This window comes from Melopsittacus undulatus, chromosome 9 (assembly GCF_012275295.1).
Source record: "Melopsittacus undulatus isolate bMelUnd1 chromosome 9, bMelUnd1.mat.Z, whole genome shotgun sequence".
Classification (NCBI taxonomy): domain Eukaryota; kingdom Metazoa; phylum Chordata; class Aves; order Psittaciformes; family Psittaculidae; genus Melopsittacus; species Melopsittacus undulatus.
This window is the reverse complement of record NC_047535.1, coordinates 6096854-6383779: the sequence shown is the minus strand read 5'-3', so window position 1 is coordinate 6383779 and position 286926 is coordinate 6096854. Positions and strand designations below refer to the sequence as shown.

General features: G+C 45.6%; 4 protein-coding genes across 5 annotated transcripts; 2 read left to right on the top strand and 2 right to left on the bottom strand.

The window, feature by feature from the left end:
- Positions 1-6411: 6411 nt before the first annotated feature.
- On the bottom strand, positions 6412-25897 carry FAM174B (family with sequence similarity 174 member B). Its single transcript, XM_034066399.1, has 3 exons — positions 25594-25897; positions 17483-17614; positions 6412-10198 (listed from the first exon to the last, which is right to left on the bottom strand). Exons 1-3 carry the CDS (start codon positions 25866-25868, stop codon positions 10195-10197), a joined length of 411 nt encoding a protein of 136 aa, XP_033922290.1. The 5' UTR covers positions 25869-25897; the 3' UTR covers positions 6412-10194.
- Positions 25898-54703: 28806 nt separating this feature from the next.
- CHD2 (chromodomain helicase DNA binding protein 2) lies at positions 54704-146601 on the top strand. Its single transcript, XM_034065895.1, has 43 exons — positions 54704-54747; positions 72772-72850; positions 81377-81445; positions 82128-82214; positions 86329-86379; positions 91787-95436; positions 107658-107865; positions 110401-110487; positions 117031-117092; positions 118629-118751; positions 119076-119225; positions 120101-120234; positions 120869-121094; positions 121805-121905; positions 122531-122575; positions 122732-122907; positions 123572-123696; positions 124278-124494; positions 124628-124717; positions 125230-125420; positions 126259-126447; positions 126970-127132; positions 127508-127660; positions 128099-128170; positions 129275-129424; positions 130030-130178; positions 130685-130784; positions 132145-132237; positions 132481-132654; positions 133533-133708; positions 135074-135115; positions 136140-136279; positions 136988-137126; positions 137266-137416; positions 138207-138329; positions 138623-138751; positions 139395-139535; positions 140592-140726; positions 141109-141287; positions 141674-141773; positions 142289-142505; positions 142673-142922; positions 143038-146601. The coding sequence occupies exons 6-43, from the start codon at positions 95375-95377 to the stop codon at positions 143369-143371; spliced, it is 5496 nt and encodes a 1831-aa protein (XP_033921786.1). The 5' UTR covers positions 54704-54747; positions 72772-72850; positions 81377-81445; positions 82128-82214; positions 86329-86379; positions 91787-95374; the 3' UTR covers positions 143372-146601.
- A 2121-nt stretch (positions 146602-148722) lies between these two features.
- On the top strand, positions 148723-151875 carry LOC117436676 (repulsive guidance molecule A-like). The gene is made up of 2 exons (XM_034066248.1): positions 148723-148836; positions 150994-151875. Exons 1-2 carry the CDS (start codon positions 148755-148757, stop codon positions 151242-151244), a joined length of 333 nt encoding a protein of 110 aa, XP_033922139.1. The 5' UTR covers positions 148723-148754; the 3' UTR covers positions 151245-151875.
- A 2232-nt stretch (positions 151876-154107) lies between these two features.
- Positions 154108-179612, bottom strand: RGMA (repulsive guidance molecule BMP co-receptor a). 2 transcript variants are annotated; one of them, XM_034066450.1, is made up of 4 exons: positions 179374-179612; positions 172229-172344; positions 159399-159910; positions 154108-157267 (listed from the first exon to the last, which is right to left on the bottom strand). In XM_034066450.1, the coding sequence occupies exons 1-4, from the start codon at positions 179385-179387 to the stop codon at positions 156566-156568; spliced, it is 1344 nt and encodes a 447-aa protein (XP_033922341.1). In that variant the 5' UTR covers positions 179388-179612; the 3' UTR covers positions 154108-156565. The 2 variants fall into 2 exon arrangements, with proteins under 2 accessions (XP_033922341.1, XP_005148827.2); XM_005148770.3 differs by lacking the exons at positions 172229-172344; positions 179374-179612 and adding an exon at positions 170883-170968.
- Between the last annotated feature and the right edge of the window lie 107314 nt (positions 179613-286926).

Below are 286926 nucleotides of genomic sequence, written 5' to 3'. Positions count from 1 at the left end.
ACTTCAGCTTCTGAGACAGCGCATCAGAAAAGGAAGATAACGAAGCTGCTGTTATTACTGATGCTTTCCACATTATTTGAGTCACAGGGAACAATTAAATGTCATCAATGACACGCTGCCACACTTGGGTATGCTGCCAAACTGTAGCTCCATTCACCTTCTCTGCTCTACTTGTGTTCTTCCCCACCTGCTCCCCATCAGAAGGCAGGGGCACAGCCGCATTGCTCTGCTTCCTCTGAAATTCAAATCAAACAAAACTCCAAACACTCCCAGTTCCTTTCAGGAAAATACAATCAAATGAGTGCAGAAAAGCATCACCTTCCAGGGGCTTCTGACCCATCACAGTGGCAGCCCCTTGATGCCACCGGTGCAGGGAAAATGGCACAGGAGCTCCCCAGGACAGGAGGAGATGCACCTTGTGCCCTGCTGCCTGTTCTGCTGCTGAAGAGCCCGGCAGGGCTCCTCAGTTCTGTCTCCAAGCTTTTATGAGCCAGACTCATTAATCACCTCTCCCTTACCAAGTGAAACCTCACTACACATTCCCTGCTTTGCCAGCTCTGGATCAAAAAAGAGCTGGATGCGGTTCCTGAGGTTTCCTGGAGCTTTATGCTTTGCAGCCGTCTGTGCAGGATGGCAATGTCCTGTCCCACCTGGGAAGCCCTGGTCAGGAGATGGAGCTTTGTGAGGCTGTTCTGGTGGCTCAGGCTGCACAGGTTGGCATGAGCAGCACGCTCAGCCTCGCAGAAAGCCGGTGGGCAGCAATGCCAAGCCCAGCTGCACTGTTAACCAGCTGAATAACACTGCTATGGCACGGGGATAGCAAATGTCATTCATTCCGTGGCTGGAAGCAGCCAGGAGAAAGCATCTTCTAGGGCTGAGGAATGCAACACCACTGTTGCAGACTTTTGCCTTGTGTTGTGAAGTTCTGGACACATGGCTTCCAAAACCAGCATGTTGATTGTATGTTTCTGTGATTGATTCTGAGATGACCTTCCTGTGCTTGCCCAGCCCTGAGGCAGCACTGGGAAGGGTCTTATTAGAGAAGGGTCTTGGTATTCACATTAATTCATTAGTGACCTGGTTTAGTGGTGGACTTGGCAGTCCCAGGATAAAGGTTGGACTTGATCTCCAAGGTCTTTTCTAGCTTTGTTGATTCTATGACCCCCCCCCAGTGCAATAAGGAAAGCACAGCCATGGTGCAAGCACTGGGACAGTCTCAGCATCCTTGTGCTTAAAGGGCTGTGATTCAGGGAATGTGCATAACTCGGAAGCCTTCATCCCAAAACTGTCTTTACTCAAGCTGCCAACTCTGTTTTGGATCTGTGGCCTTGTGCCTTCTTAATTGTGATTCCTCTTCCACCTGGGCCTGACGGATGAGGACTGGGATGGGAGGAGTATCTGTAGCAATAAAGGTACCTGGCAAGCATTGGGTCGCTTGATGAGGTGTGAAGGCTGGGGTGGGAGGGGTGTGAAGACCAGAAAATGATAAAGGGCACAAGTGGAGCAATCATTGTAAGTGATGCAAGGTGGCTGGAATGTGCTTCAGTAGTAAAGAGCTTGTGAAGACCGGAGGAGCTGAGCACTCTTGATCAGGATGTACCTCCAGGGGCTTCTTAGAGAAGGTAAGTGGCTTTTCCTAAGTACCTACAAAGTGTTTTGCTTTTATTCTTCTGTGAAACAATGTTGGCATCAGTGTGTATGTTTCCTCATGGGACATGTCTCTGAGTAGTTTGTTGATGCTCTGGGGTGGAGATAGGATGTTTGAAGCATCCAGCTTTGGTGCTGGGAATGGGTGAGTCGTCTGTGATTTTCAGCATCAGTTGGATGAGGTGGAGGAAGGTGATAGGGCATCTGTATCTTGTCTTGAGGCTTGAGTCCACCAAGGGGGGGGCATCAGCATTCTCTCCAAAGTTACTGAAGCTTAAAACACCTCAAGATGGAGTGTCTGAGTGGAATAACAGCAATGTGGAGGGAGTGCAGGTTGTGTTGGACAGTGTTTATACAGTGGTAGGGCTGTGCTATGGTGTGGGTTTATAACAAGCAGAGCAGGGAATTGACACATCCTGACTACTGTGTTCTGTGCTTGGTATCTAATGTGGGGCTTTTGAGCCATCTTGTGTGCATGGATTCCTTCTTGCAAAAAGCCCTTGTCTCTGCTCTCACACTAATGAGAGATTCTCGCTTACTTCTTCATTACCCTGGCTCTAATTTCCAGCTCTTTGACACGAGCAACCGTTTTTCTCTGGAAGGCTGAGATCACATGGCAGGATTATAAATTTACTCCTGAAATGCTCTATTAATAAATAATAAAGTGTTTATAAATATGCAAAATAGATTATTAGTCAATTCTACAGGAATCTTGACTACGGGAGCATAAAAGTGTGCCCTGCAGCTTGTGTATCTAGTATGAAAAAAGAGGAAGAAACCAAAAAGGAATTCAGATTCACTTTTTAATTTCCAAGCAGCAAATGCTGAATAATTTACTTCTGATAGTGATTATGTTAAAAGCACATCATTTGTTTCCTTGAACAGCAGCAAACAATGTGCTGTGAGTCGGTGATTTAAAACATATTACATATGCGCAGAGGGACAGAGCCAGTTGTTCATTCGAACAGCTCATTCAATAGAAGCTCTTCAGCAAAAGCTCACCCTGTCTCTAAGTATTCTGAGTGGTATTGTTTTATTTAAGCTTGGCAAGCTTCAGGAATGCTAATACTGCTTAAATAGACCTGACTCTTAACTAAAGGAGCACAGGCTGGAAGCTTGAATTAAGTCCCACTGAGGCTTGCTTGTTATCAAGCAGAACAGGCCAAAGGATGGTTCATGGTGCCCATTACCAAGCCAAAAGCCAATCTGTGGCCATGCAAGAGGAGAAGTGAGTGTGTGTCTGGGTGACTCGGAGACATTGCTGTGCACAGAGCATGGCAAATGTCACCTCAGAGTGAGTGAGTGATGGATGGGGGGAAGTTAGTGGCAGAAACACTGGGGAAGCAGTTTGGCAAATGGGACTGCATTCACCTCTTGAGCTTTGAGAGCACCATCAGCAAGAGGATCTGGGAAAGGAAATGTGAGAAACTGCCTAAACAGACTGGGTTTTCTGTTTCCTGAGAAACATCTTGATGCCACTGGGATCTGTATTGTAAGGAGTCCTTATGCAAGGAGATGGAGAGAGTTGGGTATTTCAGACACTGTCCAAAAGGTTCTACTGAGACAACTCTGCTGACAGCCAGGCAGAAATGAAATGGGGAAATGCCAAATGTTCTTGACTTGAACTTAAACCTTTATGAATTGAGGGCAGAAGAAGAGGAAAGTGTCTATAAAGAGCAGTGGAAATGCTAAATGTGTTTGTATTGGAGCAGAGGTAGGAAACTGATAGAGGGGATGGCTTGGGAGAGGCCAAGAATTTACAAGTGATGCTTCAAGGAACTGGTTGATGATGATGGCTCAACGGCCTTGCAGTGATTATTGGGGGGGGGGTGCATCAGAGCTGATGAGGACCAGCCACAGCAACCCAGGCTCCCAATGTGTCCCTTGAACAGACTTACTACCCGGCAAGAAATGCACATCTGAAACTCGTAGCTGAGGATTTACTGTGAGTAGGGCCAGTGGGTCTGGAGAAGGGAGTTTGGCTTCTGTGATCCTATAGTTCAGTGTGAGCCACTCTCCTGCCTGTGTGTAAGTGGGAGTGCAGCTACAGTGGTTTCACTGGCTTTTAAACTTGTGCTGCCCACGGCAGGGCACGTGTTCAAACTGGTTTATTGGGTTTTGGAATTGGGTAAGGTGCTGAGCAGGTATCTGTTGCTAGGCCAGAATAACAACATGCATATTGAATTATCTAGAAAGAGCAAGTGTAAGAAAGACAGAGGAGTCAGGAAGAGCTTTAAGCACATGATATGTTACCCTTCACATAAAACCCTTGAGATAAATTGCCTTGGCTGAGGAGGTGCAGTAGGTCATGGGATCTTTATCTCCTCATCTTTCAAACCAACAGTCCCCCATCTGCACACTACAAAGCTGAAACCCTGGCCAGGGAATCCTGGTGCTTGCTGCACATGCAGATCAGTGGGTTCCCTCCGTTGTGGGGAGGGATGGAGTGAGCAGCGACAGGCAACAACTAGGAGTGTGTTCTCAAGCCAGTGCTGGCAGGCATTGAAGGCTGGCAATTAAGGTCATAATCTATTCCAAAAAAGAGATTAAACATGCTGGTTGAAGCCATGAAGCAGCTGTTCCATCTCCTCAGGACCTTCCTTCCTCTGCCTCATCTATCCACAGCCTAAGTGGGTTCTCCCCCTGGAGCTGGCGGAACCCTTCTCTTCTTGGCTTCAAAAGCAATGTCCACCCCTTCCACACTGTGTTCTTGAACCAAAGGGTTGTTTTTCATGAGGTACAAATGCTGTTTTGAATTATATACAGCTCATTTAACATGCCATGAGCAAATGGTCATTCATAGCATGGAAATGGAAGCAAGCCAGCCAGGAGTTTAGTTGGCTGAGCTCAAGGGAGTATGTGTCTGTTAGAAACCAGAGCTAGAAGAGTATGTGGCCTCTTAGAATCTGGTTATTGCCAGCTGATAGATAGGGAGATGAACTGTCTTCAGTGATGTGTTTGTGCAGCCTAGTTACAGACTACTTGGTCTTAAGTGATTAGAGCTATTCCTGTTTTACTCTCTTAATACAGCTCATTGTCAGGCATAATTCAAATCATCTCAGTGTTAAGTTAATGCCTCTCTGATGGCACTTGCCCAATGTTGCTGGCAGTTCTGCAGCTATCAGTATCGAGGCATCCAAAGATCACTGACACCAAGACACAAAAAAGGCATCCCTCCCTTTTCATAGTTATGAATGTGTATTAGACAGCTCCATTCAGTTAATCTTGCACTTGCACACACTCTTGATAGTAAGAGCTTGTACAAAAGTGGCAACAGCCACGTACGGGGAGAGAGGAAGCAGAATTATTCCCTGGCCCATACAGAACTCTTCTAGATACTGAGGAAATAACCCTTTCATAAAATTCATTTATATATCTAAATATTTATATATATATTCCTTATATATTTTTATATATTCTTCATATGATTAATATCTGTTATTATATCATATTGTATATTACATAATTCTAGCATATATTATATAATAAATTTAATATCTAAACAGGTCTTATAATACCTGTTATATGAGGAACAAATATCTGTTGTTCAAGATCTTAATTGTAGCTTCAGGCTTTCCCTATGTCAAAATTCAGAAAGGATTAAACTGAGACCTGCCCTTTCTGTCCAGAGCCCCACTGCAATCGTCTTCATCAAGCTCCAGCTTTTCAGCTCTTACTTGGCTAATAACTTATAGCCAATTTTTGGTCATTTGCTCATCTTCCACTTGAGAACTCATCAGGAAGTTAAGTACAGCCAGAGATTGTGACTGCTGCCTTTCCATTATGTGGCATCTTCACTTTTGCAGCTTATGTTGAGTCTGTCCTACTTTGCCGCAGCTCAGTGTTAGGCTGGGGCTCAGGTTAAGGGATATTAAACTTCCTACACAAATCCACTTTGCTGCACAACATCTGGCTTGTGGCTGAGGCCTGATAGCATTTTGTTGAGTATTTTGAATTAGTTTGAGCTTTGCTTTACTGGTAGGATCTAATTTAAAAGGCACCAGCTGGACAGCAGCTGCCTTTTGTCTGCAACACTGAACTACTCTTAAGACTATTACAAAAGAGTGGAAGACATCAAGATGGGAACAATCGTGTGGTACGTGGGAGAGGAGACAGGAAGAGCTGATTTGTGCATGGGGCACTGGATCTGCAGCTGCTCCAGGGGCTATGAGTGTCTGCAAGAGGAAAACAGTCTTCAGAGTACTGCTGAAACATGCACAACAACCAACAAGCCTCAGCTTATCCTGTTCCTCATCTCTAGCACTTCAGCATCTCACCATGCCCTGAAAGGCAAACCTGCTTCAGAGATGGGTAACTTGGTTAGGCAAGGCTGAAGTGGAAGGCAGTCTGCTTAAGGGCTGTGGTGTGGCCTGGTCACCCCAGGGATGGGACATGGCTTGGTTCACGCAGCTGGGTTTGGAGTCTGGGACAACAGGTCTGCAGTTCATGGGCTTCAGGGTACCAAATGTGGTTGCGGTTGAAGGTTCTGAGATCTCCCCTGTTGCAGAGGTTTTGACATTTGAATCCAGGTGTAGGCCTGGCTTTTTGATGGTTGATGGGGGCTTTGTATGATTAAACATATCCCTCCACCATACCGCTAAAAGCAGGTTTCCCCCTTGCCACAATCTGGATCAGGGTCATAGGACATGGGGACTTGCAGCCCTCCAATGAGGGATCACAAAAGGCTGTCCCAAATTCATCAGACTTCAAAAAGCAACAGCCACTCTCCCATTCCCCCCTTAAACATAACACAAGGGGGATTTCAAGAACACGTTTAATGATAGCAGTTTCTACTGAAACACGAGAAGTTCATTCAAACCCATCCTACCATTTTTTTTTAAAAAGAAGCTTTGGTCACAAAGACAAATTCTGTTAAAACACCTTAGAAAAAGGTTCAAGCAATTGCACAAAACAAAACACAAGGTCCTGATAAACCCCCCCACAAAACCAGCAGCACCAGAAACTCATTTAACAGAAGAAAAAACTCTTAATGAAAACCAGAGCCTGTCACCCTGCAGACATTGTACCCAGGTACAGTGAACTAGAGGGAGCAGTTACAAACAAAAGGTTCAAATGCATTAGTGTTTGTGTGTTCAAGCTTCATTAGTGCTTATAGACTTGTACAAGTCAGTCTGGGCTCAGGACAAGCATTAGGGTAGCCCAAGTTAGTGTGCTAAAAACAAGTGTTTGTAGTCATTTCCACATCTTCCAGGGGGGAAAGGCAGAAAAAACAAACCCCAAAGACAAAGCTAAGGTGTGTAATTCTGGCTTAATTCTGCAGGCAGGCATGGCACATTAACTTCTGGCTTCTCAAATGTAATCTTGGGTGACAGGGCTGTGGTTGGAGTAAAGAAGCTGCAGTTCTGTGTAGGGTTTCTCCTCCATGGCGCAGCATGTGCAAATAGGAAAGCCTCTAACTTACCTGCTCTGTTTGACTCTTAATACTAGTCAGTAGGTTTTGTAAGCAGTGAGCAAGCTACAGGCAGACATCTGAGTAATAACATTTCTCTTTTTTCTGTAACAAAATAATATGCCTTTAAGAATGCTCCTGAACAAAGCAAGTTTGACTGCAACACAAAACAGCAGCAGATACTAAGAGACATTACAGTCACAACTAGATTAAACCTGTGGCGTAACATACACAGAACGTTAAGGTAAAACACTCATGTAGTGGTTAATGGTTATTTCTTCTCTGATGAACTCCTAGAACTACCTGAACCAAACAGTTCAAATTCCTACAATTAAAAAAATATTCATATATATATATACTATTAGATGAGTCACATCAAGTGCTCTTAAAATCTTAACTAAATATAGCTATAGAATATTTAACCAGACATTTTAAATCACATACAGCAACTTCTGTAGAGGTAAACATTGCCTCACATTTGCAACAGCCATTGAGTATCAAATGAAGCATTTGGATTATTTTCATGACCATGAGCAACTGGTGAGGTTGGCCTTTTATTTCCACCGAGCAGCTGCTGCTTCCCTATAAGCACTTTTTAGCTTATGGCACACAGTTTGGGATCTCCCTGAGGAGCCAGAGCATCCCGGCAGCAGTTTAGCACCTCCATCTTCAACGTCTTAAATACCTGGTCCCTGTCCACCATTGAGATTTGGCCATGTTATGGAAAAGGTGGGATTTTTTTAGCCACAAACAAATGGAGGGGATGGCCTTTGCTAGCTGAATTTAGCAAGTGACCTGAAGTTGTTGGACTGAAAATCCCGATTTCAAGAACTGACTTGCTCTCAGAAACAAGTGTCCTTTACGCACCTTTTCTTCTATCTCTTACATAGTCTTGCCTTTCTTTTGTGCAAAGAGGTTTCATTCCCTCTCTACCACTCACCCAGAGTGCCTGACACTCAGCTTAATGAGTCTGGCAGAAGAGTGGACGTGAACATGTTGCCATGGTGTCTGCTCAGACACCTCACTCCATCACCTCTTCTGGGAAGGCAAACAGAAGCTTTTAACGTCTCTCCTCTCAGCACTGCCACCTCTCTACTTCCAAAGGACTCAGTCTAAGAAGTTCAATTCCTGGTCTTCAAAGTACTTGTCCTGAAGAGACACAGTATTTCCTTTAGCATCATCCAGCCTATGTCTGAAACCTGCTTTTATAAGTGGGGAAAAAGCCACAGATCTTACCTCAACCTGCAGCACCCTTCAAACCTACTGATCCCTGTGATTCCTATCAGCCAGGACACAACTTGCTCGGCCCCATCCTCACCTCACAATGACATGTTAAGTATTGCTTAGTAACAGTAATATGGAATGACTCAAACTCATTCCATGAATGAAAATAACATAGTATTTTTATATTGCCTTGATGACTAATAGGAACACAACAGTCTGCTGTGGGATTTTTTCCATCCAGGCAGTTTGCAAAGCCTTTGCTGAGTCATGGCTAGGGAAAGCAAGCTCTGTTACAGGAGCTTTGGTAAGAGTATAAGGCTGCTAGGGAGGAAAAAATTCCCCTTCACCTCCTTTCACTGACTGCAGGGCCCAAGGGAGCTGCACAGAACTGGGGTAGGTCATGGTCTCATGACAAAGCAGATCAGTATTCTCAGCAAGCCCCAAATCCCAACAGACTTACAAAAAGAAACCCAGAAGAAACCCAAAACTGGCAGCTCACTGCAAGGCTGGTGCTTTGCCAGGAATTCTGCAGTCTCCTTGAGGGATTGTAACTGCAGTGAATGGTCAAGCAAACAGTGGGACAATCCTAAAACAGCTGGAAAATATACATTCCCCATGAAAAGCGGGGTTCCAGCCAACTTAAATACCCAAAATGAAAGGTGTTAAGGAGTGCAGTAAAGTCTGAATTGCATCTGTGGTTACTTTCAAGGAAAACCACAAAGTAAAGAAACTAAACCAGTTAGTTTGCCCTTTCTAATGATGGCCTGAAAGTCTACATGCTTGTGGTCTCCTAAACTCAATCCAGCCAGACGGAGCAATCTAATTCTCATAGTGTCATCCCACAGCTCTGACCTCTGCAGCACAAAGCACAGCGGAGAGTGATGGTTAAAAATGCATCCTGGAGTTAAATGGGATTTGTCAAGCAAATGGCAGAGGAAAACTTCCAGTTTGATACAGATTAAGATCACTTACATGAATCTTCCATGAAAAATAAAAGGTGTTGTTTCTGCAAGGTAATCATTCCACATGAGGGCTTATTTTGCTTAGAAAAAGTAATATAGATGAATTGTAGACAAGTTACAGTCAGCACAGGACAGTACAAAACATTGCTTTCACTCCCTGTGGAAGGGCAGGAAATTACAAAAATATATCTCCTTTAATCCAAGATCGTTGTAGTTTAGGGCATGCCTGATTCTTCCTATTTCCCTGTGGTCTCTCTTATTGAAGCTGGTCTGATCAGAACTCCTTGGGACAATGAGAATAGCATCCTGAAAGCTTAGTGCAATTGTTGTTTTAGAGAAGAATAAATCAGTAGCAAGACAAGAAAATCATCTATATGAGTCAACCTCTCACCCCCTTCCCCCAGAATCCTACACTGAACACACAGTGTGATATTTCAGCATGTTTTTACCACCTAAATTCATAACTCACCTCTGTAACACCACAAAAATACACTCTATTTCTTTTCAAACACATGATCTGATTAACAATGACCAAAGTTTAGCAGTGACTGAAGTACTGCATTAGGATTTTAGGAAACAAGTCCTTTGGGCGGCTTGGTTCCATCTTCCTCATCTTCTGGAAAACTTTAGACCACAGTGAGCTGCAAGTCAGTACACAGGGCTGCACCTTGTCATGCTTTAGTGACACCGCAGCCCTCCTAAAGCAAAAGGGAGTTGAGTTTGCAAAAAGGAACTCTGTTCCAACACAGTTTGGAAACCAGGAAACCGAATGGTGCTGTTTTGGTCAGAAGATCCACAGCCTGCTGTAAAAACAGCATCTCAAGGAGGTGAGGCTTGGTTTGGTTGTAATGCTGCAGAGATGAAAGCCTCCCCTTTCACAGTTATGGCTTCAGCAGGTCCCTCGACAGCAGAATGACATCTTGCAGGGCACCAACACTCCACGGAGCTGCTTTACCTGGAAAGCAGAACGAATTAGTACCACTGTAGATTTGCAGTTAAACAGTTCACAGACAGAAATGAGAACCCGTGTGCAAACAAAGGAAAAGGCAGCATCATTCACTGTGTTTGCCATCAGCTCCCTCCAGCAGCTGATTTCTGTGCTGACACTGGACATTGATGAGATGTTAACACCATGCCAGAAGCAGCTAGACCAAGTGAATTAAAAAGGAGAGTTATATCAGACAAAACCCAAGTGCTAAAAGATCCTGTGCCTGCCACTGTGCACACCAGAGAAGGGAGCATGCACAGGGTGGCACATGAAACAGCATCTTGGACCTCTCTGCTTTTTCACACCAATGCAGCCCTTTATTAATCAACACACATAGTCTATTCTCCTTGCTATGGATTCTCCTTCTGACACCCTACTGCTTTAAGTGCTTCAGGGTTCAAAACAAGAAAGGCTTAATAGGAACTTGTTATACCTCATGATGGAGGTACGAGGCCTCCCATAGGACTGCACTGCATTGTATCATGGACTGAATGAGCCAGCAGACCATTGTGTACTCTATAACCACTGTTGCAGCCCATAAGGAAAGAACCTGGCCTTCCAAACCCAAACAGAAATTGCTTTTTGACCATCTTTCTTCCACTGCTATGGACCCGCGGGAAATCCTTAAGAGCAGCACCAAAGCTTTGGCAATTTGTTGTATTTACAGCAGCTGACTGTGCCAATGATTTAACTTGCACTGCTGCCTGCTGGAAGAGGAAGAATTAAGCTGCTACAAACCCCAGCACGATTCACCAAGCACCATCCAGAATGGCCTGCAGCTTTCACTGGCAAAGAAATCCATTAGAGCTCCTCCCTTGAGAGTCGGTACCTTACTATAACAAGCAGACAATACCACACTCCAGCCAGAGCTGCACACACAGTCGGTATGTGGAAAGGAGGCATTCAAAGAGAAGATACCAATAGTGTAAGTCTCATTTTACAGAGAACTCCCCAAAGACTTGAGTGTATCAAAAACTGAGCTCCTGCAACTGTGATGAAGATGTTTCCATACAGTTCAATGCCATCAGTGCTTGAAAAAGGCACGAATCCAGATTTTACACGTGGTGCATCTTTCCTCTAAAACATCCTGCAAGCTCTCAAAAGCCCTTTAGTCCCACAATGGCTGAATAGATGTCCCTGTCCTCTTCCCTCTGCTTGCCACCCCTCCTAACACATAAATCTTTCTGCGTTCAAGAGCACTTCGGAAGATGCATTCCTAAACTGCTTTTGCATTCTGCTGCTGGAGAGATAATCCATGTGGAAAACAAACTGAGGAATTCCACTTAGCTGACAGGAAAGGAGGGAGGCTTCAATCCACCCAGGAAAAACTTGCAGTACTTATTTAGAAGCCTGACATTGGGACTGGGACAGTTCCAGCTCTGGCACGGAGATTCCACGTTGTTCCCTGACCCTGTCTCCTGCGGGGACAATTGTGACATCCACCCATCTGGGCTCAGAGAGCATGGCAAGGGCAGAGCACGCTGCCTCCAACAGCTGCAAGTCAGCGGGGAGAGGAGACACTGCTGATATCCCAGATTACTGAAGTGCTTTCAAAGCCTTTCATGTGCGAGGCACCACAGAATTTATTCAGTGCTTGTCTGCAGTTTTCTATTGAAGTTGACAAGAAATCCCCCAACGAACTGTGCCAGAGTTAAGCTTAATAAGCTAACAATTTTATTTACCTCTTCGAAAAGGGTTCTTTCTGCAGCTGTTTTAATCTCGTTTCAATTCTTACACCAAACAAGCAGAGTGCTCTGTGATGGGGGATGGATGCTACCACCGCTTTGTCAGGGACATTTGCCCATAATCTACTTTAATTTGCTCCTCCCTTCTCACATATTGCACAGTGCTGACTGCTTGATGAATCAGTGTGTTAGCTCCATCACGTATGAAACCTGTCCAACTTTCCCTTGCTTCTTGAAAGAAAGGGCTAAAGGAACAAAGAGGAGGGGGAAGTCTTAAAATCAAGATCTACTGGTGGGATAAGAAAGAGCACACTTGGAGGATGGGATTTAGCTTTCCACTAACTTGTTTCTCAAGATGTGCAGCAAGTGCAGTCCCATCATAAAACATGAAAAAATATCTGACATCTGGAAAATGATGAGCAATACAGTCCATATGGTCCAAAATCACAGTCCACGGATACTTTTTGGCCTTCAGCAGCACAGTTTGAACTGGTGATCCAGAAACCCACATCCTCCCCATGCTCAGTTTGCTTTCTTTGTGTAGCAATATAACACTTTGAGAACAATTCCTGAACTTCTTACCTAATGCTTCTTTCCATACCAGAGCAAAAAAAGATTGAAAACCATCCTCCATACTATAAAAAAATGGTTCCCATGAAGCTTTTCAAGTTGGTTTTAATGTCTCAGAGATTTGGCATCTTTGCTCTGTGACAATCTTTGATTTCTGCTTTCAGCCTCTTGTCACACAGAAATTCTGCTTGCAGGATTAGAGAGGCCATTGACAGAACTGCTTCCCCTGCTACTGAAATGAGCTCGCAAAGGGGGTATCTAATCCAGTACGCACACGCTCCTGCATCTGTCAGAGGCAGGCAGTGGGTGGCTTTTGCATCCACAGAAATGTGTTTAGTTAAGTTTTTGAAGTGGTCTCATTAGTCTGCTTTATGGGAGGAAGGTGGTTATTTCTCACTGCTTCACTGCCCAAGGGAAGTGGGGGGTGGGATCTACCAGGAGCCCAAAACCTTAAAGCGTCCTAAAGAAAGAAAAAGGAAAAGGAGAAAGAAGCAACCTTCATCCAACAGCCCAGTTTATACCCTCTGCTGCTGTTTGATGCCTTGTGTAAGACTGGAAACTAATACACACAAGGACAAAGCATTAAAGGAAAGAAAATTAACTGCATGAGAACAATTGGAGAGGTAACATCGCTTCTCGCCTGTTGCTGCCAGATATCAACTGCCTTTTAATTACTGTTGTTTGCATTATGGAGGGGAGACAGCACAGAATCTCACAGACTCCTGCAAATACAGATCCAAGTGCCAGCATGGATCTTTCAACAATGGGAGAGGACCTCAAACCAGCTCAGAGCCTACCCACATCACCCTGAGCAAAGACTTATGCTACAAACCCAAAACAAGACCTATGTATCAGTCAGAGCAGGTTATTACTGGGGTAATATACTTACTATTAGGCACAAGAGGTACCCAATATCATGACACTCCAGGCCAGCTCTTCAGATTTTTCCCTATTGCCATGCTGGTGGTAACACTAAGTGATCTGAAAGCGTAAGATTGTCTTCAGTACATAGAAGTGCCACTTGAATTGAAGAATGCTTAGAGACCATCACAGCCAACATGAACCTGCAGCGCTGCTCTTTGGAGAACTGGTTCCCCTTCCACTTCATTCCCATCTTTTCCCAGAAGCCTGTATTTTAAAAGTGCTTTTGATGTCTTTCTAATGGAAAGCACTGTTCAAACACCATCACAAATCATCACTTTATGGAGAATGAACCTTTTTCTCCATGGTTTCAAAACCTTTAAATCAAAAACGAACAGGACAAAAGATCCCAGCTCATTTCACGTAATATTCAGGAGCCAGGGAGATGTTGAAAATTCTTGGTTTTAACAGCTATAGAAAGCTGTTTTCTGATGTAGATATGGCAGCACATATGTTACAACAGTGAACGATGGGCAGTCCAGCCCGAGGCATATCTTTCAGTACCAGCATTGTCATAAAGAAATAAGGAACTAGGAAATGAGAATAATGAATCTTGTCAGCCATGGCACTGCACCACTGGACTGTGCTGCAGCATGGGGCTTCATGAGGTTTAGCCTCTGTAAGCAATTCGAGGAATAGTACAGTCACCAAGCAGCACATGGTCAAAATACCACATCTTGGGGAGGGTAGCATGGATGATCCAGAAGTCTGTTGTTCCATAAGCCAAGGGAGCTCACTGCTAGGAGGCTGCTGGAATAAACCTGAGCAGCTGCCACAACCAATACTGACTGCTGGCAAGGATGCACCTTCATCTGAATTTAAAAACAAAGAGCTGAAAGGCAGAGGGCAGAATATTCTACCTGGGGGTACTTGTCAGGAGCCACTCATCACTCCTGTCCCCAACATGACTGCTGCACCTCATGACATGTTGCTTTAGCTGCCTAACAAGGTGAGACAGCAGCATCACCCCATGCCTTATGCATCTGCCCTAGTGACACCTCTGCAAGTTCACATCTGCACAATTATTACTCTTTCTTTTTTGAGATAATGGAGCAGTTTTCCTGATTTAACAATTAACAGAGGTGCTTTTAAAGCTGTAGGCACTTGCTGAATATCCAAACCAAACCGTTCTCTCCGCTTGTGAAGCTACTTGTACATATTTCTAACTCCCTCTAACCACAGAGAGGAATGAAGCTACCTCTCCTTACCCATTCTTCTTTGAACTGCACCTGGCTGCAAAAAACAAAGGAAGCCTTAGATGGCATGAGATGACTATTTCATGAATGCCAATTTGGGGGTTAGGGTACTGGGGAAGGAACCCCAACAGAAGACCTGGTAGAAGTGAGTTCTCTGACTTACTACAAGCATGTCTGGGATGCCCTCTCTTCCCACACAAGCGCCTACGAAGAACCTGACTGGTTTGATGGGGATGTCAGTGGTCAAAGTGAGCGACTCAGATTTACAAAGAAGTGTCTTTAGTAGTAACAGGAGATAGGAACTACTTGGGGATGTAGTCTCCAAGCCTACACAAAGGAAACAAGGAGCTTGGTACAGCAAATGTATCCTCAAAGAAGCAGTCCCAAGATCAGTATTACTAAGGGGTTGTGTGTAAGATGATCTCCCCTGAACTGAGGTAGCTCTGTTTGAGCTAAACAAACACATGTGAAAGCAGGACTTCAGAAAATATGGAATAGCTGTTGCACTGTGGCAAAAGGAGCAATTCCCACAGATGAAAAGAGGACCGGTTAGCTAAGAACCAAAAACCCCCATGGTCTCCAAATAGAGCATTATACAAGGTGAAGAGCCATTTGTACTGCTAAGGAACCCGCAAAGACAGAATAACTTGTGTGAAAGCATCAGCACAGTGTGTGCTCCGAGGAAACAACATCAGATAACATGACCTCCACTCCCCCGAGTCAGACTGTGTCCAGCAAGCTCTTTTCTTTGTTCGTCTAGTATTTTACTGTTGGGCATCTTCTCCTAAAGCATTGCCATAATTGAGAATCTTCTGTTCTCACTGTCTGGAAACCCCTCTGATCCTGCTACCTGAGTCTCACAGGGAAAGTATTAGGTTAAGAAGAAGCAGGGCAGAAGACAAGGGCTGTTAAAGCAGGCTATGCCGAGACAGATCTCTGCCCACTGGGTTTAACAAAGCTTGGTCCTAAAGTAAGAACTGCACAACCTGAAATGATCAGAGCAAACACAGGGCAGCTACAGAGAATGGCAATGGTCAGGCGAGGACTGATAAAGAGTCTTCTAATTCAAGAACCAATTGTTTACACATAAAGGCACAACACACACCCTTCATTGTTCCAGGGCTTCCAATTATTGCCTGACATTTATAGAGAACTAACACAGCTATTATGAAAACAGCCCACAGAGCATGCAGTGGTGTGTGTTCTAGATGCTGGCACACATGTGCTTAGAGCAAATGAGTTGTTCTGCCCCTTCCAAAGTTAGGAGATGGGCAACATGAGTCAAGTCTGTAAAATCTCCCATTAGGAGTTGTCAAGATGTGTGGTTTTATAATTAGGAATGCTTATTTCAGCCAAAGTGAGACAGATTTCAGAGTAGGCCTTATTTGGATGGGAATGCAACTCAAATGCTGTGGATGGCTTGATGCAAATAAAAATAAGAGATGCAGATATCCTCATGCCATAAATCAATGTGCAGCATCTTGATGTGCTGAGTGGTTGCTATAAATCTCAGGCCCAGAATAGGCACCCAAAGTTTTGGGTTGTCACACCACTTGTATCTCAGAAAGACAAACACTTTTAAGGAGAGTTTGTTGCTAAGGGATAACTGCTGACATCAGTGAGGGACCACAGTCCTCTGTTTAGAATCACAGAATGGTTTGGGTGGGAAAGGCCATTAACATCATCTAGTTCCAACCCCTGCCATGGGCAGGGATGCCTCACACTATATCATGTCACCCAAGACTCTGCCCTACCTTGAACACTGCCAGGGATGGAGCATTTATCCCCTCTTTGGGCAGCCTGTTCCACTGCCTCACCAACCTCACAGTAAAGAATTTCTTCCTTATACTTAACCTGAACTTCCTCTGTTTAAGTTTAAACCCATCACCCCTTGTCCTATCACTAAAGTCCCTGAGGAAAAGCCCCTCTCCAGCATCGTTGTAGGCCCCCTTTAGACACTAGAAGGCTGCTATGAGGTCTCCACACAGCTTCTCTAGGTTGAACAGCCCCAGCTTTCTCAGACCATCTTCATAGGGGTGGTGCTCCAGCCTCTAATCATCCTCATGGCCTTCTCTGGACTTGCTCCAACAGCTCCATGTCCTTCTTATGTTGAGGACACCAGAACTGCACACAGTGCTCCAAGTGGGGTTTCACAAGAGCAGAACAGAGGCGCAGAATCACCTTCTTCATGCTCCTTTTGACACAACCCAGGATACAGCTGGATTTCATCAGGTCCCACACACATTCAGGTTCATAAGATGATCTTGAACCCGATCCTCCCCTACAGTGGGCATAAGGTCTTCTTTCTCACAACCCCTGCATTTGCCCTCCAAGACTTGAGCAACATGGCTAGAGCTCTTGACAGTGGAGTCATTGTGAACCTCAGTGTCACAGAACAACATGAGAGCACCCTAGCACAAACCCAGAGGTTGGTGGAGATTGGCCATCATTTCCCTCCCAGGCTCTCAGCTATGGCAGCACCTGGGAAAGCAGCTGTTGATCCACAGCCCTCCATCCACTGTGTGCACAGACACTGAGAGCATACAGGAACCACTGCCACCAGCTGCCAAGGGAGAAGTTCAGTTTGTTAAACCTTATTAGATGTTTGGGGCACTTGTATCCCGCTGTGCTGCTCTGCAGAAGAAAGATGAGGGCAGACAGCCTAGGAGTAGTGATGTGGTTATTGTAAGAGCAGGAGAGCACAGAGCAATGTATGCTGAGAACAGGCAGAGGGGCTGTAAAGTGATAATACCTGGGCAAGTGAAAGGCAGACAGTTACTGCCTCATCTCTGCCACGTTGGTCCAGCAGGGAAAAAATTGCTGTCTTTACTAGTAAGAGCTCAGTGAGCAAGCCTCACCTAACAGGCTCACAGCAGTACCTGTATTTCACATCAAACACTGTTGAGTCTTCATCCTCATCGTCTTCTTCATTCAGAGGAGCCATTTCTACCCGCTCAGCTGGAGTGGTGATTATGTCGTACTTCCTGGTCTTCTTAATCCTCTTGCCAGACCTGAAACAGAGAGATGGGAAGGGAAGGATTGTCTTTATTCAGTGTCCCTTGAAGCAGTTCCCACCAACACCAAATCACTGCCCTGTTTGATCAGGCCTTCCCAGACATATCGGCTTCAGAGCCTCTGTCCTTTCCTGCTGCCTTTCCAAGGCCACTGTTTGTACTCATCAGTGTTTCTGGGCACAGTTTCTCATCAACTGCAATCCAGATCAATGTCAGTCTTTTAGCTGCTGACAAACCAGGGATTCTCTGGCATCCAGGGCAGGCAGGAGCAGGGCAGCCCTCTGCTGCTGTGCTCAGTAAGTGAGATGTGGGTTTAATCAGCTGAAGCAGCCAATAGCTTAGTGAATATGTTTAGATGGGAAAGCCTAGGTTAAGCCCTGCTGAGACTAGGTAGTGTTCTGGGCAGGATTAGGAGCAAAGGGGTGGTGATGTTTGGGTGCAAGCAGCCTGCTCTCTTTCCTTGCTATAAGGCCAAGCTCAGGACTCCCAAAGCAACAACCTTGAGCCTTGCCTAAGAAGCTTCATGCTCTGTGCTGTGTAGGTGCTATAGAAAATAACCAACTATCATTCAAAGCCAATGGTATCTACCACCTCTCCTCCTATAGATACCAGCCTTACCTTCTGTTTGAGACAGAGATGCTCAAGCACCTGCATGTCCCATGGTTTTGAGATCTACTTTCTAGCATTTACTCTCAATTACCAAACACTTGGTGCATGGCTTTTCAACTAATGTTCTGCCTCTAGCTTTAATTGTGCAGGTTCTTTTTATTTTACCTACTCCTTTCATGCATATTAAGAGGGTCACGCTGCTCATGCATGAATCCAGTTTTGTGATTATATATTAAAGGAGGTGCTGATGTGTACAGGGAGCCTTCAAGGGGAAAAGAATTTTCCCCTTCACCTTCCATAAGACAAAACTGACAGCTGCCAAGAATGAGAAGGGAGCTGGTGCAGGCACAAGCAACCAACCCCTAACTAACTTCAGGCAATCACAGCTCCTGCTCTGAGCAGATGCCATGTCCTTAGTACACTTCCACCATCAAGAAGTCTTGCCCTGGCACACCATGCAAGGTGTGCTGCACTCAACACTGACATTTCTGTATCAAGAATGATGACTTTTAAAGTGTTATTCAGCATCAAAAACAGAGGTGTGAGCATCACAGAGAGACTGGGACTCAAGCCCTGTAAATACATCTCCACCACCACAGTCCCTTCCAGGCTTAAGAGGAAACTTAAACCAGTGAACAGCTCCACGTGGAATACTCAGTGCCTCTCTCTGCCTAGCACTGCTTTTGGGCAGTAGTCCAAGGCCGAACAAACAAGTCCCAGCCCTTGGGATGGAGCAGTTTGCATTTCCCTTCTGTTCTGAAGGCTGAGATTGCATCAGAAGTGAGAAGAAAGTCATCCCCTGTCGTCTAATCTTTGTAGTAATCTGTGCCACTGTGTCACACAGAGCACAGGATGGTTTGTTCTATTATGGCTGTTGTTGAAACAAGCAATTTTATATCCAATACAGTAGGACTCTTAACCCAAACACTTGAAAATCCTTTTGAAAACACTTCTCTATATTATTCTGCTTCTCAGCCAAGACCCAGCAGCAAAACGATGCAGGGAGGTCTCATTTTACAAGTAATGCAGTGCTTCCACAAGAAACATTTACTCACACTGTGAAGCCTAAACACAGACCAAAACTAACCTGTATCTATCTCCCTGTCAGAGCAAACAAAGCACAGCCTTGCCACTCTGCCTTACAGATAGAGTCTGCAGGGGGGTTCTGTAGGTTCCCATTTCAGGGACCCATTTAAGACCCTACCTGCCTATCAAGCCTACTTCATTAAGAGACATGCCCCTCATTCCCTCCATGAGCAAACATAACTTATTCTAAGGAGTTCATCTTACAACAGTTAATATTGGAGAGTTCAAAGCAATTACTGCAGAATAGGTATTTTTAGGAACGGAAAGTTAGAACCCTTTAGCCTCTAGCCATTAATTAGTCTATTTAGGTTAGACTTTAAAAAGGACCTAGAGCAGAAGTTGCTGCACAGTTATCTATTAATCCTCCCCAGCCCTCACCTTTAGAAAAGGGAGGAAGCTCATTTTGCTGCTGGTTTTTGGCTAAACTGCTACAATCAGTTCTTTGCCACTGGCAAGGCAAAAGGGGCTTTCCTTGCCTCTTTTTCCTCAGTTAATTCTAAATCAGATTGCCTGGATTATGTGTCATTAACCTGTACTTTCAGTGGTCCATTTTCTACACTTGCTCATTTGAACAACTCTCCTAGGCTTCATAAACGTGAAAAGGAAAGCCTTGGGAGTGTCCCTGCCCATCAGGAAACAACTGCACATTAAAACTCCCAAGCCTCAGTAAGATCCCTGTAATCATCAGGGGAAAGCACTTTATCCAGTGGGTGGGAACAGGCAGCATCCTTTATTTGCAGACAGACAGCAGAGTAGCACATGGCAGGAAATACAGAATACAAATGTTTCATGAACTTTGGAGGCCTCCTGGATAGGATCAGGGTATGTTAACCCTCATGGGCAAAGAGAGGATCCCCTTTCCAGCCACGTTTGTGTGGGAGTTGTTTTAAAGCAAACAAGAAGCATGCTGGAAGCTGTGGCCAGAGTATGCCCCTTGCATAGCAACAAGCTGAAGCACTCCCAGAGTGGTTTAGCCAGAGGAGAAGTGATACTGGGTATTCAGTGCAGAGAACTATTTCCACTTAGAAAAACCCACGTTGCTTCTGCTGTCTGACTTCAGCCACCTCCCTGTAATTAAAAGGGAATGCATGCTACAGGTTTTGCATAGAATCATCATGGGGGTGGAATTAACTGCAACCAGGGATATTAACCTTTCACTGTAGACCACTGTTGGTCCCACCACAACCAACTAACCAGTGTTAGCAGAACACAGGTGGAGTGAGCACAGTGATTAACAGAGAGAGGATGAAGTGGGTTTGCACACTGGCACTGCCCCTGGGCTCGAATGCCTGTGGTGCTGTGCACCACACCAGGGTCTGGTCCATCAGATATGAGATGTACTCCACCATACCACACAGTGCACAGAGAGGGATGGGCTGGAGCAGAATGCTGACTTTGTGCCTTTGTATTCTGACCAAGCACCAGTCATATGCAGCACTTCATCCTCCTTTCTGAGGCATCATGTGGTGGAGTAAATGCAGTCAGCTCACTAGTTCATTATACTATTTACGCCTCTAATCTATTTTAGTCAACAATCCTGATATTCAAAGAGAATGCTATTCTTGACCAGAGAGGGAGGTCTCTGCATTTCTCATCTACCATTAACACTTCCTGCCAAGAGGTGCAGAGGGAGGGCACCATCCCCCAGAAACAGCAACCCTATTTCTCCTTAGCAGAGTGTTTCTTGGAAGTCTTATTAAGCCAGCTGCAATCTGCCTCCTAGAACTGCAGCAGTGTTCTATCAGGAGTGGAACTGGGACCAGTTTATTTGCTGTTAATAGGCTCCCTAAGCAGTTTAAAGAAAAAAAGAAATATAAACCTGGGAAAACTCCAGGCTAACTACACTGATGAATCAGATCAGTGATATTTCATTACTGTTCATCTGTCTGGGCATCTCTGCTCTCTGGATGGTGTTGTATACAACAGAGTTAAACCATGAAGCTAAGCCCTTATGTGTTTTCTGCAATACACATTTTGCTGTAGCAAACTAAGGTGCTGTGGTTTTGAACAATCAAGTCCTTAAGATGGCATATATGCAGCCACAAAGAGCAGAAGCTTCTCTTGCTTAACTGTGCTGCTAATAACAGAGATGAATAAGAGACTGCTGCTGGGAATAACTTCAGGAACACCTAAATGGATATTGGTGTGGTTCAGTGAAGCAGTGATGTTTGTAGGCAATTAAAATACAGCCATTCGCATCTGGTGGTCAGTACCAGTGCCAACATGTACTTCCAAACATAACAGCATAGTCAGACCAATATTGTCTGAGATGTGCTTGAAATGTGTCCTTGTTTTATATAGCAGAGCTATAGAGACTTTTATGATTTACCCAAACTCTTCAAGGTTGCAAATTCTACAGGAAACTGCTGTGACTGTTCATATCAGAGCTGTAAAGAGCTAAAGACAGTATAAGACAGCAATCCCCTCTCATTTCTTTCTGCCATTATCATGCTCATGTCAAGACAATCCAGTCTGCCCAAAGACAGGACCTCCAAGACCCAGGAAAAGTGTTCCATTTGCCATTCTCTGTGACTCTAACTAAACTACACACAGCTTACACAAAGCGTTCACAAACACATGTCTTGGGGTTCATTGTTTGGTTTGGGGTTTACTTTTTCTTCTCCATTTAAGGTCATTTTAATGGTGAGTTTTCTTTCCTGATCCTGATAGAGGTCTTGTCTTCGCTGAAGTTGAATGGTTTTAACCATTTCTATTTCTAACCATTTCTAACCAACTTTGACTCAAACTCTCTATGGTTAACCTTGCATGGCCCGGAGCAGTTGCTCACCTCATGGAACAAAGGGTTTTATAACCTATGATCATATGCTTGAACCTCTCTCCTCCATCTGTAATTTATACTAGTTTTGCAATTACTGGAAAACTAAGTTTGAAGTGGGTTTTGAGGAAGAAATCAAAATTGAACCAGAAGTAATGAGTTACAAACTATGCAGGTAGCTTCTCCACAAAAACCTAAACACATAGGTAAAATACACAGCAGCCTTCTCCAGCCTGGGTTCCGTTGGCTCAAGGGCAGGTCAAGACATGTGGCAAATACAGTATAGTTGCCTGCAACTAAAGCTTTAGGTTGCTTTCAGCTGGTCATCTGAGCAGAAGGAACTTATCTGGTTTCCCTAGAAGGCATATGGTCTATAAGCATAGATAGCCACAGCTGAAAAACAGCATTTTCTGGGAGCTGATCCCAGGAATTGTATTGCAATGGAATGAACAGAGGGAGAGAAATAGGGAAGGATGGGGGGGGGGGGGGGAAGGGCAAAAAACACAGCTCAAAGAGTGAGTTTAGTAACATGAACTGCTCACAAAGCTGTCACAAGACACTGTTTTTCTTAGTAAGGCAAACTCCCCAACTCCTTGACTGGGAACAACATGAAATCTGGTCTGTTGTGGAAATGGCTTTGATTTGGGAGCATGCAGGGCCCAGGGGTATAGTGAATTTCGAAAGCAAGCCCAAACTGAGCTTGTCTCCCCCCCAAAAAAATACTATAGCAAATTAGACCTTGCCACATGCAGACAAGTAGCAAAGTCTTGGCTGGCCTTCAAAATCCACAGAGTGAAAGGAAATTCAGACCACTTTTGATGATACCACATTCTGAATCACACGACCACCAGAGGAATTCAGAGCATCATATTCCCAAAAGGAATGAAGAGGAATGTCTGAGCGTTGTCTCAAAAACAGAGCTGGAAAGCTGAAGAAATACATTTACCCTCGCTCAAACAAACAAAGGAAAAGAATATATACATAAAACTATATAAAAATGAGATGTATACAAAAATAAAATGTATTAAGAAAGAAATCCAATGCCTGTGACAAGACTATTCGGCCACTCACTGGTTCATTTCATCTCTACAACCCATACCTAAAAGGATAATTTACTGCCAGCAATTTCACAGTGAAGGTTTAATCAAAGATTGGATTTCAGCAAAACCTCCTTAATAGGAATCCATGACACTCCGGAAAAAACATCCCAATGGTTTTGACTAAGTGTGAACAAAGCTCTTATTCTGATGGAGAAAAGCTTTACATTTATTGAGGGTAAATCCCTTATCTCCTCTGCAACAGAACCTCCTCCGATCGATGTCGTCAGCTGCTGCACGTCACTGTGCAAACGTACCTGTTGGTATTCTTGTCTCATTTGCAACTGGGATAACTGTTTACAAACAAGTGCTCTGTCGCATAAAGAAACATACTCAGAAGCCAAAAGCTCCGTTTTCTACTTTCCCTGCTGGCTCTATTAAAGATAGATGAGAGACCTCAGAGGTTGGGATTCTTTGACGTTATCTTTAATGCTGCATTAACTCTGATCAGTTGCGTAACGACTTGGGCATAGGAAAATTAATCCATCAGTCCCAAGGTTACTTTAACCTGGACCCAGTTTTGCTGATTGTGGTACAAGGAAAGGTCTGTAAAGGCGATCAGTTTGTTCTCTTTGGCTTAGAAATGTTCAGCCTTATGCCAGGTCTCCTTGCCACAAGGCCTTGCTTTATAAACTAGAGCAAACTGAGGCAGGGGAAATAAACTCTCCAAGATCAAGAAGAACCAGGAGTAGAAAGTTTTCATTATGCACTCACACTCTTCTTAATTCTGGCTATATACCAGCTACCAGTTCTGCTGTGATTCTCCACAACTGTGATTCTCAACAACTTTATACAGCTGCAAAGCAATTGCATTGATTAAACAAAAAAACCTCTTTAATGTTTTACTGTGTTCTCCCAAACCACCTCACTTTAACAGGTAAGTTTATTTGCACTGTCTTTGCCTGCTGCTGCAATGCATACAAATAACTCAGTTAAATGTCAGTATAAAATACCAGTTCTTACCATTCCTGTCTTCAAGACTACACTTTACCACCCTTGTGAAAATCACCCTTCCTACATGGAGTTAATTCAGAAGCAGGAGAAGCAGAGCATTCAGCTGTAGCCATCACGTCAATACAAAGGAGCTGGTCCAAGACAGAACAAGGGAGAATTTGCCTACTGCACTCGTTCAACCACTTCTGTCACCTGAGACATGGCACTCACCTCCTCCCCATCACCACCGCTACACTCCAGGCTCTTTCCTGCTGCTCCTACCTGGAAGCCATATGCCTGTTAACTTCTGAGAGGTTTGTGATCTTCCTGGTAAAGCTGGGCACAAACAGACAACCGTGTTTTATCTTCAGCCTGGGTGAGTCAGGAACAGCCTCATGTCACGGGGCTCTCGCCACTACCTGGTCATAAATAATAACTGACACTAACAGTGCCAGCGGAGCTTTAATATTTGCCTTTCCTCTGCTCTGGCAACAAGCCGAAAGGAACACTGAGTTTCTAAAGGGACTGAGTTTAATTTGCTTGTGTAATTTGAACATTACATGAATTTCAGGGGCTGTCTGGATAACTCAAGCATGTGCCAGCACCAGCCCACTCCATCCAGTAGCGTGAAGGGCAGTGAATGAACCGGCCAGCGCTGGTTATACCATGCTCAATGGAGGAAATCCGAGCACCAAGCTGATGCAAACCTCTGCCCAGCTTCCTGCTGCTCACCAGCACTTCTGCCTCCAAGAGCAACCAGGAGCTTCTGTCCTCAGCTGGGAACAGGAGGTTGTGTCCACCAGCAGTCTACCTAATGGAAACATCAGGGAGTTGGGTAACACATCACAGTCCAAGTTACATCAGGACCATGGTCTAAACCAACATCTACTTTTGGCTATGCTGGACCTCCTCAAGCCTGCTTGCTTAAGCTTCGCTGCAAGGAAAAGGAAAGATTAATCTTCTTTTACCCAGCATGAGTGACCACAGTGGTGGCAGCTGCATTATCCCATATGACCGAGGCTGGACAGGACCTCTTAAGCTCAAGCAGGGCTGTTCATCTGGGCTTTGGTTATCTCTATGGATGGAGATCCCTCCCTCAGCCACCTATCCCAGCGGACTGCCACCATGACCACACAAAACCCCGTGTATTCCCATATGTTAACCGGAGTTTCACATGTTTTGGTCTGTGCCCATTCCAGAGCTGGGACCTGTGTCCCCCCACGCCTGAGAAAAAGCCACCTGAAACCCAGCTGCTGCCCTACTTTACACAGGTTTGGAGGCCAGCGCCACCACTACGGCTGCCCAGGAGTTTCACAAGGCATTTACAATGCTGTGCTTGGAGTCAGGCTTCATAAACACTAACAACAGGCGAGCACCTCAGCACCATCCGGCTTCCCACCGCACCGGGGCTTAACCCTAACCCCTGCCCCATTCCGAGGCCGCTGGCACCTGCCGGGAGCGCGGCCGGGCCCTACCTGAAGACGCGGAGCAGGAGGCAGGCGATGAGCGCGGCCGTGAGGCCGCAGGCCCCGATCACGGCGGCCTTGAGCGCGGAGAGGTCGCGGAGCAGCGCGGGCACGGGCCGGAGCTGGGCCCCGCTGTGGTTGCCGGGCGCGCCGGCCGGCTCTGCGGGCAGGCGGCTGCCGTTCACCGCCGGCTCCTGGCTGCCGTGGGCACCGGGCGCTGCCGGCAGCAGCACGGGCAGCAAGAGGCAGGCCCAGCACAGCAGCAGCGGGACCGTGGAGCGCATCCTGCCCGGCTCCGGCCGCCGCCGAGCCCCGGAAGGCAGCGCCGGCCCTGGCCCGGCCTGGCCCGCCTCCCGCCTGGCACCGCCTCCCGCGGCCGGGGCCCCGCGGCCGGGCTGGGGCTCTGCGGGGCTGGGAAGGGGTCGCTCCCGAGGGCTCCGGCGCCTCCTCCCCGCGGTCCGCAGAGCCCTGACGGTGCCGGGGCCAGCGCCGTTTCCTCGCCGGTAAGGACGGCTTTAATCACAACACGCACCAGATGCGAGGCGATCACAGCGTTCAGGCTGCCATCAGACACTGAACAGACGAGCCGGTGATGCCCGTTCAGCGCGGCGTAGCTGCTGAACTCAAGTATTTATAGACCAGATTTTCTGGGTTTTGGCTTTCTTTTGGTGCCCCAGGCTTTGCTTCCCTGTTAATTTGTATATTCCTGTTCCACATCTTGAAAGATTCATGGAAATCCCAGCCACGGTTCTGCAAACCATCCCGGGTGTGCTGAGCATGCAGTGCCATCCACTGAGCCAGGCAGGGCAGTAAATAGGGGAGAAGGGAGCCTGTGCTAAGAGAGCTTTCAAGATAGAGCTTACTTTGCTCCCCGTGTTTAGTATGAGCATGAGATTCCCTGCTGCAAAGTAGTTGTGAGAAGAGGGGGATGTTGCCACTGAAATGAACGAGGAAGGGAGAGAAGACCAAGCTGATTTCCTTCCTTTTGAACTCTATAGTTCAAGGGTGGCATGGCTGGGTGTAATCGGTAGGAATGTGTGACTAAACTGCAAAGTAGATTACAGGGGTGTATTCCTGCTGGCAGTGCCCCATTGGAAAGGTGGCAGTGAAATAACGTGTGGTCGTTGGCTTCCCTAACCAATTGGGATGCTGTATGGAATGCCACCCGCTTGGTTAGAAAAGCATCCTGTGTTTTGCAGGAAGTTCTTTGGGATGAGGAAGTTTTGACGTGGACGATGCGCAGAAGGCCCCTTAGGCTGCATGAATCGGTCACTGTGGCAGCTTGATGTCATTGCTGACTCTTTGTGTACTTGCCCAGTTTCCAAGTGGGGCCCCAGTTTATTTCTGTGCAGGAAGAGAAATAAATAGATACAATCCAACACAATGCAGGAGGTCAGGTCGGTGATGCAGGCTCTGAGCGCTTCTCATGTGATTTGTTATTTGTAAACACTGATGTTGGCCCTGCCTGTTCTGTTTGCCATCAGATTCCTCTTGGTCCTCCCCTGCTGTGCCTCTTGCAATGCTTCTCCATAGCACAGTGGTGGTGTTCAAGGCCAGGCTGGATGGAGTCTTGGGTGACGTGGTATAGTGTGAGGCATCCAGTCCATGGCAGGGGTTGGAACTAGATGGTCTTAAGGTCCTTTCCAACCAAACCATTCTATGATTCTATGGAAGAGGAGTAAGGGGCTTCCAAAGCAAGGTCCACATCAGCTGTTCATGGAGTTTCAAGTCCAAATCCACATCTGCCTTTCGCTTTTACTTGTCTGTGTGAAATCAGAGCTCCACAGTGCCATGTGCTGGGCATGTACCTGGTGAAAGACACTCTTCACCCTCAGAAACTCATATTTCATAGTCACTGCATGGGAATCCTGGGTATGAATCCAGTTGGGATTCTGCCTTCAGTGCTCAGCTGTTAGACAGTAGTGATGGGTAAACACTAGCTGATGTCTCACGCTCATCCTTACATCTGTTTCTTTCATTTCCCTGGGCAAGGAGAGATGAACAGCAAAGACTCCTCCTAAGCTTGCTGAAAGCCATCTTTGCCATGGAGTGATGCAGGATGGGTGGGCAACACAAAATCCTTCTGAAAAGCATGAGAAATGAATATTGTTGGACTTAGAGTGTTCCTGTGATCATCTTTACTCTTATCTGGGCATTGCTGCTGTGGTGCTGGGCTGGGAAAGGAGCTCTGTGTGCTTTGCAAGCCAAGTCGTTGTGTTGCACATCCATTTTTTAAAAGAGGAAGACTTATTCCTGAAATAAACATTCTGCAAATGTGCAGAAGGATTTGCTGCATTGTATGCACCTATCATGTAATTGCCTCTGAAATGCACAGCCTGAAACATCTATTACTTGACTAGCATAAACTGGGCAGTGGTAGATGCTGAATCTGGCACTTTTGTTTGACTCTTATTGCTACTTTGTTGGCGTTTTTTATATTACTGTGACAGATACTTCAATCTACTAAGATTTAGGCTGAAAGCCAGCACAGGGAATTAATATTTATTGTCACTGCTGAGTTCCTCTATTTGACAAGGTACAGCGTATGGTGTCACATATATTCCTAACAGTCTGGAAATGATAAAGCTCAAAATTCTTCTGGCTTTTTTCTAACGCCCCTAAGAAGTAAAGCTTGTGCTGATGGGGAGCTTGGTGCTCAGGTGAGAAGCTGCACAGCAGGAGGAAGAAGAGGAAGGTGTTAACCATGTCAAAGTGCAGTTCTATTTGTATCATTGTTCTGTGCTGTCTAAGGATCTTGTTTATATACTCTTCTGCCTGGGTCTGACTATAACTGGGAGCAAACAGACTCTTTGTGGTGGTGGTGGTTAATGATTTTGATGCTTTTTATTGCATTTCGTGCATTCTGTTCGGTTTGATCAGTGATGTTTAGATACGTGGGGTACAGGGTGACTCTGGAAACTGAACCTGCAGCATCAGGGGATCCCATTATTCATACCTCCATGTACCTCCTTCATGAGCTCTGCATGTCTTTTCCACTGAAAGATGTCAGATAAATGCAGATGTGACCAAATACAGAGTGTTTCAGGAGGCTGGTGCTGAGATTATACATCAGCAGTGCTTGGGGCTGCATCTGAAGCTCTCTGAAAGCAAGAGGAATCTTCCTCTTGGCTTAGGTGACCCTTCCAACTCTGCATGGCTTTGAGGAGCTGAGCATGTGCCTGGAGGTGTCTGTGACCTTCTGGAGGAGATGGAGCAGAGATGCTGGCTGGTGCTCCACAGCATTAGTCCTGTGGCTCACCAAGGGAGACACAGAAAATGGATAGCATGGGATGCAGGAGTGAATGTGTATAATTCATATACAGCATTCATGTAGGACAATTCCGCTGCTCCTTCTGGCAAGGGATTGCCTCATTCTGTGGCTTAAACATTGTACTTAGAGCCTGGAGGACCCAGACTTATTCCATGATGTCTCCATTCTGCAGTGCAGAGGGGTGTTATATTCACCATCTTGTGTGGGATGCTGAGGAGCTGCTCAAGTACAATTTAATTTGGTTTAGTTCTTTAATTAAGCCAGACTGGGCTTTGTTCCCAAGTGTTCAATAGAAACCTCAAGTGACTGATTCTTAAGAAAATAATGTCTGAGCTCTGATACATTTTTTTCTGAGCTACATAAGGTATTTAGTGGAGTCTCTTCCCCTTCATATATTCAAAAGGCTGAACCAGTGGAATATGGATGAACTTGCTTGAGAGCAAGGCATAAAGCCCCAGGAGGTGTTGTATCTCCTGAGGACTTCCCAGATGTCAGCTAACTTGAGACAGCATGAACTGACCCAGCTGTCCTTGCTGTATTAACTTCCTTTAGTGCCAGAACAGGGAGATTCTACCCCAGAAGTAAAAACACTAAACCAAGGAATGCTATCCTGGAAAGGAGTCCTGAAAGTGTAAGGAAGGGGGAAAGGGGCCTTCAACTTGATAACGGGAAGTTTAGATTGGATATAAGGAAGAAGCTCTTTACTGTTAGGGTGGTGAGGCACTGGAATGAGTTGTCCAGGGAGGTTGTGAATGGTCCATCCCTGGCAGTGTTCAAGGCCAGGTTGGACAGAGCCTTGGGTGCCATGGTTTAGTGTGAGGTGTCCCTGCCCATGGCGGAGGGGTTGGAACTGGATGATCTTAAGGTCCTTTCCAACCCTAACTATTCTATGATTCTATGGTCATGGAGTAGGGCCTTCCAGGTTTTGTGCCTCTCAGAATAACATTAGATAACATTAACTTGCTCTTCATATTAACATTCAAACACATAAATAACCTGTTGGAGCAGAGGGAGCATGGATGCTGTCTTACAGTCCAACTCCTAAAAAGATGCCATTAAGGTGGGAAGCAAGGCATCTAAAATCTCTGTCAAACAGCATTATCAAAAGGAAATATTTGCAGATTGCTACTATATAAATAATGGGCAAATATTGCTCCTGAATTCTAAATTAACTTTTCAGTCCTAGCTCCATATTCTCAAGATACTGAGGACTTTGTGAGTAAATGCGTTTGAGATGAGGAGTCATTGCCATGACAGTTTCGGAGGCTATGATTTGTTTCATATGGCTTCAGGGGTTTTTTTGGGTTTAGGAGGGTTTTTTGTGGGTTTCATTTTTTCCTCATGGATGCCTTCCTGATATTTCTCATGTCATTTGCCTAATTTGGGAAACATTCCTGGTTCCTGGTCTGGAATGTGGCATTTCGCAACTCTGTTCTTCAATGACATCATGTGGTTTGTTCTGAACAGAGCAGTAATAAAGAAGAGCAAGGGGAGTTTACCAGCCCTTCTATAATAAACATTTTATGTGAATAGCCATCTTTTGGGGATCCAAACTGATTCGTGGGATTTAGATTTTACCTGGTAAATTGTGTTTTCCATGGATATAGGACAAAGAGTCCCACTTGGATAACAAGGAAACCACATCTCGTTTTCAGCTTCCCCTTAGTAGTGGATGTGGACGCCTGCATTCCCCAGAGAACAGGACTTTGAGAAGTGGAGAGGAAATTCTGAGTGAGTGAAAAAGGCAGAAAGTGTTTGTTTCCCTTTCTTGCTTTTCTTCCCTGATACAAATAGGAACCCGGAGGAGAGGGCTGTGCTGATTGCAGGGGTGAGAGATGGTGAAGCTTATCTCCCTGCTGAGCTGTTCTACACCTGCTCAGCATCATTATAAGTTTAAGCTCTCGCTTGCAATTGCTCTTTCTATAGAAGAGTCTGGTACTGGCTAAATAGAAGAAGCAAGAGTGTTTCTATATGCAATTGCTTCTGGGTATGGCAGATTTCTGTATTTATGGATGCCTATTACAAGAGCATCCCCATTTGTGGGGAAGGCTCTTCATGCATTGCTTAGTAATGCATATGAAGCTCGGGCTGCCCTTTCCTTTGTTGGAGGAAAATCATCAGAAGCTCTCTGATGGCCTCCAGGCAGCACCCAGATATATTTTTAGCTCTCAGAATAGGGGAGAAATTGCACAGAGAAGAAATAAGCAAAGGAGTTGAAGCTGGCTCAGTCATTGGATTTAGGCAAGCTGGATTTGCAGCAATGAATACACGTTCCTGTGTGAGAAATGGAATGTATACAAAATGAGGCAAATCACCTTCCCAAGGATTTTGTGCAGAAGCAATATACCTTCTGGATAAAGAACAGTTCCAGTGAGGCAGGAAATCAAGTGTAACCTGTAAAGGATCAGTGCTACATGAGCGCACCTCTGACGTCTCAAAAATAAACACCCAGGCTACTAGCAGAGATAGAAATTCAAGGCGCAACCAGGTCTCAATCAGAGTCTTTAGGCTTGGATGTCAGACAAGAGAGCACATGATAATTGCAAGGATAAATCATTCTTCCAGTGGCTATCGACAGATAACCTCCACCAGCAGAACAGCAAAATTGCAATGCTTCACCTACCACAAGTGGTCTGTGTGAAGCCCTATTGCTAATTAAAGACTGGTGATCTAGAGCAAGCTTCAGATATACTTGGACAAGCCTGTCTCCTTTGCACATTTCTAGTTAGCATGTTATATTAGCCTGTTATTCCTATAACCTTTCTAAACCATTTATGGCTTTTTTTCAGACACTTAAAAGCTTTATTGCTGCCAAAGGCTTGCAATTTAAGTCTATGATAAGCAGCAGCTTTCGTTTAAACAAAGGTTGGTGCAGTCATTAAGTCGGGGTGCAGAGATTATCTCCTGAACAGGTTCCTACACTATCACTAATACACAGTGTCACAGTCTAGCAGTTAATCTGAAATAAAACCAGGGAAAAGAAGGACACCATTAAAACATGAATCTTTGTTTAGTTTGGATAACAATAATCAAAGAACACTAAAGGCGATTATGACTTTGCCTCCCACTGCTTCGCTGCTTATTCATGCAGTATGTCCTGCCTGGCCTACTGAAGTGCAACCTGAAGGGAGCTGACAAATAACACAAGTCTTTATCTTTTGCAAAGATTATTTGCAGATTGTGTCCTTTGACTGTGTTTCTTCATCTCTTCAACTGCATAAAATAAACTCATTGGGGTGGTAGCTGCTAATCTTGCAGCCTCAGATGGCTTTGGAGGTGTATTGATGATGTTAAAGGGACTGCCAAGTAGCAGGACTCCAGCCAAGTGACCTGGATGTGAAAAGAGCAGAATTGGATTTCATACCATCTCCTGATCCAGATGAACTGTTGTCACCCCCAGACATGGCACTTACTTTGTCATTGCAGGAGAGACAAGTCAGATTAGGTCAAAGGGGAAATATGTGTGCTGTACTAGTATTCCTCATCCATCAATATCTCCTTACCTGTGTCTCAGAAGTCCTGCACAAGAAGCAGAGAATCCACCTGAGCACTTGCAGGATGCTGCATTAGCACATCATTGTCATTGCCACTCTGAAAGCAACTCTGAGATGTCTGCAGGTCATTTGTCATGCTTTGGAGCACGCTGCTGGTCTCCAGAAAGCCTGAAGCTCAGAGTTGCTGTGTGACTTGTCTATCCATTCCCAACACCTCACCCTGATGGGTGCCTCCCCATCCCGCACTGTGGATTGGAGGGACCCTGCTGTTCCTGGGTGCTGTATTATAAAGGATGCACCATGGCAAAGTGCTACAGAAGACATAGTTGTTGAGAGCAGCACGCCTTGCCAAGCATCTGCTTGCAGTTCACAGGAGTCCTAGCACCCGATGGAGCAGGGATGAGACAAACTGCCTCCTGGCTCTGCTGAAACATTCCCCTTTAAGCAGCAGCAGGCTTTAATTCTGGGTTAACGGAGCAATGCCTGCAACTGTCATCCCAGCACCAGCCTTTCCCTGGGAATGACGGTGAGCTTGATTTGCCTTAAATAACTCCCCAGTGGAGCAGCTCCCCTGGAAGCTGTGAGATCAAACCCTTGGCATCTTGTTACAGGAATCAGCAGATAGAGGATTAGAGACGTGCAAGTGGCACCCACTCTCTGGGGAAGACAGGGAAACATCTGTTAACATCTGCAGCCAGGCTTCAAATCCCCAGTGTCAACCAGACCTAAGCCTGTTTCATGGAAAGATGGATACCGGGAGGAGGACATCCCAAAAGGTGTACTGCCAAGGGACAATCCATGAGCTTCTGCTATGGTTTGCTGCTTTCAAAATGGGCTGGATGCTGCAGCTCATTAGTGAGGATTTTGGTTGTTTTTGCTGTGATTTCCAAAGAAGGCTCTTTTCTGTTTTTACTTTAGAAACATGAAGCTTTATCTTTGACTGGAGGGTGTCTGCGGATGAGTGGAGAAATAGTAGGATTATGACCTTAACTAGATCAAAAGATAAAAAGACAAGCAATTGGGAAAGGAAGGATTATTTCTTACTTTGCTAGAAACCCGCTGTTGCTTGTTATCATCTGTTTAATTCAAATATCAGAAAGACACCTGGGGTAAGAATTTGGATGCTCAGAAGCTTCAGGTACCCCATCCCTTAAAAAGATATCACACCTACTTTCCACTCTGTTTAAAAATCAAAGCAGAAAAGGAAACGTCTTGATAGTTCTCAAACAGCAAACATGTTTTTTCCAGCTAAATCTTCAAGCCTCTGTTACACATGAGGAGTAGGTGTAAAATGTATTTGTTTCCTTTATGGAGCACCTTTAAATCAACTAAATAAATGTCGCTTCCCACTACACAAATTGTCACTTAAACCAGCCTTTGTGAGTGGCAATTTCCACCCATCTCTTGGTTTTGCTGCTTGAAACAGCATTTAAAATATTTCCAGCATCACTCCAAATGCAGCTGAGGTTTTTTTGAAGGAAGCACTTCAAATAAGGTTGGCTGTAAAGAATTTGCCTGGCACTAAACATCTGCTGTCAATGCTGTTATCAGCAGAGTGCCACAAACCCTTCCTCACCTGTGGGCTGCTAATAGGTTTACTGCAGTTGAGATGAAAGATGCCTACTCCATAAGCCTATCCTGTTTCTCCCTATTCTCTTCCCCCCAGTGCAAACACCTGTGAAAGAAGGTAGTGTTTATGAAGGCAGGAGTCTAACAGCCCTGTTCAGAGCCAAGCATAACAAACAATCCTCCCTAAGGAGGTTAATTCACCATGGTCCTAGCTGTGGGGATTTGCTAGTCTAGCTTCTATTCCAACTCCTGTCCTCTGTGCAGTCTGCTCTGCCTCTAAATCCTGAGCACCAAGACCCTTACAAGCACTTCTCCAGAGCCAGATGTACTTAATGCCTTCCAGTGTACCATTAACTTCATCTCAAACCAAGCCCCTTAACAATTCAGCACAGCTCTACCCAGTGAATCCTAACTGTTAGAGTGAGGCTGTCAGAGCATTAAACCTCACACAGCCCAGGCAATGGGATACCCATTCTCTAGAAGAAAAGCTGATAGAAAAAATCAACTCATTTGAATTCAGCTTGGCAAAACTTCCACTTCATGTCATGCTTTCTGCCAGCAGAATGCAAAGCCTTTTTATCTGACTAAACCACCTCCAAATCCCTGGGCAGTGGGTAATAATGTCGACTTCTGTAGAGTTGCTTCAAAGCGTTTCTTCAAAGCCTTCACTACCTGCACAACACCATAATGACCTTTATTTTACAGTGAGATAAAGCCATGCTCAGGAGCGGTGCAGGCCAATGGAGTAAGGTTCCATGGCACAGCATGCTATGCATGAGGATTTGTATGTAATGCTTTGGATGAGCAATGGGAGCGGTAAGTTGGAAAGAGCTTCTAGGTCACAGCCGAATGAAATCGTGCAAACTGTTGCTGCACAGGCACTAGCTAATGCCAGACAGGGTGGGGTGGACCCATAGGTAAAGGTCATTCCTCTGCTCTCACCTAATACAAATCCTTTAGCACCTTTAGGTACTTTAGGGCCACATAAAGCAGTCTGGTGTTGGGTTCTTTTGTCCCTGTTCCCTGCCTGCACTGCTCCATCATGCTATTCCTCCAGGTTATCCTTCCCTAGCTGCTGGTGAAAGCTCTTTGACAGTGGGAAACAGGCACAGAAGGGCTCTACTCAGGCTAAATTTGCCTGGTTTCCCTTAGGGCTTATAGATTCATGATCCATTAGCAGCTGAGTGTGTCCCTAGGAGTCCTCTGCCTGCTTCTAGTCCCCTTGTCCTCCATCTCCCAAAAGGTCTGGCAGATGGGTTAAGGGAGCTGCAGGCTACCTGGACACCACAGCAGACTCTGAGTCCTCAACCCTGTTTGGGATCTCTGGAATCCCTCCTTAAATCCAGCCCCAAACACCTAAACCACAGGAAATACAGCAGACATTTCCACTTGTGAATTTTCATGCGAGTGTAGATTTCATAGAAATAAGAGAATTAGTTTTGCTTCCCTGAATAATCCACTCTTGTCAACAGAGGTTGCTAACAGAGGCTCTGCCTGGGCAGTTGGATGGCAATGAATGTATCGAGGAGACAAAGCCTTGTGCAGTTTGCAGACGTGACACTAGCTCAGTGAATGGAAATGATACATCCAGGTTTATTATAGAAGATTCTTGGTAGACGTGTTTATTAAATGGTTTGCCTGCCAAAAGTGCTAAAGGATTCTCCATTGTTTTCTCTTCTGGCTTGCTGTATCACATATCTCTAGGGCTTCAGATGGAGCATCGCCACATACACTGACCTTTTTTAGGCTTTTCCTCTTTGGCATGATCTTACTGAGCATCCCCTTTAAAGCCTACAGGCATCAGCAGGTATGAGACTTCCAATCTGCCCTGCTCAGATTCATTGCACTGAGAGATTTTCACTCTGAGTTTCGAGTCTACCCAGGTTCCTTTACATTATCTTTCTGGTTTCCCTCGTGCTTGTGATCCCTTTCAACTTCATGTCACTCTTGTGAATGCCTGTCATCCTTTTGTTCAATCCTTCTTTAGAGTCATCCATAAAAATGTCTAAAAAGACCAAAGACTTGATCTCTGGGATGCCCTAATAAACATAATTCTATAATAGAATAGCTCCCTGCTTAGTTTTCCTCTTTCTTTGCTGTCGCTCAGCTGTGATTTGGTCCATGGACTATCTCACTCAGATCATCCAAAGAGCGAAATTTTATGATACAATATCAAATGCTTCACCAAATGCAAACATGCTCATGGATTTTTAAGATCAGAAAGAAGCATGAGAGCATCAAATATGCTCCTTTCAATCCTCAGCTGAGCTTGCTAATGGGTATCGCTAAAGCATCTCTTCCAGGATGTCTGGAGTTGAAGACCCCATGAGATGCGAAATCAAATACTCTGCTTCATTTATCACACACATTGCTTTTTTGTGTGTGTTTGTTTTTAAAAACTTTGTGTTAAATTTAATCAGGCTTTACTTTCTAGACATTGTTTCTGTGTCTTTTCTCTCTAAAGATTGGCTAGTAGCCAGTTGATTTTCACTGTGCTCATTGATGTTTCATGCAGTGATCTTTTGGGGCTTCCTTCTCGGTTTTTATTAACACTGCTCTCGATTCTGCAGATTTGTCTTTTCCTATGTACCTGCATGCAGAAGTCAGTCTCTGTGATGAGGATGAGAACTTCAGTTCCTAATCCTCCCCATAAACAGCTATCTGTCAGCTGGAGCGAAGGCTTCCTTTGCTGCACGTTTCTGTTGCTTGTGGGTCCCCTGATGTGCTTTAATTTTCATGTCTTTATACATAACTCATTTTTGATCATTTAAAAGGTGAACTAAGGTTCAAGATTATCTTTAAACAATGGCCTTGATTCCCTGCTCACTCGAATGTGAGCAGATGCAGAACAACTGCTTTGAAGTCAGTGATGGAAAACAGGTATAGATGTCAGGGGAGACAGATACACTCTCTTTTGATATCTGTGGAGCAGGTCATGCAGAAATAGTATCCCAAACAATATCTATGACCAGCTGCTCATCCTGTGCCTCCAGTCATTCTCCGCATAACTCACATCCCATCTCCCAGCTGACAAGAAAACCAACTAATCCAAAAAATGGAATTACCTAATTTGCTTCCCCATTATCCGAGGCTTGTAATAGAGATGTGAAATGACCTCCTGTGTTTCAGCAGCAGAACTGAAGAGGCAACTTGAGTCTCAGGTCTCAATTCTCACTACATCATATTTCCATTTGCAGAGGTCAGGGTTAAGCCTGTTGGGGTTTTTTTCCTTTGTTCAGGAAAAGCTCCCTAAAGATTAAGTGGGATTCTTCCTGGGTTAAAGAGGGAAGGATGGAAAAGGAGAGAAAGACCCACAGAATTTAATGGGAAAACCTTATGTCTCAGGTGGTATTATTGAGGGTAGTTCTGCTGACTCACACTAATTGAACACTGGGAGTATCCTATGGCTGTGCTCCACTGCCTCGACCCATAAATTGTGGCCAGGATGGACCAGGCTTCATTCTGTCCTTTCATTTCAGCCAACAAGGGCAGTCTCTTGCCTTCCTCCATGGCAAGGACAGTGACTCACCTGCTTTGGATTCCCCAGAGGCATCACAGGAGGAGACAGGCAGTTCCTTCCTCACACCCGTACCTGTGAGGGGTATTAATCCCACAGGTAGGGAATAAAGGGGGGAGAGAAATTTAAACATTACTTGCTCAACCTCTGAGTCCAAATATATGTGTGCCTGGGCCTGGGCTTCAGCTTGAGAGCTGTAAATAAGGACCTGTAAGCTATCTAAAACTTGTAAATCTGCCTGTCACCCTGAGAAATCAACTGACATTGTCAGTTGGACCCGCCAGGACACATTTCATTATGCTCATTACTCAGGGTTGAAAGCAAACTGCAGCTCAGCCTGCATTGCTTGGACTCTGAACAGAATGCAGGGTGAGCACAGTACCCATCCAGGCAGTGAGTAGAGCTGGGGTGCTTCCTCTCCTGGGCTGCAGCATTAGAAGGACATGTGTGTGTGTTTGGTTTCCTGGCATTGAGGTTGCCAAGGAAGCAGTCTCCTCCACAACCATCTGCGTTGTCTCGTACAGCATCAAATATGTCAAGGAGATTTCTCCCCTGGGCCATCATGTAGACGCTTGCTGGTGTGTTTGACTTGCATGGTAGTGAAATGCCATAAAGTTAAATGAATTATTCCAAAAGCAGAGAAGGTGAAAATCTCTGCTGTGAGCTTAGTGCCATGGCAATAGCAAGTGATTTTGCTCTTGGGTTTGAGTTTCACAGTGTCAGAAAGGCTCATGTTTTGTATCTGAGTACCAGACCTCTCCATCCTTGTTTTTGCACCTAAGTGAATGTCAGCCCCAGGCAATGAGCTCAGGCCAGGGCCCTGCAGCAGCTTCCCATGACATGCTGCTCTCCAGCTGCATGGCTTCCCATCCATGGCACCTCTTTGTAGACATGATGGAGGGCACAGGACCTGCCTGCAGTTCAGTGACAACAGGATGAGGACATCCTGTCTTCCCCGTCCATCCTTTTGCAGCAGGAAGCACAGGTTTCTCTGGGATGAAAGGGAGCAGCTTCTGTGAAGTGAGGAATGGGGAGAGTGAGTCAGGAAGCACTGATCCACATCCTGCAGGGTGAAGCTGCTGCACAGCACACTGGGGGCCTTTTGAATAGAGAGGACAAGCCCTGGCTAGCAAAGCTACATCCAGACAGTTACAGTGATGAATGGGATGTGATTCACGTAGCAAATACGCTCCCATGATGCAAAGAACTTTGCTGGGGAATTGATGATGGTCAGCATAGGACAGCTGATCTCTTCTGGTTCCCTGCCCCTCTGCCTTAGATCCTGCAGGACACAGAGACCACAGCTCACCCTCCACCAGCTCCAGGCATTACTCAGGTTGTAGGAGTGACTCAAGCCATCTGCATGGTTGGCTCTATTGGAAGGATGGATCCATTTGTGGGCAGCTGAGAGTTGTTAAGGATCTTCATCAGTGTGGAACAGCTTTGCAGCCCCCCCTGAAAACCCCCACGGCTGTAGGGAGGCTGCAGTGACTTTATGCCACAGGCTTCACAGTCTGGGCTTGATAAGCCGATTGCAAGGGAGCAAAGGGATCTAAAAGAGGATGTTTCTTATTTCAGACTGCAAATAAGAGTGGAAGTTGCAATAGGGCAAATCCTCAGTGGAAAACAGAAGGATGAATGAAAGCTAGAGACTTCTGTGCCACTGTGTGAAGAGGTGTTGGGGACTCCAGGGATGGAATAGTCCTTTAAAGCTCCCATTTCATTCTGCATTAGGGTGTAGTCAGGAAACAATACGAGACAGTGTCAAAACCAGTTCTCAATGAATAAGAGGTTAAATCCAAGCAGTTTTATACCTTTCTTTTCCGAAGCTCAGGACCATCTTGCAGGACCTTTGGGGCTAAGAGAGGGGAATTCTCCTCCCCATTGGAAGCAGCATTGCTGTGCAATGCAGGCAGGCTGGGAAGGACCATGGAGCCTCATGTGGTGGAAGAACACCACCAGCCTGCCTCAGAGATCGGTGTTGCTGCAGCTTTCTCTCCTGCTGTATTTCAAGAGGGCTTTAGTAACTCTTGGGTCCTCTTAAAACAGATTGTCTGATTCTTGGCAGTATATTCTGAGCATCCGATTTGTTTCGTGGCACAGAAGCATTTGTGGACCATGATGTTTCTATGTCAACATGTGCTTGAGGAGGTAATATTTCCCCCAGAAGCAGTGGGTTTTCGAATCCAGATCAGAGCTCTCTCCACATCATTATTCTCAGTAAAGGACTGTCTCAATAAGACATGCTGATATGTTTTCTCTAGGTGGGATTAAAAGCACTTCAGGCTCATGCACAGAATTTTGCTTTATAAGTCTATGGGAGAGAGCATTTTCTCCACTCTGGTCCACTCTGGCGATGCTGCCTTTGTGGAATGGGAATAATAAACTTCCCGTGCCTCCTGACGGGGCAGAGAATTAACTCTTTGAAGTTTGTAAGGCCATAGAAATGCCTTGCTATTCTTAAAATTACTACTGCTTGGGGCTTTTAAACAGCTGCCACAATTCACTTCAATGGAGACTGCCTTGAACTGGTGGGTGAAGTGAACACAGTATATCAGGTGTTAGGCTGAAGAAAAGCTTTGGGATCTGTGAGGTTGAAAGGCACTATATAAATATGAGTTATTTGTAGAAATGGGTTTTATAACCCTATCATTCTCCTCTGGTGTACCTCTTAATCTAAGGGTTTCTCTATCCTTTACGAACACTTAACAAGACCTGTATTAAGCTTCAAGCCTCTTCAGTGCTCATGTGTTACATTTACACTGAGTGAATGCAGCGGGGACAGAGCCATTGTTTGCCCAGCTTACACAGCAGGTCAGTGATGGGCCTGCTTTGGTAATTAGTCATTCATAATGACCATCTGCATTGAAAATGCTTCAAGAAACAGCTTTAGGAAGAGGCAGCTTTGGAGCGCTTCATGGCTTTGGGAGACTCGCTGCCTCTTCCTCTCCTTTAGGAATAGCTGATGCTCTCATTTAACAAATGTTAAAGCTGCTGCTGAGTGGATTTGGGTTACAGGCACAAGGGCCAGTCTCTGAGCCTCTGTGCTTGATCTGCATACACTTATTATGTACCTTTCATAAACAGCAGGACAAGGATAATACAGGAAATGTGTGTCCTCATTAATGCAGTTATGGAGGCACAGTGGGGAAACTGAGGCAATGAATGGGTATTTCAGACAATGTCTGCAGCCTGCCAGACTTCTCATTGCTAGAATAGGTAGGAGTTGGGCATATACACATTTCCTGCAGGAAGATGCATGGGGGTTTCACTGCTCCTAGCCCCTACATTTCTGGACTGGGAATCTTTTGAATCTGTATCGGATCTTTTGGAGCAAAACCATTTTTCCTAATCTTTGGTTTAGTATTTCTGCCGGAGGATGAAAGAATCGAATGTTGATCCATAATGCTTAACAAGTCAGTTTAATCATGGGTAGCAATTTGTTTTGCCTGTGAAGTCTCTGCTGGCTGCTAAGTTACACATCAGGCAGCTGCAGACTGGCTCACTCTTGAACTGCAGCCATAGCCCCCAGTTCTTACATGATCATAGGATCATAGCATGGTTTGGATTGGAAAAGGCCTTAAGATAATCCAGGTCCAACCCCTGCCATGGGCAGGGACACCATCCATTAGAGCAGGTTGTTCCAAGCCCCATCCAACCTGGTCTTGGATGCTGCCAGGGATGGGGCAGCCACAGCTTCTCTGGGTACTCTGTACCTCACAGTGAAGGATTTTCTCCTAATACCTCATCTAACTCTCCCCTCTGTCCATTTAAAGCCATTCCCTCTTGTCCTGCCACTACATGTCCTTGTAAAAAGTCCCTCTCCATCTTTCTTGTCACCCCTTCAGGTACTGGAAGGTTGATGCCTAGGTCTGGGATGTGTTTTAGCACTGAATGGCTCTTGATCCTCCAGCTGCTTCCCAGGAGCCCAAGACATTCACTTCTTTTCTCTCCTGCTGTCCCTACTAAAACTTCCCAGTGTGCTGGCTCACAGCTGCTCTATGTTGCATCCCCTGCCTGGAAAGGACAAATTGCTCAGGATCCTGGAGTGATCCATGCCTCCCAAGCCCAGACAGCTGCAGGGCATGAACAGTCTGATGAGCCTCTTGTCTGGGAGAACTGCTGCTGCTTTCAAGTTTATTATCTGTGCAGCAGCAAGTCTGTACCAACACATCCTTTATGCTGCTGCAAGCAGCAGTGGGCATATGTGCAGGGGTGCAGGGGTATGTGTGTGGATATGTGTTCTCTCCCCTATGGGTCAGGGCCAGGACCTGTATCCAAGTCCTTGTGTGCTTCCACGCCATCTGAATCCCTTCACCAGTGTCTTTGCCAAGTACCTATTGATTTCAGGCATGCTGAATACAGCCCCTTAAATGCATTTGTTGCTTTGTGTCTTCAAAGTACTCAAGGAGTATTATTAGCTAATTAATCTTCCTAGTGTGGCCTGTAAAATAGGTAAATATTATTCTTGCTCTGGAGCCAGAGACATGAAAACAAGAAGATAGAGTGGCTCCACCAAGCTAACCCATAATACTGTGTTAAGACCACTGGTGAGAGCTCCTGCCTGTTGATGGCAGCCATCATCTGTGCTGCCACAGGCATACATATGTGTGGCATCCTTTTCTAGAGGAATTAACAGTATGGATGCCTTTGTCCTCATGGCGATATACTGAGATGCAGCTTGAATTCTGATCTGTAGCCCTGTAACCCATATGGGCTCCAGAAGGGACAAAGTGGAGCATGGTCCTGGTTCTGTGCATCGCTGTGGATGAGATGCTCAGCTCCCTGTGCTCAGTTGCATTTACAGGTGCCGTGTGAGTTAGAAAATGAGATACTGTGAGACAGCCTTTCCTTTTACAGCCACTTCATTTACAGCTGCCAAGTAAATTGGGTTCTGAAGAGGCATCAGAATTTAGGATGTTTCTTTCCAGCAAACCACTGAAATTCCCAGACAGTTGACCTGTGGAGGCAGGAGGGTTCCCTGGTGCAAAATAAAGCAATTTATTATTGCTGTTCTCACTCTGAGCTAAAATTTCCCTATAAAAACACACAGCTGCCAGCACTGTGGGTGAACATTATTTGCCTTACTTCTTGAATAACCTAAGTCTGAATAAGACACTCAGCCTAAGAGCTTGATGCCATTTAGACCAGTTTCAAAAGTGAAACCATCAAAAGTGCTTTTGTTCTTTCTGCTGCTCCTGTTGTGTTACATAGAGAAGACAGAGAATGAGGCTGCCCAAGCAGTGGCACAGAAGAGGTTTAAACTCAAGGCGAGAGGCACAGGCGATACCTGGAGGTGACACGCTTTGTACTGCACGTTTCATTAGCTCCCATGAAGCTCTTAGCTGATGCCTGTTCATTAGCCACAGACATTGCAACCCAATTGCCCACGCAGCTCTGCAAGGGATCCCATCGCTTTATCCCAGTGGGGCCGCACGCAAAGCAGGAAAGCTGATTTCAAGCTAGGAGGTATCATTAGGGAGTCTGGTCCATCAATATTTCACTGCGTCTCTGCTCCAGGAGGGAATGGGCTGTGGGATGTTTCTCTGTAGCTCATGTGCTTCTGAAACTTATCTCCTTGGCAACTCTTTGGCTTAAACAAAGATCTTTTTGGAGCTGGAGCTGTCAGAAAACGCAGCAGCTCCAGGAAGTTTTCTTGTTAAAATATGTTGGCTCGGCAGCACCATCTTCTGTTCTGCCCTTTAAACAGCCTTGGATGTCACACTTCAAAAACGGGTGCATGCGCCTTGGTTAGATGGGAACTGTGTGAAAGAGACTGAGTTAACGTTTTCCATGCTGGGAATCGAAGCCATAAACCAGATACAGCCCAACAGGTTGGGAGTGTGAACAGCAATGCAGACGAGGGTGAGGTAAACCCTTGCAACCAGGGGCAAATTGCTAAAGGGCAAGTGGTTTCCCATGTGAGGAGCCTTCCCTTTGATGGTTGTACTCCTGCTTGTAGGATTTTCACTGTGATGGCTTTAAGGGACCAGGAACTCAGTGCCTGCTCTGCACAACCCATTCGTGCGCTCACTGAGCTCTGCTTCCCTAGGGTTTTGTTGTTGGCTTTGCAAGGCTTTGAGGTGCAGACTTTCCCCTGCCATATAAGTTGCTCGATGGTTGTGTTTTGGTGGTGCTGTGTAAATGCCAGGTCCCACTCAACAAAGCCCAGGGAGATCCAGGGGCAGGGGGAGGGCAGGGGGAGGGAGGACTCGAAGGAGCCAGGGTGAAAAATGAGGAATTACAGGAGGAGCTGCTCCTTGTCCCATTTCTCCACAGCGCATTGGGATTCAGGCAGAGATCTGTAGCATCAAGGTTAAATTAGGAGGGCAGCCACAGTCATTTCTCATATCTTCTGGCTGGCTGCTGTCTCCTCTCAACATCCTGCATCCATCCTCTGAGCTGGCAGCTCAACCCCTTTTGCCTCCAAACACAGCTCTGCTTCTTCAGCCCACCATAGAGGCAACTGCCTGCATGTATCACTGTAGTGTGTGTATGAGAGAGAATATTCCTATTTACTTTTCACTTCAGAGTATTGTTGCAGGCCCTAAGTAATTAATACCTGAGCAGCTCAGCTCCTCGTGTGGCAATCACCACACAAGAGAAAAGTGTTCTGATGAAAAATACAACAAAGCCCTCAAACCTAAAACACAGCCGCTGGCTTGTAAGAGACACTCTGTGGCAGGATGCTGCAGCACAGCGATCAGTCTCGCTTTAATATACAGGCTGGGGTAATGTAAGAAACACTTGGAGAGCAGCCACAGCTTTCACAGCAGCTGCTGCTACAGTTTTTTGTCAGGATTAAGTCCATTTCAATTATAGAAAGGCTTGTGATCACCTGCTAGGATGCTTTCAGCAGTTCAGGAGGCTGAGGATGTGTATACAGCTATATTTAAATACCAAACGCATCGCATACCCCGCCACCATCCCATTTGCAAAGCACTCTGCAGACATCCCCTAATTAAGTGTTTAAGTATAGATTTCTTCTTCCTTTATGGTGTGATATCAGCGGATTTTCTGAAGGAGATAAAGGAAGCGTGGAGCCTGAGTACAACGGGCATCGTGCCTTGCGAGCCTTTGTTACTGCTTGCATTGCTCAGGCAATGCCAGAAGAGGGCCGAGCGCTGTACCTATATCGGTGCTGCTCCAGCCCTGTAATTCATTCAATGGAGGCATGAAATGCTCTGTCCCAGTATAAGTGCTCAGAGAAAAAGGAGACTTTGATATTGCACAGGGGGTAATGGTTGCATTTGATGATCTCAAAGGTCTTTTCCAACCTGGTTGATTCTATACTTCTATGTTTCTATGACAATGCAGGCAGTAAAAAGCCTGAGAAACCCGTGAGAAAGCTTGAAGTGAGAATAAAACTACAGGGAGCTGGGAAACATGGAAGCACTGGTCTATGGTAGGCGGATGCACAGCTCCACATGGCCCTTCTGCCAACCACTGACCCCAGAGGTCTCCTCCATGATGCAACTGGACCTGAGCAGGCAGAGCCTGCAGTGTGAAAGGGAAGAGGCTGACAGGGATTGTTCAGGGTTTTAAGTGTTGCAGCCTGTGCCGTTTCCCACCCTGCTCCTACCCAGGTACAACCACACACTCAGACCTCCTGAATATAATCATATTAAGACTTTGCTCTTCTCTGTCCGTATCTATACGAGGTTTGCAGAATTAGCAGCAGATGGTGCCTCCAGAAATAGCAGTATCCCTGTCTGACTGCAGGAGGAGGAAGGCATGAAAAGGAGCAGCCATTCAACCCCTGATTTGCCTCCCCATGGTGTGGCTGTAAGGGATGTCACCTTGCAGGGTTGGCCAGCAAGGTCACCAGTGATGCTCCTCCTTCCTACCATGCCTGTCTTGTCACCATCAAAGCCCACAATCACTGTGAAGGTGGCAAAAAAGGGACAGAAAACAGAGGCCAGAGGCAGCTCAGGCAGAAGGGAAACCTTTCAGGGTGACAACAGCAAGGAAGTGACTTCTCATGGAAGGTCTGGCACCTCCTCATCTGATAGTGTTGTTGGCAGGCAAGTCACAGCTGTCATTTGACCTGGGGAATGCTGTGGTTGGATTGTCCTTTTCAATATAAATTAGGAAATGGCTAATGCCAATTCTGAAGACATATTGAAACAACAGAAGCACTTTCCAAAGGTTGTTCTCAAAGGAACTAATTTTGCCTCATTAAATATCTCCACGGATCTCTCCAAAACATCAACATGCAGCTCCACAGACTAATGGGAATCACGCTGGAGCTTGGCATCATGTACTGAAGTGTTAACAGATGGAGGGGATGGTCACGATGGAGGAGTAGGAAGACAAACCTCCCTTTCTACCTCTGCCCCAAACGATGCTTCATCGCCCATCTCAGCTTACCCATCTGTTAAATGCATGGAAAATACTTACTATAGATATGGATTCACCCAGAGGGCAACTAGCTATGGTCATGGAATGGTGCAGCAGAGGCTTTGAGGCATCTGAGAGCTCTGGAGGTTTTGCACGAGGTTCAGATGAGCAGGGGTAGAAGCCCTGCTGGATTACATCTCACTCCCAAGTCTCCCTGTTTGCTTGTAGGTTGAGCTGCATCCTGGAGGCAGAGAGCTGCTGCCACAACCTGCCCTCATCATCCTCATCTTGCTTGCTAATTTACACCAAAAATCAAGCATTTCTGCCTTCAGCCTGATTCAGTTACTGTCACTGGCTCCTTTTGGAAGGGGAAAGCTTGTGTTTCAGCCAGCTCTGCTGCTGCCCCCAAGTTGTTGCTCTCAGCTCCTCCTTCTTATTGAAGAACAGTACATTTACATCCATGGCCATGTTCTGGCAAGCTGGAGAGACTGTAGACACTTGGAAAACAGAGCTTTTTAAAATGTTCCTTACTTCAGTACTTTCCATTTTATAAATCTGGGACTATTCATTACAAATCAGGTTAAATGCAAAAACAAAACCTCAGAAGTGGGAAACAGCAAAGTCCTCATAGAAGTATAAATAGCCAGTTAAAACTGCTGGTGCAGGCTGGTACGTGGTATAATGCAGCTATTCATGGCAGGCTCAATTATTTCTCAAACTGGTGTGGAAAGCTCACTGGGTTTGGTACCTCCTGTGAACATTTACTCTATTTACAGGAGACATTTCCACACAGAGCAAACTTGGGATGAGATTCCACATGGTGGGCTCTTTATGCTCCTGGGATGTCAGTGCTCACAGTGCAAACGTGGTGCCTTGGCACAGCATGGGATCATCTGCTGCCAGCCAGGAGCATCTTGGCTCTTAAAACTGTCAGATTACCCATCCCTTGCAGCAAACAATAACATTATGCCAGGGTAGAGGGATTTTGGCTTTTTTAGTGACGAGCCAGACACTCACAAATCATTTGCATCATTGTATGATCTGCATGATTCTTGAGTTCCATTGACAAGGATAAGCATAGAATCAATCAATCAACCAGGTTGGAAAAGATCTTTAACATCATCGAGTCCAACTGTCACCCCAGCACTGCCAAGGCCACCACTAAACCATGTCACTAAGGGCCTCATCTACACGGGTTTTGAATGCTCCAGGGACAGTGACTCCACCACTGCCCTGGGCAGCCTGTTCTAATATCTGACCACCCTCACTGTGTTCCTAACATCCAATCTAAACCTCCTCTGGCACAGCTTGAGGCCATTTCCTCTTGTCATATCACTGGTTAGGACAATAAATAATCTTGCTGCAGGGGGGAAAGTTTAAAATGACCTTTTGCTTTGTAAAGCCACAGCCAATAATAGAGATTAACACAAATTATCAGTGATGTGTATCTATATACATTGAAAGTTTCTTATTTCTATCATCTCCCATTGCCTGATCCCCGTAAATCTGGATATTAACAACAGGTCTCCTGAGGGTGGATAGGGGCTAAAGATGGTTTTCGACAGGAGAGGGAGCTCTGTCTGCACCAGCTGCTGGGCAACCACTGCTTGTTTCAGGCAGAATGTCAGGGGAAAAGCTGTGCTCCCCATTGGGTTCCTTATGTGTATTCTCAACTGCCTGCAAGAATTTCACAGGCATTTAACTGCAGTGATTTGGGTGTATAGATATATAGTAATGCTCTATAAATCTAATAGTACAACAAGCTTCCATGCAAAGCATGCTTTTGTTTGCTTCAAGAAAAGATGACCTACCCTCTTCAATGCAAGGGTTTAGGCTTTTGGAGAAGCTGGGCACAGGAAAGGCAGAACACGTTTGTCACGGTCCTGTGAGGTCTGCAGGTGGGAACATTTGCCTTATCATCTCAGCAGGTTTACAGAACTCTGAAAGCTGTGCAAGGTGCAGCCATGCTTGTATCTGGATTTCCTACTTAAAAATGAGAAAGGTCAGATCAGATCAAAGGATTGTTGCCCTTTTGACCTAAATAAGTTAAAACAGAATAAGGACTTAGAATATATTTGGAGAGAACAGGGGAGAGAAAGAGGGACCATGAGGATTCAAGGGACTGGGGGCAGTTCCATTGTTCAGAGCTGCTGCCCCACATCTTGCTCAGGTTTTTCAGCACTGAACACCATATCCTGTTCAAACTGTTCAGGACCCCCCTTATTTCCCACTTTAAGTAATATTGCTGCTTCTCAGCGTGTTTCACTCTCCTGTAAGCCTGAGGTTAAATGCCCACCATCCACACATCCAGAAGTCTGGTACCACGGAAACCGACCTCCAGAGCTGTGGCTGCTCCATCCCTGGCAGTGTTCACGGTCAGGTCGGACGGGGCTTGGCGCAACCTGCTCTAGCTGATGATGATTGAACAGAGCCCCCGGGGGTACCACACCCGGCTCACCCCCTCCTGCTCCCGGGAGCCCAAGCGCTCGGTGTTCCCTTTGGGCTCCTTCAGCCCCGCTCCCCGCCCGACACCAGGTGGCAGCAGAGGCGGGTTCATCCCCCGGGATGCGCCGGAGGGCCCCGCGGTGCGGACTGGAATGGGGCTCGGCGTGGGGCAGCTCCGTTGTCCGACAAGGGGTGGTGGAGGGTGGTTGGGTCCGGGGCTCCCCTGCTCCCGCAGGGCGGCACAAGGGGCCTCGGTGCCGCAGCCCGTCGGGACCAGGAACGGATCGCTTGGGAGCTCGGTTGTGTTTTCTGTCGTGTTCTGTGCTTCGTTCCGTCCCGCACGTTTGACTATCAGATGTAATACGATGTACAGTTTCATCCTCCTGGCTTGTCAACACGCTGAGCAAGCAGGGCAGACCAGCAGCCCTTTCAGTTCACCCCCTACAACCTTTTATTTTCCCTTTACTTTACTTTTCATTTTCCGTTTTATTCTTACATTTATTTTTTCCATTTCCTCTTTCCTTCTCCTCATTGTCCTTCTCCTCTTTCTTTTCCTTTTTCTCTCTTAATTTTCATTCTTTTTTTTTTCTTTTTGCAATAGGAATGTCTTAACTCATAAGTGAGATTTAGTTGCCAATTTACTGCTATGGACAAAGCAGTACCTGGCACAGATGTGCTCTTTTTTGGCACAATGTGTTGGTTCTGGCTGGATTTCAGGTCTGAACTCTCCATATATATATATATATATATATACATATATATATATATATCCATCTAGTACCTACCTACATACATACACGTATTAGATGTTCTGCACCATTGTGGTTGCTGTGAGACAGAAAGCTTCAGCTTCATCAGACATTCTTCCTTGTGTTTTGCAAGGGCTTTACCTTCAGCTCGGAACAGGGGAGTTTCACATCTGCTGGTATCAATTTAATCAAGAATGCAAAACATTTTCCATTATTTCTTTCCGTGTTTCTTCTCTGTTGGGATATTCTTAAGCTCCAGGAAATTATGCAATCAAAATGACTGCTTAACTCAGAATTGCCACAACTCAGAATTGCAACAGCCTTTGGAGTCAGCTTATGCCTGACTGCTGAAATAGTTTTATTCACTGATAGAATATTTCTGTGTTTAAAGAAGAAAGACTATGATGCACACCCTTAAAGCTGTGGCTTACGCTTCAATCTTATAAGCAGATGTGGAAAACAATAGGGTTTGTTTTGTTTCGCAGCCTAGGAAAGCCATATCCACCTCTCAGCTTTGGTCACAAAATTCCTGGCAGAGTAAGGACTCATTCAGGACTGCTTTAATCTCTCTGTATTTCATAGTTATTCTCATGAGGCACACAGGGGACCTCTGCATTTCACAGTGACAACAGGACTGAGATGTGGACCTGCCAGTGCAAATATCCCTTATACAGCAGCAGATAAAGGTCTTGGGGCTAGAGCAGTTGCAGGCCCACCTAGGAGGAGATGGGGCCAGTGTACCACATATTAACCATTTCTTGGGAAACCCCTCTCAAGAAAGGTCAGTACAGCCCCTTTGGTTCCAGTTTCCAAAGATGCAAGTGCATTTGCATGCCCAGATGAGATGGTCAGGAGACACCACACATCTCATCATAGGCCAGCGCTGGTGGAGTGACTGCCTTTCTCTTTAATGGTAGCTTAACAGAAGCTGGAACAGCAGGGATGAAAACTGATGCAACTCTCCCAGCAGGTCAATGGTCTCATTAGGTACATATTTAATAGGAAGAAATTCCAGCGCTGAGCCAAACCACAGCCTCAGAGGTGAAGTCAGAGTTCCTGCGACACCCAGTGTCCTCTGAGCTCTGCTTTAATCTCTCGCCTACCTTTGGTATTTACATTCATTTCTCCATTAAAGGTTTGCTGTTTACCCAGGGCAATGTGTCAATTCTTCCCACTGCAGCTCAAATTTTAGTCACATGCCAGCCATGGCAGAGCTTTGCCAAGTGACCCACTGCACTGTGCTTGGTGGCACAGTTCCTCGGTGGGAGAGGAGATGCTGTGTGTTGGTATTCACCAACAGCAGGATGGAGGGATAAGGCTGGAATGCTGATGCTGAGGGACCTCCCCATCTTCTAATGCCTTTGTGATGGAGAGCATCAGCCCAAATACCAGTTCTTGAGAGTGCTAGATGGGCATTATGTGTGTCCTGCAAAGGAATACACATCCTCTAGCATATTCCTCCAGCTTTATGCTTTAAAACAGACAAGTGGAACATGATTCTCCACGAGCAGGAAGTAAAGCCTCCTGCAAATCTGTGTCCTGGGTTACTAGGCTCTGCTTCAAAAAACAATCCCTTTCCATGTGTCCCATCACACCCACAGCAAGCAGAGAGTGTGATGTGATGAGATGCACACTAATTAGCAGCCTAATGGCCAGGCAGCTGCCACCGAGCAGGGTGGCAGATGGCCATGCTCACAGCATCCCTACCCTGAGCCACAGCATTTGAAGGGTTGAGTGGGGAAGTTTCTCTCTGGTTCTTCTCCCTGTCTTTCAAGAGTGGTTGGATTCAGTAAGTGTAGGAGTCACTGACAGATCATGCAGCACAGTGTTCCCATAGGAGAGCTGGGCTGGGCTGGGCTCAGTGAGCTGCTGTCTTGTCTGACGCCACAAAATCTCTCCCTTCTGAATCTTCTAAGCATCCTCAGCAAGTCTGGAGTTGCAGATGTTGTCACACCAGAGCAAGCTCCTGTTGGCTGTGGCCTTCCAGACTCTGCCTTTTCTGGGGTAACACAGAAATTCATGCTGAAGTTAGAAAATATATACATATTGAAACCAGAAGTGAGTAAGTTCTGTGTAAGAGTGAAAGAGTTAGGTAGGCTCCGTCCTACAATTCCTCTTCCTATAGTTCCTCTGAGCTTACCTGCCCCTCAGATGGCCATTTACTCGAGCCTTAAGGCAGTGCAGAGTAAGGTACAGGCTCTTCCACTGTGGATTTCTCAATGCACTCACTGTGTGCTGGCTCAGGAGAGAGGAACTGGCCAAGCTGAGAGCTGTTTTGGGGTCAATGTGCACCAACACAGGTGCTTGGTGTTGCTGGCAGGAGGCATCTCACACTCCTCTGTCCCAGTTCCCTATTGCCACTCTCTGCTTGCTGGCCTTTGTGCACAGGGAACTGATCCAGCTGAAAAGCAGAGGAAAAAGGAAAATGATGGAGTTTGAGTCTGCAATAACTCATCAGTCTGGCTGATGACATGACCACTCAATAGCAAGCACCAGAGAAGGGGCCACTTTCTCTTTGAGCAGCAGCTGATACAGAAGCCAGTCATTACAAACCATCTCCCATAGGCACAACCACTGGTTGTAAGAGCAGTCCTGCTTTTCTTCAACCCCAGGAATCACCATTGCCCAACACCACAGTGCCTCCGCCTTGTGCTGACGGGTGCTTTCAGCCAGGCTGGAAGCTCTTCATTAGCTGTCAGCTAAACGAGCTCCCTGGCCCAGCACCATGCGTGGCTGTGTGTGGCCGAGGGTGGTGAGAAGGACATCCATCTCTCCCATTCAACACAAGCACGGATGTGTGCCCAATTAAAATCCCTATTAACTGTGGCCTTCATTAGTAGGATTGACAATGGCAACTTTTAATGAAGCGTCTGGCTTGTGCAAGAGGCGGAGGAGGGGAAGGATCACTTCTCCATTTACCATGGCTATGTTTAAAAAATAACCCCAAAGAGAAAAGAACTTCCCACTAGTAATTTGAGTGGGATACAGCTGGATTTTGGAAGTCAGGGTGTAGGCGTGGGAGGGATAAAGTGTATTTGAAATCCCCACTTTCTCTCCCCAGCCAGATGAATATTAGCGGATTAAGGTGGTGACTGTTTTCCATGTTGGTTCTTGAATGTTTCTGCCAGAACTAGGTTTTTATGTCCCATTTATAATGGTGTTGGAGCAAGGGAAAGGTGCTGTAATGGAAGTGCTGACACCACTTCATCACACACAGCCCTGCAAACCATGTCGATGCCTACGCAGCTGGAGGAGTTGGTTTGGCAGCTTATACTGGGCCAGGTCTGACAGAAAGGCTCTTTGAAAGTAACTTACTGCTCCAAAAATAAACAACCCCCCCAGCCTTCCTTGCACTGAATGGATGACAAGATTGCTCTTGGCTGTACTGGAGTCCCAGGACATTGTCTGGGGCTTCCCCAGCCAGCACCGCCACAGGATGGGGTTAATTGCTTGAGGTGTGGTGGGAATTGCTGGGTGTGATTTATTAAGGCTCTTTATCTGATATAGGAGGTACCAGAAGGAAAGAGGAAAAACTAGTTAAACTGGAATAACCCTGGTCTTGCTGACGGTGCGGTGCAAGGCTAAAGCTGTTATCTGTGTCACATCCTTCTCTCTGTGAGCCGCCAAGTATCCTCTGAGCCCTGCAGGACTGTGCCAAGCTAGTGCTGTCGTGCTCTGGGCCTCCTTAGACGTTGTTCATGACTGATGCCTTCTGCTTGCTCCCTCCTTGCTCCCTCTGTTCTCAGGAAGGAGGAACAAAGGCTGGGTGTCTTCTGTCATCACGCTGTGGTCTTCAGAGAGTTTCTGGCTATGTTCTCCTAGGAGCTGTCTTTCTCTTTAATCCCATTGAAATGCACGTTGTGCCACAAACCACAGGGCAAACAGTCGGCACAGCAAGCTGACTGCAGGTGTAGGCAGCAACCGCTCTGCTCAGCACAGGGCACAAACCCAGGAGAGATGGTTACTGCAGAAAAGGAGTTGTTTAACACCATGTGAACAGAATTTATCTTGATTTCACAGAATTTATCTTGATTTTTCAAGAAACCAGGTCCAAAAATGAGTTTTGAGCAGAGCTGAACTTGGTTGCAGTGGGGGAACCGTGCAAAACTCAGGAAGTTCTGAGGCTTGCTGAAGCAGAAACGCTTGTTCCAACCACAACATCTAAAGGGAAATCTAAGGTGGCCTGGGGCTTTTAACAAGGAATTGTTCTTTTTACATAATGAAAGTTTCTCACAGCAATGCACTAGTGTTCCAGTACAGAGGTGTCACCTTCCCAGCAGAACCCAGCACTGGAAATGCAAGGGATGCTCAGGAGGTGGGACAGCAGTGGGGACATCACAAAAGCTGGGGAAATGAATTCAAAATGGGTATTTCAAGTGGACTTCTATAAATTGGACAAGTGTAGGGGGTCACTTGAGAAGCAGGCTATGCACAGAGGTTCTAAACTCAAAACATATTAAGGTGAACGCAGCCATTGCTCAGTGAGGCCCTTGGCACCGTGCAGCACATCCCTTACTGCAGTGCTCTGCCTCGCACTGGAAAATGTATTTATTTAGTGGTGGCCAGTGGTTGTGTTCACCCATTCCCTTGTGACAGAGGCATCCGCTGTGTGGAAACCCAGCTTGTATTACTAAAGCTGGAGCACCTTTGCACTGACTGCCTTGAGTGTGTTTACTGAACTCAAACCCTCTTGGTTTCTTTGTCTCAGACTGCAGCCTTGGAAATGCAGTATAAAAGTCCAGCAATTCCCTCCGGCAGAGCAGAGGCTGCCATGTGGGCAGGTCCATGCATGACCACTGGTGCTCTCCATCATCAGATGTTTTCATGTAACTCCAGACTGGGATCGAGATTAGCCTTCAGCCGGAATGCACGCCTGTGGCTTTTGCAGGGAGTCTCTGTAGGAAGCCTTGTGTGCTGTTGAAGGGTTTCATTTCATTTCCCTGTACAGCTTGTAAAAGGCTTCTTGGAAACCAGATCTTTGCATTTGACTTGAGTTTGCTTATCTGCCAAAAGCTGTTTCAAGTTACTCTTTCCAAGCCGTATTAAATGAATCCTTAGGTAAGGAGGCAGTAACAACAAGAACTATGTATCTTTGTTGAGAAGTCACCGCTTCTAATTACGTTCTCTCCTTATAAGCTTTAATATCGAGGACTGCAAAATGAGGTCAACGTCTATTAAATGCAATGCCTCTCCCTGTGGAGCTGGCAATGAAAGCAGCTTCACAACAAAGGTTTCTATTTAACGGGAGGGGGGAGTTTCTATTACAAAAGAAGTCCCCTAACTCAGTGTAGGAGCTTCATTTTCATTTGCTGGCTACAACAAAATGAAAAGATTTAGGTTGAGACTTTAACCAGTGCTTATCTGAGCAAAACAGATAGGAGATGAACTAAAATATGAAGATGGGGAAGAGCAAAAGCTATGTTGTTGCAGGAGCTGACCTAGAACCAGTCTGACAAGCAACACTTTAAATTGCAGGCAGCTCTAGAGAAGCTAGAAAGCAGAGCTGCACCCCTGAACCAAATCAAGGCCATCATGAGCCACAGCTGCATGCAGTGAGCAAAAGGGTTATAGCAGGAGGAGCAGGTTTGCCTTTCTCCTTTTGCTTCAGGGTATATATAGTTGGCTTCCCCTTAGAGAGTAGGTTAGAGTGTTTTGTTTCTTAAGGAGATGAAACAAAAGCTGTAATAGATACAGCAACTAATTCTGAACCATGCAAAGAGGGCTGTTTGTGTTGGGAACACCTCTTGCTGGGCAGCTCTTGTGACAATGTCCTGGCTGGTAAGTGCAAGCCTCTGATTTTCACGTGGCAGAACTGCAGTAGCTGGAATGGGCTTGTTATAAAAATTTACCACAAGTCGGGTTTTGTCCAAATTGATTTTATTCACAATTGATTAGAAATTTAAGAGAGGCAATAAGCAAGCAGTGCTGGGTGCGCAGGGGAGTCTCTGCTCCACCAGCAACGCACACCCCCTCCCACAGGTTCTGTCCTTTTATACCCTCTTTCCTCCAATGTACGTGTCCTTCTTATTCTTATCTTCGCATGTGGGGCTTGTTGCTGGAGACTGTCTCAGTGGTCATGGGGATGAAGATAAGCTATCTTCCTCCTGACTTTTGCTTTAGTTCCGACATATCTACTTGACACATCCTGGCAAGCTACCTTCCCCCCCTGACCCTTTACGTAGTTTCAACATATCTACCTGTCCTTGTTTGAATATCACATGCCTGTGGTTACAATATCTACGCAGATATTGGGCAGTTACAGCTGGTTTTCCTTTAGGCAGTATTCTAAAGTTTACAAAAGTGTTCTGAATTTTACGATATAGTTCTTATGGCACTTAACTAATGTAAAAACGATTATTCCATTATTTCTTCTTCCTTCTTATATCAAGTGCAATGGTTACAGACAAGTTAATATTGGTTACAGATGGATTATATTTAGACAACGTCCTACATTCTACACAGCGATAGCTCTAAATATACAAAAGAAAATGTTTATTCTATTGTCTTTCCTCATATCGAACGCAATGGCTACAAGGGTTTCTAAGCTGCTGACACGAATCATAATTATATTTCTTACAATTCCCCCATTTGTCTTTTTGCAACATATTGATTCGTGTCTTGTTTTCTAAATTAATGACTACCTTTTGTGCCACAGATAATTACGGTGTTGTTTTTGTATTCAATACCATTAGTGAATGAGTTTTCCCGTTGGTTGCTTTTTCAGGATCAAGAGACATAGCTGAGATTTGCATTCCTTGTACGACTGAATGGATTAACCTTATAAAACATGGAATCATACAAGGTAAAAATAAAGATCCTATTAATGAACAAGTAATTATAAAGCCCATCTTTTCCCACCAAGCGCCGCTTAATAGATTATTCCACCAATTGTCATTTAATATTGAGTCCCATCTTTGTATCGGTACATGGGCAATTCTTTTTATTTCTTCAGCTATTTGAGTTACAGCTTGTCCATTATCATCTATTTCTAGACAGCATTCTGAGGTATTAAATTTACCACAGACTCCTCCTTCTTCAGCCAATAGATAGTCTAAAGCTAGTCAATTTTGATATACACCAGCTCTTGTTTGGGATAACTGTTTTGCAATCAATTCTAATGCTTTTGCGGTTTGATTCATAATTACTTCTACTACGGCTTATAGTCGAATAATACGGTTTAACATATAGATGGGAGTTTGATAACCCCAACTCCCATCTTGAGCCCAAGTTGCTGGATCATAATATTCTATTATTCTTTGAGGTGGCCATTCTTCCTCTTTCCATTTTTGATCCCCTCCAATTTTTATTGATCTTTTCGTTCACTTGAGGGTTTCATATAATGGCCTTCCTAACTGGTTTCCATTTTGTTTTGGTAGTAGGAAAAAGGCCGATTGTATTATACCAATGGTACAAGTTCCTTTCCAGGTTTTTGGTAATTTGTTATAAGCTTTCTTTCCACATACCCAGAATAAGCCATCGTGAGCTTTCCAATCACCCCATTGTTCTGGCTTTTCCCAGAATGATTTTAAATCAGCTATTTCTTGGAATGGGTTAGCTATAGTCCCATTAGTTGTTTCTTTCCAACATATTGTCTCATTCTCACTACATTGTTGAGACCAATATCCTTTGGGTGGTTCGAGCCACCAGGTATTATTAATACTTTTTTGTGTGGAGTTGGTGATTATCATCATCTTACAGGGGGTATGTCCTACAAAATGGGTAAAATTTTTCCCTTCTCTAGATATGCATATTTGGCCTAGAACTTGGTTGGTTAATACCCACCCTTCAGGCCTCTGTTCCTTAGATTTATGTGTGTTATTCCATAAAAGCATCTGTTGAGGACTCACTCCCTCTCCTCTCCAGGGTCATTGCTCCGTCATCTGGGATCCTCCACAGATCCAACAATTTGACACATTTAATTCGTCTACTATTCTTTGCATCAGATCTATGTATAGGCTTCTTCCTAGGGCGGGAAGTTCTTCTCTCCCAATTTTATTCTTAATTTTCTCATATAATTCACTAGGAGGTCTTTTTTGGGAAACAGAAATTTTAGATTGCTTTTTTTTGTAGCGTTCTTTACTAATTCCTCTTCATATCTATCTTGTACTCCACCGCCATCGGAGTATCCCCACATTCCTTCTTGAGTAAAACATATATATTGTTCTCCATGGGGACAGCTACCAATTCCAGTTTGTACTCTTCCAGTTTGTGCTCCTAAATTGGTTGCTACCCTGAAGTCTTTATTGTCGAATTTGCACATCTCTAACAATTGTCATTGATAGCATCAAGCATTAATGAGTGTGATATGCAAACGACTGAGTTGTTGTATGACCAACTCTAACATTTTGATAACATTTCCAGCACGAGTTGGCAATTCCGGACTGAGGAATCATTAGAAAGATTATTATCAAACCTCACATGTCTCTTACTCCTCTGCCTCCTTCTCCTACCAGGTTGCTCCTGGCAGCGAGGTATACGATCTTCTCGGCAGCAGGGGTATTATTCAGGAGTCTTAGATGGGTACTGCCAGTATTTCTTATGCTGTCCCTTATAGTTTTGGCTTTTAATCGTCGAGTGGTCACTACAAGACTCAGTTTTGTTTGTCATATAAAAATCTATTTTACTAATTCATTCATAAATTTTGATCATTAAAATTTTCGCCAGTATATTCTAGGTATGGTTCGTGGTGGAGGATGTGTGCTGTAATGATGATAGTATCACCAACTCCTTAGACAACATAGAACATAATAGTGACAGTTTTAGAACATAATGGTGACAGTTTTCTTTTGGATATGTTTTGTTAAATGTCTGTCTCACGCGTGAGCTTCAATTTCAGCTCGCCAGGTATCGATGCAACCTTCCAGTGGTCTGGTTTCACTGCTGGAAGAGGTCTTTTCACTCGGGACACATGAGTCCATCCTTTTTCAGCTGTTCGAATCACAGTTTCTGTAGTTAAAAGAACAAGAAAGGGTCATTCCCAATGAGGAGTTAAACTACTTTCTTTCCAACTTTTTATTAATACTTTGTCACCAGGTTGAATATTATGTGTTGAAAATTCCAACGGGGTACTTTGTGCTAGCATTCCTTTGGCCCTAAGTTCCTGTATATTTTTATTGAGCGTTATTATATAATGTTGGGTACTTGCATCTTCTGATTTGGGATGCCCTATAGGTAGTCCTTGGGTATAGGGCATCCCATATAACATTTCAAAAGGCGAAATACCAGTAACTGAGTTTGGCATGGTCCTAATGTTTAACAGAGCCAGAGGAAGACATTTGATCCATGACATCTTAGTGTCAATCATTAGTTTTGATAGTTGATGTTTCAGTGTTTGATTCATTCTTTCTACTCTCCCGGAACTTTGGGGATGCCATGGGGTGTGATAATCCCATTGAATCCCCAAGGCTGTTATAATGCTTTTAAGAATTCTGGAAGTAAAATGAGATCCTTGATCTGAACCTATTATTTCTATCATACCATACCGAGGAATGATATTTTCGAGTAATTGTTTTGCTACTACCTGAGCCGTAGCTCTGGCGGTGGGTATGGCTTCAACCCAATGTGTTAATTGATCTATTATTACTAAAAGATATTTATATCGTCCGGTTTTTGGTAATTCGGTAAAGTCGACCTGTATCCTTTCAAAGGGTCAGTGAGCCAAAGGTCTTCCTCCTTTTGGAGCTTGTCTCATTTGCTTTTTATTAACCTTCTGACAGGTTAGGCAACCCTGGGTTTCTTGCTTAGCTATTTCAAAAATTCCCATACACCCATAAAAGTTCAAAAATTGATCAGTGAGTGCTCTTGTTCCCCAATGAGTCTGTTGATGTAATCTATGTAATATTCTCCTAGCATATCCTTTAGGTAACATTTCTCTCCCATCAGGTAATATCCATTTACTGTCTTTTAATTTTGCTCCCAATTTTTCATATTCTTTTTTCTCATTCTGAGAATATGCTTTCGGTTCATTTATCTGTTTTTCCTCTTCTTCTATATTTTTAGTAGTTAAGGTCAGTAGAGCTGCTTGTTTTGCTTCCTCATCTGCTAAATATGCCCATTTCTTTCTTAAAAGATCTTACATTATTCGTATTCAAGGGCACCACTACGAATCCAATACCTCCTATATTTCCCCCCATTGGAACTTCTCAGAGGGGTGCTAACGTTACTATTTCCTCCGCTTTGTCTGATTTCTCATTTTTCTGTGTCCTCACTTTGCTTCTAGTATTGGCAGAAGGAGGGGAAGGAGGGGGAGCCGACGGGACGGAGTTAGGTGTTAATGGGGGTAAATATCCCCTTGTTCATCTTCTGAATCCTGTCCCAGATAAGGGGGTGGTAAATTATCTAGCGGCTCCCAAGATGGTCTGTTTGATTTCTCCCTTTCGGGTTTTCTTTCTTTTAGGGGGAACAACAAAACTTTTGCTGATGATCCCTTCCATAAAGCTGCATACTCACTCTCTTCCTGGCTAAATGGTTCTTTTCTATTCACATATAAATTTAAAGCTTGACATATCCAATCATCAAAAGACCCAAATATCGGCCAATGCAAATGATCGGGTCGATTTTCTTCTTTTGTTCATACTTCCATACAGTAATGGACCATTTTTTTCCTTACTTTTTCCTTCCTGGGATGGCCAAAAGTCCCAGTACTTAATAATTAACCCCAGTGGACTGTCTGGGGGCATATCTGGTAGGTTGCTCCCTGCTTTATTCTTAGGACCTCTCCTTGGATCCTTTCCTGGGTTAGAATTACGACTCTTATTCTGACCCATTGTCTTACTTCTGGGACCTCTACCTGGGCCCCTGGGTCTGGGACCTCTACCTGGGCCCTTTCCTTGGGTTAGAGTTACAACCACTACTCTGACCTGTTTGCCAGGTGTATTCTCTTTCACTCAATTACTATTGCTTCCCTCCTTCAGCAGCCAAGTCCCCCGTGGGAGTTTGGAAACACGCCTAGAAGAGGTCCACACTCACTTCATGAATCCTGATAACCTGACCTGTATTCTTACAGATTCAGGGTATCTGGTTCATGTCTCACCACACACTCTGTCTCTCTACCATTGGGTTTCCCTACTGGAACCTTGGTCAGAGAAAACCACGCAACGCAACTTTGTTGCGTTCCACACAGACACACACCGGCTTTCCTCCCGATGGAACGATACTTACAGTCCACTGTTCTCGTCTGGATCTTCGTGCACAAGAATTACAGGAAGTTGTACTGCAATTTTCAGGGAGCTCAATTCTTTTGGTTATTGTCTCTCTGTTCGTTGATCTTGCGGAACTGCTCAGGACTAGAACCCCCGAGCCACAAAGTGTGGGGTGCCTCCTCGTAAGAGCTATAGTCCCCAGCAGCCACACAGAGATCACATCGGGGTCACCAATTTTGTTATAAAAATTTACTGCAAGTCGGGTTTTGTCCCAGTTGATTTTAATCACAATTGATTAGATATTTAAGAGAGGCAATAAGCAAGCAGCACTGGGTGCGCAGGGGAGTCTCTGCTCCACCAGTGATGCACACCCCCTCCCGCAGGTTCTGTCTTTTTTATATACTCTTTCCTCTCATGTACGTGTCCTTGTTCTTGTCTTTGCATGTGGGGCTTGTTGCTGGAGGCTGTCTCAGTGGTCGTGGGGATGAAGATAAGATATCTTCCTCCTGACTTTTGCTTTTAGTTCCGATATATCTACTTGACACATCCTGGCAAGCTACCTTACCCCCGTGACCCCTTACCTAGTTTCAAGACATCTACCTGTCCTTGTTTGAATATCACATGCCTGCGGTTACAGTATCTGCGTACGCAGATATTGGGCGGTTACAGCTGGTTTTCCTTTAGGCAATATTCTAAAGTTTACAAAAGTGTTCTGAGTTTTACAATATAGTTCTTATGGCACTTAACTCATGTAAAAATGATTATTCCATTATTTCTTCCTTCTTATGCAATGGTTACAGACAAGTTAATATTGGCTACAGATTGACTATATTTAGATAACATCCTACATTCTACACAGCAATAGCTCTAAATATACAAACAAAAATGTTTATTCTATTGTCTTTCCTCATATCGAACGCAATGGCTACAAGGGTTTCTAAGCTGCTGACACGAATCATAATTATATTTCTTACAACGGGAAGGGGGAGTTTCTATTACAAAAGAAGTCCCCTAACTCAGTGTAGGAGCTTCATTTTCATTTGCTGGCTACAACAAAATGAAAAGATTTAGGTTGAGACTTTAACCAGTGCTTATCTGAGCAAAACAGATAGGAGACTAACTAAAATATGAAGATGGGGAAGAGCAAAAGCTATGTTGCTGCAGGAGCTGACCTAGAACCAGTCTGACAAGCAACACTTTAAACTGCAGGCAGCTCCAGAGAAGCCAGAAAGCAGAGCTGCACCCGTGAACCAAATCAGGGCCATCATGAGCCACAGCTGCATGCAGTGAGCAAAAGGGTTATAGCAGGAGGAGCAGGTTGTCTTTCTCCTTTTGCTTCAGGGTATATATAGTTGGCTTCCCCTCAGAGGGTAGGTAGAGTGTTTTGTTTCTTAAGGAGGTGAAATAAAAGCTGTAATGGATACAGCAGCTAATTCTGATCCATGCAAAGAGTGCTGTTTGTGTTGGGACACTCTTGCTGGGCAGCTCGTGACCAACTGCCTGTCAGGCAATGTCCTGCCCTGGCTGGTAAGTGCAAGCCTCTGATTTACACGTGGCAGAACTGCAGTAGCTTGAATGGGCTGACTGGTGCTACTGTAGCTGTTTGTGTGGCTCTTTAGCTCGCTGGTTTAAACTAGGTGGGCACGGTGCTGGATTAAAAACTTATGTTCTTTTTTACACTAGAAACTGGAGGTAAACATGGCTGTAACTTTTCAAAACCGCTCTTGCTGTGATAATAGCCTAACAACTGCCTGAGAAAGTTTGCCCTTTCTTGTAAGCATTTTTTTCTCCCTGCAGCCATGCAAGCAGATATTTGCCAGGCCGTTGCTAAAACACTGCGCCTGCCAAACGCAAGGGGATTATTTTGGCACCAGCTCTTGCCTAATATTAACTGTGCTGCGTTAAGGTCGCCATGCTTGAGGCTGTGTCGAAAGCAGCTTTAAAAAGGCAGCTTGCTGCCTCCTTGTCCGCCTCCTGCCTCTGCCTGCAGCTCTCCCCCCCCCCGCAGCTGAGCTCTCTGTTTTACACTTTTAATCACCGGCAATATCATGCAAATGGTATCTGCCTTTATGAACGCCCCAGCATGCCAGTGACGCACTGCAGCCTTTCTCGCAGGGAACAAAACTCTACCCTGGGGTGTGCTGGGAAGCGGGATTCGGATCAGCCTTCCTCGCCAACGGAGATTCTCGCCCTTTAAGAGAAAGCCTGCAGTAATTTTCCATTACCCTGCACGGTCTTGTCTACGTGGCAGGAATTGTTTGTGGAGGCTGGAGCATCACGGGTGAGGCGCAAGCCCCAGTCTGGCTGCCGTTGCTTGGCTACGCGCTCGGTATGCCGGCAGCACGCCAGGCTCCTGGGAAGCACCTTTGTTCCCGAGGAGGGATTTGAGTTGTGTTTTCTTGCCGAAGGCAAGGGACAAATGCTGCCGTTCTCCAGCAGCCCGGCAGAGCTGGGCTGTCCAAATAGCATGAGCCAGCCAAATACAAAGTAGTAATAATATGCTCAGCGTTCATTTCCTGTGACGGTTTCTCTGCCTTTGTACAAGGAAATGCCTTTCAAGCAGCACGTGTTGTTTGTTTGCTTGTAGCACTGATCACGGTAGTCACTTAAGGCAGCCTGTTGAATCAAGGGGAATAGCAGCAAATTCCCCCCCTGCTTTTGTCATTTCTAGCCAATAAACTGGATGGATCGTTGTTGTTCCGCAGCTTGATAAACGGATCTATGTTTTTATGTAAGTCTTTATGGTGTACAGAAGTCCTGATGGGTGAGTCTCTGCTCTAGTCTGCTGAGGTTTGTCTGAAATGCCTCAAATACTTAAAATGCCACCAGCAAATTCTGCAGGACCACTGAGGATCGGGTTTGCTGCTGTCCCTGCTCGCTGTGGTTGGGCTGCAAGTACGGCAGCAGCACTACTGCAACAGCCATTTTCATGATGTCTTTGACACAGCTTCAGGTCCAGGATAGCTTATTTTAGTTGTGTGAGGCTTGATGCTTCCGTTAATAGCGCAGCTTTGTGTTCCTTTGCTAACAGCCTGTGTTGTCAAGGACTTCTCATTACACCAGCAGCCAAAGCTATGCTGTTAAGCAAACAAATCTTCCCTGCTTGGGGAGGTAATGCCTTTTTTAAATGATCTTTGCTTTCTGCAGTAGCTCCAGGCACCCTCAGGAGCTGGCCCCCAAGAGGAGTGAATGAATGAACATGTTTTGGGGTGTCTGGCTACCACTGGAAACCTGAGAATTAACTTTGTATAAGGAGGAACACTTTGAGCTCAGCTTTAATTTTGCTTTGTGGAGTATGAAGCCAGAGGGAAATTTTTATGCTCATAATCTGGCATCCTTCATCAGATGAACGAGCCTCACCCAGCAGAGCCTTGGCACAGCCACAGAGGGACCACCTACCCAGCCCTGCTCCCTTGGGGGGGGGGGGGGGGGGGGTGTCCAGATGAAGTGGCTTTTAGGTGCTGCCATAGCTGTCCCTGGCACCCCAAAATGTTTGTCTCCTAAGTACAACCCCTCTAAGGTTTATAATTGAAAGATCTTGGCTTCCTGGAATCCCTCAAAAATTAGCCATGGTCTCTGCTTTCTGTGCTCCTTTTTGGTCCCGTTTCCCTACTCCAGCCTTTCTATCATCTGTTCTCTCCGCTGCTGTTGATGGCTCTGTTGCTGCCACTCGCAGTTCAGCTGATGCCCCTGCCACTGGGGGGCCTGCACAGCGCTCCCCAGGTCCCAAAGAGTCATGCACAAAGGGCATGCTTGGCTGCAGGCTGTCTGTCACCTGGACTGTGTTTGTCCTTCATCCAGGAATTCTGCCTTGGACGTTGAGAATGACTGAGCAGGTGTTTAGGATTGGTGGGTTTCCATATCCCTAGGTCAGATTTTCCCACATGGATATCTTGGTTAGAAGCAGCACTTACATTGCTTGGTGCTCTGTTCAGTTAATTTTTTGATGTCTTATCTGTCTTTGGATTTTCATTGTTTTAAAGAAGTAAACTCCTGAATCTTAGCTATTTTATAAAATCTTGGTATCTAAGAAAAAATGAGTTTAGCTTCTGAAAAGCAGTTGTGAGTAGTAGCCCCTTTGTTTTTTTCAGATGTGAAAAGCAGATCTGAATTCATAATCTTTTCAAGAAGGCAAGTTGATAGAGAGGATGCAAAGGAAGGTACCTTTCTGATATACATTTGTCCCCAAGCTGTGTCTGCTGCAGTGTGCCACCACCACAGCTTGCCTTTGGTTGTGATTTGCTCTGCATGGTAAAATGTGGAGGATCCAGTCTGCCAGGAGAAGGGTTTGCCTGCCTTGTTTGAGCAGTTAGGAATGTGGGTGAGTCACTGCCTTGTCTGAGGAATGAAATCTTCCATCCCAGTTTCTCATGTCTTTGTTTGCTTTTAGAACTGCGGTGGTGTTGAAGGTAACTTGCACTCCAGTGTATTCTCTGTGGCTCAGTCTTAACATCTGGCTTCACATTTTATATTTCCTTCTTAAAAGCACAGAGAGGAGACTACATCCTTCTGTGTGTGCTCAGAAAGCCAGAGGACCCAGCAGACCTTATGAGATCAGAGCAAAACCACTCCTGTCCCCAGCAAGCAAGGCTCATTTTCAACACAACCGGTGCAGCAGGGTGTAGTTCTTCTACAGCAATGTCACTAATTAAACCAGCAGCAATTTCCAAATGCGAAATTAGAACAGTCTTTGAGGACAGTTTGTTTCAGGAAGGCGAGAAAAGCAGAGAAGGAAAGAACGTGTAGGAAAGACACAAAGAGCACAGCATCATTTTCTAACTTCTCCAGCTTTCAGCTATTTGGTGAAGCTTAGGGACCTGTGGCCATTTTGTGAATGAATTACCTGATTTCAGAGGTTGGAAACACCTCAGATGATATCACTACCTTTGAAAATAGGGTCCTTAATTTATGTGGCTGCTTAAGTGTAAGTTCAGGGGTTTATGTTTTGCAGATTGACAAAAAGTCATAACTAAAATGGTCCTTATATATATGTAGTGCCTTTTCCCTCTACTGCAATATGACATCGAAGCCTGATTTATTTCCTTTATATAATAGATCACTTTCATTCTTGTGAGGTTTTTTACGCTTCAGTTCCACCAGTTATTCCCAAAAGCTCAGTATTTATATTTATTCCACAGCAAGCATGTGACTTGTGTGACTGCATAATTATATCAAAATGAATTTGGTTCCTTTTGTGGCAAAATGTTCTATGTGTACGGACAGATCTGAATGCATAATGAACTGAGTATTGAGATTACAAGAGAAACTATCGACACAATCCTACAGATTAAGGTCGTGCATGAGATATTTCAGTCTTCCTCCTGTGAGGTTCGATTGCAAGATGTAGTCTGCTCCCCCTGACTTCTTAAATGAGAAAGCTTGAAAAATTGACCAGATTCTGTCAAACTTGCTGCCAGAGGAGCTGGAGGTGTTGAAGAAATAGGGAACTGTGAGGAAAGGAAGAAGCAGGGACCAGGAGGGTCAAAATCCCTGCTGGCTCACAGCTTGTAAGCAAGGAAAGCCATCAGAACTTGATCCACTATAGAATTAACTATGTAAGGAGTAACTGCAGCTCTCCCTCCTCTTTTGTTTCTGTGATTGCAGCAGTGTTTCAAGGCTGCAGTTAAGACCAAGGCTCCATTGTATCAAGCCAGAGAATGTGTCCTTGCAAATAAAAGATGCAAGGTGAGGATAGAAATACACAGAGCAGAATGCAGGTCATGGGGGAGCACATTGGCCCTGTGGAAATTCAGTTATAGGAGGGGTTTTCCCTCCCTGGAGGTAGATGCATGATCAGACAACATGCTACACTGATGAAAAGCAGAATTGGAATTGCCTTCTGTGGACCAGCCATTCACTGAAGACCACTGCTCTAAGGCTGCCAGGAGCTGAATGTTTTATGTAGGGGTCGCCATTCTTCTGCTTTAATTTGCTCTGAAATCTCCAGTTCTTTTTTTTCCACAAGCTATTGAAAACCATCTGATGGGAATACTTCCAGTGACTGGTTCTGACATACAAACGGGGTGTATCCTGATGGAGAACAAACTACCCTGGCCCTCTCAAAATAATGGAACAATTTCCCCCTGGTGCAGACATGACTAGTCACTCCTGTCCTTCGTGATCCTGTAACTAGGGCATTGCTGCTCCCTGACTGCATATCCCAAGGGAGCCTGGTGGTGTTTGTGCAAACCTGATTGGGCTGAGAAAGGGGTGGAGAAATGCAGTTCTCTGCCCAGGATATATTTAGTGAATGCAGCTGTGGGAGGCAACAGGAACAAGAGAGCTCTTGTATTGCCAGGGCTCTGACAGCTCACATGCCTCAATAATCTGCTAGTTTCTCAGCAGTACATTTTTCTACCCCTCTACAGTGTTTTTAATTTGAATGTGAAGTTATACTTTAATGTAGTCAGGATTCTCCCTGGAGCTTAAAGATGAGATGTGTTATGGTGGCAGCCTTGCGATAGCTTTTCAAGAGGAGCAGCATGCTTGTGTTCACATGAATTGGACCTCCGTGGCGAGCAGGGATATTTGACTTCATTTTTGTCCATTGGGGAGAATAGTGGTGTAGGAATATGCCTCCCATGTACGCTGCAGTGCTTGCCTGGACTGGAAGCAGCACTAATATGGCCACTTCCAAGCACATAAAATCTGCTTCTTGCTAGGGCTGATGAGCTGGGGTGGAGAACATGCCTTTGGTATGCTGAACACTTCATTGTTCTCTCATCCCTGGGCATCCTCTGCTGGCATCCCTGGGAGTCTGATCCAATATCTGCTGGTATGTCATGGAATAAAAGAAGAGCACAAAAATAGCTTTACCAACCAGCTGGGTCAAGTGGGAGCATGTTACTGTTGTTCTGCATTAGGACTCAGTCATCTGTACTCTCTGGCCGTGTTCAGACTTGTGCCTGGAGAAAAAGATCGAGGCTGGGAATTCCCTGTGCATCTTCTTCCCTGGCTTGTTCAGCAGCACACAAGTCACCAGTTAGTCTGCTGCAGGCATTAAAAGTTTATGACAAACTAAAGGGCAAGAATATAAAAAGAACATTTTATTTTTTTTTGTCTTGTTCTAATGCAGTTACAGAGTTAGAAAAACAAGTCTGATGCAGGGAGGTCCAAAGCACATCTCTGTGTCTGGGCACAGCCCAGGGATGATAGAGGCATAGACTTAAAGGGAGGCACACTTTGCTATAGCTTGCTTAGATCTTGCCCCACCTTATGGTGTTTTTCCATCCCAGCAGTATTGCTGGGAGATGATGGAGTGACACAGCTTTCCTCTGCTAGGGCAGCCCCTGACCTTTCCCACCCCGTGGCAGGCAGCCTGGGGTTGCCGGTCCTGTGGCAGTGACTTGTAACCGACTGAGATCCGTATTGGAAATGCAGTGCCTGTGGGTGGCTTTCATGGATCCACCACAGGCTGGCACAGCTCCTGGAACACCATCCAGTTTTTATTAAGGTCTGGATAGAGCTGTCGCACTTTTGCATGCAGTGACCTGAGGGAGTTTCAGTGGTCAGCTTGTGTATCAAAAGTATTTAGTAATGAACATATCTGCACTGAGTCTGATGCCCTGGGTATCCATGCAGTCCTTTCTGTCCCTAATATTGCAGAGTCTGTGCCCGAGACTGGCTTTGTTTTCAGCAGTTAAATGGTTAACTTCAGGACTAATTGGCTCTGAGAGCTCCAGTCCTTTGCAACAGATTATTGGCATGCTGGTAACTGCAGCTCCCTTCCTTCCCTTCCCCCATCATTATAAAAACATGTACTGTAGCGAGAAACCAAATACCACATGGCGCCCTACACGGAGCCCATCAGTGCTCCAGCTCGGTGTTTAGCACAATAAGTCCCTTTATATTTGGGAAGCGGAGGGAGAAAATTCTGGAAACACAAGATTGTGGCGATACAGGCTGAATCAGCACATTTATTTGCAGTGGTCAGGAGTCCAGAGCCCACCCTGCACAAACCCACTCGGTGTGGGGAAGAGTCGCGAGTGCTTTCCAAAAGCAGAAGGCAGATGGGAAAGGCTGGGCTGTGCACAAGGAGGGCTCTACGCTCCCCATTGCTTCTTATAGCCTTATGGAGAGCTTTTGTAAGTCCCCGAGGGGCTGAATGTGAAATGAAAGCTTAAAAAAAAAGAGGAGAAAAAGTTGCAGTTCTGGTTCCGTGCGGGGACGTGTGTGGTTTTAGGCAGCTGTCTGCAGGGGCAGTCGCCATTTCGTGAAGCAACATTAATGCAGCAGGAGGAGACATGTTGTGTTGACGGGAGTTTGTATTGTAAGGTTTTTCTTCATGGCTTTTAATCAAGAGGCTTGTTCATTCCACCTTTACCCTCTTTCAGTCCTAAAGCTTTCATTTTCTAAACTGAAGGTGCAAAGGTAATAACAAGAAGAAAAACAAGGGAAAAAGGAGAAGTTTCCCTGAGGACATCACTGTGCAAGCAAAACCAGGGCTCTCTCCAGGAGGCTTAACACATTTTAGAGGTGCAGTGTGGTTCCAGAAATGCCCCCAAGCCTCTAGCAAGGATAACCAGGATGATGACACGGCTGCACACCCAGCATCACAGGGGCAGAGCTGGGAGGGAAATGTAGTACATCAGTATCTTTGCAATACAGGATTTGTTTCTGCATGGAAAGATGTCTGACTGCTCTACGCACACATGATACTGGCCTTTTTTAACTTGCACAGGCTGACTTGACTTCTTAGGTGTCAAGATACTAATTTTGATCTAAGATTTCAGACTGTTGCTAGTGCTGCAGAACTGCCTGTTTGATCAAAAGAGCAAATACTGGTGATGGCAGGAGAGAAGTCAGACCGAATCCCCTTCAGTGCCACATTTAGGGCAAGCAACAGCGTTTTTGTAAGGGTCTCTGATGCTGGAATTTACTTTTTCCACTCCAGGACCTTTCCCTTCAAAATCCATTATAAGGCTGAATTATTTAATAAGTCTCTGGGAGCTGGGAGAGGGAGCATTAATGCTGGTTTCGGGAATACAAGCGATGTTGCATTTGATTTCGGTTTCATGTCATTATTTTCTGGTTTCAGAGTCAGGAAAAGCTGCTCATTTATTTTTCATGTAGCTATATTTTTATCCTGGCTTCTTAAGAAGGCAGGGCTTATGAAGTCATGCTGTTGGAGGCCTTGAGTTTTTGATCTGATGTTCAATTTCAGGGAATTTGAGTTCTAGAGTTTCTGCAGTCTGGGGGAGGCTGCAGGTTGTGAAGACAAATTAGTGCTTCCACTAAGCAAAGAACTCTTAAAATGAGTGCAATGGCTCTCTTTTCTGCTTTCCTTGCTGATGAAGCCATCAGCATCTACCTGGCAGTTGGTGGATCAGTAATGCATAGCTCAGAAATACTGCAGCCTCTGCCTGAATAGGGTGTGGGAACAGGGATGCTGCAGCAATGCAGTGCTGGTTGGGTACGTGACTGCTGAGTATCAGCAAAGTTATTTCAGCTGACCTCATGACTTCTAACCATGACATTTAAATCCAAACTAGGACTGCAAGGGGTATTAGTTATGTTTAAAGCCAAGAGTAAGTCAGATTCTTCCATGTTGGCTGCATTTGAATGTTGTAAGGCCTTTGATTTCCTCACTCTAGGTGTCCTTTTCAAGCCTGTTGCCTGCAAAGGCTTCTCTGAGGCAGTGATTCTGTTCTTACAGACAAACAATATAAAGGAACATTTTTTTTTGCTACTTCAAGATCCTTATGTTCTAGATTGCATTAAATCCACAAGTCAAATGTAACTTGGAGGCAGTGTGCACTCATGACCAGCAATACATATAGTACAGAGCTCTCATATGGAATGCATGTATATCTTTGATTAGATCATGTAAGACTGTACATGATAATAATATAAAGCATAAAGGAGCTTTCATATATAAAAATTACTTTTCCATCATATACTAATGTGCCTTTCTGAACCTCTTAATTAGGTTATATTTTCTCTTTAATTCAATTTTATGAACATCACTTGAATAGACTTCAACTTCAGCTTTGGTTCCAGTTTTCATTATCTTTAGAGAGTGTGTGTGTGTATGTATATAAAGAAAGATAATCCTTTATTACTCTTTTGACTAGAACATGTTTCATTCATACAGCAAAAGTAGTGTCCCTGACTGTTCATTATCCGCACCTGATATGCCAGCCGGGAGCACAATATCTTAATAATTGGAGTTTAAGTAAAAAAAAAAAGGCCAATTATTAAAGCTGCAGCTTTTCATTTTTGTTCATGGTGGAATTCTGACTTATTCAAGCATTTGACTTTATCTTGTACCCATACAAGCCTATGTTCTCCATACGTTTTCTCCAACTGTTGTATGGTCTCCTTTATCTTGCACACTAGTTCAGAGCGTTCAGTTTTACTGTTTAATACCGCTAATGTGTGTGGCCTGTTACAAGAAAATTTTAGATAGTTTCCCAATTAAATGCATTTTAACTTGACCTATATTCTTCAACTCAACTTTAACATTTGGTCTCTTGAGAGTCAATATTCTGGTTTATGGAAAGGTTTTAAAGGTACACTGAAGGAGATGAGTAAGAGGTGAAGTACCTAGCACTGTTTGATTTATATTACTCCTTTTGCAATTACACCTTCATATGCAAAACTACATGCTTGTTCTTCCTCTTGAAAGTCAGACCTCTGCTTTATGTCTTCTTTCCCTTCTATGGACTGGGTTAGTTCATTTCAGTTGCATTTTCCAAGTACTGACATACATGTTAATTTCTAAATTCACTTCATATGCTTCCAGATCCTTAGGATAACATTCAGACACACCAAGAAAAACCTGGAGTGATTCCACTGACCTGAATGTAATTACTCAGCGCTGAATTAAAGGCCCAGGCACCTAATTTAAGACTCATGTGCTTGGAGTAAGAGGAAGAGATCAGGCTTTTGCCATTAAATGTCTCTAGACCTCAAAACAATTTGTAGAGAGAGGTAGCAGCTTCTTGTTAAATCCACTATTACATCTAGGTGACATTTTGGGCATGCAGTACCTTTTTTAGATCTTCCACTGGGTGAAACTGCAGTAAAGTTGCAGTGTGATGTTTTTCAGACAGTAATCAAGTGCTGTGGGCGCCTTGCCCAAGACATCCTGCTGCTTTAATTGTGCCATTGACACCATTTTGTGACAGGACTATACCAACAGTGGTTTTCCTTGGGCTGCTGATGTTTCCTCACTAGCTCACCTTCTAATACTAATCTTTGACTACTCAAAAAACAAACAAACCCCAAACACTGTGAATGATTTCAAGCTGAGACAAGATTATCACCTTTAATGGCTTGGTCAGGGAGAAACAGTATTGGTTTCAACATGCAAATCAGTTGCCTGCAATAGTTAAAGCTGCCAATTCTAGAGTTGAGATGGATGGCATTCCTGACATGCACAAAACTGCTCTATTCCCTAGGCTGATGAGCTCTCCTAGCTGGGTAAAGCTCTGGCAGGAGCCAATTTATACTGAATTGACTCTAGGAAGAAAATATAAAAGCTCATGGGAAATACCAATAAGTATTCGTGTTCGGGTGACATTCTAATCCAAGTGTCTCCCTGATACAGTATCACTACATCACACTGATTGGATCTCACATCTAACAAGTATTGACAAATATGAAGAACTTTGTTTCTAGCTACAAACAGAAGGGGTCTTTTTTTATACAGAGCACTTTACAACAAGGTGGTTCAGTCCTTTGTCAGACTGTCTATAAAATACAAAAAAAATACATACTTGTAAGGTTTCAGAAAAAAAAAAAACACATTTTCTTTTCACTGCATGGGGCAATTTGCTGAATAATGCATCATTTTGTCAACTATTATATAGCAATCAATAAAATGCCCTATGGTGCTACCTGCACACAAGAGACAAGAATGAAAATCGTTATGGAAACAGGCTTGAAACTTGCTTGAAATTAAAATCCCCATTCTGTACTTGCGGCTTTGAAGGCCTGGGTTGTTTTTCTTTTCGTTCTAGGGTAGTTGTAATTCATCTTGTTCAATTTGAGCAAAATTCATCATGTTTGCAAGGCTTGTATGAACCTCTTTGCCTCCAGACCTCGAGGAGATTTACCAAGAAGGTGTACTATTTGTTATGCTTCTCATCTAAACTTTCCAAAGTCTTCACCAGAACTCAAATGGAGAGTTAGTAGAAAATGAAAACTCAGAGCTTATAGTGTTTTGGGGATGTTTTGGGTTTTGTTTGTCCTTGATTTTGAGATGTAAACACATTGGTGCTAAATCTGTTCCCCTTTTTCTGACTGTATTAATTGACCACTCAAGCTTTATGGGCTCATGTTTGCAGTGAATAAATTTGAAGGATGGAGAGAGGAATGCCTTTGGAAAGTGAGCTTTGAATCTGCACAACGGAATAATGGTGCCAGAATTCCAAAATACCCATGTTAATACAAAAACCCACAATGACATTGTTATGAATTTTGTAGTCTAAAATGTAGTGGTTTGGGGTTTGGTTTTTTGTTTGTTTGTTTGCTTGTTTTTTTCTCACAGCTCTAATTAAAATCCAAATATTCCGATGATTTTGCTTAAAAGTTATAAGGTTTTCTTCCGACACTTTATGTAACAGTTATGTGATAGGGAATGGGAGAACAGTGTCTTTGTTTTGAAACATAAGATCGGGTATGGCTTTTTATCTTGCCAATGCTTTTCCTTTTACAGACTCTTGATAGAGTGATGACCATCTCCCAGCTCAGCAGGATGCTGCTATGACCATATTTACAGCCATATTTACAGAATGGTAAGATAAAGCACATTGTTTGCAGCTCCTACCTTTTAAACATATTTAAACCCCAACCAGTATGGCTAATCCTTTATGTTTCCAGTCCTTCGAGTTTCCAAGCAACAAACTTCATCAGTACAGAGAAGTTAAAGCATGTAAGTCAGGTCACAGAACCTGCTTTTGCATGCTGTGGCTACAGGTATTAAAAGTTCCTGGGAAGGTACACATTAGTTTCTTAGTTGCTTTCAAAGGTGATTTCAGTAATAAGCAAAGTTGCATCATTCTTTCCCATGTGAGGAGACGTGTGATACCTTGTGAGCACTTGTATAAATCCCAGTGCCTAAGCAGGTACAGGCGAAATGGTCAAGTGGTATTTTTTTTTTTTTTCACAATGTCCCAGTTTTCTGATAGAAGTTCACTAAGTTTTGCCATTCTGTAAGTTTGAAGCAGTCTAGAGGTTTCTTTTAACGGTTGTAAGAGTTCATCAAAATAAGGGCTATTGTACCTTTCCCACTTCTCCTATACTTCCAAGACTGCCATTTAAGGCAATCCCTGTATGTTAAGTGTTGACCAAATACAGTATGACTGAGGTGGTTACTATTTCAAGCAGTTAGGATGACAGCAAGGAATAATTTGAAGATGTTCTATAATAATAACAAAGAATGTCAAGTTTTCAGCCTCCTTAAGTGGACTTCTCAGGAAAAATATGTCTGTAGTCAAGTTAATATTGAGTAGAATAATCTTCTCTCAATAGTTAGTGGTATTTTATTTCCCTTATCGTAGACAGGAACTCATGCACAACTGAAGCAGAGAGGTGGGTAAGTTTTTCAGGAGATCTGAAATGTGAGCTCAGGCCACAAGATCACATATACAGAAACAGAACTGATTCTCTGATGCATTGTGACCAGCAAGTTAAAAAGTTGTTGAGGAAAGACTGTTGAACCCCACAAGAGACACTGGTTCCATTTCTCACTTCCATTACGTCTCTCCACTGTTTTACTATAACTTATTTTTCTTTGAAAACAGGAATAAAAAGAGCTGAATCTTGGTTAAAGTTGCTTCATTTTGAATAAGCCAGAAAAGCAGTGGAGTTTGGCTTAGCAGAATGAAAGATGTTTTTCTTTACCATATGCTTATGACACTGATAAGAATTTGTTTCTGATTATTTATAGTCATAAATAATTAGGTTTTGCTGCTCACAAAGTTCATAATTCTAAACATGAGCACCATATTAGTACTAGCAAAACCACCGTATTAACATCATCTTAGTTTTCAGCGTTAAATCCCAGAAATGAAAAAGGGCACATGTAAAAGTTCTCTCTCTCTCTGTAGATAGATGTGTTTGCAGTTGTTCAGCAGAGGCTGGAACAAAAGTCTGGATTTGAATTCCAGTTCCAGACCCAGAGGAGAACGAATAGCATGAGCTGACTGTTAGAATGCTGCCCCAAAATCCCAGGTTTTCAGAAGTGTAATAGAAGGTACTTTGAATTTGACTGTACAGTTACTGTAATTTAAATAGGGAGTTACTGAGGAAGGAAACAGAAGGGGGGTTGGAAAGCAGATTGTTTGGTTTAGCAACATATTACAGGTTACATATAAAGTTAGAAAACAGAGCTATATTTCATTTGGGACAAAGCGACAATTTCTGTGAACACCCAGTTTGCCGGAAGTTAAATGCCTACCACAAAACAGCTTGCTGCGTTCAAAGGGCATTTGATATCCTGTTTGCATATTCTCTATCGAAATAATCCGAACTATTATATTTGGCTTGGGGCCTAGAAAATTGTTGCTGATTTCTCCTCCAAAGTGATAGAGTTTTGGTTGATGAAAACTTTGGTGACATCTTGTACATCTCTCAGTCTTGTTTAGATTCCTGTTTTCCACTTCAAAAGGCAATATTTAACCATTATGTCAAATATTAGTGTCAGATCTCTGGCCTTTTATTTGTGTCTCCGAAGCACTGTATGCTACATTTGCACCTCATGTATTGAAAACGAGATTCTTCACCAATCTTTTGGTATCCTCTGGTACAAAGGGCATGTTGGGGCAGGCAGGGAAAGGCCACTGCCCTGAGATATTACCATTTGCTTTTGCATGTTGTCCTAAGGGGTGATAACAATATTCATGGGAGCTGGGGGAAAGGAAAAAAGGGTGTATAAGAAAATAGTTTGGGTGAGTACCAGAAGGCGAGGTTATGTAGAATTCTAGCCACAGATGCAGTCTCAGAAAATAGTTCCCAAATAAGTAATGGAAACATTAAGTTGTCTTATTATCAGACACGTGGATCATAAAATATGGCTGAAGTATTTGGTGTAAGATACACAGAGCAAGAAAGCGTGTCTTCTAAAAGAGAAGAAATAAACTGTGGAGGAATTTGCAGTTTGGTAGAAATGCTGAATTTAGAAGGATTAAAAAATGGGGTAACCACAGAGGCAGTAAGAATGAAAATGTTGTGTTTATACAGAGCTGACCACGGGAGATACAAATGTGAAAAAGGAGGCTAGTGCTGTTCCACAGTAGAGAGGAATGCAAACTGTTACTGGTACATGAACAGCAGAGCTGAGTGCCATGGCTCTGAGAGGGTGACTGTACTGTATGTTCACACACAACTCGCATGAGGCCAAGAAACAGAAGAGGTACTGGATACTTGTGTAAGGTTTTCTGTAGCTGCTGTAGGCCTTGGTGGCGTGGAAGCAAAAGAGCAGCAGTGAAAAAATTTAATTTGGATATTAAACTCCCAGTAGGTTTGTTTTGGGTTTTTTTTGTTTGTTACATGTAGCAGCAATACAGCAAGTGACTTTCAGAAGCATTTCTGTAAATGTACATGAGTATTTTTTTAAGAGGAATAGTCTGTTATACTAGTCAGGCAGGCTGTTAGAGAAAATCAGATAGCAGTTTGAGCATAGAAGTTGTGTCTTGTTCAGTTACAATCTTAGAATCATAGGATAGGGTTGGAAAGGACCTTAAGATCCCACCCTCCCTGCCATGGGCAGGGACACCTCACACTAAACCATATCACCCAAGGCTTCATCCAACCTGGCCTTGAACAATGCCAAGGGTGGAGCATTCAGAACTTCCCTGGGCAACCCATTCCAGTACCTCACCACCCTCACAGTGAAAAACTTTTTCCTTATATCCAATCTAAACTTCCCCTGTTTAAGTGTTAACCTGTTACCCCTTGTCCTGTCACTACAGTCTCTACTGAAGAGTCCCTCCCCAGAATCCTTATAGGCCCCCTTCAGATACTGGAAGGCTGCTATGATGTCTCCACGCAGCCTTCTCTTCTCCAGGCTGAACAGCCCCAACTTTCTCAGCCTGTCTTCATACGGGAGGTGCTCCAGTCCCCTGATCATCCTTGTGGCCTCCTCTGGACTTGTTCCAACGGTTCCATGTCCTTTTTATGTTGAGGGCACCAGAACTACACACAATACTCCAACTGAGGTCTCATGAGAGCAGAGTAGAGGGGCAGGATCACCTCCTTCGACCTGCTGGTCACGCTTCTTTTGATGCAGCCCAGAATACGGTTGGCTTTCTGGCCTGCGAGCTCACACTGAAGCTGGCTCATGTTCATTTTCTCATTGACCAACACCCCCAAGTCTTTCTCCATGGGGCTGCTCTGTATCTCAAACTCTTTTGGCTGGAATTACACTACTCTGTAAGAGTGCAACCATGCCTTGAATGCCTGATCTCTTTTCTGCCCTTCAAATGGCTATTACAAGTGATGACACTTTATGTATTTATTTTTTTGTTCTAGAAAGTTATTTGTATTCTGGGAAGAAACAGTGGAAATGCTGGCAATTGTACACTGACCCTCTAATCTTCGTCCTTGCTGTGAAGTTGTCCCTTGCAGTGTTGGCTGAAAATGCCAACATAAGTAGAAGTGCTTTTGCTGTGCCCTACTTTTATCTAGTTCCTTATCCTTGGTTGCCTTTCCCCTTTCCTCACTGTTGGTAGTTTTCCAAGGGGGATAGCATCTCAGCTCTGTCCATGCAAACACCTTTACACAGAGTTATATGTGAGTAGTTACACTGACAGCAGATTAATTCCAAATGGGAATGAAGCTGCAAAACAGGCTACCCACTATCCATGGTCTCCATAGACCAGAACTTCAATAATTCTTGTGTGTGTATGGGGAAAAGGCCTTTTGCTCTTTTCCAGTGAGAAGCCATACCTACTGTTGATTCTTTGGCTGGGGCCTCTAGTGCTGTGGTAACAGAGAAAAGCTTTACTTTTCTATGCGTTTTGAAAGGAAATACACAGCTCAAAATTGTTTCTTCTCAGGGACATCACTGATCAATTCTTTTCAGATTGACCATCTGCTGCTGGGTTTTCCAGGACTCAGCTCAGGAGATTGTTGCTAAAGTCCAACTGCATGATTTCAAATGACAGAGTAGCTGAGATCTTCCATATAATTTTAAGCATTTTTGGTTTGAGTATTGTCAAAACTACCGACATTATTAGTATAAAAAAGGAAGAGTGGGGCACCTTTCTCTCAGCTTTTAATGGCGGAAGCTGCACAAATAGAAGGCAGAAGGCATGCATATCATTCAAAGTGACTGCTGAAGTATGTTAAATAGTAATTATGCTGTTCTGTCATGCTCGCTTGGTATACTTCTTGCAGAGGAACATCATAACCGACTGGCTGGGGACAGACGTTTATGACAGTGACCAAGATTGTGGGGGATGCCCCTCTGTGGTGTCGGCATCTGAAGTGGTTTCCATGGCAGTAGTCAAAATAGGAGGCAGTGTCCTGGTGAGGTTGGCACACCAGGCAGTTTCTAAGCGTTGGTTAAAAAGAAGGCGTTATACCTAGTTTGATTTGTGTGCTTGTGGTTTTCAGAGGTGCTAATGAGGACTGGGATTGATGCTGCAGACAGGCTGGTGCTGAAGTACTGCTGCCGCTTTGCTCCGGCGGGGCTTCGGGAGATAACGCAGAGGGAGACCGGGGCAGTTTGTGCTGGGCTTTTGTGGCACTTCTGTGGTGAGGCGGACAGCAAACCATGCCGTTAAGTGAGGGGTTCTTAACTCAAGATAGGGGCTCTATATCGGTGCAGGCTGGCGAGGGTTGCCCCGGGCTGAAGTACGAGATCTCTGAAGCGTGGGCTACACGAGCAGGCGGTGCTCAGCCTGAGCGGGTCACGGCCGAGCTGAGGCGGGGAGGCGCCGGGGCCGCCCCGGCCAGGTGGGGACTAAAGGTGTCCCCTGAGCGACCCGCCCGCTCCCTCCTTCCCCTCAGGGGAGGCTGTGCGGCCGGGGCGCGAGCCCGCGGCGGGCGGGCAGCAGCCAATGGGGAGCGGCCGGCGCCGCTCGGCAGTACTCGGCGGCGGGCGCTGAGGCGAGGAGCGCAGCCAATGGGAGGCCGGGATGGGGGGGGGGGAGGTCGAAGGAGGGCGTGGAGCAGCCAATAGGAGCTGTGCGCGCGCTCGGGCCTGGCGGGGAGGGCGGGGCTGTGCGGTGCGGGGGGGGGGGGGGGGGTACAGCGCCATGGGTAGGGGGCAGGGGCGCGCGGGCCCGCCCCTTCCTCGCCGCAGTGAGTAGTGAGCGGGCGGCCATGTTGTGCGGGGGGGAGGGGAGGAAGGAGTTGAGAGGAGACGGGAGAGACTCGCTCACACACACGGCACAAGATGGCCGGGGAAGCAGCCGCGGCTGCCGCTGCGCTCCCGGCCGCCTTCTCCGCCGCTCGGAGCGGGGAGACCCGCCGAGCGTCCAAGGTGCCGGTCTCGGGGTCTAAGTCCGGCCCGGCACTTTGGGGGCTCTGGGGCGACGGAGGGCGGCGAGCAGGGCTGCCTTGTGAGGCTGCCGACGGGCGGAGGGCAATGGCGCCGGGCTCCTTGAGCTCTGCCCGCGCCTCTCCCTCGCCGCCCGGGCGCGGGGCCGTCCTTCGCCGCTGGCAGGGCGAGGAGGGGAGCAGCGCCCCGTTCTCCGGGCCCGCGTTGCCTGCCGACGGGCTGCTCTTTGCCGGGTAAGTGCTGGAGTCTTCTCCCTTCTCATTGTCCTTTGTCCTTGGGAGGAAAAACAAAATGTCCTTGGAGCCGGGAGGGGGAGGGGGCGCCTGCCTCTCCCTGCCCCCCCCCCGCTGCTCATGAGGGGAGCCTTGGGGTCCCCCCTTGATCTCCGTGAGCCTGTTGGGGTGCGGGGGAAGCCGCGCAGTGTGGGGAGGGAGCTGCGGGAGAAAAGGGGTGCCGCAGAGGGACCCCGTCTCGGCGGCCACCCCGCTGACACTCGGCTCCCGGGCTGCAGAGTGCTCCCCCTCCCCCTTGTTCATGCAGCACCGAGGGGGCTCCGCACACACCGTCCCCCCCCATTGCAGCACGGAGACGGGGGTAGGTACAGGGCTCCCCAGTGCAGTACTGGGGAGAGGGGGGGCTGCAGACCTGTTCCTCTCCAGTGCAGCGTGGAAGGGGGGCATCTGCAAACCAGCTTGTAACTCCATTGCAGCAGTAAAGGGGGGGGGGAGAGGTGAAGACTGTACTACATCATCAGTTAAATGTTTACCCCCAAGCCCCTACCTGTTTAAAGAGCATTTGTTGCCCATTGCTGCTCAGATGAGAATGTGTTTTCGTAGTTTGTGAGAACAAAGACGCCATGTCCTTTTTTTCTTAAAAATAAAACTTGGTGTTTTTTTGTGGGGTGTTGGCTTTTAACTCTTTGTAAACCAGTAAGAAGAAAAAAAAAAAGAGGCTGCGGATGAGACAGCTTAATACTTCACTTGAAACAATAGATAGAAATTTACTTCGCTTGAAAAACAGTAGCTTAGGTGCCGAACTTTAAAGAGAACTCCGAAGAATTACGTGCAGGATGATTTTGCAATTAAGACGGCGATGCAAAAACTTAAAAGCTTTTAAAAAACAAAGCTCGGTGATGCCGAGTCTGCAGTTTAAAGTTGGCAAAATACTACAGTTGTGATTTAGACGACGCTACGGGAAGAAAAGGTAGTTTCTTTAATACGATTTACGTGAGAAGCGAACGGGTTTGTGTGTGACATTAAAAGCTTTTAAAAGGCGTTTATTTGGTGTCAGTTTTTAGTGGTCAGTTTAGGTGTTTTTGAGGGGTCTCGCGGTGTTTTCTGTTTCTGTAGCATTTTTATCGTCGTTTCGATGGTTAATAATTTAGAAGTTGTACAACACCTATCGCAAGACTTCGTAAAAATGCAAGTTTAAATGGAATGCCCGGTGTTTGTTTTGCGTTGTCTTGCATTCGGCAATTGCCGATTTAAGGGTAAAATTCTAATTCTGAATGTTCAAAAAGTCGCCGTCGTTAGAGCAAGAGGTAAATGAGAACTTCAGTTTGAATTGGAGGTTGTGTATAGCCGTATTTGTTGGATTTATCCGGTGTGTGCGCTTGTGCGAGGTTACAAAACTCCGTGCAGGTTTTAAACGCTGCAGTTGGAGGTAAATCTACATTTTTCGGGACTTAACTCTGCAAATACGAATCCGTCATTACAGCTATGAAAGTTGGCTTTTTTTGCTTGGTTTGGAAATAGAAAGGCAAGTTTCAGCAGCAGTTGGACTTCTATCACCTTTATGCAGTGTTCGCTATCTTTATTTTGGGTTTGGATTATGGTGGTTTTATAATCCCAGCAACAGTTCTGCAGTGTAGAACAGGTTCTGACATGCACACTTTGCTGAAAAGAAAGTTCTAGTTTTAGGTGGGTGTCTGCTGTATATGAGAAAACATATATATTAGGGATAATGTTTTAAACAGCTTTGATTTATTTCAGCCAGTGAAAATTACAGCTAAGTGTCTTTGAAAATGAAGTGCTTTTCTTAATGTATTTTTTAATGGTCCTGCTTTTTTAAAGGTGTAGGAATTTAAATGAGGCTAAAATGGTTTTTAAATTACCCACCTATTTACAGAATGATTCAGACTTACAGAGTATGAAATAGTGCTGCAAAATAAAATGTTAAGCCTTTTCACAAAAGGCAAGAAAAGTTGGCTAGAGCTTAGTGCAAAGCTGGTGTTTCCCGTTTTAAAGAGTATAGTTTGGGATTTGATGGTAGGTGAAAGCAGCTGAAGGCTTTAGAATTGGATTCTGAAGGGCAAAAGAGATGTCTTTTTTGAGGGGGAGATCAAGTAACTTCTGTCTTAAAATTCACAGAGGCTGATGACAGAAGCCATTTTACAGTTACTTTGCTATCACTAGAGGTTTTATTTAATTTTGCATAGCTTCCTTCTAAATACTTCATTATGAATAGAAATGACAAAGAGTGAGAGGTATTGTGTGGTAAATTACTCTTAAAAAAACCTTAAATTGTCCAGACATTTGCTCTTAAGTCCTTCAAAATTAATGGGAGACAGAAGAGCAAATTGCAGTTATCCATGCAAAAACACAGATCATGCATGTTGTATGTCAGTCTTCAGTGTTTTGCTACAGCCAAGTATGACAGCACCCGTACTTTTATTTTTAGAGTTCTAAAGATACTGCTATCATAAGTTTTTCCTAACTTAATAATTACGTAAAGATTAACAAATGTTAAGCATCTGACTTGTTCTGCTTTTCTAAAGCAAAATGCTGACAATTTCCATAATTTCTTTTTTTTCTAGGTAGAATTCCATGAATTCCTTATTTCCTGAGTGGCTTCCAGAAGAATCGTTTGTACCTTCTTTTCTTAGGTAAGAGTGACTATAACTTGTGGTAGTACATAAATTTTCTTGTTATTTTTTTTAATCTTGGGATTTTCCTTTTTGCTTCTGTGCAGACAGGAAGAAAAAAATCTTATTTTTAAATTGTTAGGAACACATTTTATAAATTATCTGGACTTTTTAAAAGGCTTTTTTTTTACCACCAGACTGTCCTAAAAATGTGGTGGGTTTGGTGCTACTTAAGTTTATATTTTAGTTTAAGGCTGGTTTTGGTATACATATAGAATCATAGAATAGTTAGGGATGTAAAGGAATATACACAGCACTGAATTTGGTGCGAAGTGGCAGTATTTTCATATGAACACAGAAGTGCCATGTGTCCTGTTGCACCAGTGAAAACCTGCATTGAACTTTAACAGTTGTTGGGGTTTTGTGCTTAATGAGTTCGTAGCATTAATACTTAGGGATATTCTGGGATATTTATCTGACAGAAATAACCCCAGACTTAAGGTATTTGTGCTGAAGGACATTTAGGAAGTTTATTACTTGTTTTTGCTAACCCTTAGTAAGGGTAGGTTATTAGGTTTTTGTAGTGTAGGTAGAATTCTTATTAAACTTAATTATTTGAAAAAGTTGAGAACATTAGAACTGTAGGTAAAATCTGTACTTACCTTTGTTTTCAGACAAACCTGGTTTTGTTTTCTCTTTAAAGGCTATTGGCTGGATATTGTTCTTGCTTCCAAAGATTCAGATGGCTGGGTAAAAGTCCTTGAGCAAAATTCTGTACTGTGCTTACCAGGTATGTTACACTGTGTTGTATTAGTTTGTTTTTAGTGTGTGATTTTTGTTTTTTTTTTATATCCTTTTCCTTTTTTTATCATTATCCTGGAAATAATGTTTTTAGCAAAATAAACATTGAACATTGAAGCTACAGTGTTTTACCGTGTTGAATTTTCTTTCAAGTTTTAATGCCTTTGAAAAACATTCGTATGCACTAAATACAGTAATGGTAATGTCTCCTTACACATCATCTAGGATTTTTATGGTCAGTCATAAGTAAGACTTATTACAAATCTGAAATGACCATGTCAACATGTAAAATAGAGCTCTGCTTATGAGGATTGCCATCTCCAATAAGGACATTGAGTTCAATCAGACTTTAGAAGTGCTTTTCCTTAAGTTCAAAGTACTGGTTCATTAGCAAATGACACTCTGCAGCTTTTCCTTTCCAATAAAATGTTTTTATACAGTAAACGCAGAAATTCTCTGTTCAGGGTAAATTTTACTCTTAAAAGTCTAAACCTGCACCCAGTCGTTACGAAGTATCTGTGGTCCCTCTTGGAGGATAGAGAAATCTGCTTTCTAAGGCTTGATTTGTATTTTTTTTTGGTACACTTCCTACATTTAGAGACAGCAACATGTTACTTTTGAGTCATGCTTAAATTGATGTAATTAAAAGTAGGGGATCTTGTTTGCCTGTCTTAACTGGTTCCTTTTCACAGCTTACCATGCTAATGTACTTCAGTATGTATGCAGGACCTCAAAGCGTAAGGCATCTTCATGAAGACGTGTACCAGGATTCTCAGACTCTTGATAATTTGCTTTAAAAAAATACATAATTTATCACAATAACTTAATACAGATCTTGCGAAGCCCTGCTTGAGTGCAGCTGTTCTTTTTGGCTTGGATGAAGGCTTCAGCCTGGTCATGTAAAAGGAGTCGTATACCAATATTGTATAAGCTTATTAAAAATGTCTCTAGGTTGTAATAAACCTTCATCTGCAGTAAGTTACTGCTAATATGCAAGGCAAAATGCAGGTAATATTTCTAAATAATAGACACGTGTCATACACCATGGATGTCCTGCACCAAAATGCAGTTATCGAGCAAGGCTGTTAGGTATGTTCGAGAACTTCATTGTGTAGTTGTGTCACGGGAAGTTTTGAGAATTAGAAGTTTGTGTTAGAAATTACGTGGTACATTGAGATGAACAGTAGAATGTACTTGAAATCCCAAGTGAATTTTCAATTTAGAGTGTCAAAATCACCAGATATTGCAGTCTTGTTACAATAAAGGCAAGACCAGCTCGATTAATGTAAAAGTCTGGTAGTAATAATGGGATTGAATTTGTCGAACTTGAGACTTACATTCCTAATGTTAACTCTTTAAATGTTTAAAGCTGTGACTTCTAGTTGACCTGCTCTTCAAAAAATAATAAGAAAGTACAGTGCTTAAGAGCAGAGTCATCTTGACTGACCTGAGTGACATTGAGCACTTTGATCTTAATGGTCTTACATATTTCCTATGTCATCATGATGATGTTTGGCTAAATAGGTATAATAAAACAGTTTTAAATGTCCCTTGTTACTTTTGTGAGCTCTTTGGAGCTGCCTTTTCTTGTAAGAACAGTGTTTTCCATCTAGTAAATGGCAGCTTGATTTTTAGGTCAGGTAGACCTCAGCAGCCAGATGCACACTACTGGGAGTTTGGGGGAAGTTTTAAGCTCATGACCACCCTACCCCATACTGGTGAGGACTGAAAAGGCAGAAGAATGTGCTCTGGTAGAGTCTTTAACTTCTAATAGAGGAAGCTGTTCCTCTGTGGTGATACAAATCGTATTGAGTAGTCTCATAGAACTAATTTGTAGCACTTGACGGCACATCTGGAAAAACATTGGTGTGGTGATATGTCATCTTTGCCAAAGTACTGTATTAACTTACTCCAGGAAGGAATCTGATGTCAGGTACATGGCTTTAGAGCTGACCTCACCTTATGCTATAAAAGGAGATATGTGTTCCTGAAATAAGTTGCCAGTCTTTTGGTGAAGGAGTCATGGACCTACGATGAAAGGCTGGTGTTATGGGACATAGGCTGTACTGGACTTGACACATCTTATTCTGTAAAATAAAGATAAGCCACAACTACAAGGCTACTGGGGAAAAAAGTAAATCTGATTAAATAGGGGTTAGATTTATTTTTTAATCCTGTGTGATATAACAGTTACTGTGAATAGTTTGATGAAAAGATTTTGTGTGACATTCATTAAATAAATTGAATGTTGAATAGGAAATACAGGTGTTAGTCTGACAGGCTAATTTTATTCCGCTGAAACTTGTATTTACTAGCTCTGGTTCATGGCTCTTGGCACAGATCTTTAGCTTTTGTGATGCATTCTGTAGTTTGGGAGTGAGTATGTTTTGGATATTCAAAACCTCAAAGTACAGCGATAAATTTCATAGTGGTGCAAAAACAATCACTTGTGATCATATAAATGAAATGTAATATTTTAGTAACATCTTGATGCAGCTTCTACAAAACTACTGAGTGATACATACCAGCCTGACATACTAGATTCCTTCAGAATTTTGCTGAGGTCACAAGAATTGGCTCTGGTTGAGTCTTAGCAACTTTTTCAGTAGAAGAAGCTGTTTCTCTATGGTGATATAAAGCCATATGAGAGATCTTCATTAAAGATGTCATGAATTTACCGTAAGTGGATGCAAACTCTAGAATTAAAGGAAACAGGAAGGAACTTGAATGCAGATGATGTGTTTATGCTGTAAATGATTAAAAATTGCTGAGAGCTATAAGTTGAAAACCTTATTATTACCTAGTCTTCAAATTGTAGTTTTGAAGTGGCTCTTAGGAGAGAAGTGCTATATAGGACAGAAGGAGATTTACAGGGTATAAGTAAATCTCATCTAGTTCATTTCTTAGGCGTTGCATGGCTGATAAATGCCTCTTGGATGATGCAAGTCCAGCAGCCATGTTCTGCTCCTTCTACAAAGTGCCTGTCCACCATTCTAGAAGTACTTCAGTTTTGTGCTTCCATTTAATAGCAGCTGTTGGTCACATGGAAGTGCATGGTTTAAACCTCGAAATTTCATGTTGGTTTGGATACTCTGCACATTTGCGCCAGTTCACTACTACAATTTTTTGTAGTTTCCCCTTTCTAGAGGGATTTTTTCCATACTAATAATTTCAAATAGATTACATCAACATTACAGTTCTGTCATCACAGCTTTCTTTCCTCACATCTGAGTAGCTGCCAATTTGAAGGAGAACTCAGAATACTGTAGGAAATTAATGCAGAGAATGCTGTCACTGAACAGGTTCATTAATTTTTACAAATTTGAGGTTATATTCCCATATAAATAGATTCTGGGAGATCACAAGAGAAGCTTCTTGCTTGTGAATAACTTGTATAGCTCATGATTGCGCATGGCTTCATGAGTTGAAATTCAAAGTAAAAAGAGCGTGTTCATGAGCTGATTTAGAGTTTTAGGTCTTATTTTAATCTGTCTCTTCTAAACATGATTTTAATTAAACGCTCATTGATTTGGATTGCCAGTAAGCATTTTCAAAGTTGAGTTCTCAGATTTGGGCCTTACCCATAGACAGGTAATTTTGAGATAGAGTAGATGACTCAATTCCATATTAATGCGTTAAAATGGTTCCACTGCATCCTGCTGGTACCACCTCTCAGTTCAATGAGTATTTTAATTCTCATCATGTGAAGGGCAGATCCGTTGGTTTAGGAATACTTCACTTGAAGTCTCATTGACCATTTTAAAAAAAAACCAGGCAATTTTGTTGCTGCTTTGTTTCTCAAGGGATTTGTATCCAGGGCTGGGTCTGAATCGCTTGGGTGGTTTGCAGAAGTTCTTTGATAACAGGTTGCTAGTGAGATTTCAATTTTTTAATAAAAATGCCTCTTGTACCATATGCTGGGAATGTTTTGGTGTTTTTTGTTTGATCTTTCTTTTTGAGGATAGGTCTTTTGTGATGCTGCTAGTGCTCAGGTCTGCTAGACCCTTAGGGTGTGGGATTTTTTCTTTTAATTATTATTATTTTATTATTTTTTATTTTTATTTTTTTTAATTCTAGTGTTTAACATACCATTTTCCCTACAGATGTGTTGAGGAACTGATTAAGCAAAATAACTCCTCTTGGTTGAAGCACTGGTAAGTTGTTACTCCTAATAACATTTACTTTTTAGCTTTAAAAAGACCCCAACAAACACACATGGTTATAATGTTTAACTTGCTGAAGGTTTTGGCTGAATACATCCTGAAGTTCCTTAAAGTGTGTCTGTGTGTGCATGTGTGTTTCTAGAAGGCTCAGTTAGAAGGACCCTAGGATGGTTCTTATTAGGCTCCTAGGAAGTGAAGCCACTTGGATAATACTCAGCCTGTCTCACTGGAGAACATCTTTCATATCCAGTTGTAGTTCCTTGGTCTTCCACTTCTGTGATTTGACTCCATATTTTTTTTAGAACTATTAAATCACAGATTTGCTTGTTCCAAAGAGTTTGGTTACACAAGTGCCTGTCTCTACAGAGTAGTACTGCACACGATTTGGATAACAAATCATATGGAAGGTACGATAACAGGAAGAACTTGTCTTACAAGCTTCTTGTATTGTCCTTTTATGCTTCTGTCAGGATCAGTGAGAGTCTTTGAGCAGATAGTAACTGTCTTCTGTGATTGTTCTGTTTCTGTTCTTCATTCATAAAGCTTCAGCTTTGCAGAAAATGGTATGTAATGCTGCTGCAGTTTCCTGTATTAAGCTGCTAGCTGATACACTTCGTTTAGGAATCATTCCTCATAATCAAACCGCAAAATTGGCAGGCTTGAATAGAAAAATATAATTCAGTTCTAGACTGGCTGGATATGGGGAAAGGATTTTCTCCAGTTTCTGTAACTAAAGGGGGTTTGGTCTTGACCTGTTGCTGTCTCTGGCACATTCTCTGACACTGTTGGGAGTTGTCTGTGGAAAGACCCAAGTTCTTTTGTCTTCCTGTCTGCTTAAAATTCAGGCTTCTTGAGTCTAAATTTTTAATTAGGGCATTCACTGCATTTTTTGTACATGAATTAACTTTCCTAGTGGGAAGCTCTATTCCTCTAGAACTATGCTTCAGAATATATGATTTTCTTTAAGAGAGACAGTTTCTTGGAGACAGTTCTTTCAGTTTGACATGCTACCTGATTGAGTAATGCCTGCCTTAGACTGCAGACAGCTTGAGAAAATGTCGATCTAAGATGCAAATATCATTTAAATGGATAGATGACAGTGCTTTAACTGTGCAGTGGCTGTGTGTGTTAGCAGAGACCTCCAGCAGCCATGCTTGTCTTGTACAAACTGCCATCTATGCTGCCTCTGCGCAAGAAAAGCAGCTCCTCCCTGGTTGTACTCCAGAGTCCCATGCTTCCGATTGCTCATGTGATGTGTAGGCTAATGGAGAGTTCTTTGAAAGGAGCAGTATGTGAGGATAAGGTGCAAACTTTGATAGGCTGTGTTATTGGGGCCTTGTGCTGCTTTTAGGTACACTTCATTCTGAAGCAGTTTTATCACTCAGTTTTCAGTCCTGAAGTGGGATTTATGAACTTTGAGGAATTCAGTTCTTATTGTGTGTACCTCTGCTCAGTTTTCATGCTCTTTGTTTCATCTCTCCTACTGCTGTGTAAATTTTTTTACTTGGTTCTTTAGAAGTCTTAAGCTATTTTTCACACTACAGGTATGTGTAGAACAGCACACTTCTTGCTGTGTTAGAAGTAAATGTTACTCCTTCAACTATCCCTCAGTCTTTGTGTGTTGTCCACTGATGCCTTTTCCCCCCAGTCACCTGCTGTAATCTCTAAACATGTGACTTGTGTTCCATTTTTACATTAATTTTCCTCTGTTTCCTACATCATTCTTCTTTCCATATGCATTTTTTTTCTGTTTTCTTTCCTTGGATTGTAAATTATCTATTGTCAGATCTGGTTTCTTGAGCAGGAATTTGGCTTTTCAGTTGTACACTGAGTAATTATTCCATGCTTTTCTGTTTTGTAATCCTTACCTAAAGGAGGGTGTGGAACTTTTAATTGACTTAAACAGTTGTGGTCAAAAGCAGTTGTTTCAAGATGCATTTGTAAAAACATGTAAATATGTGGATCTGGAAAGATCCAGTATTCCTTTCCCTGCTTAACACAGATAATATTTAGTTGAAATACCCATTTATTTTTTACCTTTATTTTTTAACTAGAACAGGGGAAACACTTGACACCACCAGCAGCTTCATTGAAGTTGGCATACTTTGTTTCATGCAGTAAAATTTATTATTTAAAAATAATACCCACAAAAGCGTGCATCTGTGAATTAAGTCCCATCTTACCTAAAATTAATCTCTAAACCTGAGAAACCTGGCAAAGAGCCTTTCTTAGCTAAAAATACATGGTCCTATATGAGTTGTGCTTTGACTGCTGTGTTGACTGAAGATCTGTTAGTGGTAAAAGCAGACTCATAACTGTACAGAGTCCTACTTAGATTTAAAGATTAGACAGAACACCATTATGGTCAATAATAGGCACACCTGCTTTTTCCTGTAGTGTAAAAGTTACCAGAGGGTGTGTCTTTTGACACAGTCTTGCTTTGATGAACTTTGAAGTGTAGAACTTCAGGTTTGATTTGCTCAGAACCTCATTCTGTCCATTCAGCTCCCTCTGTTGGAGTGAGGTGAATTCCCTCTACTAGCAGTATGTCACCTCGGTTTTGAAGTTGAAGCCTCGGTGTGAGACACTTCACTTTGTAAATGTGTTATTGGTGCCTTATGCACTTGAACTTACGTTGCATGTCATCATTGGCCTTCAGTCTCACACTTAAGATGTGCAAGGTTTTAATAGATACAAAATTGCTGAAGCCATGTTTTCAGTGATGTCATGTACTGCTGTGGTCTCTTAGTAGGCAGATTAAGAATTGATTACCAAAAACTGAAGAGACGGACTTTGGAAACTCAAATGCTTTAACTGTTGCCATAAACCTTTAGTCATGGCTGTGAATGGTTTCTGTCTGTTGATCTAGACTGTCAATGTACTACCACTGATTTGAAGGAAACCTTGAAAGCATTACATGACTACTCAGGTCTCTTATTTATCACCACCAAAATACTGTGTTTGGAAACTAATACTGTAAATAATAAACAATGGAAACTTGAAAAATGGGATGATGATGAATTGATGCTATGGAAGTAATGAAATAACTCATCCAGGAAAAGATTGGGTTCTTCAGTGGCTATTTTAAGTATAGGATCATTACCTGTCTTAGTGGAGGAGAGTATTTTTGTGACATTATTGAAACTTCTTAGTAAAATGTGCTTTAATTCATCAACAGACAACTGCTGTAACATATTTTGAAGTAAGTGTAGATTCCACATGAAAAGCATACAGATTGTTATTAATATTTTGGCCATTACGATGACACCTTCTTGATGTATAAATGATTTTCAGAAGGACTGTTGTAATATCTTCCTAATTAAAAGCAAACAGAACTGATGATATGTTTTAATTATTCTGTAAGGTCAAGATAAGAATTTAAACTGAATGTGGTGGGGTTATTTGCAGGGGTTTTGGTACAACCAAATATAGGTGAACCTAGTAGGGAAACATACCCTTAAATTGCTTTTGGCAGTTCTCATTAGTGTCTAAGGCAGAAGGTTAACTCAACAGAAAAAGGCCTTTCCAGGTGATTAACATGTAACTAAACAACATTTTTGAGAGGTGGGAAAGCTGATGCCAGTAATTAAATTTCCTCATGTTTAGCTACCTAGAATAACTATAAAAATAATTTTGACTGACTTATTTATGGGGTTTCCACCACACTCACGTTAGTATTTCTGAATGTTTCTGACAATAGTGGATGACTTTGTGGTGGTTTATTCTAAATGTTTTGGTACCTTGGTCAAGGCATTAGCATTAAAAATTATTCAAAGATATTAATTTATCTTCAGATGCCTAAATGGATTTGAATTAAACCCACCAAACCAAAACAATCCCAAGACCTGTTTATTCAGTTTAGTGTGGGGAAAAAATCATGTTTCAACATTTTTAATTGCTGTTGTAACTGAGGATGGGTGCAATGCTCAAAACAAAGGATTTCTGCAAACTTGAATGCTCAATTCCTGGTTCTGAAAATGTGAAGATCCTGTGGTTGAATACTGTTACAACTACGCACATTGCATAATGCAGAGTGAATTACCAGATCTTGTACTCCACTTCTGTGTGCTGTACTTTTTCCATTGTATTTAAAACAAGGAAGTCTGTAGAGGAGTATAAAATAGGACACAGGCAGTTGTGAAAGTCGGCTTCAGGCTTTGCACTGGTTCCATTGCTCTTTGCTGTAACTGGTTATTTTGAAATGAGAATGGGGAAACTGGAATGAGGAGGCAGAGCCCACTAGATGGCTCCACGGATTTTTTGCTGTGTTGTGGGTAATTTCTGCATCACTTGTAAGAAGCTGCTCAGGGTCATCAGGCGAAGGACAGAGTGGTGCAGTTGGCTTTTAGACTAAAATGAGGTTACAGCTACACACATTCCAAAGAATAAGTTGACTTTTAAGTGTAATTGTGAAGACATTTTAAAACCTTTTTTGTTTCTCAGTCTTTTCTACAGTTAGCATTGGTTTGAAGATGATCTTAACACTTAGTAACTTTCTGTACTTGATTTTTGCATGTTAAGAGGACTAGTAGTTGTTGGAGTTTTTTTTCTGTACATGAGTTTATTTTTCTTGGAAGAAAGTTTAAAGATGCTGACATGGAGTTTTTATTTATCCATGTGGAAGTCATTTGATTGGTTTGCTTTGTCACTCACCTGTGGGCTTGGCTGCTCTTCTGTAAAGAGTAAACTTGGAATATGGATCAGGAGTAGTATGGTGGCCTTGCTAAAGGCAGCTAGTATAACTTGTAACCATTTTCATCTGACTTTTCACATGTCTTTTCCCACCAGTAACTAAATCAGTCATTCTGTTTTTTGTGTGTGTTTGCTGTTGCACTGTCTTTCATGAACTGGAAAGTTGGGTAAAGATGGTGCCATGTCTCTTCTCCAGTCAGCATCTGTATATGGGAAAACAGTTGTCATGCCTATTACATTGGTTTTGATGGATCTATGTCTTTGAAGAAAGGAGCATGGACAGTAGTCAAAAAATTTGGCTTATTATAATAAACTTGGTTTTCCACTAAGCAGTGTCAGCTTCAGCAGCTGGATTGGTCCAATAAAGATGGTTGCCAGAACAAACATGTCAGATTTCCTACTGTTGGATTTCTCTAGTGTTAAAACACTATGGAGAAATTCCAAATGGAATTTATGGAGCCTGAAAGGGTTCTTGAACTTCTACTCATTCCTCCCCTACTTCTTTATATTTTTGCTTACAGTTTATATTTTTACTCTTAAACCAATGGTTTGACATTGTTCATTATAAAAGTAGATGTTCTGGAATGTGTAATATGGAATGAAACATCAGTTATATGTTTAAACTACAGGGTACAGTAGTTGAATGTCTTAGTTTAAAGATATGATCTGTATTCCAACAGCATCTTTCTTTTAATTTTCCATAAAGAATCCAGTCAGATGAAGAGTGTCAAAAGGAGTCTACGAATGAGACACCAAGATGGCAGTTCCACTGTTGATTGAGAGGTTGAGAAAATGGACTAATGCATGAGTGCTGTGATGTGTCTGTCCAAGAAAAGGATTTTAAATCATGGACTCTCGTGGTATTAAACCAGAGAAGATCTGGGTTGTGATCATCCTGGCAAATGGACTTTGCACTTGAATTAATATGGGGACTCTCTCAGTGCCTATCCAATGATGGATCTCTTTGAGGACTGGGTGGCAAAATGTTGCTCTCTGGTTGTGTATGCGTTACAGGCAAATTCATTGGGTAAGAGATCTGGTGCTACCCCTTTGGAGAAAATGTAATATATTTATATATTTAAGTGATTTAATAAAAGGTTTTGGTTTCTTTCATGCTTTGTGTTTGTTCTTTCTGGCTAAATATTTTTTTTCTTACTGTGTTGGTATTGAAGTGGGTGATGGTTTTGGTTGCTGTTAAAGTGTGGAATATTTTAACTGCTAAGCACTAAAAGCAAGGTAAAATTTTGTGTTATATTTGCTTTAAAATGTGGTTTTCATTTGCAAATTCTGTGCACTTTACCATGACTGTCAATGAATTTTTATTTGCTGGTTTGCTCATTCAGGTGCTTGATGTGAGGGGGTTTTTCAGCACTTGGCCTGTTGTCAGGATACTTCTGCTGAACTCTGAATCTATTTTAAGATGGAGTTGATGGCAGTTGAAGGCTGGGCAAATCCAGCAATAAAGGAGTACCTGAATGTTTTGTGTAACTTTTTTAGGTGTGCTGCTTGGGTTGTGTGTGGGTATAGAAACTTTTCAACAGATTTTCTGGACAATATAGTTCCTAAGCAGCCTATTTGGTCTTAAAATTGTTCTGTGAGAATGTCCCATCTGCCTCACTGCTATTGAATGTAGACTTGGTTGTGTGATACTGCACCGTGTATTTGATGAGAAAAAATTGAGTTATTTTTGATACTGTTACAGATGACATGTCAGCCTTTACAAATGAGTTTTTAAATGGTTATAATGTTCACAAACCCATTTCCTTTCCAGTTTTTGGTGGGTCAGATAGTTAAACTGTAGCAACCTTCTTATGTCTGTTTCACCTGAAGTTCATGGTTGTCTTTGTTTTCTGCTGGAGGGCCAACATGGCAGACCTGGTGCTGAGATCCCCTGGGTGTTTGCTTTTAAAAACAAACAGAACCCCATTGTGTGTTTAACCATTTGGCTTGCTCAGGCTTCTTTGTAGATACCCACTTTTGCCATGATGAATTGATCATACCTGTTTAATCCAACCATTTTGATGATGCACACTTGCTCAAGTTTGGTTTTGCCATGTGTTTATATGGTGGAGATAGGTACTGGGACCAGCCTAAAGGGTTTCCCATTCAGATGAGTGGATTTCTTTAGTGTTGCCCAGAATTGCTTGGAATGGTCTTGGATTGTGGTTTATAGTTCTTGTCATTTAGGTGCAAGAGGTCTTCTGTGAATCATCAGTAGAGTGAAATTCTTTGAAATGGACTGTGGCAATGGAGTGTTGCTACTCAAACCCCTTGATGTGGGAAGATGATAGGCTGTTGGAGGATGTGAAGGGCAGATGTGTGGAGGAGTTGGAGGGAACTCTTTGTTCTGCTGGTAGAAGCCAATGTTTTCAGGGTGTTGGGGTGTTGTGCCATTGATTCCCCATAGAAGCCCAAACTGGCCCTTCTCCCCCACCGGTCTCCCATTGCCTGATCTCATTGTCCTGTTGTGATGCTTCCACATATGCAAGTTGTCTATATGCTTTTAGGGGTCTGTTGCTTGTGGGAAGACAACTGGTAGTCAGAATACAAGAGGTTGGGGGATGCTTGGATCTCCCCCACTTCCTCTGGAATGCATGCTCTCAATCCAAGGATGTTGTATTTGAGGTGGCCCTTGATGTCCAGTTAATGCAGCTTGGCTATTACATGGCTTTTAAATTAATCTGTTGTGTTAAAATCTGTGGATGAACATGAATGGGTTAAGAAGGCGAGTTGGAAATGCTGCTTTCAGTGGTGTTAGACTTGCTTCACAGTTGTGCCCTCCCACAGCTGATGAAAAATGTGGAGCTTTTGGTTTTTTGTTGCTGGGGGAAACCACTAGGGAGGCGCTGTTGAGCTGGAGGGGTTGATGAGCTACGTGGGGCTTTCTTGGGAGCGGGTGCCGCTCTTGCCCCAAGCTTGAAGTGCAGTTGTTGGGTGGCGAAGGGAAGAGCTATTGTCTGGGGATATTGCCACTGAATTGAATAAAAGCTACCCCTTGGGTGGGGTGACCCCCAAGATGGGTTGGTGCTGGCTGCATGGCTGTTAGCTCCACTTCCATTCTTTCAAAATGGCTTGTAACAGCACCACTTCCTGTCCAGGGAGGAAGTAATTTTAGCCCAGGCACTGAAATATTTAGCAAATCTTTAAAACAAAAGGCACAAATTCCATTTCTTTCTGGTTTCAAAAGGGTGCCTGAGCCATATGGGGTTAAGGTACCCCATTAGCTGGGGTAGTTGGAAGAAGCTAGGGCTGTGGGGGGTAGCAGGCACCCTTTAGGTGGAGGCTATCTCTTTTTTTGGTAGAAATGAAGGGGTGGGTCTATGGTACATCACCTGAGTTGTGGGGTAAATGTAGAGAGTGTCAATCAAAGGCAGAGCTCAGAGCTGGGAAGGAGCTCTAGATGGCGGCTGTGCCTTAGAGAGAGCGCGCTCAGCTCCGTGCCTTCCCCAACACTTTACGCAACTTTCCCTAACTTTCGGGCAGCCTCAGGGGGCCCCCACAGCCCCTCGCCTCTCCTAGGCACTAATTGGGGGCTGAGTGGACCTTTTTCGGGCAGAAAAGCAGCTTTTGAGGGCTCCCTTTTCGTGCCTTGCTGGAAAGAAGAAGCCGTGGAGAGAGCCCAGGTCGTTGTTTTTCCAGCTTAGAAGCCATGGCGTACCTCCATTTTTGTGCGCTCTCCTAATGAGCTTTTTGCCCCGGACATTTTTATACTAATTATCGCTTCTTTTGCTTTATCTGCAGCATATTTTTTGGGATTAGAATATATATTTTTTTTCATTCTTTGAAATTTGTATTTTCTCATTATAACTCTAAATATTTTGGATCTGATGTTTTTCCACTACCCGAAACTAATATCGACTTGGTCCTGGCGGTGGTGCATGGATCAGGTAGGTGAGCAATTAATAATCATAATTTGTACATTTCTGCCGTTTTGAATACTTTGATTTTTGACCGATTTGAGCTGTATTGGGATGACGCAATAAGATACAGAGATTATTTGCATCCAGTGTTACTTTGGGAAAGTTTGCAGGATGCTCCTCTGCTCTGTTTATTCTCGGATTTTCCTTGGAAAATCGATGATTTGTTTGAAATCTCCGTTTTGCCGTGTTGCTCAGTGTTGTGTATTGTTACAACAATATCGTTGCAGCGTCAGGACTTTGTTCCTGCTAATGAAAGCCAGTGAAACGAACTGGGACCTTACCTTTCTTTCAACTTTTGACAGTAAATACCTGGGCACAGGACTTCAAAGCAGACAGACACCCCTGACCCCCTCTTAATATTAAAGAATAAAAAGATGATGAGAAATAAGGACAAAAGCCAAGGAGAGGAGGGTTCAGTCCACAGCAATGCATCGAGGTATGATCTATCAACTTTCTTTTTTTTTTCTTTTTTTTTTTTTTGGGTAAAACCTGTGAATCCCCTGCTCCCTGTGACAGCCTCGGGTTACTGTCACTGCTTCAATCCCTACATTTTCCTCATTTTCCTTCCTTTTTAAGGAATGACCTTGAGATTGTTAGCATGCCACACCCTAATTTTTTTTGGTAGCGATTTCTGAAAGTTGTGTTGTGACTTAAGGGCCCATGTCATAGGCAAAAGGTACCATACCTTCATTCAGGGCAGCCCTTTCCTCTGGATTATGTTTTTCCAGCTTTGGAATTTCAGTTTTTAGGTTTTTTGTGCTGTGAAAAATGACCTTGTCGGTTTAGCCATTGCTGCATTGCACCATTTTACATACAAGGCAAATTTTTCTTTGAAGAATCTCAGAAGTCTAAACTTTAACTGAGGGCCATACAGAAGCTTGGTGGAGTAGTAAATTATAGTAAATAGACCCAAGAAAAAGTTACATGAATGAAAAAAAGCTCATTTTAAAATATAAACTGGAAAGTGCCTGTTTGTCTGATACCCCTTACTTCAAATTTTTATTTAAGCTTGTGGAACTTTGATTCTCTTTAGGTATTTTAGAGCATTTTTATACAATTTACCCAAACTTTCTGCTGCTGATGGTAGCATTTTATATCATAAAATACACACTGGCACTGTTCACCAGAGGCTCCAAATGCTTTTGCTTGTTTGTCTCATGTATTTTTTGCTCAGAGGGTTTTTATTTACTTTTGTTGAGGACTGAGATTCTTTACGGATTTTTATAAACTTAACCTTGATGTGGGGAAACTCTGAAATGCTGGAGCTGTTTGTTTGCTGGGAATGCAGAAGGATAATTACTGAATTGCTCATTTTGTATTTAAAGGGTTGGCTTTTTTGAGGATTGGAAATTAAACTCTGTGCATTTATTTTTCTAGTTTGTAAAATACATTTGAGCTTTGCAGCTTGTTAATTTGAATGGAATCGTGGCCTGTTTATTTTTCTCTGGTGTTGTCTTTGGTCATTTTTAACCAATATCAATAAAAAAGAATTCTGAACTGCCTGTTGTATCGCATGTGCTCTATGTGATGTTTGCAGGTGTTTGAGTAGTATTCTTCATGTCCAGTATTTAACCTTCTTTAAACACACAAACTTGAAATGCTGTGGGAATACATGTATTATCAAATTACTGTAGCCTTCCAGCATAAACTCAGCTGCTGTTCTGGATGCATTCAAAGCGCAGTCACATTTTAGATTCTGAGATGGATATGGGTAAGTTTATTTCATTTGAAATTCTTAACTACTAAATTAGCCCCAGGGACTGTTGGAGCATTACATCCAGCACCTATACACAGCTTTTATAATCATGCAGTTTACAAATACATCAGACTTCCCAACCAGGCTGTCTTGGTAATACTGTGAATACTGCACACAGAATATTGCTTTAAAAAGTCAGTTTTCAAAAATGATGACTTAGGATTCATCTTAAAACTTAAATCTTTATGCCTTTTTTTTTAAGTGAAGATTATCTACAAGAGCAGTAATAGGTGTAATTTGTTCAGGAAATCTAAATTAAGGTATTTTCATGGTGTTAGAAATATTATGCTAAATAGATGAAATTGGAGACATCTAGTAGTGTGTGCACAGAAAGAAGACCTTTGGGGTTTTTGTCCTTAGGGGTTTTATATTTGCATAGTGTCTTGCGTGCTTTTTGGTGTGTTCATTGAAAGGTTATTTATTGTAACCGATGGATTTACATGCAACCCCTGTTGGGTGAGGTTGCCCTTCTCCCCCTTCACAATTTTTTACCTGAAAAGAAAGTTGCTGTGGGTAACGTCCATGCACCTGAAGTGTGGGAACAATGGAGCACAGGATATTTGTAAGCCAGCCCTGTTGAGCTTAGTTCTGAGCTGTGAGTCAGCTGAATATCATAAAATGGGCTTTACTTCCTGAGGTTGACTTGAAGTTGTAGGGGAAATGATTTCTAGGAAGTCAAACCACCTCTTTGCTTTACTGTAGCCCATAAACATGCTCATGTCTGCACTTCACGTGCTGCTGGCCAGCTTTTTCCCCTGTTGTGAGACCATCTCAGCATCCATGGGAATGTGTGAAGTCTTGTTACCTACTCCCTGGTGGGAGGCCTGTGTGGTGGGGAAAGGTAGATGTGTCTGATGCCATTCACCTGGGCTGGAGAAGCAGAAATGCAGGACATGAGAAAGGTGTTACAGGTGAGAAAATACAATTCCTGTATACCACTTCAGTGTCCTGACTGGGGAATATGTTTGGAATTGATTCTTACCTTTCCAGGCCTGTGGAAATGCACAAAGGCATATACTGAATAAACCAAAATACCTGAGAATTGCCCCAAACCAGATGATTATTCTTGGAGAGGGGAATGGTGTGAACTCCACAGTTCCTAAGCTGTTTGCTAGCAACACCTATTGTGCTTTGACAGTTAATCTTCCCAAACTTGAAACTGATTCCATGCAACTTTCTCCACTTAGGACAGAAGTTGGTGTGCTGCAGTTACTGGTAACCACCACCTGCGTATCTGGGACTCGCATTAAATAATTGAACCAAATCCTGGGGCGTTTTCTAGCATCTTCTGTGCTGCATTTCTGAAAGGCAGGTGATGTACAGAGGGTACATCCATGGTGCAACCCTCATGTGAACTGCAGGGGCGAGAGGCAGGCTGGGGTATCCCTCAAGGCTGAATGTTGTAGGGGACAGCAGGTAACAAGGTGGTGGTTGCATTGTTCTTGTAGTCTCCCCTGGCCTGCATCTGTGGCAGTTGCTCCTAAATACCCTGTTGTGTGAACAGTTTCTGCCACAGGAGCTGCAGGGCTGAACAAACCCTTTGCATCAGTATCCAGCTCTTGGCTTCTCTAGCACTAAAATACTGTTTTTTTGGGGAAAAAAAGGTGGTGTTGGGTTAGATCCCAGCCCTGTTTTGTGTTGAGAGAGCTGGTTTGAAATGGCGTTTCTTTGCTGGGTGGCCACCTCTCAGAGGCAGAGCGCGCTGCAGCGTGTGCTGCAGCCTTTGCAGAGCACAACAGCCTCCTTCTACGTGGCAGCCATTTTATGAAGATGTAGTTACATACGAAAGAGGATTGGGGTGGGGGGGAAGGGAGAAATGAAGATGTTAAACATAAATTGCCCTCCCTGTGTGCAGAAGAGAGCAGAGGGCATCCCTCCCTTGATTTGGTAGTGCTGAGGAAGCCCCGATTCCCTGTGGAAAGAGAGGTGAAAGTTGCCCTGGCTGGCATTTTGGTGCGGGTCCAGTTGAGTCACAAAATGGCTGTTCCTTTGTGCCGCATAGCTGACAGACATACTGCATTGCACTGTGTGTACTCTAAAAACAGCAGGAAGTTGCTGGTGGGGAGTTCAAAGGCCATCTTGTGCTGGCTGGGGACAGCGATTGGCTGCTCTCACTTGGTAACAGGCAGCGGCTGGCGTGGAGGCAGAGCCATGCCTGCGCGTGATGGCTGCGCGCGCCGCACGGCCTCTCCCACGCCTGCTCCGGCTCTGCTGGGCTGGACTTGGGCACGTAGCCATGGAGCGTGGTGCCGCTGCCTTTGCTTCCTCTTTCAGCTTTTATTCCGTTTCATTTTATTCTTAATAGTGCCGGCTGTTTTGAGATGCAAGTGACTTGAAAAAGGAGCAAGGTTTATTTTTGGTGGGGTTTTTTTTCCTTTTGTTTTTAAACTTCAAAAGGAATTGGGAGAGGATCGTAGTATTCCTGGGACATCTGGGGCGCTTTTTTATAGCGTTGCAGCTTTCGGCATCCTTAAATCACTACAACTCAACTCTTGATTTCAGTGTGTGTTTTGCAACCGTTTTCTTTGAGCCCAGTTGGAATGTTAAACACATTAAAATGCCTCTTCATTATGGTTTCAACTTTTCATCCAGATTCATGGGTTATTTTATAGCGGTTGGGTTATTTTTTAGCTATTCTGGCCTCTTTCACAGCCTCTTTCAGTTTCATTTGCACTGCCGGATTCTTTCACAAGGGTTTTTTCCTCTCCTTTTGGAGCTTTAACCCTTTAGTTAAACCCTTCAAGTGTCCGGAGGCTTTTTTGAAAAGGGAAAATGCTTGATCAGTTGCAGGGCACAAAAGGAATAATGTGCAAGGAATTCGTATGAATAATGATGTAATCCGCGTGCAGCACAAAGGAGATTGTTCTTGGTTTGCTTTGTTACTTCTGTTTCACATTCCCCTCTCAAAGGAAATGTCTCATCTAATTACGAATGCACCATTCTGAGACTTTCAAGTTCTCTTGTTTCCTGTTCTGTGATTGCTGCCAGGAACGGATCCCATATATACACTGCTATAAAAAAAGGCTCACCAACTGCAAGAAGCTACATTTAGCTGAAATATAATCTCTTCTGGATTGTTCATTTTAGTTGAACATCTTGAGTGAATGAGTCAATTATTATGTGTTCTTTGAATGCATGAGCGAATAAAAATGGATAAAAGGAATAAAGTCGGGCTTAATGGAAATGGAAAAATAGGAATAAAGGGCTCACCTGGGTAATTCTGTAACCCTGCAAAAATGCTGCTGTGGCACCCAGCGTGTGCTGCTGCCCAGGCATTGCTGTACTGTGTACACATGGCTGCACGCATGCTCCCACACCACTCCTGCCTAAACTTACTGGTGCCCTCAGCCAAGAGAAGCTGACGTGGCTGAGATTGTAGATTAGAGCCTGTTCCGCTTTCTATTGGGTTGATGTTTCACCTGCTGTACTTTGAGGGCAACAGTTGCCCTTATCTGCACCTTCACCGTTTCCTGTGAGCTGAATCTGAATTCTCCCATGGCTCAGGGAGCAATCATGTCATGTTTCAGTGCCACCGTGTTGTACCCTGACCTCTCTAGGGGATGGCACTTCTGAGAACACACAGGTTTGTCTTGAGCACTGTGGCTGGCTGCATTTGGGCTACAAAACCACACTCGAATCTGCTTCAAAACACACATTTCCATTGCAAACTGTGTTAGAGTTTTCAGAGGGAGGGCCTGGAAGTCAGTGGTTGTTAGTTTTAATCTCTCCAGTTTGATACAAGGAGAAACCAGTTCCCATCTTTGTCATCACGTTTCACTCCTTGACTCAGCTATTCATATGATTAATAGGTTTCTGTGTTGCTAAGGCTGTCTCTTGAGAAATTGTTATACCGGCATATCTATTCAGGCTTTCACCTCTGGTTTTACTAAAGGAGGAGATGAGGGTGCCAGTTGCAGTGAGACCAAGTACCTGGGACTGTGAGCAGGAATGTAGGGACTGAATTGAAGTTTCTGATGCTATGGCTTTGCTTCTTTTAGCTGAAGTAAACCTACTCTGGGTGGGTTTGGTAGCTTATGCTGAAATTGCATCCCCTGATATGTAACCTGGAGGTGTGTGTATCCACAGTTTGTTTCAGACAACAGTTCCAGCAGGAGCTGCAACGTTAAATTAGGCTGTTAAGTTCTCAAGATAGAGAAGCTTCTAAATCTTGCAATGCCCCTAATTGCATTCCAGCTCAGGAAGGTGGTGATAACGGATGCAGACAGGTTCTGTTCTGCATTTTCTCTCTACTCCTTTAAGGGAAATAAATACAAACAGAACGGCACTGGGGAAGGGCCTGGAATACCATAATTGGATGGGAGCAGCCTTCTAGCAGAGGATGTACTGTTCCACTGAAATGGTCTTACACAGATACTTTTTGGTGTGTTTTTGTTTAGAAAAGGTGCTGAAATGCCTTTTGAAGTTGGTGGTGTGCTTGTCAAGTCTGCCTTTATGTCCTTAAAGGATTCTTGAAGCTAAAGCAAGAAAGACTAGATGAAGAAGTCATACGTGGTGACTTGCAATGAAGCATTTGTGAGTCTGTCACACTGTAATGCCTCCTTGTCTGGGATCAGGGACTCTTTTGGATATAATAAGACACAAAGTGTTGATGGCTGAGATAATCTGCACTGTAGTGTACATGTTTTTCTGGCCTCGACTTCTAAGGTTAAAAAAGAATTAGAAGTCTGAAACAGTGATCTCAGATTCCCTTCTGGTATTGTGATGGGTTTCATCTTGGCAGGCTTCTTTGGAGTGTGTTTGCCAAGCACCAGGATGCTGAATGCTTTTCACCCTGGCTATGAACAAATGTGATGCAATGACAAGAATCCACTGACTCCAGAACACCTGACTCCTTAGGGAAAAGTTGTGTTGAAACTATTCATGATTCTTGCAGGTTTTATTGTTAGGTATAGATGGCTTAATAGAACTGCTAATATATTAATTATAGGAGTCAGTTGCATCTCTTTCATGGGGAGGAACCTCTGCTTTTAACTACAGAGTTGTCACTAGCTGAGAGCTTTGAATGCCATGTGCTGTCTGTGAAACAGGAGGTTTAATGATGAACCTTAAATCTCTTGGTTAAAACCAGCTTTTAACAGTCACTTGGCATAAAACCCTCAGGCCAGATCAGGCTCTCCCTTCTCCTGAACCAGAAAGGGATTTATACATCTTCCCATTTTTGTTAATTGTTCTGGGTCCTAAATTTCCTTATTACTGCTTTTCTTTCATCTGTTAGCTCTGAAAGGAAGTTTGCAAATGTCAACTGAGAAGCAATAATTGCCCTTTCTGTACTCACTTAAACCCAAATTGTGAGGTCGTGCTCCATTTCCCTCTCTTCCCCATGCATACACATGTCCTTTACAAAGAGCAAGAGCAGAAGCGACTGGGGCACGGCAGGTTAACCCTGTGTCAGCCCTGGGGAAGGTGTGAGGAGGTTCTTGGTAGTGGGTGATCCCGTGGATGGTGAATGTGGGCTGCTGAAATACTGCTGCCTTCCTGGGGAAGGAGGGGAGGGAGGCCCTTTTCAAACCCCTGAGAACGCTATTGTCCTTCCCTTTCTGTGCAGGGAAGGGGAAGGATGCTGCCTTTGGAGGTTCTCAATGGCTCTCCTTAATCAAGTAGACAGGTCTTGACTCCTTTTGTCTCTCTGCTATTTGATGGTGAGGGTTCTTCTCTGACTAAACATCCTAAGCATTTTCAGCCTCTGGCTCAAAGATCAGAAAGCAGAGGGCCAGCTTTCCCAATCATGAATGAATTGCTCGTTTTGCTTGCTGGTGCAAGCATAATGTGATGTCTTTGTAGTGGAGGAGGAAAAAAACAAAGCCACTTCTGGAAAATACTTGTCATTCAAGATAGCACGATGTGTTTCATAGGGAGCTGCAGCGGAGCAGCAAGGGATATATTTAGTTCCCTGTGTGCTCAGGATTGCTTTGGCATTTGGGAGCCCTGCGCTGGGACAAGCAGCCCCGAGGCTGGAATAGGCTGGAAACCCCCAATTCAGATGGTTATTTAGATAGGATACCTGCTGAGTGCATAATCCCTCTGTTGTTCCAGTTGCTCCACAGCCCTATTGTCCCTGGTGCTGTGTAAATGCAGTTAACACCCAACCTCTGCAAGCAAGGTTTGCAGTCCCATGGGGAAGAAGTGTGTATTCCCCACGGTAGCTCTTCTCATTTGCCTATGGAAGAACATTGCAGGTCACAAAATGAGGCTGGAGAAATAATTGTGTTTTTTGAAGGGCAGGTTGGTATCTGGAAGCCTTTGGAGAGGGGTGTTTGTGCCCCTTGAAAGCCTGCCCAGAGTTTGGCAAATTTGAGTATTCAGAGTTGTTTGAGACTTGTTTCTGAACAATCTAAAGAGCTGGGCTATGTTTGTATCTTAGTTTAAGTTCCTGCTTTGAGACAGAGCGTTGTTAGAAATATGTACAATCCCATGGGTATGGATGCTAGGAATAGTATCCTTCCCTCCCTTCCCCCATTTTCACTTTCTCCTGCAGGAAGTGAGTTGGGGAAAGCTCATTCACCAACTGAGCCTTCTCAGCACTTATCAGTCACAAGATCTTTTTTGGGAGACAGGCAAGCACCAGTCCCTTTCTTAACAGACTTTCAGAGTGAAACAAAAGGAACTGAAAAGCTACCAAACAAACAGGAAAAAAACCACAAACCACAACAAAATCAAGTCAAATAAATAAAAAATCTCCCAAACCCCAGGTAGGAAAGTGTTTATCTCCAGTATCTCGGTCTGAGTGCTGTTCACTTGGCTCTCCTGCAAATTCCTCTGTACTGTCTGTATGGCATTATTTGTGCTTTTTATAGCATTTGCCCAAGTTTATTTCCCAAGACAGGAGACGGATCCATGGAGAAGTTCTTGGTCCTCTGTGGTCCACATATTATCCCCTTTTTATCAAATGTTAACCCTTATTTGTTCAATGATCTATAGCCAGAATTGATGTTGTTTCTCTCCCTGGCTTGTTTAGCCTTGGGGTCGAATTTAATGTGGTTTGGTGCTTTTTTTACCGCTACCATGTGACTTGGGTGCCTGCATTAATGTTAAAGGTCAGTGCTTGTTTTTATTTGCAGTACATGTAGGCATTTCATATATGTTTATGTATCATCATAGGAAACATCACATTTATAGATCAGATACTCAAAGGAAATGTTTAGCAGCACCCTGGGATCCAGCTGGGTTGGTGTGTGAGCATCTTCTACGTGGCTGGCAGCCCTTGCTGAAGAGCTGCAAGGGCTGAGGAGTCCCTTTTTGCTGGCAGAGCTGGACCTGATGGATACCATTGGGCAGGAGAAGGCATCCTGCTTGCTCCAGCCAGTTGCTGCTGTGCCCTGGGTTGCTAATGCCATGTGGCAGGAGTTCTGTTGGAGCCTTGGAGCTGCTCGCTGACTGCTGGCCTGGCTCTTCCAGAGAGGAGCATTGAGGACCTTGGGGTGGCCGAACTGAGCAGCTGGCTTGCTGCTGCCCCTAAATTGGGGTTTTGCTTGCCCCTTTTCTCCTCCGCAACTCATCTGTGCTGCCAAATGTAACACCCCTCACTGTTCCTGTAGCAGTTTGGTCCTGATTTTCCTTGGTGAGCTGGCAGGGACCTGTTTTGCTGTTTCTCTGGCCCAGTCTTCTGATGTGTTATCAAGTTTATGCGGCTTATGGAGGGGTTTAACCCTCAGGTTGGTGCTGGCTCAGGTGAAGGTCAGAAGGGACAGCGTGCCTCCCAGCTCCCTTTTGCTGATCTGAATCCTGCTGAGCTTGTGAAACCAGCTGTTGGGATTCAAACTTGTTTAGATTCAAAATGTTCAGAAGGATTCTTTCAGCTAGGAGGAGCTTGGCTTGTGTCATTAATCCTCCTTTATTCCTCTGGCTGAATGAAAGTTCTGTCCATCAAAAGCCAAATATTAAACTCTGGGGCAAACTGGTTCCAGCCAGAGCCATTCCCTTGCCAGCGCTCAGTTGCAGAGATATGTATTGGGTCATTTGTTCAGCTTGTCTTGCACCCTTCGCAAACATACCTACTGTTTGTACTTGTGGAGAGCTTAGAAAATGTTTTGTTGCTGTTAGCAAAGATGATTCCCCTATAAAATGAAATCATATGTGCAGAATTAAGCACTAAGGATGGAGGCTTCGGGCGCTCTGTAATTGCCGTGTAAGCTTAGATACCTGATTGTAAAAGGCCTTATCACTGCCGCTTAGCTAGTTATTTCTTAGAAGAAACGTGTCCTTCTTGGTAAGGGATGATTTGGTTTTCTTCCCTCTCAAGTCAGGAGCAGGCTCTTAATTAAGACAGAATTACAGCCTGAAGGATTTCTTGGAAACCAGGGGAATGTACTTGGCTGAGTCTTACAGATCTCGATTTTTACAGGAGTTTCTCACTTCAAGGGAGTTACCAGTGGTCCAACTGTAGCTTCCTTGATGTTCAGGGGTGTTTTTCTGCTGATTTTGGAGAGCGTGAACTGGTTGAATCATCATTTTTGTGACACTAAATAGCTTAGCCCCTACCAGTGGTTTAATTGGAAGTAGGTCTTGTTTGGATGTTAACTTAGGGGCATTGAAGCAGGCCATGCTCCAAGAATAGCTTCTGAAAAGAGGACATGGATGTACAGCATCAGGCCTGATTTGACATACAGTGTTCTAATCCTGTGTACTCCGTTGGCAGCTAGAAATGCTTCCTGATTGTCTCAGTGACAGTTAGAGAAGATTATTTTATGGAATTGGGCTTTTCAGTGTTCTTTCGACACTGACAGAATAAAAAGAGACAAGGACATCCCCTTCTGCTGTGATAACAGGTTGTTTATTAAGAAAGGATTATTTGCAACAGCCTTTGAAAGCACATACCATTTCTCATCTATGTTTCTTTCCTCTGTGTTGATGTATAAGCCGTATGTGTCTGTTGCTAGAGAAGTCGACCTCTTTTAGGATGACACAGTTCGTATCTAGAAGAAAAAGGAAGAATTGCATTGTTCAGTCAATGTTGTGGGTAAAGCACATGAATTGTGCCTGTTACTGTGCAGAAAGGCTGTGTCCTGGCCTTGAAATCAAACTCAGGGCCTTGAGAAACAAAGAGCTCCTGAGTGGGAGGAGGCCAGTCATGACTATGCCTTTCAATGCTGCAGAGTTGTCGGGCTGCAGTAAAGCCTGGGTTATTACAGGTCATTCCAGCTATTCCTAATAAATCTGAATGAAGTGTCTTCCTCTTCCGTGCACCCCCATGGGACACCAACATGACCAGAGGCCGATGTTGCTGCTTCATGTCGTGACAGGATTGGTTCGGATGCCTCCAGATCCCAGTCTGTGACAGAGGCAGAGCCTCTGCCCGTGTAAACTGCCCGAGGTCCTTAGAGCTGCTGGAGCATTGATTCCTCCTCCAGTGCTGTGGCAGCGCTCCCTGACAGAATTCCCCTCGCAAGATGGTGGGAGAGGGGTGGCTGTAAAATGGCGGCCGGGAGCTTGGAGCGGGCTCCCGCGGCGCTCGGCTGCTGCCCTCTGCCCGCTCCATGAGGGACGGCAGCCGGGAGCCGAGCCGGGAGCGGCTGCTGGTGCCGGAGCTCCTGCGGCCTCCAGAGCTCACATGGATTCCTTATCCGAGAGCAGAAGGCTTATTCCCACGGTGTGGATTCTGCCTGCATGTAGTAGCTGAGTTTAGTGACGCCATCGCTACGGATTTGGTGGAATTGTATGGACTTAAACATGTGCTTTTGCTTTTCTGTCTTTACATTCCTGAATTGTGAAATCTGAGCGGTTTCATGTATCCTCCTGCTGTAGTTCTGTACGAAGGGAGAAACAAGAAACCCGTGTTTTCCCTCTGCAAAGCTCTCCCAGCTCTTCGTTCCTGGTGATGTATCCGCAGTACACCCTGACATACTACAGAAGCACCTGGCTGCAGATCAAGAGCTGCCTTGGAAAGGGATGCTCCTCACTCAAGAAGTGTGGAGTACCGTTATCGCACACTGCATTTTGTTTGTGACGGTGGGGTTTGTAATGCTGCCTTACTAACGTGTCTATGTTACAGTGAGCTTTCATTTCTCATTAATTGGGATGTCAGTGACAAACAGGTGTCGGAGTCATAGGACAAAGGGTATTTTGACTGCCTGAAGTGCTTTTTATGGACACCTGAAGTACTTTAGCCTCTTACTGTTCAGTTGAGGAGCTTGCAATAAAGTGACTGTTCTGTATATGAATGCAAATTTTAATTAATGTAAATGTTAATTTTAAATAAATACATGTACTTGATGTTCTGCGCTCCTGTTATTGGCTACTCAAGAAATGCAGTGTGCATTGGTATAATCCCTGAAACAGGAACTGCCCCAGCCACATGCCTCGATAAGGTTCTTTCTGCTTCTCTGTTGCTGAATGTTTTCTTTATGCAAGAAATGTGTTTTTCACTATAATATGTATAGGATTTGATGCTGGAATCTTTCAGAAGTTGGACAGCTGAGTTATGAGCTGCTGTCCATACTGGGATATAGGGAAGAGCCATGCTGGAGCAACCGCTTATCGTTGATAGAGCAAGATAATCGCTGGATGCTCCATCTCCCACCATACCTTATTGCTCACCCTGAGTGAGCCAGATACTCCAGTAGGATCCGTGTTGCTGTATTGTGCCTGCTTCTCTTTATGGTGCTGCTACTCAAGTTCTTTTTCTCTTGTTGAAGAGCAGGAGGTACATTGGGCAGTGATTTTTGAGGCTGCACTCTTACCATGTGTTCAGTGGCTGTCCTGGGAAGGGATTGTTTCTGCTTCAAAATGCCAGTGCAGGGTATCTGCCTGGGACCTCACAGTTTACATTTAGGCTGTTGCAAGCCTGTTACTGTAGCTTGGACATGGCTCATGGATTGCTCACTGCACGTTTTAAAGCTGTGACAGTACAGTTTAAATGTAATCTCTCCTTTCTCTGCCATCAGCCACTCGGCATCTGAAGAAGCCTCTGGCTCTGAGTCTGCAAGCCAGTCTGAAAGCGAGCAGGGCAGCGAGTCAAACAGCAGCTCGGAGTCCTCTGAAAGTCAGTCTGAATCTGAAAGTGAATCAATGGATTCGAAATCCCAGCAGACCCCTCCTGAAACCAAAGAAAAACCGGCCTCTAAGAAGGAAAGGATAGCAGATGTTAAGAAGGTATTGCCCCCACTGCATAGCCGTGTTAACCCTGTACCAGCCACAAAAGGGCAAAGACAGCAGGACCTTAACAAAGCTACCTTCAACTTCCCTGCCACTTTGCATGTTGACCAGACAGCTTCCAACCTCTGATGTCTCCAAGTCACTCACTGGCTGTTTGGTCTGTGTGCTTATGTCCTACTGGTGTCATCTTTGAGAGCAGGAATTCATGTGTTTGATGGGACAGTCCTTTGGGCACCAGATAGACAGTGATGGGGCTGAATGAGGTGTGAATGAAGGGTAGGTGCCTCCGATAATACATGACCATTTCATCCTCTCCCTCTGTCTTTTCATTCCTCTAGCCTGCCTCTCCTCTCCCTCAGAATTAGTAAAACTTCCCTATGTTATACATAATCAGGAGAATTCTTGTCTAGGGTTTGGGCCACTTTGGTTTTTCTCATCATTGTCTTCCTCTTTGAAAAAAAGTAAAGAAAGAAAGGAGGAAGAAAAAAGCTTCTCAGTGCAGAAGCTGTGCCTTGGATACCTTCTTTACCAAGGGATGGAGGCACCTGAGTAACCTGGTGTAGTCTGAGGTGAGAAAAAGGAGCACAAATTCCCATTTGGAGACATGAACTCAGTGAACTGAGCTTATGTGGAGGGAAGAAAATCAGGTTAGGTCAGTTATTTTTTGTTTGTGGTGTGTAAGTGTCCTGTTCTTAGCTGTGGTTTGCATTATGCACAGCTGGCTTGTAAGAGTGAGTTTCATGGAGAAAGTTGCACTATACATAAAGATGGAGAATGAAAGTCAGTGCTTTCAGCCTGCTCTCCCCACGTACCTGCTAGGGAGAAGTGAAGGGTTTTATTACCAGCTTCTCTCAAATCTTTAGGCTGCTGACTCAGGTTATGGCTGAATCTCCTGTGTTCAGACTGGCAAGGAGAGATGCATTTATAAGGCAGTTATGGTAACACGATATTCAAAGTCCTGTTTTACTGTTGTTAAGTGGAGACAGAAGGAAGGTTTCCTCTGTGGGCTCCTAAGAGCATGTCCCTAACAATAAACATTAAAATCACTTTATAAGGGAGCACATCCAGACCCAGGGTGCTAATTAGCATGATGAAACATGAAAAGGTCAGGGCGCCCTCTAATAAGAAAGCCTCTCCCTTCCTTAATGAGTGTTAATGGGTGTTTTCCTTAGCTAGGTCTAACCTGGGCGTGTTGATACTTGTTGCCCTTGAATAACCAATGCAATTAATCATTATATTGTTTATTTTGTATTTCTGTCTAGATACACCCATGAAGGTGAGGTTAATTTGTGTTAGATGCTGTTCACATTTGTCATAGGAGCTGATCCCTCATCTAAAACCTGTGTCCTTTAAAAGATGACAAGGTCCTCACACACTTCAGGGAGTATTTTGAGTCTTATTCCATGTTAATTTATCACTGTATTCACATGCCCAGCAAATCCACACCTTCACAATCTGTCTGTTGCAGTGTTACCTTAATGCTCCTTTAACAGCAGCAGAGAAGTTGCTGGGTTGCAGCCTTGTGCTGATCATGCATGCAGTCTCAAGTTGCTGCTGCATCTTGCAGTGTATTGTGTTTTCCTTTTTCTCCCAGTGGCTTGCAGAGGTTTTTGAGGACTAAGAGAGAGAAAAGCAGAAGGAGAATGAACAGGTTTAGGAAACTTTTAAGAGGGTAAGCTGTGCTGAGGGAGAAAGGAATTGGTAGTGTAGGTGTTTGAGAGGCACATTGGTGGTTTGTGTCTGCCTTGTAAATCTTCTGGTGTCCTGTGTCACCAACAGAGCTCTACATTCACATCCCTCAGAGCATCAGTTCTTGTCTCTCCCTTCTCATCCTGTCCATCCAGCAAGAGCAAATGCATGCTGTTACACACAGTGTATTAAATTATTTAGGGCCTTGTTACAGCAAATAGAGCACAACCATTCCCAGTATTCACCCCTGCACATCCACATGTCAGTGCATCCAGGAGAAGAACTGGCAGCACCACCCATTGCCTTACCAAAGGATGGTGCTCTGGTCCATATCCCATCCAGCTGGGCCACACAGTTCACTTCTGAAGTTGCTGCTGGTGATGTCTCATCACTAGGCTCTGAGGCAGCTGGTGAGGCTTTCCCTGTGGAAAGGAATTGTGGTGGAGGCTGTTAGCAGCAGTGGTTTGTCCTTTTGAGTTGGTATGTCCATTAATTCCATGTGCAAGGTGCTGCCTCCGTACCTTCAGCACCATTGCTTGCAGGGGGCTGGCTGTCTCAGTGCTCTCCTTCAGGCTGAGTGAGCTGGAGAGGAATTTGTACCCTGATGGAAAGATGGACCACTGTAAAGATAATGCTGAGACACAAGATGCTGCTTTAGAGTGTTGCTGAATACCCCAAAATAATAGTAGTTCTTTTCAGCCAGTTTTTTAAAGCATTCATCTGCTGGTTGCTCATCAGTGGTTTTATGTTGCTTTTTAAGAAAACACTGACCATCAAGCTTCTCTGGAGTGTCAGAAACAATTGGGGTGAAGCAGGCCTTCTGATGGTCTGTTTATTTTGCAGATGTGGGAAGAATATCCTGATGTTTATGGGGTTAGGAGGTCAAACCGAAGCAGACAAGAACCATCACGATTTAATATTAAAGATGAGGTAAGGAAAAAAAAGGGATGAGGGATCACTGAACATATAAAACCAAGCAAACCCAAAGAGCAAAGGGAGGTGTCATCTGCATTACCTTGTAAACACCGAGTCCTAGCTTGGTACTTGGATGCTGGAGCACACAGTTAAGGTCCCACTCCTGCAGTTCGACCTGCTTGTCCCTGAGACCTCTGGAGTCAGTGGGACACACACTGTGGGCTGAGATCTGCATGCACTGATCTGAGTGCTGGAATAGGGTGTAATGCAAGTCATGTTCTGCTGTAGGAATGTCCTGGAGAGAATCAGTCTGTGTAAAAACAAAACCCAAACCAAGACAAGCCACAATACAGATACAACCGGGAATAAAGGAAAATTCCCAGAAACACTTCAGAACAACAAAACAGTCATTATTGCCTATCATGGGATGGATCACACTGATAAAATGCATTTGTGTGTGTTCAGCTTTATGAACCATCACTATGGTTGAATATTGGGCAGTCTTTTCTGCTTCAGTTGGAGGTGACAGCGGTCACAGCCTGGCAGACAAACCTTCTGATTGTTCCTTGTGCTTTCACTGAAGCTGCAGGAATTAGCTACTGCCTTCATTTGCATCTAACAGGCTTTCTGCATAGATCTTTCCATCTGCGAGGTCTTTAGGAAGGTTGAGTAACTATAGCAGAGGGGAAAGAAAACCAGAGGGAGGCTTAGACTGGAAGGAGATCTTTGGGCACAGCTAGGTGCAAACCATGTGGCTGGAAATGTGAAGATGAGCCAGGTTTTCAGGAAGCAGGAACCCAGTGATGCTCTCTGATAGCTAGCTCAGGGTTTTGAGCTTCGCCACCGGAATGCCCATTTGGATGCCCAAGGGGTCCTGAGTCGCATGGCAGACGCAGGTCTCCAGCTTCTTGCTCTGATGTGTTACTGTTGAGCCATGTGGCACCCCCAGACTCCTGTGCTGGATGTCCCGCAGAGCAGCAGGTTAGGAGCAGGCTTTGGGCACATCATTGACTTAGCTTTTGTTTTCCTTTTCAAGTTCGGCAAAGCCCAGGCTCGCCGGCCCCCTCTCTGTGCGATGCCGTGGCATGCACTGTGCTGGCGATGTCACACCCACCACAGACCTCCGCTGCAGACCCCAGTGCCCTCTTAGGGGCTCAGGTAAGTCCCATCTTTTTTTGTTTTACAATATTACGTGGTTTTGCAAATGTTGTTTTCTTTTTCAATATCTTTATTTCCTACTATTTAAGGTATGATAAAAGTTCTTCAAAATCTGAGATGTGAAAACTTTGCTATACCACAAAATATTGTAAAAAACAAAAAAAAAAAACCCACTCCATCCTCCAAATGATCCCATTGCCACATTTGTGAAACACAAAGCCAAAATTAACAAAATTGGACTGTCCCTTTCCCTTCTCTTCCCAAAGCAACACTGACTGGTCCCCATAGGGCAACTCCCATCTGCAGCAGAGTCCGATGGAGGGTGTGACGAGTCAGGAGCACAGTGCTGAGGCCTCGCAAACAGCAGGAGGAGATGGAAAGTCTTGCTTTTGGAAGACCTAAATGGCAAGAGGGAGGAAATAGGCTAGCTCAAGCCTGCATGGTGCTGAGCACTCCCTGCTGCTGCTGGAGCTGGCAGAAACCCAAGGCGCTTGACACCTCTGAAGATTGCTTTATACCTTTACAGAGTTAATCCTGTCTCCAGTGACCTGCTCTTGTCGCTTGCTGCTTGGGACTTCCAGCACAGTGTCTAGGAGCTTGTAATTGCATTCTTCCTTAACGCTTCTCTGCAGTATTAGCCAGCAGCATCACTCAGGCAGCGTGGCAGGCTCAGAGCACAGAACAAGAATCAGCATCACACCTCCCTATGGGCTGCCCAATGACTCACTCTGGTCAAGGGACATGGTGTGGAGGTGGTTCGAGTTTTGGGGCACTGTTCCATCACTAACATGTCCTCTGAGACCAGCAGTTTGGGCAGGGCGTTTCTGTTGATAGAAATGATTGAGAATGGCTGAAAGCTTTAACAGTGGGGGGGATTCTCCGTAGTAGGAGATTTTAAGATTGTACGTTTTCAGATGAGATAGGATCTTTTAACTCCTGATTACTGCATCTGTAGCATCTGAGCGCAGACCATTGTGCGTTAGAGAGGTGATGGTGCTTGGACAGCTATAATGGAGAAGATAGATTCTGAGAGATACAGGGAAGAGAAACTAGGATGAAGGCTGAGAATGAGAAAGAAAGAATTGGAAAGGGACATCTGTATTTAGTAATAAAAGGGAAGTACGAACATGGAAGACAGAACAAAAACCAGCACGGAAATGAGCATGGGGAGAATAAATGTCACTGTCTATTAATGAGGTTGAGCATAAGGGGTTTTCCTGTTTAGTTTGGTTTTTGGCTGTACGGCTCAGTTCCTGCAGTGGGAGAACAGCAGCCCCCATACCTTAAGAAGGGCTTTTACATTCTAAGTTTCTGTGCTGTGTTCATCCCATTTACTGTGAGGGGAAGAGGCAGTGGAACAGAGTGGTTGTGGCTGCCCCATCCCTGGCAGTGTTCAAGGCCAGGCTGGACATGGAGCAACGGGATCTAATGGAAGGTGTCCCTGCCTGTGGCAGGGCGTTGGAACTGGATGAGCTGTAAGGGCCCTTCCAACCCATTCTATCAGTCTGTGATTGCCTTCTGGGAACTGTAGGTCTTCAGGCACTTTGTGTAGCTCTCTGAGCTGCAACCAGAGAGGGTGGTAACTTGTGATTGATACAGAGACGTGGGCTGAAAGATCAGGAAGCGAAAGCAGAGTTTTGCATAGGGGTACAGAGGTGCTCTGGGGACTAGAGCTGTCTCCAGGAATAAGAGCACACACGAGGTTTTTAGTAAAAATAGTGCTTGCCTGTGCATTTTACTTTGCAGTTAATAAATGAGCTTCAGGTTTCAGCCGGGGGATGAGAGACATGCAGAGCCAGGTGCCTTTCTGAGTGTTCTGGGGCAGCTGAGAAAGAAATGTGGTCAAAAGTTGACTATGAAAAGGACAGTTTCAGGTTGGAATTAGTAATAAATGGCAGGGTGTATCTTTTCTGTGAAGCCACAAGTCATGCACCAGAGTGTTCCCAAAATACAACTGGTTTCATTATTGAATAAAAATGGTGCTCGTTGGCATTTTGGTCAGTGTTTTGCCCCGTATTTGCTGAAGGTTCTAAGAGTACAGGTCCCACTGGGAGAGTTTCAGCAGAGGGAAGAAAACTAACTGGGTGAGCTGAGGTCCTCCAGCTTTTCTGGAGCCTCTGATAAGCCTGCAATGAGCAAAACCTTACTTGGGCTTTAGTTTGAAACATTTCTTGACCCTGTTTAAGCAAGTCTTCACCTCTCTTAGCAGGCTACATGAGCTCAAGATGTTCACCTGGACCATGCCAATGGCCTTGAGTCTCCCATTTCTTCTGCCCTAGTGGTGAGGATGCTTGTGGACAGGCTGTAGGAGTAGAACTTTAAAGCTGCTGCTGCATTGCTGTGCTTGGTGCTGTGTATGCAGCATCATTATGTTTTGTGTAGTGTGGCTCCACAGCAGAAAGCAGCAGCATTAATCAGTGAAAGCGTGTGCACTGTATGTGCTGGGAGAGAGAAAGAATGAATGAAATGGGAGGAGTAAGTGAGAGTAAAGGCTGGTCCCTTCAGCTGGAAAGCAAGTTGGAAGAGCGCAGTGCCTGGTCCAGATGGAAGTAATGATGCAGGAATAAGTTGGGTAGGAAAAGAGGAACTAGGGAAGGTCAGTCATCATTTGCCTTGGCTGCAGCAGCAGCACCTGAGGGGCAACCTGTGCCCAGCAGCGTTCTGCAGCCCTAGTTCTGGGGCTCTGAGAGGCAGCCATGTGCCCCCAGCACCTCTTGCTGGGCTGACAAAAGCCTTGGTGGGGACTGGAGGTGGATTTTGTCATCAGCTCATGTCATTCCAGGGAGGTGATGTAGCTGAAATTGAAGTTGCATGTGATTTCCCAACTGGTCTGCTTCCTGGTGATGATGAGTGGCAGTCTGGAGAGCAGGCATCGCCTCAGATGCATGCTGTGGACCTGGCATGCTCCCAGCTTGCTGGTTATCATCTGCACTTCCTAAACTGAGGAATTTACCACCAGCCAGAGCCTGTAGGTCAGTGCTGATAATGGGGTGTTACAAGCACAAGCTTTGAGCTGTGTAGTCCAGGGCAGAGGTGTAAATCTCACCCTTGGGATGATTTGATCAAATTAGCACAGTGTTTTGTGGCTGAGTCCTGAAATGTGGATTTATACGGAATTAAGAGATTGCTAAAATGTGCTTCTGCTCCTTTAAAATCAATAACTTGTTATTTCTGTATAAGATGGTAGAAAGCAGCTTTCAGGCAGGGGCACCCCAGGGTCAGGATGCAGGGAGGAGTGAGGTAGGTTGGTGGGAGGCGAGGCTGAGTCACTGCCATGGGGCTGCAGGCACTCAGACCGGGAGGATGTGGGAGCACAAGGCAGGCACATGACTCAGGCTGGGGACTGGCTGTGTCAGAGGAGATAGAGCTGGGCTTGACACGCATCCAAAAAAGACAGTGGTGTCTTTGAAAGGGGTAACTGAAGGCGGCTGAATTGCAGTCACAAGTTAGAGTTTTTCAAGGCAGGAGGAGGTGAGAAAGACAAGTCATCAAGAGATTAGCAAGAACTTTGGAGAGACAGCCACAGAGCAGGGGCAGAGGGAGGCATTTGAAGATGGACACTAGAAACATGGCCAAAAAGTGGAGTTAGTTTCTAAGAGCCAGAGGTTGTTTTCTCCAAATCTGGTCTCTGACACACAGGAGGAAGATCCTCCTCTCTGGTGGTTTGCCAGAGACAGAAAAGAGTAAACGTGCATGGAAGGGCAGCTGTCAAAACTCATGGCAACATTGGAATGGCAAAGCAGCGTGCTTCAGAAAGGGGATAGGAGATTAATAGAGAAACAGAAGATTGAAGGCTTTTGAAGTGTGCATGTCGAAACTGAAATCTGGAATGTGTAGCTTATGTTGCAAGGGTAGGAAGGGCTGTCCCTGGGGTTTGCAAGTCATTTGCTTCCTGGATGCTTGGTCAGTGATACAGGGGTTTCATCCTGGGAAGGGGTGGATGAACATATGTTCGTAGTTAGATATGGAGCAAAAGGTGGTGCTGTGTCACATGTAAATCCGACACCAACACAGTGGAATTCAGCAAAGCTCTCGGTCTAATGCAGCATCCAATATTCAGTGTATTTTAATGGAAACACTGGCACAGTTTCTGGTGGTGGAAGGGAAGCTGGAAAATGAAATACAGGATGCAGAAAGCAGAGGGGTGGCCATGGCCCTCCAGAGTCTCGACTTTGCATGTTGCAGCTGACACCGTCTCACTAAATCCTTGTGTGAACAGCTTTTGGCTGTAAGCTGTGCCAGCTGTTACAGGGGGTGGGTGCAGCAGGAGATGCCTGTGGAGATAGATGGGCATTTCCTACAGCTAAAGCTGAATGCTGTGGCAAAAAGTAGTTTGAAGGAGATTTCCAGTAAGTTTGTAGAGCAAGCAGTCTTGGAGGTTATTTTGATCATTTTAATATTCCTTTAGAAATCTCACGTTGGTTTCTTCAGTTTCCTCCCTGCCAGTTTCTGTTTTCTGGGGCAAGTGCATGCACAGTCATGTGTTGGTTGAGGGTGTTATTTATGTGATAATCTGCTTTTATGGTTGAGTAGTTTTTGATGAAAATGGGGTCGTGCACAACCAGCCTTAAGATGGGTTTTTTTAGCTCTTGTGGTCTGTAGGAGATAATGATGCCTGCATTTAAAATAGTACAGCGAGTAGTGAGAATATCTCTAGATACATTCAGCCAGAGAGACTTCACTGCTGGAGAGTGGAGGATTAGGAGGAAGGAAAGCAGCAGGACATGGCTGTGACCCAGTCAGGTCCTCAGCAAGTTTTGTTGTGGGAGAAAACAGGAAAGCAGGACACTCTCGTGACGAGAATATTGTCTTCTTAAGAGACTTTCCTTCTCTATAAGAAGTTTCTCTAATGAGGTCAGTGATCATAATGCATTTGTAGCTGCGAAAGTCTCTGCAGCCACAGAAACACCCCGAACATTGCAGGAGCCCTGCTGAAATGGCAAGTAATGGACACCTAGGAAAGTACATTCAGTTAAAGAACTTGCAAACCTAAGCCTTAGCACTGTGGCAGACACTGAAAATGCTGTCCAGAAAGCACAAAGTCATGTTGCTGCCTGAATGTCAAGCACCAGGCAGGAGCGATGCTCACTGCAACACAGGCAAAGGTGGCAGCAGCTGAGCTCTCCCTTGGGCATGTTTTGCCTCCAACACCAGGGCAGAGCAAGGTTTGGTGGGTTGAATACACCCTGTGGTAATCCATGGGGTATCACACACAGTACAGGTCTGCTGGGATGGCAGATGGAGGTTGCTGAGGGGTTGGTGGGTCGCAGCCTCGCACATCCTGAGCTCAGGGACTCCAGGACAGATGCTAAAGAGCTCTCCAGCCTTTCTGCAGAGCATCCTTGGGGAGACAGTGCAGAGTGAAGCCTACAACCTGATTTTCTCTCTTTTCAATTAAAGGCAAGTAGTGAATCTGAAAATGAGAGCCCAAAAAGAAGAGGCCAGAAGCAGATGAAAAGAACGTAAGTTGCTAGGGAAAGGGTGTTAAATGGTGGGTACTTTGGCTTTATTTTCCAGAATGGTCCTATTGGATTGTTTGGTAGATGTTGCCAACATGGAGAGCTTGCAAAATAAACTATGTAATATTTGCAGTAATGCTACTTTGAATGATGGAAACTGAAGCATGAACATGGGAGCTACAGATGGGTGCAATGCCCCAACTTCTCTTTGGTTTATATTTTCCCACTTTGCCTGTGATGAAATCTGAACAAGTCAGGTTCACTCTGTTGTCAGTCTGTCACTTCTCCATCAGGTTACTTATTCTCCTGCAGAGAGAATAAGTACTTAAAATATAATTAATAATAACATAACATACTCTAAATAGGTTAATCCATTCTGCCCCCACCTTTTTGATTAACAGAGAATAAAACAGAATCATAGAATAGTTAGGGTTGGAAAGGACCCTTAAGATCATCCAGTTCCAACCCCCCTGCCATGGGCAGGGACACCTCACACTAAACCATATCCCCAATGCTTCATCCAACCTGGCCTTGAACACTGCCAGGGATGGAGCATTCACTACCTCCCTAATATAACAAATTCTGTTTCTCTTCTATTAGAACCTTTTGCTAAAACAAAAGAACTTCCATAAAGGATATTTTGGATGCCTGACTACCGTAACTGAGTTCCCTTACAGTTATATTTCAGTGCCTTTTTCCATCTAAGAAGTACCTTTTAGTTTTTCCGAACACTAAAGTGAGCTTAAAGGAACTATAAGATGGCTGCTGGAGAATCTGAAACACAGCCCCATGATCCTGCTCCCTTTCTCCTGTTTCTTTTCTTTTAAGTTTTCATTTAGTCCATTCAGTTCATAGAAGTACATTAATTCCTACATTCATCAATGCAGGAAGGAAGATTACAAAGGGCAGGAAGGGCTGTTGCTCTCCTGAGCAAGGGGAATAATCCCTGTGGACTCTCCTTGTGTCCTTGGAGAGAAGAGGGGCTCCTTCAAAGAGCATTTTGGAGGTGCTCTGTATTGCCCACAGATAACTGGGCTTTCTTTTACTAATGGTATGATGTGATTTGCCTTCACACTTGGCAACTTGAGTTACCTGAATTTAGATGGCAGGAGAATTCTCGCTTCATTTCCCAGGCTACAAGGAGATCATGTAACTGTGCGGGCTGTGGCTCGTACTCTGTAAGTGAAGAGCTCATGTCTTAAGACTTTTCCAGCTCATTTCAGGAATGCAGAAATGGAAGAGAAAACCAAATGAACTGAAGCACTTGCCCACCCAGGTGTAAGAAGTGCAGCTCTGCCACAAGCACTGATACACTGCCACTATGTGAACCAAAACCTCAGTGACTGAGGTCTCTTCCTCAAATCACAGAACTACACCATAAAATCCCCCCTGCATTGTACTGAGCATTCAAGAGTGGAGCTTGAATTTTTACTCATAACTATGACCTGCTAGTATTGACCTAGGTGGCTTGGACATCTGCTTAGCCAATGTTTGTGTTGAAACATGACTGCCCTTCATGATCTGCATTTCTGATCATAGAAACAAATGGAAAAGAGTCATCTCTGGGGAAGAAGAAGATGAAGATGGAGGGGAGCAAGGCAGCAGTGGAGAGAGTGAGCCTGAACAGAAGAAAATTAAAGCAAGAAGACCTGCCCAAAGGAGGTAAGAAGTGGTTGGTTCAGTCTGTCTCTTTCTGCGTAAGTCCTGTCTGCCTCTGCTAGGTGGAGGTAATCTCTTTGTTGCTAAGCAATGTTTTTCTGAGGGCTTTTTTTTTTGCAGTATTACCTTTGTTTACCACCTAGTAAACCTGGGACTTAGTTACTCTCTTGTCTACCCATCTCATGCTCCAGTAGTAATGCAGTGTGTTCCGTGGTAGTTAGAGCAGACTAAATCCCTAGTCTGTTAGTATTTGAGACTGATGCTTTATAAAGACTTACCAAAATGGATGTTTCATAAACCATTATGGCTTTTTAATTCTTTTTATAGAACAGTGACCAAAACCAGTGTTAAAAAGACTTACAAACCCCAGCGTGGGAAGAAGAGGAAGAAACCAGACTCATCTGAAGATGACGATGATGATGAAGATGATGAAACCCCCAAGAGACAAACTCGACGAAGAGCAGCCAAAAATGTCAGGTATCAAGAAGTGTGGGGTTGCTTGATGATGAGAGGTGGCTGGCTGGGGATAAGGGGCCCCAGGGGGCCCTGACCCCGTGTGTGATCCTGCAGGGACCCTGCTCTGTCCTGCAGGTGTATGTTGGCTGAAATGGGATTCTTTTGACAGGTTCATGCTGGGAACATCTGACTTCTCTTTACTGTGTTTTGCTGTCTGTAAAGAGGGGATATTTATCAGTCCCTCTCAGAGAAATGTGAGGAGGTTTGCATAATGTTTCTAAAGCACTCTCAGGTGAGATTAAGAATTGCAAATAATAGATTAAAATGAGTAAAAGGGAGTAGCTGTGGTAGATTGGACCAGTTGTCTGAGCAAGGCTGATAGGTAATGCTTTGGGACAGAGTATTGAGACATGGTGGAGGTACAGCATTACCCCTTTGGCAGTCCTAATAAGAGACTTGCAATGAGCCACCTAAAGAATACTTCTGGTAGCTAAATGTTCATCAGAGATGACAAGTGTAGTCCCCAGGGCAGTGTAGACACCCAGGCAGCCTTTTGATGCTCTGCAGCCTCCAGTATTAAACAGAAAATAATCTTTCACTGAATAGAGACTTCCTTTGGTGATGGCCTTGCTTCTGCTGCAGGGATTGTCCCACCTCCTTGTGAAGCATCCGGTATGAACCATGGTCAGAAAAACTGTATGGACAAGAAAATTAGTCTGATAAAGTCTTGGGGGAAAACACTGAATATCTAACTTAAGAAATGCGTGTTCTGAACATGTACTGATCTGCAGGATAAATGCTGGAGAAGCTTGCTCCCACTCTCTGCTATTCTGTGTGTTTCTGCAATGGGAAGAATCTCAAGAGGTTTTTAATCAGTTTGGTTTTGTCTCATTCAGTTACAAAGAAGATGATGATTTTGAGACAGATTCTGATGACCTGATAGAGATGACTGTGGAAGGAGCTGATGAGCAACAAGACAACTGTGAAACTATAGAGAAGGTCTTGGACATCAGGCTTGGAAAGAAAGGAGGTGTGTTATTTCTGATGTCCATCATGTGCACTCCCAGCCGGTGCAGTGCTTTGGCAACTTCAAAGTGTGGGGTCAAGCATTGTTTCAATGCTCCTTACCCTTTCCTCTATGCCATTTATTTATGTCTTCTAGCAGCTTTTGTAAAATCTAGTATCAAAACTCCTAAAATGTCAAGTTTAGGTGTTTTATGTGCTTGGCAACTTTCATTTAGTGTGCACACATGTTAAGACTCAGTTACTGTTCTACAAGTCTTGCTTTCCTCTTCTTTGAAGTATAAAATAGATCTTCCAGTAAAGGCATTTTTCACAGCTCCATTGACAAAGCAATAATGAAAATAAAGCCCATGTTTTGTTCTCATAGCCTTGCAAGAGTGGTTTTGTAAAGCTGAATGGTTGTGGTTTTTTGGTTGTAAGAGACCTTTGAATTATACTTAAAGAAAAGGCATTTATGACAGATTTATAAAGGTTCTCTATGGAAAACTTTTGTGTGCCTGTCTCACTTGGCTGCAGAATGTGCAGGTTATTCTTTGTGCTGTCACAAAAGATGTATTGGAAAAATAAGTTTCTGCCCTAATGCAGTTCATGTCCAGTGCTTGATAACAATGGTACTGACTGCAGCCTGATTTCTTTTGCAGCCGTTGGTGCTTCCACCACAGTGTATGCAACTGAAGCCAATGGTAACCCAAGCGCTGACTTTGATCCTGAAAAGGATGAGGGAGAAGTTCAGTACCTGATCAAATGGAAAGGCTGGTCGTACATCCATAGCACGTGGGAGAGTGACGAGTCCCTGCAACAGCAGAAAGTGAAGGGCCTGAAGAAGCTAGAGAACTTCAAGAAGAAAGAGGAGGAGATCAAGCAATGGTATGCTCTGCTTCAGCAGTGGCCTTGGGCCTATCGTTTTTTAGCCAGAGGTTTACAGAGTCGTGCCTGAAAACATTTGATTTCTTCTTGCAAAGGATGTTTCATCCACAGCAACTGTTTTCAGCGCACATCACTCATTGCTCTCTTTGCACATCCTCCCTCACAGAGGTGATGTGGTGTTGAAAGATAGAGGAAAAGTCATGAAAAGCACAATACTACTGCTTCCCAGGCTTAAGAATTGGAGTGGTTGGCAACAAATAAATGGTGCACAGATTCCCCTGGCCCAGGAGGTGCCATGAAATCTTGCAGCCTTAGTAACCCTTGTTTATTGTGGGCTTGTCTGTGTGCAAGTGTTTGCATCAGTTCATGTCTGACCTTCCCAGGAACTTTAAGGAGAGCTGTGGTGTGTTTCCAAAGTGATAAAACTGGAGCAGCAGCTCCTATCTCGATTTGATTCTGGTTTTGTGATTGATTCTTGCAGCAGAATAAGGCATCATATAACAGGGAGACAGTACGAATGTCTGTGATGTTTGCTTCTCAGTAATGATCCATAATTATACGAAGCTTTACAAAACACATCATATAAGCAGTAGTCTGCTTCAGAGACTGACAGAACCATATAGCAAAGTAGAATATCTTTATGGGGCATTCATGAGCATTATGACAGAAGCATCATGGTGGCTTTTTATGTTGGATCTTTTTGCATGTAGGCTGGGCAAGGTGTCACCTGAAGATGTAGAATACTTCAACTGCCAACAGGAGCTTGCTTCTGAGCTGAACAAACAGTATCAGATAGTGGAGAGAGTGATAGGTAAGTGAATCCAACACTGGGGGTGAAGTAAGAGTGGAGCATTAATCTCTAGTGACAGCAGAATGAGTGTATGGCTCTCTCTTCAGTATATCTGGAGAAAAAAAAAATAGGTGTTAGGTGTATTTCCATGTGTGAAATTCAGGGATTTGAACAGCAGAAATTCCAGGTTTAAGGATTTGTATTTACAAGCAATACAAATAAATCACTCTCCTTGCCTGGAGTATGGGATGATACACTAATTTCCAAGGGGATGTTCCGGTTGCAGCTGCTCAAATTCTTTGATTTCAGCCCTTTGGATGCAAGGTGTTTGCATCCACAGCAGCAGTAGAGGCCTGGCTGTGAGCACCACTTCCTGTGATGTGGTTGAGGACGTGGTTAGGCTGCAAGGCAGCTCAGGGGTTAGATTTTCATGATTACTCACTGAAAATGGTAACAGGGCTTACTGAGCACTTCAGTAATATCACAGTTGGTTGGACATGGAGGTGCTTTGGGAATTGTCTTGGAGAGCTGTTTTACCTATTTCCAGTACAATTCCAATCCACCCGTGGGGTGTGTAGCAGTGATAGCCCTGCTCCCTCTGCTGGCTGCCAGCACTCCAAACTATTCCTTCCCTTTTCAACCACAGCTGTGAAGACCAGCAAGACCACAACGGGACATTCAGAACTGCCAGGTAAAAGAGCATGTTTTGGTCCCTCTAAACTTCTCCCTCTAACCAAGACCTGTGTTGTGGTTGTCTGGGTGGTTCAGACTGCCCCTGGGAACATCACTTGTGTTTCAGCCACACAACCACAGTGATGGGGTTTGGGTTTTTATGCATCTATTGCAGCAAGCAGTCGTAAAACATCCTCGAATGACCCTGAGTACCTGTGTAAGTGGATGGGGCTGCCCTATGCGGAGTGCAGCTGGGAGGATGAGGCACTGATAAGCAAGAAATTCCAGCACTGCATTGACAGCTTCAACAACCGTAACAACTCCAAAACCATTCCCACTCGGGACTGCAAGGTTTGCTCCCATCTCTTCTCTCCTCCTGCTGGCTTTCTTCAGGCTGGGTGATGACACAAACAGTGGGAATGTGAAGTTTTTGTCAGGATAAATGTCAGAGAACATTTTCCCATCCTCCTACCAGTGTTTAGATGGTTGGTTGCTGTTCTTGTATTGTACTTTAAGGCAGAGATGTGAACTCCTTTTAGTTTCCTTTACTCCGTGTACAGTGAGAACGTTATGCCCCCCTGGGGAGTGGGAGGCTTAATGAAGCCTTGCTAAGTGCTTCCTCCTCAGAAGGAGCTGCAGGAGAAATGCAAAGGTTTAATATCAGTTGGATTAAAAAACAGCATAGCTGGGAGAAAAGTAAACCTGCAAGATGCTGTTACTGTGAAGAGATGGGAATAATGGGAAAAAAAAAAGAAAGAGGACAAAAAAAAGCGGTGCTTTTTCCATCTCCTGTGCATTATGTACAGGTTACTGCACCTGGAGGGACTCAGTGCTGGTTACCAGAACCAGAGGGCAGCAGGGAAAACAATATTGTGGAGTGGTTATCTGAATTGCAGACATAAGCACTGGCTAGGAAAATGTGGACAGACTTTCACTAATGAAGAGAGACACATTTTTTGCTGAATTCATAGGTTTCATTGCTGAATGTTGAGACTTACTTGAGCGTCTTTCTCAGGTATTGAAGCAGAGACCGAGGTTTGTTGCCTTGAAGAAGCAGCCTTCCTACACTGGTGGTGAGAACCTGGAGCTGCGGGATTACCAGCTGGAGGGCCTCAACTGGCTCGCTCACTCCTGGTGCAAGTATGTATGGATGCAGCATGACGTTGGGTTCGTGGCTCCTGATTTGCCTCCACATGGGCTCTGACCGTGTTGTCTTCAAGTGAGCTCTTCACCCGGCCTCCTCCTGCAGTGTGAAGGATTTCAAATGTTATCATTGCAGACATTGCAAGCAGGGATTATCTAAAGCAGGAACTTCAGAAACCTTATGTGAAAACAAAACCCATTTTCCCTGTCTGGGCCTGTTTGCAGGCTGTTGTGTGAGCCTGCTCCATCTGAGCCATCATTTTCCATTGCCTTAACTGAACAAAAGGTGTGTGGCTCAGCATGCTTAGGTACTGGTTGAAGTCTTTGAGAAATAGCCTTCTACAATCAGGCTACTGACTACTCTGCCTCTGTCCTTGCTTGCCACTGTATTCATTTTGGAAGTTGCAGTGGCATGTACAGTCTGGATGTCCCTGGCATCCGCTTGGAAGTGTTCAGATAAATGTTTTTGCACTGCCCCCTTTCTGTCCTTGTCAGTGATTGCTGTTCAAGCTGCTGCACAGTAAACTAGTAGTGGTGGAAACAGGGCCTAGAAGGCATTTATGTTTGTTCTGTCTCAGGAACAACAGCGTGATCCTGGCTGATGAAATGGGCCTGGGCAAGACAATACAGACAATATCATTCCTGTCGTACCTCTTCCATCAGCACCAGCTCTATGGCCCTTTCCTGTTGGTGGTGCCCTTGTCCACTCTCACCTCGTGGCAGAGAGAGTTTGAAGTGTGGGCACCCGAGATAAACGTGGTGGTTTACATCGGAGACCTCATGAGCAGGAACATGGTATGCAGTTGGGAGTGTAAGGCTGGGGATTGGACTTGATTGAAGTCTCTGCCTATAGCTACACTGAATAATGATTGTTAACCCTTTCCTTTCTACAACATTGGTGGAAGTTAACATTTGCCTCCTCTTACAGATACGTGAATATGAGTGGATCCACTCTCAGTCTAAAAGGTTGAAATTCAATGCACTTATCACAACATATGAGATCCTCCTCAAGGATAAAGTGAGTAATGGTCCAAGGATGGTTTTACTTAGGCTTTCTTGCACTTACAAAGGGGGAAGCAGCCCCAAACTAATGGGTTTCCTCTCCCACCATCCTCTATGGTGATGGAGAACATACAGCTACTATTAGCTTTGGCATGGAAAGAGGAAGGAGTAGGGGCTGAGGGAGCGACTGTGCTTTCTGGGTAAAGCAGAGGTGGATGAAAATAGGTGTACCTGCTGAAAGAGTATTCAGATGTGGCAGGAGTGCTGTAAAGCATGGATAATTTTTACCTTTCCTTCCTGGGGAGGAAAACTAGAGCACGCATCTTGGTCCCTATATTTTGTTAACAAGAAACTTGTGAGCCCAGCTCCTTTGTTGGTGGGTCCAGCACAAGGGCTGGAGTAGCACACCCTGAAAAGCACACACTGCAGTGTTTTCTGGCCACAGAGAGAGAGGCCTATGCAAGATGGTGACACTTGTCTGACCCCCCATCTCTTTGGCGCCTGTTTGCTTTGCTTCTTTTCCTCCAGGCTGTTTTGGGAAGTATTAACTGGGCCTTTCTAGGCGTGGATGAAGCCCATCGGTTGAAAAATGATGACTCTCTGCTGTACAAAACACTGATTGATTTCAAGTCCAACCACAGGCTCCTGATCACAGGCACCCCGCTTCAAAATTCCCTCAAAGAACTCTGGTCCCTGCTGCATTTCATCATGCCAGAGAAGTAAGTCTCCTTTTGGTCCTTCACAAATGCCTCTGTGTGCACTCCTGTCTGTTAAATAGACTCAAGGGAGCGCAGAGTGGCAGACATCCCTGTATTAAACTCAGTGGAGTTAGTGCAATGAAAGGAGAACAAATATTGGTGGTGAAAATCAGAGGTTGAATGACTAACACAAGTATTTCTGGCAGCAAAGTGAGTAAGGAAACCTAATCCATGCCTTTCAAATCTGTCTGCTGTCTTAGAGCCACCTCTAAAAAGCTAAACACATTTTAAACAATCATCTCAACCATTTCTGAGGTTTGCAGTAGATTAGAGCTCAGTCACCCTCTCCAACCAAATGTTTGCCTGCAAAAAGAGCTGGCCCACAAGTTCTTTTTGCTGGATCACAGAAGGAGTGAAGGAAAGCTTTGAGATTTCCCAAATGGAGGAGAATAGATTTCAAAGGAGCTGTTAGAGGAAGCAGCAATCCAAAAGAGCATTCAGAGCAGTGTCAAACAGTGCAGTTGTCAAAGCCCTGCCTAGGGGAGGGCAGTGTTGAAAGCTCAGAAACTGTTGCCAGGTAAATGTCAGCAGGAGACAGTGGAGCAGAATACTGGAAAACTTTGGCTTCTGGGTCCTGGGAGTCAGCATGGAGCTCGAAGATAAGATGTTAGGAAGGCAGCTAAGAGCAGAGAGCTGTGTAGTTTGCCAGAGGAGAGTGAACCTTTCATTCTCCACTGTATCTCCATTAAAATGATGCTCTCCTGTCTTGTGCAGCAGGAGCATATTCAGTAGATGCTGTTAGGTGCAATAAGACAAGAGGTATTCTGACTCCTCTCTCCTCCTTGTTTTCTGTTGGTAGGTTTGAGTTCTGGGAGGACTTTGAAGAGGATCATGGGAAGGGTAGAGAGAATGGCTACCAGAGCCTCCACAAGGTCCTGGAGCCATTTCTGCTACGCAGAGTGAAGAAGGATGTGGAGAAATCTCTGCCAGCCAAAGTGGAGCAGATCCTCCGGGTGGAAATGTCTGCTTTGCAGAAACAGTATTACAAGTGAGTTGTTGCTTAAATTACTGGGAGTGCCAGCAGAAATGGGGACATAGTTCTGCATGCCTTGGGAATGTGTTTCAGTATCCTGTGTCCTTCAGCATGCAATGTGACAGACATCACATGTGGTACCAGGAGCTTCCCAGTAGGAAGCTGAAGTAGAATAGATGGTATCTTTCCTTCTAAAAGACCACTTCTATGCTTTTGGAAGATGCATTTTCAGAGTGATCCAGTTCAGCTGGCCAGCTCTGCAGGACAGGGGCTCTATCCTTCCTGATGGGGGGTAAAGCTACCCACACAGTTGTGGTGGTGTTTAATATTAAACTGTAATAATATCAATTGGAAAGTAAGACCAGGGTTTCTGGTGAGAAAACAGGGGTATCCTGTAGAGGAAGCGAAGCGAGATGGAAGGAGGGAAGTAGACTGATGCCTGAACGAGATGTCTCTGAAGGTTTTGTTCCTCCAAGACTCCAGCATGCCCACTCTGCACTGAGCAATTATCTGGACTTTTGACTTCCCTGCCTGCAGGTGGATCTTGACAAGAAACTACAAAGCTCTGTCAAAGGGAACGAGGGGGAGCACTTCTGGTTTCCTGAACATTGTGATGGAGTTGAAAAAGTGCTGCAACCATTGCTACCTTATCAAACCTCCTGAGGAAAACGAGAGAGAGAATGGCCTTGAGACCCTGCAGGTGGGCAGTGTCTTTGGTTAACTCATTTTTGCCTTAACTTTCTTCTATCTTCTGTCTTCCCACCAAGATAAGATCTGACGAAGCTTTAGCTTCTTGCTTCTCCATTAGCAATACTCACCATCTAGTCTCCAGCCCTCTGCTTCCGCTGTAGGCTGCATTCTGTGTCCATCTAGACTTGAGAGCTGCGTGTAATGTAGGATCTATCTTGGATAATAGATTTTGTGTGTGGCTTCTGCTGTGTAAATCCAAATGATTTGGTTAGAGATGTATGAGAGAAGTATGATCCCAAAAGAACCAGATCTCTGCATGTCTCTGTGTAATGTCCATAAGGGTAAGGTTGGAAAGCATCAGCTGGATTGATGTTCACTTTTTCAGTCTCTGGTCAGGAGCAGTGGAAAGTTAATTCTCTTGGACAAGCTGCTGACCAGGCTGCGGGAGAGAGGCAACAGAGTGCTGATCTTCTCCCAGATGGTGAGGATGCTGGACATCTTGGCAGAGTACCTGACTATCAAACACTACCCTTTCCAGGTGAGAAACAGCACCATGGAATAGTGGGGTTCACTTGAAAATGTGAGACCATGCAGAGGGAGTCACTGAGTTTCCCAGAGATTGGTTGCTGAAATACAGTGGAGGGAACTGGGAAGTCACTTCCATGTGGACCCATCTCTGCAAAACACCTCTGCTGACAGGCCCATGCTTTGGGCTGTGTCCTGTGATAAACCCCAAGGAGAGGACAGCAGGCACAGAGGGACCCTGGCTGGGAGCCTGTAACGGGAGCTGCGATGTCACCCTGCTCCTGCCCTGGTAATACACAGGGCTCAGGCTGTGCAGTTTTAATTGGAGGTTATTTTTAATGGTTGAATGCTGCAGGCAGGAAGGGGGCTGAGGGCTCCCAGAAGCCGGGTGCAGCAGCTCCTCAGGGCTCCTTTACCTTCTTCCTTACATCATTGTTGTTGACTTCCATAGCGCTTGGACGGCTCGATCAAAGGGGAGATCCGAAAGCAGGCGCTGGACCACTTCAACGCGGACGGCTCTGAGGTACTGCAGTGGGACTGTCCTGCCTCAGCAGGGTCTGGGTGGGCTGAGCTGTGGCTGTGACTGCCAAGAGGGGCTTGGTTCAGTCCGTTGCTTTTCACAGGACACCAGGTACTCTTAAAGAGACACAGATAGAGCCATATTGCTTATTGAAAATCTCCCACATCCACAGAACAAGGCTGTAGGTCACATCTCCAGAGAGTCCTGAAGAGGCTGGGAAGAGTCAGGCTTTAGAAATTCCCTTCCAATGGTCTGGAGAATGAGATGGTTGCTAAATGATTCGTTCCTCCAGTGGAAAGCTGGTTTTTGATATGAAATGGCAGAGGAAAAAAAAGGGGATTTTAAGTGTTGGCAGACAGCATAGTCCTGTATTGGATGTGAAAGTCTCCACTGTTATAGGAGGGGGCATCTCCAACCTCCCATTTGGGCTTGCTGACTCACAGTGACTGGTGCAAGGAACTTGTGCCACAGCAATGCCAGCGATAAGAAATGCCTCTCCTCTCTCCAGACTGGAGGAGCATTCTTGTCTGACACAGGAGATAGAGTTGGGTGCTTCATGATTTTGGGAAGGTGAGAAGGAGACAGTGGTATGGATGGGAAAGGAGCAAGAATGCCCATAAAAACTGCCCTTTGCCCTCTCCTGGGGGCATCAAGGAGGTTCAGGCATCTTGGCTTTAATCTGGCACCCTGTGCCCTCAGGCAGTGACTCAACCAACCTACTGGTCACTGATCTCACTCCAGCAGCTAACAAAAAGCACGTGTTTGCTGCTGCCTCTGTAGGAATCTGGTGGGCAGCATGGTCTGACCTTCAGAAGGAGCTCCAAGGTGTCCTTGCCCTTAGCTGTTTGCATTGCTTTCCCACAATGATGCTTGCCAGGCTCTTCCTGGAATAGCACACCTTTCACACTGCCAGCACCACCTCATTTTGTGCCCTGGCTTACAGACCAGTGGTACTTGGTGTATGTGGGAAGGAAATCCTTCTAAGGAGCACGAATGCACCACTCCTCCCTCTGTTTCTTTGCATAGCTTTGAAGTCACCATTGCTGTTTTATGAACCCAGTTAGAAGTTGGTTAACTCATGGATGCCTTTTCTTTTGTTCCTTCCAGGACTTCTGTTTCTTGTTGTCAACGCGAGCTGGAGGACTGGGAATTAACCTGGCCTCTGCTGATACTGTTGTTATCTTTGATTCGGACTGGAACCCCCAGAATGATCTGCAGGCTCAGGCTCGGGCTCACCGCATTGGTCAGAAGAAGCAGGTCAGAAGAGTTACCTGGGCTGTTTTCTCTGGGGCTTCAGTGTGTGCATCTAAACTGGCTCCCACCTCAGCAGAGCCTCTGAAAACACTGTCTTTTTGCCCCCAGTCCTGACTCCACAGAGTGCTGCCAATATGAGGGAAGCTCATTTAAAAGTCAGGAAACAAAAAATCAGCCCAGATTTGTCAGGTGCCAGATCTTTCTGTTGGCTTTGGGTTCTGGGATGGTTCCAGACCAAGCCCAGCTGTGGCATCACACTTCCCAGCCTTGTGGACTTGTCTTCCTTCCCCTTAGGAAGCAGAACATCCACCTTTACTAGGGTTTTATTAGATATGTGAAAAGTTTGATGCTAGTTTGGATTTAGAGTGATTGTTTCAGAAGACTTTTTACTCTGTGCTCAGGCATGCTACAAGATTTGTATTAACCAACCTGTTTTATGCTGTTTCCTATGAGATATAAGAATGGTTTTCTTCTATAAAGACACATCTGTACATGAAGAGACAATGCCTGCAGACCAGTCTCCTGGGAAACAACTGAGGGATGCATTGCTGTGTCAGCAGAGCTTGTTTAGGTGCAGGAAATAGCTCTGCTCTTCTTTTGCCCTTCAGGTGAATATTTACCGCCTGGTCACAAAAGGAACTGTAGAGGAGGAGATCATTGAGAGGGCCAAGAAGAAGATGGTGCTGGATCATTTGGTGATCCAGCGTATGGACACCACTGGTCGGACTGTTCTGGACAACACCTCTGGGCAGTCCAAGTAAGTGGCTGTGTCGGGAGGCAGAGATGGCTGGTACAGCACGTGGTGTAAACAGCTTCCCCTGCTGATGTTTCCCAGGGTTCATTTGATAAAGTACAGGTCAGGAGACTAATACATAATGGGGCCTTCCACTGCATTGGATTCTGCAGCCGTTAATTTGGACATACAGGATAAGAATAATCTAAAGATAACCTAGTTTTAATGCATCACTTGTTTTTACCTTCTGTTCTCTTCCTGGAGATCATCCTGATTTGAGGGAGCCTGGTGGTGGAATAGCTCAAGTTTTGCAGTGACCTCAGACTCTCCCCATTTCCTCCAAGCAGATGGAGGCTGTTCCCTTTACAGTAACTACCTGTGCTAGAGCAGGGAAGAGATCAATAGAAAACCTTTTTACAGTGCTAGGTAGAAAACTTACTCCTTCCCTTAACTAGGAAAACCTTTGTTGTTTTTGTGTTATAGAAGCACTGACTTAACCGCTCAAAACACATTCTTCTTGTTTGTTCTAGCAGCTCAAACCCTTTCAACAAAGAGGAGCTGACAGCTATTCTGAAATTTGGAGCTGAAGATCTCTTCAAGGAGCTTGAAGGGGAAGAATCGGAGCCTCAGGTAGCTTGCAATTGAAATCACATAGCTGTTGGGAGTCCTCTGCAGGTCTGCACGGTGCAGGGGGTGGTGTGTGTTCGCTTGCTCTTTGTACTTGCCTTGTGCATGAGTGGGGGTTGTTGAACAGGGTGAGTCTGGAGAAGGTGAAGAAAGAGAGCTCTGGGGATGGGGGACCAGGAGGTTGAGGAAAGCCTTGTTGTTGAGGGTTAAATAACGATCACCAAGAGAGTCCCTTGGCTCCTGAGGATTCAGTAGCCAGTTACAGCAGAGCCTGCTGAGAGCTCTGCTCCCTTCCTCTTCTGAGCACTCCTTCAGCATCCTTCTTTGGTTGCTCTCATAGGCGGGAGCCAGCACAGTGAAGTTGATTTGGTCACTCTCTCCTGCCTCAGTGCACCATTGCTTTGACAGTTCAGTATTGAGTGCTTTGACCAGTTCTCTCGATCACCTGGGAACTTCTGAGATGCAGAACTTCCCCTGAGGGAAACAGTTCACAGTTACTGTGTCTCACTCTCTGGACATTTCCCTGATGCTCAGCCTTACTGTTCCTTTCCTTCCACCCTGTCACCCTTATTCATACTCTTTTGCACCACTTGAGATAGTTCATCCCTTCCCTCAGTGATGACGACCTGCAGATATCTGCCCTTCATTTAGCTTGTATCAGTCCAGGGCATATTCAGCTACTGCACCCCACAAGTCTGTTCTCCAAAGCTCTGTCACAGTTTAAGCCCAGCAGGTAACACAGAGCCATGCAGCCTCTCACTCACTCCCCACCTTCCCTCCTCCTCTCTGGGCAGAATGGAGAATGGAAAAACTGTAAACACCACAGGTTGAGGTAGGAAGAGTCCAGTAGCTAAAGTATAATACAAAACTACTCTTGACTACTAATGATAAGGGAAATAGCAAGGGGAGAGAATATAAAACCAAAAGGGCAAAAGAAAACAACAAACACAAGTGATGCACAATACAATTGCTCACCACCCACCGGCCGATACCCAGCCTGACCCAAGCAGTGATCTGGGCCTTCCCAGTAACTCCTCCCAGTTTGTATACTGGGCATGATGTGCTGTGGTATGGACTACCCCTTTGGCTGGTTTGGGTCAGGTGTCCTGTCTCTGACTTCTTGTGCCCCTCCTCACTGGCAGAGGATGAGACTGAGAAGTCCTTCATCAGAGTAAGCACTACTGAGTAACAAGTAAAACATCAGTGTGTTATCAGCACTGTTCCCAGACTAAAGCCAAGACACAGCACTGTACCAGCTGCTGGGAAGGAGAAAAATAACTGTTACAGCTGAACCAGCACAAGCTCTCATTTCCTGCTGTGCTCAGCATCCTCCATTTCATCTCTCTTTCTTTCTGACTGGTAGGAGATGGACATTGATGAGATTCTGCGTCTGGCTGAAACACGAGAGAACGAAGTATCCACCAGCGCCACTGATGAGCTCCTCTCCCAGTTCAAGGTATGGGCTCCCAGGCTTTGTACCGGGCTTTGGGGCTGTGGCTTCCCACATCTTGCTCTGGTGGTAAGGTCAGTGACAGACAGGACAAATCAGGCCTGGTGAGAGGTGACCTGTACAAAGCATTTTGAGGGGTTGTGATGGTTTGGCAGCTGGGGACATAGAGGAGTTGAAGCTTAGCAGACAGCTCTGGGGTACTCCTTCCAGGGGAGGGAGTTTCTAAACTTGCTCCTTTGCTTCTAAAAGGTGGCCAACTTTGCAACCATGGAGGAGGAAGAGACAGAGCTGGAGGAGCGGTCTCAGAAGGATTGGGATGATATCATTCCAGAGGAGCAGAGGAAAAAGGTGGAGGAGGAAGAAAGGCAGAAAGAACTGGAGGAAATCTATATGCTGCCTCGAATCCGGAGCTCAACTAAAAAGGTACAACCTCGACAGTGTCGAGGAGCTGAGGGGCAGGAGGCAAGAGCTGGCAAAGACAGTGGTCAGGGGAACCTGTCTTGAGTGCTTCTTTCCCTCCTCCAAAGTTGGTTGGGAGTAAAGCACAGAGGTAGCACATTGACCGCTTGATGGCATCGTGCATTGGGCCCATGGTTTGTAATGCAGTATGAGAGCCTGTATTGGTATGACTTGTCTTAGCAGACAAAATACTCATATACAGGGCAAAATATCAAACTGTGGAATGCAGATTTTATTGCAGTGGATGCCGTTTTCCTTGGGTGCTCCTGGGCTTCTCTTTCTTAAGTGGCTCTTGCAGGCAAAAGAGGTGGTATCTTCCCAAAGTTCCTTTTTAGGTGATGGGATCTATCTTAGTCCCATAGAAAGCAGACTGTGCAAGGAAACACTTCTGGGACAGGAGGCTTTAAGTGTTTCTGATTTGTTCTCTGGGAAGAACTGGGGAAAAACATTTAGGTGAAAACTTGGGAGAATAATTCATATTGGATGATTCCAGATTCATTTCTGAGGTATCCTGGTTGTCAAAACAGCCTAAGGGACTGTGGCAGAAACCCACTGTAATCAGTGTGGTTTATTACATCTTATACCTTAGTAAATCAAAATGCAACTGTGAAACTCCTGTTGAGAATGCTGTTAATGGAGGATAACCACCAGGGCTATGGCTAGCCAGAAGCTGCAAGGGTGTGCAGCCTCCTTGGGTTGATTACATGGGCTCCTACATCTTCAAGAAGAGATGCTGAGGTGTTTTACAATTGAACATGCAAAAGTGCCAGTGCATGAGAGGGACAGAAAAGGTTGTCAGAATACAGTTGTTAACTGTAGTGCTGTTGTTCTGGCACATACAGGCTCAGACAAATGACAGTGAATCAGATGCAGAAACGAAGAGAAGGCTTCAGAGATCATCTGGATCAGAAAGCGAGACTGACGATACCGATGATGAGAAGAGACCAAAGCGCAGGGGACGTCCTCGCAGTGTTAGAAAAGACACTGTGGAAGGATTTACTGATGCTGAAATCAGGAGGTCAGTGCTGGGCACAAGAGATGGGTCAGGAAATAAATACAGAAGTCCCATGCAGGTGGAGGGGATTCCCAGATTAATCCAGGAATGGTTCACCTCTAAGCGTGTCAGTGGTTTAGGAGGGGCTGCTCCACTGGGCCAGCTTCTACACCTTTGTATAGTGGCATTTGCTCCAGCTGATGACCTTAACATTCAGGTCTGTGCAGAATGGACTGGGTTGTCCTTAGGCTACAGTGGAGCTGGTACCTTCCTAAATTAATCCTTGTTGTAACTGCCCTTCTTGGACCAAGTGGACTGAGCTAATTCCGTACTGCGCATGAGGTGCCATGAGATATAGAGCTGGAGAAGCCAAGGACTCTGGCACTCATGTTTTTCTGGCAGTAGTCCTGCTGATTTAAGCTTTAAGTGAAAGCACCCCTGTGAGAAGCACTGGTCCTGCTGATCCCAGTGGTTGTGTGTCCTCTTCTGCACCATCAGTCCCTGAAGCCAGCTCATGGCTGAATTCTTTTCTTCTCATATCTTTTAATACCCAAGGTTTTCCCAAAGATCTTGGAGTTTTCCTTAACTCTCCATCTCTGAGCTGATGTATTATTAAGCAGGAGATGGTTAGACTTCCTGGATTGTGGTAGCTGCTCCACACCCAGCCTGAAAACATAGAAAAGGAAGGAAGTGTTGTGATGTGAAACCTAACAGCCCATGTAGGTTACTGTGATGGAGCAGAAAGAGGCTGAAAGAACACAAGATGGAAAAAAGGGGAAAAAATTAACTCATTTGAAAAATAATCTGTAGTTGAAGCCTTTGGGTCTAATCCCAGCACAAAGCACTTGTTCAGTTGTATCAGTGGTGACTGACTTTTGCCCTAAGGTTGTTAGCCATGGCAGTGATTTTTGCCATAAAAATAAGACCTAAAACTAAATAGCAATCCTTGTCTGCAAACCTCTGTGATGGATTGCACCACATCTGGCTCTTGTGTGATGGGTAGAGCATTACAATTGCTAATGACATTGATTTAATGGCTCTTTTTTCTCCTTGGAAAACTGAAGTTAATAATTACCATCCTGGTGTGAGCCAATGCTTTCCTTGAATTGTTTTTACACTGTGGTTATGCCTCTCCTCTTTTTTCTTCCGCTCATCTGTCAAACATTCAACATTCACAATAATGGTGTGTTCTTCTGCTGCCGAGGTCACATAACTCTTTGTGGGGACTAATGAATTAGGCTTCCTGGTGCTGAAAGGTGCTTAGCTGATCAGTGTGGAATGCAAGGTTGATTATGTGGCAGGCTGTAACTAATACATTCAAGTGCTTAATGTTGGACCCGCTTTTTATGGCAGCTGGTTTAATTCCTGTTTATTTTGGTTTTTGCCTAGGTTTATCAAGGCTTACAAGAAGTTTGGATTGCCTCTTGAACGGTGAGTCCCAGCCTAGCCCAGCTCCAGAGGGGTAATCGTGTGGGGGATGTTAGATTTCAAAGCACAGCCATAAACACATTGCTACGGGTGTTCAATACAACCTCCATGGACAGCACAGAGCCTTGCTGTCATATATCAGTAACCTCAGCCCTGCCATACAGTCCCTCATGTCTTAGTTGATGAGCACTGATGAATGCTGGCCAAAACCCAGCTAGAACAGTAGCAGCGCCAGGCTGTACCCAGCATCATCCTGCTGGCAGAGCATGGGCCTTTGGGCATTTCCACTGTGCCTAGGAAGGAGAGGGAGCAGCTGTCTGAACAGCAAATGCTGCCCAAAATGCTTGTCGAGCTTTTGCCATGCATGTTAGTTTCAAGACTGAATTTGGAGCATCTTTCTTTGTCTCCTATATCCCTCTTGAAGGGAAGCAAGGAGAGGCACACACTGTCCTCATGCAAGGGTCTGCATAGCTTGGGTGCTATGATGCAGTGTAAGTGAGGAAGGAAGGGAGATGGGTATGTGTGCTGGCTCTGGAAAGCTGTAGCCTTTGCTGAGATCTCAGACCTGAGGCAGGGATCCCTGCATGTATTGTACAAGAAATGACTGGGTTTTCAGCTGGTTGTACTCCCCTGTTGTGAAACACAAGGCTGGCAAATGGGCTGTTAATTGCTGTTACTAGCTTCAGCCAGGCAAATGGGACAGCAGATGGCAGCTTTTGACCATCAAATGGAACTGAGAAAGCTAAAGGAACACTGTACAGTCACAGAAGGTGCCTGTTGTGCCCAAGATAGACAGTTCTCACCTTTGCTTGAATACTAGAAAATCCAAAGCATTGGATCAGCTGTACTACATCTGCTCTGTACGGCAGCTGAGACCTGAAAAATAGACTAAAACTGTGTAATTTCCTGCACAACTTTGACTTGTGCCACTTCAGAGCACTGACTACTAAAAGCTATGAAACACTCAGTAAATGGCAGGGAGGAGATATGCTTTATCACATACAAACCTTCTTTTCCCCTTTTCCAGGCTGGAGTGTATTGCCCGGGATGCTGAGCTGGTGGATAAGTCTGTGGCTGATCTGAAAAGGTTAGGGGAACTCATCCACAATAGCTGTGTGTCAGCAATGCAAGAATATGAAGAGCAATTGAAAGAAAATCCAGGTGAAGGTAAGCAAGAGGGTTGTGTGCTGCTGTTGGGATGGTTCTGGGGAAGTTTCATGGAGCTGGGGAGAAAACCATGCCCTTGCTGGGCAGGGAAGCATGCCACAGTGCGATTTAAAAGTGAAGAGAGAGCACACATTTCCATCTCACCAATGGAGAGAAGCCCCTGAGTCTTCTGCTCAGCCTGGAAAGTTGCATTTGGGTCTGATGGCTTCTGCTGAACGTTTTTGGGAGAGGCTGAAGTAATCAGCTTAATGGTGGCCCACAAGGCAAAGCAGATCATATTTTAACTGGCCATGGACTGGGAGTTGAAAGTGCTGTGTGCTCCATGGTAAAGCAGGATCCACAATTAGCACTTCTCATGATGATGATGGACATGAGTTCATCATTAACTGATCTATGTATGGCTGTTCTGTGCCGTTGATTTGGAGATAGAGGGGTCTGGGCTGAATTTCCTGCTGGGGGTCTGCCCGCTGCAGCTGAACAAAACTACTGAAGCAACAGCTCCAGTGTCCTTAGATGTGTTTTTAAGATGATAGTGGAGGTGTCTGGATTATACATCTAAGGGAGTTAGTGACAGAAAGCTTACCTTGGGTCTGCTGTTTGAAGATGAAGTTGAGGGCAAGATCTTGATCTCTGTGTGCATAGACATTTTTACAGAGGCACCTCTTCCTACAAGAGGTCCCTTAGTTGCTGTGTTCTGTTGTTACACAGGGAAAGGGCCTGGGAAAAGAAGAGGACCTACTATGAAGATTTCCGGTGTCCAAGTCAATGTGAAATCCATCATCCAGCATGAAGAGGAGTTTGAAATGCTGCATAAATCCATTCCTGCAGACCCAGAGGAAAGGAAGAAGTGAGTTTGGTTGAGCAGGCAATGCAGAAAGGGGCTCAGGAATCTGGACTTTGCAGTGGGAAGAGGGAATAACCAAGCTCTGTAGATTTGCTTTATATCCCAGAACACCAGAATCAACTCATGTCTGAAATGCTTTCAGGTACCGCCTGACGTGTCGGGTCAAAGCAGCCCATTTTGATGTCGACTGGGGAGTGGAGGAGGATTCTCGGTTGTTAGTGGGAATTTACGAGCATGGCTATGGAAACTGGGAACTAATTAAAACAGATCCAGAACTGAAGCTATCTGATAAGGTAAGTGGCTTTGCCTGTTGCTTGCACTGGGTCCGTTGTTCATAGAGAACATGTTTGATTTACTCTAGAAACAGATGTTTCTGTTTGTAACCCTTCAAAAAATAACACTTAATAATAATGAGGAAAGCAGTGACCTCCATGGAATGTTGTTTGATGGAAAGCAGAGTTGTGTTATTTGATGGGCTGGGAAATTTTGATGGCTGGGAGCCTTTCTACATCAAGTTCAGAAAGGCATTTTGCAATGGAAACAATTGTCTGAGCCGTGCCACCCACCTTCCAATGAAGCATGAGGGTCACCTGGCTGGCAGCCTGAGACAGTTCATCCACAGCGTGGCACCTTGCAGCTTTGTTCATTGATTCTGTATCATTGCTGTAGCCATGTCTCTGGTTACCAGAGGGGACCAGCCCACTGTGACAAGGCTGCCACAAATGAATGTGATGTGTCAAGGAGAGTGGACTCAGTTCTGCAACCTAAAAACAGTTTACAAAGATGTTGGTTTTTTAATTCCTTTGCATACTTCCAAGAAAGATCATAGAGAATCTAGAGAGCTGCCTTGGGCTCCTTTCACTTCTGCAAAAGGCCAAGGGAGGGATGCTGGCTTGCTCACTAGGAGCTTTGTTTTTGGCTAGACAGAGAGACTCTGTGTGAGAGGTCTCACCTTCTTGTTATCTCAGAAGGTGCAGCATCTCTGACCCTTTGCTGGGCCTGGAAGAACTGTTGCTAATGTGTATCTCTTGTTAAGGTTTTCTAGGTGTATTTGGCTATATATTTTTCTGTTTTTTATCAAAGATCCTACCTGTTGAGACAGATAAGAAACCTCAGGGAAAACAGCTCCAGACCCGAGTTGATTATCTACTGAAACTGCTGAAGAAAGATCTGGACAAGAAGGAAAACATGAAAGATGGGGAAGAGGTGAAATGCAGCTGCTTGGTTCTGGGGATTTTGGGATGACTGGGTGGCTGGTGGTGGGAGACAGTGAGTGTCCCCAGGTCACTGAACATCATTTATGTGAACTTGTCTGTTACCTGGTTGCACTGTGATACTGAAATGAGAACTATTACATGTAACTGAAGGACACGGGCTCATGAAGCTTCCTGCTGCCCTGCAGGTCCTCCAGCTGTCTGTAAGATGTTCAGGAGATGGGGTATGTCCCCAGGAAGTAGCTGTAGCTATTTGCTTGCCCTGACTTGTTCTGTTCTCACCAGGGCAAGCTAAAGAAGAGGAAACCACGAGTAAAGAAAGAGAACAAAGCTCCCAAAGTCAAAGATGAGCATGGGAATGAACTCCTCTCTCCTCGGCACTCAGACAACCAGTCAGAAGAAGGTGAAGTCAAGGTGAGTCAACTTGGTGGGTAGTGGTTTTTCCAGGTTTCCTTAAGGTGTGTTGTTATTGCAGGAGACTGGCAAACACAAAAACACATTTACAGCTGTGGGGGTGAAAGAAAGACCTTTCCCACCCACTCTTTTAGTGCTTTGTTTTGCGGGATCCTAGAATGGATCCATGTCAAAGGAGGAAAGGTTGTTTCAGGACAAAGTCTGCTGCCCTTATAAAGGAGAGAAAGAAGAATTGTTTTCCTCTCCTTTTCAGTACATCAGCCAGTGGTGAAGCTGGAGTTTACCAAGGTCGTGCTGTTGCTTAGAAAACCTTCTGTCTTTGAGTGGTTTGGCTTGTAGTCTGTGACTTTTTGTTCATGTGCTGATCAGTATCTACCTTAGGGGCTGAGTGTTCTCGAGCAGAGCTGGCAGAGGGAAGCAATGCTTATCTACAGTGTGCCAGCTAGTTGCAGATTTCAGTTCATCTGTTTTGTATATCCTTTAGTCAAGGGTTGCAGCTGGTTCAGCAGGGCTTGCTGTCTGGCTAAAGAGGTGTGAGGGCAAATTTGGATGGACCTCAAAAATTGCCTGTTTCAAGGATGGAAGCTTTATGGAAGAAAGTGTATGTGAGGTGAGGGACTCCAACTTTGTGCTGATTTTCTAGGAGGATGGCTTGGAAAATTGCCCAGTGAAAAAGAAACAGAAGAAGAAAGAGAACAAAGAGAACAAGGAAAAACAGACAACCACTAAGAAGGAAAAAGAAAGCGATAAAGAGAAAAAGAAGACAAAAGAGAAGAAAGAGAAGGTATGTGGTGCTCTGGGGAGCAGTTTCAGAGTTAGGAAGGTTTCTGAGCAGAAGGACAAACTATGAGGCTTATGATTCATTAAAAACTTGTGCGAAAAGACATCAATGAAGCACTGAGGGGTGAGGGAATATATCCTAAAGCTTGATGCATTGTGAGCAAAAAGGATGAGATTTTGTCAGACTGCCTTTCAGGTACAACTGTTCCTAAGAGAGCAATATGGCCAAATAGCTGATGTTAAGGAAGAAAGGGGGAAGTGCCAGGAGCACTCAAAGTTCTGTTCAGCTGTGATTTATCACAGGGTTGGCAGCTCCTTGTCTGTATTCCCCTTTAATCTAAGCTAACCCCAAATATCCCAAATGTCCACACCATCAAGGCTAAGTTGGCCTTGTTGCTGTTCAGGACTCACTAGAATGAGTGTTTCAACATCAATGGTATGTTGTGGACTAAAATGTCCCTTGAATTTTGGGTACAAGTGCCCTGAGTGGTGGGTTCAAACTGGAAGGGCTTTTGTAATAATGACCTGAAGTACCTGTCCAAGGAACAGGTATGTACACCCTGCCCACTATGTTTTGATACTGGGATCATAAGTGCAAAGCAAGAAGTTTGGTTGCTTATATAGGGGAAAGTTTGCTTTCCAGAGATATTTGTTATGATCAGAGTTTAACAGGCCATGATTTGAGGTTGCTTTCCAGAGGGTGTGAGGACTAGTAACATCACATGAAGCTGAAGACCCTCATAGACATGAGACTACTCTGAGCTCTGTCCTTGCAAGGGATATTCTTTAGCTCAAGCTCTCTCCAAGTTTTCAATGTTGGTTTTCTCTTCATGTGTATGAATATTGTATTAATGTCCAAAATGTTGTCTTTTACTTGTCACTACTTCCACAGGGATGATAAATAGAGGCATTGCAGCTAAACAGTTGGGGATCTTGGGAGGAAAGTTGTAGGAGCAGTGCCTGGGCTTAACCACTGCCAGTAACAGCACTGCAGAGGTTTTTAGTTGGATCACTTGGGATCTGGCTCCACATGTGATGTGTGTAATTTGTCCTTGTAAAGCCTAAAGGTGGTGAAGCCAAATCAGGAAATAAAGGGAAGAGATCGCAAGGTCCTGTCCACATTACTGCAGGGAGTGAACCAATTCCCATCGGGGAGGAGGAAGATGATGATCTGGACCAAGAAACATTCAGTATAGTGAGTATTTTCCTTGGGAGATGGGAGGGCAGTGGCAGAGCCCAGCCAGGCAGCCAGGGTTTGCTTCCACGTTATCCAAGGATGCTTTTTAGGTGTCAGGGTATGAGGCCTGTCCTAGTGTCCCACTGGCTGATGTGAGAGCATGGTGGAACCTTATGCATGTGTTACCCACTAGCCTCCTCTGTGCCTACTAGCAGCTGCTTTAAATGGCACTTCCTTTCCAACTCAAACTATTCAGTGATTCTGACTGCTCCTTTCCTAATGGTCAGATAACTTGTACGTCGTGCTCATGAGAACACTTCTTCCTGCTCTGTCTGATGAACAAGAGCAGTGTAGAGCCCTGTGCCAAAGGAATCACTTTCTGCTCTCTCGCTTTTTCAAGTGCAAGGAAAGGATGAGACCAGTCAAAAAAGCACTGAAGCAACTCGATAAGCCTGATAAGGGACTGACAGTTCAAGAACAGCTGGAGCACACACGCAGCTGCCTCCTAAAAATTGGGGACCGCATCTCTGAGTGCCTTAAAGCCTACACTGACCAGGACCATATCAAGTTATGGAGAAGGTGAGGGGTCATTTTGCTTTCTTGCTTGGTTGGTCTGTGATATTTAAGAAGGGTCCTCAGAGGCTGCTAGGTTTTATGTGGATGAGTTTGCCATTTGCCTCTTAGTGAACAAGTGGATTCTTGTGTTCTCTGGCCCACTCAGTCCATGGCTGTTCTCTTTGTGCTGGTTTCAGCTAAACTGACTTCAGAGCTACTTTAAGTAAACCAATGCAAACCTCTTTATTTTGCTCTGAAGAATGTGGTTCCAACTCTCCTGCTCATCCTGTCCTGAGCTGGGTTGAGATTGTTTTCCAGGGAGGGTAGAACTGATTTGATGTTGTCTTGAAAGCAGTTGGCACTTAAACTGCTGATGTAGCATCTAACAGAAAATGCTCATGTCCTCCTAGGAACCTGTGGATATTTGTGTCAAAATTCACAGAATTTGATGCCAGAAAACTGCACAAACTGTACAAGATGGCTCATAAGAAAAGATCACAGGAAGAAGAGGTGAGACCTGAAGTGCTTTCCCTTTGGTTGCTTCCCTTAAAAGTTGTCGCACTTTGCAGTGTCACTTCTTTCATGGGTTTGCTTTATTGTTACTGGCAGTCTGTGATTTTCTTAACATCTCATCAGTCTGGCTGCATTTGCCACCTCTTGCATGGTATTTCTGCCTTCACCTGACAGCACTGGTCACTTTGGCTGTTCTGACCAAGAGAAATCGTTACCTGGTGTGGCACATTGTGTTGGGTTGACCTTGAAAGTGAACAGCCCTTTAGAGACAGGATGTAGAAGCAGAGCCATGTGGGGCTACCTTGTCCCTGTCCTCCATCACATTTGTGCCATTGCCATTTATACCATGCTTGGGCACAGCTGGTTTTCCAAATGCTCAAAGAGTTGGGTGGCCCACAGCAGGGGGACTCTGCAGAACATTCCAGAGCCTGACAGGTAAGGCCATTACTCCCATAATGTGAATCCTTCGATGAAGGAGCACTGGAGCTGTAATGTTCTCTTCCACTTTGCAGGAGCAGAAGAAGAAGGAGGACATGTCCAGCATGAAGAAGCCGTTCCGCCCAGAGCCTTCAGGCTCCAGCCGCGACTCCATGATGTCCCAGTCTCACGTGCCTCACAACCCTCATTCCCAGAAGATCCACTTGCCCCCTTCCCATGCCCAGCAGCAGATGCACGGGCACCCACGGGACAACTATGGCCATCCAAACAAAAGACATTTCAGCAACACGGGTGAGTGCTGCAAGCCAAGAGAAATCATCCCTTGTAACCTAAGGGCTCTTTGCTCTCGGACACAAATTCTTCTGGGACATGTGGCTGGTCAGGTTACCATTTCTTTGAGAATTCAGCACATTAAACTAGAGCATGGAAGACACTCAGTGGTGCTTTCCTCATTGCAGACCGAGGGGAATGGCAGAGGGATCGGAAGTTCAACTACGGTGGCAACAGCAACCAGATGTGGGGCGGGGAGCGGCATCACCAGTACGAGCAGCACTGGTACAAGGACCACCACTACGGGGATCGGCGGTCTCGTGGGGAGCCCCACCGGAGCTCTGGGAGCTACAGACCCAATAACATGTCCCGCAAGAGGCCGTACGAACAGTACAACAGTGACCGAGACCACCGAGGCCACCGAGATTATTACGACAGGTAATTATTCCCTTTCCTCTTGGAAAGGCTGGGAAGAACATGCAGGGAAGCACTGTGATGGCCGGGGTTTCCTTAGGGAACTGCTCTCCATCCGTCTCTCATTCTCTTTCTGCAGGCACCACCACGATTCCAAGCGTCGGCGATCTGATGAGTTCAGGCCTCAGAACTACCACCAGCAGGACTTCAGGCGGATGTCTGACCACAGGCCACCCATGGGATACCATGGCCAAGGACCTTCGGACCACTACCGGTCCTTCCACACAGACAAATCGGGAGATTACAAACAGCCTCTCCCTCCACCTCACGCTGGAGTGTCGGACCCTCGCTCACCCCCCTCTCAGAAATCCCCCCTCGATCCCAAGTCCCCTCTGGATCACAGGTCACCTCTGGATAGGTCATTAGAACAGAAGACCAATCCAGATTATAACTGGAACATTCGGAAAACATAAAGTGACTGAGAGGGAGAAGGCAGACATCTGAAATACTTGGTTTGATGCAACAACTGCTGCTTTCTCCAAGACAACAACCACAAACTTTGAACATGCTGCTATCATCTTCCTGGGTCAGGGAGGAAATTTGGGGGATTAGGTAGAGGAAGATTTTTTTTCCCCTTGTTTTTTCCCCTCATTTTCCCCTTCATTCTTTGTTCCAGTTTAAATTCCCATTTCCTTTCTTCTCTTTTGTTACTGGACGTTGAAACCAGCCTTGCTGCCTCATTCCTTGTTTTGTTCTCCCCAGTCCAATGGACACAAGGGAATTGTCCCCTGTCAGTGTTTAACTCTGTTTCCTTTCCCTTCTTCCACTGTTGAACGTTGGAACCAGCCTTTGCTGCCTCATTCAGTTTGGTCATGTTTCCCCAGTCTGATGGACCCAAGGGATTTTCCCCCAGCCAGTGTTTTCCCAAACCAAGAAGGCAGATCAATGCTGCTTAAGGACTGTGCTTGTGTTACCTGACAGATGCTGCTTTGGTATTGGGGATAAACTGGCGGGGATGGGCTTTGTGTGAAACCAGCATAGGGCAGTGGGAGGGTGTATTCAAAGAGGGACAGAAGAGTCCCTCTGCAGCCAAACTTGGTTGAAAGAGGGACGTGGTGTCCCTGCGGAGTGACTCCAAAGGAGTTGGAGCCATGCTGGTGACAATCCATAGCTTTCCTGGCCATATTACCATTTCCATGTCCCTATCCATTTCAAGAAACTGGTTCTGCTTTGACTATTGTGTCTCCTGCAACTAAAGAGGTGGGGCTGACCTGCCGTCTCTAGGGCTACAACTGGCAAATCTTGACTCCAGAGGGCTTTGGGATATGTGGGGGGAGAAAAAGACTTTCTTAACAAAGGCTTATTAACTTGTAACTAATAGGAAGTAAATCAGGTGAGAACAGTATTTCCCACTGGGCAGAGCTCAGGAATTCATAACAAAAACTCCTCTTCTCTTCTGACATGGGCAGCTGGGATGGTCCAGGTGCTGCAAGGTCAAAAGCTGGCTCTGGGCATCCTGAGGCTCCTCATCTCCCTGCCACTGAAGTGTTCTAGACTTTGGGCAAGTCATTTGTCTGCACTTCATCAAACAGTGATCCAAAACCTCTGCTGCAACTGAAGGATGAGGGATGGTGGAGCAGAGCTCGGTAGAAGTGCAGTGGGCTGATGGCTGTTCAGCTGTCAGCAGTAACTGCTGCACTGAAAGACAGCACCTAAGTGAGCAGGGAGAGAATGAGGAATTCAGGGCTGGGGTCCTTAAATATCCTTGGAGCAAATGTCTTAAGAGCCCAGCATGGCAGAGGGAAGAGAGGAGTCTGCAGCCCAGCTCAGTGCACTTAGAGCAAACACTCCTCCAAGTCTTGGAGCCTCAGTGTCTGATGCAGAACCGTGTTCAGCCTGTAGACGGGTGCGATGAGAGGGGCTGTGCACAGGCTGCTGGCCAGAAGTAGCTGTGGTGGTGGTGATTTTTCAGGTCCTAGGCCTTTTTCCATAGAGTCACATCCTGGAGACCAGTCATAAAGCTCCCCCAGCAGCCGGGCTGCCCAGAGCATGGTGCATCATCCCCTGGAGCTCAGTGTTAAAGACCAGGCTGTTCCAGACTCTTTTTGCTGGGGGACAGAAGCCTGACCTCCTATTGAGGTGCCAGTATGTGACCCTAATAAGCTGTGATGTCCTTTCCCCAAAGAGTGAGGGGAGATGGTGTTCAGGGCTGGCTTCCTGACTCCAGGCGGTGCCTTGGCAGGCACACACACAAACCAACACTAATACCCCCATGTCCCATTCCATGCCGTGTATCCCTTGAAACCTGCTGCTGTCACTCCTTCCCGAGCCCGCTGGTTTAACGGGACACACGGGAAGTGTTTTGCTCTCCTTTTTGGTGTTTTTTATTTTGCAAGATTCCCACCAACTGCAGGGCAGCTCTGCTTGCTTAGGAGCACTGCACTGCCCTGCGATAGTAGTGTTACACTCGTGTTGAGCTGTGCAGGAGGAGCTGAAGGCTTCCGCAGTCCCCCTTTGGAGCTGTGGGGCTAGGAGAGGTGTGAGATAGCGGCGTTCCTCACTAAGCTGTGATTGCAGGCGCTTGCTGTGGTATTCAACAAAGAGGTCCTTTCTTTTCAGAGGTATTAGCTTTTCATGTGACAATGGAGGAAGCCTCAGAGGAGCAAAGAGAGTTGCTCTTTTTGTTCACCAAGCGGTGCTATCGTGATGGAAAGCTCGTGCCATACACTCATAGCAGAAGGCAGTGCTGGCCAGACCAGTGTTACGGTTGGTGGAGGAAAACTCTGAACCCCAGCAAGAGGCATTTTCTGTGCCCAGCTGTGGTGGTTTCTTGCTCAGCCCGGGTTCAGAGTATGAGGTTGGTTGGGGTTTTCTTCTTGTGCAACAGCAAAAGCTTTTCCCATATCCACCAAAGAACTGTCCCCGCTGTCACCTTAGCCTGATACTGCAGTCTCACAGTTTGGGGCAGCCACAGCTTCTCTGGGCAACCTGTTCTAGTGAAGATGGAGAACTAGATTTGGGAGGAAGTCCTCTCTGAGCACACACATGCATTTTATGTCCTCTCAGCACAGGGACCATAACCAGGCGCAGTCACTTGGATGTGAGTGGGATCGGAGGGGACAGGTCCACAGCCATAAACTTCACTGCAGTGTTTGTAACAACATCTGGTACAGCTTTTCCTTGTGAACCAGCTGCGAGATTCCCTCTTGGCAGGAAGAAAGTAGCAATTTGCTGGGGTTTTATGGTATATGGTTTTTCAGCCTGACCCCTTTGGAAATGGTGTAAAGTTTGTGTCATGCACACGATGGAAGTCCTGCAGACTGAAACCTGCTGCAGGCGCAGGCGATGTGGTGCCCCACAGGATGGATACTACAGTGTTCTGACAGTCCTTCCCTGAACGGTTCAAGTGACCCCCCCAAAAATACTGTTGTGCTTTCACCCATTTCCTCCCAACCTCTGCCTCCCCTCCTGGGAGAGAAGGACTCTTTACTGTAAAAAACCACGGACTTTGAAACTTGTTGACTAAAAACAGTAATTAATATTAATTTATATTTGTGGGAAAGAAGAAACCCCCCCCCCATGCCACTGTCCTAGTGATTTCTGATGTAAATATGTTGTTTATATAGTATGTATGAAATTTTCCTACATTGTAAAACTGCTGTACTTTTGATTCTTGTATATTAAAAAGTGTTACGGAGATTTTCAGAACAGTGCCAGTGTGGTGAGTCTGGGGGCTCCATGGTGTTCCTGGTGTGTCCCTGGTGAGTCTGAGGGGTCCATGGTGAATCTGAGGGGTCCATGGTGTATCCTGGGCTGTTTTGGGATCCCAGGACCCTTCCCTGCAGCCCTGGGCATGCCGTGGTGGGTGTTTTCACAGTGCAGGAATAAGCATGTTGTTCTTGGCTGTTCTAAATAGCTTCCCAGTCTGCGGTGACAGAGATTTGGAAACCCCTTCGAATGGGAATTTCCACATGATCAGAAGCCATGCGTTTCCTCACCCATTTCCACCAGGATTTCACTGGGATGGCACCAATGTTTATGTATTTAACCAACCTCTGTCTTTTCTGGATCCTTGGAGGTACGTAAAGATCATTTTGACCCTGTCCACGGAGAATTCCCCTTCCTCCAGAAGTGCTGCTCCTGCTGCAGATATGGAGCTCGCTGCTCTGTCCCCAGCCCCAGGAGGACGTGCCTCTATCCAGGCAGGATGCAATGGCAGCCTGCGCGCTGCTTTGGTTCAGCCTTTCCACCCATCCCCAGTGATGCTCATATGGCAAGAGGCCGTGCAAAGCTCGAAGCCATTTCCCTCCTGTTACAAGAGCTCGTTGTAAAAAGCACTTTTCACACCTGTAGCCACTGGGTCCAGCCCTTCCCAGCCTCTGCAGCTGAGCCAAGCTGCAGCCAACAGTGAAATGTCCCTGAGTGCTATGGCCCTGAAAAACTGGTTTCCTAATGGAAAGAGGTCCTGGTTCCTGCTGTGGGGCTGCAGCAGGGAGAGGGGCTCGGCTGGAGGGAGGCACAGGAATGACAGGAGCTGGTCTGGGTGTCCCTGCCCACAGCACTGTGGGTGCATACCTGAGGTGATGTGTTTCATTCAGAGCTGACTCCTTTCACCCCCAGGGTACCCATAGGAAAGCTGCGGAAGCAGGAGCCGACGAGCCGGAGCAGGAGCACAGGTGAGAGTATGGGCTCTGTCCCACAGAGCTTAGCCCAGCACCATGCTGCAAACAGCTCAGCCCAAGGCCTGGCCACAGCCGGTGTGGAAACGACCCCTTGGTGTGGTGCAGCTTCCCCTTGTCCGGGCCAGGCAGGTCCGGTTGGTCCCACAGCAGCGTGTGCTCCACAGGCACCTGGTGCAGCAGCGCTGGGGCCATCCCTGGTGGTGCTGGGCATGGCCGGGGTCTGTCCCTGTTGTGCAGGTTGAAACCATTGCCCACCAGTTCCAGGTCGCAGGGAGTAGGACCCAGCCCGGCACAAACTCCTGTGAGGGGCCGGGGCAGCCGAGGAGCCCTCACCCTCGCTTTAGGCCGCGCCAGAAGCCGCCGGTCCTGGGCCGAGCGCCATTTTGTGTGACCTTGGCTCGGCAGCTGGGGCTGTTCCAGGTATCCCCTGTGAGCAGCAGCCGGTGGCCGCCGTGTCCCTGCTCAGCCCCAGCGCCCGCATGGGGAGCCCAGAGCAGCAGCAAAGCTCCCGGTCCTGGGAGTCAGTGTCCCACAGGCTGCGCCATCCCTCCCGCAACCCCGCTGCCTCCGTCTCCCTGCCTCAGCTTCTCCTCACTCTACCAGTGACTTTTTGCCCCAAGTTCCTCCATTCAGGGGGCACCCAAAGCGCTCCGGGCAGCCCCAGGGAACAGAGGCGCTGAGACCCCCGTGGGGTGGATGAAGTCCTTCTCAAATGCCCCTCGAGCTGCGCTACAAGCGGCAGCACCAACAGAGCCCTCCCTGCCCCGCCGTGCTCGGTGGCACACGGACCCGACGGGGCACGGGGTGACCGGCATCATCCCTCCCCGCTCCAGCCCAGAGCAGCGCGTTCCTCCGCCCCTTACCGGGAGGCTCCGGCGGGAGGAGGAGGCGCAGCGAGAGGATGCGGACATTGGAAGGCAGCGGATGATGGATGGTGTGGGCTGGTTTGCGATGGGAGGGGAAAGAGAGGAGGAGGAGTAAAAGTGTGCTGGGGCTGCCGGTCCCTGCATCTCCCCCCCTGCCATGTGAGTCTTTGATTTGGTTATTTTACCCAATTCTTTTCTTATTAATGATTTATTTTACTTATTTATTTTACTTTTTTTCTATTTCTTTCTCTCGTTTCTATTGCTTGTTTTCCAGGGAGAGGATAGTGGTTAAAGCTCGAGCTGGATGGATGGGTATGGGGAGAGGGGCAGGATCCACAGCCCTGGGACTTTTCCAAATCCTCCTTGTCTTTCTCTGCATCTTCCCTCCAGGTAAGGAACAGCCTCTTTATTTCGCAGCGTTTCCCCCGTGTTTCTCCAGCCCTTGGACAGCCGCCTCCGGCCCCTGTCTCGGGGCCTCTTTCTCTTCCCTCTCTGCAGCGCTTTGCCACATGTTTCAAAGGAGCGAGCGGGGCTCAGGTTCGGTGTGTGCCCCCCCCCCCCCCCCCCCCAATCCCGTTTTTCCCAAGCAGTCTCGGTGCGGGTTCTTCCTTGACCTCATCTTCTTTGTCTCATCCCACAAGGAAGGAGATGGTGGGAATGAAAGCAGCCCCCGGCGGAGGGTTGTTGTGACAGCGGCGGGCAGGTTCCCTTGTGCTCCCCTTCCCGGGTGTGCCCGGTGCTTTGCAAAGGGGGGGGACACCCGCATATCCTCCCTCTCCCCATACGCCCCATACAGTAGAACTTTCCCATTTTAAATGTAATGTGTTATTTCTCAAGTGACTCCTGCCTTTCTTTTGCGTAACTGTAGGTGCAGCGTCTTAAGCGGAGCCTTTCCAGCGCTGCCCTTAGCAGTGGGGTGTCCCTCCGCGCCCCGCTTCTCCTAGGGGACTTCCCAGCAGCTGGAAGCTGAACCCAGTATGTGTGTGTGTTTGCTTCTAGAAGCTCTGGAGCTGCTCCCCTCTGCGTTGCTTAACGCCCTGTTCGGAACGGTTGAGTTGCAAAGCGTTCGGGCTGTGAGATTTACGGTGCAAGAAAGAACTTGATAGGAGATGTGGCTGCTGCTTTGTTTGATTCTCCCGTCAGCAGTCAAATAAGGTGCAAAGAACTGGCAGAACGAGGTGATCCGGAGCCCGCGGGAGCGGGGCGCAGGCGGAGACGGTGCTCCCCATGTGCAGGGCTGGGAGCATGTTGGGGGCTGCTGTTGAAGGCGTTTTGGGGTGGGGAGATAGGAAAAAGGGGGATTTTCCCCCTGGCAAATCCTTTGCCCTTTTCCCCCTGTGCTTTTGGGGAATTTGGGGGTTCCCAACAGCGAGGAAGCTTCAACCCCTCCTGAGAGCCCCATGTGAACGGGGTCTCTGGGGGCTGCCTAAGCAGCATCGTGCATGTGAGAGATGAAATACTTTCCACCTGTTAGTAACCAAGGGATATTAAACAGTATCTCTTAACAGTGAATGCTTTCAAGTTAACAGATCTGGGTGACATGTGCCCAAGAGTCTCAGGACAATTGGCTTTTGTTTATTAAATGAATTCCCAGTAATTCTCTTTGCCAGAGAATTTGCAGGAGAACAGAGGAACTGTTGATTTTGTGCTGTTTTTTTGAAAGAGCTTGATTTGGGTATGAGATCCAAGTAAACTGACACGTCCAGAAGGGAAATAACGGGCACTCAAAAGGCTGAGCAAGTCAGATGTGTGCATATGGTTGAACATTTATGTTAACAGTGTGTATTATAGTGTCCCGATGAGGGCTGAGCACTGGGATGCGGGTTGTGTGATCCCCCAGGCCCCTGGTGGGCGTTTGGTGACCACAGGATGCTGGCTGGAAAAGGTCCCAGGCCAACAGCACATCCTGGTGCCTGCTGCAGTGCAGTGCCCCAGTGACAGGGGTGACCTCGGGAGAGCAGGAGCGTGTGTCCTGGGTTGGCATTGCCTGTTCCATTGGGTGATGGGTTCTGCAGGATACTGGTTTCCTAGAGGGAGGCCTGATGTGAGGCTGGGCAAACACCTTCCAGTGGGAGCTTAAAAGTGTAAATCATTTAGCTTATCTAGATGTTTGTATTGGTAGAGCTATGTGTACTCACAGCTCACAGTGATTCATACAGCACAGAGCTTTGAATGTCAAACCCTAAAAAAGCATTAAAACACCATTGCATCTCGCCCCACATTTAAGGATCATCCTTATCACTGGTAATGAATATGTCCCATTCTTCCACGCTCTGGTTTTCCCCCAGGAGCATTAATCCAATGCCTGGATGCTCTTTCCCTTCTTGACTTAAATTGGGGCAGATCCTGTTGGTTTCTTTGGTTTTGATGCATGAGACTCAGGTCATGTGAGAGGGTCACATCTGGCGAGCGAGGCTCCATCACGCGGTAGAGCCGATGTCATGAGTTTGGGCTGTGGGAGGGGGACACCCGTGTGTTGCCGGGGGTAGAGCGGGATGCCCCACATGAGGCGTGCGAAGCATTAACCTCCTGGTGTTGTCCTTCCAGTGACATCCCCATGCAAGATCCTCAAGTGCAACTCTGAGTTCTGGGCGGCCACGTCAGGCTCCCACCACGTGGGCACGGAGGAGGCTCCGGAGTTCTGCACGGCGCTGCGAGCCTACGCGCACTGCACCCGCCGCACCGCCCGCACCTGCAGGGGGGACCTGGCCTACCACTCTGCCGTGCATGGCATAGAGGATCTCATGGTGCAGCACAACTGCTCCAAGGATGGACCCACCTCACTGCCCCCGCTCTGAGCATCGGGAAATTGAGCTTGTCTCAGTCACTGCTTATATTCCATAATGTGAGAGTCAGGAAACTGAGTGTGTCTGGAACACCACTTACAGTCTGTAGGAAGCAGGTGTGAAAATCAGAACGGGAAACTGAGCTTATCTCAGACACTACTTGCATTCTATGATGGGAAACATTGCAAGTATAATCGCAAAAGAAGCAAAGAACAAGGCTGTTTACTTTAGATAACGTATAGACAGGTTCGCTATGGCCCCCTTGTTCGAGGCTCATAAGCTTCCACAGGACTGTGAAAGATGTGTAATGGATTTTTATCAGGTAACTCAAGCTGACTTTGTGTGCATGAAAGATGGGGTCAGATAGCAGACACCATGGTATGAGAACAACAACCATCTGGAGGATGCTCGCAGAACCCCAACTGTGGAACTGTGCATGTGTTCTCTAAAACACATGTATTGTTATCAGAGTAAAGCGGGTTTCAAATGCAAGTTATCAGTAATATCCCAAAGAATGTGAACGCTAAAAGACAGGGGAGCCAGGTCAGAGGGTGAGCTCCCAGCACCAGCAATACCCTGGGTGAAGAGGACCAGTAAAATGCTACATCCATGAGTGGTGGTATCTTCTAACTTCCCTTCCTCTATCTCTCCACTCTCTTTTTATTGAATATTGATCAGATGTAAGTAAAAACACGTGGCACAGGACTTCCTAATCTGGTTAAAATAATTGCTATTGAGCTACCATGTCTAACATGCCTTGTGTTTTGTATTAATAAATCACAGAACTGGTGGGTCGGTGTTCTTTCACCCTAATTCAGTACAAGGATATCACAAACTTGGTGGTTGGTCTCAAGGTGAGGAAGGTTGTTCTAAATTACTCCTTTTGGATTGCAGCACACCTGGGGCTATCCAGGAGCCTCCCATAGCTGCAAAGTGCATCCTCTTGCTTACAGCACATGTCCTGTCCCACCATGGCTGGGAGCTAGAAGAGAAGCTCCACCACCTCTAAGAGAGTCAGGGCTCATCCCCTCTGCCATCTGCCAGGCCCTGGAGGCAAGAGTGCTGCATGTGTGGGCATGTCACCACAGGCACCCAGCGCCAGCTAGAGCAGTGCTCCTGCACTGGGGCTGGAGATAACAGCACAGGTACGTTCAGTCCAGCCTCTGGCTCTTGGCACTCCATACATGGTGTCCTTATCCCAGTGCTGATGCAGAATGGCCATGTCTGGGTGCCTAAAAGCTGGGGATTTCCTCATGGAAAGAGTACCTGGTTCCTGCTGCAGGACTGCAGCAGGGAGAGGGGCTCAGCTGGAGGGAGGCACAGGAATGACGGGAACTGGTCTGGGTGTCCCTGCCCGCAGCACTGTGGGTGAATACCTGAGGTGCTGTGTTTCATTCAGAGCTGACTCCCTTCATCCCCAGGGTACCCACAGGGAAGCTGTGGAAGCAGGAGCCGAGGAGCTGGAGCAAGGGTGCAGGTGAGAGTATGGGCTCTGTCCCACAGAGCTGAGCCCAGCACCATGCTGCAAACAGCTCAGCCCAAGGCCTGGCCACAGCCGGTGTGGAAACGACCCCTCGGTGTGGTGCAGCTTCCCCTTGTCTGGGCCAGGCAGGTCCGGTGGGTCCCACAGCAGCGTGTGCTCCACAGGCACCTGGTGCAGCAGCGCTGGGGCCATCCCTGGTGCTGGGCAGGGCTGGGCTCTGTCCCTGTTGCTCAGGTTGGAGCCGTGTTTCCTGCCGTGGGCATGTCCCATGAGGGGCTCCATTGCCCATTGGTTGCAGGGTGCCGGGCACAGGACCCAGCTCTGGCACATGCACACTGTGAGGGGACGGGGCGGCTGAGGAGCCCCAACCCTCACTTTGAGGTGTGCCAGGGTCCTGGCCTGGGCACCATTTTGTGTGACTGCAGCTCAGCAGCTGTGGCTGTTCCCAGACGTCCATCACAGCACAGTGTGCCTCAGACAGAGGAGCAGGGTCCTGAGACCTTGGGCCCCGCATGGGCTTGCTCACCCAGGCATGGCTGTACCCTTTCCTCAGCACTTTGTCTGCCCAGATGTGTGTTCTCACTGAGGTGGATGAGCAGGGTCCATTGGTGCCCTCCTGTCACCAGCAAGCAGGGGAAACCCCTCGATGCTTAAGAACCTTTCATATGACTTTTTATATGAGTGACTTCTTAGGCTCTGTTAAAGCTGTTGTGAGCTGGTGCAGGTGTTGGCAGGGGGAGTGAGTTTGGCTCTAGAAGCTCTCAGTTCTTCAGGGCTCTGCAGAACGGGGAGCTCGGCTCTTGTATTTCTGGTACTGGGTGTCTTTGCATGCATTTACCCAATAATGTGTGTTTTGGTGGCGGTGTCCCCCATGGCCTCAGCATCTCTGTGGCCCCAGCCCCGGGGCAAGGACTCCTTCAGCTTTGCAAACCGGGAACACCAACTAAAAAGAAGTGCAGTTTTGGTTCTCGCTCATTAGAGGGCAGTAACAGACCCAGCTGGGGCTAAAGCCGGGCCGGAGAATAGGCAGAGATCATAGGGGAAATCACGGGGGTGCCCATTGCTGCTGCTGGGGTGAGCAGTGGAAGGGTGACAGAGCCCACTTGGTACCACCGCTGCGCATCGTCCTCCCCAGCGAGGCTTCAAGAGTTTAATACCTGCATTTGCTCCCCCCAACCCCTTTTTATTTTCCTCATTTGGCTGCAGATAAATAACCCCCCGAGTGCAACTCTCCGAGAATTCAGGACAGAAACGAGCCTCTCTTGGGCTGCAGATGGGAGCAAGCTGCTTTAGAGTGAATGCAGGAACGGGCCAGCAACCGCATCGTGCGTGGTGAACAGCGCCATCCAACACACCAAACAAGAGCAAAAGGTAACAAACCAAGACCCACTCGTTTATTGTCAAAACCCCTCGAACTTTACTTGTGTTTCTCTCAATAAATAATTTACAGTATATACACGCGGTGACACTCCCGTGGGTCTCAACTCAGGGAGGAGGTGAGGGGGCTTCTCCTGATGTGCCCCCCCATCCCTCTCCTTTTCCTATATCTGTTTTGTTTCCAAGTATCGGGTCTTTCTTGGCCACACTTCACCTTTAATCAGAATTGGGTCAAACACAACCAAAATAAAGTGCTTCACTGTTTGCTTCTAAAATAGGGATACCCCATGCACTGTATGACAGCTGGCCACCACTGGAGCGCTCACCTGGACAGTGGGACTGAGCCATCCCATCATCAAATAGACTGGGATTGGCTGGAAATTAGCCCAGAGCCACAGTGCATCACAATTGCAGTGTAGGTTGATTGCATTATAGGAAAGGGAGGTTTGCAGGGCAGTACTGACTTGTTGGCATGCTGTGGCTTGGGCAGCTAAGACTGCTTTTCAAGAGGCATTTGTACATCTGCTGTTATCTATGGGGTAACAGGGCAAGAAACCAATTGTTTCCTCTTACCCAATGACAAATCTTGCATTTTAGATCTCTAGGGAAGACAAGAACTTGGTTCTTTCTTGAACAAAAGAAACAAGAAGTCCAAATGAGCCTGGCTGAGCAGTTAGCACATTGGGAAACTAAACTGTCCTGTGTCGCGGTCCAGTGGTTGCTGCTCTCAGCGCCTCCAAACTGTGATATCCTTATTTCAAAGTCTCCCTAAACAGAACACCTGGGGCACCAGCAAACAAAGCAAGGAGCAAAGTAGTAAACACATCTTTTTTTGTTTCTTTTCGTTCCTTAAACATTTAAAAACCAATTACATCTCTTCATCTGTACAGTCACACGAGATCAATGCCAGGGCTCTATATATTAAAGAGACAATATAAATTACATCCATTGACACAATTTTGCATTTCTCTGCTGCTTTACAAATGGAGTTCTAGAGCTGTTAGGACACAATGAATAGTCACATTGAGTATTTACACCAGGCTGTCTCTTGGCAGCAGTTCAGACTGCCAAATGTAGCCTGTTCCCACCTCTTTTGGTGCTAGCTTGTCTCATCATGCCTAGAGACCTCCCTTGAGAGCAGGAGGTGCCCCCAAGAGTGTTCTGGGGCATGCTTCTGTGAGCTTCCCCCTGAGGAAAGGAAGGGAAACCCATGAGGAGGTCTCCAAGGCACAGACCAAAGGTGGTCTTGCTGTTTGTTCAGTGAGCGACGAGGTGAACCACAGAGTAACATGAAGAGGAAATGGGCAGCACTATGTGGTGAGGGAAGGGGATTATTGATGGTTTCAAGGCAGGAACAGACATTTGGAGGCAGTTGGGGGGGGGGGAGGGGGTCAGGGTCCTCTGCTGCATCCCATCTCCTGACTAGATTTCTAAGACTGCCCCATTTCCAGTTCAAGCCCTGAAGGGCTTAAGGTGCAACTGGTCTGCAATGGGGTTGCAAGTCACGGCCCCAGGATGAGAAGCGGAGCAGAGACCTAGCAGCAAACAAACAGAGCATGATGCTCCTGCTCCATCCCAGGGCCTGGCCGAGCCACGGGCAGGAGAATGGGTCCCCGACTGAGCAGCCAAGCTTTAGGGGACCGGAGAGCAAACGGTGCGAGGAACTTATCCGATGCTGGGCAGAAGTTGCAGAAACCACTTGAATACTGGCCAGGTTTCTCCCATTGCCATCAAGAGTCCTCGGTGGATCCGGGCAGAGACAAGGGAGCCAGGAGTAAAACTACTGAGTGAATGAGCCAAGTGAACTGGCTGAAATGGGAGATGCCCTTTGAACCACAGCAAACGCAAGCCGAGGCTTGAGGAACATGTCCTTCTTCCACCCAGAAGATGTCTGGCACTGGTGGCCAGGTAAGTATGGGACCACCATTCACCACTATTTCAGCCCCGTGCACCACTATCTGCAGCAATGGGGCTGCAGGCGGAGCTGGACAAGCCTGAAGAGCAGAGCGTGGCCCCAGTGAACGGGAACACCAGCCCTGTTTTGATGGCCAGGCTTGGCCCCATCTGGCTCCTCTGCACCCTCCTTCCAGGTTCTGCTCTTCGAAGACAAAGCCATGCTCATGCATGCCAATGTCACAGTCACCATGTGCATTTTTGGGACCTGGGGAAGTGCTACAAGGAGGTGGGGGCTCCTTGGAACCCACACTACTGGGAGGAAGACAAGGGGAGGTGCATGTGAGGAACATCCAGACAACATAGACTCCAGCAAAAGTTCCTGACTGGTCCCACTGGCAGCACATTCCTCCCAGGCAAGAGCTGGGAAGGTGGAGGACCTGGTGCCAAAGAGAAGTGTGAGAGCTCTGACATCATTCAGCTCTGACATCCAACCTCCCACTGTCCAGCACTGCCATCTCATCCCTGGTGCCCTCCTGCTCCCCTTTCCCCACTCTCCATGGTGAGAAGGAGCAAAGCTCTATAACAAGCACAACCAACACTGACACAAACACAGCAGTGCTACCCAGAGGGCAGAGGACATCCCCGAGGGAGCCACGTTGCTGGGGGCCAAGTCCCGTGTCCTTTCATAGAGATGCAGCTTCTCTTTGTTGGAGTGAAGCATCTTCACGTCCTCAAAGGCATAGTAAGCAGCCAGCATGAAGTTGACATCCCCCGTGGTGAGGAGGTCGAAGACGCAAGACTGGAAGTAGAGGTCCTCCACGGGCAGCTTTTCCCTGCACTTGGCTGTGGCTGTTTCATACGTGAAGGCCTCGGGGGGGGCCTGCAGGCTGGGCCCCTTCCTCCGAGCCCGGCCCTCTGTGGCCTGAGCCGAGCGGATGGTCTGGAAGTCAATCTGTTGGTTGAGTGGACAACCGCGGAGGCACAGGTAGAGGCCCTGACTGTCCCGGTCCTCCACAGCATTGACCACCTCCTCTGGCATGCGCACAGCGAAGGTGAGGTACCGGCCCACCTGCCTCACCACGATGGTGGTGCCAATGTACTTTGCCTGGATCTCTATGTGTTGGCCCGACACCTTCTCGGTGATCTTCAGGCTGTTGGCTCCGTGTTTATCCCCACCGTTCTTGGAGCCATCGGCAAAGGCAGCGGGCAGCTCGTCCATCTCTGCCTGGTACACTTTCTGGTCCACGCACTCCTGGAAGCTCTTGAAGATGATGGTGAGCTGTGAGGGAGGAAAGGAACAGGGTTACAACCAGTGATGATCACCTGAGAGCATACAGCCTCCACCAGAAGCAGCAGCAGCATGGGAGGTGGAGAAGCTGTCTGCTCAGCCCAGCCAGGAGCATGACCTTCAGCTCATAGGTAAGTGCTTCATCTTAAGTCATCCCAGCTTTTAGGTACCCAGGCATGGCCATCCCGCTTCAGCACAGGCATGAGGACACCTTGTATGGAGTCAAGAGCCAGAGGCTGGACTGAACATACCACTTGGATCTGTGCTATTATCTCCAGCCCCAACCCAGGAGCTCTCATGTGCAGTATCACTGCTCACAGCCTGTGGCGACATGCCCCTGCATGCAGCGCTGCCTTGCCTCTAGGCCTTGCAGATGGCAGAGGGGATGAGCCCTGACTCTTTTAGAGGTAGGTGGTGGAGCTTCTCCTCTGACTCCCATGGCATTTACATCCCAAGGGCTGGACCCCTTCCTTTCCCTGGCCACTTATAAAACAACAATCTTCTCTTCTGGGCCCCGGAACACACCATAATCCACCTCAGCCACACAAACACACATGTGTTCAGTGTGTTGGAGTGGGCAGATCCTTCTGGGGGTGATATGGGCACAGACTGAGCCCAATGCGCCTCCCCACCCTGTCTGGGCTCAAAAACGGGTCCCTTGCTGGAGAAAGGACTTCCCAGCTGTTCTTCCTTTGCTGACCCTGCTCTGGGGGGAAGGCTTGATGAGGAGGAAGAAGAGTAGAGCTTGCTTGGGAGGAAAAGCAACTCACTCTTCTTCCCAGGCAAACCATGCTTCCTTTTTTGCCTCTTGCAGACTTGCTCTTCCTCCTTCACCTCTCTCCATGAGGGAAGCAATAGGGGAACCTCCTTTCATGTGCTCCATGAAGGGGCAGACTGAGGCCTATCCAGAGCAGGGCAGGGCTGGAGGAGACACAGCTCCAGCAGTGACCTCCTCAGGGTTCAGCCCTGCCTCTGGCAGCAGGAAGAAGGATAGACCAGGAAACATCACGCAACAACATAAAAGGTCCTATGGACCGAGAAGCTTCCATCCTTTCCAACAGCACATATTCCTCTAGCAGTGACCCAGCAACGCTTTCACAGCTCATGCTGCATGTCTCATGACTAATCCCTCCTCACCACAAGCCCGTGAGGCAGATAACGGGTGAAAAGGCTCAACTGAGATGGTGATCCTGGGATCCAGCCTAGGAATTGCACATTCCTGGGGTCAAGAGCCATTTTCCTCAAGCCAAACTTCCTTGCAAGCTTCAATAGGTTTTGATGTCTTTTGGTAGGTAAGGAGTTGAGAGCATCATAGGTATCTTTAAGGAGGTTTATAAAGGACTACTCAAAACCAGCTTAGGCTAAAAAGGTCACATCCAGAGCTGAGAAGCAGCCCTGCACTTCTCTCCTCTCCCCACATGCAGGGAGAAACAGAACTCCCAGACATGGTGGGACAGGACATCTTCCAAAACCAAGAGGATGCCTCCTGCTGAGACTCCTTTTTTGGCCTTTCAGCTTTAGAGCTTGTGCACCATGGAGCAACGTGCAGTTCATCAGCTCCAGGCTTCTGAAGTAGAGGACGTGCCACACACGTTCTGCTGTACCACAGCAGCACGTTTTCACCTGTGCTTTCTCACTGTTTGCCTTGTACCTTCAGGATGTTTATTTAGGCTGTCAAAGCACCTCCAGAACAGACTGTGCCCCACAAAATACCTGGACTTGGCTGCACACCACAGAGACAATTACGAGCCTGGGCAGAGGGAATGCTGTGTGAGGAACTCAGCTCCCTCCAGGCTTCTCTCTGCAAGCTGACATCTCCATGGAGGGTAGTCCTAGGTTTGCTTGGACACTGGGTGGCCATGACAGCTCTCTGAGCTGCAGTATCTCAGCCTCCTACCCATTATGGGGTTGGATGTACTCAGAAGAAACCAGACGCCATTAAAGGCAGGATGGGCACCTGATATTTAGGGCTGAATGCTCAAATTCAGAGGAGATCCCACCCGGTCTCACCCTTCCCAAGAAGAAATGCAAATGGTGGAGAAGAAGAGATGGTGGCAAGAAAGGCTGTTGAGAAGCACACCCCGTGCCCATCTCTGCTCACAGGGACGTGCCCAAGGCTCACCTTGCTGGTGGCGGTGGCCGCGGAGCCAGGCAGCACCGGCGTGTTGGTGACCTGGACGTTCAGGTAGTTATTGTCTATAAGCGGCCAAGCCCCTTGCACCTTGCAGGTTTGGAAAGTGTCTGTGAAAGTCCTAAGGTGGGGGTCCCCGAAGAGCCCACAGTGCGTATAGTTGGGGGCAGCCGAGTGTCTGTGAAAGCTCTTCTCATAGTGGCAGATCTCAGGACTGTCGGAGCGCTCCTGGCTATCCCCGGGGGGCAATGTCCGGAGCCGGGGCTGTGAGGTGGGTCCATCCTTGGAGCAGTTGTGCTGCACCATGAGATCCTCTATGCCATGCACGGCAGAGTGGTAGGCCAGGTCCCCCCTGCAGGTGCGGGCGGTGCGGCGGGTGCAGTGCGCGTAGGCTCGCAGCGCCGTGCAGAACTCCGGAGCCTCCTCCGTGCCCACGTGGTGGGAGCCTGACGTGGCCGCCCAGAACTCAGAGTTGCACTTGAGGATCTTGCATGGGGATGTCACTGGAAGGACAACACAAGGAGGTCAATGCTTCGCATGCCTCATGTGGGGCATCCCGCTCTACCCCCAGCAACACACAGGTGTCCCCCTCCCATAGCCCAAACTCATGACATCGGCTCTACCGCGTGATGGAGCCTCGCTCACCAGATGTGACCCTCTCACATGACCTGAGTCTCATGCATCAAAACCAAAGAAACCAACAGGATCTGCCCCAATTTAAGTCAAGAAGGGAAAGAGCATCCAGCCACTGGATTAATGCTCCTGGGGGAAAACCAGAGTGTGGAAGAATGGGACATATTCATTAGCAGTGATAAGATACCATTAATGTGGGGCGAGATGCAATGGTGTTTTAATGCTTTTTTAGCGTTTGACATTCAAAGCTCTGTGCTGTATGAATCACTGTGAGCTGTGTCTGGACTGAACAATACCAATACAAAAATCTGCCTGCCTTCCTTTTCCTCCTTGAAAGATAGGACCAGATGATCCTTGAGGTCCCTTCTAACCTGGGATCCTATGATTCATGGGCACGATAAAAGCCAGCCCCAGCATGACCGCTGTGCCCCAGCCACATGTCAACGTGCACAGGTCAGAGCAGGATTTATGCTGTGAGCAGCCCTGCAGCAGAGCCAGCGGCCACTCCTCATGGCTGCAGAAGTGCTGGGAGCAGCGCTTGCAAGAGTCCCTCTGCCCCTGGAAGGAAGCAGGAGCCAGAACAACCTCTGCTGTGTGGCTCTGCCCAGCCCTGGAAGCCTGTTCCCCACCAGGGCCGCTGAGAGAGGATAAAAGGTGGAGGAGAAAAACCGGCACGGCAGGGTGCGGGGCTGCCAGCTGAGCCCCCGCCTTGCGGTGCCCACATGGAGGCAAAGGAGATGGAGATCCTGTTTTTTCCCCCTCCACGTCTGCTCCCTGGGGCAGTGTGGCTTTCCTGGAGCAGACTGGAAAGCAGCTGTGTGCAAGCACGTGGTCACCGCTGAACACCACATAGTGCCAATTCGTAGCCTTGCTGGGTGAAGCCAGGCTCACACCATTTAATATCCACAGTGTATTCCTTCCTCTTCCACTCCCTTAGAGGGGACTGGAGATGGGATGGGCTCAGGCACAAAAGGCAGCAGGAGGAGGAGAAGAAAAGCCCCACCATTTCCAGATGCTTTCACGTTGCCTCTCACAGGCGTACCCGCATGCTCCCATCTCGGGGTTAGTTTAGAAGGAGGCTGGCAAGGCATCTGTGCCAAATCCATTTCAGATTTGTTTAAAAAGAAAGTTACAAAACCCAGTATTGTTTCAGGGAAAACAGTGTGGTTTAGTTTTAAACATCACAGTGCTGGAAACCTAAACACAGTCGGTGCTGGAAAATCAGAAAGGGAGACCAACGCTATAAAACACTAAGCAGTCAGGCTGTAAGAAACAAGCCTGTCTCCTCTCTCTTTCCAAGAAGAGTGAAGTGCAAATAGGAAATGGTGACAGGTTCCTCACAGTTTTGAAACTCATGTTTAATAAACTCAGATGCTAGCAACAGCACTGAGAACCCAGGAGCTGTTTTGTCTTGGCAGGATCCCATTTAAACCTGCGAGAAGCACAGCAGAAAGCTTTTAACTCCTCATTGACCAGAGATGACTTGGTAACAAGCTTTCGACCTGGGACATGGGCTCACCTTTCTGCTAAGCCTTCTGCATGTATGGCTCAAATGTAAAAATAACAAGTATCTCATATTCTTTTCTACTCCAAGAGTGTGGTTTTCAATCAAAATCATTTGTCTTAGGATCACAGCCAGCCAGCTTGCAATGGAGTGTATTGCTTGGTGTTCTCCTACACAACCCAGCACCCTCCCAGTGAAAGGCGGGCATCAAAAAAGCATGCAGGAGTGTGGCCAGTGACACCACTGTCGGTTATCCCAAACAGTTGTGGCATCAGGCAATTAAAATCATTGCTCTCCTAGGAGTTATGCTAATGTGCAGCTTCAGGATGCCTTGAGGTTGCATGTGGCCGAACAACGCACTGTGTCACTGCAGACAGACTTGCCAGCACAGCCTGGGGAGGAGCTGGAGGACACGTCCCTGGACATGCAGCACCCACTTGCCCCATTTCACCTGACAGCTCAATCAGGCACCGGGATGTGCTGTGCAAAACCATCCCCTACAGCAAGCAGAGCTCAGGCTGCAGCTCCCTCCAGCTGCTACAGTCCATCAACTGCTGTAGAGAGGATTTGTTTCAGCCATATTGCTCTTTAAGGACATGCTCCATTCGCTTGGATCAGGACCATGAGCTGCAGCAGCCTACGGACACAACAGGATGCTGCAAATCAGCCCCCCAGACGCTCAGTCACATCCCGGTGCTGAGCATCCCTCAGCTGCTTCCATGGTGACAGTGACTTTGGAGTTAAAAACACCCAACAAAAGCAAGGAAGCCCATCTCCTTCCTCCCTGGGCCTGAAGGGGGAGCGTTCTTCTCTCAGATGTTATCGCTCCAGTTTTGGCACCAGTCCCCTTCTCGCTATTTCACTCAGGGCCCCATATAAGGCCAGATCTCCACAGCCAGGTGCCACAGCACAGAGGCATGTGCGAGCAGGGCAGCGCCTGGCCTCCCCCATGGACATCTTTCCAACCACACCAGTGGCCACCCTTGGCAAACCCCTGGCGCTGCTGGGGAGGGACCACATCCTGCACAGACTATGGAGGATAGCAAACACGACCCTCTCCCCCTGCCACCAAGCATGCCTTGTCTTGTCCCCTCTGGCAGCAGCGCTGGCAGAGCGGTGCAGGCTCATTTGTACCCACGCCAAGAAACAATGTTTATTCAATTCCACATAATCTATTTTCCATCGACTCACAATGGATCTGTTTTTCAGCCGCAGATGACTTAGCACGGAAACAAATCCCTCTCAAGCAGGAACCCAGCAAGACTCGCCTGGGATGTGTGAGGCACCCCTGGGTCCATGTGATGCCACTGCTGTCGTTCATCCTAATGGGTCCTTCATCCTGGGGATGGGTGATTTCAACCATCCCAGCCACCTCCTGAACTCTACATCATCTTATCCTTGAGGACCTGTCACCACTCAAACCAAGGACAAAATTTCCTTTGCTATCTTCAAAACAACAGTTTCAGACAGTTTAAAGCCAAAAGAAATTGCTGAATCACGTGGACTAAGACAGCCCTCACCGTCTGAGGCCCAGTGCCCTGTGTTTGCTCAGGTCTACTTCCCATGAGGGCTCCTGCGGTTGGAAAAGCCACCCCTTTCCTTGGTCGGGTGTTTCAGGAGTTTATCTCCTTTACAAAACAAAAATCTTGGTTCTAAGTGGATTTTATCTGACTTCATTGTAAGGACATAAAAAGAACCAGTGATTTTCTCCTAAGCAGTAAAAGGTCCGTTAGTAACCAGCATGTTTCCCACAAAGATATTTACACGCTGCAATCAAGTCACTTGTCAATCCTCCAGATAAGCTAAATGATTTGCACTTTTAAGTTCCCACTGGGAGGTGTTTGCCCAGCCCCACATCAGGCCTCCCTCCAGCAGTCTGCTATCCTGCAGAACCCACCACCCAATGGAACAGGCAGTGCCAATGCAGGACACATGCTCCTGCTCTCCTGAGGTCACCCCTGTCACTGGGGCACTGCACTGCAGCAGGCACCAGAATGTGCTGTTGGCCTGGGACCTTCTCCAGAGCTTCTGGTTTGCAACGCACTGGTTCTGCATCCAGCAAGCATCCTGTGGTCACCACACACCAGGGGCCTGGAGGATCGCACATGCCCGGTCCTGCTGCTCGGTAAGTAAGTGTTCAGCCATATGCACGCATCTGACTTGATCAGCTTTTTAATGATGAGTGCCACTATTTCCCTTCCACACATGTCAATTTACCTGGATCTCATACCCAAATCAAGCTCTTTCAAAAAACCAGCACAAAATCAACAATTCCTCTGTTCTCCTGCAACTTCTCCAGTAAAGAGAATTACTGGGAATTCATTTAATAAGCAAAACCCAATTGTCTTGAGACTTTTGGGCACATGTCACCCAGACCTGTTAACTTGAAAGCATTCACTGCTGAGAGATGTTGTTTAATATCCTCTTGGTTACTAACGGGTGGAAAGTATTTCATCACTCACATATGATGCAAATACATCATCTTGCCTCTTTCCAAATGTATGGATTGAAGTGTGGATCTGCAAGCCTCACACATACAGTAAAAGGCTTTTTCGAAGAAAGCAGTTAAATGTAATTACCTTTGGCCTTGGATCTGAGCACCTAGACTCAGGCTCCTAAACACATATTTATTTAAGTAATCTAAATAAACCTATTTATGCTGACATCTCCATAGGAAAGGCATGATTCTCAGATGTCCTAAATACCAGCCATACCTACAAGCTTCAAGGAGATGCAGGCTGCTCAGCTCCCAGGCAGACAGCACTCATCATCAGCACAGAAATGACCCTAAAATGAGTTAAAAGAGTCGCACTGCTCCTCAAAAACCTGGCTGACAGGATCCCTTCCAGCAAGCAAAACCAGAGCAGATGAAGGACATCAGGCCTTTGCAATCCAGCCCTTCACACTGCCCCTGACCCAAGAAGGAAGTCTACAAAAGCCACTCCATGTGTGGCCATGCTGCACCCACATTTTGATGCCTGCATGGGCTATGAGACCAGATACAGAGAAGAAACAGGTTGGTGAGACACTGGCACAGGTTGCTCAGAGAGGTAGAAGATGCCCCATCCCTGGAAATATTCAAGCTCAGGCTGGATGGGGCTTTGAGCAACCTGGTCTATTTGAAGACATCCCTGCTCATTGCAGGGGGGTTGGATGAGATGACCTTTAAATATCCCTCCCAACTGCAACTATTCTGTGATTCTATTTTATGGCATGCATCAACCGGCGCCTCGTCACACCAGGGAGAGAAATGAGTCCCTTGGTGCCGTCCACAGCACTGATGGATGGGGTGTCATGGGCAGGGGCACCTCTCCTGCAGCCCCACTGCACACAGTGGGGTGAGGAAGACCCAAGGGCCACCTGACCCAAGCCTGGTGAAAGAGTTTGTGCTTGATGGCAGGGACCTCCTTTGAACTGTTAATCAAGCACAATCTTACAGAATAATAGCCTGGTTATTATTGCCTTGTTTGCATAACAAAGAGGTCCAATAAAACTGATTTGACTGTGCTCAGAGGGGGTGTGAAAGATCAGCCCTGAGAAAAGAGCTGCAGGAATGCAGCAAACTGCTCCAAAGCCTCAACCCAGGAAGAAAGACAATGCAATTTGCCATCAAGAAAAGCCCAACAGACCAATAAATTACCCATGTGCAAAGGGATTAGATCAGGTTTCAGTTGCACTGAAGTGGGGGGAGGACCAAGAGGAGGGAACTGAAGGAGAAAAATAAACCTGCCTCTCTTAAAGAGCTGGAGCTCATATTTTGCAAGGGCGTGCACGGGGAGGTTGGCTGCAGGGGCCACCTTCCACGCTGGGGCCTGGGGTTTGTGCTCTCTTCCACTGGCAAAAGTAGCAGATGCATTAAATCCAGGCAAAGGATGCGCTGATAGAGTCACTCTGGATGGATCTGAGAGCATATCTCAATCCCCACAGCTTCTTTTAACCCAGTCCCTGTCTTGCTCAAGAAGATGCTTTCTCCAGTTCCTTTAAGTCAGAAGAAGGACACAGAAGTTTTCTCATTTCAACCTATGTCAATCACTAAAGCATCCGGAGGACCTGCCACAACCAAATCCCTTTTGTCCTCAGCGCAGAGTTCACGGCCCCCCATCTCTCCTCTGCAGGCATCATGGAGACACGGGGCAAGCACAGGCAGGAAAACAGCAGAGTCAGTGTCTTCACCGGCTACGGCAGGAACAGTTGGATGCTGCTGAAGGAGCCCTTGATCGTTCCTGTCACTTAGTCAGCTCTTTCGGCTCAGCGTCAGCTTACCGCTGCCCCGGCATGCTTAGCGGGGGCAAATACATCTTCCCCCAGTCTCCCCGGTTCCTCCGGGCCCACCTCAACATCCACATACAAGGAGAAGAGTGAGCAGACAGCACTGGAGAGGGCATCGATCACGGAGCTTGTAGCTGGCACCATGAGTAGCAAGTGAAGCTGCTCTAAGAACTCCCAAGTCCAGGATGGGCTGAAAGGAGGAACCAGCGCTGACAGCCAAAGATGCAGCCAAGTTGATGACTGCTCTAAAACTTCACCCTGGGATTCAGGCTTCAACACTGCCTTTGCTACAAGCTGCAAGCTTTCATTTGCTTGGAGGAAGCTGTGCTGGTGGATGGTTCAGAGGATGCAGCTTTTGCTCCACCACAAAGTGCTGAATGGAGGATGAGGTGGGAAGCGATCTCCTCTATTCTCTATCTGCAGAAGGGCTCTAACAAAGCTGGCTCCCCATCGTGGAGGGAAGCAGTGCTGGAGCGGCACATCCGACTGCCCCAACCAGGGAGCTTTTGCCAACAGTTCTCAAGAGCTTGTAGATCTCCTTGAGGAGAGTGTTCCATTTCACAGAGGAGAATGGGAAGGGTTTCACCCAAGATAAGCCCAGTGGCAAGAGAGGTGGATTAACGCTCTCACCCCATCCACAAAGCATCACCCTCAGCTTCCTCTCACAGCCAACACCACCCATGTCCCCATCCCTCTGAAGCAACAGTACCTGGACAAGGCTGCCTCAAGCAGCCACCCCCATGGCCGAGTGTTCCTGGTTTCCAGCACTCATCACCCTCCCCACACCGGAGCTGTTTTCCCAGGGTGCCTTTGAAGGCTCCGCTGCCACCCACCAGCTCCCAGGGCCCCCCAGGCGCAGCAGCGGGTCCCTCACCCTCCTCCCCCCTCGCCCGGCTGGCAGGGAAACTCTTTCTGCTCACAGGTGTGGATTCCCTCTAGGAATAATCATCCCCGCCGTGCTCTTGTGAAATTCCAACCCTTCAAACGCAGAGGTAAATGAGACACGGAACGAGGAGATGGAGAAAAGCCCGGAGCACATAAATCTGGATGAGGCAAATTTATACAATTAAAATGCCTGCCAAAAAATTGCGGCATCTCCATCAGAGGCGTTGGCTTGGGCGCAGGGTGTGGGGTGGCAGCTGCCCGGCCGGCAGGCACAGCTCCACCGGCCCACCAAAAACCCACACAGGCACTCGACCGCAGCCGGAGCCACACTCAGGGATGTAGGGGATGTGGTGGATCCCCTCCTTCAGGCTGGGCCCCCAGCCGGCAACAGGCTTGCTCTCCATCGCTCCTGCCCCATGGAATCAAGTAGGGATCGATCATCAAGTCCAACCATCACCCCAGGGCTGCCAAGGCCACCACTAAAGCATGTCACTGGGGGTCTTGTCTACATGGTTTGTGAACAGTTCCAGGGATGAGGACTCCACCACTACCCTGGCCAGCTTGTTCCAATTCCTGACCACCCTTTCTTGACCTATCACTTGTTACCTGGGAGAAGAGACCAGCCACCTCCTGGCTCCATCCTCCTTTCAGGTAATGGTAGAGAGCGATAAGATCCCCCCGAGCCTTCTCTTCTCTAGACTAAACACTCCCAGGTCCCTCAGCTGCTTCTCATCACACTTGTGCTACAGACCCTTCACCGGTTTTGCCGCCCTTCTCTGGACCCACTCCAGCAACACAATCTCTCTCTTGTAGTGAGGGGCCCAGAACTGAAGGCAGGATTCAAGATGCAGTGGTGAGTACAGGGGGATGATCACTGACCTTGCCCTGCTGGCCACACTGATACAGACCAAGATGCCACTGGCCTTCTTGGCTGCCTAGGCACAATCTGGCTTATATTCAGTGGCCATCTTTCCATCAGGCAGCTTTCCAGGAAGCCACAATATTTAAAATGCATCTGATTATTGCCCCCGCCATGGACTCAGGTTTTAAGAGAAAAAATCACTTTCTAACTGGAACCCACTGCCTAGTCCCACTGCTCCCACCCTCCCATCCCCAGCAGTGATGCTCTCACATTACTGATGCTCTCCACATCACTGTGAGCTGGCAAAACCCGAAACCAGGATCCAGCCCTAAAACATCCTGCCACATGTCCTTGTCATCTCAGAAAAGGATGGCTGGAGTATGTCACACAGCAAGAAAAGAAGTAGCTTATCCAAAAACCTGAATGCCACAGATCGTTACTAGGGCTTTGGGGACCAAAGTCTACAGCTGTACAGGAAGGAGAGGAAACCGAGGGAGGAGAGAACACTCTGGACTCAAGCTAAGCTTGCTCTGCCTGGCCTATAAAACCTCTGTGTATGCAGGGATAGCTCTGCTTGCTGGGAATTAAATGGCCAGACTCTCCTGGATAGCTCATGCAACAGAAATCTCCTGGTGCTCCCCCCCGAAGGACCTGCTGCTCTCCCATCTGCAAGAACACCAGCCTCTGGCTGCCCCACACACCATGGCCAGGCTGTTAGACAGAGCAGCTCAGTCTGTGCCTACGAGGGCTGCGTGTGTGTAGGAGCCAGCTTGTTCTCCGCAGTAAGAGCCCAATGACTTCATCAAGGGGATGGCATCTGGTTTTGCAGTTGGCCATAATTCAATTCTCCCCCTTGCTGCAGGAATTTCAGCTGGTGAAGCAGTGATTTACTCAGCCAGGCTGCACTTGAGTGCAAAGCAATCTTGAAGCTACAATCGAACACCCTGTTATTTTGAGAGCTCGCAGGCAAGGGAATAAATATCCTCTTCTTTTCATCCCAGTGGTTGCCAAGTGCAAGGTACAAAGCTTTTTAAATGCATTTAGGGGCTCTCCTCTTACAAGCACGCTCCTTGTGCCATACACAGCCAGGCAGGGCCCTGCCTGCACAGCTTGCTCCTGATCTGCGGCATCAAGACGAGATTTACCAGGACAGCAAGAAAAAGGCCAGGACGCCCCTCACCTGCCCCACTACAGCTGCATCTCTGAGCATCCCTCATCCTCCCCAAACCCCTTCCCTGTGACCCCAACACACTGGCTTGCAGCAGCCCCAAGTTCATCCTGGCCCACTTCAAACCACCCAGGACGCTGATTCTCCTTCAGTTCTGGGTTCTCACATTCGCTATTCCAAGTCTGGTGTTTCCTCCAATGGGAAAAGCAAATCAAGCCAAATCAAACAGATCCAGATGGACCAACCCCCCTCATCTTCGACCTTCTTTGCTGTCCCACTAACGCTCATCCTTTAGGAGTTGTAAGTATCAGCTGTGGGGTACCCTGAAGGACTGATGGCTGAGGAGGGTCTCACCTCGCTCACGCATTGCCCTGCCAGAGCCTTATGGGATGTGCCCATCAGGGAGCTGGAAGAAAGACTGGAAAACTCTTTGTTGCTGGGGCCTGATCCAGTGGCACATCCCAGCTGGATCACGCCCCAGCTGGATGTGCTGGATCCCGGCTCTCTGGGGACAGCAGGTTGGTGCAGAGGCCGAGCAGAGCCCCAGGTTAGGAAGTTTTTATGGCTGCCCAGCCCTGTGAGCACTTTCATGTGCACATCCGACTCAGTACAGCTGGTTGGGCCACAACGAAGGAAACCTCAGCTGCTGCTATGATAAACCTAAAGTCCTCGTCCTATCCCCCCATTCCCAATAACCAAGAGCTGGGAATGTCAGGATTTTCTGTTTAAAGAAAAGCAACATATCCACCCCATCTGCATTAAAAACAAGGCGCCTCCTTCCAGCCCCACAACGAGTCTGGCTGGCAATCGCAGAGAACTCCCTGTTCCAAGTACGAGACCGGCTGCGAGCAAGCAACAAAACAGGGAAGCCAAAATATTTCCAGGTTTACGTTTGAATCCCTCCCTTCTCCTCTGCCCTGACAACATCCCGCACAGGCGTGTTCCTCCCCTGCTGCCACCTTCCCATTCCCAGCGTTGGGGAGGTGTCTGAGCAGCCCCTCAGCCCCCTGCTCAGTTTTGGCTTAAGGCTGCCATCACATCCCTCCCCGTCGCCAAGAAAAGCCGCTTATCAACTGATCCTATGCACCTTCAGTAGGGATGGATCCTTCTCTGGAATCAACCTGGATGGACCTAGGGCACAAAATCCCCATTTTTTGGGGGGAGGAGGAGTGTATTACAGCTGAAAGTTGAAAACAAACAGGGAAAGCCAAAGCAAACTGGAGCTGGCAGAGCAAAGCCTGACATCTGGGGCAAAACTAGGCCAGACTTTGGAAGTACAAAAGGAAGAGCAAGAAAACTCATCGCAGCCTGTACTGTGAGGCAGACGTGGGGGTCATCCAAGCACCCTGGGATATCAGGGTCCCAGATGGGAGGGCAGAGTGCCCGTGAGCATCCCACCCTGCGACCCGGCACAAGCAGGAACTGTCAGCAGTGGCCTGCTCTGCCCAAGCCTCCTTCCCCAGCAGCCCCACGCTCAGTGCTCACATGGGAGGACCCATATGGGGGACCCACAGCAGCGGCCCCAGCCCGAGGGAGCTCGATAGCAGGGGCCACCCAGAGGCAGCAAGGTGAAGCCATGAGTGTAAGAAAGAGCAGCATGAGCGGGAAACCGGCCCGAGGGGGGAGGGCAGGGGGGGTTAAGCAAATAAATACACGGGCAGAGCTCGGTGAGGCACCGATGTGACACTGAGTGCCCAACTGCGAGCCCCCAGCGACCCCGTTCACATGGGGCTCTCAGGAGGGGTTGAAGCTTCCTCGCTGTTGGGAACCCCCAAATTCCCCACAAGCACAGGGGGAAAAGGGCAAAGGATTTGCCAGGGGGAAAATCCCCCTTTTTCCTATCTCCCCACCCCAAAACACCTTCAACAGCAGCCCCCAACACGCTCCCAGCCCTGCGCATGGGGAGCACCGTCTCCGCCTGCGCCCCGCTCCCGCGGGCTCCGGATCACCTCGTTCTGCCAGTTCTTTGCACCTTATTTGACTGCTGACGGGAGAATCAAACAAAGCAGCAGCCACATCTCCTATCAAGTTCTTTCTTGCACCGTAAATCTCACAGCCCGAACGCTTTGCAACTCAACCGTTCCGAACAGGGCGTTAAGCAACGCAGAGGGGAGCAGCTCCAGAGCTTCTAGAAGCAAACACACACACACATACTGGGTTCAGCTTCCAGCTGCTGGGAAGTCCCCTGGGCGAAGCGGGGTGCGGAGGGACACCCCACTAAGTGCAGCGCTGGAAAGGTTCCGCTTCCCTGCGCCAGGGAGAAGGAGGGAGGAAGGGCACAGAGCAGTTCTTTATTTATTTCCTACATGTGTGTGCAAGACGCTGCACCTACGGTTATGCAAAAGAAAGGCAGGGGCGACTTCAGGATTAATACATTTAAAAAGGGGAAGATTTACTAATGCAAAAGGAGAAACGGAGATTTCAGCTTTGGGGCTTCTCTTTCCCCCTCTTGCTTTTTTCTCTCCTTTTTTCCCCCCCTCCTTGCAAATGAAGGGGGAAAAAAAAGAAGAGGTAAAGAAACTGGAGAGTTTTGGAAGGAACAAATCCGCCTCTGTGGACTTGGCTTCCCCTCCCCCAACAAAAACAAGCACTCGGGGCTTGAAGGAATTTGCAGGCAGAGATCTGCCAAAAACATTGTGAAAAACTGTGGGGGATTCATTGGAAACAGATGGCGTTTTCAGCTGTAATTCTGACATTCTCTCCTTTTCTGACACCACACAAACACACCGGGCGGGGGGAGCGGGACCCGCACTAGGTGCGGCAGGGGCTGCGCTGGCTGGGGGGGGGCGATGTGCGGGACCATTCGGTTGCCATCCCGCCCTCGGCCAGCACAACAGCTCTCCAGTGGGATAATGGTGCTGAGCCACTGAAAACCTCCATCCCGCGATGGGAGCGGCGAGAACGGGGAGCCCGATACAACCTCCCCCCGCCCGCCGCCGCGCTGCCGGCCCAGGTAAGCCCCGTGGCCGAACCCCCCCTTCGTGTGGGCCCCCCAGCATCCCAAAGAAACCCCCTTATCCCTTCCGCAACCTCCAGCTCTGCTCTTTCCGGGGGGGTCGGAGCGGGGACCTCCCCCCCCCCACTGTACTCAGAGGCAGAAATGAGGCATCTGGGGGGGCTCACTTGGGGGGTCCCCCCCTTTGCAAAGCACCGGGCACACCCGGGAAGGGGAGCACAAGGGAACCTGCCCGCCGCTGTCACAACAACCCTCCGCCGGGGGCTGCTTTCATTCCCACCATCTCCTTCCTTGTGGGATGAGACAAAGAAGATGAGGTCAAGGAAGAACCCGCACCGAGACTGCTTGGGAAAAACGGGATTGGGGGGGGGGGGGGGGGGGGGGGCACACGCCGAACCTGAGCCCCGCTCGCTCCTTTGAAACATGTGGCAAAGCGCTGCAGAGAGGGAAGAGAAAGAGGCCCCGAGACAGGGGCCGGAGGCGGCTGTCCAAGGGCTGGAGAAACACGGGGGAAACGCTGCGAAATAAAGAGGCTGTTCCTTACCTGGAGGGAAGATGCAGAGAAAGACAAGGAGGATTTGGAAAAGTCCCAGGGCTGTGGATCCTGCCCCTCTCCCCATACCCATCCATCCAGCTCGAGCTTTAACCACTATCCTCTCCCTGGAAGAAGAGTTGGAAAACAAAAAAGAAAAAAAAAAAAGAGAGAGAAGAGAGGAAGAAAAAAAAAAGAAAAAAAAGAAAGGAAAAAAAATCAATCGAAAGAAAGAACTGGAAAAAAAATCAAATCAAAAGCCCCACATGGCTCCGCAGAGCGATGCAGGGACGGGCGGCCCCAGCTCCGGTGGCCTCCGCACTGAAGGATTACACAGACGTTTTCTCCTTCTCCTCCTCCTCTCTTTCCCCTCCCATCGCAAACCAGCCCACACCATCCATCATCCGCTGCCTTCCAATGTCCGCATCCTCTCGCTGCGCCTCCTCCTCCCGCCGGAGCCTCCCGGGAAGGGGCGGAGGAACGCGCTGCTCTGGGCGGGAGCGGGGAGGGACGGGACGGGGACACACGACGGGGGGGTCTGTACTGCGGGCAGGGCCCGAACCCCCCGTGCCCCGTTATAGGGAGGGTTCGAGTGCGCTTGGCCCCGAGCGGGGAGGGCTTTTGGTGCTGTCCCGTATCCCATGTGCGCAGCTTGAGGGGGATGTGAGAGAGGGGTCTCATCCACCGCAGCACGGAGTCAGCGCCCAGCGGCCCCCCCGGCTCTGTGCCCTGCGGCTGAGCGGAGCGGTTTGATGCCCCCAGAACGGAGGAATCTGGGGCAAAGGGGCCCACGTAGAGTGAGGGGGAAACTGAGGCAGGGAGACGGCAGGCAGCGGGATTGCAGGAGTGATGCTGCAACCTGCGGGACACTGACCCCCGGCATAGAGAGCTCCTCCACACCACCCCAGCCCTGGTTGCGTGGTAGGTGTGAGCGTTTCACAACCTTTCCAGGTCATTCACCCTCACTGGCACTGCCAACGCTGAAGTAAGCCTGGATGACTCAGAAACAGCAAGTCTCCTTATCGTTATGGTTAGATGACATTCCTCAGAGAGGGGACAACTCTTGGGGGTCCCGAACCCAGCTGCCAGCCAGCTGAAGACTGATGGAAAGGACTAACATGTACCTATGCTCTCTTAGGACATCTACCACAGCCTACTCTGCACCACCAGCCTGTGGATAGACATGGATGTTCACCTTTTGCTGCAGGAAGGTCTCACCAGTTGTATTGGTTGTTATCCTGGAGGTCTCACTTTGTGAGCATCCCCTTAGAGACCCTTTGGGCAGCCCTCAGGCAAATGGCAGAACTAGGAGTACCCTTCCTGCTTATGGACCACGTGAATGGAGCAGCAGCTTGAAGAACACAGGGATTTGCCTGCTGGGCTTCAAAATCCTGCTTGATGCCTTAGCATGAGGAGGTGAGCAGGTTGGATCTGCAGCCCCAGCATCCCAGGGCTCTGCTCCACCAGGAAAGGGCCAGGCTCAGAGGGAGGCATCCCCTTAACAGCCCACTTGGAGCTCTTGAAAATCTCCCTTGAAGGATGTTATAGCCACAGTGAACTAAGACAACTTCACTTGTGAATGTGAGTGCCCATGGGAGTAATATGCTTTAATTGATATGCTTTATCTTCCCTGTTTTAGATCACTGGCCTTCCTGTGATAGAGTGCCCCATCTCCATCCTAACGTTTCATCTCCTTTCTCATCTTATACAAAGAATAAAAGGTTGTTTCACACAACCCTTCTTCCAACTCTGCAAATGCTCTTTAACAATGGGTCTTTTCCCCTGCAGCTTAGTATAGGCCTCGTATGCTCCTTGACTTTGCTTCTCGTTGTCCTTGGAACCCCCCTTCTCTTCCACCTCACAAGGATGCTTTTTAAAGTGATGGTAGCTTAAAGTCTCCATTAAGAGTTTGTGATCACTCTGTCGTGGATTGAATCTGTTGTTCAGCTACAACAAATTTCCTATGGAAGGTAAGGTGAGGAAGAGGAGATGGGAGTAAGTATCCAAGAAGCAGAGGTATCTATTAATGCGTATCTAATTTTCCTTGTGGTGTTTGACCCCCCTTGCTTCCAAATGAAGGAGGAGCTTCACTGGGGCTTTATCCAGGCAGCAACACGAATTAAAATGCTGGAGCTTTTCCCATCTGGGACCCAGATGGGATCCAAAAATCCTGAGGCCTTGCCTGCTTGACTGAAGATCTGTCTTGGTCCCGATCCTCCTGCAGCTGCGCTCAGATGATGTCCACTAAAGTGAGAAGGAGCTCTGTGTGCACAAGAGCTGCCAGAGCGGGCTGAGCTGGGCAGGAGATGAAAGCTGGCATGCCGCATCCAGACCTGTAGCACAGGCAGTGTGGGAGGAACGCCTCCACGAAGCACCTCTTTGTGGGGGATGTCAAACAGGGGCAAATATGTCCAAACCCTGCCAGCTGCTGCTACCACCCAAGAAGAAATGCCTGCCGATGGGATGTGTAGGCAGCTGGAGCTGGAAGGGGCCTGAGGGAAGGAGGGAGAGGGTCCAGGAGCTGGGGGGAGCCCAAGCCTGGGGGGGGAGAGACTCAGGGGATGGCATTTCAGACCTCAAATCCCTTCTTCTTGCTCTCACCCTGTCCTCTTGCAATGCAGCTTTTGCTCTTATTTCAACATGAAAACCCACTTCTGCTGTTATCTCAGCTGATGACACATAACCTGATTTTAACCCAAAAAACCCCCATCTGAATTATGAACTTCTAAACCCAAACTGCTAACGTGCTGCTGTGAGGCTGGTTTGCTTGACCTGAAGCACCACTTCGGTATTGCCGCTTTGTGGCAAGCTGACACTTTGCAGTGATAGACTGGAATCCAGTTTGAAGCATTATGAGACCCTTGTTGGAGCTTCTGCCTTTGGAGGAGGGAAAACTGTGCTCTCTAAAGCCATGCTTTGATGCCCCTGGCTCCAGTTTGTAAGAACTTCTTGATTTTGCTCAGTTGCATCATGCATTGCAAAGGGGATTGCTGTTCTTGGCACTGATCAAAGCAGCGGATTTCGCTGGAGAAAACAACAGATGTGTCCAAACCGTAACTGCCGAGCAGGAAAAGGCCCCAAATAAGGTGTGTTTCTGAGATCCTGCTCCCCCTTCCATGTTTTTCACATAACCTTCATCTTTCTGGTGAGCTGAATCAAAGACCTGCACTTTGAACAGCTGCTGAACCACGGGCTGTGTGAAATTCGGATCTCTGCTGTGCTTGTTGGGGATATCTAGGCTTGGAAATGTGGAATAACTGTGTTTTCCCTGACTTCTTTCATTCTAGAAGCCCTGCCTGATGCTCTTTGCAACCAGTGTGTGGGAAACCACCCACTGCTGAATGCAAACACCTCTGAGGCATGGCACAGTTACACTGTGCAGTGGCTCAGCTCTGGGGGCAAAGGCACCTCCATGGTCATCTACACGTTGAGCTGTTCGTGTTTGGTGTCATTGTGGAGTGGTGACACACAGATCACAGCCAGAGGCAGCCGGGAGTGTTTTCCAAGGTGTTTGCAGGATGGGTGGGAAGATTCCCAATTCCCAGGGGAAACTCGGCCAGGATCACTCCTCTGTACTTTATTTCTCTCTGTCCTGCATCACACTGTGTATGGCTGTGGGCTTCAGTGGGGCTGAATGAATGTACCTAATCCGAACCCAAGGTTTACAGATGATACATCCCCTTACAGCATTCCTAATGGAATTATTCCCTACCTGTAATTATATGGCTAAATAGTAAACATGGGTATTTCTGAGGATGGTAACTGGTAGTTAGAGGAATGGATGTTGGGGCTTCTGGTCTGCTCCTGACTCTCCCATGAACTTCCTGCGTGGCCACTCTTCACACGGCTATCTCCACACAGCTTCAGCCCAGCCTTTGCCTGCTCTGCCTCAGGATAAGGTATTCAACAAACGCTGCTTGTGGCCTGGTTTGGATCACCCGATCACCTGTGCAGGAATCTAATCCCAAAACCTTCAGCAATGAGATGTGTTTGGGGCGAACACCAAAAAGCAAATTGCTCCCTAAAGGAGAAAGAAAGGAAGTTTGGAGCGGAAAACCCCAAATTGTTGTCTCGGGAGGTTTGACAACTGATCCCAAAATGTTTGTGGAAGTAAAACCAAACATCTGTACTCTGAACAGTTCTCTTACTAAAGGAAGAAACTTCAGAACAAGAAGCAGCACAAAACGAACCCATTTGTCTTTCTGCAGTAACAGCCACACCTCTGATGTTTGCAGTACTGGAAAACACTGCAATGCCTTTTGAAGATCTTCAAAATCATTTTACAGTCATAGAATCACAGCATGGTTTGGGTAGGAAAGGACCTTAAGATCATCCAGTTCCAACCCCCTGCCATGGGCAGGGACACCTTCCATCCACTAGACCGGGTTGCTCAAGACCCCATCCAACCTGGCCTTGAAGTCTCTTGTCTGACAGCACAAGCAGATGCTCTCCTTGAGCTGGGCACCTCAAGGTACTGCATAAACATCTAAACCACCCCATCCCCCTTTCCCTGCTAACCTATTGCCTTGCCTGACAGGGAAAGTGAACCCCAAGGTCTCACCAGGGCCCTGCATAGAGCTGAATAGGGCAGGTGGAGGTGACACGTGGAGCTGGGCTTTGAGAACCAACCTACTCCTGCCTCAGAAAGTGCAGAGTGAAGTTTTCTGGTTTGGCAAATCCACCTCCCCACAGCTCTAAATATGAGATTTGCCAGTCTGGCTGTGTGAAAAGAGGCCACTGGGTTGAAGGTGGAGTGAAATACAGCTTTATAACACCAATAGATAAACCAGTAAGAATGCTCTGCATCTTTACATCCGCACCCCTGCTGTGGGCTCTCTTGTTGAATACCAGCTCCAAGCTCACAGCCATAAGAATCACCTCTAAATGCTCACAGCCAGCCAGGCTGGACAAGGGGAAGGGATGATGGGCTGGTGGAAAACTTCTGGTCTCACCCACAACAGAAAGCAAACCAAGCAGGGATGTTTCCAGAGTTCATCACAATAACTTTGTGATTGGTGGCATTAATTCGTGTCTGTCCTTTTCCCTTGCTCTCAAAGCCCTGTGGGGTGAGGCCTGACTTCTCCACATGGGAGCATGGAACCATCCCTTGTTCGGCACTGTTTGGAGGGCTGGCTGGAATTCATCATCTGGAGTTTTAGCTCTCTGCAGGGAGCTGGTCTTCCTGGCCCAGTCTCTTCTTTAGGGTAAGTATCAAGCATTATCGCTTTAGTGTTTCTTCTGCACATCTGGGTTCCCCTTTAAAAGACAACCTTGGGAGGTTCCCAAGAACAAGTTCAAATGGCCAAATGTCAGCTCAGCAGAAAAGATGGATATATCTGAACTGCCAAAAAATGAACAGCACAGAGAGTTTCAGAGACCTGGGTGTTTATCAGCAGAGGCAGAAACTGCCTGTGTAATGGGGCAGCTTTTCTCTGCTGCTTTTAAAGACACTGGCACCCTAGTAAAGTGGAGGTCCCTAATTGTCCCCCCCCTCTAACTGACAGGTCAGCTAAGGACATCTCCTGGATCTCTTTTGAAGGTGGGAGATGGCATGGCATGTTTGGAAGTCCAAGTCTTCAGCCCTTTGAGAAAGGGGTGTTTGAAGGATCCTATGGAAGAAGTTCTGTGAAATCCAGCTGCCTTTTGACAGCTCTCCTTCTGTCAGTTCCTGACAGCAGTGGCCAGAAATACAGCCTAGTATGGGGTATCTCAGTCATGGAACACTGAATGACAGTGTCACCAGCTGGTTTAAAACTCTTCCCTGATACCTGAGAAAGACACATTCCTTCTTAAGGGTGGGAGGGACACACACACCAGAAAATCCCAACAAAATAACTTTAATTCTGCACCTCTACAGATATTTTGGCAAACAAAACTGGGAGCTTTTGTGGAGCAGCATGGAAGCAGCACCACCAGTGCTCCTGGGTGTGCCCAGTTCAGGACTGGGACTGCGGCTGGGCTGGGACTGGGATGGGTACGGGACTGGGACTGGGTTGAGATTGTGGCTGGGATTAGGACTGGGACTGGGGCTGCAACTGCGGCTAAACTGGACTGGGACTGGACTGGGGCTGGGCTGGGTTGGACGAGGACTGGGACTGGGACAGGGACAGGGGCTGGACTGGGGCTGGGACTGGGATTGGTACCAGGATTAGGACTGGTGCTGGGACTGGTACCGGGGCTGGGACTGGGCTGGCCTGGGCGGGCTGTGGCCCCGCTGGGTGGTGCTGTTTGTTATCCCTGCGCCGCCTGCACAAGTATCCCGTTTATAACATAAATGCAACCCAACGCCGCCTTAAACCACATGACACAGCAGCAGCCTGCGAGCGCCCATTAAAATCTCAATTTGGGGAAATTGATTCTACCTCTGAGCAATTGCCGTGCAATTACTGCAACAGGCAGCAATCAAGAATCCCATCAAAACAACACCAAACTTTCATCTCCTGCCTTGCAACCACCACCACAACAAAAAGCACCTGTCTTGCAAACACAGCCCGCTTTCCTCACACGTATGTGATATTTAGGAAAGGCAACGTGCAGGTCCCGACAGTGGAAGTAAGCCTAGATAGGGGTTCCTCTGCTTGGTGCCTCTGAGGTGTGGGCTATGTCCTGTGCTCCTTGCCTGGCGTTAGGGGCTATTGACAGACTCGGGTCTTCCGACCTGCTCCAGATGTGGCCCTCCCTGCCCGTGTCCCACATCTGTCCAGTTGTTCTCCCCACCTCAGTGCTTGCAAACACCCCAGCGCTTTGCAACCACGGGACTTAAGGGAGATAAATCTTTGTTGTCTCTGCTAACGAAGCACTCCTGTGTCGATAATCGCGATCAGCCCCGTGATGAGCTATTTAACGGGAAGGGCAGGATACCGGGAAGATATTTTCAGCCCTCGCCAGTGGTCTGCAAGGAATTACTCGACTGACTTAGCCCAGCAGGGTGCATTTTTAGTGGCAAGCATCAGAAGGGAGGATAAATGAATAACCGCATGGTTAGTATCAAGCCGGACAGAGGGAGCGCGCTGGGCAGGGGAAATGGGAAAGAATCGAGGTTTCCTTATAAAAGAAGATCGGGAGAAGAAGGAGGAGGCAGCCGGCGAGCTGACCGACGGGGGAAGGGCCATGCAGGGGCCGGGGCAGCATGCGGGGGTCCCGGCTTCCTCCCTTACCTTGGCGGCCGCATCAGCCTCTCCAGCCCTCCGCGGGGGTCGGTGCGGGGAGCGGCGGCTTGGTTGGGTTTGTGTTCCGGGAGAGGTAAAGCAACCACAGCCGAGCCCCAATAAAACAATGCAGGACAGCACCGCGGAGCCCCAGGGCAGGCGTGGCGGTGGCTGGGCACGGCCGGCGGGCAGCACCCCCCACCCCGGCCCGGCGGGGTGCAGCGCGGCCTCGCTCAGCGGGACGTGGGGAGCCGCATCGCCCTCCCGGAGCATGTGAGAGCAGCCGAGGAGATAGAGCCAGATAGGGAGGTCCCCTCCTTCCCTCCCTCCTTCCTTCCCCCCCCCCCCCTCCTTCCCTCCCTCCGCACAAGCTGAGCAGCGTCGTTAGCATACGCGGAGGGAGGGCGGGCGCAGCCCTGGGCGGTGGGGGAGCAGTGGGGGTCCCCAGTGAAGCCCCCCCATGTACCCCCTCTCCCTGTGCAGGGACACAGGGATGGGAGGAGTGGAGGGGGATTTGCAGGGTGCCCGGAGGGATGGGGATGCTCCACCTGCAGCGGGGGGTATGGAGGGGAAGGTGGGTTTGGGGGGCACCTCCTCTCCAGTGGATGGGGTGTGTATAGGAGCTGAGAGCGTCTTTGTGTTGTCAGGGGTTGTGGCAAGGATGGGGGTCGGGAGTGGGAAGAGGACCCTCTGCGGGGTTGTGTGCATGCAATGGGGAAGGGATGGAGACCTCAGGCTCTAGCAGCATCTTGGTGTACCCCCACCTCTCCCACCAACACCCAGCACTGCCTGGACCTGAGCAGTGTGGCACCCTCCCCCTCCAGCCTTCTCCACCATTGGGGTGAGCCCCCATCTCCCACCGAGGCCTGGGGGGACCGATTTTGGCATGCATGGGTACCAGGGTGCCTGCTTTACTGCCTCTGTGATGGGAAAGCTCTGGGTGCAAGGCTGTGCCAGCCAGAGTGTCAGACACACAATTAATTACTGCAGGTCCAGAGCCTCAAACACGCTAAATATGCTGTCACCGTAGTGCGTGGATAATAGCAGCCCTTTGCAAAGTGTTTCTTTCTCCCCTTTCCTTTTTCTTCCCCAGTGCAAGAGACAATCGCAGCGAGCACACAGCAGCTCTCCTCTGCTTGATTAAGTCAGCAGCGAAGACAAAATGTGCCCATACAGCTCAGGCTTAAGGAGGGATTTGAGAGTGTGTTAGATACAAATTAGAAAATGGATGTGATTTAATCACAACAAATCTAAACAGCCCTGCTACAGAAAGCCTGCCATCAAAGAGGTTTCTTCTTCTTAAAGGTGGGTGCTATAAGTGTATAGTCCTGACAAAGGAACAGCGTGTTTGGGGATTGAAGAGCAGAGAAAAGGCTGGGAGAGCTTGATGTATACCAGATAAGTTATCAGCTATAGAAGGAATAGCTTCCTTCCGTAATAATTATTTGCAAATCAGTTCACAGCTCTGGATGCTGCCGTGTCTGGACAGTATAGCACAGACAGAGACACTTCTGTCAGGCCTGGGATGCAGCACAGACAGGAAACCAGGCACAAACCCTGCCTGAGAGAAGGTAAACTGCTTGTTCAGAGGAGCCCAAGTGAATGCAGCAGACAAAGGAGGCAGTGGGGGGGGGGGGGGGGGGGGGGGGGGGGAGAGAAGTGATGGCAAGCCCAGGCCTTCTTCCTGCAGGTGTGCACAGTGGGTCGGGCTCCAGTCCCAGGCTGTAAAATACCATACACTGGGGCGTTACTAATCTGAGCACATGGGGACAGTGCCACCGCTGTTCGAGGGGGACATCACAAACACACCGGCTATGCTTGTGCTGTGGAAGCGCTTCCCTGAGAAGGCAAAGCACAAGGAATGCTAATGCAGAGGGTGCTGGAAGTGCCTTGGTAACAGTGGTACAACATTGCTGTGATGGCAGCAAATTGGTGCTCAGTCTGGTTCCTGTTGGGAACAGGGAGCGCTGGAGCAGGGAGGCTCCAGCAAAGCACAGCTGCGCTTGTGGGAACACTCAGAAGTCTCCGCTGGCCACTTCCCACAGCTCTTATCAGCGCACTGTTAATCTTTGGCATCACAACAGGAGTTGGCACCTTCAGTTCCAGGTGCAAGGTGCATGTCTTTGACCTTGCCATTTCCTTGCCATTTCCTCCATAAACACCCAACAAGGTGTAGAGTGTACGTGTAGGTGTAACGGCACCCTCCATGGGCACCCTCCTGCCTGAGCTTCACCCCTGGGGTGAGAGCAGCACCCAGCTAACAGGGCACTGGTGTAGATGCAGCAGATAGAAAGCTGTGGGCTGTGGGAGAAGAGAAGGACTTGATGGAGAGTGGACTTTTGGCCTTTTAGATAGGCTCCAAGTGAAGCAGTGTAAATTTGCTCCGGGGTGTAAAGTACATCTGGGTAAAAATGAAATCCAGAATATTCACATTTCCCTGTTCTTTGCTTGTCCTGTGAATCCCCAATTTAGTGCCTGTGACTGGTTTCACCTACTTGTACTGAAGATGAATTTTTCCCTCTCCCTGCCCAGGGACCTACTTGGCCACAAACCAACCAGAGCAATAGTGCCAGTACATGTTGTCCTTCCAGAAATGATAAAGACAACACGACCGAGTAGGCAGTTAGAGGAGGAGCTTGGCTGTGGGAGAAGAGGGATGGTAATGCAAGATCCATCCTCAGCAGGCAGGTGGCTGTCCCGAGGAGCAGGAAGGTTCAGGTGACCTGGGGAACATGGATGGGTTGTGGCATGTGGCAGAGATTGCTCCAAAGCTCACTGTAGCTGATGGAAGTCATCTTCAAGGGGTTGTAGGCATCACCAGGTTGAGATGCAGGGGCAATGGAGAGTATGAGACGCGCAAGGTTTCCATTTACCATTTTTATCCATGCACAAGAGTCATGTAAACCTATTATTTTGAAGCCATTTTCCATGCTGCAGCTATCTTCCTTGACCTCTAAAAGATCTGGCTGATCCTGATCTCGAGATGAAAGATTGCCACCTCACAGGCCATGAACACCCATCCGTGAGATTAAGCTCTGAATTATTAATATAATCAATGACTACCTCTTTTCATCCTGGAAGAGGCACAAAGGAAAGCTACAGGGGCCCTGAAAGGGAGGGAAGGAGGATTCTCAAGCAAGGGGGAAGAAGTCACCAGTGGGAACTGGTTTTCTTTGGGTGGAAACGCCTCCTGTGTCTGTTTTATTCTGGAGCAGGAACAATGGCACTATTCAGGAGGTGACGACCCAGCTGCAATGGTAGGGCTGAGGGTGGCACTGAGAAACCCCCTGTGAAGACTCTGTGCCTAAGGAGGGACATCCTTCCTTCCAGCCCCTTTCCTGTACTCACTGCATCATGGACTAAACCAAAACGGGGTCCCCAAGAAACTAAACTGCAGAGCTAACGGATAGAGAACCATTGAGGAAAGGCTGGAGAACAAACAGATGGGTTTATCCTTCCAGTGCCACAAAGCTACTGACATTTACACTGGGTTGCCCACCAGTGTGATGCTCAGGCAGCTGACAGAACCTGTGTTTTGTGCGGTATGTTTAAGCTCTGTATGGGGTTTCTTCACCATGGGGAGGACATGGATGTCTCCAGATGGGAGCCTGGCAGTGAACCAGTGAGGGATGAAATGCAAGGGTATGCATTTGCTGCCCGGAACATGGTAACATTCCTGTTTCCATCCTCTGTGAATGGTGGAGGTGCTGTCTGTGTGTGCTGTTTGGTCTCTGTTCTGTTCTTCACACTTTTCCTTGGCTTGGGCCTGACCTGGGCCACTTCAATAGAATTGTTTCTTTTCTTCTCTTTTCCCTGTTGCCTTTGGGAGGAAGGTACCAGGTCCCCATCCCATCAAGGAGCAGAGGGGAGGCCCAACTCCCCAACCCTGAGCCCCATCTGGGAAATGAAGCCAACTGGAAACCAAAAATAAAACACTATCTTCACTCCATTTTTCAAGAGGTTAAAAAAAAAGTGCTATTGTGCTAACAGAGCTATTCTTTCTGGGTAGATAATGCAAAGCATTGCCTCAGAGCTGGCCAAAATACGAGAGCCTTTTTTATCCCCTCATTTTCATTAAAGTTCATATCAACATTGCAAATACGATAAGAAAAGAAGCGTACAGTTACAATTATGTAGTGCTTTGTGATCGCAAACAGATTCTGTAATCCCTACTCAAGGGGGTTTTGGGCTGAATTTAGCTTGCAGCATAAAGCTAAGCTCAGCCAAGACTGCTCTCCTACTCTGTATGATCCTCATCTGCGCTCCGGTCACACGAGAGGCCCATGGCAAGCCAAGCAGAATCTCACAGATGCATCAGCTGCCCTGGCTGGGGACCAACCTCCTTTGTCCTGTGCAGCCATTTATTAATATTCTTCTATCTATTACCTTTTTAATTCATGATTGCTTTAAGAATCAAAACCTGGTATCGGTTCAGCTGCAGCCCGAGCAGTAAATGCACAGGGTGGGTACTGAGAAACACCAGAAGTCCTTTCTGTGGCTGGGTATTGCTGTAGAAAGTATTTAAGCATTGGTTCAAGAGACTTTATGATTCTACCACATCAGGAGTTCAACACTGCTGAAAGCTGCATGCGGGCACAACACTAGTGGAAAATGGGAAGATCTGGCAAAGATGACATGGAAAAGACTGTTGAGCTTCATATCTCTGATGAGCCTTTCAGTGGCTGCAGCTCCGGAGTCCTCCTCACCATGGCTAACAGTGAGCATTTATGGGCTCTGACCTCGTCATCAGTGTCTTCTCCCAAGTGGGGCCATGGCCCATGGGCAAAGGCAGGATCCTGAGTAGATGGAAATATTCCTTCTCCCTTGCCTGTGCTTCTAAACCATCTGACATCAAGGGATTTGCAGCAGGCATGGGAGTAGTCATTGCATTCAGCATGGCCATCCTATGTTTAAATTTAGGCATGAGCTGCACTACCTGATGGAGAGGAAGCCTTAGTGCGTCATTTATAGTAGAGCAACTCCTGCCACTTCTATGGACTCAGTGGAGCTATGCAATCTACAGCAAACATTAAATTCAGTGCCCAGCTTCACACGGATAAAGCTATAGAGACAGAGAGATGGACAGGAGTCAAGTGCATCTGGGCTTCTGGGGAGCAACCCCAGCTGCTCATGCCTTCCGCTGTCATTCCTTGACTACCTCGCAAGATGGAAAGAGCAAAAGACATAAGGTCAGTGGCAGGATGACAGACCCTCAGCAAAAATAGCCCCTCGCTATGGCACAGAGCTCTACCTCAATTTCCAGACAGCTGCTAGATTAGAGAATCATTTTTATACCATCACATCTCCTACAGCAATCTGCAAAGAGCAGCTTAGGGAGGCATTTGGCTTTTATGTGAATTTAGGCTGCAGTTTGTAAAAGGGCTTCGTTCCTGAAATACAGATGAGGTTTACTGCAGAGACTAGTACATTAGAGGAAAACCTGGCCTGGAGGTCCCCAAAATGTCACCTGCCAAGCAGTTTGGAGAACCTAAGCCTCCCCAGATAATTCAGTCCCATTTGTGCCCTGTGCAAGACTGTGTAGTCTTCAGAAGAGAGAGTGTTGGGGGAAAATGAAATTCAATTGGAAAGGATTTTGGTGTTAACTTCAGTCTTAGTCACTTTCAGAGCTGATGACTTCAATCTAGAAATAAAGAGTAATGGAAGTTGGAGCTCCAAAGAGCAAATGAGCCCCTTCATATATGCTGCCATCTCTCTCCAGGACCAGCCACCCTCCCCTTTCTACTGCCGGTGGCTCCGCTCCAGTGCCTCCTCGCCAGGGGAATACAAATTGGGCAGCACTGAAGCATATGGAGGGGAAGAATGCTCAGCTGTGAATTTCGGGGATGGGTATTATACAAACCCAGCCACCAGCACATCACCTTTTCAAAGGCTTCAAATCCGCTACAAATTGCTTCTGAATGACAATGGGAATTTCTCGCCCTTCACAGAGCCCCTTATATTAGCATCTTTATTGGAATAAACTAGCTAATTTCTCCGGTTGAAGGGCTGGTCTGGAGAATCTCTAATTCCAATTAGATGGATATTCATCAGCACCCTGATGCTTGCAGGGCAGCAGGGAATGCTGCTGTCTGGTCTGGCGAGTGGCTCGCCACCTGCCCAAGTCCGGATCAGAGACAAAGAGAAGGGGAGCACTGAGTCCCTGGGGCCAGCAGCAAAGCAGGACATTGCAGGGGCTGAGGGGTCCTTTTAATCCTCAATTTGTTCTTTGTGACATTTGGTAATTCCCAGGCACAGGGTAGGGAGGTTGAACCTGCACTTGCAGGAATAATGATAAATCTGTGCCCTTCACTATCCTTCAGGTTCCTGTATGACAAATATACCCATGACTAAGCCAGGCTGACTGACTGCGGCTGTAGTCAAACACTTACGGAGTAGAAGGAGGTACAGCCTGCCTTGTCTATCCATCCTGAACAACTGTATGGCAGCTTGTCACTAAGTTCAGCATTTATCTTGTAAAACAGTTAATGGGATTTCTCCAAACCAAGTGCTGATGCCTTGCAGTTGGCAGTGTTGCAAAGATGAAATTACTTCTTTGTTGCTAACAATAGATTCCATAAAGCAAAAGGGAAAAAAAAAGTAAAACTCCATAAATATATATATCCCAAATTTAAAACTTGATGATCTTGCAGGTAAGCAGAGCTCATTTCTCACTATGGATTGAAAATGTGAAGACTTGGAAGGGCTTTGTCTAGATGTATGCTCCCTGGAGCAGGGTTTATTTGGGTGTTCACTGTGCAGCACTGGCCTGGCTCATGGCTGGGATACAAATAACCCCAAGCTATAGCCCTGGTACTAACCATGCTGTAGTAACTGCAGTGTTATCAGAGGGAGCAAGGACAATGGGCATTGTTCCTTCTTGCCTGTAGAGATATCTTACTTCTCTGATCTCTTTGGCCAGAAGTGGCTCACATCAGTGGGATTCTGACTGTCAGCAGGACAATACTTGCCCTTTGGTTTTATTGTAAACTCTTGCATCTAACCCATGGGGCATGGTTGTCCAGGGGCATTGAAGTCTCAAAGGTGTCATTTGAGGCGGGGACAGGTCCTTTGGGTTTCATTCTCTTACAAGGTCAGGCTCAGTGGAGGAATTCTGAAAATGTCTCATCTCTGTGCTGAACAAACACAGCCTGAAGGCAGAGCAGGGCTGGTTTTGACACTGTCTAATCCTCAGAACAGCTCAAGCCCCCCCCCCGATGTGCGACATCAGAGGCAAAGCTGGAGACTTGAGAGTCATTATAATGCTCTTCCTCTCCCAGTGTGCTGTGCAAAGCAGCAAGCCCATGTCAGGTTACTGTCTTCATGCTTCCCCCATCCACAAATATTGGCTCAGCCTCTGGCTGTGGTACCACCTGTGAGCAGCTCACTGCCCTCCGTGCCGAGCACCATCCTCCCAGCACAGCTACCTCCTCTGGGGGTTAATGGAAACAGGAGATGGGCTGCTGAAACACCAGTAAACAGGGCTCAGCTGCTGGGGGGAGAGGGTCAAAGGACAAAAATGAGGACAAGTCTGTACACAACCCCAGCCCAAGGATGGAAATTGCTGCTTGACGCTCCCTTCCTCCCATTGAAGGTGTCATCTCCACTGTCTTTATTTGCATTTCTTTGTATTAGAAGGTTTCTTCTTCCCTAGACAAATGGTTTGTGAAGGTCCCATGGGTGCAAATTGTCTTGGTCTGGGTTTTTTCTGCAGGCACAAGAGTCCCTGCTGAGGAGGGAATTTGGCCCAGCATGTGCAGAGCAGTGTGTTTGCTGCCTATCACCCAAAGCACAGGGCCATCTCCCTGCCTCGTGTCACACATTGCACAGACAGACAGAGGAGCCCAAACCATGGTGCTGTTTGTTCTGTCATCAAAAACGAGCCTTGCTATGGGCTTATTTATGCTGGACAAACTGTATTTGAGCCACTGATAGGCAGCCGCTGCTGGGGTGGGATGCAGGAGCCTCAATAACACTATAGGCTTTCCTATCTCTTGCAAGTGCTCCTATCCCAAGTATCAACCATCTTTCAGCAGTGTTCTGGTGGTGGGATTAACGTGCATTAGGACTTTTTGTTTTCACCTCTCCCAGGGAGGATCAAATGCAGTGAAATATCTCATTTTGCTGGTTGCTGTCTGAAAAATGTGTGGTATGTGTTAATGTTAGAAAGGCAAGGTCAAAGGAGCAGGACCATAGGACACAGGGGTGGAAAGCCCCTTTTAGGACACGGAGTTTGGTCCATGTTATTGTAGCCCTGTTTGCACTGTTTTAAAAGGAGTGCAGTTGTTTATCCTCAGCACATGTGTTCCTGGGTCACAACTGTTTTCTGTGAAGAAACACGGAAGAAAAGCTGTGGGCCTCATGTCACTTGTCCTTCAACAAAAGACTAAACCCTGTGCCAGCTCAGCCCGAGCTCTCTCCTGCACCCACAAACATTATGTATTATTATATAATAATACATATTATTATGATTTACCTTATATTAGGTTGGATATAAGGAAGAAATTCTTTACTGTGAGGGTGGTGAGGTGCTGGAACAAGCTGCTCAAGGAAGTTGTGAATGCTCCATCCCTGGCACTGTTCAAGTGGATGGGGCTTTGAGCAACCCAGTCTAGTGGAAGGTGTCCCTGCCTGTGGTTGGAACTGGATGAGCTTTAAGGTCCCTTCCAATGCAAACCATCCCATGATTCTATGTTTATCCTTCCTGGTGTGGTTTTCACTCTACCCAAGGAACAACATATTGCTGACATTTATCCCAGAGTTTTACATTGGACATTTAGGCTGGAGGAATGTGAACTTGAGTCAGTGTTTCAGCAGAAATCAGCAGTGAATAGAGACTAATTTGGTTTCACTAACTTGTTTTTGGAGTTTGTAGGACTATGGGATGGTTTAGGAAGGATGTTGATGGTATCATACCCAGCTGAAAGAAGCATTGCTGTGGGTAAGTTTGAACACTAAAAGCCATTTAACCAGCATGAGTATACAAAATATATTGCTACTGGCATCAGATACAGCTGTTAACTAGGCACTTTGATGGACAGAGGGTCCCATGTTACATCTCTACAGACTACCTCCTGCACACTTGGATCTCTACTGATTTGTGGCAGCAAACTGGGCTTTAGGGGATGAAATGAAGGAGCTGGTGTTATTGTTGGGGTAGAACATAGTTCCCCCAGCAAAACCCCTGAAGGCAGATGTGGAAATGAAGGTAAACTACTCACACCAGCATTTGTCAGGGTGCTGTGATTCGCAGCCATGACTCTGCTAGTGGGAGATTTCCATTTACAACGTTAATAAGGGAGCAGGGAACCAAAAGCTGGGGTTTTCAGCTGTTAATTGCGTTTATGTGGGATTTTCCTGCTGTTGTGTTTTGATTCCATTACAATTGTGTTTGTTAGGATATAGCTGGTATGAGCATGGGTGAGCATTGAGAGAATTCCCCTTGCAGAACATGGGTTCATGCATTGCTTGTTCCTAGCAGCATATTTCTGGAAGACAAGCAATTTTCTTCCCTTTAAAAGGACTTGGGGGAAAAAGGACCATCATTTCCAGGCAGAAATTTTTCTGAGGAGGATATTTTTGTGCCTGGCTAAGGAGAGACACAAAAAGGTCAAAGAAAATTAAAATCACATGCTGAGAACATTGCAGGGCAGGTGTTTTTCCTAAGCCAAAATTCAGCCTTTGGCGGGTGTATCCCAGGATTTATGCTACTCCTAACACTTCACCTGTTGCACCAGTACTGGAGGGCGAATGATTTCATCACCCTAGCAGCCTGGTTTTGCTGGACCCAACTCAATAACACTGCTTTAAACACATTTTTGCAGCTAGAAGGAAGCCTCAGACAAGCACGCTGGTCTGGCTGCTCATCGCTGCATTTCACTTGGCATGTAGGATGAGGAATGCACAGAATTTCCTTTTCCACCCGGTCAGATCCTCTGTCTTGAGCCTGGCCCAGCCCCAAGAGCACAACGGATGCAGCTGGAGAAGGGCAGGTCCAATCTTGCTGCTAAGCTCCAGTGACACTTAACCTCCTCTGCTGTGTACTCAGCCAGCAGCTGGAGGTGGATGCTCATCAGTGGCTGAGCATCAGCTGCTGCTTGTTGAAATGGGTCGTTTGTGAAGGAAGGGGAGGTTATTTCCCAGGCTGGAGGAGGTGATGGAGTTTAGGGCTCTTGTGAGAGAATAAGGAGGTGGCCTTGGAAGCCGAATGCTTTTGCCTCTTGGTTTCTCCATTGGCGTTGGTCTGCTTGAGCAGGTAATGGGACTGTGGGCTTTCCCCCTGCCTGATGAAGGTTGCTGCCAGCAGTCTTGTCCCAGTGTGAAAACTGGTTGTGGCTACCTGTGACTCCTTAGTGTCAGCAGTAGGTGGGAATCAATAGGGAGCTTTGAGCTATCAAATAATGAGACCAGTTAATCGCTTGTGTTGCTCCAGGAAAGGCACTAAGGAGGAACGTTAGCCCTTTGGGGCTCTGTGAGACAACGAGGCTTTCCCACAGGTCTGTTAGCTTGGCCCTCATTGCAATGGGAGCTGTAAACATAGGATCAAATTCTGCCTTATCTCATCCATAAAAATTATTTTTCTTGGCTCAGAATGGAACACTGACTGGCTTCTTTCCTAAAGCAGCTGTACAGCAAAGATGGGATTGAATGAACCTCTTTCCCTTGAGCTTAGGAACAACTCAAGATGGGTAGAAAACTGCTATTGCATCACTGATACAGAAATAACTATAATTCACACCATGTACAAAGATGCCACAGTCTGATTACTAACAGCGATGGCTGAACTGGTCAGAGCTATCTTTATTACATCAGGAAAGCAAGTTTTATCCCAAGGATGTGCTAAGAAGTGAAGAAGAGGGTTTGGTTTTGTTTGTGTTTTCTTTTTTTTCTGGGTGGAATGATCCCAGCAAACAGTGTGTAAATTGCTGGAAGGAATTCAGGCTTCAAATGGCATTAGAAAGTACTCCTTTTCCTCACCAGACTATAGGTTTCCTGTACTGGAAGAACAGTGCCTTGAAAACAGCCTGTAATGAAATTGGGTGTTGGTCTTTATTTATGTGTTTGGTGTTGCTGGAATGGTTGAAGACTACTCAGGTTGAGAGAATTTTCTCTCTTTCTTCTGTGTTTTTCCTTATCTCAGAACTTTTAGGGTTGTCAAATGTTCTGTCCTGGTTTCCCTAGGAGGTCCTGGCTGGGTAAAGGCAGGTTTGCCTAATAATGTTTATTAACTTAATCAAAATATTAACAAAGACCTCCTTTAAACAAAGTGCTGGCTAGGCACTGGAATGAAATAACTGTTAACAAAGCCTACGAGTTTAAACTAGAAAGGACCTTTCCGCAATCGTTCAGTGTTGTGTTCTTAATGGTGTCATTATTTTGCTATTTGGTAACCATATAGAGCTCAATCCTCACTTGAATTTCTCACATCAAAAATCAAAGAGAAATCAGAAGTGATGTCTGCAAAGCAGTTTTTCTGGGTTCTCTCTGTAGCAAAAAGGAATCTCACCTTAATTCTCCTGCATATCATTGTCTTTGGCCTCTTGGCCTATTATGGTAGGTTGGATTTAGTTTAACCCATAGCAACCATTGGGTCATGGTGACTCTGGAAACAATTTTTCTCCTTTTTTGTTAACTGACCTATTTTGTTCTTGTCTCTCCTCCCCAGCTGCTGTAAAGCAAAGGGTTTCAGTTGTCTTTTCTCCAGAGAGATCCGCAGCAGCATGCAGAATAAGGGCTGTGCTAATGAAATCCTGTCTTGGTTTAAGCTAAGCAGGGATTTCACTTAAACTCTGTTTGTCCAGTGACACCCCCCAACACAGATGTGCCCTGAGGATGGCTCAGGCTATGGGACAGACCTGGAGAGGCCAAGTCTGAGGGCTGAACTGCTGGTGTTAACCCCATCTGATTATGAGGACAGAGAAGAGAAATGTAGCTCTGGTTTCTGTATCACCAGGAATCATAGAATAGTTAGGGTTGGAAAGGACCTTAAAACCATCCAGTTCCAACCCCCTGCATAGGCAGGGGTGCCTCATACTAAACCATGTCACCCAAGAGTCTGTCCAACCTGGCCTTGAGCACTGCCAGGGATGGAGCTTTTACCACTTCTTTGGGCAACCTGTTCCAGAGCCTCACTACCCTCACAGTAAAGAACCCTTACATCTAACCTGAACCTCCCCTGTTTAAGTTTGAACCCATCACCCCTTGTTCTATTGCTACAGGCCCTGATGAAGAGTCCCTCTCCAGCATCCTTGTAGGTTCCCTTCAGTTAATGTGAACAGCCACCACAGCATTATCTTGTCACCCTTCTCTCTGTGCTGGGGATGCTGAGCAGGGGATGGGGAGGAGCTTGGCAGAGCATCCTGGGCAGCTCAGGCAGGCTGTGTTCTGTACCACCAGTGAACAGTGCGGAAAAGTCCCTCCTGGACTCTCAAGCCTATTACAGTGCTGCAGGATATACAAAATGGACAGTATTTGAAGTGTTTCCTTATAGGATAATCAGAGGAAGTCATTGTATTAAATATCCATTTGTGTCATTAGCCTTTTATTTGGTGCTTTGTCCAGACATCCTGTTTGCTTCCCCTTTGAAGTAATGAATATGTTTCCTGTGTGCCGGGTCCGATCCAAAGCTCCCATGCAAAAGCCAAGCTGAGATCAGTTGTGTACTCAGTGGGGAAGGACATCTCCACACTCACTTTGTGTGAGGAGTTTGGGATAAACCTAGAGTACTGTTTATTGGTTGCCCTTAAACCCACACTCCTTGGGCTACCCTGGCACAAGGTTATAGCTGCCTGCTCCCTATGGTACATGGGAGAAGTTTCTAGTGATTCCACCTCGCACTATTTAGGTGGGACATTACAGCAGCATCAGCAGTATCCAAGGTACACACGGAATACCATGAGGAATGCTGTGCCAGCAAGTGGGATCCAGCCCCAGAAAACAGCTGAAGGAGCCGCATAACCCCTTTGAATCTCTCTTCACCCTTGACTGAGGTGGGAAGGTAAGAGGGAGGGTAACCAGCTCTGTGTAGCAAACAAATGCCAGCCGCTTTTGGTGCTTGGTTGGGAAGAGTTAATCAGGGCAGCACAGCCCCTAAGGACCTGGACTGTTGTTCTATGCAGATTGGCTTGTTCTTGTTTCTTCTATTGATCGCAATCACTCAGAGCTGTGCCTCTAACAAACTGCCTTAAATCACTGCAATCATAATAAGCACACCTTGGTAAATAATGCATGAGATGTCCGTAAGCCTATATTCATTAGAAGGAAGGTGCATATAGAGCGTGGTAAGCATCTGGGCTTGAGTGGGGGCACGGCAGGTTGGCTTGAGATGCGGTAGCTGCTAGGGATCAGCCCTGAACTGAGTTGGGTTTCAGGAAGGCTCCCCAGTCCTTTAAGATGCTGGAAATAGAGACAGGCTCCTTTTCACATTCATGAATTTTGCAGGAGATGTTTAAAATGCCTCCAAGGTTCACAGCATAATACAGGTTGGGTGGAAGTGGGCTTGTGGCAAGTCTCCAAATAGCATAATAGCAAGGCATCACAATTACTAGTATTTAATATATCTTAATGACAACAAAACACATCGTGGGTAACAAGTTTTGCTGTGAAAGCCTCATAGCCAAGTTAATGGTCTGGATATTAGAAGCCTTTGTTTTAAAATGCAAATTAAAAATGCTTCATTTTCCATTTGTCAGAGTGGTGTTAAAGTGTGGAGCTGCTTTAAGGCAACTTTGGCTAGGATTTGGTGTAGTTCTTGGCCAGACCACACAGCAGGGCAGGCTCAGGTGCTGTAGAATTCATTAGAAGGTTTCTAGCACAAATTGCAGGGAAAATTAGCTAGGCAGTAATTTCCACCTCCCTTTTATCCTAGGGAGAAGATGATGATGTCATTAAATGCCAATGATAAGGACAGTTTGGCTTTTGTATGGTTAGAAGAGATGGAGGAGGCAGAAACATTCCTGGTTATATCAGGCAGCTGTGGATGGTGATGGGTCATTTCACTCCATTATGGTTTCTGGCAAGTGAGTATTAAAAGGGGTGTGAGGGCATCGTTTCTCAGCAATGACCTCATTTGGCTGTCTAAACAAACAGCCCCTCCTCACCAGGTGCAAAAGGCCTTGTATTTGTGGGGTTTTTTTCCTCCATGAAGGGCAAAAAAATACCTAAAGTGAAAATAACACCAGTGGATTGTATCGGCTCAACAGCCCTGGTGGTCTCTACCTCCTGTCAAACAGCAGTGATGTGAGCCAAGGCAGGGAAAAGTGATGATCCTAGATATTTTATACTTACACTATATTTTTTCTCTCTACTTTTAGCTGCATCATCTGTCACAGAGAGAAGCAGAGTGACAAAGAGAGAAAGGGTCAGTAAGTTTTAAGCTGGTCTGGTTAGACTGGAGAAGAAAGATCAGCAAAATCAAGAGAAAGTAAATGGGGCGATGTTACCCAGCCTGCTTTCACTATCACACTGTGCTGTCTTGGATGCTTCTTGCCTTAGCAATGCCCTCAAGAGATGTGGCAATTTATAGCCATGAAACTACCAGTTTGGCCAAGCTCCCCAGGGAGCAGAGCCCCAGTATGGGCTGTGTGTAGTGTGTAATACATCTGTGCTGGCCTGGCTGCTGTGGGAGGCAGCTTCACCCTGCAGATGGGGGTTAGAGCCCATCAGACTCGCTTTCTTCAGTAACCTGAGCCAGGATTTGAGCCGAGGCCTCCAAAGGTGAAAGGCTAATATGCCTGCCTCCCTCTCTGCCACTGAGCCCCTTCTGCTTTGTTGAGGCGATGCGCTAACTTGGGGAAATCACTCCTGCGACCCATAAATACTGAACTGAATGAGAACCCCCCGCTCTGTGCGCAGGGATAATGCGCTGGCTGCTGGGGTGTTTGCTCTGTGACATTCAGCAAACAGGCTGCAAAGAAAGCTCAGCAAGATCCTGGACAAAAGGAGAGGACAATCAGCTCGCTGGGTTCAATTATGGTCTGGAATTTAACCCCAGTAGGTTTGGTAGGACTTCCCCCCAGGCAAAATCCATCTCACCAGTCGGTTTCTCTGAGGTCTTGGGACAGCATGCAGAGGTATTAGGCTCATAAAGGGTTTCCTATTCACAGAAAGCCCCGTAGATACCACAGGAGCTTGTACAGATTACTTCTGGGTGAGGCCATAATGTTGGAAGTGAAAGGGGCTGGGATGCGCTTGCATCCCTGGGAAATCCAAGCTGCAAAGAAGAGAGGGGTGGTTAAAGCCCATAAATAGTTCTCAGCTAATGAAATTGCTGGGTGGGGAAAAGGGGAAAAGAGCTCCTTTTTAAAGCAGATGAGGCAAACATGCCTCCCAACATATTTTCTGCTCATAAAACTCAGTCTGGGTTTCTAGGTAACTAAAGGGGATACCCCAGAGAGAAGCTTTTAAGGGTTTCCCACAGCTGCTGGATTTGAATAACCAAATGGAAGAGCTGGATATCAACTTTATCTGGTGCAGAGCATGGCTAACCCCATCCCACCTCTTCTGAGGCTCACTTGTGTACAAAGCAAACCGGAGTCTGGGGGCCCTTTATACTGGGAGATCCACTATCAGGATCCAACATGCACCAAGCTCAAGACTAAAAGAGACTTATTATATGATCTAGTCTGACCTCCTGGCTAGCTCTGCTTGTTCTCTGAGTATTGTCCTGGGCTCTTGGGGCTTCCCATCCTCTTGCAGGGCCATCCCCATTGGATGATGTTCACCTCCAGGATGGGGATTCAGAGCCTTTATGAGGCACCAATCCTGTGCTGTTTATTTAGTTAGTTTTATCTATAAACCTTTTTATTCCTAAGCAGTAGTTACTTTCTGGAGCTCAAATTCTCTGCTGGTCTCGGGCTCCTCTTCAGTTCTGCCTGTAGTCTTGCTGTGCTTTGTAATACAGTAGAGAGACAAGTTAGTTACCAAAGGCACAGAGAGGTTCAGATGTTGGGATGGATATTTTTCTTACTGGCCTTTCTTTGCTCACAGGACCAGGCTGTGCCTGCAAACAGTGGGGGAAAAGGGCTCTTTCTTCCTTCCATTGTGAGGGATGGAGCTGGGGTGACCAGTGGTCCTGTTAAAATTAGTTTGGATGTTTCTCCCTGGCTCTTTCAGATAGGTTTATCCTAAATAGCATCGCACTGGAAATAAGCATTATGATCCCAGCTAAGTCTTGATATGAGCAGAAGCATTACAGTGAAATCAGACTGAATCAACATTTGATTTACATGGGGCTTTTTTTCTTACTGGTTTCCCATCTTTATGGGGATTCAGACCAGTTAATCCAGTGTGTGAATGATTATCTGATACAGTGCTGCAGTCCAAAGCAGTATAGAGTACTTGCCAGTCATAAACTGAATCTTGAGTCCAGGGAAGCTTTGAATGGCAAAGTGATGAGTCAAGGTGGGTTAAATGCATTCTTTCTGTTCTGTGCATAAGAACAAATTCAGTCTAGGTAAGAAACTTTACGTGCTAGTCACTGCTGTTAAAAAGCAGCTGTAGAGAAAGTCAACAGCTGAGCATCCCTGCTCAGGATGGGGAAGGTGCAGACAGTTCTCTTGTTTGCAGCTAGTGCTGCAATGAGCAGGGAGGGATGCTGAAGGGTCAAGCAGCACGGGGACCATATACCATTGTGATTTGATTTAATATTACTCATACACCCATGTAAACTGGTGTTCACACACATGAAGGTGCAGGGCAGTGCCTGTATCCTTTGCCTCATGCGGGGGAAGATGAGCTCCTGATGTGTGGAAAGGATAAGTTCAGAGGAAGGAAATGGCTTGTCCCTGCTTCCACAGAGCCAAGCCTGAACAAGCAGGACAGCTGGATGTGGCTGCAATGAAATAGGGAGATAAGTGCATTAAAAGGGGGTGTCGTTCTGCAGATGCAGGGGTCAGGTGTGACTGAAAAGGCTGAGAAAACTCTCAGCATCTCAGGATTAACACAGGCTGCCAGTCTCTGCAAACACAAGGGCAGCTTGTGTTCATAGAGTAGAAGGAGCTGTAAATGAAACACAGCAAATTGCGGCTGACAAGTGGAAAGAAGAGATTGTCTGATTAATCCAAGTCTGGAAAAGATTGGCAAGCTAGTTTCAGACTAGCCTTGTCAAGCCTGGGACTAGCCAGTCCCTGTTGCTGGCAGAGATGCTGGGCAATCCCACCAGTTGCTCTTGGCTTTGCAATGTGCCATTTGCTGTGGCTGTTACCCTGGGTTTTGCTCACAGTTGTTTTATCCTAATGGCCAGTTTCTGCTTCCTGATGAGGCTGTTCTTGTCCCTGCTCCCAGCCAGCCTGACCTGCCATGCCATTCACTGTTCAGGGTCTGCCTGTGTCCCCCAAAAAGTCAATGGGCTTGCAGGATGGTCCAGTGTGACTGAGCCTTTCTCTGCCCTCACTCTTGCTTTGGTACACCTGCCCTACCTCTAGTTTCTTGCCTCTTGACGTGCCTGAGCATCCCTTTAGCACAGGAACGTGGTTTAGCACAATCCCAGGTTTCTCTGTTTCCTTCTATCTGCTCCAAATCCAGTTCTAGTTGGGCTGTAAGTACTTAGGCTATATGCATCATTTTCTCGCTCAAATGGCAGTTTGAAGCCCACAAGAGCTGCTAATGTCTGTTCAGGTATTTAGCAGAGGCTGACTTGTATTCTGTACATCCCTCCCACCCTGAAGCCATTGTTTAATCTTCAGATCTATTTTATTCCCCTCCACTAGACACTCTTGGGGAGGACAGATATAAATTAAAAGCAAATTATGCAGCCTGATATCATTAGTCAACAGACACCTATCTCTGCCCACATACCCCAAATAAATGAAACCACCGTTGGATCTGACTACAGAGAATGGAAGAGCTGAGGTTTGAAGGTCAAAACACTCAAGCACTGTATCCATCATGCATTTGGGCAGGTTTTGAATAGTGCTGCATCAAGAAACTGCATCCATTCCTCGTTTATTGCAGGAAGGGGGAGCACAATGCCACTTTTGTTTGCATTGACTCCAGGTATGTAACCCTCCTGCTCTCCAGGAGCTCAGTTGGGAACCAGCTGGCTGCATCTCATTTCCAGCCACCTTTTGATTTGGTGCCTCTGGGTTCATCCAACGCTCTGTGCTCCAGCCATCTCCTCATCCTCCTCCCAGCTGCTGTTCACCATCCCCATGTGGCTCCATGTTGAATCCCTGCTTGCAAAGCTTGAAAAGACTCCAGGCACTGAAACCCAAGTGCCTGGGGCTGTGCTGCAACCTTCTGGGTGCTGTTTATTGCCCCTAAAGCACTCTCATTGCAGGAGCTGGTGAGGCAGCACCAACAGATGCTTGGCTACAGCCTCCTGTTCCATTGGAAGTGTCTGAGTGCAGCAGTTATTCTCTCCCACTTTTTTCCATACAAGGATTCTGTGTCTCAACATGAGATACAGGTCTGGCTGCTTCGTGTGAGCTCTCAAAGCTTTCTGCCTACCTTTTCCTTGCAGATGATGTGTTACCCCCATACCGTGGCCCAAGGGATGCTCCAGCTGGTGTCCATAAGAGATCCTCATCTTATGCTTCTGTTCTGTTCTCCATAATCCTGAAGAGTTAAATTTTCCTCTGAAAACCCCACCATAACTCTGGAGAAGGCTGAGGCCAGCTTGTCCTGAAGCTGAATGTGCTCTCATGGTGGAAGGTAAGGCATAATATTAGGCAACTGGGTGAGCTGGTGGAAGATGAGTGAGCTCAGGGGTTCAGCTTGAGGGTCCTATGGAACAGAGGCCTTGAAATGGGTGTCCTTGGGGCTGGAGCTTTGCAATATATCCCATTGCTGGACATGGTGTTGCCTTCCTCCCGTTTGCTTCTCTGGCTGTGCAATAGGAGCAGGATGCCCAGTTGAGAACATCCAACCTACTTTCTCCTTCATGTGGCTGAAGAATGCTGATGGTTGCAGTGAGTGCGAAGTGTTTTTACTTAAATCACCACATTCTCTTCTCTCGATGACATCTGGATAGCACTGCAGCAGTGGTCCGTGCTGCTTTGAGGCACCATCTGTCCAGAGCTCAAACCAAGCTGTTGCATTTCAGGTTGGCTGGAAAACACCAGTGACAAGTTCAGCCACAAATAAGGTTTAAAGGATATTACTGCATTTCTCAAGAGCTCCCAGCTTTTGAAATGCCATTTCCCATAGTACTAGGAGTTCTGGAAGACAAAACCAGCCAGAAGATCAGTATCTTAAACCCTATCATGAAGGCTTCTCTTGGGAAAAGCCATCTGCATAAGGAATTGTCATGGGTGCATGAATGAGGTGTTGAAAATCAGCAGAGGGGCAGAGCATATGAGGGAAGGTGTGTCTCTGGGTGTGCTGAAAGGAAACGTTATCTCCAAGTTGCTCATTAAAACTTCATTTTAATGTCCTGATTCAGATCCTGTTTATCCCAGTGCAACAAGGAGCAGCTTCCCATAGGAAAAGCCTGTGCCTGGCAGTACCAACTGGAAGGGTTGCAGAAGGAGGAACATGACAGGGGAGTCAAGGACCACTTCTCTGATTTAATACTGTTTTGGAGCTTGCAGTGGTTTTATCTCGACCTCAAGAAAAGCCCCATTTGAGGGAATTTCTCTGTCAATACTAAATATAACCCCCAGCTGTGGATTCTTTGGTCTTTGACCATCAGCCTTTCCCTCTTGGGTCTGCTGTTCTTGAGATGCTGTAATGCTGTGTTGGCACGTTTTGAGTAGTCATTCAAAGGCTGTTCAAAACTCTCATCTAATGAGCTAGTAGCAAAGCAGCTTCCAGAGCTTTGCTCTATTCCAGCAACTCTCTTTGCCAGCTAGAAATTACACTATTTTCCAATTTCATTATTACCTCTGTTTTTTATTATAGCATCATTAGAGTGAGAAAGCTGGAAAGGAAGTGAGGATTGTATAATGCAGGAAATAGTGAATTAATACCTCTACCATATGATGGAACAGTGCAGAGCTGTGACTGTGTCAGGAAAATATAGAGCAAATAAAGGTTGTGCTGGCTGGGTGAGGACGGGACTTCACATGCTCTGAAGAGTGTTAGCTTGCAAAAAGAACTAATGCAAGATCTGCGTTTTATTGTCACATGCACATGTGCTTGCTAGTGAATAAAGCCATCACAGGGATATGGAATATTGAGGGGAAATAAAGCTTTTATGGTATATAAATGGGCTTTAGCACATCAGCCAAAGAAAGCTGATTTATTGCCTGAGAAATCATGTTGGGGCGTTTTAAGGAAGGGGCTACAAATGATGACAAAGAATTGTCTATTCCTTACCATGTGGTTCTCCAGTGCTAAATCCTGGGAAGTGTTTATTACTTCTTGAGCACTTACAACTACTGGTTTCAGTGGGCTGGGTTCTGAACAGGGAAGTGCAGCTTGTGACAGCCAGGAGTGTGGAGGGGTTTGTCTTGTTCTGAAAGGGTAGGCAGCACTGAACAGTGAAAACCACCCTGGATTTAACTTTTTCTTCTTTTTTCCCCTTCCACTTTTCAACCCATGTCTGTATTTTCAGGCTCACTGACCTTACACTGACAGACACAAATCAGACAGCCCGCTATGTGACTGCAGTTTCTGTTAGAATATGGAAGTTCAGTTGTTAAAATACATGGATATGGCATTGCCGGTAGTTTCTGCAGATGCTCCGATAAAAGCCTATATAAAATGCATCCTTTAAGACCCCATTTTGTTTCCAGTAACACCAGAAGTAATCAAATACAGGTATGTATCATTTTTATTCTGACACTGTCTTTTGAGAAGTGATGGGTTAGGGCAGACAGCTCCACAGTAGAAATGATATGTGGTATGTATCTGTCGTGCAGTTGTCAGACCTCAACAAATGCGCTTTTAATAACAGGTTGTTATTCAGTTTGCTGGGTTGCAAATAGATGCAGGTTTTAGAAACAACTTCTTATTTCTGTCTCTTCTGATCATTCCAAATGCCTGACAGTGCCACAGTAAAGATGCCTTTTAGCTGAGTAAACGTCTTCAAAGGAGCTGCAGGCAAACCGATAATGAAGGGGAAAACACAAGTACAGGTTGGGAAGCATCAGTGGGCAAGGAGCTATGAATTTTAAAGTGTAAAATCCGGATTATACATTTCTAGAGCCTCTTGAAGCTTTAAACTCTTTACAGCCTGTTGAGAGCAGAATGATCTCTGACTTCCTGCAAGGAGGCCAGTGCTGGGGTGGAGAGGTGCAGCTGCTTCACTGGCATGAAGCAGCTGGAGATGGCTGGAAGGGATGGGAAGAAGCATTTTACATCACCTGAGGATACAAGGAAGAGGTGGAAGGAAGCTGGTCATGGTGGCCTAACCTATGATGAGCCCCTGGAAAAGCAATGGCTCTTGGGCATGTTCCTGTGGTGACTGCAGGGATCAGCGTGGCAGGCAATCCCCAGCAGTGCTTTGAAGGTCCAAGAGTTATATAGGAAAATGATGGGATGTGAAATAAAATACTGGGGAATCAATGGAAAACATACATTTATTGAGATGTAACAGGCAATTGCATGGCTGTTAAACAGCTATAACTAGGTATTAAATAATCAGTTCAGCTGGTATTTATTTAATATAATCGCAGCCTATTAAACCTGAATTAAGTACAGAGTTAAGTGTCTCTGGGACACACAGCTGAAAATGGTGCCAGGAACATTTTATGTTGTCTGAAACCCTTTGTGGAAAACTCCCACAAACACAGGCTTTGCAAAACTGTCCTTTGCTTCACAGGGGAAAGCACAGGGGAAGAGATTCTAGTATTGACCTGAACTGCAGCAGTTACCCAGCAACCTTTACCTAGACCAAGACCTAATGTAGGTGCATAACTTCTGTACATCAAAAATACTTGACTGACTTTCTGGAACTGTTCTTGTACAGATTTTTGTCTGGTTTATTTTGCTTTACTTGCACATCTTTGCTCCTCGGATTGCCTGATATTACGCAGTTATTCACACCAGCACAAAGCGAGTCCAAAGTAAATGTAAAACACTGCTAAATCAACACGGAATTTGCTCTGACCTGGCTGAGCTTACAAATGGGAGATGTGAATAAGGAGCCACTCTCATATTGGAAATGTGAGGTCAGAGGACCCAAGAGGACATATAGTCCTCAACTCCCAGCAGCTTCTCATTTTCTTTCTATGAGGTTATGGAGGTTTGTGTCCTGGCTCATGGGCATGGACCATGGGTATGGTTTACGCTGTGTGTGTTCAAGTGCTTACTCTGAAGGATACTGGTGTCAAACACCTCAGAGCAAGCACATGCTAATACATGGGATGAAACTGTTACTTGGTGAAATTGCTGTCATTGGAGTTCTGGGTTTGGGTCAAAGGATTTCCATTTTTGCTTCCTTTATGCCTCTTCTTTCCCCTTTTTAGTGATAAATGAAACCGAGCAAAGACTCTTGTCTTTCAAAATAAATATCCAGATTGAATGCCGCATAAATGGCATATGGTGTGCATTATGGATTTATTTTCATGACAGCTTGCAACTCTCATGAACTGCTGAAGTCAGGGCAGACCCTCAATGCCAGCTGCCTGCAGTACTTTATGTGCAGGCTATTTGTATTTCATTGGGCTCTGTGTCTCTTCCCAGTTTCCTGAGCCAGTGTGTTATTTCACCATTCCTGGCATATGGAAGCACTGATGGCAATTTATTCTCCGTATCAGAGGTGATTCCATGGATAGTGGTAAATAAAGGTGGAGAGGAGGCGACTGAACCCATGTGGGGTGTGATCCTGCCTCCTGTCTTGCAGCGGGGACAGAAAGAAGCCGGAATTGTGATAAACACGCAGATCCCAGTTCCTGTGGAACCTGAATGTCTCTGTACAATGATCAGCAATCCCCATTCCCCTCCCTCAGACTAATTAGCCCGTGTTTAACACCCAGACAAAACCCTGCTGCACCTGCACTGCCTTGGAAACACAATCCAGAGGCAGGCAACAAAGCGGCATGGCAGGGACCCCGAGGGGCTGAAAGCCCTGCCATCCCTTGCAAACACTACTTTGAAAAAGGATGATAGAAAAGGGGAGAAACATATAAAAGAGGGGAGGAGGAGATTCACTCGCTTGGACTTTTTCACTATTGGAGAGAATGGGTCAAAGCCCCACAAAAGCAGCTTAATAAAGAGGAGAGGAAGAACAAGGCGAGAGGGGAAGTGCAGGGCAGGCTGAAAGGAAGGAGGGCTTTCCAGGTTATATTGTCCCCTTCGCCCTCCAGAGATCCTCAGTCAATGTCTCAAAAGCCGTGGATGACATCAAGTTGATTGGTTTTGCTGCAGACGTTAAAAGTAGCCACTGGAGAATCAATGCAGCATCTTCCGCGTAGGACCCACTTGTTAGGAGGACAAAACAAGCCTCATTCATGGGCACTACAAAGGGGCGAGCTCTGCTTTGATGTGGTGATGGATGGCTCCTTCACCTGTTTCTTTCCTTGGGAGGAACTGTACAATGCGTTTTCATCTGGCTCTCTGGCCAAGTTCTCACTAGAAATTGCAGCAGTTCAGCAATGGGTGAAACTATTCATTTCTGGGGAAAAAAATGAACATACCCAAAAGCTTTTCATGAGAAGAATATAAACAATTTTCTACCTTCCCTTCAAGAAGGATAGACTTATTCCTTCCAGGCCCACACACATATGGAAGGAATGACAATGTTGGTCATGTTGGATGACAATTTGGCTTGTTTTTAGGACATGACCTTTAGAAGATGCTGCTGCCTTGCCACAAATAGCGGTTAAATCTCAGGTATGCCACATGAGGGGATTCAGGCTCCCATGCTAATCCCTCTGCCATTGATGTAGGCAGTCCTAGGAGAGAGCAAAGTGGGGTTCATTGCTCGTAATCACCTGAATTGCTCTAGTTGTATGACAGATGAGGTGTGCTACAGGAAGGAAACCAGAGATGGGATGGTTAAATGGCTTTCCTGAGATTGCTGAAAGAGTAAGTGTTGGGGATGGCTACAGATCTCAGGAGATTCTTACTTCCAGGCTGGTCTGGCTATATCTTTAGTCATCTTTTCTTGTAATTATTTGTACAGGAGGGGAAAAAGTGGAGCCTATGAAGTCTTGATCAGAGCTCTGTTGTGCAAGGTGCCGTATTTCTCCTTGCATGAGTTAGCACTCTCTACTCCTCAATTTGGTGCAAAATTCCTAAGGGAGATCTTACTGGTGCCAGTCTATTCCCTGTAAATGAACTCTCTGATTTAATGATCACTGTTGGTTCTGCTTAGAAGGTCTGGGACACCCTGAGCACACCCACATCACCTTCACAACATCGCCAGCTACACCAAGGTATCCCAGCCATCGGTGGGTTTTTGTGACTGACCAGTCACAAGGTGATGCACATGTTGGTGGGATGTCTGGCATCTGGGACTGCAGGGCAAACGGGTTATTAGGAGATTGCTCATAAAAGCAGTAGTAACAGTCATTACAGGCTTCAGACATAGCATGGTTGATATCGAAACATGAGCAGAATACATTCAGGCTTAAACAGGAGAATGTTTAGGCGATCGGTCCCGACAAGAATCCTTAGGAGTCTAATATGCTGGACATAAATTAGTATCATCAGTTCAAACACCTTGAAAATTGGAAGCAAATTACTTCAGGCACTTGAGACAGATGGTGTCCATGCACCAGGCAGGGACAGAAAGCCCATCTCTCAGGGCAACGCTGATTCCTCCCTCTCCTATGAGCTGGATCGCAGCCGTGAGATGATGGGACTATTGCTTGATGCTGATGTGAATTCCCTGAACCTCCTGGAATAGCAGACAAGAGAAGAGGAAAAGAAAGTGATTTTTGCCTGGAAATGGATGATTTTTCTGGAAGTACTGCTTCAGTTTCATCCAGAACATGAGCAGCAGAGACAAAAACTAGTTCACTAACCCAGTCTCCTGCTGTGTCCTCCTTCAGTGATATAAATATGGCTGGAAAATATCTCTACTGTTTATTACTTTGAAGTCAAATGTGCACCAGCTAATTTCAGAAACATGGGAGAAGAAATGCTTTCTGGCTGGCTTTGAGTTGCTGTCATCTGACAAGTTTCCCTTTCCCTGTCGCCCTGCTTTTATATACACATGGCAATGCAGACATGGATATTTTAATGTCTATACTAGAAGTAGACCAAACGTTGGTGTTCTGTTTGGAGATGTGTGGCATAGAAATAAATCACTGCGGAGAGCAAGGAAGGAACAAGTGCTGCTCCCTGGCAGCTTTGGTTTGCTCAGGGCTACATGCTTGAGCAGAACACAACTCCTGAACCAACAAGCAGGCAGGTGGATGGAGATCAAACCCTATGGGCAAAAGGACCATGAGCTGTTTCCCTGTGGGTTTAGCAGGGGATTTAGTGTCCTTAGGTTGAAGCTGGAGGGGGTTCAGCACAACGCTGAGGAGAAGGCTTGTGGCAAGGAATGGGGAAAGGAGGGCTGGTTTCTCCATTCCCCAGGGCTATATGGATGAACAGGGGCTGCAGCCTTGGGGGACCATGTGGAGGATGTTTTTATGGACCTAGTGGAAGAGAGGACATAGAGGACAACTGAGCCAGCTCCTTGCTTTGCCCAGCTGCATTAAAGTGCCTCAGGACATCAGCTCCAAACACTAATCAAAGTGAATTGAGACTTTAAAGAAAGCACAAGGTTAAAGAAGATTATCGAACTCTTTGCTTTCCTGCATGTTTAGTTGCTATTATTTGCTTTCTGAACTTTATGATTAGATAAAACAAAAAAAAACCCTTGAAAAGGTGACTTAGATCTACCCAGGACCATGAAAAGTGCAGGTGCTGTTCTCACAAACAATGAGGTATTGGATCTTGCACACAGCAGAAGGCACCAGGGACTGATCCCCTACCTGATGCCACCAAGAGCAAGCTAGCTTTGCTTGAGGGCACCCCACACCTTCCAAATCAATGCTTTTCCCTCAGAAGGCTGGTGTTGTCCTCTCTGTGTCATGGGGGCAATGCTGATTGCAGTTTGAATGCTAGGAGAACACCCTGAGAACATAGCTTGCTCATTATACTCATTATTATTACCCTTGCCTTTCCAGATATGCGATGGGTTGACAGCCACATGGGCTGACAGCCACAGAGGGGTTTGTGCAGACCTGTGCATTGATAGAGAGGAGAACTCTAACGGGGAGGAGAGCAGCGTCTGGGATTGTCTTAATTGGGTGTTAATGGGTCCCAGCTGGGAGATAGGCTCAGCTGGGTGCCAATTGCCCTAATTGATAAGAACCTCTGATTGGGAGCTTGGAGGAATTCATCGAACCCTACTAAAGGAAGGATGGAAAAGGCAATAGCTGTTGCTCAAAAGGAGGAAAGTTTTAGTTATTGATATTTGAGGTTTTATTATGATTTGGAAGCTTGTTATGAAGCAAGTGGAAGGATTCAAAAACCAACCCAAGAGAGCCCTGTGTGGTGGGAATGAGACTGCAGTGGAGCAAGCAATGATGCTTCGAAGAAAGCTCCCAAGGCAGGTAAGAGAGGCTTGTCAGGATTTCCTAACTGGTATTTGCTTGTTCTCCTGCTTGTAAGGGAAAGAAAGCTGCACCTTTCTGCCTCTGCTGTGGCACTTTCCCAGTAAGCAAGCAGAGATAGCTTTGTATGTGCTGCTGTATTGGGCTCTGTGTCTGTTATGTTCAGGAGAAGCAGGGTTGAGAAGAGCAGCTTTTTTTCTCTGTGTCTGTGAGCATGCTGGTGATACTGATGTGAATGACAGGCTTTGCCTGATGGTTTCCTTCCTCCTGGGACTTCATTATTACAGCTGTTGCTCACAGTTGGAATAGATGTGTCCAAAGGAAACAGGAATTTCTGCTTGTCTTTGAGTGAGAGTTAACCCTTTGCGACTAAGAAGGAACTGAGGTAAGGAGAGGTTGTGCACCAAATGCAATCCAGCAAGCCTAATTAGCTGTCTTCTCCTAAATGAATCAAGTATGTAATGGCACAATGAATCTGGTGGGTGAATATTTGTTGCTGTTTATTTTGCTTTTGTTTTGTTGAAAATGCTGTATGTTTTTCCTTTGCTTGTAAAATTGCTTCACTGCCCAGCCATCTGTTAAGAGATGGTACCTTCAATGTCTCAGAGCCCTTTCAGTTCTTCACACAAAGGCTTTTCCTTTCCTGTAGGAGGAAGGGATGTAGCAGGCATCATTCTCTGCAGTGCTGGGCACTGGTAATAACCTCATTAGAGCATCCCCTCTTCCTCTCCATTTTTCTCTCCAGGACCATAAAGCTCTTGCAGATGTAAAGGCAGCTTCCAAGCATGGCTCACCTGCTCTTTGCAGTGCTTGGTCTTGATGCAGCTCCAGGGAGCTCTTTAGAAAACCCTTGTAAAAGTATCAAAGGGATGACTGGGTGGTTTTTGTTAGGGTGTGTGTATTGCCTCTGGTTGGGTTTTCTGGTCCAGGCTTCATTGCATTGTCAAAGCTTTATTCTTCTATGAACAGCTTAAGGTACCTGGGCAAACCAAAGATCCAGTTTGCCCAGAGTGCCTCCGAGGTTGTGCTTTTGTATTGATTAGTACTGGCTTTGTGCAATGGACTAGTCAATGATATGGCTGATCTGGGCATGTACAGAACATGCACTGGTTTTTTACTCTTGTATGCTGAGGAAGTAGATGTGTAGGAAGTTGAATGCTATTTAATGCAACACCTGATCTGTCATTATTAATCTGCCAACATTTTTTAGAGGTGAAAAAAAATGAGTAGTACTGTATTCTATATAATTTTTATCATGTCTTTGAGCTATAACTGGGCAACAAAATCTGGACTTGATGCATTTTTTGAATCACAGCCTCAGATGGTCAATATTAGATGCCTTCAGAAAGGGGAAAGTTAATTTTCCTCATACTAATATCTCAGATGATGTTAACCAACAAGACTGGTCTTAACCATCTAAGTTGTACCTACCTCTGCCAGTGAAAAAGGAAGAGTACAACAGACATCACTGAAACCAGCACAGTCTTGTTCCTGAGCGCACACTGCTGACTTATCAGCTTTTAAATTGCTGACAAATGACAAGCTCCTGTAATGATCCTGTTCAGAGGATACCTTCTTGGAGAAACACAGGGATGCTTCTGGCAGGGTCATTACTGGAAGTCGTTAATCACTGATTTGATATTCAAAGCTGATGGTGAAGTCAAAGCAGGTCAGCATGCTAATGGTCATCAGCGGTGGCAACAACCAATTTCCACAGAATTATTGTCAGTGCAGGCAGCAAAAAGCAGCTTGGAAGAGGCAATCTTTTATTCTTAAATGGGAGCCAGTATGGGGTGGGCTGTAGGGGCAGAATGAACTGCTGCCTGACAGGAGGCAGATTTGCTTCTAATTGGGAGAGGAAAGCAGACAGGAGAGATGCAGCTGGAACTCCAGTGGTGAGCACCATTTCCCAGCTGGGACCATCTGCTCTGAGTTTCAACAGAGAAATTAAACAAGGTATTGCTTCTGCTCAGCATGAGGGAGCTGGTGTGTGCCATGGGTGAGCGTGGTGGGGGGGTCAGCCTGTCCCAGTGGCTGGAGAGCAGTTCTTCAACTGCCTGCTGCAGTGTGGGACCTGGGTAGAGCTGTGTTGCTTAGTTTAAAGATGGAAAAGGAATGCTGGGAGCTCTTGAAGTCATGGCTCAGCCTCCTGAGCAGTGTGTTTACATTGCTCTTCTGTGAGCACACTGTCCAGCAGGACTACAAAATGCCCTTTTGTACTCAGTACAGCTGTTTTCTGGCAGCCCTAAAGGCACCCTGGGAACAATTAAGGCAGGTTCATGGTGTGTTTTTCCCCTAGTCCTGCGTGCTGGGATGGAGGTACCATCTGGAGCACTGCTGGTGTGAGCTGTTGGTTTGCTAACATAGACAATTTGTTGTGGACCTTCTTGTGTCCAGTGGTTTCCTGCTCTGTTGAAGCAGCTGAGTCAGTTTTCTGTGAATGTGACTTAAAGTATGTTAATATCCACGTTTGTTTTTTAAATACCTTGGTGAATGGCTTTACCTCAAATGTTTTCACTTCCCTTCTTTGGAAGAGCAATGAGAGCACTTGTTCTCATCAGGAGCCAGAAGTGGTGCTGTCCGGTCATGGTTCAAAGCAGAGAGGGGTTCTCCAGCCTGCCCTTATTCCTGTGCATAGTGAGGAGCTGTTCAAGATTAGAACTATAAGCTGTCCCTGCCCTATAAATCTCCCCATCTGACATTGTCCTGTTGTCTCAGGCATTTTCTTTTGGGAAACAGAGATTCCAGCTTCATGTTAAGGGTTACTTATTACTCTAAATTATTGACTTGGGTTATGTGAACCTGGGACATCTTGAAATTACTTCTCCACAAAAGCATATGTGGTGTGAGAACAATACCTCTGGAAATGGAGAGAGCAGGACAACAAGCACTGTTTGATCACACTGACCTTTGCTAAAGGCAGGTTTCCATCTGGAGATGAGGCAGGAGCCTCATGACCCTTCACTTCTCTGCCCCTGTGCTTGAGCGGCCTTTAGCTGGTGCAAGTTTTAACTGAAATGGACATACATGTACTAGGAATTGGACTTGAGACCAGCAATTAATTTCACATAATACCTTTGTTGTCCCTGACTTGGACCAGATTTGAACTAGTGACCTGGAGATGAAAGTCACCATAGTCCTTTAATAGTCCCCTGAGGCAAGCAGGCAGGCTTCTTGCTGGCTATGGCAAAACCCATGGCCAGGCTATTTCCCTGCTTCCCTCCAGTTTAACCCTCTCCCACCCCCCTTCCTTTTCCCTACCTCCTCCAGCTCTCCTTTGCCTGCTGGGCATGACCAGGATAAAAGGAAGAGCAATGAGAGCCATATGCGAAGCCTTTTAACCCTTCTGCAATGGCCTGTGGTGAGTCTGGCTGGGAGGTGAGTTGTGCTAGCCTGAGGTCCTCTGGGTAGCTTGAGCCTCTGGACACTGCTTGCAGAGGACTGCATAAAGTGGAAATGTATTTGCTGGAAAAGAAATGGGAATGTTTAAGAGTAGACCTGTAACTGGTATCCAGTTGTAGAGCATGAGGCTCTCTCTGGTTCCTTTTCATCTTCATCTGATGTTCTTTATCCTGCTCTAGTCCCCTGCATCTCCCCATGTAGTGGCAATGGGAAGTAAATCCTTAGCATCTGTGGCATTGTAAGTTTGAGTGCAAACACAAGGATTTTCTCTTTCCCATAATCCCTCTGGCCTTGCATCTTTCAGACAAGATGCAAGAGCGTCCATTATCCTGTCCTTTGAGTTGTTGAGCCATAAACCTGGAACTGTAGAAGCCAGTGTAATACTGATGTGCCCTCAGGTGGGGAGGTAAATCGAATGTGTTTGAGTTTCACTCTTTAGCCAAAAGGTTTAGAGCTGAAGCTATCTTGCCTTGAGGACCTTTAGAAACAGTGCTTGAAATGTGTTTCTAAGGGGGATTAGCCAAACATGAAAGTATTCCTGAAAGACTCCAATTGAACAGAGCAGGCAGGGAGTGTCTATTTATATGTCATTTACCTTGACTTGTCTTTGGCCTGTGTCCCTGCCTTTTCTTCTTGTCCCAGGGTCCTTGCCTGGCCCTGTCTTTGGTAGCATGATGCCCTAGCTGAAATCCAGGAAGTGTAGGAGTGAATGGAGACTGCTCCCATCTCATGGCCAAGCAGTGCATGCCCATATGAAGTATCACTAACTTTCATCCTGTTTCTGCTGATGTCCAGGCCTTCTCTGGAACAAGAAGTAACCCCTCAGCATGGTGAATGGTCTTGTTTCCAGCTGCAGCAGAGGTGCTGTGTTTTAGGCTGTATCCTTACCAGAGAGAGCTGGATCCTGTTAAGTGGCCCTGTCTTGTAGCTGTGGTTGCATGGTGAGGAGGTAGGGTTCTCCGGGATGTGTTTTATGAAGTCTAAAACCCATGTAAGAGGAAGGAAAAGTGAACTCCATCCTAGGAAAATATCTCGTTCTGGTGCTACCCAGGAAGTGTCTTGCTGTGGTCTGCTGAACACCAAGAAGTGACAGGCGTGCTTTGGCAGCAGAAGGCTGCAGTGAGGTTTGTGCTGCAGAAAACTCCCACCCTGGAATGCAAAGGATTTTATGGGCACTAATAAATTAAACCTCATGTGTTGACTCTAAAAATGCAGTGGTAACGAACCAGCCTGGATTTACAGATAAGGGGAGTGGAGCAGAGGAATATGCTCATTTCTCTGAGGTCGCTGGACCGTCCAGCAGTATGGGTGGGATGATACCAAGGACCCCATCTTTCCTTCAGGCTCTTGCTCTTTGCCACAACATACCCAAATATTCTCTTCCAAAATCCTCCCTTTGGCTTTCATCTGGCAGCACATGAGGTACTTGTTAGCTGTCTCTGACAGGTCCTCAGAAAGCCAGCCTTATTGCCTGGCATTCTGTATCTGGAGGAATGCCTCTCCACTGGAAAGAAAACCTTCTGGAAATGGGGGGAACGCTGCAGACTCCATCTGTCCTGCTCTGCCTGTACTCCAGAGCTGTGTCTGCTCAGCAATCCCCCTGCAAGGGCTGGCTGCCAGAGCAGTGACATGAGACCGTTCAGAGGGGGAACGTGTTTCTGCAGGTCCCATGCTGAGGGGTGTGCAGGCAGGCGGGAGCTCTGCAGGGCCTTCCACGTCTCCCCAACAGCTGACACGGAAATGGGAGAGGCACCCTTTCCCCAGCTAATATTCCCCCCTTCTTAGTCCTCTCCCTCTCTCACAGATGTCTTAAGGACCTTAAATGGTCTTGTATGTGGGCTCTTGGCCCTGATGAGGCAGAAGGTGCCTGCAGGCAGAATAACCCCCTCTTGGACAGCTGGATGAAGTCATCACTCGTCAAGCTTCAGCCTTCTCCAGGTAACAAATCTGCTCCTGCTTTGCAGGAATGTCTGCAGTCACACGTTCACACCTGAGGCTGTCAGCCTTCAAAGCCCCTTCTGCCCCACACTCTGTGCTTGCCTGTGTTTGGGGCTTAGCCAGGATGGGCTCCAATCCCAGCCAAGCACCTCCTGCCTGTCAGGGTGCTGAGGAAATCTCAGCACAGAGAAATAGTCCTGCAGGATGGGAACAAATGTCCACTTCCATGCTGGAAGGAGTCATTAGGATCTGGTACTGCCCTCCTTCCTTAAGCTGTTCCCTGCAAACCCCTTCTCCTTCCTGCTTCCTCCCATCCACCCAATGGAGCTACTCCATTCAGCCCCCATTGCTACCTGTGCCTTCTGATCTGCCCATTATATAATAATGATATTAAGAATGATGAGCATTTTAATCTTTTTTTATATTCCCCTGGGGGTCACACAGTGAAATGGGAGAACATGAGAAAGGATTTATGTGGATGTGAAGGACATAATTAGGGAGGTTGGTCCTGGTCAGTGAATTGGTGTTCCTTAGTGTCTTGCACAGGGAGGTGATGGGATGACACCTTGGTCACCTTACTGTCACACAGGTGAAAAATGAAAGGGTATTCAGCAGCAAGTCCTGAGAGGCAGCATGCCTGCTTTATGTTGTGTGACAACAGGAGATGGGACCAGCAATGAAGGCTATGGCTGAGTTGTCTGTTTAGAAACAGGTTTGGGGTTTAGGTCCATGTCCAATGAATTTCCGCTAGTGTGCTCCATCTGGGGATCAGGCAAGAAGGTTGCATTCCCCTGGTGTAACAACGTGAAGTGCAGTAACAAGTCTATTTTTGCCTTAGAAATTGTGTTACAATAGATTAGACGATTGACCTGTTAAGCTTTCTGGCTCTCCGTAGGGTTTTCACTTCGTGGTGTCAAAAGCAAATTGAGTACTGTATTTGCCTTGTGTACTGTGCTGTACATGAGGAATGGGGTCTTTGAAGCTCTGTTATGTGTTTTTTTTGCTGGAGAATCCTCCCTTTGGACCAACAGGAAATATTTCTGCAGTCCTTGCCATGTGTCCCAGAACATGAATTGCCTTTAGCACATGGGGAGGGCGCTGGAAATAGCAGTGTGCAGACCTTGGGGGGAAAAACTCGATGGACACATGGTAGGCACCAGGAGTGAGGCAGAGATGGAGCCCTTCCAGGGAAAACAGCTCCGTTATGGGTCACGGAGTAAACACAGATGTCTGGAATTGTAAGTAGCTGGAGGAAGCAGAGCAGAGCCACTGCGTCTTTTGCAGCAGAGGGTTTGCCTTGTGGGCAGGTCTGTGGGGTGTTGTTTGCAGTGTGGGGGCAGAGGCCAGCTTGGGGATTAGCTCTTGGGGATTCCTGTGTAGGACTCTGCAGTCACCCTGGTCCCTCAGCTGCCTGCGGGCAGGTCTCAGGTTGGCTTTCAGCCTGTCCTGCAGGCAGTAACCATTCTGCTTCCACCTTTGCCTCCCTGCTCATTGCATAGTGAATGGGTTTGATTTTTGGCTTGAACTTTTGGTAGGGGCAGGATGTCTATGGCACAGAGAAAAGGCAATAACTTGACCAAAGTCATGCCTCGTATGTGTTTTTACGAGAGTCAAAGCTAAGACTTGATCTCCCATATATCACTGGGCAATCCCACCTTTGCTCACAGCCTGAAACCTTGAGAAAGAGTATATGTAAAATGAATCACAGTCATTATTAGTCAGAATAGGGAATGTTCCCTGAGAAGGGAACAGAGAGGAGTGGTCCTTCCCAGGTAAACACAAGTGCTGGTATTTCAGTTACTTTTAATATAAGAAATAAAAGGAAAGAACAACCAACAATGATTTTAAGCAGTGACAAATAGCTGATCTGCTTATTCACTTCTGGGTGAGCAGTCAGGGAGGAGCACCAAGATGGGATATGTAAGTGCATGTCCATGGTTCTCTCTCCTGTGCTCTTGTGAGCCCCTGGCTCTGAGGGCTTGGCCACCAAAGACTGTTCAGTGCTTGTCATCAGTTCTCTGTTCATATTGCTTGCATCCTTTGTAGTGACTGAAAAAGGGAAATAAAGTTTGGAAAATGAGAGAGGACAAAGGCATCATCATTTTGTTAAGCAAGTACTTGGAGATCTGTTAGCAAGGCTTCTTTTGCAGCTGAATTTGACTCTATTTCCTATGGAAGGGGAAACAGGAGTTGCAGCTGCACAAGTTCTGTGCAATGAGACATGAAGCAGCTCAGCTCATTGCAACTAAAAGGGACCTGGATTCTGACCTCACTGGGCTGCAGGCAGTCGCAGGAGGAATAAGAAGTAAATCTGGGCTTATTGCCATGAATAATATGATGTCTTTACATCCTGACCTAATTGTATTAATTCTTCATGGCAAATATCATATGGAAGTGGCTGATTAGTACCTAGCAATGAGAGTGGTATTGGCCATCTGGTGTGCTTGGCTGGGAAGGAAAAAAGAAGATGAAATAAAACTGAAACACATACCTCTGTCCAATAATGAATTAGCTGCATTCATTAGATTTCAGTTCAGATTTGTCTCTGACACTTGCATATAACAGTGCATGAGGTAGTTGCATGACTGTATTTAGGATGAAAGTGACCCTTCCAAGCTGACAGTGTGAATTGTGGTTATTTTGCAGTTCTCTGTAAGAAGCAGTGGTGTCAGCTCTGTTTTACCTGTCAGGTTTCCCTTTGTTCTGGGCAACCCTGTGAGAAGTTTCTAGAAGTCCTTACGCAGGGAGTGCAGCTTGTTTATAGGCAAAATTGAAGTCAACATCTTTTCCTTCCATGAGTTTCAGCAGACAGAGAAACTGATCTGTTATGTCCTTACCTAAGCTTGGAGAAAGCACCCGAGCCTGATCTGTCAAGGCAGTCATATAAATCCTTCTCTTTAAACTCTGCTCACATCTGGCTGCACAATGACAGGCAGCTCAGACACAAAAGACCTGTCTGTGCTTTTGCTCTTGCTGTTTTCCTCCTTGCAGTCCTGGGAAAAGGTGGCATGAGAGAATGGCCTTGCATTGACCTGAGGGATGCTACTGCTTCCCTTGGGGTTTGGTAGTGGAGATATTCCATGAGCTCTACCAAGGGTGAGGGTTCTTTTCTGGGGCATGCACACTAAGTGAGATTTGGCTTCAGATGCTAAGATATTGTGATTTTTGCTGAACATTATTCTTTTCTTGGTTGGAATACTTGGGAGGAGCCCAGCTTGGTTTGGAAAACAGAGTGGGAAGCTTGAAATGAGTAATGGAGGGTGCCAGGGGGTTGACAAAGCTGGGTTCCTTGGATGCATATGGAGACTGGTCAGGGAATCGGGTTTGAGTGAGTGGTTTCCATTAGTGTAAGGGTTGGCCAGCGGAGAGCTCACCAGCCAAAGACTCTTGCTGGACTGGCCACTCACAGAAGACCTGGGTGTGCCAGAAGCTTCTTGTGCTTTGCGGTCCTTCCTTCCTGAAGGATTTTTGGGAATAAAGGCTTAATTTCTTACAGTTACCAGCAATTTATTGCACTGTATCTGTGTGGGCTGGGAACAAGTGAATAGTGACGAGTTTGTTTGGATGGTTGGGTACCGGAGTAGGTAGTGAAAATGGGATGAGGCCTCTTGGCTGAGACTGTAGAGAATGTGTCTGTATGCTCACAGCTCAGCTTGGCTAATCCTGTGCTAAATCTCTGGAAACAAAGAGGTCTTGAAGAAAACATCAAGGATGGTAAAAAGTGGTGGATACATTTCTGGCACAATTTAATCTGAAATCTTATTCAAGGAAAGCTCATGGAGCTTCACTTGAACAACATCTGCTATAGGCTAGATTTAGGTTCAAATACACAACATATTACTTCCCTTCTTCCCTTCCTAGGCTCAGCTTCAGCTCTCACCTCTTCTCACCTCCCTGTGTCTTTGCAGCAGCACCACAGGTTCCCCTGAGTGGGTTGTTTTCTATGGTGATTGGGAAGAGGCAGTGTTTGCCTGGACTGGTCCACAGCCTCTCCACACACAGGACACCCTGCATCACTAAACCTCCTGCTTATGCTTGATGAAGCATCATATATGAGCATCTTCAGCTGTGGACTGAAGGAGTTATATCTGACAACAAAACTGCTCTTCTGACAAAGAAACAGGGCCCTGGGTCTAGGGAAAAGCAGAAATGTGGAGTTACCTTCTGAGAAAGAGCAGAACTGTGAACTAGCATGAGAGCCCTGATCGCTTAGACCTAGGTACAGTTACAGGGAGGAGCTGAGTGCCTTTGTCTTTATTCCCCATTTACTATGTGCCTAATGAGCTCTGGTTTTGCTTTTAATTTAAGCCTGTCCTTCTTCCCTCCCCAATAATTAATGATCAACACCATAATGTAGCCTGATTGCTCCACAGACCAGGAGTGCTCTATAACCATGGCCTCTAACAGGCTCCTTATTAAGTGTACTTGCTAGGGAAACAAGCTGGGGGCAGACTGCTGCAGAGTAATCTATTTCCTGAACACTCCACAGTTGCCAAAGCTGGGGACCAAAGTATGTGTGTGCAGAGCCATGAGAGTCATCTGTCACTGGCTTTACTGACAGATGCTCTTAATTGTCCAGGCCTTTCTCTGAAGGATGAGTCATGGTCATGCTGCGAGAGCAGCAAGGGTTGTTCTTCCTTGGATTTCAGGATAACTGAGTGGCAGATGTATAGGGTTGTTGCAAAAAGCCCAGGTTTGTGATATTCATGGGAAAGTCAGGTTCCCAGGATGCAGCCAACCCTATTAACAGTTGGACTTGGTGATCTTAAGGGTCTTATTCCAACTTAAATGATTCCATGATTTTATTCACAGTGCTGAAGGATCCAACCTGGTGATGGTGCAGAATGAAGGTTTACCTGCTGTGGGCTGGGACTTCCAACCCATACTTCTTTCTTCCCAGTCCTGTTCCACCTTGACTAAATGGGGTCTTTCCCTAGATTTATTTCTATTAGGGTTATAATAATGGATTTAATTTTCTGGTGTAGATATTAAGCTGGTTCCAGGGAAGTATTTCATGGCTCTGTGCTGACAGCAGCAGACAGCTGGGGTTTGGTGACCCCATCACGAGTCTTGCTTGGACTGTGGGTTTTGCTCTCAAAGATGCAGGGCTGCCACTGAAGATCTTGCTAAAAGGTGGCTGTTGCAGTGTGAGCAGCTAAGAATTGGAGTGAGGCTTTCCTATTTGTTTTACTTAGATGCAAACAACAACCAGGTGGGAAATGCTTTTAATCACTCACAAAAGCTGTTTGGGTTTTGAACCAGTGACCTGTAGCTCAGAGGTTTCAATGCCCTTTCAGTCGCTGGAGAACTGAGTCTGTTGTCCACAGACTGCAGGTACAGCCTGGCTTTCAGTGATTGCTGGCTTTTGAAGCCAAGTGTGCAGCTCCTGCGTGTCCCCTCATGGTCACTCTTTGGCTTTTCATACTATTTTAATTTCATAAGGCTACCAAAGTGGGATGGAAACCAGCAACCCATGCTAGAGCCAGGCCCCTTCACCCCCTTACCTTCTTTCCACACTTGTGGTTTGGGCAGATCTGCTCAGCTCACCATCTCCTGCAGCCTGTCTTGGAGATCATCACATGAAATACTGCAGGTCCTCCCCATCCCCTGCCAATCTGTTTCTTGTGTAGCTCCTGTATGTGAACTTGTGATTTCATGCCCTGAGGAAACATCTTTGTGATAACATGCCCAAAGAGGGATGCTATAACTTGTACGTTAATCCATTTTTGTTTTGATGGCCAGTGTGTTGTAATGAACAGGTTCTCTGCATGCTGCCTTTGGTGACAGCATCAAGGACAGGCACTTTGCTCTAGGATCACTCCACTTGCCAGAGAAATGAACCTTCCTTTTTCTCCTACAAGTGTCTTTACATTGTTGATGAACAGACATTAAAATAAACAGCATCTTGCTTGGAAACAAGCCTTTGCCAGCTGATTATGATAAACCTAAAACACACTGAACTCTGATTCATCAGGGCATAGTAAGATTTGATCCTTTTATAACTGGTACGTGGATGACTGACTGCTTTATAAATAATAATACCGTGTGATTAATGACACATAAATTATAAATAGTAGCATTCCATGGGGTGGGAAAGGTGAATTTAGCCAGACATCTTTCCCACCCCATCCCCATCTGAAACAACATGTCTGTGGCAATAAAGCGTGTGTTAAAGGTATACCTGGTGTGGCACAGTGTATAATAAATGCTGCAGAATGAGTCACAAATAGAACAACCAAGCTTCCATTGATGGAATAATTGGGATAAAGATAATCAGCAAGTGACATCAGCTGCAACTGATGGCACCGTGCAAATATGCATAATTATGCAAGCAATTTGCTTAGCATTGATGGTATCTGTTATGAGGTAAAAACAGCCTGGTGCGCTGTGGGAAGGTCCATGCAAATCACAACAGGGCCAGTGCTTGCTAACTTGATTTAGAGCTTCACTGAACTATGGATAGTCCCTGCAACTGCTTTGCCTCTGGGGAACTGGAATGGTTTCTGCTACCTGCCTTTTCCACATGTTTGCAACAGCTGTGACCAAGGCAGAGATAACACCCCCACCTCCAGGGATCAGCAGACTAAGCAAACATATACTTGCATTTATTTGATTATAAAAACCCAACCACCTTATACCAACCTTAATGTATGTTTGTTCATTTGTTTCAACGTTAGCAGGACCCCAATGCATTGTTTTGCTTCTCTCCAGCAGTTTTACTGCTTCCAAATACGTTCTGTGCCCCAGCTCAGCAGTAGGTAGTTATTTAAAACAATGCGTTTCTCTTATGTGCAGCTCTTTCTCAGAGGTCTTGGCTTGTTCAGGCTTTAGTTGGGCTTTTGCATGCAAATTTAATGTGTCATTGTGGCATACTTAAGAATAATTAATATAGAAGGGTTACTTGTAAATTAGTGCTAGGGACAGATTTGTGAACCCAACCCCAGCAGTGTTTGTGCTTTAAATGCTCGGGCTGATGACAGGTTTGATGTGAGAGTGTCAAGTGACATTTACTAGCCAGGAGTATTTATATTTTGGATGTGTGTGGTTGGAGGGGTTTAGGTTTTTTTTTTTTCCCCTTTTTTTTCTGTTCTCAAATTTTGCAGCTGTGCTTTGATTTACATGGAGAAGGCAAAGTCATGAGTTTACAGTGTTCCAGCTCTATCCCTCATTAGGGATCAGAATGGCAATTCCAGCAACCCCCTGGGAAAGGGGCTGTGATGTTTTGCATACAATATGAAGGCAGCTGAACTTGCATGATGAAATCTTGGTGAAGATATAGCCAATATAGGTGTATCTGCCCTGGCATGGACTATTTCTCTGTTAAACGTGTCACAGAAGGTTGTAAATAGTTCAGGGGCACAAAAGGTGACTCCCTAGGAACTGTAGCACTGTTCTGAAAGCACAGTGTGAAATACTGGGGAATTCTGGTAAAATATAAGAAAAACAAGGTAGAAACCTGCAATTTCTCTCAAGCTTGGAGAGGAGGGAAGCCCTTGTTTCAGGATGCAAACTGGCTTGTTATAGAAGGGGATTGGGAACAAACCTCCCCTGAAACAGCTGGGGTTGATCCCCATTGGAGTCAGGATGCAGGACCAGATGGTCACATCTCCTTCGACAATTCTGGTAAATAACCAGAAAACACACTTTTAGTTGAGAGGAAAATTGTAACCAATTCTGCTCTGAACAAATGTAATTAAAACTTCTCTATTCTATGGTATCGCTATAGGTATTAACTGAGGAGCAAGAACACCAAGAAGGGAAAGCATCTGCTCTTTTTTGGTTTTCAGGGACCAGCAGAAACAGGAAAAATTGCTGGTACTTGATATATCGACCTGTTTTCATTATAACTTCAGTGTTTCATTCTGCTGAAAGGGACGATATGATACGTCTTGATTAAATGAAATGTTGTCTGAGTGTTGAATTAATTACGTGGAACATGGGCAAGGACTTCATATTGTATGAATTTGGCTGCTCTGGAGAAACATCAATAGGCTGTTTGCAAATGATAACTTTGTACTCTTGTCATCTTCTGCACAGGGATCTCACAGCTCTTTGCAAACACTGTGTTAAATTTGGTGCAGGTAGGAAAGCATTAGAAACTCTGTTTGTACAAATTGGAGGAGCACTAAGAAAACTTCCAGGCAGTTCAGAGGCAATGGGAATTTGATGCACAAAGGTGCATAGGACTGGAACTGAAATAAACCACTAAAAGCGCTTCTGATGCCTTAGTCCTACTGAGTTGCATAGGACTGGTAGAGGAGCTGGGAAAAGAAGACCAGATTTTCTGTACTGAAGTCTTTAAATGACTATTAAGTTGTTCCTTGTGACTTATTGAGAATCAACCACATCCAGGGTTTGGTGAAGAGTCAGATCACATTAACAAGTCCAGATTGTCTCAAGTTGGTTGTCACATGGGAAAAAGCAATTATTTTAGCAGCTGCTTTCTTTCTTTAAATACATTTATGCACACTAAAGCAACAGCAAAGGTGATGGGAAAGATAAATCAAAGCAATAATCTCAGTGGTGTCATGCTTTGCTTCAGGGATGTGCTCAAAGCAAATTTGAAGGTACCCCCTGGATTTGCCACCACATTTCATAGGTCATTTAGGGCTGGAGGAGGGCTTGAACCCAAGCCCTGGAACTCTGTACCAAAGTGCTTGAAACCTGCCTTTTTGAAAGACCCCATGGACAGAGATACAATGAGTGATCTACCCGCAGCATCTAAGCCCTGATTTGGGTTATACTAAGGGCAATGTAAGATAATAGTGCTGGTTCACTGCCTGCTCAACCCTTCACCTTCCCATAAAGATGGTTAAGGCAGATTCTGTTATGTATCTAAGCACAGAAACCTCCCCAGCCAGGTAGCGTATATAAATAGCAGACATCATTACTGGCAATCATGTGAGATTTTTATAGTGCAGATGTAGTTTTATGGTTATTATTTATTTTTATGGTTCATTGGATCAAGGCCCCCAATTTACTTCATAGCTCTCCAATGTCAACAATTATCAGGCAGCTGCTAATTGAGGCTGGATCAGACTCGGCAGCCTATCGCTGAAATCTCCATGGGTGACATTTCTGACACCCCTGAAATCAATGGCAACAAGCCCAATGACACTGAGAAAGCCAGGAATTTATCCTGTTCCCCCATGCCCATCTCCAGTGACAGGTCTGAAGAACTCTAAATGAATCCTGATTTCCATACTGATAAAGGCTAATGAAGCATGGGGAAGCATCATTAAGTCATGAGTAGTTTTTGCATTAGTGTCTGGATGCAAGGAGGGAGCAGAGGAGGGCTTTTGTTAGTGACTATATAAGTAAGGCTGTTCTGGGGAATTCAGCTTTTGGATAATGAGGGAAAGGTAAGGGAAGAAGGAATAACGATGCTATCATTAGAAGAAAAGGGAAAAGAGTAAAAGCATGAACTTGGCATGTCCTAAATTTCAAATTCCTACAAAAGTAGCAAAAAATGGAACATAAAAATGTGAACTCTGCTGTAATTTTGTTTTCCCAAAAAAACCCCAACAAAAGTCAGACAATTTTTTTGTCTTAAAATTGAATTTAACTGAAAGCCTTAAAAGTTTTTCTATGCATCTTCTATGGGGAAAAACATTAAAAAATAGTATTCCCTGCCTAATCTAATCATGGCAGAGACCAACATGTGCTTTGTGATCCTTGTTGTACCCTCTGCCACAAGTCCTGTTGATTTTGGGTGGTAGAACCTGCAAACTTCATGATAGTTGTAGTGTAGGAGTGGCAGGAGTTGGGTACATCCAACCTGTCTCTTCTGCAGGCTTACATGGCAGATCATGGGGATTTTTTTGAGCTGTGCAAATGATTGATATATGTGGCCTGAGAACAACTTAAAATGTGCATTTGAAAGCTTTTTAACAATATGTGGTGTTTTTCTGAGAAACCACTAAATCTATAGTGTTTTGCTTGTGTGCCATATAGGCACGTTGCAACCCCCCTGAACTGATTCCCCCAGCCCTATATTTCACCTTTCTTTTGATTTCTCTGTCGTTGTAAGACTTTAGATAATAGGCCATGATTCTCAGAATTGCTATTATGTTTTATTAATAGGATGGGGGGAAATTTATCGTCACAAACTTTGAAAGATTTGCACTTGGAGCACTTGCAGCTCTTGAAAAGGGCAATTCATTTGGCTGCCTCATTTGATGGATGGAGATTTTCATCTCTTCTTCCCTACGTTTCCCGATCCTACCAGCACTTGCAACCCATGGGAGTGGGTCCCCTTCATGGTCATTGACAGGACCAGCACTTTGGTCCTTTGGACACCAAGCATGAGCCAGAGCTGAACCATGACCAGCTGCAGCAGTGGGTTATGGTGATGGAGGCTGGGTTAGTGCTGGTGGCTGGATCCCAGAAGATCCGAGTTTTCCTCTCACATCTGTGTATGTGGGTGTGTGTACATGTATGTGCAGCCAGAACAAGTCTGTTCCTGCTTGGGAGATCAGTGTCAAAAGTGTGTTTTGTAAGAGCTGGCCAGGCTCCTGCTTCCACATTATAACCAAAAGCAGTTAGATGTTTTCTTGGGGGCCTCTGCTTTTCCAGATCAGTGCAACAGCTCTCCTTAGAGGAGGGGACATGCTCCAGAGCCCTTTCTACAAAAAGCCTCTCCATAGAGGTGCATTAGCAGTTCATCTCAGTTTGGTGGGGCTGTGCATTGCATGATAGTATGGCCAATGTGTGACTGCAACAACAAGGGAAGGAAAAACCTGTACTGGGGGATGGGGACCAGCTTGCAAAACGGTTTCTGCTCCCCTGGTGCTTACAAGAAAGGAACAAGCATGGACACGTTGGATCCAGCTGTGTCTCCTTTTGTCTCTGCACAAATTGTATCTTCTCCAGCCCTCCAGAACCATAAAGCAAGGAGGTGGTTTTACCCTCAAGTGCCTGAACACCTGAGGCTGAAAATCCTATTCTCACTTGGGTCTCCCCTTCCTGTTCTTCCATATTGGGTACCTCCTTAATTCATTATCCTCGGTGGGGGAGGAGGGGTTGGTGGTAATCTACTAATTGCAGCAGTGTCCTGCAAGTGTCCATTATTACGTGTGGTGCAAAGCATCTTCTGAGGGTATTTAAAGCATCTTTATACGGCTGGGTAAAGCAGTAAGGTGTGTTAGCTGAAAGTGGCTTGTGGCTGGCCTGCCTCTGCCAGCAGGAGGAATAGAAGGAGGGGGAAGGAAGGAGAGCATGACTTGCTCCAGTCACTTAACCCATCCCACTGCCTCTTGAGTTGTAGCATCTGGAAGGGGGGAAAAACAGCAAGAGGTGGCCCTCAGGGGAAATAAGACACCTGTGGTGGGAAACAGCTTTTAGTTTCTAGCCATTGCCTGACTGGTTTGTTTTATTTTCCTTTGACACATTTTTTTCCAGCACCCTTTTCTGTCAGACCCAGAAAAAAATGGTATTTCATCTGCAGATACAGCCCACAGCTGGAATAAATGTATGCATACCTTCACCTTTGACTAGGCTGAGGTATTTGTCAGGGGGGAGCAAAAGTGCTTCCATATTCTTGGGTAAGTATCATGCATTTTAAAAGAAGGAGGAGTGTAAATTCATAGCTACCTATTACAGATGTAGCAACTGGTCTTATTAGACTTGTTTGTATCCTAAATGATCTGTCACAATAGCTAAAGTGCTGGTTTATAGTCTGAATGAGGATGTTGCAGTTTGGCCTGCAGCACAGGAGGCTGTTTGAGTCACCCATGGCCATGCTCAGTGGTGGTGGGTGCTGGAAAATAACTGTCCTGACACCCAGGCTGTGCACTGAGCTCTTGGGGCTCCTGCCTTTGTCTTGTTGATGCAAAGACTTCAATGTCATAAACCAACATTGACAAACTGATATCCCACATGAAAGGTTTTGAAGACTATCTTTCCTGGAAGAAATCCTCCCAGATATTCTTATTGATGGTGTTGGAAATAGAAATGGGAATTATTGACTCCCTGTTCAATCTGCAACCAACAGATTCAACTGTTGAAAGAAATCAATCGTGAAATCAGTGTGTGCTTTGTGATATTGTAGTGTTTTATATCCAACATTTCTAGTCATGCCCTTTCCAATCTCAAGTTTCCAAATCCTTGGTGGGATATGAACACTGTGGTCTGGTTTTCAAAGCTGCTGAGAACATTTTGGCAATTAGAGCAAGGATGTTAGGAATACTCACTAGCCCAGGCTCATGCAGCTGGGTTTGAGTGCTTTGTTTCTGCTATCTGCACCTTCAAAAAGCAGAAATCAGCTACTGTGTTGCTCACTGCTTACCATTAATCCAAACAATTTGAGGATAGTTCATTTTGTTAATAGTTATTCTATTAACATGCTTTGCAAATTATCAGGCTATGGAATTCTGTGCATTAACACAATAAATCCTACCTTGGCACTGCTGTTTGCTGAGTAACCTATAGCTACCTGCAGCCAGATTTACTGCTTTTTCCATTTTCAAGTGTTTTCTGGTTAAGTCCACCTCTTGCAGTTTCTTCTGTCTCAGTGATGACTCCTCAGCTTTTAAGGTCCTGTCAGAGGTGGGGTTCAAAAGGTATTTGGGAAAGGCTGGTTTGCATTAGAATCATAGAATAGTTAGGGTTGGAAAGGACCTTAAGGTCATTCAGTTTCAACCCCCCTGCCATGGGCAGGGACACCTCACACTAAACCATATCACCCAAGGCTTCATCCAACCTGGTCTTGAACACTGCCAGGGATGGAGCATTCACAACCTCCCTGGGCAACCCATTCCAGTGCCTCACCACCCTCACAGTAAAGAATTTCTTCCTTAGATCCAATCTAAACCTCTGCTGTTTAAGTTTGAACCCGTTACCCCCTGTTCTATCACTACAGTCCCTAATGAATTCTCAGTCCCTCAACATTCTGAACTCTGGAGCAATTGTTACAGGTACCAGTTTGTAAAAAAGGACACTAATTATTTTTGTTGCTTATTTATCTCTTGATAGTAAATGCAATCCAATTAAAATCACTGCTATTCCTTGCAGGTGGCATGTTTCTTCATTTGGATTTCAGGAGCTGTATACAACAGCAGCTGCGGAGATGACCCTTCTCTGATGGGAAAATTCACTTCTGAAAACTCACTGTGAAATTCACTTCTGTTCAGGCTATGATGCCATGACAAGCTTCCAGCGTGGAGATTCAAGATGGTAAATACTCTAAACCTTTTAATAGGACTCCATTTTAATGATATTGAATGAATGGGATCTTGATTTACCAACTATTTCTGAGCAAATCAAGAAAAGGCACATGTATGCACGCAGGGTAAAATGTGCTTTAGCAAAAACCTCACCCTTGTTTTTCAAGTGGTTCCTGAGAAAATTATCATTAAATAACTGAGGGAAATTGGCATAATGACTCAAAGTTGGACTGGAAAGTTGCGCGCTACATGTGGGTCCTAACAGTGAAATTAGAAGGAACATATACGCTGAGCTATGAGACAGATATTGCTTTAATGAAAGGCATAATGGTGACACTGCGTGAACTTAATATTTAGCCAGTGACGTTTGCACTTTGCAAGAGCCCAGGGGAGTCAATTAGGAGGGCTGTAGAAGGAGGGAATAATTTTACCTGTCAGGTTTGTAAGTGGGCAGCTCTTTGTATGTGTGTGCCTATGTATGCATATTTGTATGTGTATGAATGATCCAGAAGCTAATGAAACAGAGAGGCTTGGCTGGGACTGTCAAGCCTGTGGTTAGAGGTGGGGAAGGAGCTATTTCCAAACCCACAAGATTTATTTCTGGAGCTGGTGGGTAGGTGGGGGGTGAATTAGCAGACTTTAGCCTTCAGGGCTTTCATCTGCTTTAAATTCAGCTTAAGAAATGGCTAATGGTAACAGCCAGCAGGTAGGTTACCCATGTACATCTTACAGATGAATTCACTGTATTTCTCTTTAAAACTCTGGTTATTCACTCCCCTCCTTGAGTTATCTGAATGTGACTATGGAATGGTGGGTGAAGGAGGCTTCAAGTTCAGCTCTTGCAGCTCATGGGTCTCCATCCAAATAGCACATGGTTCTGCCCACAGTTAACCTGGCAAACCAGAGCTTTCCTTCTGGGATGGAAAATTAAATGGTGCTGAGCTGGTGTTAAGAGCTGAACAAAAATGATCCTTGCTCCAGGAACTCCCAAATACCAAAACTGAGGTGCGATTGCTCACTGCTCACAAGAAGGTTTGGCTGAAGTTTGATCTCAGCTTTGTGGTCAACTTGATTTTCAGCTAGTGCTGAACCCCAAATCTTTCATCTCCATTGTTTTTGGGAGGTGTGGTTCTACAGTATTTCATGCCCAAGGCAGATAAAGCTGGTGAAGGACAACAAGAGCACAGAGCATCAAAGTGCCAAATCCAGAGTCTTTTCAGTGTCAAGTTCTTAATGATTTTCCATTCTGAGATGTTTGTAGAGCGATTGTTTGTTTTTTCTCCCCAAAGTTTCTGCCCCATCTCAGAGCTTGAGACATTTTTAAGTTGCTTGTTGTCAAAGAGTGCTGGTGACAACACTGTGAACATAGCCATGACTTCTCATCACCATACAGTTTCCTATGCCAACCACTCTGAACCATCTGAGGTCCCTGCCTGACCCCTACGACAGACACTGGGAGGGTTTCAAAGTAAGGGCCAAACATCTCCAGAGCATAGCTCTGGTCCCTGAAGCAAATAGCAGTGATGGGTCCAGATGTCATTGCTTTTCCTCATCAGTCACCTAGGTACTTGCCTCTGCCTGATGTTATTGGCCCAGATCAGTTGGCAGTGTGAATACATGGGTCAAGTGCTGCAGCAGAACAAACTCATCATCAAGCAGTGTTTTGAACTAAAACACTGCTGTGACTCTGAGGTAGTTGTTTTTGTGGGCATAACGTAAGAACTAGAGCTTAAAAATCTGGCATGAGCCAAGCGCAGGGAAGACGCCTTAACCTGAGGAGTGCTTTTGATAGACGTGTTATTGCCATATCTCTTGGCTGAGAAAGTTGTACCTTTCCTGCAAATTGAAAGATTTCAATGAAGTCCAACTGCTGTAGGAAAAGCAACTTCTCTCTTGATCGCGTTTTCCATTTAAAAACTCATTTCTAGCCCAGCAGTGAGGAGAAAACTGAAAGCTCATTCAAATGAGCCTTTTAATAGAAAAATTGAATTAAGTATAAACTAATTTCATCATCTTGTCTGTGAGTCATGACTTTTTAAAGACCAGGGACTGATGCTGCAGTTAATGTTGTGCTAGCAATACTCAGCTACTTATCTGTGAGGAGGAAGGTGATGGTGGGGAGGAGCCTGTAGTGTTATTTTTCTAAGGGCCTGATGGTTTAGCTATCTAATTTGGGAAGCAGGACTATCTCTGACTGACTCTTATCACCCTTTCAACGAGGCAGATAGCAGCCAGCACATTACTCACCATTACTCCATAGATATCTGGTTTCTGAGTATGTGTTATAAAACGTGGCAGCCGAAACAGTGAAACCTCTCAGACCAGGCATGGGGATGTGGCTTCAGCTCCATATGGGAGAAGGTGCGTGGACTTGTCCTCATCACCTACTATGGGGGCTGTGAGAGCTGTAGTGGGCTCTGCTCTGTTGTCACTCAATTAGTCACTTCTCCTGGGCATTAAAGGGTGGGGATAAACTGGGATATAGAAAACTTGCTAAGTTATATTACTGCTGCCAAAACTGCAATAATAAGGGCAACTTTATTATAGTCAGAAAATAAAGTTCTTTATCTGTTGTTGTCTCCTCCCTGACACCTGCTTGTGAGGCACCAGGAAGGGTTTTAACCTCATTAGCACTATGCAGCTTTATCAATTGCACAGGGTTTCAATGTGTTGAGATTGGATAGTTTTTTATTCCTGTTTCGCAGATGGAAAATAGAGCCACACAGTTCAGAGGTGCCAACAGCTCCTTGCTTTTGGTGTTAGTGGTACAGCAGAGCTCAGCCTGGATTGCACTGCACTCATCCAGATTCACCCCTTAGGATGCTCACATGTACTGGACTTCAGTGGCGAGTTTGGACAGGCAGCAAGAACTCCCATCCTCGGTAATGCTCCTTATTTTGGTGCTGGGAAAGTACTCTTAAGTATTTTTCCAGTATAAAATTGGGATTTTTCAGAAGATGGGCTGAAGCATTCCTGTAGTTTTGGAGAAGGCTCTAGGCTCCTTTCTAGCACAGGAAAACTTCCTTTGCTCTCCGTGGGAGTGTGAGGAAAGGAAAAGGTGGAATGGAAACCATTTGCTGTTTCCTCCAAGCATGGTAGAGAGGTTTCAGGATTGCACAGGACTCTGATACCTGCTATGCCATGGTACTGGACTTGCTGAGGGTGTGACAAATACAGGAAATACGTATTGCATGCAAGTCCCTTTAAAACAGGGTTCATGCTTTAACCTCCAAGATGAAGAATGGTTGGTAGAGATTTTCTTGTTGCCAAAGACAGAAATTTTTGTAGACATTCTTCTTGCTTTAAATAAAACACCAAAGCCCCAAAACAGTCCAAAATAAATGATCAAGTTCTCTCCATGCCTTCTGATGGGCACTATGAATATTCAGGTAAATCTGCTTGTGGATTCCTGATGACTGGTAAAAGAGTGAAAATGGTGATTGTGGAGGTTGGCAGCCTACAGAGTCTTGGTTAAAGCCATGTGGATGTGCTGGTAGGAGGAAGGTGCAGCCTGTGATTCCTCATTGTGATGGGTGATGCATGCATGTTACTGGGAAACACCTGTGGCTTTGTTTCTTCATTCTTAAGTCTGTGCTAGTGCAAACTGGACTATTAATGGGTAGCTCACTGGGTTTGTGTGTATGTGTGTAGTGAGGAGCAGGGGGACAAAGGAGGTAATGTTGAGTCACAGCAGTCAAGAAGGATCAAAGATTGGCATTTTTTGACACACAAAAGCAGAAGTGATGCTGAACTCTCTCTAGACTGATTCCAGCTGAACACAAAGCATTTTAACCTCTTAATCCTCACTTCTGAGTTATTGCTCACACATTCAGGGCTTTGTGGCTCTCCTGTGTGCGACCCTGGTCCTAAGCAAATAGCAAGGCACTACTGACTTGTGCAGCACGTGTTGAATGTTGAGCATGGTGTTAACCTTGCAAGATTTTTGGGTTTCTTTTTTGCTTCCCTTAATGTTAGGGGAATTCATGGAAATCCTTGCTGAGAAAGAAGCAAACCTGAAATAATTGTGGATGTAATATCTCTCATCCCATTCGATTTGTGGAAGCTGATCCCAAGTTGCACCTCAGAAGAGTGAGACCCCGAACCTTCCTACACTGCCTTCAAGGAAGCGGCTCTGGGCTCTCCTCTACCACCTTCCCACCTCAGCCATCTGCTTATCTCTTCACCAAACGCTGAAAGGTTCCTCCAAGCTTCCCTGGACTGTTGTGACTATGAATCCCTATCTAGCGGTTGTAGATATGTATATTTTAGGCCTTGGTTTTTTGGTTTGCATATTTGGGCTTAACATAAACCCCAGCAGAGACTCTCACTTAGCCAAGGCCATTTCTGCATCCACTGCAGATGAGTGTGGTGCTCCAGGGAACCAGTTTTATTCCAGGCTTTGCCAGTGATTCATTTCTGGATGCTGTCTGTGTGATTCCCTCTGCGCCTCAGTTTCCTGTTCTGTCAAATGGAGATAATACCCTTTTTATGGCACGGGGCTGCTTTGAAGCCTTTACAAAATACTCCGATGTGTTTGGATGAAAGTTTCTCTAAAGCAGGTTCAGAAAAGCCTGCAGCTCTCATTGAGAGGGTTGTATGAAGCGATTGGGATTCCAGAATTGCTCCCCAGGATGAATGTGTCTGTGTTGAACCTTCGGACAATGCTGAGCACTGAAACAACATCCGTGTAACTTTCTAAAAGCATCCACTGTTGGTGCCCATGGCAGGGTTTGCTCCTATTCATTCTTGTTGTTTATTTTATGTAAATCCTTTTCCCTTGTCATTGAAAACACAAACGAGAAAAGGGGGCTGACAAAAATAATGAGTTTTGCCCTGTAAGCCCCATAAAATTGATCCATCTCGAAGTTTTTAACAGTGCCAGCCCTCATTTTGAAAGAAACTCTCATCATTCTCCTGACTCTCATATTATGGGGGAAAACCCCTGAAAGCAGAAATGAAAGAGATGCAGAATTCTTGTCTCCTTGCTTTTTCTCACTCGGGTCCCTTTATGTGCGCTCTGCCACCTCCCCCTCCTCCATCGCCCTCCCTCCTGCTCTGCCTCAGTTCCCATTGAAATGTCAAATGCAGCAGTTGTCTGCAAGTGAAAGAGGGGCTCCCTGGTGGGAACAGCCTGCCCTTCTAACCTGAAGGCCTCGGCTGTTCTCTTCTCCCCTTTTTGGTGTTTCCCATCCCACTTTCTCAGCAGATGTTGTGTGGGGCAGCGCAGGCTGTAAAGGAATGAGTTTCTTTTCACCTGGCCATGTGAATGGGCTGGCACAGAAATGCTGGCTTATTCTCTGACTCTGGCAACAGCTTACACAGAAAGAGATTGTTTCTAAGAGCTGTCTTTTCTTTCTTTTTTCTTCTTAGAAGAAGATGGGGGGGAGGGACAAGGCTGAGAGACGCTGGCTGTATTTTAAGCTTCCTCCTTGGGTGCCAAAGGAGTCCGTAGAGTTTTGTTGCTGCTACTTTTGTTCCTTTTATAGTTTCGATTCAAGCCCCAGGCTTTCAGCTCCCCTTTGTCTTAGCCCTGCTTTTCCCAAGCAGTCGACATGAGAATCCTTTCAGCAAGATGGTGGAGGTTCATCCAGGAGCATTGCCCCGGTTTAGTGCAGGGCTTTGGTTTTTGACTCTTTCAGCAGCCGAGTGGTGGAAATTTGCAGGAGAGTGACATTTCATGGGCATTTGCAGGGAAAATATTTAGTTTCAGAAGAGTTTTGCCTGAAAATATGTGACAATAGGGTGCAAAAATGCTCAAGCTCTGTCCTAATATTGAGTTTTGTCACTGTGCTGTTTGAGGTAGGGTAGGCATGTTAAAGGTGGAAGAAATAGAAGGTGTGTGAGTTTTCATCCTTTCTCCCTTTTTTTTGGCTGCCTGAATATCTGACTTCATGTGGTTGGTTGAACCCCCTGTAGCCTGCTCTTTTTCCCTCATCAGGATCTTGAGCATCTAGGGCTCATCAACCGGATTGCACTAGCGAGGTACCTAGAAGAGATATTCCCCTTCCTTGTGTGCATATCTTTTTGTGGCACCTCCAGAGCACTATCTCTTACCAAGGCCACTTTTAGCCATGTCTGCGCTCTGAGCCCAAGACTGAGACTTGATCTATACTCAAGAGCAAACTATATATTGGGATGGTGGATCATTTCACCCCTGATGAGAGAAACGCACATTCAGCTGTTCTTGAAAAACGGAGCTGTCATTTACCGATTAAATGAGTAAATAATAAGCTGTTCTGAAATCCTGTAGGGATATGATGCCAGCGGTTCTCTTTGGGTATTTATACACATTTAACTCCAGTTGTGTGTTTTGTTGTGTGTGCGTGTGGTTTTTCAAAAATCTGAAGTTTATTTTTGCAGTGGTGCTTGGAAAGCTGTAAATGATCCACAAGGAATTAACAGACAAAAGTCCCTGGCTCTGCTCCACCCTATTGAAGTCGATGGCAAAACTCCCATTGACTTCAGTGGAAGTAACAAGGCCTGTGAGAGTAAACAGTAAATCAGTTTTATAATTAAAGTATCTTTCTGAGTCCTGTTCTTAGTGCTTTATGTGGCTGAGGTGTTAGGTGCTTATATGATGATGAAAGGTATAAACTAATCACAAGCTTCTTTGGTGAAATACGGATTTGTGAAGGTGAAATTCCTGTGCTTGAAAGCTCTTGGTAGGCTTCAGCTTTCAGGTGATGCTTTGGACTCCTGCACTCAAATTCTGTTAACAAGAATAAATACGATATGTTTGAGAGGCTAAACTGCCCCTCCATTCATCATGTAGCCAATGTGTATGAGAGCATTTTCCCTTTTCTGTTTGTAAAAGCACAGTTCGTGGAGAGGTGGGACTGAAGGAGTCGGCAAATTGAGCTTCTTGCCTGGACAAGGGGACATGTCACAAATCCCAGTCAAACACTTAAGAGACGGTTCATCTTCAGCCAGATATCCTGCACGTGCTGTGCCTGCGGTTAGAATTCCACAGGAGCGTTTGCCCTGTGTCTGCTCTGGCATATTGTTCAGTGTTAAAACTACCCTGTTGCATAATAGGATGGTATAAATAAGTCATAAGTATAGTTCTTTAGCCTATTCTGTCAGTGGACTCCAAATGATTTCATGAAGAAAACAAATATTATTCTACGTTTTACATGGGGGAACCCAAGACTCTGGCCAAATATGCAAGGATAGAGTTTAGCCCTTTCCTATATTCATGTCTAACATCTTATCCCTTGTCTTTTAAAGGCTTTATAGCTAAATTGTGTCTTAAGCTAAGGGCTCTGTATTGTAAAGTTTTCCTATTGATTCCTTCCCTGGAGTTTGTGCCTTTTGGAGGAGATGGGGCATTGCTAATTGCTTCAGCTGTTCTTGACTGTTACAGGGCACTTGAGCAGAACTGTGTAGTTTGAGTGTTTGTGCTTTGTAAAGTAACCCTTCTGCCTTGCAGACCGGAAGGATTAACAAGTTTAGCTGCCTTGATTTGGTTTGGATTATTTTGTATGTGATATTCATCTAGGGTATAGCATAGCTAAAGGTAAGGCAAGGCTGTCACTAGAATATCTGAAGATGAGTGCCACGGAAATAGAGAGCTATTGTTGCTCTTTGAGCAATGACACTGACCAAAAGAAAAGACATCTGGGTAGGAAATAGCAGGCTGCTTCCAGGGAACATCCATGGTGTACCTCAGATTGCCATGAATGCTAGCCCTGCTAGGCAACCAGCAAAGGGAGCTGCAGGCAGCCATGAGCCAGGCCAAAAAGAGAGGAGGAAAAAAAGGCTAACCCTGAGAAAAAGGGGTGCATTCTTCCTAATTGTGCTTTGGATTGGAAGCCTTTTTAGTCTTTCCTTTTGTTGCATTTTTCCTCTTCCTTTTCACACCATAACAGTAGCCAGAGGGTCTCAATGTTGGGTGGCCATATCCCACCCCTCCTGTTCTGACCTTCTGGGAGGTTTGGGGCTGGTTGTAGGAGGACTGCAGCACGTTTGCATGTTCATCTCACAGCATGTGGCCATGTGAGCTGGGTCAGACTGCAGTATTGACCATGACCCTTGCAAAGAGAGGGTAACCCCCACCATCTGCGGAAGGACACAGTGTTCAACTCTGATGGTAGAGTTGTGGTTTCACCTAAGGGTAAACATCTAGCTGTAATGGACAAGATTTCTTGAAGTGGCCGGTGACTATCATCATGTTCAAAGTGTTTCCAGCCTTTAACATACATCTTTGATGTCCTTGAACAATACTTTGAAGAAGGCAGTAGAGGACAGAAAGAGGTGAAATAGTGTGTCTGTGGTTAGGTGAGAAGTCAGTGGTGGAGAGGAGAACTGAATGTGACTCTTCATTGCCCAGGCTATCACACTCAGTTCTGGGTTATCTTTGATCTCAGTACTTTGTGCAAGTAAACTAAAAGTCAGTTAAAATCAGTGTGAAGGAAAACAAAAAGGGAAGGTTGCTCAGGGGAGAGAAATGGCTTTGAGTAAGAGCCGAGGAGCTGGAGCAGCTCAGGGCAGCGAGGAGAGAGAGGTGACAGCATCAAACTGCTGTGAGGCTGTGAAGAAGCAGGACCAAGAGCAGTCTGGGTGAAGAGAGAAGCTCCCCACGGTGATGGTCTTGCTTCTTAGGCACATTTCTTGCTTCTGTTCCTTCTTTGATGTTTCTCTGGCCTCTATTGCTTTATTATAAATATGTGGATTGGCAACAAATAGATTCACAAATATGTACCAAATTCTTGATTTTATTAATTAAAATTTATCATATATGCATCCCATCTTTAAATATGGAGCAGCAGTGATACCCTCTGGAGATCAGGAGGTGCTGGGAGGCACCTTCTTCTGCCTTTTAGCACAGGTTTAAGGCTGAAATGCAGGGAAGGCTGCTAGCATGGCCAGCTGTAGCTCAGGAAGCAGCCTCAAGAGGGAGAGAAGGCTTTCTCACAGGCTTTTAAGACCAATGTTCAAGGAGAAATGCCTTTAGAGGAGAAAAGGCTGGGCTTTCTATCTGTGCAAAACTCAGCCCTGCAAATCTGTTCTGTGGATTTCCCCCCTCCCCGATGCTCCTCTTGTTCCTGTTCATTCCCTTTTCTCCTGCTGGTGACTGAGGATTGCTTTCTAAACCTGGGGGCTATGAAGCTTGGCCTGGGATGAGGAGTCTCACCTAAATGGATGCAAGTCTGTACCTTTGCTTTTCAGGCAGAGATGCACCAGCCTCACGTGTGGCAGGACAAATAGACTGAGCAGGAGGGGAACAAACTAATTAGTTGCCTTGAACTGAAGGATGCCCTGGCACAGGTTGGGTAATCACTGGACAAGGCTAGCACAATTGATCAAATGACCAATAGCAAATGGAAAACACTCCACTTCCAATAAGGAGCTGGCTGTTTAAAGGCAGCAAGAGGTTTGCAGCACCAGCCCTAGCAACAAGGACAAAAGTTATCCTAAACATATGTATGAAGTGGAGCTCCAAACACGTGAGGCCAAGCCACCATGGACCCACTGTATCATGCTATTAATAGGAAGGGGGCCTCCAATAACTAGTTAGAGGGTGATGCAAAAGCATCAGAAGAAATCTGTGGTGTACACAAAGAAGCAAGTTGCACCATATCTAATTGCTGGAATAATGATTTTCTGCCATGCAAATTACCAGGAGCAAATTCGCTCCAGTACGTTTGTGTATTTAATTATCATCAAGAGCTGGATTGAGGGACTAGATTTAATATGTTCGTAATGAAACAGCCAGAATATGTGTGTGTGTTTGCAGAGAACTCGTTATTTTACCACAGCTGGATTGATTTATTTTAAATAAATCATTACGGCAGAGACAGTTTCTGCCTGTTTGCCCATTTATCGTCAAAATTGTGGTTTCATTTATAGAGGTGGTTTCTATCAAGCACACATCACCCCTTCTTGCTCACAAGCTGCATGTTTCTATATGTTTTAAGGAGGAGCTCAGTGCAAAGAATAGGTGTTACTTCATGTATAAGCCAAGAATAGAGGGGTAGGAGGAGTTAGGATGACTTAGATGGGTTAAGGTTTTGTCATGGGTCTTCATACTTGTAGACACATAACTTGGGTTTAGTGCCACCCATTTATAAGCCAAAGCTGTTATTTAATGGTTGTTTGATGGTTTTTATGAGATAAGCTAGTGTGGTTGGTTTCTATTGAACATATTTTCTCATCATAACAAGAAACAACAGAAATGGAGGTGGACATAGGATTAGCACTTCTGAACCTGAGACAGTTCTTCCCTGCTTCACATTCAGACTGTCTGGACTAGAGCTGTACTAAAGATATTGGGGTATCAATTCAAGGTTCAAGTTGTAAGAAGATATTAAAACCAGGATGAAATACTGTTGCTACTTAAACTGTGTTTTGGATTTTGTCTGTTAATGGAGCTCTTGGAAAGAAAGATCTGAAAGCCAACAGCGTAGGTGGCTGCTCAGCCAAGACAATCATATTGTATAGTTTTCAGGAGTGGTGTGTGTGGCCTGATCCTATTGACAACTGTGGATCTGCATCTCTGGAGTTGCTGCTCCATATGGGGCCGAGCTTTGGTCAGAAAAGCTGGTTGTTAAAGAACATTTATTTCCTGGGTGTCCTGCCTTGTAGCTTTGCTTACCTTGATCTGGAAACAGCAACCTGGATGCAACTGTCTTCTGCTTAACACTCAAATGTTTGTTGTGGTCACTGCTTCATAAGTATGAAGGGAGGCTCCCAAACTGGCCAGTTCACTGTGGTGCCAGGTGAAAATGTGGTTGCAATGCAATTAGAAACGCGGACTAGTGCCAAGCTTTGCTTTGTGTTTGTTTCCTCTTGTGGATATCAACCCAAGTTACAAAACACAATGAACCAGGGGTAATGAAGGGTCACGAAGGTACTGTGCTATGTCATGAGTGGCGGGACAGAGCCAGGTTCTTGCGACATCTCCATGAGCATGCCCGCAGGACCATTATTTGCAGTGCCCCCAAGCTGGTTTGTGTATAATTGATGGGTACCCTGAGGTTCTACCTCCCCCTCCTCCCCAGGATGTCCTTTTCTGTGTTAGTTTATTTTTTAAATAATTAACAGACTTTGTGACTGCCTGTCTATCTGTCCCTCTGGAATTCCATTCCAGCTGCTCTCGTCCTTCCCATAACCCCTCCTCCTCCTTCCCAGTGCTATTTTCCTTTCATTGTGTCTTAAAGGAGTGCATTTTGGTTTAACTTTGTGCAACAAAACCTCTGAGCACTTTCTGAATTAGGTGCTCTTTGCTGCTTGCTGCTATCCTGAAGTCTCCCTTTCCCTCCCAGATGCACAAGGGAACCTTCTGCTCCTGATAGGAAACTGTTTTCAGTCTGAGTAATCCAGTCCAGGGTAATTCTTGTCTGATGGGCAGTTTCTTTCTCCAAACTAGTGTTATAAATTGCCTGTTCCTATGGCACAAAGGGCTGAGTGCAGTTGAGGATGGACAGAGAGCACCATTTCTACCCTGTTTGTTCCCTCACATGCACCCTCCCCATGGCTGGTGAGTTGGTATGGCTGATGTGGATATCGGGTTATTCAAGCAGCCCTGTGTGCATCTTCTGCAGCTATTGAGCAGCAAGGACAAGAGCCTGTTCACTCTCTCTTCCCAGTGCATTTACCTTGCTATGGGGCCAGCAGTGGTATGGGCAGTAGAGAAGCTGTAGCACATCTTCATGCTGCAGGCAAAATCAGCTATTGAAGGTGCTGTCTTCCTTTCTGCTGCCATGCTGGCCTCTGTTTCCAGAGGAAAGTCCTACTAATAGAAGAAGAGAAAGCTCAAAGCACAATACAGCTGCTGGAGGTGTTTGCTTTACATTTTGGCCTTCATATAAGGAACAGCAGCAAGGGTGGGGCTGTGGCACCAGTGGGAATGATTGATTTCTTCGGTGTTAAAACCCAGGATCCCATGGGTCTGGCTTCTAGGCATGTTATTTGGGAGTGAGAAAGACTAAGTTTAAGCTTGTTGACCCTGCACCTCTTCTGTTGACTATAAGAAGCCTTTGTCAGATTAATCCTCTTCTACTTTATATAAAGAGGTATTTTAATAAATAACCTTCTTTCCCATCTTTACTTGCCTAGGTTTGCTGCTTTCCAGATCCACATTCTAATTGACACGCAGCTTGTGGCGTGGCTGGAGGCTATGCCAATAATGCACATATTCATGGCATGGCAGGCAGATAGGCTCATCCCCCCCCTCCTCAGACACCATAATTCCAAGCAAACATCAGACAAGCGGCTGGCTTTGATGTGGGTCCTGACTTTGCAGCCTCAAAAGAGGAATCTTTGGAGCCCTGTTTGCACTCTTCCTTGTGCCAGACATTGCAGCAGTGTCACAATGGCTGAGCAACTGTGTCCTGAGCACAGTGGAGGGAGTATTTTGCAGCTCTTCAGCAGATGCAGTTGTGCTAGAGAGTAATCAAGAGCAGCCTGAGCTTTGCAGGGATGGGTGCTGTGAATGTGATAGTAGCAATCAGGGATGGGGAGTGGGGCAGGGAGGGTGGGTGACAGGGCTGTTGCTGGACCATCTGAGGCACTTGTCAGAGGACGTTAGCCCTGCAATTAAGAGATGCTGAAGAGAAGGGAAGGGGAGAACAGCAAGGGAGATGATGCAGTGGGGAGGGCTTTGTGTCAGCATACAAAGCTCTTTTTCTCAGCAGGGTTGCTGGGGTTTGCTTAGTCTCCTCCCAGATAAATTAACTCAGTGCAACACCTGCTCCTTTAATATGGCCAGGCTAACTGCACTGCAGACCTGGCTTTTCTTTCCTTCTCTTTTTAATGACATGGAAGCAGCCTGTGAACTCCCTTTTCCTGTTTTCTTCCCCAGTAAACCACCCATTCTAACGGAGGGTGAGATTGTTTCCCCCAGAATGACAAGAAAAAGAAAACCCAACCAGAACCAACCCAAAGATTTAGAACAAAACCCCACCAAAAAGCCCCCAAGCTGGCAAGAGGTGAAGGGTATGTAATTGCTATTCCTTATGCAGCCCACTAAAGCTGCATGTTTTAACCATCTGAGGACAGCAGGGATTTCTCTCTTCCAAGAGAGTCAAATGTGGGGTTTGCATTTTCTTTCGTTTCAGGAGGGGTGTGGGGAGAAAGAGGTGGACTTCATTTTCCTTGGGATTAGCTAAAGCTCCTTCCACTTTTATGTTGGCAACATGAGGTTTCATCAGACCTCTGATCTTGCACTGAATAAAAATATAGCATTACTGTCAACTGCAAAAATGGAGGGCTTGAACTTAACTGGATTAAAGCACATTTGAGACAGAATTCTTCTCTTAATAGCGTGTGGGGGTTGATGCTGTGATGCCTCAATTGGCCCATGGCTGTGGTGGAACATAAGGGGGTCCCTATTCACTGTTGCTGACCAGAGAACCTCAGGGTGAATTTTCTTCCAGGATGTTTGACTTGATGCTCAGATCTCCCATTGCTGCAATGCTGTGGGTTTATTCTTGACAATGCACCATTGGGAGCAGGCTTGCTAATCAGTTGGGTGCACCTCATATTCATGGAAATGTATGCATGAGCTTTAATTGCAAATGAATGCGCTGAGCTACATTTGCTTATGGTTTGGTGTTTGTCTTTCCCATATGAATAAACATCCCTGGCTGCTCGTCTCTGTCCTGCACTTACTCTTGACAGCACTTTCACAGCCTGTTTGCCACTGTTGGCTCTTGGTTTACTCTTTGGACGCTTCTCTTGCTGGATTCTGGCAGGATTATTCTGACTTCCACTGATAGTCCAGCACATTGTGGCTTTAATGATGTATTTTACAATGGAGTAGAGGCCTGGGAGAATCCACTCATGCCATGTTGTGTCTCCTGTCTCCATGCTGCATGCTTGGATGTATCCCCATATGTCCAGTAATGAGCATGGGCTAATTGCCTAGGAAGATAGAAAAATAGATAGGTAATTTGTAGCTATTTAATTTTACATTAGGCAGAGGGATGTAGGGGCAGAGGCTAATGTTGTTGGCATTTCTTTTCAGGGCTGTTAACCAGATATGTTGCCTCTGGGGCATAACAATGCCTCCCTCAGTAGAGCTCTCTAATTCTTTTATTACATTCTTATTAATTTAGCAATGGCCTAAAGTCTGTGAGGCACCTTCCAAGGCATGATCCCTGCCCTGAGGACCTTACAGACTAATTCCAAAGCATGATACAACCAGGGATTACTCAGTGAGGGCAGGGGCCTAATGGAGTAAGAAACGGTTTGTATTAGATAAATGGATAAGAATGAATCAGTGCAAGAGTTAATCACGTTGTTCCTTGCAGGCACGTGGGGATAAGCATCTCTTTAGGAGGTCTATGGTGTGGCTGGTTGGTTTATCAAGGTCTTTCCAAGCAGGGACCGTGGATCATGGTTGTCTCTCATCTCCCAGCTCTGTTCTTCACCACCTTCCTGTGGATGGCTACTCTGGGAAGCAGTGTGCTCCAAGTGCAAAGAAGCTACAGGAGTTTGGTTTTGTCAACCAAAGCATTGGCTGTAACCTTCAAAACCAACCAGGAATACAAACAGCTCTCACTCCATCTCCCTTCTTAGTCCTTTAGAAGGCTGGGGAAGTTGTTTTTATTTGGGGTGAAATCACAAAGCTATGCCTTTTTGCCATGGATTTCAGTTCTTGGGAAGCTGCAAACCAAAGGTCCCAAACAAAAGAGCTATCCAGGAGGCTGGGGAAAGGGCTGGAGGGGAGCAGGGCTTGGAAAAGGCTTCTGCTCAGGGGTGGCCAAAGGGCCCCCCCAGCACCTGTCCCTATGTTTGAAGGCTGTAAGCTGCCCAGCATGGCCAGTGGCTCCTGGGACAGATGGGTCTGCAACAGCTGAAGCAGCTCAAGGCAGGAGGGATGAAAGCAGGAGGTCGAGCCCTCCCCTCAGAGCCTCGGCAGCGCGGGCTGGTGTGAGCCGGTGGGGAACATTTGGTGTCCATGTGGCATCTGGCAGCAGAGTTTGCTTCTCTGGCATTTCCTTTGGTGAAAGGAAGAGCAAAGCAATTCACTTCCTAGCAGCTGCTCTGCTCCTCTGGGAGGGAACAGCAGCCTCCTCCCTGCCCCAGCCCTTCGGCAGGGTGCTACAGCACAGCCCCTACACAAACATCCTCAGCCCCAGGTAAACATCCTTTGCCCTCATTTACTCTCTCATCGTTTTTTACTGCTGAGGAAAGAAAGATCTCTTTGCATCACTCACTTTAAAAACTAGTTGCTGTGGCAACTGGATGCAGGGTTTAAAGTGGCCGGCTCTGTCTTCTTGACATCATTGTTTGACTTGCAGTTGCTGGAGCAACAGATCGCTGGGAAGAACCAACGAGGTAGAGGTTTCTCTTTCTTTCTTCCTCCACGTTGCTTTTCTTTAGGGTCTGAGAGCACCAGTGATGGTTTGCTTTTGACTGAAGACACACACTGTTAACATATGATGGGAATATGTCAGGCAGTATTAGAAGAAATGGAGGTTAGGTCAAAGGCTCGTTACAAAGGGAGAATTCCTACAAAACTGAAAAAAAAGAGAGAGAATGAATGAGCCATTATCTTTCCTAAGACCAAAGGGTTAGAGAAGACATGGTTCCAGCATGCTTAGTGTTAGGCTCTTGCCACGAACATTTTTCTATTGGTTGCTCTGAACCCTAAGTTTCTCCAAAGCAGAGACATTGGAGTGATAAGCAGAGAATGTAAAACGCCATCAGATATAGCTACAGAAGTCAATACTATAATGTAGCTCCTTCATTTCCTCTTAATGCAATGTTATACTTACAGCTTCCTTCCCAAAAGTTCTTTCCGTCAGTGTCGTCTCTGACCACAGAATAGTTGTTTAACCCATCCCAGGCAATTTTCCTCTGCAGAAGGGGATAGGGAGCAGCTATTTACTTAATCACTGGCTGCCAAAAGGTCCATTTCCTCTATACTGCTTGTGCAGGGCACTGGCTATACTCACAGGGGTGGTGGGAGGGTGATGCCAGTGAGAAGCACCAGTATCATTCTCTGAGTGCAGAGGGACCATGTCCCCACTGGGACAGTGGTGTCTTAAAGGTAATACACTGAGACTTCTGTAAGCAGAATACCATCCTTTACCAAAATAGTTATAGGCAGAAATGCTCAGCTCCATTCTCCTAGCCCAGGACTCTCCATTTGCTTTAAGCACTGTGGTACCTAACAGCATCTTGGTTTTAGCTGAGATCTTTGGGTGAACAAACAGTGTTTCTGCACAGAGACCTTTGTGAGATTGGGCTGGTTTTCTCTGGGGTTAGTATTTTGCAGAGCTTGAGATGACAACAGCTACTTGCTTTTAAGCTAATGCTGAATATGCAGTTCTCTGGGTTTGAGGTTTGACTTTCTTCCTGGCATGAGGCTGACCAGGCGTGGTGCAAAGGCAGAGCAAGGGGGAGGCTGGAGGTAGGATGATGCATACACTGGAATACAGTTTTGGCATTAGGTATTGAATTAGTAATAAGCGAAATGTCAAAGCAGGGGCTGGATTTTGGCAAATGCTTTATGCTTAAAACCTAAATGATAAACTACTGCTCTTCCAGGAGGCTAATACCAGACAAAATATCCATAGGATTTCAGTTTGTGTCAGGAAATCAGGTGCAGCCTTAATTGATGCTGTTGGATAGAATATATGAAATGTAAAATGCAGTTTTTAATAAAAATGCAATTGGAAATTAAAAGTAAATTTTGAAAACAAAATTAGAGACATAAGAATACTTAAAAGTGAAATTTGTTGGTATCAAAGTAAAGGAAACCATCATTAAAATGTATTTAGAACCTGAGCTTTCCTTGTTCTGAGAATTCCTGTTAGTGTATCTGACTGCCCAGCTCATTCCAGGTTTCTACACATATATATACACACATAAAAAAGTGCAAACTTTTTCACAATGAAGTTATGGTTTCAGTATTATACCCTCACTGCCCACAAAATACACAGAATTCAAATTAACAAATATACATGCCTCAAAGTCTACACAATGTCAGCCACAAAAATGTATGCAAGAATGCTGGTTGCTAGAGTTTGGAGTTAGCTATTAGTGAACATTTGTATGGTGTTCAGATAATTTGTTCTTAAATGCCACACATGTACCACATGGTTCAGATGTGGTTTGGGGAGCTGTAAAATGGGATTTCAAACTGGTTCTGTTCCTACTCTTAAAGCCATGGCTCAGTTAGGGCTCAGATGCATCTTAACTATAGGGCTGGCGTCCTGAGTCTGGGATATTGTGACTAGCTGGGTTTTGTGGAGGCTAAAAGGCATGGAGGCAGCTGCTTATTAGTGAATTTGTGCACGCGCCAGTCTGCAGTGAAATGTACTTGAAATAACCTACCCTAGATGCCTCTATGAGGATGATGGCCCTGATGATTTAGCTATTTTGGTTCCAGCTTGAATTATTCATGTATTTGAAAACACTCATGAATTATTTGTGTTTTCTCTAAATATATAATTTAAAAACCCCAAATCCTTCCGATGAAATATAAAAATGATATTTATTTATTTATTTTCCCTGCTCTGAGATGCTGTCCTCATCCCGAAAGAGCCTTTCAGCCTTAGGCTTGTGGGCAGCTGCAGTGTCAGGGCACAATGATGTCTCAGGCATCAGCATCTCTGCATTAACCTGTGCTAACAGAGGATCAGCCTGATTCAGGAAGAAAGAGGAAGACTCTTTTGAAAGTTAGATGTGACCTCAACCTGTTTGCTTAATTTATGGGTACTGGGTTTTTGAGAATCGCAGCTATCTTGCACACATGGGTTTAGAATTTAGAGAATGCTTCACAAGCTGATGCATCTGGACTTAAGGTGCCCAGCTGCGGATCAAAAGAGCTTGATCCCTGCAATGCAATGTCCTGATCTGGTACAAATTCAAAGGCTGGTTCAGATGCATTCAATTGTTCTGTTGACATGATGTTATCCTGGAAACCTTTATGCCAACTCTAGTCCTGTCTGTCATCTTCAGGCTGACATAATGTGGCCAGCTTTAAACTGGAGCGCATCGTATCATGTGCTCAGGCTAATTCAACAAAAATGCGTTTGTGCTTGATCCAGATCAAATCTGCTCTGCCACGAAATCTGGGAGTGCAACAGATGTGATATTAATAGAAGTGGAACCACAGCCTAAGCCTCTCCCCCTCCCTAAACATCTGCAGCGGCAGAGGGGGAACGGCAGCGCTGGGAGGAGGCATCCTGTGGGGACAGCAGTTCTGCTCTTGTTTAACTGTGTGAACTTCCCAGAGCTTACATTAATTTTAAAGAAAGTACTTTGGCATAACTGACATGAAATCTGGTCCCTGCACCTCCAGGGATTAGTTTCTTCCAGGGCAAGTTTGAGTAGCTGCACTCTAATGAAGCATCTTAGCATATGATGGAGCTTTTCTCATTTCTTTTCCTCACAGCTCCTTCATTGCAGTAGAACTGCTTTGTCTAGGTAGTGAATTAGTTGGTTTTTAACCTCTTTAAATTGTCTAAAAGATCTGGCTGGCCAAAGGGCCTTGATTTCACCTGGATGTGGTATTGCCCTGAACTGCCCAATGGCACTGCTGAGCCCTCTTAAATTGTCTGTTTAATTTCATTGCTTCTGTAAAACTGAGATCTGTGCTTTTCCCTGGTGGAAAGAAAAGTGCCTCATAGTGATCCATCAGATTCCCTGGTCTTTTTTCTCTTGTATTGACTCCACATTCCATAAGAAATCTCTCACTTTTGTGACTTCTGTCATAAGAATTTAGACACCCCCCATTAGCTGGTTAATGCACGTTCACTTTGTCAAAAGTACCAACTGCTTATGTGGAGCGGTTGGGATGTGTGTGTGTGTGAAAGTGTGTGCTCAACAAAAGCCTTTTCTCTCTTCATCTCTGCGTTCTGGGACCGAGGCCAAGTTGTGATTGTAATAATGTAATCTCTTCTGAATACTTGAAGTGATGGGAAAAAATGAGATTTTGAAAATGAAATAGATTAATCTATACAGCTAGAGGGGGGGAAATCATGCATTGTAATTAGCTCTTGAGAGTAATTTTCCTTAAAGTAGTACAAGCCAGGTGTGCAAAAGTATTCCTCTGCTTTGAGAGTCTCGCCTCTTCTGGAGTCCTTGGAAAAGATAGTGACAAGTTCATTGGGGATGCTTCTGTTGAAGGGATTGAACATACGGTAGCTTGATGAGACCTTGTTTTTCAGAGGTTCAGCTTATGGAACTATCTGAAAATTAAGCTTCTCTTCCCCTCAAAAATGCCTCAAAAATGGAAGCAGCTGCTCACTTCGGCATGCAAGAGGACTTTATTTCTTTGTGTGCTCGTGCACACGGGGGAACAGTGATTTATCAAGAAATGTTATTTAACTTTTGTTCAGGATGAGATCATTCCCTAAAAGGTGTTTGCACTTTATTACCTTGCTGACTGGGGCTGCTAGCTCTGCTCTGCATGCATCAGAGCAGGGGAAGAGGGTAACATGCTTTTTCACTGGCTTGTACTGGAAGAAGGAAGTTGACCCTCTTAACTCACTGTATGCCTGCTCCTGCTCTGCCTCCTTCTGAAATGAAAACTGCTCATACAAGGTACAGTGGTTGTGCCCATCCTCACAGCCTAGGCTGGGAGAACACAGCCAGGTAATGGTCATCACTTGGCTGTTGAACACCATTCCTTAAGCCAAGATAATCCAATGACTTTTGACTGTGCACAAAACTCTTAGAAAACCCTTCTTAGCTGTGAACCCACCTAATATTCACCCTTATTTCCTTTTCTTAACCAGGAAGGGGCAGTTCTCTGATGTTACAGCAAATAAAGTGTAGTGACTGGGACTGGAGGAGTATTTGATTCCTTAACAAAGACGTTTATTGACTGATTGAGTCTGGTGTGTGCCCAGATCCTCCCCCCTCTTCCCCTGTGCCAGGTGCAGAACAAAATCTCCCATCCTGGAGTGCTCAACCTCCTCTTTCATCCCTGATCTACAACTGACTGCGAAGGACATATGATTTTAAGTGAATGTGCTGCTTTCCTTCAGTCTGAGTTTTATATCCCAGTTAGGCATATTGACGTTTTTCAAACTTCCTTTTCAGTCAGTCACTTTGGCATTGTAATGGCTTGGGCTGCTCTCTTCTGAAGCCTGTTTTAATTCTTTACCTTTGTATTTTAGCAGCAAGTTGCCTTGAATTTACAGTTCCTGTGGAATTCCTCTATGAATAGCACCTAGGTTTCCTACTCTGCAGCTGCAAACAAGGTTTAAAAGCTTTTGGGATTTTTTGGCAGCTAATAACTCCCAGACTTGAGCATAGTTCATTTTCGAAATGTTTCTCATGCTTCAATCTGGACAGCGTTATGCAGGTCAGGGAATCCTGTCAGACTGGGGCCAGGGGAGGATGTTCCATCAAAAGCTTTCTTGGCAAATTAAAAAAAGCCAAAAGGACCTTTAGGAATACTGCTTAATATCCTTTCCATCCCAAATAGGAAAAGCACCTGTAAGTGATGCCAAGCACAGGACAAAGTAAATAAAAAAACTCCCCAAGCAAAGACCTCCAACTGGAAATGTTTCCTGAATGATCTCACTGAGAATCCCGTAAGTGGCTGGATCAGTTTTCGGGAAGAGGGAACACGGCTTCAACTCCATTCTGAACGACAAGGAAAATCTTCAGGAAAAACAAAAAGAGCCAAACCCAGATACAAGGTGTCAGGGTGCTGGGATTTTGTCATTCCTTATTGATACCTCTTGACACACTAGAAGTCACTGGGATACAGCAAGGCTTGAGGTGAAGAAATACATCTGAAAAGTTACATGATTTCATCCTGTGCCCACTCTAGCACAGCGGAGCAGGAGCAGAGCTTGAAGGCTGAATATTGTCATTATAGACCTGGTATCAGCATATGAGGGATGTGGCACGTGACAGGTTGAGCATCAGAGGATTTGTTTCATGTCATTTTGAACTTCATTCAGCCGTGCTGTACCATATATGTGCTTGCGTTTGGTGTATTGCCACACAGAGACAGGACTCTTAAGGCTTGTGCCATCACCCAGATTTGAGGCTCCCCTTATTTACAGACTTGCACTGTTAGCAAGAACAAGCTGCCTCATCATACTCATCACCAAGTTGCGGTTTGCCCTTAACTAGGAGCAGAGCTTTGCTTGCACCTGACCTAGAGTCAGATACTGTCTCTCCTTTTTGATTATATGCTTGCAATTAGTATTTATTTTAGATTTAATCAGTCAGAGCATTTCAGCTAATACGTCAATAATTATGATCTTGCTGTCATAAAGGAAATTAAACCTCAGGAGATCACATCAGAACTGTGAATCTGAACTCCTTGTAACAGGGATCCTAGGCAGGACTGGTTGTACTGAGCAGGTTTAGAGGCATGATTCAAAGCAAAATGCACAACATTTTTCTGTATATTTGGGCCAAACTGACTCACTAAGAGACACATTTGGATGGGTATTTTCTCTTAGCAAAAACACCTGCTCAAAGCTGGATCTTTATTGTCTGGAATTTTTGTGACTCATGGTCTGCTTTCCTTCTGCTCTTCTGAATTTTACCCCTTCAAAGAGGTTAAACTGGATGTATCTTAAGACTCAAAATCCAGTGGTCTTTGGTTCCAGCTGCACTGAAAATACTACAAGGCATTTTCTCATTGAGGCTAAGAAATGTGAAACAATTGGATCATACAGATCAAATGTTTTCAACCTGCAAGTGAATTTGAGAGGCCTCCCTCCTATTTTAATTGCCAGGAAAAAGAGTCTTGAAATCCTTCTTTTCCATTGCATCACGGGGTCTTGAGATAGAAGAGACTGAGACCTGCCAAAATAAATCCTCACTGAAAGCTTGCTTGGAGTTTTAGGGAAGATTTGAAGAATTTATCTGAGTTGCATTAGTTTGCCTAATCCTAGTGATAATTTGGCTGAAGATGTTCACTCCTCTCAGATGTACTGCAGGCTGTGTGTTGTAGTACTTGGACACAGACTTAACATGGAGAGTCTCAGTGAACTTCCATGCCGCCATCTGAACACCTTCAACTTGCCAGACTGATGCATTTCATCAAAGTGGACTTTTATGTCACAAGAAGATAGCTGAATATGAGGTACGAGCCTGCAACTGCAAGTGTGTTTAGAAGTAATGCATATTCCATATGGTAGAAATTGATGTCTGGTAATAGATGTTTCGTATATTCCAAGAACAACATTTGCTCTGAACGAAAATTTATACTCTTTAACTCTTTTTAACCTACAGCTTGATTTTTTCAAGTTGAGGTCTTGGTTAATTCTGCTTCTGCTTTAGTGGTTCTGCTTTCTTTCATAGCATCCGTACTGAGTGATACCCTTCCTCCACAAACGCTATCTGTGGTCTCAGCTTCACACTGCCCTTCATCCCCAGTGCTCCTGCAGGGAGGGCCCTGCAGTGCTGACAGCTTTTAATGAGCTGCAAAAATCCAGGGCAGAGGAGGTTGCTTTCAACGGGGAGGGTGAGCTTATCTCTTTATTTACAGACTCAGAAATACTCTTGGGTCCTGGGAGATGAAGGGCCTGTGCCTGTGAATACAAAAGACAATTATATTGGTGTTACTGTCAAGTGAAGATGATTGAAACATGGTGACAGAACCATCCTCTGGCAAAGCTCTGGATGGAAGGTGCACTTCTGTTCCAGGCTCAGTGTGCTCCAGGACTGTGCCTGTTTCACTATATGCTTATTTAGAAGAAAGAGGAAAGAGGTTCCAGCGTTATTGCATAAAAGTATTTGGTTTGGAGTTTCATGTTCTGATGCTTCATTAAAAAAAACAAAACACAGTCTTTTTGTTTGAAAACTCTTTATAACAGTTACAAAAACCTAAGTTACTGTACTCTTAAGGAAAAAAAAAGGAAATTATTAAACAATTTGTAAGGCTCAGAGCAAGGCTGAATCCTTTTTTCAGGAGATACATGATCCTTAAACACTTGGTAAGAATGGCATTAGCAAGTTCTCTGGATAGCTTCAACCTGAGACAGTTCAGCAAAAGCAATGTCTCACTCTTTCTGGGCATCTTCGGTAAAAATCACCTCCAAAGCATCTTTATACCTCATCTTTAGGAACAGATGTGGTAATTCATCAGTGTCTGGGCTGGAGAATGAACAATGTTCAAGGCAATATTTGTCCTACTTGGTACCTAACTTGTCTGGGCTGGAAATGAGCAAAAATACCACTTTTTGTGCCACCCTCAATGGCAGCAGGGCTCTGGGTACCAGACCTGGCACAGGAAGGGCCAGTGGAGGTCTTTGCCTAAGCAGAACAGTCCTTCAGCTGCTGCACAACACACAAATACATACATGTATGTGTGTGTATATGTGTATATATACATAACATATGTCCTGGACATAGTTCTACTTTTCTCCCTGACATGTTTCCTTTTCTTCCTCACCATGTATGACTCTGATCGAGCTGTGTAACTTGAAATGCATACGTGTGGAGGTCTTGTGGGATCTTTTAACTCCAGTGAGGCAATGTGGTTCAGACTCCCATCAAATAAGGTGACAAAAGTTGTATCTGATGAAGACCAGGGGGGTACGTCATCAGTTCAAAACAAGGGAACAAAAACAGAGCGAAGAATTGCAGCCAATGTGCTGGGAAAGACTCCAAGAAAATAGCAAAGCTGCCTTTTTGTGTGGATGTGAAACATAAACTGGACAATGGAGTGAAGAAACACCAACAAAGAAAAGAGAGACCTTCATTTACACAGAGAGACCTTGTCCAGTGTTGACTTCTTTCTCTTGGACTGGTGCATGCCCGTTTTGGCTGGTGCCAGAAGAAGGTGCAGAGAAGGTCCTGGGATTTTGTGAGAACCCTGAAGACTGTAGCTCTCTCTGCTTTGTGATACACAAATCACTTATAGCAACAGAGTAAGGCTTTCAAGTCTCCTTTTCCACCATTTAATGAGACCCTGGCTGCAGCAAAGAGAGGAGAATCCTGGGCCTCTTCCCATGGATTGTTTGCATGTTTTGCTGGAACAGTATTTGTGATGCACAGACCCTACTTTTTTCCCAGGCATGAGGGGAAGAGAAACTTGAGGAGAAAGGAGACTGCTGGTAAGAAGCCTGTGTATTTTTTACTTTATGTGCATATCAGCAGCCCACTCTTATACCAGATATAGTTGTTGGCGTGTCAATTTTCGTATGGCGAAAAGGTGCCTAGAACAATGGACTGGTTCCTATTAATGGAAGAGTGGTTTGTATAACTGGTAGTAATAGATATATAAATCTCCAGCAAACTTACATTCACTTTTAGCTGCCTGATGGGTTAAAGAGATTTTTTTTCCCCAATGACTGTACTTTTTTTCTATGAGAATAAGATCTCTATAGGGGAGAAGACTGTGAAGAGGGTTCCTCATGCTGAGACACATGTGATCAAGCTTTCTGTATGGTTATGGAAAGACATATCCTTAGCCTAAATCTTTTAACTGACCCTTTGAAAAGCGTCCTATATAGCAACTGTCCGAGGCACTGGCACAAATCATGAGCTGCATCCTATACATGAGAAGATCTGGAAACTCAAATGGATGAAGGTTGTGTGTGTTCTTAGGTGACTGCCATGGGACAAAGAGCAGCAGAGAGTTATCCCATGTTTTCCTGAAGAAGCTAGACAGGACTGCCAGCAGGAAAGGAGGCAGCTGCTGCAAAAGTCCTCAAAAGACATCAGCTGGATTTTGTCCTACCTGGTGTGACCGTCTGTAATCACTTTTCTACTTTATGCATTGACTTAACCAGTCAGTCCTGTCAGTGCTGGCAGGTTGCATTTTCATCTCATTTTCCTCAACACATGGGCCTGGTGTGAGATGAATATCTGTCTCGTGGTGGCACAAAGAAGAGCTGCTTCCAGGACTTTCAGCTTGCAGATGCACAGATAAAGATGAGAGGACATCTGGTCTCACCCGCTGTCTGTTGTAAGCTGGCTGCGGTACCAGAGACACAGGCTCTTGGCAGAGGTTTCTAAAGTGACTTGAAGTGGGGAGGAGGGAGGGGTTCCTGAGGATTATGTGCTCTTACTCTTTTGGAAAAGCAGGAGGATCCTGGGGAGAGGGATGGGTGAGAGAAGATGCCAGATGTGAAGAGATGCTCAGTGAAAGGAGAACTTCCAAAGGCTGAATCTGGTTCTTTCTAAGAGAAGGCAGGCAGAGGTATTCCCATGCAAAGCTTTCACGTGCATCTCCAGACTGGTCTATCAACACTGCTTGCAATAAGACACATTTTCAGGCTAGTGGCACCCTCTGCCCCCACAAAATGCACATATCACCCAAAGATAGGCAAGTATTGACTTTTTTTCAAGTTCTTGTTATTTAAAGAAAGGATCACCTCAAATAAGGACAATCTATGACTAACCTGTAAAGATACTTCAAGGTTGTGCTGTATGATAAGCACAAATAGAGGCTGGCTATCTGAAATTGATATATCCCCCTGAAGCCCCCAACTCAGAAGTAAAACTATCTCACATGCACCGAATCACCTAGGGTTAAATTCTTTGCTGGTATAAACTGGCAGAAATCCATTGAATTCTCCCATAAATCAATTTAATTAAAAGTGTCTTCTGATGTGTCTTTGTTTAGCAGTAATGTTCATTTGAGAAGGTGTTATGGCAGGAAAACAAATCTCTTTACGTTCCCTCCCCTGACCCCCCTGGCTCAGTGTTCATGTTTTTTAAACAAATATTTGTTTTGTAAAACTAGAATAATAAATGTATTGTTCATAAAGAATCTTTTGTTCTGCCAATAGATTTGCTCAGAAGAATGTTTATCTATGGTTGTTGCATTAGAGAGGGAGGAGAGAAGGAGCTGCTGTAATTCACAGGTATAAATTGTCCATACATATAGTGAAGATGAGTTTACCTGACAAAAGAAGGCCACCCTCCCTGTAACACTATACCTGAAGCATTAAAACCCCAATACTTTTCTGAACTTTGGAAATAATGTGATTTATTTAAGAGCCTTTTTTGGTTTTAGCTTTTCTACAAATCTGACTATTCCACTGGGAAGAACCCATTAGGCCCAATCCAGCAAAATGCTCCAGAGCAGCAAATCACTTAGCCACATGCTTAACTTTAAGCAAGAGCTTAAGTCTCAGGCATTCAAACCATCCGTGTGTGATTTATTCCTGGCCTTTTGGAGAGCAGGAGGAATGCAACGTGGCCAATCCACAGCCGATAAGGAGGCAAAACTGAAGTGACAGACTGAGGTGTTGGGAAATATTTGCTTGACTCTGAACTTGTGTATTGGCTGGAAAGGGTTCAGATGTTTTCTTGACCTCTGTAGGGAATCCTCATTGGTTTTTTCCCTGCTTTTCACGTGGGCTTTAACCACTCTTGTGCTCCTAAGCCCCAGGTGCTCTTGCTCATCATTTGCATCATGACAGCATGCAGGCTTCAGGACTGCTTTAGGAACAAACTGGGACAGATGGCAAGTCTTCTAGGTTGCTATGGTTGTCAAGGATCAGCTCTCAAACAGGTCTCTCTCCCTTTCAGTCTTCAGTGCATATGTGATTTTAGGTTATCTACTCTGTATGCAACATGTGTTTTCTCACCTTTATGTCATATGGAGTCTCCCAAACCCCTGAAATATCACTTCCATTATGCCTGTTCTTACCTCCATATGCCAAGATGGTCCTAAAAGGAAGTTGTGCTGGAGACTGCCAGTCCAGTCATTCTTTTAAGCATCCTTGTGATCATTTAATTTCCATATTCAATCTCTTCCCTCTGGTGAAAGAGCCTTCCAAATCATGTACTTAGATACCAGGTAAAAGTGCATGTGCCTGCACAGCAAAATGATAAAGTATGGATGTGTGGTACTTCCTTCTTAGTCTGCCCCATATCTCTCCCTTCTTCCTTCTCTGCTTTCTCTTCCTGAACACTTTCACTAGGGAGGAGTGGTCACTCACCCATCCTTTCTCTTCAGAGCACCCCAAGGTTCACAGCCCACCAGGCAAGCACGTCTATAATGGACGGTGCCATCCAGTGGTTTGCAGCAAGAAGAAAATCCTGGACTCCTGGGGTCTAAAGAAGAAATGTGGGAGAAAATGCAGACATTGAATATATACTCTGACTAGAGACATAATGTGCTAATGCAGGGATTTTCTTGGAAGCATAGGAGGCTTCAGCTCTCCTCTGGTTGGCTTTGGTTGATAGGCTCCAGTCCTACCTTGCAGCTCATCACTGCCTGTGGTTTCTCTTCCTAGGCAGATAAAGGCTACATATTCCTTGATCTTCACTTTTGCAATCCTCACTGAATACAAATGTGCAGCTCTTTCACGCATGAAAAAGAAGGTTGTGTAAGTGCTGCTATAGTGAGACCAGCCACTGAAACTCTATTTACTTTATTAAATCTATTTGTCTCTGAAATTTCATCATACCTTTTCTGTGTTGAACTGATGAGCCCTCCTCACCTCATGACATGTTTATAGCTTTAGTAAACAATTTGATGGGCAATTTTATCCTTCAAAAGCAAGGATTTGAATTTTATTCTGCATTAAGCAGGAATATATTGGAGGATAAAATAATGTTTCTTACTTAAATATCTTATTTCATTTGATTCAAAGCACCTTATTTTTCAGAGTTAAACATGATTGGTGGAAGTAACTTTAAATTTACATAACATTGAACCCTAAGAGTAAGGTCTGAATTGACCCTAAAACGTGTATGTCCTTCTACGGACTGAAAGAAGAAAACTAATCAGAAAGGAAGAAAAGAGGAAAGACTGCAGGAGCTAAACTGAAAGAGACAATCCCTTCATCACCTCAACAAAACCCACTAAGTGTTGAAATGAGGTCGAAAGACATTCGTTAAGACTATGAAGTAGAAAGGCAGTAATTATTTCTTTGGAAAGTCTCTCTTAAGGACTTAAGTAGAAGCCTGGAGGAGGCTGCCTCCAGCTAGAAGGAATTGCCCCTGGCTTTACCGGGAGTGAGGGAAAGAAAGGAAGCAATTACCCAGTGAACAATGGTGCATTAAGACGCTCCTTTCTGTTTTCAAACCCGAGCTCCCTCCCCAGTGTGTTTCCCAGCTGGGTGAGAGGAGGAGATGGCCTCCTGAGGAGGCAGCCAGCTGCAGGCAGGGAGCTGCCCTTTTCCATAGACAAAACCCATCCAGAAGCTTCTTGCCAAGAGATCCTTCTGTCCTGCTCCCTCCTCAGTTTCCCTGGTGGTTTACTAGCTGGCTGGAATGAGCACGATGGAGTTTTGCCACATCCCCATCTCCCTCTTGTTTCCATTTTTGCAGGATGGGGATGGACAATGCATGGCTGCCCCATAAAACCAGCCCAAACCTTGCTGCAACTCAGAGCAGAGGGAGGATGGGCTGGGGATGAAAATAGCACTTCAGGTGGATTCAGCTTAGGCCTGGGAAGTAAATGAAGATGATGCAGTGGCACCCAACTGACCAGAGGGAAGAGGCAGGGGACATAAATCCTCCAAAGCTGGCAGTAAGCAGTTGTGCAGCCCCATCCTGCAAGGCACCAGAGTCCCTCTGCTCCTCTATAAGCAGGAATTGGGATGGATCAGCCAAATAAGCTGAAGAGGCAACTCTGAGCCCATTTAAAAAGAAACCAACACCTTTTCTTATTAAACCCCAAGCAAACCAGCACAGGCCCTCTCTCAAACCTGCCTTGCAGAGTTTCTTGCATGAAAAAGAAAGCTCCTAGGTTTTAATGCAGCGTCACTGATGGGCCGAAATAAATCAGAGCCATACATGGCACTGTGTAAAGGTCAGAGAGAGGTGTTTAAGACCAGCTCCTTCCAGCCTCCAGTGCGCTTCCAGTGCTGGCGGTGGAGGGAGGGATTGCTCTGGGAACCGCCCGTAGGGGAGCACTAACAGGGTTTCAGCACGCATATGAGCTATCGGCTGTTCTGCCGCACGTTTGCCTTCCAGGTTCACCCATCTCTATCAAGTGCTTTGCTTTGCAAGAACAACCCTTGGCATCACTGTGCCGGGCTGAACGCGGTGAACAGCCGGAGCCTGGTCTGTTCTATGAGGTCTGTGAAATTCTACTACGCGTTGGCAGCGCTCTCCATCCCTCCTCTCCCCCTACAGCCGCATCTCCTCCCTCAGCCAGGCACCCAGCCTTGGCCTCTAGCCCCAGGCTGCACGCAGCTGGACGGTACTGAGGGGCTGCTTGGAACACTGGATTCCCACCACCGGCTTTGTTCCTCTTTACATATGACCTTAAACCCTTCTTCCTGTTCCTCCTCCTGTTGCCTTATTCTTGCACTTTGCTTTCCTTGACCCTTTTCTGTACTTTTTTTCCCCTCATTCTTCTGCAGTTAGCTCAGAGGGATGTTTTCTGATCTCTAGGACACCTATTTCTGCTTGTCACATGGATAGTTTTATACCTCCTTCCTCATGAGACTGTCCCCGGCTCCATATTTCTAGTAAAGTTGTATGAAGCACATCTGAAGGCATTCCTGCAGCCATGGTTTGGGCTGCAGGCTGGGTGACTGGAGGGGTTTATCTGCGTGGAAACCACCCCAATGCCTCCATAGTGTGTGTGCACCCTCCATGCCTGTCCTGTGCCAGAAGCTGATGCCTTATTCACCTGTGCTCTGCCCCACACGTGCTGGGCAACATTTTCACCCTTTTGTTCTTTCTCTGAATATTGCTGATTTCAGAGATTTTGTTCTCCATATCTGTAGGTCAAAACACTTGATTGTATGGTGCAAGCAGGGCTGACCCCTGTAATGATGGTGGGTCATCAGCTCAGCAAGGAGACTGGTTTTGTTCTCTGGTCAAAAGGAACCTGTTGTGGCCCCTCTTGGGGCAAGCTCTTCAAGAACAAGCACAATGGGAAAACCAGTGAAGGCAGGGCTGCAATACCCCCAGGGACATTAGTGTCCATCCAAACTAGAAGAGCCTGATGGCTGAAATGTGAACTTTGAACTCATCATCTGATCTTGATGCTCTCTTAGATTGAGTCAACCCTTCTAGGCTGCACCCTGGATCATAGCATGGATGCAGTCGCTGTTGGACATCTCTGTTACAAGTCCCTGATATCTTCATGTTCTTTATACCAGGTGTGTATTCAGCTCATGAAACAGTAGGTCAAACCTGCCCTTGGGTTACCCTCCCATCCACACTGTGAAGCCTGAAACTTGCACTAATTACCACCTAAGGCCTGCTTTGGGGTTTACTGTTGGAGATACTGAGGACTTTGGGTAGATCTGAGGAAGATGAGGGCAGGGTCACAGGTGAGCCTCACCACAGGTGTCCTAAATTTAGTTCTTTTCTGCTACAGTGGTGGAAAGGTGATAGCTGCAGGTGGAAATAATGAAAGGCATGGAACTCAGCTGTTGAGCTCGGAAAGTACATATACCCACCCAGCCCTAGGGCAGAGCTGTGTTTTGCTGAGGCTGATGGGACCTGCAAATCATGGTTCATCCTCCATCAGTTCACTAAGGTAGGACCAGTGCTATGATTTTGCTTATAGATAGTTTCCCTTTCACTTTAAGAGACAGAGTTGTTGCTCTGTTCTTCTGTCTCGCCTATGTCTTGCTCATACTTGGGAGTAAGGAACAGAGTCTGTGTGCAGCTGTGTGTGGATCCCCTCTGCGTGCTCCTCTGCCCAGCAATCTGTAATCCTGATAAAGCACCATCTGGGCTGTAAGCGTGTGGATATCCAACATGACAGCACCTCGAATTCCTAGTTTATGCTTATTAATAACAAGCTGTAAAAATAGCAGTCAGACAAGATGAGATCATGAGGCTGATTGTGGGATGCCATATGCTGCCTGCTTCACTGAGCGAGCTTCACACAGAGGAGACCTGTGCTCCCTTGCCAGAGCAGAGTGGGACTGGGGGGCAGGAAGGGGTCTGTGGGCTCTGTTCTTTTTGGGTAAGGTCTGTGGGAGAAGCTCCAAGTCTGAAAAGCAGCAGGTCTGTAGAGAGGACAAATAAACCATGGGTTTCAGGTAGTTTGACATGGCTGTGCCTCTTGCTACTCTGTCCTGCTGTGGCATGGACAGTGCATAGAGACCTTTGAGTATAGCTCTGTCTCTTTGAGGTGGTGGAACCCAACAGAAACCAAGGATTTTTCCACCCTTTTTCAATTTTGTTTACTGTGCAGTTAAGATCTGAAAAACCCCAGTGAGAAAATGCTGGGCCATTTACTTTTGCACAAGCTTCAGAAGGATGATGTATATCTTGGCCAGCAGCGGAATAGCAACATTCTCTGTACTTAAAGGAATGATATTTCCAGCACCTAGCAGTGTCCTGTTTGTCTTCCACAATCCTCTGGCTGAGAAGTGTGACTCTAGATCAGGGCTCTTCTAACTTGGATGGCTCATAGGCAACTGTGCTGTGTTAGTGAAGTGTGAATGGCAAGAACCTGCTCTCTGCTAACCTGGGGCAGGCTGTTGGTGACTTCGTTTGCTCAGGAGATTTGCCTGTGCTGCACCTGGGCTGAGCAAACAGCAGAACCAAGATTTCTGAATCCTTCCCTCTGTTTAAGGAATTAATTTTCTAACTTAAAGATTGTTGCTCCCTTGGTGATACCCTGGACTGCGGAGCTGCACATTCAAACCTTCCTGCGGACCCTTGTCTGGTTCCCCTTGCTCTGGTGCATTACTGCCTTGCCAGAGGGGCTGGTTTTGATGGTGTGTGTGTGTGTGTGCTTGTAATACCCAAACTAGCCCCTTCCTTGTCTGGCCTAAAGAGGCTCAGGTGCCAATTAAAGCTTGCACAATCAAGAGCAAGTGGGACCTTTGGTAATATCCCTTCCCAATGCCGCAGGTTCTGCTGTCCCAGGATGTGTGTATGAGTCATTGTCTGGAAATCCAAGTGGCCAGATGTCCGCCAGATACAGCTGAGCTCCTGGAGCTGCTAACTCCGGCAGGAAGGGTTAGTTAGAACCCTGTGGCTGTTTCTCCTTCCCTGTGGAGGTGGCTGCAGGTGAAAAGCTCGCTCCATCCCTGCGGGCGGTGGGGCAGGGAGCCAGCGCCTATGAGACCCAGGCAGCTGGGTCCATCTCCTGCCCCACGCTGGGTTGGAGGGGAGGCTGCTGCAGCTGCTCTTGGCTGCGGTGGTGGTGTCTTGCAAGGAGCAGTAAGAAGGACCCCTGCAGGCCCCTGCTCCGAACAGCTGGGGAAATGCTCCTTTGGGCTTTGCTGGTGCCAAATGCTTTTATTTCTTAGGGCAGCATTAACCGGAGGGCTCTGTCCCTCGCTGTTTCCTTCCATCCCCCTGGATTGCAGCCTGTGCAAAGCACAAGCGGACAATGTTGCTGTAGTTCCTGGAGGGAGGCAGAGTCCTGCCTTGGAGCTGTGTGTTGGTTTTGCAACCAAGACTGTGCTCTCCTACTAAAAACTTCATTTTTCCAGGTCTCCATGTTGCTGAGAAACCTGGTGGCAATGCAGAATGCAGGTGTTCTACTGCTGCAGACACTGGCACATGAGACTTTTATGGAAAAAACCCCAATAAAATAACTAGTGTTGAACTTAATAAACTCTTTAAGATGTTGTGAAACACCAGGGAGTCCTGTTTGGAGGAAGATCATTGTCTCTTCAGGAGAAAACGATAGCTTTCTGAGAAGAATGTGTGACTAGGTCTAGCTGATAACTTGGCCAAGGTTAGTGTTCTCTCTCCTTGCTTCAGATCCACTTCCAGCCTGCCCTATAGCTCTCAGCTGTACCATCAGCGGCCAACTGAGTCCCAGCAGCCTTCATGGATCAGGCTATTTCCTCCCTTCTTGGAAAGGGGAAATCAGCCAAAGCTCTCAAACTCTGCTGTGATGAATAGGGTACTGGAAGAAGCAGCTCTGATATAGGGCAGTTCCCTCAGTACAGTTGTTCTATGGGCACATTGTTCACATACATTGTGGGATGTATAGACTAGGGCTCCATAATACACTGCCACGCTCTAGGAGCAAAGCAGAAAAACCTCTCTTTGTATCTGTTCTTGAAGGCATCTTGCTGGAAGATGAGTCAGGGCAATGGCACTGCAGGAGCCTGTTGTAATTGCCAGATTTAGGATGTTGGCCTCTGACTAAATCTCTGCTTTTGCTTCGCTGGGCTAATTCAGGCTTGAAAACTGAAGTGACAGCTTATAGCCAGGCTTTTCAGTTTGGCTTGCCTAAGACTCTGCATATGTGTCTAAATGCAAATAAGCTGCTCCCAGAAAGCACAGAGTCATGAATGCTAAACTTCTTATCTGCATGGACTGATGGTGTGAGTGACTGAAGAGCCCGTAAATTACCTTCTTTCTGCTCAGAGTGAAAGTAAGGCTGGTGCTGTAGTCCCTGACAGCAAGGAATGGCTCTGTTTCTGGTTGGACAGGTTTGATTGGCCACTAATTTACTCTCCCTCCTCTCATAATTCAACACAGCTTTCTTGGTGCGCTCTGCCAGTTCTCTCACCAATTTGCTGCTAGGAGGATTTTCCTGCGAGTGAATTGTGGATTCTAGTTAAAACATGTACAGAGCACGCTCCTGCTTGATGGCTCTGCTCTTAGATGTCACAGGAAGAGACAGTGTTTTGTATAACTGCAAGAAAAATACCATGTTCTAATTAGTGTAATTTATAGTCCCTTGCAGGCTAAAACAACAGCTGATGAGTCATGGAAGTTCCTTCTTCTGACATTTGCTGAAAGAAATGTTATTTTAGCTCCGATGACTTTTTGGGGAGAGGGGAGGAGCACAGTGGGGAGGGAGCAGTTGCTCTGAAATGCTTCACATCTTCTTCAGCACCTACCTCCTAAAATGTGTTTCCTGTTTAAAGCTTTCTGGTATGTTGCTCTGCAGTGAGGGAGCAGTGATTATGGCCACATCTAATTATGGACATGGTGGGTCCCAGTTTGAGTGTTCATATCTGGGTTGAAGCTCCTGAGCCAATTGCAGTGGCTGGGACAGGAGGTTTCAGTACCTGCATTAGTGTCATCGCTGATGTAGCTGAGTGGACAGAAGACTGGACACTAAGATCCCCTATGTCCAACTTGACACTTTGTGTACGTGAATGTATTCACTATGGTCTCAGGTGAGGTCTGTGAGTAATGTGGGATGCTCAAGTCCACTTTCAAGGATGGTTTTGCTACCGAGTTGCAAATTCTTCCTATCCCTGTGATCCAAGACTTTGTTCCAACTGGTCTCTGCAAACATGAGACAGTTGGATTAAAGCAAAGGTTTTCTCCAAATTGGTTTTTCCACCCTGAAATTGTCACTGATGATTAGGTGAGCTGAGATATAAACAGCTCAGGAGCTGCTTATTGCCTGCTTTGTTGACAAATGTGGGGATGGAGGGTCCTTCCACCTTGTCCTGGAGGCTGTCCTTGCCAATGTAAGTCTGGATCCCACCATGAGAGGTCAGCAATGGACCTGCCCAGCAGCCAGCTTGTCTCCTTGGAGCATGCATTTGCAAAGACCTCTCTATTTGAGTATAAGGGATGCCATATGGACTATTTTGTTCAACATGTGTTGTCCATGCATGTGTTTGGAGTGGTTAGTGACATAAATAGGATCCTTGGAATAGTGGTGTCTACAGTAAGCTCTATGAAAGGCTTTGCCCACAGCAAAGCTGAAGATTGCTTTAATGATTTTTTTTTTCCTTCACCCTGATGGCTTTTTTGTTTGGCCACCATGAGATACAGGCATTCTTCTGTTAATTTTGTTGGAAGATAGGCTGTTGTTCTCCAAAAATAAGTAAAATGATGACAAAGTGATGGCTACCTTGCACCCTATCTATTAATTTAAAGAATTTATGGGGTCATTTAAAATGTTATGCTGGAGAAAAAGATATATAAATGTACAAATCTGGATCTTTTGGGTGGCAACAGTGGCAGAGAGGTCACTTAATAACATGTCAGTTATGAAGGGTCCTCAGACACATCTAAAGTGGCAGCTGCTGGGCTCTGCTGAAGATGTGCAAAGGACCATGTTGGTCCGTAGACCTCACGCTCCTAGAGGTCTTAGGTCAAGTCTCAGCTTCTCTAGTGAGAAATGTTATTCAAATGGAGGCTGATGCTTTAAAAGTTGGCAGGGGTCTGTGTTACGTGCTCTGGGAAAAGGCAAGATGAGATTTGATCAGGGTCAGGCAGCAGTAATGCTATGAGAGCTGTGGATGGCGTGAGGCAGGGGTGGTTACAAGACACAGGAGTGCATCCGCAGCTGGATGATACAATGAACAGCCAATAGCACTGCTAGGATGCATTTTCAAACAAAAGAAATCATCCATTACAGCTTGCTCTTCATTGGCACTATATATGATGCTGTCAGTCACAAAGATGGTTGGTGAACAGCAGGTTGCCCAGGTAGATTCTGGCCCAGACTAATGCACCTCTAGGAAGAAATAGAACTAACTGATGTTCTAGTGCTGAAATTTCTTTCTCAATTTATTGTCTCCTGAGATACCTATAGTCCTTGAAAGAGTCTTAGCCTAGGCTTGGATATCAAGGGGTTAGTCTGGACATGTCAGTGGCTCTGTTTCTCCCTTTTGTCACCATCCAGGGAAGGGAGAGGTCAGTGCCTTGGACAGAAAGCTAGAAATATGGATGGTATTTCTGCCTCTGAGGCAATTCCTTTGTGATCCCATAGGCCACTCTTGTCATATCCAAATGCCATGACAGGATCTAAGCCCTTTATTTTAGGGAGCAATAACCAAAGTTAGTCTTTCAGATACTCTGCCTTTGTTTCTCTGAGTTAGTAGTGCATAGCTATGTGCCAGGGCTCTTGTAGGGCACCATCCATAGTGGCAAACCTTGAGCCATAGATATTTTGATGGAACTTGCTATCCAAGTGTAAAGATAAAATTCCTCATAGAACTCAGGCTCTTGGAGCATTCCTGAAATTGTTATGAAATGATACTAAGTAAATACCTAAGGCAATGTTCAGATGTGGCAAGCAGAGATGCCCTGAAACTGTTGAGACTTGCCAGTTACCTCTTGAGTGTACTCTGGAACATCGAAAAAGGATGTTGTGTTTTTGACGTGAAGGACTATGCAAGGTGTGTGGAATGCCTGGGTAACTGGCAATCTGCTACTCAAATTGGAACCCGGCAAACCAGTTGCCATTGGGCAGGTGATGCAACTGTCCTCAAGTGAGGACCCAAGTGAAAATGTGCTTGATACTCTTAGAAATTGCTTTTTAGCACCTGCCATATATCATAATCAGTGTGGAAAGGAGGGGAATGTCTCCCTTGCTCTGCTCCTTTGTGTTCAAAGAAAATCTTATCTGAAAAGCTTTAAATCTGTTCACAAAGGCAGCCGTCCTTTGGAAAGGCTGAAATAACCTATAGACCTACCGCAAGTGAAAGTCACTTTAAAATCCCCCATTAATAAATTGTCATACTCATACATGGTCTTGTTCCACTAACCACAACTTATAGCCTTGCTCCAGTGGCTAAGCACAGCATAGCGAGTGGTAAGTTCAGCAACTTGTAGGAACAGCTCGTGTTCCCCTCACAGGATCTTAGAAGACATAACAAGAACAAATTCCTTGCCCAGACCATAATTAATTCTTTTTTAGGAATGTCAAGGTCCTGGCTGACAGAATCAGGTTGATGGAGCAGTTGATGAAGAGTCTGAGCCAAGCTTGTATCTTAGGAATGAATTAATGAAGCAGGATAAATGCCTTTCTCTGAAGTGTCTACACAGGCTTCCTGGTGACTACATTTGTCAAGTCTTACCTGCAGAGTTCCCTTAAACCTAGCCAAGAAGCTCTGATTTTTTTTCTGCAAGCCACCAAATCTCTACTTGCAGCTAAGGGTTTGGTCTTAGCAAAGATGGAGAACATGTGTATGCGCAATATGTGTGTGTGTCAACCTTCATGCAGCCAAGGCAAGATTCAGTGCTCTAATCAAAGGCTGTCAGGCTTTGTCAAACAGATCGGAGTTGAGCTTTAGTATGCTTTGGGAGTCACATCTATTGTGTTTAATTATGCAGAGAATTAAAAGTTGTTTTGTATGTCCTTATAATCTAGCAGTGCAGATGAGCACTGGGGAAAGCTTCACTGCCTGCTTACCTTGTTCAGCTGCCAGCCCTTGTCCTGAAATAGAGAAGCCTTGGGACTGCTTCTGCTTGCATTGTCAGTAAAGAGGTGGTGGGGAGCAGGTTGAGTGCACCCTCACAGACACATCCAGAAGAAGGCAGAGACTAAAGAGAAGAGATGATGTTAAGGGAACTGATGTGGTTACTTGTGGAGCTGATGGCATAAAGCTGTGTGCTGGGAATGGGGAAGAAAGCTGCTAGATTTTCTAGGGAAGACTCCTGTGGCTCAGTGTGACAGTATAAGATGTGCTGCTTTTAATAATCAGTTCAGCGCTATTTCTGCAAGAACAATGAATCTCTGTGCCTCAGTCACTCCCCATCTGTTTTCAGATCTCATCTGAAAACTCATCTTTCCTTCCCTTCCTCTCCCCTTCCGCTCTATCTGCTGTCATTCTTATTTTAAGTTTGCCTCTGCTCTCCAAAGTTTTAGTGGGGATGGAATTTGAATGAGGCCACAAGCAAGGTTGTGTGCATTAACCAGCAAAGCAAGAGCCGATTTATTGCACCCACTTATTCTTCCACACCCCAAACATCTTCATAAAGGAAACAGTTTAACCTTTTGAGTATAAAGCATAAGCCAAGGAGTTCTGGATGCATGTTGTGAAGTGTTGTAGGTGTAAATTAAAATAGGAAAAGCATTAATACCTCCCAAGTTTGGTGCACGTTTTGTGAGATGGTAGTGTGAGATGCTCTGCTTGCTGTGGGAAGGATTATTACTGCCCTCACTCCCTGAGTAAATATGAAGAGTAGCCTTTTTTTTTCTACACAAATATAAAAAGGAGTAAGGAAGGGAGAGACATTTTCACCTAGATGTGTCCTTCAGTGGTACTCCCCCCTCCTTCCTTATGGTTCAAGGTGGAATTCAGGCTCTTTAGGAGAGGCAGAACATGAGTGAAATGGGGATATGAGGTGTTAATGGGTTGAAATCTCTTAATGCATTCATTAAGCATAGGCTTAGGCATTCTCTCTTTATGCTCTTCCAGTTGCCCCACCCAAACTGCTCTCAAGGGTACACTTCCCCTGGGTTAGAATAATGATCTCTCTGATCTTCAATCACTGCCTCTGTTCAGCAGGTAGTTCCAATTTTTCATTAGGATAATTTCACTGTGTAGGTTTTGTTTTCCTGCTGCCAAAATCCGCAGCCATATGCTATTATTTTCTTCAGGTAAACTGTCACCACTTCCCTTTCCTGAGCCACTGCATGTCAGGCAGGAGCCTATCTTGATAAATGATGCAAGCCTAAGGGGCAGCTTCTAGAGACAGTTCCGATGCTGGCTGAGTGTGCGTGTTGGCCAAGGGAGATTGGGAATCCTTGTTGTGGGAAGTTTGCACTAAAGGTCACAAGAAGATTCATTGTGCATACTCTTTTCTCCAAAGACAGTACTGAAAAGTGCTATGTGCTCGGAATGGATGTTGGTGGTAATAGGGAATAGCATTTTCCCTATGCTTGCAGCCTATTGTAAAGAGATTGTACTTGCAGTGGTCCAAAGTCCATGCAGGGGAAATGACCAGGGGTCTGGAAGTCTGTTAGCTGAAAATGAAGTCAAAGAACAGTGTTTTTGTTTGATAACCTTCAAGTTGTTCTCTGAACTGCCTTCTAATGATTTTCTTTTCTTGTTTTAAGCATTTGCCTCCCTCCTATGTGCGTTAGGAGTGTGCAGTGTTAATGGACTCTGCAGTGTCCATCTGAAAGCCTTAAATGTCTGGGGCTCTGATGCTGGGTAGTGGGGCATTTGGGACAGGTAGGCTTTGAGAGCTGGAAAGCTGTGCTGTTGAACTGATTAGCATGAGCTGATCAGGCTTTGAGCTCAGCGAAACAAAGCTTGCATCTATTCTGTTTCGCAGCTGTGACCATGTCTGGCTTTAAAGCTTGTGAAGCTCTTCCATGAGCCCCAGTGATAAAGAGAAATTCCAGCTCCTCCTCTGTCCTGTTCCCCTGTAACGGCTCCCTTCATCCTACTGCCAGATTAAAGGAAGAGTTTTTCTATGAAACTCAACACATAGCTACAGATCAGCCAGAATAACTGAATCGATCTGGGTAAGAAATAATAATACCAAAAAGGAAAGGGGGAAAAAGGGGGGTGGGGGGATGGGGGGGGCATTTAAACATAATATGAAAGGTTGAGAACCCAAAAAATCCACTAAGAAAAAAACAGACTTCCCTGTTCTCATAATTTCAAAGTAAATGCCTTATCAGCAGCATTGCTATGGCTCATACCATTTCCCTGCTGTACTTGGCTTGCAATAATATATTATCTTACAGTTCTCTTGACTGCGTTGGAAATTAGACCTTGTGGTTTTCCCTTTGGCATCCACTTTATACTCTGCTTGTATCTACAGACCTTAAGATGCACTGCTTGGCAAGGAGGAAAAACAAATAAATAAGCAGAGTTAATTTGCTGTATCTGTTCTGAGCATGATTACTGTTAATTGTCAAGCTTGTCCTCTTCTCCTGGCTGCAAAAATGAGCTGGTTGGAAATAATCCGCTGTATGCTTCTGTATCTTGCTGACAACTTGCCAGCTACCAACTATGGGTGTGATACATGCCCAAATGTATAAAATTTGCAACCAGCTCTCCATTCTTGTGCTTTCAAAGCTGTCCTTTTAGTTTCAGCTTTGTTATCATCGTGGCCTCTGACAACAAAAACATAAGCAAATATCTCCAAATCACCTGCATTTCAGATGCTGGCCAGCCTGTGCAGCCCCCTGAACCTGGGCATGCTGTGATGTGGTGATGCTGATGGCTTGCTTTCTAGCCATGTCTTAGCAACATTCTCCTGAGCAAGGTGGTGAGTCACTAAGCCAAGAGCCCGCTGGCTACAGTTGAATTCTGCAGGGGGTTATAAGCAAGCTCTAATTCTGAGGAGCCATAGGAAGGGATGGTGTGTGTGCTTAAAGCTGCTAGACTTGATAAATTATACTAAGGAGGTCATGTTTATTGCCTGCCTGGAATGATGCAGTGGAGGATTTCTGCCTGTCTTATGTACAGCTGGAGACGCAGTTATGTCTGGCAGTTTAGGATGTGACACTGACATGCCATGTGCAAGCACTATCTGATGAAAGTCCTCAGGTTTTATAAGTGTAGGTATGATCTTTCTTCTGCGGTGTAATAAACCTCAGAATCTGACTTTCTTGAGGTAGATGTGCTCAGTGCATAAACTGATACTGGCTATAAATATTCCCTTTTCATTACGTTGCTCCCATGAACACATGGTGCCGTTAAAGATGCTTTAGTTTATTACCACCACTAGTGCTTTTGCTCCCCTTCAGGCTTTAAAATGATTGACCAGTTATTGTCCAGGAAGCAAGTAGCCTTGTCTTGTGTCTTTTTGGGAAGGCATGGACAAATATTGAGGCTGTGCACTTAATAACTTTCATTTGTGTCGTTTTCCCTGGAGATCCATGAGCAATATATTTCTTGACTCGAAGGAAATGGTTCAAATGAAACTTTGATGCCCTGAAGAATGCCTGAAAAAGAGCAAGGATCTACTCATCTTAACCCAGAGCTCTTGTTTGAGTCTGAGATATAAAATGCAGAAGGGAATCTGATGCTTCTTTGAACCCAGATGCAGCTGAAATTAAAGATGTAGTTCAAAGAAGCTCTGAACACTTTGGCTGCCAGTTTGAGTATGGTGCTTTTCTACCTGCTGGAGCAGGAAGAGCAAGTGAGGGCAGTAGGGATAATGTTGCTTTTCTTCTTTATTGTTAAAGTGTAGGTTTTAGTAGAGTTTAATTGTACTCAGGGAAATGAGTGAGAGAATATAGGTGTTATGTTATAAAATAATAAAATTAAGGATAATAGGCTAAAAGACCTAATTACGGGTATTTCAAAGGGAAGGCATGAACTGGGTCAGTTCTCTGCTCTAAGTTTTTTCTCTAACCTTGTTTGCTGTAGTACCTTATACAGTTTGTTTTAAAATGTTCACAGTAATGGGAATTCTACTGTTCTATAGACAACGAGGCATCCCCATACTGACCTCTGGCCCAGTCCTCAGTCTGGCATGCCTTCATCTTCATTTCATCCTTGTAGTCTCATTTCTTCACTCCCCTCAATGGTGGGTCACGTTCTAGCTCTTTTCTAACCAAGGAAATGATCCGTAAAGAGAAGTTCTGCAGCCTTTGTAGATCAATTTTCTACCCAATCTTAAGAATGTATCCATGGCAGAAGTCATGCAACCATCTCTCAGCCATCTTGCTTCAGATTAAGGTTTGACATAAATCCCAAGGTTCTGATCTATATAATACATAGTGAATAATTTACAAAATTGTATCTTGAGCCTGGGCAGGGGCAGTGGTCATTTCTGGCAAATTTTTGTGCATTTTAGGCCTTTAAGAACAAAAAAGCCTTTATGCATTAGTGTGTACAGTGCTTACAGTGCAGCAGCTGTGATCACACAATAACATAAATAACAGGCTAGTGGAGTAACATGAGGAATAAAGCTGACACAAGGACTTGGAGGTAAAGGAAACTCTGAGAATGAAATCCATGCCATCAGAGCAAAACGTCACAGCTGGAGGAAACTCAGGGTTCCCAGTTAGCAGTGATGATACTGTATCTTTTTTAACGGAAAGGAAAAATGGATTGATAGGTCAGAAGGGAACCACAGTGTAGACTGCATGGATCTGACAAACAACACAAGAGCTTTTGGAAATAAATAAGGATTTTTTATTTTTATTATTCTTCTTCTTATTTTTATTATTATTATTATGTCATTTGATGTGGTATTTCTGTAACCACAATAGGACCATTGGCTGAGCAGTTGAGTAGTTACAACCATTCCTGAATATCTGGGTGGAGAAAGAGGTCCATAAGGCAAAATGAGATGACTGAGGTCACACTGAACTTGGCTCAAACGGAAAGAAAACTTTCCTGCTTTCCAGTCTCAGTCCATCTGGATGACTGAGGAGAACTGAAGAATTCTCCTAGCTCTCTTGCTATTGTCCACTACCTGTCTTTTAAAAGACGAGCAATTCCTTATAGTACTGTGGTTGTTTACACAATGCAGGTTTTTTTGAGGTCTAATATGCATCAGTAGTGTGAACCCACTGTTTTATTTTCCCTTTCCCTTTTTCCATGTGAGTGATGGCACTTGATATTGCTTGTCAGTGAGAGGAGGTCCTAAACAAGATTATTCCTCTGTGAGGAAACGGGACAGGGTTACTCAATGGGTTAATCTTGACTTTCTTCCATCCTGGCTGCTTTTCTAATTAAAAATGCTGGCTGGCAGTTTGTATTATCTGGAGAACACTAGAAGCTGGGCTGTGCTGAGAGCTTGCAGGCAGTATTTCTCCTGAGCTCTGGGAGCCACTGTGCTGTACCATGAGGAAAGACACTGGAAACTCTATCATGGCTTGGAAGGTGGATGGAGACATTCAGCCATTTACCAGCCAGTGTGAGCAAACTGATAGCAATTCCCAGGAGCTAGATCCTAATTACATTTCTCTGCTTGGGGATCATTTGAACTTTTAATGAGAGATTGGTAAGGAGAGAGGGAGAGGTGGCTTTTTATTACAGTGAAGGAGAGGGGAAGGCTTTATTGCCAAGGAGCATGGTCACCTTCCAGTGCCATACAAATAGATGTCTTTCCCACCCACCATAGAGACAGTAACTGCTCCCTTTCCATGGAGGGAATGGGCAGGTTTCACCCAGTTAATGGTTCATCTTCCCCATATGTTGCTTTCTGACAGCAGGATTTTGCTTTGCAGAGATGGGTTTGGCATATTGTTCCCAATTCTGATATTGGGTGGCATTTCTCTCATTTTTTTGTGGAGTGGGATGGTGGGAAATGGAAATACTAGCCAAAATATACCTATCTGGGTAATACTGGAGGTGGATCTAGTGGTGTACAGGCAGCAGCAGTCCAGAAAGGATTGTGTTTTACTCCCCCCTAACTTCTGATCTGTCCACAAACGATTTACGGCCAACAGCACCAAGTCAGACACGCAGATGTTCTGCCTTGTGCCCCTGGACCAATGCAGGGACAGAACTGAGTGCTGCCACAGAAACCTTAAGGAACTAGTTCAGAGGTTGCTTCCCCAGATGTCTTTAGCCATAAATCCTTGAGAATAAAGACTGTTCATAGGGTTGTTAGTGCAAAGTCATGGGCTGGCTTTTTGGAGTCCACTGTGTCCCTATAAACCTTGGAATCACCTGATCTGGGAACAGAGCCAGTGTCAGACAGTCTAAACCAACCAGAAGAGAACAAATGCTTGAGTGTAAACTGTTCCAGGAATGGCACAAGGGAGTTCTGGGATGTTGCTGACAAAACAGCTTAAAAAGCTTGTACTGGTTTTATTGAAGTCTCTTCAGCTTGAAGAATAACAAATTGAAAGACCTGGCACACTCTCCTTTTAAGTCCTGGTGTAGTTGAAAGCCTTTTGATGCTCAGTCTGCTTTCTGATTACTTAACAAACCTAATTTGAGCCTATTGCTGCCATCAGCATTTTGGGTCTTTGACCATTTAAGGTTTGTCAATAGTGTTCTTGCTATTCTGTACTAATTTATCACAGATTGTGTCTTGTTAACCACAGGGGTTTTTTCGGATACAAGGTCTTACAGCTTCAGTGTGCAAAGGCTGATCACAACATATGAGCAGAAATAAGCTCAACTGTGAATAGAAAAGAGTAGTTTTGGGTGTTCTTCTGTATCCTGTCTTTTGTGATGCTGAAAAGGTGGCCAAGGAATGAATAATGTGAGCAGTAGATGCTACTCCAAAAATGAGGACTCATTAGGTTCGTAAAGTACCATGAAAAGTTCTATCAAAGACATTGCTGCATTTTTTTTTCACAAGAGCAATACGAAAGTTACTGCTTTTGCTTCCTCTGAGGTATTTATAGTCTAAATGTTTTAGCTGTGTGGTGCCACCGTAGGAATGAAGACACTAAATCCTCAGAGGGCCCTTGCTAACCTTCTGTACAGTGTCAGGCTCATTTTCCAGACTTTAGGCACTGGGAAATGTTTTACTGTACTCCTGAGTTACTAGTGAGGATGTCATAGTTGAAGCTGCTGGTCTTCTGTTGCCCTCTTTGCTCTCTGGAATCATCTTCACATTCCTTCACAAGCTTTCCACCTGAGCAGTTTGCTTCAGGCAGAGAACAACAGGAGGAGCTTTTAAAATAACATCAATACTCTTGGAAGGGAAAAGATAATTTGACAAATGACTGTTCTCTGAATGGATACTGGAGGGGTAGGCAGGGATGTTCTTTTCAGCATCCCTTGTGCAGCAATTGTGGGTGCTGGTGGAATCTGCTGAGGAAGGGATCATACAGGTCTCACATTGTGTAAATAGCAACTCTTGAGGCTGCTGTCGGAGAAATGACACCGGGCTGTGTGAACCACTGATCTAATAGGGGACTGTCATACTCATCAAGCAGTCATATTTGTCTTTTTCTGAGTATAAATCAGAGTCCTGGAAAGTAATCATTGCTTTAAAAAGGCTGGATTTGCCCTGTGTGCCTATCTGGCACACTAACAATTGAATCTCTAGCTGAGAGCCTGGCAGAGTTTGCAGCCAGGTGCAATACTAGCTGAACCAAAGTAAAGCATCCCAAATCAATCCAGCTGGCAACTTGTGGTGTGTCTTACCTTTTGGCATAATCTTCCCATTTACTAGTGCTTCTTAGTGTGATAGATCTCTCGCTATTGTCCACATTTGCTTTAACTATTGTAATTCATTGATGCCTGGTACCCAAATGGTTAAATGCATTTGGCTTTGCTGTCCTCCTCAGTCGCTGTAGATTGTGTTGGAAGAATTGAATGAAATTGATAGAGGTAGCATTACAGTGAGCAAAACCCCCTGAAGAAAGAGTAGATGGGTGGATAGAGAGAATGACCCCAAAGCAAACAGCTGTCAAGGGCAGCTATTGGTTTATCTTTCATGGAAAGAGAGACGTAATGAATTCTAAATTAAGAGAAACTAGAAGCAAGGCTGTTTATCAGCTCTGTGCTGCAGCATAAACAGGCACTTTAGAAGCATCGACTGCAGCCTCACTTAATGTACCAGTAGGTACATTTCCTCAGTGCTTGGGAACACCATGTAACCATCAGGTTAGACTACAGCTCTAGTATTTGAAATATGCTAGGTCAGGGCAAGAGCTGTTTTGAAACTGGAAGTCCTTTCACAGGTTCTTTGAACAGGGATCTCTTGTAAACTAAAAGAGCAGTATATGCACATGCAGCCTAAATGGCATTTTTCCTCAGTAAACCGTAAGTTACGAATGTAGGTAAAATCCCAGGGACAGCACTGTATAAGGGTCTCTTCTTTGCAGTTACTGGGGATGCTAAGGACAAAACAGCTCCTGAGTTAAATACACTATGAGAAATCTCAAGGAAAATGTTATCACACTTTCTCATCCCTTCACATTGTGACAGTAATTGCCTCTTTGTAACCCTGCTGCTCCGACTCTAGCTGAGTATATATCAACTGACCATGCAGGGGTGGTAAGCAATTCAACAACTGACTCCAAATAATGCGTCCGGTTGAGTTGTTGTTCTTGACTTCATCTCTCTTTCTCCACAGCTTATCTCTGACACACAGGATAGAAGAAGTTATATCTGCTCAAGGAGATTCACTTAGATTTACCTCTAATTTAAAGGAATTCTTGGTGCTGTGAAACCTCATAACCTAGACAGGATCCTCAATTATCCACAAACCCATGTATTTCACTGAACATATTTTCTCTTGTCCACAGAAAGCCTATGTGAAGCCTGCCTTTGAAAGAACTCTCATTCTCAGCACCTAGCTCACAGCAGAGTGACTGATGTCTGAGCCTGTGTTTGTGAACAATGCTTCCCGTAGCAAGCTGTATTAGAGCTGATGCAATATATCCTATTAACATGCTTGATACGTTGAAGTATCTCTCTTAGGAACTAGTGAGTATTTAGTGAAACATTACTTTTGCTTAAATCTGATGGAAGTTTTGATTCTATGATGTCTTGAGCTGTAGTGTTTGTTCTTTGTCTTATGTTTAGACAGATGGCAGCAGGAGGCTTCTGAAGCCAAATAACCTGTTGATTTTCTGGCTCTTGCATATCATCATTACTGAGCTGTAGCTCTCTGGGGGGGCTTGAGTACTAATGGCTAAGCCACAAAGCCAAAGACACTAGAAGTGGGTCCTCCATTCCTTTATCAACACCACTTTCCCTGAGCTGAAGTGTTGAAGATGAATTTGTCTCAATGTGTCAGCTTAATAAGGTCAAAATCCAGATGCCAAGGATGAATATGGCTCATTACGTTATTTCCCTGTGAAAATAATCCCCACCATCCTCTGAGGTGCTTTGAATCTGGTCCTTACTTGGCCACATGGTCTTTTGTCATTTTTGCACATTTTCATGTCTTTAATTAAAAGAAAAGGCCTTCCCAGTGGAAGATTAATTAGGATAAATGTGCTGCCATTAATATCTGCTGTGTTTGGAAAGAGATGATTCACCCTGTGATTAAAGCCAAACGGAATCTGGAATCTGAGGAGTAATTAGCCCTCAGCGGCTCGTAAGTCTGAAGAAAGCACTATTTATCAGTGGCAGTGCTAATGCAATTACTTCTCCACTGAAGCCTCCTGGACTGATAAATCATAGCCTGAGCATTGGGAGAAGCTATCAATTCAGGATTATGCTTCTCTGAGTCTACAGAGAGAAAAAGGGAGGAAACAAAGGGACAATTGGCTTCTCAACATCTCTGATTGTATCAAAACTATAGAAACCAATGGAATCTGAATATTTCTTCTGAGTCCATTTCCTCCTATAGAAAGCTGTGAACCTTCACAAAAATCATTGCAACTGATTGAAATTGTGGGTTGATTTCACTCCAAGAGAAGTTTGTGTTCAGCACCTGGACAGAAGAGCTTATCTCTGCCAAAGCAGAACTTCTGATCCACCTTTGCTTAGAGTACTTTTGCTTATTTTTCCTATAATGGTTTTATTTAGGAGTGGTTGGTGTGTGAAGATGCTGCTGCTTCACATGCTGCTCCTGTTTGCTGTGTTGTTGGGTTTTTAGGGCTGTCTTGCAAATCTGGAGCACCTTTCCTGTGGGATCTGAAAGGGCTGTACAAGCATTAATCAGCAGCAAAAATCCTCTCATTTATATGTACATGTATATCCACTGTTCCAGTCATTAAGCTGAGGCAGAAAGTGGGGAAATAAGTTATCTGGGCTCCTTTGAGAATCCAGCTGCATCCTTGATGATGCTCTCCTCACTTGGATAGAAGTGTGCCTTTTTGCATGAGGGATTTGTCACTGAGGTTTGTAATTCCCACCTCTTTAATCAAAACTTCATAAAACTTAGTCTTGCAGAGCAAATAACCCTTCTCTTCTCATCCCAATGTTTCATAGGTGCCATTTTCAAAGTCTGAACCACACAGCACTGTAACACATTGGAATTAAGCTCATCTCCATCAGAGAACCTGGGGCATTCCTAAAGCTTTTCCAGTTGATACCAGGAAACTTCGTGCCACACACCTTCCATTAACACTATTCCTCAATCCCTTACATTTCCTGTAATTCATAATATGGAATAGACCAGCCAATAAAATGTCTGGAGGATATGGATGGCAATATGATATGCTAGGAACTGGTTGCTGGCTTGAACCTCAGGGAAATAGCTTGGTCCAATGCATTATGGTTTATATACAACAACTGTGCATTTAAACTTGACTTCTTATCTCTGAATGAAGCCCAAATAAACAAGCACAGCTGAGGGGAGTACAGTGGGGTTCAGACTAGATGAAATCTTCCTTCTCACAGCTGCAACCTGCTGATAGAGTCGTTCTGGAATCATTCTCTCTATTTATCCTCTCTGACACAGAGGAATTTTTGCCAAAACCCAAGCTGTTTCTTGCGCTAGCTTAAACAATAGGCCTGTTTTAAACATTGCAGCCTTTTTGGAGCTGAAGTCTGTGTAGGACGGAAGACGTGTTTGGTGTGTTTTTTTGGCCACCTTCATAGGTACTTTCTATAGTATTTCACATCTGCCCATGTGCTTGGGCTGGAGATTGGGGTAGGGTCAATTGTGGAGCAGTAGTGTAAAGATGAAGATAGTCCTTTAAATTCCAAGCAGGCCTTCATTTAGGAACATAGAAAATGAACAACGTTTGGGATGCTCTTGTGGCAGGTGTTAATTGTGGTGCTGTTTTTAAGCAGATGGGCAAAGACAGACTGAGATTTCTTGAAGGAAATAACAGATAAAATTGTTAGCAGCTGCTGTGTTGCGTTTGTTGACATATTGGCTGAATATGGTACATGTCATGGTGGAACAGTTCCAGCATCAATGGAAGAATACCAATTCTCTTTTAGTAGCTAAAAGAGTAAAATCTGATGTCCCTTTTGGCTGCTGAGGAAAAAAATCTAATTACGTATTTGTCCTCTTATACAAAAGACCCGACATGAAATGAACCCTTTTCTGAGATGCTTTTCTTTAACAAGTATGTCCTTGACCTACATAGTGACTTACAGATGCTGTTTGTCCTGTATCAAACACTGTGATTCTTTCTAGTTTCGCAGTGCAAATAGAGGGTAGTTTTGATCAGTGGTTTGTCTGTTCAGGTTCAGTTCTGTTGTGACAAGTATTTTGGGTTACAGTATTTTTTTCACAAACAGCTTGCTATGTGTAACATTGGCCAACAGATCTTTATGAAGATCAAAGTGAATAAGTTACAATTTCAGGGAAATTTGGAGTAAAGATAAGGGTGGTTTTGGGAGGTTAAAAATCATTCAGACGTGTGCTGATGTCTTAATGTTGTGATAGTAATAAATTCAAGCCTTTCGGTGTAACATCAGCAGCACTTTAATTAGAGCTTGGAACCACCTGGGATAATATGATGGGACTGATAATATTAAATTTCTGTGTGCTTTATACATATTCTCTATAAGAACACTTTGGGTATTAAAAAAACCGCAGTATCTATATGTATTAATCGTCTAGGAGAAAATTAGCTCTTTAAGCAAAACACAGAATGAGAAGTGTTGGGTTGAAATGACCCATTGTCTTCCCTGTTTACTTCTTCAGGTAAGCATGAATGCATCAGTTTTCTTTCCAGGAGGTCAGTAGTGGGAGCTATTGGGTTACCAAGGAGGTGGATTTCCAGAGGCATTTGAAGTGTAATTGCTTGACTGGTTCTCATTAGCCACAAGGTTGAGTTTGTAAGAGAGCTGTAATGGGGACAAAATGGCCAAGGCAAGTGAAGATGGACTTGATTAAAAATAAAATGGTTTATTTTTTTCTCTGTAACAACAACCTCCAGTTCCTGATGCTTCTGTTCAAGGCTCAGTGGGCCAAAGGGAGGTATTAGCAGCACAGCTCCCTGTTATGGATGGTTGCTGCATAAATCCAACTCCTGTACTCCACCCCAGGCACTCCTTTTCCCTGTTCACAGCAGCAATGGATAGAGAGAGGTGCTGGGGATGAAAAGGAAAGGGCTCCACCCAGCCCTTAAGATGATCTACTAGTTGCTTATTTGTGTTGTGCAGTTTGAGCTAGTGTTAAAGCCCTTGCTGACTTCACAGTGGTAAATAATACTAAGGAGCTGGAATGTCAATACCTCATAAAGCTAGGGATGTTTCAGGAATGCACGATGGGCAGTGAGAGTGAGGCTGGGTTTAGCTGTAATCAGGATGCTCAAAACTTTTATTCAGAAAGCTGATTTTGGGGGTTTTTTCCCCTAGACCTCTTTGTCATTTGGGATGGCTGGATGGATTCAAAGAAAAAGACCACATCAAGTGTTTCTTTCCCATTCCTTGTTCCTAGCTGCAGAGGCAATTTAAGCAGAGGTGGACTCACATTGTATCTGAAGTCAGTTATTTCCTGTGTATTTGGTGAAAAACTCCAACCCGAAGTGAGTCTGAAGAGGTGCTGAAGCAGAAGTCTATTTCTGAAAGCAGTTTAGACATGTAGCTGCAGAAACTCCAATGACTGGCAATGACATTTAGTTTTCTTAGGCAGCAGGCTGCTTCTGCTAGGCTTGGAATCAACAAACCAACCTAATCTGCTCCCATATATAGCACAGTAATCCCAGAATACTCCACATTACCCCTGGCTGGAATATGTGCTTTAAGAATATTCTAGGTGTTCTTTAGTCATGGTTTAATTCTTTACTACTGATTTTTTACTACTGATTTTACTAATGATCAATTGTAGTTCTTTCAGGAGGTAGGAATTGGGGCTTTTTGTTCACTTCTGGTTTAGTTCTTGAGGTTCTCTGAAAACTTTAGGCAATGTGTTAATGTTTTTTCCCCTTTCTGTTTCTTAATGCCTCAAATATTGCCTGTTTTGTCAAATTCTAGTTAAAATTGAACTTGGAAACATTAAAACAGTGTTTAACAGAACTACCTGAGTAGCCTGGGAAATGTGGGGAGAGAACTTCCTCTTAAGAGATTTGAAGCCTTTTCCTGGAGTTGCAGGAAAGTTTTCATCACTGTAGTAAGTTGCTTTTTGCTTTCCTCTGTTTCAGCCTGGGGTTTGTTCATTACTTAGGGGTTTTTCTTCTGTGTTATGTTTTCTCTGCACCTGTAAAACCGATCAAAATTCACCACTTTTTAAAGCCTTGCTTGTTTTTCTGGTTTCTTTGGAGGAATGTGAGATGTTAACAATCTAATTTCTTAACCAGTTTCATGCCAGAAGTGTTATGTGTACAAATGTGGGTATCCAGTTTGGAAGTTAGCTACAGAGCTGCTGGCTTGCATGCAGCCTCCCTGTTTTGTTGCAATAGCTGTGTCTGAGCCCAGTGTGCAATTAAGTTTGTACTTGGACTGCTGAGTTACACTGTGTGTGTCTGTGGATGGGGGGGAAAACCCCTCAGAATTGGTCCAGTGGTTTTACAACTGTTGTTCTGTTGTCCTCGAGCCTGAAAGAGTCCCTGTTTGTTTCCCTTCTTGTATTCCTGCAGTGCAACATATAGGAAATACTATTTGGAAATGGGAATGTGGTGTGTTGATTGTGTGTCAGTGTCATCAGCCCCATGCCATTAACCCCCATGACCAGAGGGACCAACTGGCTGACTTAAATAGGAATTACATGTCATGGTCCCAGCTATGAAGTTGCCTTTGGGCTTCCCCAGTGCTGGTGGCAGTTTAGTTTTGTTGGCAGCTGGAGGTACCCATTGGTCCTGTACTTTTTATTGTTCTGTTACGGACTTAATTCCTTCATACTAACACACTTAATCCAGCATTTTGATATATGGACCTGCTCTGAAGGAGCTTCAAGCAGTGCAGGTGAATTGTATTACTCTGCACTTGCTGTCACAAGCTCATCAGTTGCAGACACTAGTGGCTTCCTTGCCACCTCTCTGAAATGTGTGGTGTAATCTTGACTTTACAGATGTGCCTTCATCTAAATGTAAAGCTAAATTTACCTGAAGTGACAGTGCACAAGAATAGAGCCTCTCTCCTCCTTCCCCTTTTTCTGTGGGCACTCATGACTCAATAGGGCCTTTCAGCATCCCATAACCACCCTCAGAGGCTGCAGCAAGAATAAACTGTGTGTACTGTTGAGCCTGACAAGAGCCCCATTAGGATCCTCTGCTCACTTGTTCATAGCAGACACCCATGATGCTTGGCTCTTGTTCAGGAGGAAGCCAGCCATCAACACTCAGCAGCTCTGTAAATACAGCCAGTGCTGCAGATGCCTTCCAACAGCATCCAGCACCCCATATTGGGTCTTTGAGTTGAAAATCCCTTTGCTGGTTTCTCTCTGAGTATGATCTAGTTGCCTTCATTGTCAGCCCTGCATAAATAGATTAGAAACTGCCCTTTTAGCTGGAGGGAGCAAGACAGACAGTTTAGGAGGAATGTGATATGAGTGGGCTAGAAAGCTCAGCCCTGAAGGATCGCTGCAAATATCAGCGTTCTCTACCGGTCAAATGACAGGCCTGGGTAGTATTTCACTGCTGGGTCTATTTAATCTTTTTCCTGTGCCACTGGAAAATGGAGAACTGTGAATTTCCTGTTCAATGCTTCATTTTTTGTGCAGATGGAACCAGAAAAAATGTCTTTTAGGACCTAATATTATCATAATTGTTTTTAAATTTGGCATATTTGCAGGTGTAACAAGCCTGGGGGAAAAGAAGATATTTTTACCATCTGTGCCACTCCAGTGTTTCTGCATCCAGTGGAATTCATTATTATTCATTATTACATCATTAGTGATAGATGTTGTGCATTAGTGAGAAACACAGGAGTTAACAGTGCTCGCTTGCACATCACATAACTGGAGCTGACTAGACTTGCTCATGTCCTTATGTCTGTGTGGTGGTTTATGACCATTTAATACGCACATCTATTTCTCCCCCTGAAGGAAGCAGTGGAGGGATTACCTCCTAGTGGATTTGTGCGTCACCACAGGATTTTCCAGGTCCACATTAAGAGCTCCAGGTGTGGTCGGGGGGCATAGGAAATAGGGATGAGAAGGCCAAGGGCAAGGAACATTATTCTTTTTGGGCTTAAAGGAAATTTCTTTAGTTGCTGTTGCAGGATTTTGGCTGCCTCTGACTGTCTCAGTTTGGGCTGGCCAACATGAGGGCATCACAAAGTGTGTGCATTGGTCATTTGGGAGGTAGTGGCAAAAGGATTAACAGAATGAATCCTTCCTGAAATGTTTGGCATATCAATAACACGGCAGGGATTTTTGCTTTACCACCTTCATGTTTTTCCTATTTTTGTCTTGTGCTGAGATCTACAGATATGGACGCTGCTTGGCATTCCCTACTCCCCTCCTAAATGAATCTTTTTAACAGAAATCCCCTAACACCATGTGTGCTGGTCATGAACTCCTCCCTTTCTGCCCCCTCTGCATTAAACACTATTAAGATCATTACACTTGCTCTGGGAGAAAAATCCTTTTACAAGTACCTCCTGCAGCTACAGATACTTCAAATACTGTTGTCGCAGTGATGCCAAAGTATCTGCTAACATTAGTGTCCAATGCAGCAGGGGAAAATAAGTTTTGACCTTAGACTGAATGAATCAAAGTGAAGATTGAGGGCTCTGATCTTCTTGCCCCATCTTGTCTCCTGGCCTACAGATTTTGTCAGTAATTCCAGGTTGGTCTTGTGGCTTTGCCTGAGGCTTGGGATACGAAAGCTTTCTCTGTCCTCGTGCCTCTCATAGAAACACGAGTTTATTAATTTCCACACCTCACTAGAAAATAACAGGGATGAGGCATCCTGAGGAGTTTACATTTAAATGTTTGGTTGGTCTTATTCTGGATGGGAGACTGAAAACTGAAATCACAAGTGGAAATAATGCAGGTTAGGGGAATTTGAAACTCTGGAAACTCTACATGTTGACTGTTTGCCAAAACCCACACCTAGGAACAAATGAGAAATACCTGTAGTGTCTATCTGCTTAAGGATCTGTAGATAGTAGTATTGCAGTGAAAAGATACGTAAACACTTTTATTAGCCTAAAATATGTGGGTTTATTATGCTATAGCACCATAGTCACTCACCTAAATATTTATCACAGCATTTGGAACAGTGTGTAAGTATATCTTTATTTGCTTATTTACCCATTTTCCCTTGTGTGGCATATTTTGACATGACTCAATAGTTAAAATACAGTCAGTTCACCAGAATAGTACCAGTGAGAGTGGATGCTCTGAAATTTATGTCCCTCATTACATCTCCAGACTGTGTTATATGCAAGATATTTTGATGACAACTGCTTTCATTTCTTTCAGTTCACTTGGGTTGCAAATGCTGTGCATCAGGATAAATAGATTCTTTCTGTATCTGTATTGTAATGTGTGAAGTCCTGGGGTAACCAGGGCTTCTTGGCTTTCACACTCCATGAGGAAGCAGCAGCAAGAAATCCTTAACTAGGTTTTCTGTCCCTGGGAAGCTGAGAATGGTTCAGTTACAGGTCAAACCCGATTCTGTGCAACTTCTAATTTGAAAAATGTTAAAAGAAGGAAATATACATCATTAACTCATTTCTGTTATAGGAATAACTATTTCCCCCCCTTCATCTTTCTTTCAGCCAGTAGTTTGTGGAATCTGTCCATATAATTAATGATATCTGATTTATGTTAATCAATTACGTTGTCTGTCTTGCTATGAAAAATGACTGTATTACGCACACGTGTATTTACCTTTCATATAAGCCCTCCAAAACATGTTCACTGCAATAAGACAGAAAAAGCGCTACACTCTAATGCCTGTGCTTGACAAACAGCAGATATGCTCAGGAAGGAGCTGGAAATTGAAAAGTCAGTTCCTCCGGCCTCTTGGGGGGATGAGGAGATGGGAAGAATGGAAGATAACAGGAGCAGGACAAAGAGAGGTTACAAAGAAGGCTAAAAAGGCAATTCTTCTGTCCTTGCCCTCTCTAATGGACGCGCTGGCCAGCAGTCTCTGTGGGATGTCCAAGGACTGTGTTAAATGGATCTTCTCATTGTTTTTAACAATGTGTTTTCTTAGGGTAGGTTTGAAGCACGCTAGATAAGAGGTAGGAATATAATGACTATTTTTGTTCTTTCATTGCCTCTGCTGAATCTCTCCTGAAGGCTGCCAACCCAGAATATTTCAGTGGAGCTAAACTCCAATTACTGCTATTTTACATTAAAATACATGTCACAACTCATTTGGCACTTTGCTCTGACCAGGCCTTGTTTTATCTACAGTTATTTAGAGGAGTGCTGAAGACAGGCTAGTGAGACGTGTGGAGTCTTTGCAAATTGCAGTATGAATCTAATTTCAAGTGAAATTTGGCAACCGAAGTAAGCATGCACTGGGAAATCTGTTTCATCTTCCATCCACATAGAATAGCCCAACACAGAGCAGAGACAGTTCCATGCCATGGATTGAAGCCATAGGATGGATGCTGAGTTACAGCTAGGTGCAGGGAGCAATACCCACCCCACATAGACATATGTGTGTATGTGGGGAGACTTTGTCATTCATATGTGGTTGCAACTTCTCTGTTGGGGGTGTGAGGTAGGCAAAAGCCATGTGAAATAAAGAGAAGAGGAGAAAGCCAGATGCAATCCCAGAAGCATGATTAGCTTTGGCAAACTAGTATGGTTTGATTACTTATGAATTCGTATTTTTTCCCCTGGATTGATATAACCCACAGGCTTCCAAATTATCTATGTGGGATAAAAAACTCAGCAGTAATAATCTTTGACTCTTGTTAAAGGCATCACAGAGCAAGTGAGAATCCAGATGATGAGAAATCTGGATTGAATCTAATTTGTGTGAACATAAATTTCCCTGGAGGTAACAGAGTCCCTGGATTACCCTTTAAGTCAAGTTTGGTGTGCCCAGAGTGGTCAGTCTATCTGTTAGATAATGATGTGCTGCTCCTGAAGCTTCTTTGCTATGTACTGTGGTTTAGTGAATTCTCTATTAGCTGTATTCCTGTCCTAATGGTCATCTGTGCAGGTCCTAGTCTCCAGGCATCCTCTTCCTCTAGACAGCCACATCTGTACAGCCTCACCAGATTGATGTCCAGGCTTCTTGCATGTGTAAAGGAGGCAGGAGTCATCACAGGAACATCTTGAACTTGAGCTTTTGTTGAATAGCTCTGTTTTATTAAACTAGATTCTTCTTGTATGAAGGCTCTGCCAAACTTTACCTCCTTCATGTATCATAAAACTGCTGTCCTATTTAACATACATGGGTTACTGCTTATTAAGAAGAACCTCAACTCAAATGTAGCATCTGGTTTTCAGTGGGATTCCTATTTCTCACCCTGTTTTCCAACTGGGTTGCATTGTTATGATAAGAGTGAACTGACTTGCTGAAGGCCACACAGAGTGGCTGAGCCAAGAGGAATATCCTGTGTAGCATTTCATTCCCCTGAATATCCTTTATAACAAAACTTCATTGTGCCACTACTGACTCAGGTGTTCAGTGGCACAAAGGGCCAGCAACTCCTACAGGTTAATTGAAGAAGCAGGGTAGGGAGAGATGCTGTCAGACACTGATATCCTCACTGTGGTGGTGTCTATTCTCAGATGAAATCCATGTCATATACTTAAACAAAAAAGCCCAAAACAACCTTTTTTTCTTTATTATTATTTCATATGTATATATATATATATATATATGCTTCTTACAACTCAGAAAATAAAACTGAGGGAGAAGTGGTTAAAACTGGCCTTTGGCTGCTGTGACCATGAAGAGATGTGGCCAGGAGCTGCCAGCAGTGGTGCTGTAACAGCAGCTGTCTCATCCATCCCCCTTGCTGTTCCCTTCTCCCCACCTTGTGTGTCCCCTGCTTTCCAGGCTGGAACACATCACACTGCCCATCATCATATCTTTAGCCTGGAAGCTTCTTCCAGGTCATGGGGTGGTTTTTTCAGTGGTCAGTCCTGTTGTATTTTTGCAGCTTATATGCACTAGTGGAGAACATGGCCAACAAACCAAAGCCTACCCAACACGTCTCTAAGTCTCAGCTATAGTCCTGCACCGCCCTTTTGGCAGGACTTTTATAAGACTTCTGCATTCCCTTAGCTTTATTCCTCCTGAAACCTCCTTCGCCCACCAACACCTTCAGCTGGCTGGGATCCTGGAGTTTCTCACTTCCAAAGGAAGGGTCTGGCAGGAAGAAGGATTGTTCCCCAGAGTCAACTTGGTGGTGGTTTCAGCCATTAGGAGAGCCCTAAATAAAGAAATTTTGCTTGGTTTTAAGGACAGGATTTCATAATTTTCTGCTTTTATTAGTTTGTTTGTGCTTCCTTAGCCCCTGGATGATAGATTTCAAACCACAGACCTTGCTGCAATCCATCTCTGTTCTTTCTTAACTGTGCTGTTTGGCTCACTCCAATCCCATTAGACAGCAGAAAGTCTAAAAAGCTGCAAAAACTGGGGGGGGGGGGGGGGGGGGGGGGAATGGAGAGGAAAAAGAGGGAAGAAACCCTCCTCTTCCCCCTTCCACCTTCCAGAAATCTTAGCTTAGCCATGCATGGCCCAGAAACAAGGACTCTCCAAGACAAACAGGCTACATTATCACACCAGACTGCCCTGGCAAGGAATGAGTTTTAACAGCCTAAAAACGTATTTTTAGGCGGATGAGGGACAAATAGTTACAAAGCAAACACTGAGCGTGTTCGCAGGTGCTGTGCTCCATTGTGTTAGCCAACCAGATGTTCTGTGCTGGGATGCTGCCCTGGCCTTTTCTGGGATGAAGTGTCACTCTTTGGATGAAACGGAGCAAAACTCAGTACAGTTCCCTAGAATGAGTATTTAATTTGTAAACTATTAATGTAACTGTGTCTTTGTATTGGGCCAGTCAAAATAAACATGTAAAAATTGACCTTTAGAAAATTAACTACTCTTGGACCATGCAAAGCAGGGCTGGCTGCAGCAAGCTGTGGTGCATTGAAGTATTATGGCAATGCTTCTAAAAACTGGCTTGCCCTATGTCCTTGCAAGGCTGGGAGGATTTAGGGGAGCTGTGTCCAGCTTCGAGTGCATGGAGAGTTTATGGTCTGCTGTAGCTGAGCCCTACCATGTGCATCTTGTGGTGTCAGGGAAAGTTGACAAAGTGTGGACCCTTCCGTAAGCCAGATATTGAGGATATCTGTGAGTATCTCAGTTGTGTTTTCTCTATTGTTTCTGCAACAATCTGGGAGGAAATACCTCCAAATATTAGAAGAGTAGTGCTGTGCCTCATAACCAGTGATCCAAGAGGGAAGTTTGACAAGCACCAGGGTTTGAGCAGCTGACAGTAGGCTTTGCTAATAATACAGAGATACTTTTTCCTATAAGGGCAGGACCTTTCTGCATGGGAGCAATTGAGTACAGCTATTAACTGCTGCTTTGGATCAATGAATCCATTGTAGCTTCCATCCTTAGTTGTGAGATGTCCAATGTTTCTTTCTCATTCTAGTTTTGTTCTTACTGAAGAACAGCAGTGGAATTCGCCATGAAAATCAAGCAGCTCCCCTCAGCTTTCCCACCAGGCAGCTTTCCAGCCACTCTTCCCCAGGCCTATAGTGACACTGGGTTGTTGTGGCTCAAGTGCAGGATCTAACCCTTTGTGCTCCTAGAGTGATGTAAAACAGCCCAAAATGAGAAACCAGGCCTGTGTATGAGAGGGAAGATGCTCAGATCATTAATGAAATGCTGTGATTGTGCCTGTCCCCAAACATGTGAGTGCTGCCAATTCCTTTCCAGTTAATAAACCATATATGTGGCCTGCTTTTAGCATGGAGCACAATATTACTTTTCACTCAAGCTGTGATGTATAATTATATAGCTGACATCAAACACGAGCAGATAGCAAGTCAAAGGAATGAATTTGGTCTTGTTCCTGTAATTCCATTTCCATGTTAACAATTTTTTCCCCCTCTTTAAATTATACTTTCATTGAAAGCTGCAAAGGTCAGCTTAGACATTCAGAGAAAATTTGTAACTGGGATTGTTTAGTGTTCTCTCATACAGCACAGCCCTACATTATCCTGTGTCAGCAAATTAAGGAAATGAAAGTTGTGGCCAAGGATTACAATAGTACTGGTGTTAACCTTTTACAGCATATGGCATCCTATCAATTTTAGTCATAGGAGAAACTTGCTGTTCACATACAGCAAGTGGGTGTTGAAGTTTTTAATCTAAAAATGAAATCTTGCCTCAAGGAGAGGGATATAAAGGCCATAGATCTTCCTTGCGGCTGGTTCCTTGCTTGAGTAGCTGAGATCTTTTCAGCCACATGCTTTTCCTTCATCTACTTTTTCTTCCTCACTTGGGCACAGAGGAACATCTATCCTACTTGACTAGAAAGGCCATCCTCTAGCAAAGAGATATGTGGGTGCCCATATATTCCCAAGATTGAGAGCCTGGGAAAGATGGATATATAACCTACAGACTTAGTTGCAAAACCCTGGCTTTGCAACAAGATCTAGCAACAGGCATTCTTTGAATGTCAATCCTCTTTCTGTGTAGTTCTACGGAGGTTAATGGGCTTGCTCAGCTGTTTAAGTACCTTGCTGAGTGGAGGTGATAATTACTCAGGCTGCTAATTATTCAGGAGAAGTGAATTTTAAGGTTAGGTTTGCTTTACACAATAGTTGCTATATACATGCTGGGAGCACACTTGATTCAGCTGTGCCAAGAAAAAAAGCTATAGGCCCATTTCACTTAATTGCTGTTCAGTGTTGGGTTTTGATTCCCTTGAAAGTGTTTCTTTTCCCTTTCTGACATGGGATTTTTGACCTGCTTTTCTTTGCAATACTTAAGTCTTCACCCCAAATCACAGTAGTATTTATCTAGTAGTCTTAGAAAGGCTTCATTTTGTTCTCTAAACTTAACTAAGAGCAATACATAGACAGTTCTAACAAGGTTGTCAGAAATAAATTTCCCTTGTGGGCTGTGTAATAGGGTCAGAGTTTATTGGGTAATGCTCAGTTAGTAGATAGTCCAAAGATTAGGAGCTTTTTTAGCTGGGGTATGAATAATTGAGTTGAAGGCAAACTAAAGTCAATGATCCCATTTATCAGGTTTTGTTGCTGTAGGATATTTTCAGTCTTTCATGTTCGACAGAACTGATGATATGTTAAAAATGGTGTTGTTGGGTGAGCAGGTGAGGTACAGACCAAGGAGCCTATTTCTGCTTAGTCTGAAAATGTTCTTTTGGAGAGAGTGGTGGTTCTTCAGACAGGATTTCCCATAACCCTGATATCTTCTACTGCTTTGATTTGTCTTTAAGGGAGGTTGCTCACTGCTTGCCTTGCCTGCACAACCTCAGCAGCAGGTGGGAGACTTAAACTGTTGCTGGACCTGGTTTAACATTCCTTCCCAGTCCTGACGATGGATGTGATTTTAAGGATGGTGTAGGCATGCCCTTTCCTACCAACTGCTGTGCCCTTTGGCTCCAGTGCCTGCTGGAAATACAAGATAGACTGACCTGTGTATCTTTGCAGGCTGTTTTTAATTTGATAGCTCATTCAGACCTTGTCTAGCCTATCTATCCACCTTCCTGTCCCATTTCAAGCATTCCATGTACTGTTAAGATCAACTGTGTGTTGGCTATCCCCATAATTGATTGCTTTGCCAAGAGTGAGGAAATGAGCCTTGAGTTGCTGTTCACCACTTTTAAAGGTAAAAGGGGATGCCCCGTGTGAAGACAGCATTGCATGTTTGACACACTGGGAAAAGTGCAAGCCATGCTTTCGATCTCACTGTCTGCAACAGTGTCCAGGATCAACACACCACAGAGTGAAACAGTACAGAGGTGCTTGGAATTGAATGTGTGACCTAGAGTACTAATCCTGATGTCTTAATCCTTGGGAAGCGTTTACATGCTCTCTTGTGCCATTAAAACAGTATTGCAGAGAAAAATCACACCCTGCAGTATGTCTAGGGTTATGAGGCTGTCTCTTGTATTACTTTAAATGGGCTCTTGCTGGGGGGATGGAATGATGTGGAACAGAGGTTGGCTTGGTAGGCTGTGTTGAAATGGAAACTATCCCATGCAAGCAGAAGGCTGGAACTGGAAGATGAGTCGTGCAATGGGGAGTTGAATCATGCTCTAAAACACCCACAGAACTACCCCTTTTCTACATTTGTTTTGCTGAGGTGTGTGAGCTAAAGTGGTTGCTGTCCCAAGCTGCTTTCCATAGAGCCCCTGATGGGCTTGCCCCTGTGATTTTAACCCAATAAAGATGATCCAGTTTGTTTAAACTCTTATGAGCTCATTTTGACAGGAAAGACTCAGCTAACAAAGGGCTAATATTATCCTATAGAAGGAGAGCTGGAATGTACTGAAGTTCATAAATTTGTCATCTCGCATAACTGTAGCCAGAAGAATACAGAGACTCATAAGGAGGAGGTTGAGTTTAACCTGAAAAACGGGTCTACTTGCTTCTAGATATAGCAATTATAAAATCCGTAAATAGAAAGGGTGTGTGGGATTTTTGGAAATCTTGTGAAAGAAATTGAGATTTTGTGAAAGAAATTGAATTTCTACTATATTTTAGCTATCTTGTGATCTCTTCAGATATGCATAGAAGGACCTAATCCTAGCAATTCACATGTAAGGAATATTAATATTTCTAATGAACTATTTTCTAAACTGTTGCTTTCAGCAGAAAAGGAATAAGATTTCTTCTGGGCTGATAAGCTGGCAGACATTCATTTGGGAGTCCAGTAACTAATACTGGACTCAGATTTGAAATGCCACTGGAAAATGAACAGATGGGGAACTGTGCATGGACTCGTGATGCTTGGGAGTGTTTCAGAGCTGGATTCATGGGATAGTGCTTCAGAAATGGATCCCTGGTGCCAGGATATCCAACCTGTTCCATAAGGTTCAACCCATCGATAACATTAGTGGTGTCCAGGGTTCCATCAGATAACATCTGTCTTGCACACGGAAACCACTATGCTCGGTCAAAGTTAAATTCAATCTACAGCTGCCAAAGCTGGGGGGATGGAAATTGAGTCTCATGCTAGACCTTTGAGACATTATCCTTTCCTCTCAAACATAATACGGAGGTCTGCTCTGCAAAAATGTAGAGTTACTTCTTTTTAATTCTACGTTCCATTTTAACTGGGAGAAGTAAGTCTTGATTGCATCAGAAATATAGTAACTTTATGCTAGGCAGGACTTGCAGAAGTCAAGCTGACAGGAGGCGGCTGGACTACAAATTAAAGCTGAAGCAGACCAGCCTTTACTCATTCCACCAGCTCAGAGAAATATTGAAAGTAAACTGCTGGCAAGTAGACAGTGAAACACAAATTAGATTTGGGACCAGATGGTGTAGATCAGTATAATACAAGTTGATGTCAATAAGGCAGTGTGATTAACGCTGCCAAGAATATCACTCAGGATCTTTTTCGATTTCAGGTGTTATCTATGGCACAGGTGAGGCATTTACCCACAGATGTGTCCACAGATCACTTTGGAAAGTGGAATTAAATTGAATCCTGTTCCAAAAGAAAGGGCTAAGTTTGTATCCAGATTTATCTGGAAATGTGCAGGCACTGGAGACTGTTCCAGAGGAGGGAATCTGGGGATGAGGAGGGAAAAGAGCAGTGCTGACCATGCTATTGTTGACCATGACTGTTGCTGACTGTGAAGTTTAGTGCAGAATTCAGGCTGATCTCTGAAGATTTCCTCACTGGGAAGGGACCTGAAAGGGTTTTGTCTTGGTGCTGAGTACATGTGAAAGCTTCCCCTGACTGCTTTTAGTTTGCATGTCTGCATCCCTCCATGCCTTGGAAGAGCTCTGAGAGATTTCACATTGCTGCTTGGTCTGTACCATTCCTTATGCACTGCCAGCAGCTTCCCTTTCAAGGGCAAAATATTTACCCGAAATGCAAATCTCCCTTGCCTTCAGTCAAAATGTGGATGATTACTTACATAAATACTATCACAGAAACAAGGCATGCTTATTCTTTGTTTTTACCATGGTCTGCAGCAGGAAGAATTAGGGAATCTCACAGGAGAGACTTTAATTCTTTATTTCTTGTTTCTTTTTTTTTTTACAGGCACTTTATGTATATCAGAACTGTTTAACTAAATCCCTGGGCTTTTCCAGACATACCCTTCACTGATTAATTTGGTGTTCACTTTGCAGTCATTATCCAAATTCACATAAGATTCAACTTCATGAGTATTTTCCTGGTGTATAAATTAAACTATTAGAGCTAATCAGTGAGAAGAAGAATCATTACCAGCTCTGTGTGCCAGTCAGACTGTTACTATTTTGTTGTATTAAATATAAGCAATCATAAATTATAGCTGCCATTAAAGTTATCCCATCTTGTTAAAAATACTTGGACTGACACAGATAAA

Coding starts and splice junctions, on each gene's coding strand:
- CHD2 (XM_034065895.1), top strand. CDS start 95,375: ATGATGAGAAATAAGGACAAAAGCCAAGGAGAGGAGGGTTCAGTCCAC. Junction 130,179..130,684: donor AACACCTCTGGGCAGTCCAA/GTAAGTGGCTGT, acceptor TGTTTGTTCTAG/CAGCTCAAACCCTTTCAACA. Junction 142,923..143,037: donor CACCGAGATTATTACGACAG/GTAATTATTCCC, acceptor CTCTTTCTGCAG/GCACCACCACGATTCCAAGC.
- LOC117436676 (XM_034066248.1), top strand. CDS start 148,755: ATGGGTATGGGGAGAGGGGCAGGATCCACAGCCCTGGGACTTTTCCAA. Junction 148,837..150,993: donor TCTCTGCATCTTCCCTCCAG/GTAAGGAACAGC, acceptor TTGTCCTTCCAG/TGACATCCCCATGCAAGATC.
- FAM174B (XM_034066399.1), bottom strand. CDS start 25,868: ATGCGCTCCACGGTCCCGCTGCTGCTGTGCTGGGCCTGCCTCTTGCTG. Junction 17,615..25,593: donor CTCCTGCTCCGCGTCTTCAG/GTAGGGCCCGGC, acceptor TCTCTGTTTCAG/GTCTGGCAAGAGGATTAAGA.
- RGMA (XM_034066450.1), bottom strand. Junction 159,911..172,228: donor TCTCTGCATCTTCCCTCCAG/GTAAGGAACAGC, acceptor TTGTCCTTCCAG/TGACATCCCCATGCAAGATC. Junction 157,268..159,398: donor CGGCCACCGCCACCAGCAAG/GTGAGCCTTGGG, acceptor CCTCCCTCACAG/CTCACCATCATCTTCAAGAG.